Source organism: Corvus hawaiiensis, chromosome 7 (genome assembly GCF_020740725.1).
Source record: "Corvus hawaiiensis isolate bCorHaw1 chromosome 7, bCorHaw1.pri.cur, whole genome shotgun sequence".
Lineage (NCBI taxonomy): Eukaryota > Metazoa > Chordata > Aves > Passeriformes > Corvidae > Corvus > Corvus hawaiiensis.
In genome coordinates, this window is record NC_063219.1 from 17,908,232 (window position 1) to 18,190,889 (window position 282,658).

The 282,658-nt window shown below is 39.6% G+C and overlaps 2 long non-coding RNA genes across 4 annotated transcripts; both read left to right on the forward strand.

The window, feature by feature from the left end:
* Positions 1-6,001: 6,001 nt before the first annotated feature.
* LOC125328934 lies at positions 6,002-176,687 on the forward strand. Of its 3 annotated transcripts, none has more exons than XR_007204962.1 (4): positions 6,002-6,049; positions 167,240-167,406; positions 172,278-172,329; positions 176,553-176,687. It is a non-coding gene; the product is annotated as an uncharacterized LOC125328934 (long non-coding RNA). The 3 variants fall into 3 exon arrangements; XR_007204960.1 differs by lacking the exon at positions 6,002-6,049 and adding an exon at positions 159,613-159,903; XR_007204961.1 differs by lacking the exon at positions 6,002-6,049 and adding an exon at positions 161,647-161,856.
* A 23,164-nt stretch (positions 176,688-199,851) lies between these two features.
* On the forward strand, positions 199,852-210,906 carry LOC125328936. Its single transcript, XR_007204963.1, has 2 exons — positions 199,852-200,104; positions 209,455-210,906. It is a non-coding gene; the product is annotated as an uncharacterized LOC125328936 (long non-coding RNA).
* The last annotated feature ends 71,752 nt before the right edge of the window (positions 210,907-282,658 follow it).

Sequence of the window (282,658 nt, forward strand, 5' to 3'; positions counted from 1 at the left end):
TAGCAACCATGGCAGTGGTATTATCTAATTCTAGTTGCCATCCGAGTCAGTTGGGAGTTCTGGACATGCCAGGTGAAAGATGTTAGAATCAGACAACGACCTGACAGTAGGAAGACTTAAACTTCTTTAGGACAGAGAAATCCTTGAGAAAGAATCAAATCCAATTAGGCTATAAATATGGATTTGAGTGGTGAAAGAAAATGTATGTTCCAAATTTAGATCATTTTCTCTGGATGGAGAGTTGGGAAGAGGTCTGTGGTAAGAAAACCTACTTGCATCTGACAGTTTAACAGCTGGGATGTGTAGGATGGCAGCCACAGAGCCAGAACATCCTTGCAGCAACCAGCCCATGGTACTCAGATGGTAATAGGCTGCTGCGCCATAATCTGCCAGTTTCTACAAGACTTGTGTGGAAGAAGTCATCTCATGACTTCCATTATTTGGGCAAGCTTGCTGGCCTGCTGCAACATTATTGGGAAACGACCTGACACCTGAGCATCCTCAGGCAGTTTGTGATTAGAAATGCCCTGTAAATATGTGACAAAACATTGTTGCTATGTATTTGAATGTATATGTGCTTCTGGATTTACACATGGGAAAATATATGCTGAATGCATTGTGTTATATTTTAGGCAGATATGCTGCAAGTTAAATTACAGTGACAGGAAGATTGACCCCAGATCTGATTAGCATAGAACTGAAAATGTACACTAAATCATCCTATTTTCTTTATTTAAGACTTGACTGGAAACAAGTCTGGAATTATTTAAACTAGTACCCTTCATTGTGATCAGTAGAAAAGTAAGTCCAGAATTTGTGTGCATAAAATGCTAGTTGTTCTCTTTAATTTTCTCATGGTAAATGGGTCTACAAACCTTACCCTTAGAAACACAAGTTATCTTCTTGGAGTCAGTGGTTACTTGTGTGAGGAAGACTGGAGTATTTGAACTGATATTCAACAGCAGTAAAGGGAAAAGGCCTTTCCTCTCCTTTGCCTGTATTTAAGAAGCAATTTTTATTTTATATAGGAGACAGATATGTCCAGCTACATCAGTGCAACATCTCTATATAATTGTAAGCCTGCTAGAGTTCAGAGTGTATTATTTTCCCTTTGCCCTCTATGATCTTTGCATCACAATGAAATGTTTTCTCTGATCATTACTGAGTTGATACAGATCAGAAAGTATGGCAAATTGACAGGACAAATGATGGAATCAGACCTGCTGATCTACTTTAGTCCACAAGAGGCACACCAGATATGTATATGGAAATAGAGAGACATCAACTGCCTTGAGATACATGACTGATGGAGACATGTCTAATTTCCAGTCTGCTTCCAATCTGTTTGACAAGTGAAGCTGTGGGGTAAAATTAATGATCACAAGGTGTGCTTTCCTCTGGAACTCTGGCTAATATGTCCTAACTGGTAGGCACAGTACCAGTTGCAGTGAAGCATGGCAGACTATGTTGGGCTTCAGGAATTCATGCTCCAGGCACAGCAACTCAAAATTAACTGTTTGCTGTGCTATGTGTGTTCTTACACCTTCATGTGTTGTTAGCTCTGGTTTTGAAGTCTAGGAGGTGACATGAGTCTCACATTGGCAGCATGGGAAAAATAAATATAGATTTGTGTGTTGAAAAAATACATAAATAACATGAAAGGGAGGAACACATCAAAGAATAAATATCAGTGCTAAATATCAGTGTATCAATGTGTGTGTAGCAATGACAGACATGATTCTCATCCTGTTTAAAAAAATGCTTTTGCATTATTCTCCTCAAACTTTTTGTCTTTTTTTTTTTTTTTGTAATGGCCACCAAAAAAAATTTATAACAACATGGGGACAAATCTAGTCTCATTGCTTACTTGTATTTCTCTGTCAGTTTGTCATTTTCAGCCATCTTATCTTGGGAATTGAACTCTTTGAGTAAAGACCCATGTGTTTTATGGCACTTGTCACAGTGTGTTCAAGTTCATGGTCATGTTAATGCTGATATATAATAAATAAATTTAAAATCTGTTAATAGACAATATTCAAGTGGATGCTCAAACCAGCAAATAGTATTCATGCCAAAAAGATCACTAAAAGGAGGTGCATAAGAGATTTGTCTGACAACCTCATTGTACTTTAGGCAAATCTTGTACACATGATAGCTGTTGGGATTATTTTCATGCCAAAGATGAGCACATTGTGTAACCAATACAAGTTTGTAATGTGATATTGTAGAAAGCCACATAAACAGAATTTTGGATGGCAGATGCAAAGACTTTCAAGCACCTGTGGTGATGGGAATTGCCAGAAAAGGTTAAAACCCAAATACTACTGATGTCTGGTAGTAATTCATTTCACCAATCACGCAGTTGGAATGAATAGGCAAAGTAAGTCAGGGTAAAGGAGATGACCATGAATGACAATGCAAAATGATTTTTTGTGGTAGATGGTGTTTGCCTGGGGGGCACGGGGAAGGCTAAGCAGTTAAAAACAGTAATTATATCTCTTAAAACAGCAGATACCTCTTTATCTAATACATGTCGAACAGGGCCACTAACCTTTGATGACTAGATCTCAATTTAAATTTCTCTAAAGTTATTGCAAAATGTTGCATGGCTTATTTCTATTATTTAGAGCTGATCACCCTAATCCTAAAGTATTTACAAGACTTTTTCCAGCCAGATTGTGAATCTCACTTGACAAGAAGCAGTGTCACTTCTTGTAGCTGCTCTCCAATAGGCTGAAAGATTTAACATCTGGACAGCACTTTGGCAGAACTTTCTCAGATTTCAGATGATAACATAAATGTATCTGTACTTCTGTAAAATTCTTTCTGCAAGCAGATTTTTCCCTTGCCTTGCCTTGCCTTGCCTTGCCTTCCCCTTCTCCATGTGCTAATGGGTCACGTTTTGAGTAGATGTTTGCATTAGCCAAAATTTAGAGATTCAGAACTGAAATATCTTACAGCCAAAATAGGTTATTAAAGACCCCAACTGAAGTTTTCTGTCTGTTCACTACAATCATTAGTCAAATACTATATTCAAGTTCCCATAAATGAGGAAATCTGGATTTGGACTGGGTATTAACTCTGTGACTTGAGAGGACGATGCTGGTGCTGTTGTCTGTTGGGGCCCTCCCCCCTGCCATGTAGTCCTGGGAGAGGGGTCCTGGGAGAGAGACACGGCATTTCCCTAGGCCCTGGTCAGCCTCATTCCCCATTGGTTGTTTTGTGTTCCCCTGCGCGGGCAAGGACCCTCGGGTCCCGTGATTGCCGCAGTTCCTCAGCAGAGCCCCGGCCATGCGGCTGGAGAAATAAACATCTCTGAAACATCTATCAAGAATCAGTCCATATGTATTTCTTTTCCACGGGCCTCGTTGATTGATACATGTGTTGCAGTATCCTCACTGTAACAAGTGGTTGATAACGTGGGCAGAACGATCCCCAATCCCTAAGGACAGCGACTGATTTGTGAGTAAACTCTGGATTTCTCATCTTGTTTTTGTTTTGCTATTCCATCTCTAAACTATGGAGGAACCGTGGGAAGGCTCTTGGCTCTCAGAGCCGCATGTGGACATTTGTCTTAAACTTGAAAAGATTCTTGGACAATGATTTGTAAATTTTAGCTTAATTCAAGCTCAAAAGGGACTGAAACACTTCCTGGCATGGTTGTTTAAGAACTTTTTCTATGTTTCTTGGGATGTGATTCTTACCAAAGACTTTTGGAAGACCATTTGGACACAGTTTATTTTTGAGTCAAAATATATGCTGATGGAAGAATATTTTCATGAATATTATTTAATTACCAAGACCGTTGAGCAATGTCAGCTGTGTCCTGGTGAAGGGAAATGTGCCTCAGGGACCGTGCGGCCTCACCCACGTGGACCAAGCCCTCTCTGAGCAGCAGCGAGGCAGTTACTGCACGCGGGCAGAGCGGCGCGAGCTGCAGTGTCGGCAGCAGAGCGAGGCGCGGTGGGAGCGGCGTGACCTGGCGGTGCCCGCCCGGCTCCGCGCAGCGCGTGGTGGAGCCAGCCCCGTTAGAGGAGAAGCGCGCAGGCGGCAGCTGGCGGCAGAGAAGAGCTGCGCCTAGCCGAGATGTGCGCTGGAGCAGGGCGTGGGGGGGTCGTCGCTTGGGGGCCCGGCCGAGATGTGGGCACGGCCCCAGGCAGGGGCAGCACAGCTGAGAGCAGAGGCGGCGGCGGGCAGGGAGCTGAGTGGCGCGGCCCGGCCGGCATGACCCCGAATGCAACCCCGGGAAGAGCGTGCAGGCTGAACGAGCAGCCCCGACAGCCCCGACAGCACTGACAACCCTGGCAATTCCAACACGGGAGTGAGCGAAAGCGAAAGAGAAAGCAAGAACGCAGCGAGACAGAAAACAGCAACCACTTGAAAAAAGGAAAAAATCACTGTAGCTAAGGTTTTAGGAATAGTAAAATGGTATAATGTTAAACAAAATTAGGGTTTTATAACAAGACGTGACAACCAAGAAGGCATATTTGTTCATAGAACTGCTATTAAAAGGAATAACCCTGAAAAATCCATCCCAAGCTTGGGAGGTGGAGAAGTGGTGGAATTCAAAATTGTGCAAGGTAGAAAAGGGTTACAAGCAGCAGAGGTCACTGGGCCTGATGATGTTTTTGTGAAAAGCAGTATATATGCTAAAAATCGTAGTCATGTTAGACAATATCTCCATTATAAGCCCCCCCTACAGTCTCCCCTTCCTAATCCCTTTTACCCTATATCCTATTACCCCTTTTGCCTTTTACCCGATATCCTATTACCCCAGTGTATTCCCAATCCGTTTTTTCACCCATGGTTTCCCTGACAAAACCATGCCTTTGCCAATTGTTTCCCCAAAAATCCCTTTCCAATGCCAAGTGGGGGATGAAGAGGGGGAGGGAAGAAATTAACTATTGTTGTTTAGAGTTCCAACAGGTACAAATGGAAGAAACCCCTCTCCTGCCTCAGTTTCCCCACAAAGCATGCCTGGAGAGTCCTGTCTCCCTTCTGTCAGCCTCAAGATGTTCCAGAGAATCTGTTTGGACATTTAAAGACTCAGGAGGGTGGCTTGTTTTGTTTTGAAACTGTCCTTGTTATGTTTATCCAGTTGTTTTCAATGTTAAGTTTTAAATCTCTTTTTGTTAAAAATAAATGGGTGAAATGTCGGGGTCTCTCCCCCTGCCATGTAGCCCTGGGAGAGGGGCCCTGGGAGGGAGACACGGCATTTCCCTGGCCCCAGCTCAGCCTCGTTCCCCATTGGTTGTTTTGTGTTCCCCTGTGTGGGCAAGGACCCTCGGGTCCCGTGATTGAGCAGTTCCTCGGCAGATCCCAACCATGCGGCTGGAGAAATAAACATCTCTGAAACATCTACCAAGAATCTGTCCATAGATATTTCTTTTCCACGGGCCTCGTTGTTTGATACGCGTGTTGCAGTATCCTCGCTGTAACAGTTGTCCTCTTGTACTCTTAAACATCTGTTGTATTTCAGCTGACTGGTGTGTAAAGTACTCTGGCTACATATGTAGGAACAAGAGTCATCTGTGAACTAATAAGGACTAACTGGACAAAATCTGTTGGTTTTTTAGGGGAAATGGAACATATTAATCCCTGTCTTCCATGGCCTAAACCTTAGTCCCAGAATAACCTTTCAAGCTATTTTCATGATGAATTATGCTTTGGCATTCTCAAGACCAGTGTCATTGAAAATAATCTTCTCCCAAAGCTCATACTGTGCTGTTTGTGATTCTGATAGAACATTTATGTATTTACATAATAAATCTATTTGAAGTAATTTTTAAATTTGTCAAAAATCAGTACGATTAATTTTCATCCTCTGTTTGAAGTCTTAAAATTAAAACTGTGATTAACCTTTTATCACCTAAATATATTGACTGATAGTCATGCTTGCTAAAAATGGAATTTATGGTTTTGAATCTTGTCTAATTTGACAATCTTACACCAGTGTTTTAATTCCATTTCTTAGTGTTGCTTGTCATGTCTCTCCCTTTTAGGACTGCATTTGCTCTGTCTTCACAGATGTTAGAAACAGACAAGACCAGTAAGTATATTCAGACTTCTCTCACCTTATTTCATAGGATTTTGACAATGTGTTTGACTGTTTTCTTAGATCTCTGGGGAGACATCTGTGATTTGCCAAAAGTCTTGGTACGTTTGAGTTATCTGTGCCCTCGGGCAGAAAGAAAAAGGTTTTGGATTTAACTGTAAGTCTTCTTACAGTTAAAAGGAGATACTTTCAATGCTTTTAGTTAAGACAAGTTTTAAAAATGTTTAAATGGATGACTTCATGCTTCATTTTATGGCATTCCTGGAATACTGTTACAAATACAATAAATGTTCATTTAATCACGAATACTATGCTAGTTGTCATTCGTGAGAGAGTGCAATAAAGTCCTCACAAGTTCTAAATGGCCAATTTTATATAGAATACAATATCCTTGAGCTATAGCAGTGATGTTCACGTTAAACTCAAGGATTTAAGTTTTAAATTGAAGGGTCTTTCTCTTATTTCGCCATGCACATGACTTCCCGTAGAAGTTAATCTCTAAATGCACTGAGTATTCCTATTTTATAACATATTTTATAGGGAAGATAATTGCTCTTGTGCTGCTCTTTGGTCCAATTCTGTTAAGTTTATTCTAGAAATCTGTCATCTATAAAAGCTAACAAGAATATCCACATCTAAGTTTTGCTGTGGTGTTACTGCCTAAACATAAGAAGGGAAGCAGATATGATCCATAGTTTATGCATAAATGATCTTTATCATTTGAAATAAGATATTTATGTGTGTTCATCAAAATATGACTCCTCATCACAGTCTTCTAAGCTAAGCCTGTAATATACATGATTATGGCAATTTAAAACCAAAACATAGTATGGGAAAAGAACATGATAAATGCATATCATCTTGCTCTTTATGGCTCTAGTAAATGTCATACCTTAGGCTAGACTGAAAACGTTTTGAGTTTCACATGCAAAAATCTATTTTGAAATGAGTCAGTCAACAGGCTTTTCCTTACTCATTACCATTTAGCCTAAAGATCTTAGGAATCTGTTTTTGTTTCATTATCAATTTATTTCTGAGAAAATCATTGTCCTTATATAGTACTAAAATCATAATTTCCCTTCAGTTTGTAACTGGGACAAAAGTAAATTATCTACCAATTCTATGAAATTAGTTCTGTGCCTGGATCTTCCATTCTCCATGTGATGCTTTAACCTGGAAATTCTTATAACAGGTACTCCTCAAAGAATCTCATAGACGAGCAAAAAAAGATTGTTTATATTGAAATCAAGCAATCAGCTAGGTAGTTTAGTTGTCTTTATTTGAGAGCAGTAAATCTTTTTAGCAAGTGGAATAAACCAGTAAGAATAACTAGGAAGGCATTTAGGGAATTACACAAAGGGTGTGTGGTTTAGACCTTTTCTGGAACGCAGGCTGCAGTTTAGCTGTCGAGTCACTATCATTCTCCTCAAAGGTGAAATGATTTAGAGGCCTAGAGAAACTTAATTTTTCTTGATCACCATGTGCAACCTGGAATTTTAATGGCAGGCATAATTAATTCTTCTGATGTTAATCATCAGGGCTGGGCTCCACAATTATCAGCCTAGTGCAGCTGGGGCATGGTGCAGACATGAAAAATTAGGAAAATGAATCAGTAATAGGGTGGCAGATTTAATCTGCATCATGAAAACAAAGTTAAAAAGAGGGAGATCGAGAGAATTTCAGCTGAAGCTTTTGTGCCAATGAGCACTGACAGAACTGAAAAATGTTGCCGATGTCCAAAGTGATTGGTAATTACCAAGCCATTGAATTTTTTATTGTCAATTTATCATTGCGCCAGAGGTTAAATTTAACATCTTCTTCTAAAGCCATCACTCTAGGAGGAAGGCAAGCTTTGCATCACGTGGACCGGGAGTCAGTGAAAGGTTAATCAGGTATTCCTTTAGTTTGTGTGTGCTTCCAAATCAGTCTTTCTTTTTGTGTCCTTTATGCTGCATACATACCGTGGGGTATTTTCTAATTTATATCACCTGTACATTTCAGAAAAAATATTAGATTGCATTCCTCAGCACAGCATCATCTGCCTTGCTGTGTATTTATAATGTCGTATTTTCATACTTCCCCAGGCATATTTTACACACATTTCAATATGTATATGGAAGTGTTATATATACAAAGAACTGTATGATAAAGGCAGGCATTCCCCAAACAAGGAAAATTATAATCTTAGTGTCTGAAAGTACTGCAGGAAATAAAAAAATCCAATATAATTTGTTTTGCTATTTATTTATTTATTTAATTATTTAATTATCATCTGTGTTATTTGGTTTGCACTTGATTTTTGCTTTGTTCTGAAGCCATGTTGTTTGAGAATGATCCAGTTTAAGATCAGGGAATGTTTGGAATGCTAAAAACTGCTTTTGGGCTGAAGAACTGTGAGGGGAAGGCTGTTTGCACTTTGCATCTTGTATGATTCTGAGTACAGTTTTGGCACTTAGCAAGTAAGAAATATTCTCAATTCATAAAGGAAGCTCATATTTTTCCTTTGAATCTTCCCCCCTCAAGAATATTTAGTAAATGGTAGGGTCTTTTTTGATGCAAAAGCCATAACAGACTGAGAAAAAGACAGCACTGAAACATCCTTTTAGTAGAAATATGTGACAGAAATATACATTCATGTGTTGGGGACTAAATTGAGCCCTGAAGTAAGTGAAAATGTGTTCCATGAAATAGTGGGATTTCTTGCTTCTGTGTTTATAGGTTCAGCTCTGCCCTGAAAATTCCAGATACATATTCTTATACTCCTTTCTATGTAGCTGTCTTTAAATATAATGTTAAATACAACTTCTGTACCTAAATTCCTACCTAAATTCTGCTCAGTAATCTCACTTCTATTTTCTCTATTTTTTTTTTTTGCATTGAGTGTTTATTATAGATTCCAGACTGTGCTCTGATTAAAGGAATTGTATGCATTTTCTATAAATTAAAAATGGAAATGGCCTTTAGGGGAGACTCAGTAGAAGAATCAATGCATGCATTAATTACTGCAATTCATTACCCAAATAAACACAAGACTCAGCCTTTTGCTGGATACAAATTTAGGGACATACGATGTTTACAAGAGACAAAGGCTTGTGATCCTGCTCCTGTTAATCTACAGATCAAAGTATGTGAGCCCATTCCTAGTGGAGGCTCCTTTGGGGATACCATAGCTGGGATCAATCCCCCCATGCAGGCAGTGAATTATTGCTGCTGAATACAAAAGCTGCTCACGTGACATCACTATTCCCTAACAACAGGGATACTTGCTCCAGATAGTGCTTTAAAAGAGCATATTTTCTTGATACCTCAATTTTCTATAATTAAACTCAAATAATAAAGCAATAGCTGTACAATGACCACTGATTCACTTCATTAACAAAAATATTCCGCAGTTCATAGCAATACTCAGTAATTTGGAAGAAAAACATGAAAATATACTCTTTAGCTTCCCAGAGGCTTTCTAGGATATAAACAGAGGGTTAGAAGATATGTAACAATTAAAATTATACAGAAAAAAAATATTTATTGAAAAGCTTTCCTATTCTTCTGAATTAGTATCCTTTCTTTTCCTTAAGAAGAAACTAGAAGAACATTGGAATAATGCAATTTTTCTAACAGCATCTGGATGCATTTCTTCATCATATTTTATAGATGGAGAATAAATTACAGTATGAAAGCTTGTGTTCAACCCAGGACACAGAGCGTGATTTGAATTTCAGTGCATTTTGCCTGTCATCATGGGTGCAAGTTCACCCCCAGTCTCAACAGCTCACAGCAAAACACCAGCCTTTTCCTTCTTTTCTGTTGGAACACTCAGCTATTTTAATGGGATTCTGACCAAAACTGCAACTAATTAAGAATCAATTCAGGACCATTAGTAAGTGGGACTAAGGTAGCCAGTGTTGCATATTTCAAAAGAGTTCACTTTAATGAGCGGAGTTCTTGGACAGGGGAAGAAAAACCCCACAAGCAGATTAAAGATAGTGTAGGGACCTTCTCCAGTTAAACTAAACAACTAATGCTACACAGAAAGATGCTGAACTTGTAGTCCTCTCTAATTGATCTACATACTGTTCCTTAGGAAACTCAAAATAATAATGAATGCCGGTATTAGGTGTGCATTAGTCATTCAATAGCTATTTATAAACATTAGCAATTGGTACATTTCACAGGCTTTCTTCATTGGAGAAACATGTGTTATTTTTTTTTCAGACATATAAACCTTAGAACTGTCAAACCATTTTTTCTTCTTTGGGCTTTGTACTTCTGCGACATCTGTTTATCTGCACTGCATTGCCTGCAGATGGGATTTTTAAAATTTGTTAGAGGGGTTAGGTTGCCATATTTTTGACAGCTGTAGTTTTACTTCACCACATAGGAAAACTTTACTAAAAATGCAGTGCTCTGAGAGAATGATTTCATTGTCATTATTTCATTAGTTGTATCAATTTCCCCCCCTTATCTCTTGCTGTTGTGAGTTATGTTAATAAACTGATAGCATGTAAATGTAATAATTTTAGGAGAAATAGAAAAAGCAATATATGGCTGATTGATTTGAATTATTAGAGGAAATGCATGCAAAAATATTGATATAATCTGATATTAATGAATTAAAATCACCATACAGTAAATTGAAAGCACAAACCTGAATATATTATATGGTAAGTCCTAAACCTCACACTGACCTCAGCTCATGAAAAACTGCTTGGGCAAGGTTTCTGGTTTGAGACAAAATGAACAGAGAGACAAATCTGTGAGATACATCTGTATGTTTAAGAAAATGTATAAAGAGCTGTTTATATTCCCAGCACAGGAACATGAATGGAGACGTAGTGCAACACCTTTGTAGTTGATACATATTTTAAATATTTTGTAAAGTTAATAATTTACACAGGAATTTCTAGGAACCTTCATTATTTTAAAATAAATGTGGCCACAGAGCAAAGAATGTGATAGAACATCTTTCCAGTATGCTTGTTTGAAAGATGAGCGTCTTGGCTATTTAAATTTTTGTTTTCAATTTTATTTTTTAATTTGTGTTGATAAACAAACAGTGTGCACTCAGTGCAACATTCTCTTGCATTAAATATCAATAAGAACAATCAAAAAGAGGCAAATAAATTTTGGAGTATTTATCTTTATAGGAAGAGTGGGCCCTAGTCAGGAGCAGAAGGGTCTCCCTGTCACTGCTGTTCACCTTAATCCTTGCTCCGGATCCAGGTACTTAGAGACTGTGCACCTTGGAAGTCCTGGTTTTATAAACTATATCTTCATAACCAAGCACCTTTAGTTTCTGTCAGAAAGAAAACAGGATTTGTGTTTGTAATGACAGGTAACAGTGTGACCAACAGAGGAGAATAATTTGGGGAGAGAGGAAAAAGGCTGCTTTAAGGAGGCTAGAAATAGATTAGGACTTTCTGTTAAACATGCTTTTTTTAACAATTTTTTTATTTTGAATCTTACTTGGATATTGCATTATTAATAACCTCAGATATATGTTGACATTTAACAGGGAAAATGACTGACAGATCAACATCTGTGAACTCTTTCGTTTTTAATAAAAGAAGCGAACAAGTAATTTCAGCTCTTTCTCTTCTGTGGGTTGTGTGCTAAGATCTGAGAAGGATAAAAATACAGAGTCCTCCCACACTCTGGTCAAAGCTTTTGGCTTTTACAAAATAAATGGAATGGAACAAAGTGTCACTTGAATGTATAGAAGGATGTTTGGAATGGGGACAGGCCAGGAGAGACGTGGCAGTATTTCCATGCCAATGGAGGTCCACAGACCCAGGCATCAACCTGCAGTCAAGTAAGCCTCAGAACAACTCCCAGATACTATAAAAACTATTTCAGAGTACACGTGCAGCCACTCCACATCTCACAGGAAGAGAATTCTAGTGACCTGACCTGTGCCAAAAGACACAAGCAATATCCTCCTTTTTTTCTTCAGTTCTAAGAGTTGATCTGAATATTTTTCAGTTTATATTTTACCATCAGTTAGAAAAATAAAACCTATTTGTTCGAGCTGAAAGAGGTGGAGCACTTTTGTCACTTCCATAGTCTGGTCTTTATTTTTGCACATGTATAAGCTGTGAGGATCTCCTTATGCTCACTTATGGTCAGCCTGTTTAGCATAACAGTAGGACTGCAAAACTATCAGTACCGTCAAGTTCAAGCCTCCTTCCCAGTTTGTATGTGGTGTACTTTAGATTTTAGTTAAATATATATTCTTTATACAGCTTCAGTCTCTGATATCTTCCTGACTATTCAATTCCCTCTTTGAAAGCAATGAACCTCAAATCATGGTGTGTGGGAGGTGTGTTTGTGTTTGGGTTTAGGGTTTTTTTGGTTTTGTGTGGTTTTTTAGATGTAGGAAATTATCATATAGTAATATCTCACACTTCGTAAAAAGACTGATATGCTACTGAAGATCCTACATCAGGTAAGTAATGTGTCTTGTTGACCAATATTTCTGATACTATAGAAACGGAATAAATTTGAACTGCCATTATTTTTTATTTTTACTTCTTGGCACACATTTACTGTATGCTTTCCCATGCAGCTTGCCAGTAACTTTTTGCATGGTTGCCAGCAATATGGAGACTCTGAGAGTGTACAATTACCTTTGCCTTCCTTTCAGAAATTCATGAAACACATTTCACATCCTTGCAGGGAAGATCTTTCTATCTCTAATCAGGGTTTGGAGGAGGCAAAATAGAGTGGGAAGCACAGTTCTTTTCCTTCCTCTTCTCAGATATGTAGCATTCTTTTATTGGTTCTCCTCCAGGATGCATTCCCAGAGGAGAACTCCTCTGTCTCTGTTGCGGGAAAGGCGAATTGCTCCCTCAGGGATGAGGAAGCCAAGGGCGGTCAGAATAGAATCCAGGCAATGACTTCACTGACAGGACCAAGTCCTACAGTGTCTGAGCCAGGAAAGCACAGCAGGGAGTGACAGTAACAAGTCCTATTGATAGAACAGTGATGACTGAGACAAAAGCAAAGTAACAAGTCAAGCTGAAAGTCAGTCTGGGAAATTGAAGCAACAATTCAGGTGTAGGTCGAGGAAAAAGTACACACAGTGTACCTCAGGCAAGGAGTGGGTGGACCTGAACTTAAATGAGGCTCCTGAACCTGTGGAAAGGGGTCTTATGAGGGCCCTAGATAGGCAAGTAAGGTCTGTTAATGCACTGAAAGCTGAGGCAGAACTTTATAGTTTACAGTTCCATCTGCATTTGCTCTGCTTCATCCAACAATTGAAATATTTCTTCCTGTATCACCAAAATTTAACTTATAATGTGTCTCTGGACTTCCCTATTTGTCCTCTACTTCTCAGTTCTGCCTTTCTTCACTGGTCTAAGACTTTTAATGCAAAGTGACAGCAAGAACAGTAAAACCTTGTTATAATGTCACTTGAGGTTTGGATAGAAAACATTTATTTTAAAAATTCCATGACCTCGTAGCAATTTTGCTGTTGGCACTGTGCTGCATACCATGGCTACTTGGAACTTCATAGCCCCAGCAAAGATATTTCGAGTTCTCAAACCAATGAGTGGTTTCTCAAGAAAGACCAGAGCATTTCTTGTGTTTGCTGAAGGAATGATGTTTACAACACACTGCTGAACCCACCTGATACTCTCCAACAGAAGGCAGGGGTCCACGTGCACTCAAAGTTATTTTAATAAATCATAGTCATAGAGGGGGACGAAGAAGGGAGAATGGACAAGAAATAGGTATGTTAACATTCATTTGAAATTATTGTTGCTGATAAAGCGTCCTACTGGCTTTCCTGCTTTGTTGGATAGCAAAGCAAGGCCACAGAGCACTGAGGAGAAAGAGAAAAGCAGGGATATAAGAATCATGGACTTTATAGGCAAGGAACAGTATTATTAGGAATTGAACTGAACAATGGCAAGGACTGCATATTAGCCCATGTTTTGCTAATGCTGACTCTGGGTGTTCAAAACAAGGCTTTGCAGTCTTTCATACAGACACCTCTAATAAAGTGGTTTTTTTCAATGCAATATATAAGTAGGTTAACTTATGAGATAAACATACAACTTGACTTTAAAATACCCATGTCTTTAACTCTATAGTGCTATAGAAAAGAAGAATATTTGGATTGAAAAAAACCCAAACAAAAGACAACCTAAAATTTTGTCATCTCCTCCCCTGGCCCCAACTCAGCACTAGCTTCCTGAGGAAATACAGTCAAGGACAGCCCAACTTAATTCTATAACTTTTATTCCAGTGGCACAGCAAACCTGGCTTTTTGAAGTTACTGTCTTAGAAAAGAAAACTGCATCCTTTAGATTTTTTAAAATTAATACTAGTTAATTAACTAGTGTTGTACCATCTCAGTAACTGTCTTTTTCTCCACTTGGGAAAGTCCACCTTATTTACAGCTGTTGAAACAGCTCAGCTCCCGCCTCTACAAAAAATAATCAAGAAGTACATGAGGTACAATGGGCTAGGAGATATGATAATGTACATCCTAAGTGAGTTTCTCTAGTTCTCTTGGGAAAAAGTTTCCAAGGTTAGATGTACTTGAGTAAACTTCAGAGATGAGGATTAGTTGTACAATTGCAAAGCCTTTGGACTTCTGTCATGATTTGAGGGGTTTGGAAGTGTGGACAGTATGTACAAGACCAAACTATGAAGTTTTCCATTGGGAATCACCTGTCAATAATCCTTGCAAGCTACTAACTTCAGGTGGAATGGAATAGGACATATATAGGTGAAAGAGTAATGGCGGGTGCAGACCTGACCTTCCAAGAGGTAGGGAGTTAAGACAAACCATGCCACATAATGGTGTATCCAACTGATCAGTTCTAGTAGGGACATACGATGCCTGAGGGAAACTGGCATTTGAGTTAAGCTAAGGCATTATAATTAGTCACTCATTAGAAACTGTGACTATCTGTAAACCTTATCTGTACTGTGTTCATAACTTGTTCCTGGCACCAGCCACACAGAAGTAATTAATTCACCATTAGAAGCTTGTCTTGTCAAACTAATTTGCTAGGTTGGAATATGGCAAATATAAAGTATTTAAATGACAGTAATTTTGATCCCAACGCAAAAACTGTGTAAATGAAGGTCCTTTTATTTTGATCAGACTGTGTGGTCACTGTACCTATTCTGAGAAAATGAAGCTCTATGGGATGTGTGCAGAAATCTGTTTGTAAAAACCAGAAGGCACAACTAAGGACTGAAAACTGAATGCAGCAGCCATCTAAACTACACATGCCTTTTATTGCGAATGAGGTCTGTTTTTATGATTGATGGTTTATATTATGAAGGAGGTTTGTTAACCTCCTTCAGGTAAAACATTTGCTGCAGGCAGAAGTTCTGCAAAACTTTAGGACTGGCCTTAGAAAGGAATTTGATTTTTGAATAATTTCTTTCTTTCCTTCTTTCTTTGGGGGAACTAAAAAGGGTCCGAAGAGCACTAGTGTACAAAGCCAGGCAGAATATTATATCTTACCAGTGATACACAAGTGTTAGTCAAATGGAGAGATGACAGTGAAATAAGGAAACAATTAAACTTCAATAAAACAAAATAAGGAATAACATTCCAGTCAGATCTAATCACATTATGTATAGCATAACTTTCAATTGAAAGTCCATAAAACCCAACCACACCTCAGCCAGTTTGTCTGGCATCCGTCCTGTATAATAAGCCAGAGGTTCCTTGTGGCACAACTCCAAGTTAGTTTGAAACCATGTCTGCAGTGGGGATGGCACTGAGCCATGTTTCCAAAGAAGTAGAATAATTTTTCTGGTGGGAAAGGTCAGGCAGTACAGAGCCATGAGGGATGAGATTCCCTTTTTCGGCTTTTTCTTCCATTCTTAATCCTTCAAATATATATTTCTTTTAATAGTAAAATTCATTCAAAACCAGAAAACCTAACATTAAAGCAATGTTAAAGATTTATTTAAAATGACAGGTAGCAGGAAATCCAGAACCCAGGCAACTTGCAAAGAATTTTTAGGTTGCTGGTTACCTTTCCTCTTTTCTGTAAGTCTCCTCCCAATCAAGTTTTTTAAACTTTTACCTAACACTGAAAAAAAGAAGAAAATGTAATGGATTCTCATTCCCATGTTCTGTATTTGATATGTGCAAATATATGCATTAATATAGTAGTTAATCTGCATTTATCTTCTATTTTAAATAATAATCTTATTCATAATGCATAAATGGATTCCATATGCTATCAGACTAATAATTTCTAATTTTCTTTATGGAAGCACATATGGGAACTGTGTTCACCCAGGGTCAAATCCTGGCTCCATTGAAGTCAATGGCAAATTTCCCACTAATTTTGCAAGGGCCAAGATTTCACCCTTGATGTTCAGCCACCCTAATAATACAAAGAGCCAATGTTGTTCTCTCTTCTCATATGTCAGATAAGTTTGAACAAGAACTGAGTTATCACTGAATTAATGTAGTCCACCCCTCTTCATTTTCTATCTTGCATCAAATGCTTTGCTTGGGGTGAGTGGGATACAGATTTACAGTTATAGTAGCCACACAGTTGTCTGTAAATGTTACCTGTGCCAGCTCTTTCAGAGACTTTGCAGAGACAAGCAGAGCAGGTCACTGGGAAATGACATAGGAACAAGAATTCACTGGAGAGGAAGGGCAATAGGGAGCCCTTCCTGTGGTTGGAAGCATTTCTCAGGGATCTGGGTCTGTGGCATCTTTTGACAGTTTATTGGTTATGATTGCATCTGGTCTAACAGAAAATTATTTTTTGCCCCATTGCTCATTCTCTGTGGCCCTGCCTGGAATTTATCAGATGTGTAGAAAGTGGATTACAAGCAGTTGAATTCTTGCAATCTGAATTTTTTCCCCAGGGGCCATAACACGGTTCTCCATAATGCAACAGGAAATGCCCCCTTGTAGCTAAAATGGTGTCCACTGTGGGATGGAGGCGTGCCCAGTCATTTGTCATCAGTGCAAATGCTTGGATGCATGGCTAACATTGTGCAAACAGTCCATGCTGCTTGAGAGAAAATACCTCTTGTGGCTCATGTGGAGCAGAGATGGAATTCTTGTACTTTGGTTGCATTCGTGAGAACCAGAAGAAAGTTCAAATTCCTCTTAATTTCTGTGTTGGATTTACAGCATTACAACATTCCATCTGACACCTAGATAAGGGCTGCACATTGAGAGGAACTTCTCAATGAAAACTGACTGGATCTCTCTATTTTATCTTGAGTTAGATGAAACTTTATATCATCTATTCCAGAAGTGGGTAGCTGATTTCCAAGACTGACCTAGATTCAAATTCAAGCATCTCTAAAATTCACACAAGTTAAGCTTCTGAAATCTTTTTGCTTATTAAATGTTTTAAATATGCATAGTAAACCCTCCATGTTCTTGCCAGAACCAGGCTGGACATCAGTAGGAATTTTTTTACTGAAAGGGCTGTCAGACCCTGGAATGGGCTCCCAGGGAGGTGGTGGAGTCACCATCCCTGGAAGTGTTCAAGAAATGACTGGACATGGCACTTAGTGCTGTAGTTGACAAGGTGGTGTTTGGTCAAAGGTTTGACTCAGTGATTTTAGTGGTCTTTTCCAACCTTAATTTTTATCATTCTATGAAGTAACTGGCTCACAGAACAAATGGAAATATTTTACTTAGCATATACACATTTTAAAATGTTCACCAATTAAAAATAACCATCAGTTTGAAATGAAAAAACAAAAATTTCCAGTTAGAAAAAGTAAAGACATTTTTGAGTTTCTGGTCTTTTTGTTCCCTTTTTTGGCCATAAATATTAGTCTGGCTCAACTAAGATTATTGAAGCGTTGTGGTTAAATTGTAGTTTTGACAAATCAATTTATTATTTGAATTTATGAAAACATGTTGCTCAGCCTAATTAGTTGTTAAGATCCATTGTTTTGGAGTGTTTCACTAGAAAAAAATTGCTCATTAAGCAAATCAGCCAAGTTCTTGCCTGGTGCAAGTATCAGCATCATCTACCAGTGTTCCTGGCAAGATCTCTGGGGTCACCACCACCGCATCACTTTCTGCTGAAGCAGACATGTTCCATGTGTAACGACTATGAGATTAGGCATCATGTAATATGTGAGAAGCTGGAATAAAGAGCTGGAAAAATTATAAATTATATTAATGACTTGAATTTTAGCTAATTTATCTCTGCAAGGTATTATTCCATTTTATTTTGTCTGCATTTTTATTTTCAGCTCTAGGACATGACAAGTTGTGAATTATGTTTCAACAAAACTGGGTGTGAATTAAATACTCCATAATTCATATAGTGGAGTGTCTTATCACAATTATAAAATTTTATTAGAAAATGTTTTTTAATATTTATATTGTTAATTAAATGATGATGAGTCTCATAAATTCTGAACAATGAATTAGGTTGTATTAGGCACTATTCAGATTTCATCTGTTAGCCAATCAAGGTACACAGACTTCTCTATTATTTAATATGCTGTATAATAATGTTGGGCTATGAGGTTTTTCTTTAGAATGTGGAATTTCTTATTCAAATGGATTTATCAGAAAATTTTCATTACTAATTTCTAAACATAAAGGTCCGTATGGAAATACTGTTTCCTTTTACAGATGTTAATTCACTGAATATAGCAAAGAGCTTTTAATTCTTCATTTGAAATGCAAGTAAACCTCAGGTCATGTGAACCTTGGGCAATTAAGCAGTGTTGGTTTTGAGGGCAGCAGCAGTCTCTCCTAACTCTCCCAAAGCACTTTAATATTTTGTATTTTTGTTCTTGCTGTGTGTTCCTCCCCTCATTGTGAAAGTCTCATTCCAGGTTTGTTTGTGAAAGCACTTAAAACATGTGCTTGAAGTCGAACATATGCTTCAATGTGTCCTAAATTAAACTGAGGTCTGCACTACTCTCAGGTATATAGAAATTGAAGATGAGGTGCATAGTGGAAATTGCAATTCAAGATAGATGTGGATTACATGGCATTACTAGGATAGAGATATCACAGATCCCAGTTCTGACCATACCCCTGGAATCAGAACCATGGAAGAATGCAGCAGCAGGAGTTAGATAAAAAAGGTGACTTGTTCAGTAAAAAAGTGATCATCTTTGCTTATAAAATATTGTTTGATATAAACAATAAGAAATAATTTGAATGCATTCTGTTTCTTTGTAAACATTTTTTTAGATTCTCACATATTTTTCTTACTGGTTTCTTTTGAGAATTTCCATTTGAATTTGATTGTACAATGGATGAATTTAATGCCCATAGAAGCTAAATTACTTTGAGTTAGGTAAAGTGAAGACCTGCAGAGATACACCAATAATTCACCTCCTCCCCAGCCTTTGACATCCTTTTGATTACAGATGGCATAAGGGTTTAATCCCAGGCAGAGATTCGCCATGCAAGGATTCAGGGCTGAGTTGTTTAAAGCAGGGATAATGTGTGGCAGCATTCTTCCCCCTCAGGTGTTGCTGTCGCAAGAGTGCAGCCACAGTTGCCTACTGCTGCTTTATTAATAATGGAACACTCACAGAAATTCCATGCAAAATTGATTTTTGAACAGTATGTAAGAATCTAATATGAAGTCTTAAAATGTCATTGAAAAATTTGTTTGTAATTTACTTTGTTGCTAAGATCTTACTGCCCCACTATAAACAATTGTACTGTATTTCTCTCCATTAAACAACAATTTTTTGCCTTTTTGTTCAGCCTTCTTGCTGTGACATGCCACTGTGAGCTGATAGATAGATATTTAAAACCATACGTGGGCTCTGTTTCTTTTGTTGCTTATTCAAATAACAAGTGGATACATCATTTTCATCACAGTGCAGGTGAATGGTGTTAATGGTTCATTATCTAACACAATGTTCACTGATGAATTGCAAATGTGCTGTTTGAAGAAGAGTGAACATGATTCTGTGGCTGCAAAAATGGTTCTTTTTTTAAGTTCTGAAAAAAAAGACTGTCAAGTACAGAGCAAAGATTCCTGGGGTTGAGGGCCAGGACAAGGGAGTGGGAGAGCTTCATTTTTATTGTTTTGGTTCCAGAGCTTTCTTTGGGACTTGAAGTATTTTGCCTGATTTAACCTTCCATTCACCGACCAAAACTTTGTCGATATAATTGCAAGTGTATCTTTACATGCAACTCTTAATGTTGCCACTGATTAATAATAAGCATGTACAAATAAACTCTAGAAACTTTTAGCAGTTTTAAGAGGATGAAGATATTTTTCTGACTCATTTCTTTATCTCAAAAATTGATCTGAAAATATGTCCATAGTTTGCAGAGATTCCACAAGTATTCTGCAAGTGTGTGGCGTTGTTATTTTCAATGTGGACAATTGAAGCTTTTAGATGACGGAATCCCAAGAGAATGGCCTCATTGCTTAGTACAGTGCTTCTGCTTCTAAAGCACCGAGAAAGAGCATTGCTTGAGGTTGTTTGTAGAGCTGTTCACTCCTCACAGCTGGGCTGTGGCTTTTGATTTCATTGTGTCTAACAAACCTGTCAGGATTATTAAAATTCCAGAACCACTCCACATTAAAAGATCAAAAACATGGTTCTGTCAATTAAATCTACAGGTTTTGTAGGCATATCAAAGAAGTTTTGACAACCCTGTCAAACATTTGTTGCTATTTGTATGACTTGGGAGTTGGAGATCCAGTTGAAGAGTTGCATGAATGGAGTTATTTTCTGAAGTGTTTCCAACAGAAGGAAACTTTACTAGTATTATCCAGGTTAAAAGGTACAATGCACTGGACTGGATCTCAGGAGACGTGACTTCCATTTGAATGTCTCCCACAGTATTTTTTGCCCTGGGAAAGTCACTCTCCTATGCCCACTTCTTACCTGTATATTTGGGATAGTAATTATTTGCCTTAGTTGCCTGACTAGACGGTGAGCCTTAGAATTCCAAGCTGTATGTAGAAAGTAGTCAGTAGAATCCTTATTTTAGGAGACAATTTTAACATCTCCTGTAAAAATATGTAACGAAAGTGCAAAGCTCTTGCGGAAATGATGGATCCTTTTCTGTGTCTCGTGAACAGTCTCATAAGAAACATATGGAAGATACAAGGAGAAAATATGGTGATACTAGGGAGTTCCACTACAAAACCTTGAAAACACAACACAGAGTTGAGATTTACTGGGGGTTTTTTACCTTTCTTCCCTGTCCATGAAACCAGTAGCTTTTTTGAGGAAAGGAGTACTAAAAAGTGCTTAGAAGGGAGGACTATATGAATCTGCCTTGTGTGCATACTGTTTGTGGCAAGAACAGGAACAAAAGTCTGAACCTTGGCAGGAGAAATGTGGGCTATGGCTTGCCTTATGCATATCTTGGCTTCCTGCACTAAATGAAATCATTTGGTAAAATTAAGCAGACCTATTTTGTTTCCTACAATATTTGATGAGCAAGAAAAACTCTAATGTTTGGCTAATCTTTCAAAAATTATATTGTGCTTTCACTGTTTAGGGAAATTTTTAAGTTAGCATTAGCATGAAAAACTACAGATGTTATCTCTTTATCCTTTGTCTGAGATCAGATTTATCTGAGTAACCAACATTAAAAATGTGTAAATTTGTGGCAAACACAATGAATCTTGAATATATTAAAGAAACAAACAGATGAACCATCTGGAAACAAGACGTAGATCTAAAATAACTATGCCAGTGGCACAATCCAAGCATAATCCCTGGAATAATTTATACAGAGCAACAGTATCAAGAGCCAGAACCTATTCTTTTAGAAGCCTGAGTTTAATAATGACTGCACATTATCATTCCACTTGCTGGGTAAATATTGACAAAGAAGTGACACATGCTGTAGAAATGTATCTATATACTGCATTCCCTCTAGGGAAACTTCTGCATTCTGAATTTTCCCTACTATTTTTTTTCCATTTGTACTTTCCATGCCTCTCTCATCTAAAATGATTGTAGTAGGTGTAGCTCTGCAACTACAGGAATCAGCTTGTTAGCTTTGAAATTATTTTTGATAACTCATGCATACACATTATAGTGCATAATATGTAAAACAGGACAACTTGGTAAGTGGAGAAAATTTGGACATCACCATTAAGTAGACCTTAATTTTGCCATATACCGTTAAGGATTCAGATGTAATTCAGCAGCTTTTCTCCTTCTGCTATCACCTGAAAAATATCACAAGCTCATGTAATCCCAGTGCAAAGTACTCATGATGGAAATCAGTAGATTTTTCTATTATATGGTTAATTTAAGTGTATCAGCAGGGTTTGTTTTCCTGTAGCATTGGAATGTTTTGGCAGCCTGCAATTTCATTGGAAATGATCATGGAACAACACAAATTAGATCTTGTATTCTTTACACCTTTACATTGCTGGCAAAGGTGAGACACCTCAACAAACAATGCATCTTGAGGAATGTTTGCAGGGTATTTTAATGGTGAATATATTGCAAACCTGGATAGAAACTAGGTTGCAGTATATCTTAAGTGACTGATTTAAACCCATACCTAATGTATCTTGTAGGTTAGCATTAATTTGACTTGCTGAGTGGATGGAATTTATGGGTATAATGCATTGCACTAGGCAAATAAAAACATCCTCCTTCAGTAATAAAGGTGAAGGCAGGCTCCACACTGGCAAGCCAAGCACTGTCTTCAAAGTTTTAGCTGTGTGATATCCATCTTACTTCTGTGGCACAGAGATGCAACATATTGCAAGTGACCCATCAGGAAATACCCTTCTGCAATACTACTTCAAGCTTAGATTTTTAACTTTTTTTTTTAAGTCTCCACTCAGCATTTCTCTCTTCAATTCCCATTTCCCCAATCTTTTTCTCCTTTCCACTATTTTATTGTCCTTAGTATCTTAGCTTTCTACTCCCTCAGGTATTTCAAATTACCTTACTTTTGAAGGTTTGATCACCTTCCTCCTCACTTTTGTTCTTGTCTGATTGGTTCTATAACACATAACAACAAGCAACATTAAAATATTTGTGCTGGTACTTACTAGTACATCATGCAAACACAATCACAGCAAGTATAGACTTTATTCTGGAGAACTTACAGCTTTAATTAAACTTGCAATTTTAATTAGGTTTCCAGAACACACCTTGGAAATTAACATGGAGAAAAGGAAGAGTTTTTCCACATTAGCAGGTAGCGGGGTTAGAAATAGAACCTATCTATATCTTTGACTTATTACAGTACTTTGTCATTCTACTGGTACTTCTTTTGCTTCTACTCTTTCCATAAAGAAATCAGCCTTACTTTTCCTTTCAGGAAAAGATGATGTTTTTATTGTGAAATCTCTTCTGCAAAGGCAAGGGCTTGACTTACTGAAATGAGGCTCCATTGCACTCAAAGCTGAGCCTCTAATAAAGACCTGGTTGGGACTGTACTCAAATTATGATGTGTTTGTCCAAAATGTAACCTATTTTGTAGCTTCATCCTTCCTCTTCAATAGGAGTTTGAGAACAGTGAAATAATCAGAATAAAGTAGTTGTTTCAGTCTGTGCATCTGGATTGGATGATGGTTTAAACAGGTAGATGAGATTTCCCTCCATTTGTGGGGAAGCTGTATGCATGTATTTAAAGATTAAAGATGTATTGAGTATTTTTATTCCACTCACTCCCCTCCGCTTTATTTTTCACTTTCAGGATTCCTTTTTAGAGGCTGGCAAGTGTTTGCTCTTTCTAAAATCTGTGGAAATTATGATCTCTCTGTGTGCCTTTGCCTGTGAGGTCAGCCAAAGGATTTTGTCATTGCTAAGATACATATTTTTTTAAGCTCTAAATATCTGACATCTAACAAATTCAAAAAACTTTTATCTTGCAGGAATGACCCAGAGTTTTATGAATCAAAACAGGGTCTTCCCTCATTAATAATGGGAAACCCTTGGGGTTTTGGCATCTGAGTTTTGTTTGTTTGGCATTCTGACCCTGAGCACTCTTAAGCCTAAACAGTTACATCTACTCAAGTGAACTAAATGAACATACTCAAGCAACTGAAGTTCCACAAATGCTTAAGAGCTTGCTGGCTGACTTTTCGGAAGATACGCTCTAGTTCAGCCACAAATTACTTGGCTAGACACTGGAATTGCTGGGTGAAATTCTATGGTCTGTGTTTTGCAGCACTTCAGACTAGATGATCACATTGTCCCTTCTGACCTTGAAATACGTGATTGGGTGTTAACCTATGTTAGCAAAGCCAGGGCAAGGAACATAGGAATTGGGGCATTAGCGTATGAAAGCTTGTTCGGGTTTGAATTTCAGTTTTTGCAAATACCCTAATCAAAAGAAACAAGTCTGGAAACCCTAGAAAACTACTTAACAGTACTTAATCACTTGCTCAGTTCAGTGTTAAGGAAAAAAAAATATTGGTTAAAGAGGGGGACTTTCCTAACTGCTTTGCTGAGTTTTGTTCCAAGTCTTCATTATGTCCTTTAGGGGCTCCTGATGTTTCTGAACCTGCACAGTCTTAGCTGAACATTTACTTCTGAGAGGTTTATTGAACACAACGCACTATGTTTGAAATCAAACATGAGGAATACTGCTGGGATTTTCCATCTTTAATTTATTGCTGTTTCTAGTTATAGATGGAGAAATGGAGCTTTTTTTGTTCCATTAAAACCATTCATAATAATGTTACTTCAAATGAGAGGGGTTTTTCTCATGAAAAGGCTAATTCTGGAGTGCTTACTGGCCATGCTTCAACAAGATTCCCTCCTTTTTCCTGAGATGCAATGTCAAAATGTGTTTCTTAATTTTGATTTTTGATACATGAGCATTTTAAAGCACAATGCTTCAAAATAAATGACTGGTACAATAGTTTCTTTTGCTCCCTTTTTTTGTGGTAAGCATTTAATTGCAAGAGAACTAACATCTGTTGAGTTTCCAGTAGAAATTGGGGGTATAACTGTGTATCAAGTCTGATATTGACAACTATAGGTGTAAGATCCCATTTCATATTCCTCGATAGTTGTGTGTGTAAGCTCCTTGTTATGCTGCTTATTTGTTTTCTGTAAGCTGAAGTTTAGAGATGTGTTTCAAATGCAACTTCTGCTTCTATTGCCTGTTCTGATTTATTAGTTTTGAGGATGTTGACTTTCTGATACCTCATCAAGCAAAGGTATAAGAGGGTCATTCTTGCATCCTTATTTTTTTCTCAGGCTTTTAACTGTGTTCCTCTGAACTACTCAGGAGTTAGAAAAACAGCACTGGTGTTGCACAGACTGAAGATGTAAAGTCCATCTCTCTTAGCAGTGGTTTGAAATGCAGAGTAAAAAGTCGTCTTTCTTGTAAAACACGAGAGAACTGACTGCTCTTCTTGCATGATTGTTCAGGTGGAAAATGTATCCTTCCTCTGTATCCTTCCAACTGTAGCTGTTGGGAGTTGTTAGGATTTCTCTCTAATATTAATTTGGAATTAATTTTCAATTTCAGTATATAACTATTTCTTTCTAGTTAGTGAACAGGACTGAATACTGAAAATAGAGAAATGCTGGCATGTGTTTAACAGTTTAATTCACCCAGAAGTGGTAGCTCTTGGAGCATCTCTGTTGCTAGTTGCTGTTGCTGATATTGGTGGCTACTGTGTGATGTCAGCCCACAATGAAATTCAGAAACAGTCTAAAAGGCAGTCTGTATAAAGCAGTTGTGACAGCTTATATCTTCCAGCTGAAGGATTGGCTCACTTAAAGGCTGGGCTTGATGCAGCTTGTATTTCTGCAACACGAAAGACTTAGTGCTTTTTCAAATTTTACAATTTTTGTCAAGTAGGTTTTGATGAAAAGAAAGTACTGCTGATTGTACAGTGATATACAGAAAGATAAAATGATGAGGTGTTATATTTTTACCTGCAGACTGTGGTGAGAAATAATAGATAGGTGAGTTCATGGTCTTCATGTTGTTTCACTGTAGCTCATCCCAATACAGGAATACTATGTCTTAGGCTACCAGGGAGCTCTCTAAATCAAGATGATGTAGTCAAGAACATAAACAACGTACTTATTGATCAGAACCACATAGAACTGCTTTAAAAGTCTGTCCCTGTATGCACTGAAGTCAATCTATTCCTTGATAATTTCAAGGTCTGATTCAACATACCACAAAAGACTGTGCCTAAATGGAGCAATAATCTAACATCTCAGCCTAAATATAGTTGTTAGCTCCAGTAGGAAACAGCTGGCATTAACCCTAAAATAGTATTAGAATTTGTGACATTTGTTTTCTTGATTTTTTTACCCTATCTCATTTCTCTATTTAAAGTATGAAGCCATAATTTTAGCCACTTTAACACCAAGTAGTGAATGGTACAACTCGTACACTTCAAATATGCTGTACAAAATGGTGTATAAAGTGTAACCCCATTGAAGTCCACAAAAATGGTGATGTCAACTGTGCTGGGATGGTGCTTCTGCATAGTCCACTTTGTTTGCTCACTGTACTTGAACACTGTGCTAGTGTTTAGTTGCCATAGCCCATTCATTAAAAAAAAAAAAAATTTCCGAACTGTAGGAGAGCTACCTGTTTTACAAATAAGTACAAAGTTTTCATTTGCACCAGTTTTTTTAGAAAACTTTCTTTGCACTCTGCTTTCTGCAATATGTTTAGTAGCAAGCCATTTTTGCATTTTATTAACCACATGTTTCCAAGACACTTCCATTAAAGCAGGAACGTGAATGACTTCTGCAGCTGCAACAGAAAGTTCCCATTATCCTTGATCAATATGAGATTTGAAACACTTATGACTTCTTTTTCTTCTCTTTGATAAGCAAAGAGAGGATTCCTTAAAAGCTTTTAGGTTGTTACAATTAGTCCTCCAATGACAAGGTAGCTTCATGTGTTCCCTGCCTTTCAGTTTGCTGGTTCCAGTACAACATCTGCCTTCTCTGGATTGTGTATCAGCCAACCAGTGTCATCCAGGCCTCAATCTTGGCTAGACATTGGGATAGACAGGAAACAACACGGCCTGAACCTAATGAATAAAAGATGGGAGAGCTGCCGGAGTATCCTGGTGACATCACAGATTGATCTTTTTGACCCTCTTTGGGGAGACAATGACAAAGAAGTTAAATGAGAATAGTGACAAACTGAGAATCTTACTATCCTCAGAAATGATTGTTCATTTTCTCTTCATTCCCTCTAGCTTTTTCATTTAAGTCTTGGTAAGCTTGGAAGTTTCTCCCTCTCTTTTTTGGAGGCAAGTACAGGAATTTTCTCAATTCCTGATGAATTTGTCTGCTTAACATCCCTGATAGTTAAATCCTATTTTCCCACTGATGCACTCAAAGAATAATGTAATTAACTACATTATCTCTGTGTAGGAGTTACATAAATCTACTTTGGAGAGGAAGACTCAATGAGGGGATAATTTCCTCCTTTGATATGTCTGACTCCTATTGATTTGAATGAAAAAGTATGTGCATTTGAAGCACAATTTACATAGACGAGGGCCTGAACTAAAATTTCTGGGTTGACCTACTAAATTAGGTGGAAGAGCAGGAGACAAACTTTGCTCCCCATAAATACCTCATTTTGCAAACAGCTGGGAAGTACAGGGCAGTATTTTTTGAAGTGCATCATGTTAAGAGGCTAATTCTGTGACTACCCATGAATTGATACAGTTAGACAAATCATGTACAGTAAACTGTTTATTGTTGTAAACAACACAAAGAGTTTTCTTTCATTTCCCTATTTCAAGCATAAAAGAAAATTAATGTAGGAGCAAAAGGAGCGATAAATCATAGGCTGCTGTGTGTGATGCTTTTAAAATTAAGGAGCAAGCAATCTCTTCAGCCTGCAACCCTTCACAATCAATGAAGAAGAAACAGTCTTAGAGTAACATCATTCTCTTGACATTCTCAGCATTATTACTCATCACATATTCTTAATTAGTCCTGAGATTGGCCATTTTTGCCATTCAATGCACAAAAGACTGCCACGCTGTATCTGTCTTCATAAAGGAAAGCAGGTGATGCGAAAACTTTCCTTATCCCCTCTGAAATGTGAGAGCGCCCAGATGCAGGGATTGTGTGAGAGAAGTGTAAACACCTCTTAGGGCCATTTCTGGAACACACACATTTTACCCAGGCTTTTCAATTTCACTGCTGACAGAACTGGGAGAGGAGCCCATCATCCCCCTGTGCAGAACAGTGCATGCCTTCCTGCTCTCCGCTGGGAATGGCCCTGTGCTGTTCGCCTGCTCTCCTGCAAGAATCACCTTATCTGCTGGGCCAATGAGACCATTAATGGAAACCCTGTACTATGCCATCAGAGCTCCACTTCTTGATCAATAGTTATTTACTTCTGAGAGGTCAGAGTGTGGCTAATATAGCCAAATAATTTTATTGATAGATAACATAACAATGAAAAATAAAGTTTAAAATAGAAGATGAATGAATTCAGCACTTTCTTTGGGGATGAATATTATTATTTGAAGATTTTAATAGCTGGTGGAGTGATGAAAGGGCAGACAACAAAAGCTTTGAATAATTGTTCTAGGACTATAATCAGACTTCCATTATTGACCTCTGCTAATATTCTACTGTAACTGTCTGCTAAATTGGTTCCTTGGGGCTTGAAATATACAGTGATGTTATGAGTTCCTATTGTAAATTGCCACACAGAAAAGTAGCAAGTCTCTGAAATAGTGCTGGCCCTAGTTTGATCAATACTCAATTCTAAGCAGTGCAAGAGGCAACTGTTGCCATAGAAACATTGATGTCACCGAGGTTGAACAGAGGCTCTTACAACAAATCATTTCCTTTGAGCAGTTGTAATTGACTATATGTACAGTTTGCTGTCACCTGAGACTATTTACATCAAGCCAGTAACAGAGCTGCATTAGTTATTCTGGGAGTAAGAGGGTTAGCTCTTCTTTTTGTGACCTTACAAATACCTAGGAGGATATTGCCATGGCAACCAGAGATATAACAGGATGAACATTAAGGTAGCTACATAATGCAGTGCCATTCTTTTGGAATATGAGGGGTAGTTTTAATAAACTTTATCTAACCATTGCATAATATAAACCTTATATTAGATAAGTCTCTGTCACAACTTTTGACTTCTAGGAATGTTACATTTGGCACAGGTAAAACCAAGAATCTTTGAAACTGACTAGTGAACTTTAATGCTGCCTGTTTTGTACTGAGATGTTACAGAAACACAGGTTTAGAGGACTAGGCCATGAGTTCAGGATGGACAGCATTTTTCTGCTTTCAGGTGTAATGGTGCATGTTGATCTGCAGGTAGAGCTTGTTTCAGAATTTGTCTGAATTAGTAAGGTCCATTTTCTCAGTTAGATAGGTATTACTTACATGTCTTTTTTAAACTCAAAGTCAGCCAAGTGCTTAAATACCTTTGAGTTCAAATGTCACAGTCTTTTACTTCAATGGAGGTTTTAAAGCAGGTACTATATAAGCTCCTTTAGTACTTCCCCCATTGCATTTGTCTTTGTTCTCTGAATGATTCCTCTGGAGCCAGAGGAAAATCATCATGCCTTGCTTTGATGCATCACTCCATGGAAGGGTGAGATTGGGTTTTAAAGCCCCTTCAGTGTCCAAGTGCATCCAAGCACTTTAAAGAAAAAACTCATACCTAATTTAGCAGCTTTAAATGCAAATCTATTACATTGCCTTGAAAGTACATATTATAGTACTTTAAAAAGGATTGGTATCTGATGTGATAATTAAACAAACCTGCTACATTCTGTAGTGTAAATATAAGTGTAGTCACCTGTCTGTCCATCACATAGACCAACATTCTCTGATATATCCATATTAAAAATACTGTGCATCTACCAGCTGCCAAATTTCAGATATAGCTAGCCTCCATGTGCCTAAAATTGCATGTATATACACTGTTTTCATTCTTTACACTGCCAAATTAATATAATTGTTTATTCTCATGGTGTGATGTATAGACCTAATGGCCTATGTTGGAACTATTGAAGAAATAGATTTTTATGTGGGTTTTTAAAATACAATGCAAATGAAATCTCATACCTATCACTTCTTTCACAAAATACCATGTGCCTGTGTGAGCTCCTGCTTATGATAATGCATAGTTAGCTCGTGGAAATTCATGGGCCTAAGAGATTGAGTCCTCCAAGACCTTTCTAAAACGCCAGCAGCAACAATGCAGCATGCAAGAGGTGTTTTCAAAAGTAACATTTCTCTAAATAGTACATATCTAAAAGAAGGTTGTTTTCATATTCTAGGACATATCTGTCTGATGAGAAGGAGAAAACTCTCTGTCATCTACCCAGTGAGCATTTCAGGCTTTCTTGGATCTTTTTCTGAAATTTCTATTAGTGCTTGCTGTTATGGACAAAATCCAGGGAAATTTCACCATTGGTACAGCAATTTGTGTACTGGAGTGGTTCAGAAAGATATTAGGCCATAAGTATTGTCTGTGTGTTCAGGTAAAAATATCATGACACTTTCTGCTATTTAGAAATACACTTCATGGGAATGTATTTTTGAAACACAACATGAAATCACAGCTGTGTGATATACAGTGTATAAAAGTAGCTGAAAATAAAGTATGTGCTGACATTTTGATTTAGATACAATAAAATTAATTTACAGGGAAGACCTGAGAATGCTGCATTCTTTTCTTCCTTCAGTTACAAGCACAGGCTTCTTCTGCTACCTACCCATATTTTTTTTTTAAGGAAGGCTGTGTAACTTTCCTGGGGTAAAGAAAAAAATCTCCAATGCTATATCATTTTTGTGGTCTTGTCATGTAGGTGACGTTACCCTGTGACATTACAAAAGAACATTACCCTGTTGATACATTTAAATAATCCTCCCCTAGAACCCAAATACAAACATGTTTTTAGTATTCAGAGACTGTACAGATGAAGGTCTGGTGGTGACTGTTCTCATTATGGTTTTGGGTGCCTATGTCAGCTGTTATTTGTTTCTGGTCTAGTTCACATTTTGGGTTTAGCACACCATTTTGTGTGTTTGGTTTGCTTCCACTGTGGAAATTGCTCTTAGCGTGCAAATGACCTGCTGCTTCCTTAGATGAGACTGCCCTTCCTGAAGTGCTCATGACTGGTTTTGAATAATTATGAGGAAAAAACTTGCATAAAAGTGATATGTGAGATTGAGGTGGCATTTGATATGTCAGTATCAGACATTCTAATACTATAGAAATCTTTGAATCCTGAAAAACATGGTCAAAATGTAAACTATAAACTCTGTGACAAAAGCATCAAACACAAAGGAGTTGAGAAAACTGTTTATGTAACAGCCACTATCTTGGTAACTGAAAAGCTGCCAGTCCTTTGTGTAGTCAGAGCGACATTGTCAGTGCAGACAAGTTAAAAATATGTGGTGCTGAGAGGCAGGGAGAGCAGTGGACATAGAAAAGCAGCAGTAACACAAGTACAAAAGGGTTGAGATTCTACTGTCATTACAGATATCCCTGTACCCTTCATGATTCACTGACAGAGAAATGCAGACACAGCACCGATAGCCTCTCCAGCGAAGTGCAGGGTTTGGGACGGGAAGAGGTATTTTGTGCTTTAGATGTGCTAATGCAGACCAGGACTGTGAGCTGTGAGTGCAGTATAGCCGAGGGATGGCTCTTGGAGCTTGATGAGCTCTACAAATGTGTGTGTGAAATCTTCACAGAAAGTCTCAGGTTGCCAGTAGTCTTTGGCAAGCATTGTATATAAACTTTCCATGACCCACAGAGACAGCTATGCTCAGAGAGAATGCTGAAGAGGTTGAAACTGAGGGTAGGAGTCTCAGGAGATGGAGGCCTAGAGAAGGAGAGCTAAATTGTCAAAACTGGATCTTACAGTCTGTGTAATGAATTCCCACAGGCTGATTAAAATGAACCCAAACCAAAATTTGGTGAGCACTGTGCCCTCTGTTTTGGAACAGGAATGGGACAGATCAGTTTTGCTCCTCTCCTTATTGTGTCCCTTTTTGCAATGGATACGGTTCGTTGCAACAGCTATTTCTAACTGGCTGCTCTGCTAACTATTACAAATGTAACACACTCAACCAAATATTTTGTCTTTAAGAAGCTTTGGAAATGCAAAGGTCTCATGGAAAGAAATGAAATTGTTTTCCAAATGTGAATGCAATAGAAAATCAGTAAGGAATTCTTTCTTGGCTCTGGATATCTTTTATGGCCTGTAATTCTGAAAACTGCTATTCTCTTTCATTTTCCATCCCTTCCCTCCCCTTGAGTAACTTCTCTGAATTCAGCATCAATTACTCTTTATCAATCTTGCTATTAAGTCAAGTAAGAATCAGCCCCATTGTCTTAAGTGGAATTTTTCTTTCTTTGTCCTTCCTGGTACTGCTATTACATTTTAATTTTCATTTGTTTGTCAGAAATACAGCCAGTCAGACCTCTGGCATTACTATATTTATCCTTGTAGTTACAACACAAACTACCACATACTTTGTCTTAGTGAGAAAAAAAGAGGACTGGTTAGAGAGACCAATTTCTTCTGTTAAGTATCACGTAAAAGTGTTCATATCCTGGAGACAATCAGCTTAAACTTCTTTACTAGTGTTGGTCAATTGTGTGCAGATTTCTTAATTGCTGGGAATTTTTTTTTTTTATTACAGAAAGTTTTTTCTATCCTGGCAACAGCTGCCTCCCCCCCCACAACCCAAAAAAAAAAAAATTTGGTTTTGAGAAATCTGGAAAAATATCTAAAGTGCATGTTAAACATCTACTAAATATATTAGTTACCCCCTGGAGGGCTAGACATGACTACTTATATACAACATGTCATTAGCTATGGCTGTGTGTTTTACGCAAGATACTCCTCTTTGAATGGCTTCAGGCATGGAAAAAGGTTTGATCTCTAAACTGTGCAGCTGTGGTAGCAGTAATCCTTAGTGTATCTCAAGAGCTATCGGCTGGCATGGTTTATTTGGTCTGTGTGGGGTAGGTGTGTGTACTAGTAACAAGTAGAATTTGGTTGGCATAACCTGGGATTGACTTCAGCACACACAGTGACATAGTTTCCTGGTAGTCCTATGGTGGTAAAACCCTCTTGTGAGGGGTTCATCTACCCTTCCATCTAGGAGGCTGGGGGTTAGAAATTCTGGTGTCATGATTCATCCTGTGATTCCTGTGATTTAATGCTAGTTCCTCAGGGAATCCACTATCTCTGATGTGAGCAGACACTTTTACCAACTTGATGTTATCAATTGCCTGCCATGACAGACTGGGTGTGGTATTGCCTGAACTCACGGGAGTGTTGCAGAGATCTGTCCCATGCTTTAAGTATGGTGTTTCCAGCAGATTCCAAGAGGATTTCCAATTCACCTTCTCAATGCCAAGGACTTTATTTGTCTGAGTTCCCTTTGAAGTTCTAGCTACTTCCTCTTCAGTATGAGTAGGGCTTGGCTGAGAAGTCTCCTCCACATTCTGGTAACTACTTCCTCTCTCCACTCTCTTTAGTCAGGTGTAAGACTGCTAAATGCCCTTTTCTGAGTCTTCAGCTAAGACATAATGGGACTGGAAAAATGAAAAGCTTTCCCATAGCACAGTACCCAAAACTTAAGAGAAAACAAAGGGATGAGTGAGTGTAAAATATTGATGGTTCTTTGTATGGGTTACAAGTAGAAATCTCTTGATAAATTAAACAGTTGCCTTGGGATGAAAAAAAACCCAACTCTTGTAGAATTAGAAGTTGTTCTTTCTCCACTCTTCCTTAATGTTTAATTTTCCATTGATAAAGGTTTGGTATTAACAGTTGTCATAGATATATATTAAGAAGGGCAGATCTGCAGTGGTATGCAAGGCTGCCATCCAGCTGGCAGTAACTGGTGGATGGGTGTCCACAGTTAATGCTTGGAGAATGTCTGTGGCTGGGAAACTGAGAGGATGCTGTTCTCTCTGAGAAAGCTCTGCCAGGACAATAATCTGGTTTAATACTGTCTTAAGACCTCTTATTGCATGCTAAAATTCCCACAGGCTTTTCCGTGATTGATTCGTTCATTACTGTGACCCTGATAGTCAGGATCTAGTTTTCCAGTTTTCTGGAAAAGATCTATATTTCTCTGCCCTGGCCATACAATGGACAGTGGAGGAAGACAAATCTTTTGTGGCCTGGATATTGCTCAGAAAAGGTTCTGTAGGGGTTCTTGAGCCTGTGCCATTTGCCTAGGCTGTGCCTTTCAAAAGTAGAGATGCCATGTGTGTCCGTGTCTAGGATGCCAAGCCCTGACTCTTCTAGGTGCCCTCAAACATTTTTATAAGGGAAGTAATGAGTCTCATCCATTCCTGCTGTGCTGAAACCTAAAGGATGGGAACAACCAAAGAAGAGGTGATGTCCTGTGTCTCACAGCCTCAGTCAGGCATTCTGGCCCACTCTGGTTCCCATTCCTGCCTGCTAGGCATAGCTCAGCATTTATGTCCAAGTGGCTCCCCTCAGTCCATACTGTTTCCCAAGCCCTGGGTCACACTGTCTGAGCAGAGGCAGAGAGCGTGGACATTCAGGGTCTTTTACAGAAGGAAGTTGTGACAGGTAAGATGAATTAATAAGAAGTTGTGAAGAAGCAAGAATCAGGTGTGGACATGAGGAGGCAATGATGGGAATAGTTTCAGACTGCCTTGCAGGCCTGGGGCTGCGTGGCTGTCTAGGACTATGTGACAAGCTGGGTTTTAGCTGTCCACAGCACAACATGCTAGTTTTGGAGCTAAACTGGCCAGCTGGCATCTACGTACACATTCCTGTCTAATGCAGAGGTAATTTCTTCGGTCTTTAGTGAGTCCTACACCAAACTTAGAAATCCAATGGCAAAATACTCCAGTGCAGAGAGTAATTTTTTTTCTTTATTTTTAAAGCAGCTTATCACACCATTTGCTTTAGCTCATTGAAAAGGCATTATAGGGGTCCATTTTCCCACCCCTGGCAATGCTATTTATCTTTCATGGTATTTTTTGTTCTCAAATGATTTCCTTGACATTCTACTTTGGGTAACTTTCAGTCAATCTTCTCTGGTGGTGACAAGTATAAGTACTTTTTATATAAAGAGTACTAAGCATTTTTATTGGCACCATCCTTTTAATGAGTTAACTTTCTTCTCCAACAGTCCCATATAAACTGCTGTCTGGTAATGGATGATAAATTAATCTTCATTTTCAAATTCCTTCTATACAGTTAATTTGTAATACCTTTTTTTTAAGTGTGCAAATCTCTGACTATGCTATCCTTTTACCATGGCTATATAACAGTTTTATGTCTATACTTGTGAACCTGTCCATTCCCAAAATAGGAAATGCTGACCTCAAAACAGTATGAGTTATGGATTTCTTTTCATGGCAGTACATGATTGACTTTACCCAGGGTGTAGGAAGAAAATACAACAGAAAGCATAATGAAAAAAATTCACCCCATTTGTCCTTCATGCAGACAAGCGTGGAAATCATATAGTAATATATATTGCATCTACCTTGATATCAATTTAAGATTATTAGTGGGTAATAATATTAAAGTTCATCATGATTAACATAATTAACAAGCATGCAGAAAGCAATAAAGATTTTTCTGTGTTACTGGAAATGCTTTTAGATGCCATTATGGTCTCCCCCATTGTGTATCTCATTTTTAAGACCATTCTTTCCTTTATCTGGAAGCTTCCTTCCCTTGCAAAAAGTGGAGATGGACTGGACAGTTCATCTGACATAATATACCTCTGGGCCGGAATACTTATGCAGAGGAAGGAACTTGTTCACTTAAGAAAGTGGTGGGGTATGCTGCCTCTTTCCTGGACATGCTTATGCTGTTATTAAATAACATAAATAATATTAATAAATTATTAATAGCAAATTATACTTAGCACTTACATATGCAATTTATTACCAAAATGTGGAGTTAGGCCTTATTTGATAAGTGCAGTAGACCATTTTCTCAGCATTTAAGTTTTATTTTTTTAAGAATCAGACTGGCCTATTCCTGTAATTTAAAATGACCTCCAAATCCCAAAACAGGGGAGTTAGAAGAGGTTCCACTGTCATTTAATCTGATGATGTCTAGAGTGGCACCATAGATGCTATAGGGAAAAAATGCACAACGCTGCTGCCACTGTGAGAAAAGCACTTCAGAGAGTAGACATGTGAAGGTCTGTGTTAGAAGGGAGAGTTGGTCTAGGTTAAATTCAGCTTTCTGTGTCTTTGGTTTATTATAGAGATATTTTGAGTTTAGGGGATTGAATATGAACTGTCTCAAAAGGGATTGACTTCAGTTAGGAGGATGATGTTCTTGCATTAGTGGTGGGAAGAGCAAAGTAAGCCTGTTGTAAGGACAGTAGTGAAGAGTGGTAGAAGAAATGTTCTAGCAAGGTTGAGGAAGCTCTGTGGATGTGTTGAAGCACTTGTGCAGCTGTTTCTGTTTGTTGGTGCCTCCAGAGAACGCAATGGCCTTTTTTCCTGAGTACGTTTGCCTGCTTCCATCTTCATCCCTTCCACCAATTCTGCAACTCTGATGCAACTCTGGCAAACCTCCTGTTTAATCAATCCTGGGAAAACTGGACAGCCATGCATTCCAAACATTAAAATATTGTACTGTCAATATGTTTTGGTGTTATGGATGGCTTTAGATCAGCCACAACACTGGTTTAACTTTGGACACCTAGTAAAAAGTTACATGTTAGGAAGTACACTTGGACTGCATCATAGGCTTAGTAATAAATGATGTTCATTAGATGCAGGTGTATTTGTACGAAGTGAACTCTGTTCTTTCCAAATCTAGAATGGGATATGCTGCTCTGCAGTAGAAAGCCTGACTGATGTGGAGTAAAGCTTAGCACATTCCTAATTACAAAGCAGACTTCCCCTTTCTGAGATTCAGAGGCATTAATTAAAGAAAAAAATTTATTACAACCTGCTCCATTATCTCCAGTCACCTTTACACAGATGAAGACTAAATTATCTCTCTTTCTAAAACAGTATGCACACAGAACTATAGCACTTTGGCAGAGGCTTTCTACATTATGTAGGCAAGCAAAACGGAATTTAAGAGAGGCAGTCCACTTGCTAGATCTACTTTGTAAATCATTTTTCTTCTCTATCTACTCTCTCTTTCTGAGAAGTGAGTGTGAACCCATGAGTTAACATCTTTTTTGGAAAAAAGTATTGGCTCCTGTTCAAACATCATGGCAGGGACTTTCAGAGGCGATGCCGTACTTGTGCAACTGGCAGTGGCACCAGGCTCAGGTTGAATGCTGTCCAATATATTGTGTGCATGGCACAGGTGTTGGAGGCTGATGCCTTTGAACTCTGCTGTGTCATTCCAATCTGCCTTGCATCACTGTAGCCTGTTAGAGGGATTGCTTTGTTCTCCAGATGAGAAGGGGGCTACTAATTCCAGATGTGGGGGCTAGTTTCATGGTTTTGTATGATGACTTGACAGTAGCTCCACACCAGAAACAAGTGTCTTTCCTGGGAAAGTGACTGTACTGAACATCTCCCAGAATGCCACACAGCAATTCAGTGTGGGAAAAGAACAAGAGGAAACTGCAAAGCCTAACAAGAAGAATAGTATCTAGAATAAAGACACTTGCTATTGATACAATTCTTTAAAAAAGAATTCAAGTGTAAAAGCTTGTCAAACATCAGAAAATTTCTTGCTCTCCTCACAGAGACTGCTGGCAAAGGGAACAGCCTGGGTTCCTTCCAGCTCAGAATATTCTATGATTCTGTGTATCTGACATGGTATTGTCTCGAGGAATAAGTCTACCTCCCTCATCTTTGCAGAGATGTCCACAAATGCCCTCCCTGGTTTGTGACTCGTATACACTCATAGGTGTGCTGGGGGCAAAGGAAACAGGCTTCTCTCAGATGGGCTTCATATTCTTGCATTCATTCCTCAAGAGGTTCATATGCCATATTCCTTCTCAGCAGCAGCTCACAGCTACCAGCCTCTCTACCCCAGACTTTGGCTTCACTGTTTTAGGCTTCCTTTTGCTATTTAACTCTCATCTGGTGCCAATCCTAGTTACACCTGTGTCTGCCAGGACACCTGGGTATAGAAGATCTTAGAAATCACAGCTGTGGAACAGATTATTGAAAGCATGAACCCATGTGTTGGTGGCTAAATAAAAAAAAGGTCATTGCCTCATCCTTGGGCCAGATGGCAACTCTGAAGATAACTCCTGCTGGTACAATGCAAGCAGCTTCTAGCAGCCTCTCAATATGGCTGTCCATATTGTGTCAGCTGTAACACCTTTGAAACAGCACTGGTGACTGCAGGTAGTGTTCCACAGAGCAGGAGGACACTAAAACCATTAGGCCACAAAATTTTTGGAGATGGGTGCTGGGGTTGAAGTTGGCATCATGTCGAGTGTGTGAGTGGGTGTCTTGTAGCATGGGTCCAGAGTGTGAAAACTCGTCACACAGTTGCCCCTCATTCCTGCAAAAGACAGGCAGTATTTATTGCCTAATGAGAAGGGACTTCAGGGTGATTCTTTCTGTACCAATATTTGCTGTGATGAATAGCAGATTGAACATAGTCATATGAAGGTGCTCTCTCTATCGGAGAGCACTCAAGTTATCAGTGTTACAGGGAGCTTGCTTTATTAGCTTGTTCCTAGTTCATCTAATGAATTTTCAGCTTTCAGGGCCCCTCCATACATATATTTCTCACTGAAGGGCAAGGAGAATAGTTTTTAAAATCACAGGAGAAGTAAATAATTCTGAGCAGTGTTGAACCCTGCTGCCTAGCCTTATGCTTTATAGATAATTGTTCATTGATCTGTCTGGTGGGAAGGAACTTCTGGATCTCATATCAACATCCTGTTGATTCTGGGAGATGGGATTATTTCCCTGTCTCTCTTTTGCTCCTAAACTGTACATTTCTTAGATTTCTGTTTTTGAAAGCGTGCCAAATAACAGGTCAAAGTCTGTAGGAGAGGAGGAACGTGTATGGAAACCTAAAACAGACTCAGTGCCAAGGTAAAGAGCTTTTGGGAAAAGAAGTCATCTTGCAGTTTCTTTTCAGCTTCAGCATGTTCAGGATGGGTGACTGATGGCATAATTAATGAATAGGCAGGATTACTGTGCTAATGTGTTGGCATTTTGTGCAAGTGTGCAGTGATATACTGGAGAGGAAGTGTAAAGTACCTGAAACCAGAAAATTGTGTTAACCTTAGGCAAGTTTCTTTTCCAGTCAGAGTTTTCTTCCTGTTCTAAAAGACAATGTTGTCTTCTTGCTTTGTGCTCAGTAGGGCACTATTTTTACCATCCTTTATAACTGAGAGGGTAAGTAGGATGCCCAAGAGCTTTGTCTAATCATTTAGCTAATGATCCTGCTCTGTAATATCTGTTCAGGTGTTTAATTCAGTTTAGATTACTACTCTGATAGTCCTTTCTGGCTGTTGGTTTTGATAGGACTCATTTCTACATGCTGCATCCCCTGAAAAAGGAAGGTCATAGTTCAGCTCTGAATTTACTAACAGTGTCTTACTTAGATTATGCCTCAGTGGTAGACATTCAAACTAAATATTAATCTTTAGTTTATGTTAATGTGCCTTTCATTGTGACATGTCTGTTTTGTGGGTCAAAATATTTAAACCCCCAGAGTTCATAGCATGACAGGGTAACCAGTATCAGTAGGGATGGAGGAAGTGCTAGTGCTCCATGCAATAATCACTCCCAGTCAGTGTAACCAGGCAGGAAAAAGCCCACAAACGATCCCACCCTGAAGTGCTTAAAAACATGGCTCTATAATATGCTGGAGAGTTTACAGGGTACAGCTGTTAGAAGAGCCAGATTAACCTGTGGGCAGATGCAGGGACTACACTTTATTGTTATTGTTCCAAAACCAAGGGAGAGAACCTCATGCCCTTGGTGCTTTGATGCTGTCTTCTTGTGTATTTGAACATGTGGGGCCAGACTCTTAGCTAGAAATTTAGAGCATTCTCTGATGTGCTGCACTTTATATGTCTTGGTGCTTCAGACTTCAAGGTTTGAAATATCTTCTTCCACATCACCACCTGTGTTTTTCTCCAGTATCTAAATACATTCGTTTGGTGCTTATTGACCAGTGCTAGTTTTTCAAACAGAGTAAGATATTCTGAGGAAGAGTATTGTGATGCGCTCATTTATTATGTTCTTTCAAAATTTTTTAGTAAAGACAAAACTAAACCAAAATAGCTAGACAAGCATGAATGGAAGACTCCCCAGGTCCCCATTTCACCTCTTATTGAAAAGTCATTAAAGTTGTGACTAGTCAGCAAGTCCAAAATCTAGCACCTGTTTGCCAGATAAAAGCCAGCTGCACTGTATGTATATTCTTTCAGCCACCTGCAATTTGCATACCATGCGCAGTACCATTGTTCAAGTTGCTTTGCTTAAGGTGTTTTGAGATATTATGTTTTTATCAAAGATGAAAGACTGATGCACTAGAGTGAAACCTGTAGTAAGGCTTTGTGATATCAGTATCTTTAAGTGATGAGGTTATATGGGGGTTGAATTTTTGACTTTTTATTTCTTTGCTTTTTCATTTCAGTGACCCAACTTACTTTTTTTGATCTAAAAATGTATTTCACCTTAGCTTATTTCTTCATTGACTTTGATTAAGACATGACCTACTGCAGTGAAATTAATTCTTGTTTTTCTTTCAAAATATTTTTAAAAAGACAAGTTCCCTGGGCAAGCTAGTCTTTTTAATGAATGCAGGACATTCCTGTGATAAAGAGCTCATTTTGAAATTTTTTCTCTTCCTTTTAAACAGAACTGATATGTAAAACTACTTTCCCTTTTTCTGAAAGTTATTGTTCTCTGAAGTGCCTGGAATTCTGAAACTGAAGTCACAGAAAGTCTTTCTTGTCTGCTTTCAATCTATTGGCATTTTCTGCCATCCTGCATTTTGTTCATAAACATTGGTTAAGGTCCTATAAAGTTTTTCACAGTCTGTGAGATACAATCAGGTTTCCCTTAGTGACAGTCTGAAATGGCATGAGAAGATGGGCAGACAATTTACATCCTAGGCCATCAACTGACAACAGGAAAGGAGTGGAGGTCAATCTCAATTTCATACTGGATAGCATAATACTTGACATTCCTCATTATATGTAATATTATATTCTGAATAAGTTTTCATTAAACTGTAGAAAGTACTGATTATAAAGGGTGTGTTGTGACATTAGTGGGATTTTAGGGCTTGATAGACTTAAATTCCAGGTTTTGGTTCTGCTACAGATTTACCATATTTTCTTGGGCAAGTTGCTTGTTTTCAGTGTGCCTAATTCTCGTATTGTAAAAAAGTAGAAAAGTCAATACTTGTTTGCTCATACCTACCATGATTAAAATGGTGATACTCTATTACTTACCTGATATGTATGATACAGCCATAATCTGTTGTCTAGGCTTTGAGGTTAACTATGAAACTGTAGAAAATTAGCAGAAACTAATATTGGATAGTCTGTGTTTCCAAGCTCCTTCAATTCCATACAAGTTCTCTCGAAGTTCATATTATGCCAAGAGATGAGGACATAGCTGATGAAATTTTAAGTGATTCAGAGAAATTACAGCACAGGTGCAGTAATAGTGATTCTTTGAAACTTCATATTGTCCTGGCTTTTCCTCTTTCTTTCCTGGTGCTAAATTATGTTGGACAGCCATAATCCTTTCATGATATCTACTTTGCATATAAAGAATTTCTAAGTAATTACTGCAGAGCTGTTTGTCAAGAAGGGAAGAAGCAGGTGATCTGCATACCAGTACATTGGTTCATGTCACAGCTCGGGCATTAAATATGGGCTCGGTGTTTTAGCACCATGAAACAAATTCCATTTATTAACAAGTAGTGGACAATTGCTAGAGGTATGTCTCAATGACTTTCTGTAGTAGCATAAATTTACTGAGGTTTGACAGTGTCAGCTTAGGCAAAAATAAACTATGTTTAAACACTTTGTTTCCTAAAACTCATCCTATTTTAATTGACAGCAAATCCTTCTGAAACCTGTGTTTGATGTAGCAATCTTAGTCAGTCTGTTATCATTTAATTTTCCCAGGAAAACCTCTGAGAAAGCTTTTCTTATTGGAAAGCCAGTTTCTGCTGCATACAGTTTATTCTTGATCTCCATGTACAAGCACAGAATAGTAACTTCTGTGATGACACTGGTGCTTCTTAGAAAATATATTTGAGCTATACAGAAGGGCAAAACAAGGTCACTGGCATTATGTATTTACAGTGAACTTTAAGAAATGAGTCAGACTTATAGATGGAATGACAGTTTGCCTTGTCATGAGAGCAAACATCTTCAAAAGGTTCCTGTTTTGGAAAAATAAAGTAAAAACCATAAGGAACCACTTAAGGAGGCTGCATAAATAATTTGCCATTTGTGAGCAATATATGCAAAACGATAGGACTGCAAGGACTGTATTTGATGGAAAAGCTTCTAACCATTTAAACTGCCATCCTGGTGTTTATTACCTGAATCACCTCCGGGAGTCTGATAAACACCTGTGATCTGCTGGTAATTCAGGAAAGGAAGCAGCACTCTGCATGACCTGCTTTTTTTCTCCCAAGCAGTCATGGTGTAATAAACAGTGTACAGTGATTTTGAACATGCAAAGAATATATTTAGACAAGTTAAGGTTACTACTCTTGGTTTAATGCTTAACAAAGCTAGCAGCAGAAAGTGGTTTAGTACCTCTATATTGTGTACATAGAAGTGTCAGGAGAGAGCAAAAGACAGTAGGAGACAGTGGTACTTGGCAATTCAGTCATTTTGTTTGAAAATGAGAGTAAATGGTAAACACCATAAAGAAAAATAGAGAAAAAGCAGATGTTTGTTTTAACCTATAAATTTTAAAAGTTACTACATGACCAGTAAAGTAATAATTTCCTAGAAAACAATATTTAAATATATCCATCATCATTTAGATCTTGGACACATACTTAAATATTATTGATTATTTGCAATTGTGTGCATCCATGTGTAGGTATACTAAACAAAAAAGTAAATAGTATCATGTCACTGGTTGGGATAAAGTACAAGAATGGAACTGGAGTCCCTAATTACTAGTTGTTTGGTTTTTTTTTTTTTTTAATTAAGAAAACCACAAGCAAATTATAGACATCCAGTTTATAGCATTGCAATCTTACAGGCTTGCTCTCATGAATATGGTAATTTTTTATTTTATGCCCTCTTGAGATGTCTTGTTAAAAACATTTTATTGGTGATCCTAAAATTCAGTAAATTTGAAGCCCTTGGCACACTGAAGATAGTTAAAGTTCTTCAAAAAATGTCGGCAATAAATATTTGGCAAATATAAAGAATATGCACATTTTTCCCAAGTGGGTGATATATTTTTTTCCCAGTTCTTATAGTCAAGTGATGACACTGCAGTTCAGAATGTAAGTGTATATTGATATTTTTCTTCCAGAAACTGCATGTGTTGCTTAGAGTGCTTCTCCCACAGAGTTATTTTTGTGCAGACACCTGGAAGTGGTTACATACTTGCTTCAGCTTGCAGACTACTTTTGGACAGTCAGGTGTATGTATGAGCAAGTGGTCTTTATTTGGAGCAATTAAAATTCTAACATTCTCTTCTCTTGACATGCAATTACTAGGGCTCTGCTGTTTCCACTAATTGCTCTTGCTGGGGACATTGGTGAGGAGCCAATGATTTTGATGGGTAGTGGATTATCATTTTTACTCTGCTACCTGAGAAAAAAATCATTTGCAAAATCCCATGTGTAATTAGCAAGGCTCATGATTAATTGTCCTGCAAAATTAGCTTCACTGTTGCTTTTATTTTACTGCTTCAAATATTAATTAATGTTAACTCCTTTCCTTCAGTCCTAGCTTTTGAATATTCAACATGGCTTTGAAAAATTAGTCAGGGCTTCTACTTGCATTAACATGCTGGAGCTTTGATTTCTGAATAAGTATTCTGATTTAAAAGATCACACGTGGGTCATAAATAATTTTTATAGGAGGACAAACAAAGCATCAAAGCATCATGGGAAAGCATTCATGCACTAACTGAAAGTAAATTGTTTCAGTAATGATTCATTCCCCCAGTGCTTTTAGGGAAACATCAGCAAATATGCAAAACACTGCATTGTGTGGGGCAAAACAATTATTTAATGCAGCAATCAATGTATGTATTATCAAAGTAGCAGAGTAAAAGGGGTAAAAATATTGGTGGAGCTTGAGCACTTGCAGTAACTGTTCAATTTCTAGGAATTACAGGTTCTCATGTTTTGATGGTCTAAGGTAGAAAATGACAATTGTCTGTATGTCAATGCCATCTGCCATAGTGCTCTCAAAACTCTTGTATATTTCCTGTTATTACTATGACAGGGTCAGAAAGCACAGAAAGGACCTAGTGATGACTGTTCTTGGGTCACTGGGATGCTGATGAATTGAATTCACAGGACAGCTCATTAAAACCAGCAGCAAGATGTCCTGATGCCCCAAAGAGCCTTGGCTTCTGGTTTAGCTGTGTTTTCATCGTGCCAGAATAACTCACAGAACACAGAAGGGCGCTTTTTTCCAAGAACTGCTGGTTCCTCCCAGTATAGCTGTAGCACCACATGTAAAGCACACCTGCACACCAGTGTAGGCTGAATTTTGCTTCTGCGTCAGTCCTTGCTTTATTTCTTCTCTGTGTTTTGAGCATGCAGCTAGATGAGTTTCTCCACACTTCATCAGAAAAGCCCTTGCCCTCCTAGATATGCAATAATCTCATTGTAATCGTGTCCTAAAACTCCAAGTTGACCACACGAGAGAGCAGCAGGGGTAGAGGTGACAGCATGGTGTATTGGGCAACATACTTGGTTTTGTTATCAAACATAACAGGTGAAGCAAATCTGGGGAATTCTGTTTCACTCGCTCGTTTCATTGAAGTGTACTGTGCTTCTGACAGCACATGGTTGATTTTACTTGCTTTTGTCAATCAAGTGAATGACTTCTTTTGACTGTTTTTCTAATATTGACTAAGGAGATCAATGACAGAAAAATAGTGTTACCTTTATAATTGAAATTAATTAAAAAATCAGACTTGAATCTGACTTCTGTTTGGTCACATTGCCCACAAATAGTGATTCCAGAGTTTTTACAGGCTCGTTAAAGAGCTTTTGGCATTCTTCACATCCTTTTCTTCCAAATCTCAGCTTTAGTGACTGGCTTCAGTGTAGAAGCTTTTTGGTCCTGTTAATAGGCTCAGACACATCCTTCTCTTCTCTGCATTTAAAAGGCCACTGTACATTTGTATTAATTCAGAATTTCTGCAGCACCTCAGAATGTTTTCATACATGAGAGAAAAATAAGAAATAAATTGCAATCTGGATTCAAACACCAAGAAAGGTTTCACATTTTCCTTGGAACTCTGGGGATCTTTGAGTAAATAAAAGGATCTGTGAGCCTTCTGCTGTTCATCTGTAATTGCTTAGTCAGACTAAGGTGCAACCATGAAGCCAAAATTGATTCACATGCTTTTCTAATTTCAGGAGAAACATTCATGTATAGTAGTGGTTGCAGAGAAGGAAGCAGGAACATTTTGCAGATGTGCATGTATGGGATGCTTGCTAGAAAAATTCTAATTTTATCTCTGTCATCTGCTCTTAGAAGCCTTTTCTACACGGAAAAGAACTGTCATCTATTCTGATAAGACCACATCATTTTTCCTGTGCAATCATAGCTATAGAGACAATTTTTTATTAAGTAATAAATAGCTTTTTTGCTCTTAAAAATGACACTTTAAAAAGTGATGACTGTGTTAAATACCCTCATACTGTGGTATTGTCCTGCAGCACTCTACCAGAGAGTAACAGGGGGATTTGGATCACAGGTAGTGTCTGGGGGAAGGAGTCTTATTTGGGAATGTAAATAGGAAGTATTTCAGATTTGGTCCTTTCCAAAAATGAAGGCTTTGGTCTACTAAATTGATAGAAATTAATGAAGCAAAAAAGAGAAGTTGAAATACAGAAATTATGAAGGTTGAGACCTTTCCATTTCCACAACTGTTATATTTACTGGTCAGGTATCCCAGGGGCAAGTCTCCGGGGACAGCAAGTTTTCCTGCAAAATGGAAGCAAAAGAAAGAAAAGAGGTAATTTTATCTTAAAAATTATAATGCAGCATGTAGCAGTATGCTAGCACAATCTTCCACCATGAAAGATTCATAAATCTCCTGCATCAACAGACTGCCATGTCGAAGTTTCTAGGCTATAACGGGATGCTGCACCCTCCATTTTCCATTGATACCCGGAGATTTGGCACATGTAATTCTACAGGAGCAAGTGGCTTCAAGTTTAGAGTCACAGGCACACTGGTCATTATATGAGTTTCTTAATTAGTGGACAAATGTTTGGAGAGACTGAATACTGATTTTGCAAGGATCTGTTTAAGTACCGCTGCTTAGGGAAATCTAAGGATTTGCAGAATCTGGGTGTGAAAGAAAAGGAAAGTTAAAAAGTTCAAGCCCTCCATTTTCTTTTACCTTTTTTAAAGTTTTTTTAAATCCATATTTGCATGTGACATCCATTTCATGGAGTGGGGATTTGCATTGATGATTATTCTGTTACTTGAAGGCTAGAATCCAGCCTTAGTTACATTTTATTTTTTTATTTGGCGTGAGAATGTAGCTGTAATAGCTGTGGATTTGGCTGTGCTATATAAAAACATTTTTGAGAAGGCAAGGGTAACCCTACGTTTATGGAGTATGGGCAGAGCTCCAGCCAGCACGAGACTGTCTCTTCCTGCTGCATTACCAACGTCCTGATCAGCCTTTGGGGAGGCTTAATTTCTCTTTTCCACTTATCTTTTCTTCTCAGTTTTTTAGTCAGAAAAAAACCCAACCCAACCTATAAGCAGAGAATTCTGGCCTTGTCTTTCTCTTCTAAACAACTATCCCTTTAGCTTTTTCCACTGATTGGCATTCTTTCAGATGTTAGCAAGAAATAGAAACGTTTTAAGATTTTCAACAAAAAAATAAATTACCGTTTCACGTGTGGGGAAGAACAGATGGGAATGAAAGATTTTTCTTTCCCTCTTAGGAATTAAATACAGCTTCTTCCTTAAAATTGGCCTCTACCAGGAGGCTAAAATACTCTGAAGGTTAGCTACAGCTTTATCTGCTGCTGTGATGGTATTTACTGGATGATGAATATATTAGTTAAAATCTAAATTGATTATATGGAGGGATAATGTTGATACCATATTTACTGCTTTAGTATAGTCCAATCATTAGTGTGGAAAGAGTGGTAAGAAAATAACTTGAAGGTGACACTGTCTGAAATGCAGGAAATGAACAGTGCTTTATAAATAATATATTTCTCCTATTATGTTAATTTTTCAAAATAAGCTTAGAGTTAAGTGTAATGTTCGATCAGTAGGTGCATCTATACTAGCATATTATTAGTCTGTTTAGTCACATCTAGAAATATGTTCTTCATATTTGTGGTTGCCAAAGTAAATAGAAATCAATGAAAGTAGCAAAAGTGCTGAAGTCGTTTCAATAACTGAAGCACTCATTAATTTAAATTTCACACTTGACATTGTTACAGACTAATCATAGAAAATAAGGCATTGACTTCTAAATATGTTCCAAGCCATGGAGGAATCCTGCAACTTTGTTTTCAAAGTGGCATTGACATTAGAGGGAAAGACCTCTGACTGCAGCAGTTCAGGCAGATGGTAATGATATGGTAAACTTTCTCAAAAGCCTGAAGTCCATTCATATGGATGACATAAGCTTGAGGAGTTAGCAAGCAAACAATATTGAGGCACTGGGACTGAACATGTTCTAAAACATCAAAAAGCTCTTCCTGCCGTTTTCAAACATCTAAAAATATGTGTGAAGCCTGTTCACAATTTAATGGGAGATATACAGAGAGCTGGGGGTGGTTATACAGGAAATTAGAAAAGCCTCATCTCATCAGAGTGAAATAAATATGCCATCATATAAGAAAAGTAATTGGAGGGGTGTGTCAGTTCTGTTGATGTCAAGCAGGTGTTCATAAATTAGAATAAACATTTATAATTTATATTAGTGCTAAGAAAGTATTTTAAATTACACTGAAGAGAGATACCTAACTTGCCTCTTTCTCTCCTTTTTAAAAAAGAGGTTTGGGAAGTGCCATTTTCTCCAGCTATCTTATCCAACATAGGCTGGTCCTCTACTCACCTGCTTTTCTGTGAAGTATCCAAATCCCATTGCATAATGCAGCATGCAGTGCAAGTAACTTAGAAGGAAGATGACATTGTAGCTGCAGCAAATAGCTTTGCTCTTAGGTAATGGGAGGCAGGTAGGTGACATTGAATTGGTGTTTTCTGTTTGATAGGTGCAAGGATGCTGTCTCATTTCTCTTTGTTGTCTAACCAGTTCCTTAGTCATGGAGAACTCCCATTCATGGAGAATAAATGTACTTCATTCTTCCCCCCTTGAGAACATCCTCTGTTGCTTACAATGTTCAAGAGAATCCAGAATTCCTTAGCACCCGTGACATAGATGGCACACAGGTGCCTTACTGTCAACCCTTTTTGATGAGTCAACTTTGCTTAGACTTGTACCTAATGCAAGACTCTGCCAGTGGTAAGTCCCCTGTAAATAAGATGCTACTGATAGTTGTAAAAAACTTTTCTGATCTGGTATATGAATCATGACTGAGAGTTTACATATTAATCTTATGGTGTGTACACAATATATTTAAGAGCAACAGTATTTTTTTTGCTGTTAAAATCTCTTAAGACAGGAAGAAATCAGTAGTAGTGGTAAGAACAGCCTTAGTATGAGATTATAGCGTGCATCTAAATGCACTACTAGGATTTCTGAAGTCTAGTATTTATGGAAATCTTTAATAATTGATACAGTATTTCCTGATCAAAAAGCAGAGGACTTTGTAAAAATGTACATGGTATTTAAGTGCCCTTCCATATCACAGCTCTATGTGGCCTAGTTTTTCACCAGATTCCCGTGTAAATTGGATAAACTGTAATGATATCAATATGAATTGGAGACTAAACCTAGTTGAAAATTTGTCCTTTAATCTATTTTTATGTACCTCCTTAACATTACTATTGGGTTTTTGATTGATTATTTAGGCGGGGGTTTATTCCAATAACAAAAAAATTCAACAGAAATTTTGACTTTGGATGTACCTCCTTTGTGAACTTAAATTTGTCTATAAAACTGTCGGACCCACTGAGCTAGTGGTTGTTTTATCTTTGCTCAGTTCAGCTTGAAGTTGCTATGTAGTAACTTTACATTTTACAAACCTGTCCAGTTCCAGTCTGATATGCAATGGCAGTAAAACAGATTCCTTTTGGACGGGTTCAGACAATATTTATAATACAGGATTACATTCCTAAAACAAGTTATTACTGCGAACTCTCCAAGCAAATGAAACAGTTGGGAAGGTGGTATACTAAAGGGCTTAAATCAGGGCAAGGTGGTGGTTTGCCTTCCTTTTTGACAGACGTGCCTTTGGGAAATAAATATTTGTGTTATAATTTTCAAGCTACTGTAAGTTTTTCTCATACATTTTAAAAACCCCACCCTTTTTTCCCCCGTTAAATTCTTGCTAGTCCTTTTTGTTTCCCTTTAAAATCTTCCAACTAATAGTAAAAGGAAAAGCATTTTTAGTAGGAAACGCGGAGACATATCATAGCTGGTTAAAATATTATGCCAAATATGATACTTCATTTGCTGTAAACCTTTCATCAGATAATATCTCTGTGGAAAAAAAAGCAGAAGAGTCCTGTTTTACCCTTCTGATGGAACTTGTGAACCTTTTCTGTCATTCATGTGGAGTTACACCTGAAGCATTGACTGACTGTGTCCATGTTTACACGTGTGTTTATTTGGGGCTCCTGTCCTGTGCATCCTTGAATAAATGATCTGTGAGCACTGGGATTGACGAAGAGAAGGAAGGTTGCAATAAGGATGCTTTGGTCCTCAAGTCCTGACCTTACACTATCCCACTGTTCAAGTAGGTGTAAGACTTCAGTGTGAGGTAGTACTTCTGTCCCAAAGTTTGGCTCATGCAAACTAATTTTGCACTGTGTATAAGCTTTGAGAACATATTCTGTTTGTGCAGAGTGTGCAGTAGTTTCAATAGTATTCTTAAAATAAAAGTCTGGAATGAAAAGGGGTGATGTGGGGTGAGCAGGAATAGAAGAGGCCTTGGAGGAGACAAAATTATTTGAACCATCTGCAAGAGAAGGTAGGCAAACAACTGCAATGAGGAGGGCACACACAAGCAAGGAATGTGTGCAATTAGATTCTGCTTCACATTGGGGGACTATAATTTCATTTTATGACTTTGTTGACAATCCTCTCATTTCTTTTTTATTGTGAATGACATCATCAATACTATCAGATGGTTCACTAACAGATGGTTTCGTACCATTACCAGTATGATACCCAGCATATCATGTTATATTTACCTGCTTTCCACAGAGTATTTTACCTGGAAGAACTGCACTGCTGTGTAAGAATACATTTAACTGAGGGGTCTTATGTAGCTCTCAGTGGGAGATAAGGCAATAAACAAAATTTGGATAGCATTTTGCTAACTAGTTAATGAAGGAAGTGAATTAACATGTTTTGAACTTACTTGTCCATTTACTTTTCATTTACTTGTTCAATTTTCTAGAAAGCAAAGGATATCTCTTGATTGGAACACAGTTCCAGTTGAAGTGGGAAAAAGGAAACCTGTGCCACTGCATGGTGTGCTGAAGAGTGAGCAAAAGCTCTTTGAAGTATTTTCTTTCCCTGTTGTAAATTTGTTTTCTATTCTTTTGCCAGTTAAATGTTCCAATACTTTTTAACTTATCTTGTAATTTATGGGTAATTTTGACACTTAGAGAACACCTTGCTACCTGTATGACTTCACTATGCAAGTAGGGCTGGAACCCTTACTGTGAATAATCTGTACCTGAGCTCTGCCCATCATTAAAGTTTTAAGGCAAGATGGTATTGTGAAGTGTAATTTTCTCTAGGGATTCTGGAAGAGGTTGTTGGGGATAGTTGCTCTGGGAATAGATGTTTTGGATTCTCTAAAATGAAGGAAAGGAGGAAGGGATTCTATAAAATCGAGGTCTATATTCATCATATTTGCTTTTACTTCCAAAGTCATGTATTTGTATGTCTAAATTAATGTACTCTCCTTACAGCTAATCTTTTCTCCTATGTATCTAGATCTGCCACGTGGTTTTTTGTGCTCTATTTAAAACCTAGCAATGCACCTAGCTTTGCATAAAAGCTCATCAGTTGATGATAATGCTAATCCTATTGTGACAGTTCCTTCTGATCATGCAGGTTAATGGTTGGACTCAGTGATCTTAAAGGTCTTTTTTAACCAAAACCATTCCATAATTCTATTCAGCCCAATAATGTAGTTTACAGTAACAACTTCATATACTTGGTCTTCTGCAGAAAAAAGCTGTCAGAGAAGTATGCTGGTTTGGTGACATATTCAGGGTAAACAACTCAGCTCCCAAAACTGCAGTGTTTGGAGCCACTGGAAATGCTACATGAAGGAGGACTGCACACTCAGGCTTTGTGTGATACAACTAACAAAACTGTGATAAGATTAGTAGGAAAATAGAACAGTATGCTATAGCAGAAACCAAAGAGTGGGGGATCCTTTATGCCGTGAATAATGTAGATCTTTGGAAATCGTTGACAAAGCATCTTGTAGACACTTACAGTTTACAGTGGCTAAAAATGGGGGTGGAGAAGTTCATTGATGGTTTGTAAATGTGTAAGAATGACCTCTGCTTCAGAATGTCACCAGGCTGAAAATAGAAAGAGGCTGGAAAATAAGAGAGGGGAGCATGTCTCCCTTCTTCTTATTCTTCCATAGGCATGTGCTTATGACCTTGGAGGCAGAGTAAAGCAGTAGCTGGACTGCTGAGCTGAAGCAGTTTGGCTCTTCTGAAACACAGCAGAGCTCTAATAATGAAACCTTTAAATAACAACATGCTAATAGGTTTTCTGGTGTACAAAGTGAGAATAAAATCTATCCACCCTGTAGTAAGTTGGTTTTGGTATATCTAAGTCCTTTTCTCACTGATTTTTACAAGGTGATAAACTTACAGATGGAAATTCTTTTAAGCCATAAATACCATGCATGCTGTCATGCCTAGAAGTACAGATAAAGCCAGTGGGATGCTAAAAACAGTTGAAGTGCATTCCTTCTCTACCTGGTTTGCTCAGCTGAAACTGTCTGCTATCAGTTTGGGCGTACGGTGTTTGACCCTTGCCTGTAGATATAAATGAAATAGAGCTCCCATCACTTAGTCACAATGCACTGAATGACAGATTTGTACACAGCAGTTGACCTGAAAAGTGGAGGCTTAACCTCACACGGAAGCCTCTGAAGTTTCTTGTATCTGCTTTATCTCTGTAAACATTCTCCAGTCTTTCCCCATCTTATTCTTTACAGACAAGAATCCTACAGTTGCAGACTTGGTCTCTGAATTTTATGTTCTGTTACACTCTTCTTAGTTCGTGTTTTTCATATCCTGTGGCTCTGGAGAAAATGGATGGAGTAACATCCACCATACTTTGCTTGATTTTGTGCTACAAAGTTTTTTAAATTATCATTTCATGTATTGCAGGATATGCATTCTATGCATACCTTTTATCATGCCACAGTACTTGCAATGTTTCTTTAAGTTTTTCCCATCACAAATCTGAGTAATATAGGTAATAAATTGTTGAGCCTGGTAGTGCCTGATTGAAATATAAAGTTGTGAGTATAATACTGAGAAGTGATATGTACATTCATTAGCTTTTACTGATCATCAGATCCACAGTGCAAGAAATCACCTCCACAGTGTGAAACCAAAGGCAAAAAACACTTGATGTGCATTCTATTTCCTGAATATGGAATTTGCATATGAAAATGGAATTATCAGCTCTGGACTTTGTGTCACACTAAACAGAAAGAGAACAGAAAAAAATTACTTCTGGAGCCAGTGTCTTAAACCTCCAACATCAAACATGTGTAAAAAGAGGTATTATTTCTTCTTATCCTTTCTAAAATTCCCCATTGAGTGTAGAAATGCCATTAGTAACACTATGTTCCAAAAATGTGGAAATTCAGGGATGATGCACAAATAATTTGTGAATTGGGATCATTGAACTCATGCTAGGAGAAAATTGATATTTTACATCAAGGACATTATTTGTCAAAGGGTTTTCTGTTCACCTGGTCAAATGCAAGAGGCAGAGTATGATGTACCCTTATCATTCAGTTCTACTATATAATTTCATTCTTAGAAATTAAAAACTCCCAATTTCACATTTAAATCAAGAGATTGAAATGTTATTGCGTTTCATTTATTAAGATAAAAGAATTTTTTCTCTATTTGTTTTGTTGCTGTATGCTGTGGATTTTTCTTGGGCATTGAGCATCACTTTAAATTACACCCAGAGGCTAAAAGTGAAGGATTCCGAGCTAGAAGGCTGAAGAAAGTTTGTGTGTTTTGGAAAGATTCCTGAACAATTTCTATACTTCTTTTGCTCTCCAATAAGGGAAAAGGTCAGCCCTAACTGTTTCCACAGCTGCTTGTTCAAATTTAGAGGGAGAGTAAACAGACACGGTTATGTTCTTCAGTTCAATTACAGCAGATTTTTCTGCAAAACCACGATGAGGAGTTAGAGTAGGGACTTGACCGCATATCTTGAAATTTTTATTTTCCTGTTTCCCCAGCATGAGCAGCTGGGGAAAAGCAAAACTGAATTTCTCTATCTTTTAATTTCTGTGGAAGATGGTAAATATATCACTTAGAGAGGAATGGTCTTCTTCCTATGTGTGCATATGACTATTTTAATGCACATTTTAATGACTATTTAGGCTGTTTATTAGAGTGATTTATTTGCATATAACATAAGAGGAAATGGACTGTCTGTAGTACATTAGATCAAGTATCTTGTCTATGCCTGGGCAAGACCAAAAGGACAAAACAAGGCTGCAGTGAATGTTCCCAGAATATCTTTGCTGTATTACCTGAGCTTTTGGCACAACATCTTCCATGAGCGTATCTATCCTTTCAAAAGACATGCAAACATTCTGCAACCATGATGGCACCATGAATACTTGCATATAAAAGACCAGAATGTTGTATTTACTACAGAAATTATGTAGCTGCTGCAAAAAATATGGGCTTATGATGCCACTTAGAAAGTTCTGGTTTGTCTTCTTGAAGGCTGTGAACTTCAGGTTCCAAGTCCCTGTTGCAGAAAGAATTGGTGTACCTGTCCTGCAGAGACACAGGCATTCCTGTTCTCTTTCCAACTTGGCAAGTCCCTGTAATGACTTTCAACAAGGTAGAAGAAGGAGGATTGCGTTAGAAATCCCCCTCCAGCTCTCCCTCCTTGCAGGCACAAGCCTGAGAAACAAATTCTCTCAACTTCATCTAAAGAGGATCAAACACCTTCTGCTGTTATTCCCAGGCATTGTTAATTGTTGTTAATTTCCAACACCTCATTAATTATTTGCTATTAAAGATGTGAGTGAGGCAAATGCCCTTCACCCATGGATAGTCACAAGAATGGATCATTAATAACTACAAAAATTTTTCTACTTTTGAAGTTGAAAGGAAGCTTGTATGAAAGTCACTTTGTTTGCAGGAAAAGCCTGGTGCAGCATCACGGTGTCATTCCATAAAGGGCTGGATGTGAGCAATGCCTTGACATGCCAAAGAAACAAAACAGGGAACAGTGATAAAACTGGAGTTGATGTAATCAACAAGGGTTAGAAGTAGCCCATTCCTCTCTGCACTACTTCTCATTTAACTTGTTTTATGAAGGACTATTTTTATTCAAGACATTCTGGTGATACTTACCATATATAAAAATTTAAAATCCTATAAAAATGCACGGTAAGGTTTATTAGTTAGTATGTAAAGCAGTACATTAATCTAGTAATCTTAATATGATAAGTCTGAGAAGCCTCAAACAGGACTGAGACTATTAACAAAAGTAACAGTAGGACAGTCTCCAATCAAGGAATTCACAGCATTGATAGCTTGAACAGTCCTCAGAAGTATGAATATGTTTCCTAAGGTGATTCTCAGGAATTCTCCTTTACCCTAGGAGCTGGGAAAGGATGCTTATTATTTTGTGATAGTAGCAGAAAAGGAATTTCTTCTGCCCCTTTCCAGCTTTTATTTAAAGCTGAGCTTGTCAGATTGGTTTCCACAACATCAAGGTTTGATCTTCTTAAATAAAATTTTGAGTAAATCTCCAGGTAGTGTCCAATAACCTCTTCACTATTGGCTTTGGCTTGTGGGTCTGCTGTACCTTAGCCATGCAGCTGTTGTCAGAAATCCATTAGATGTCATTCCTGGGACTTGCTTGTCTTTGGCTATTGGTGGCTGATATTCAGGTGAGATGACAAGCTTTCAGGCTGTTATTTCCTTCCATTCTCTGTTCTAGAAAAGATGCCATCAATCTAATCTTAAAATATATCCATTCTGTGGCTTCTCTTTACCTCTCTCAGCTTTCAATTTTATCTAGAATATTCGGTCACTCACTGCACAGACATTTGGTAATGACAGCTCCATGGCTGGCTGAAAATCAGTATTAGATTACGGCCTGAAAACCAGAATTGGATTATAGGCTGATCATCTTTCACTGTTTTAGCTGCAGTGACTGAGTAACTGCCAAAGAGGGGCAGTAACTTCTTCTCCTTCTGCAGCCAAGTCCAAGTAGGATTGTGAATCAAAGCTGTCATTTGCTATTGTTCACAGCCTGGTATATTCACTTTAATTAACTTTTTTTTTTTTTTTAAAGATATTAATATATAAGGCAATGAATTTCAGCAGCTGGAAAATTTACACACCACCCCTCTGTGCCTCTTTAATGGGCTCCACACATTCTTCAGAGTGGGTGGGTTGCCGTTTCAGTAATTTCTGGAGTTGTGATTTCTTTAGCTGCTGCAGCTTTTTCCAAAAGGGACTGTGAAGCAAAGCCAAGAGGTCATCTGGGCAAAGACTGAAAAATCCTGTTCTCTTAAGTTACTTATAAAGATAATTCCATATACTATCCATTGCACAAAAATCTTAAGCAGTGCCAAGAAATGTGTCCATGTCTCCTGAGCTATGTTACACCTTTAATACTAGAGATATCTTCCAAAGCTAGATTTGAATTCAATGAGTTGAGCCTCGGACATCCACCTTACAAACTAGTCAGTGTAGGGGAGTTCAGACTGCCCCATAACTGCAGTTCCCTGATGCTGCAGAAGCTCCTGTTCTCTCCTCTGCGAGGAGAATGAGGATTCATAATGTTGGATCTCAGCTAATTAGGGTAGTACCTGAGTAGCATTACTTTTGTCTTTTTTCCTTTGCTATATGATGTGAAACAATGAAGTAAATAACACAGACTTAAATATTTTCTTCTCTAGAACCTTCTGTGTGTATTATAAATCTAAATGGTGCTAGCCTTGAAGGCTGATAAAGGCCACTAGACCATCTGTTTATTTCTACAGACAGTGAAATTTCACCTCTCCTGGAATTGTCTCTCAGCTTTTACTGGGCCATGGAATCTTCTCTGTAGGTGTCCAGCTTTGCTTTGGAGAGATCAATAGGCAAGACATTCACTACTGTCCTGATTATTTTACCCCCAGAGCTGATAAGCCTCAGTGATTAATGATTTGGTAATCAAAAGTAAATGTTTTCTGTAAAAAATACAGAGACTTTGCAAACACTTAAATGTTATCCTCAAAAAATATTCAATGCATATTGCAAACTGAGAACACGATTAAAACAGTAAATTATATCCTATAGCCTTGTCTCATGTTTCGCATTAAAAGAGATAAAAACTTCCCAGGAAGTGTTCACCAGATGCCAGATCTGTATTTGTTTTAGAAGAGCTGAAGCATAATGAAGTACCTGACTTAAGACTTTACAAGATAAGAAGTGCCTGGTTGGTGCTAAAGCTTCATTTTTAATTCATTCTTTATTATGGGAGTTGCTCTCTCTGGGAGGGTGAGCTGTGATCAGGAGCATAGCCAGGACAGATAAGGCACATGAACCCTGGCCTGAAAGCTGACAAACTACCATAGCTGAGCAGTCAGTTATACTGGAGACAGATCTCTTTCGGAGACTAGTTCAAGCCGAATTTATTCTCAGTCACCTCCAAGAAAGACTCACTAAAAATGGAATGCACCACAATGATATCTGACTTCTAAAAGTTTATAATCTATGTGCCTACAGGTTTCTGTCAGGAGGTAATATGAAAAGACACCCTTCCTCTACACATGTGCATACCAACATGTACACATGCTAATACAGGCATAGAAACTCATATGTGTATATATAATGATATTTACATATTACAGTATTTATTACAGTGGACTTTAATCAAACAAAATCACAGCCAACTGGGTTTAATGAATTAGAAAAAACTAAACCCAGGAGACCATGAAGCCGTATGGATATTATCTTTAACGAGTTTTGTTGGAAAAACTTCGTATTTGATTTGAAAATTAATTTTGTGATTCCAGTTTGGGTTTCTATGTGCTCTACTGTGATAATTATTTTCTTGGTTTTCCTAATGATGGACATATACTCATTAGTGTTTTGTGTTTACCTTGCTTGTATTGCAATTCACTTTGTGGAGAAAGCAATGCACCATTGCTTTGTTACGTCATCCAGTGCCTAGCATGGTGCCTAAATGCTCCTGTGTACTACTTCAGTATAATTAATATATGGTCATGATACTTCTATTTCTTTATTTCCTTCTGTGCTGGAAACTGATTTGATTCATGCCTCCTTTAAAATGTCCTGAGCCTGGAAAATCTTGCATTTCCATATTGGAGAGAGACCGAGACTAACAAACAAGCAAACAACCAAAATTTTTAAAGGAAGCAAAATTCCTGGAGTTAAGGTACAGCTATCAGATGTTTAAAGGGAGGTGTGTGCATACGCAAATACAATAGCTGCGTCTCCAAACAGTATGCTTACATCAGTAAATTAAAAGCTTGATTGTGGTGGACCAAGATTTGGTTCTTCATATCCTATGAATATGTTCTTTATTATGTTGAGGGTGTGTTTACCTTTAATCTGACCAGAGAAGGTCAAGTCTCTTTTTTAATTATTAGCACAACATTTTATAGTTCTTTAGTTGTAGGCAAAACTCTTTTTCATTGCAAAACAAAAGCAGAAATCTTGCAACCAGTGTATTTATCTCTCTTCGGGGACTGGGGGTTAATATCCAATAGCTCATAACATCTTTATTATAATGCATTTATAATGATTTACTGGAATGACTCTGTAGCTAACTATCTAATGTCAAAGGCTAGATTTGGTGTGGTGGAAAATGTCGTATCCTTGGGTAGCTCTAGGGAAAACGAGGCCTCAGTCAATGCTTTCTGTATAATTCTACTAACTGTAATAAGAATAGGGGTAATTGCATTAATGTCAATTAAGCTATTAATAATGCCCATCTTGTCATTCCTAAATATAGCAGTCACTCATACATGCTGCTGTCGCCTGTAAAGACTGTATGCAAATGAGATCATGGCTTATTTATGCTTTAAAATCTGGCTGACAGCCAGTCTTGTATCTCTTGTATACCATCAAAATAAGTACTATTTTGGAGAGAAACCACCTAAGGCACTTGAAGAGGCCATGTCCTGTAGCTGTGATGTTGATCACCTCATACGACACTCACAGCTCCTTCGTAATTTGCAGACCCCCAGGAGCCAGCAGGGCGCTCTGTGTCACTTCCATTCATGCCACAGGAAGTTTTGCCATGACTGACAGTGAAGTTCTTTAGAGGAGTGCTTGCAGCATCTCTGTACACTTGAAGAAATGTCATCTCTGTTAATGATTTCAGGTTTCCTGTATGGTAGGCCATAACTTAGGGGCGCAACTGTCCTTGCTAACCATCTATTGTTGGCTCTACTATTTTGGCTGCATTTGTGAAACAAAATTCTGTTTCTAATGCCAATTAGAGAGTATTAGTTTGTCTTAAGTAGGATTACCACTAGGCAATTTAAAGACAGAATTCTGGAGTAATGTAAATGGTCATGCAAACTCCATGAAACACATACAGATCTATATTTATTGAAAAAGTTGCTGGAAATTGATGCAATAGCTTCACAGAATCAAAGCCTACATGGCGTGTTGTGCAGTGCTTCAACGATGGTGGTCAAATGTTCATCACGAGCTGCAATGTGCAGAAAACCAACATTAGCAAATTTCAAGGGTTATCAAAGGGGTCACTCTCAGAATTGCACTGTCCTTTAGACAAGAGAAGAGAAAAATAGAAGAGGAACCTTTCAGTCAGAGCTCATGACAAATGAGAGGCCATGGCCAATTCCCACAGGAAGACAGTGAGAAGTACCATGATGTGCCTACATCAAGGAGCAGGAAAGGAGGCAACAGATGATATGTATGCATTAAGGACAAGAGAGGAAAGGGAAGTGAGAATGAGACTGGAATTGTTTGTGAACACCTCTTGATATTCTAATGCTGCTCAACCACCTCCCATCTCCAGAGAGCCTAGGGTAAGGTTATGATAGGTGAACTCATTTTTGTAATAAAGTTGGCTGTAGCTCTAGGCCATAAATCACAAGTTCAAGTGCTCAAACTTATACATTTCTCTCTTGCCTCACTCTCTCTTTCTATTTATACTTTGATATGGATGAATCACTGAATCGAAAGCAGGAAGAGAGAGTAATTCTTTCATCCCTATAGAGAATAATACATTTACATATGAATTATTAGGCATATTTTCTGAAGAGATACATTCTATTTTCTTCTACCAAAGGAAAATATCGTTTCAGTGAACCTGCTACTCTTTCCATATTATTTTAACTGATTCCTACCACAAGGTTTTAATGAGCCTGCAACTGCTGTGAGTGCTAGCCGTTAGGTGGACTGCAAGTTTTTATCCTATGCAGCTGAATCTTACTCCTGACTCAGCTTTCATTTATTCCTTCCTTACTCATTTATTTCTTGTTCCAGTGAAGTTAAAATATCCTCAGTGATGGACTGTGTCTCAAAATCCTATAATCTTAAAATTATTAACATTTTAAGAACAGCTTAAAGGAGGCGTTGATACCTCCTTGTCCATTTTTGTCTCTTTTGAGTCAAAACTTTGTCACCTCTGTTAACTAAGCATATTTGAAACAGCTTTTTAAACTCTCTTCCCTCATATTAGTTTCTTTCATAGCTTCTCCCTTTAAGCATAGGTCCAGTAAAAATGGCTTCTCTGTTTAAATAAGGGTCCAATGCAGAATGAGAATGAATGTTGTCATATGAAGTGCATTTCAAATGTAATAAAGCAGAAAGGAGTTCCTGGCCCCTGTGTCAGTTGTAAGAGCGTGCATACTGTGATCACTATAGCTCAGTGGCTGCAAAGCAGAAAATGAAGACTGTAAAAACGTCACATAAAGAAAAAATGCACAGTGGATTCATTTTGCGATGCTCATAATTCAGTAATGCCTTTAAGTAGCTAGAAGAAATATAATAAATGTTTTTCCACAACATTGATCATACTGTATCAGAGGAAATATTAGTGTGCAGGGAGCCATGATTATGCTGGTAGTAATTCTCGGTGCAGAAAACTCCTAGAAGATGGGACCCTTTATAGGCTGAACTTTTATTGGCTGCAGTTATTTACCTTTAAGAATACGCCTAATACACTGTCCTATAGCTAAATATTTTTGTGAAAACTCAAACCAGCAACTGTCAGTAAATCAAAAAACCTGCTACCACTTCATAGAATTTATGTTTTATTATGGACAATCTGATAAGTTCTGAGATACAAAAAATGACCAATCAACCACGTAAAACAAATTTTCCTGCTGTGTTCCAAAATCTGGATTTGGTCAGACAGGTTTATTGTGCATGATCCCATCAAACCATTGCCTGTAAGTATAAAGTATCCTCAAGAAATGTAATGCAATATTAGATTAGGCAATAGATTAAAGTACACGGTTATCTGAAGGTTATAAGCAAACACACATGGACCACCATGGATGATCTCCTTACAGTACTGCAAAACCCACCCAAAGTCACCGAAACATGTTTGGACTTTTGGGTGAGGAGCCCAATGTGGGTTCCCAGTGCCAGTCTCCTGCTCCTCAGGCTGGTAGGATGCCGTAGTGCCGGGCCAAGGTGTGGGTCAGCCCTGTGGAGGGAAACCACTGGGTACCTGGGGGAGGCCAGCCAGGGATGGCACATGGGCACTGGGGACCAAGAAAGGAGAACAGAGGTTGAGGGAAGGAAAGTGAAAGGTACAAAAATGTTCTGCCATGGATGTTGAGACGGCCCTTCCCCTACACTGGAAGGGATGGAGAGGCTGAATTTGATGTGAGGAGAGCTGGTCTGCCAAAGCACATGTTGCTGGCTTTTGGGCTCTGAAATACCCCATTGTCTCTAGAGAAGGCACTAAAATATTCATGTTTATTTGTCATTAAGCTCCTTTTCAAGACAATGTTTGAACATGGCTACAACTTTAAGCAAGGATCTATGCTCACATACTTCCAAAGTGTTGCTCACAAGCCTAACTCCTGCAACAGGATCTGCTGGGCCAGGGCCTGAAGGAGCAAGTCCATTCTGCTTATCATTGTCTCAAGCCAGGCAGAGCATCTGGTCTTGTAAGATAGGGATTGGTTTTGTTTCCTTGATAGACACTTTAGGCAAAAGTTTGACGTGATTGTTTCCCTGAGCAGATGTTGCCTCAGTCTTGAAACTCTAACCATTTGCAGCTTTTTTCCTGAAAGATGCTCTGTAGCTTTTCTTACATTTAAAGTAGCAGGGTCATTTTTTCTTGCTTAGAATAAAAAAGGCAATCACACTCCCTGCTATGGGCTAGTAGCCTGGATTGGAGACTAAAGATCAGTTCTGCATGATCTGTTCCTTGGCTGTATCAGTGCTTTGTGACATGATCTTAGGCAAGTCATTTAAACTTTCTGTGGTTTAGTCTATCTATCCTTAAAGTAATTAAAATAATAAGCACATCTCTTAGCAGTTATCGCATGGGAATTAAATAGTTAAAGGCCTTTGGTAGGTTGTTTCAAAACAAGGAAACTGCAAGGCTGGGAATTATCAAACGCACAAATTCTGTCATGCATCTTCATATAATTTTTTTAAGCCATGTGGGCATTTAATGCTGTTGTGAATGAATTACTGTGGCAATCCTTTATTCTGTGTAGCTTTATATAGAATGCATACATCTGTGTTGTTCTGGGGGGTGTTTATTTGCATAGGAATATTAGAGTTTTAAATGCAGTGATCAAGAGCGTTACCTTAGTGCAAAGCAGAGCTGTTGCTATAACTTGAAAGAAGCTGCTGTAAAGGAGGAGGGGTGGGATTAAACCAGAAGCCCTAAATGGCAATTGATGCTAAGATTCGTCAGAGTTTTGCTTCAGAGGGGAATATACACTTCAGGTAATGTAGTGCCAGCCCTGTGCAGTTCTGCGTGCTCGAGAAGGCTCTCAGCCTGAAGTACAGTGCTGTCCCCACCACGGGCACTGCCCCAACCCGTGCACAGCCCCCAAACGCAGAAAACGATGCTGCTTTGTACGGCTAAAATCGCCCATGGATACAATGGGCGGATTTTACAGAAACTCCAGATGTGTTGTTCTGACTCTCCGTAGTTTCCATTTAACCCGAAGGCAGCCTGCTGCCTTTCAGGGGAAAGAAAAGCGATCATTTGGTTTATTTTAGGTAGTGATGTTGTTGTGAGTGGGGAGAGGTGCCACTGGATGGCACTGTTGCACACGGCTGGCAGGAGAGCTGCCCCAGGAAGCCCCGGCGGGGAGAGGCGGGCCGGACACCGCACGCACCTGGGGCTGTGGGGTCACCGGCCCTGCGGCTGCTCCAGCCCCGGGCAAAGCCCTGTGCCCGTAAAGTACTGCAACACCCCCAGGAGCTGCCCCAGCGCTTGCATATGCCCTCGCCATAAACAAGAAAACATTGCCTATTTTATAGCAGGTTTTATTTATTTTAATCTAACTTAATCTGGGTTTACGTAAAATGAAACACTAGCAAATACAAATACTTTAGTTGTTCTGCACACCTTTATCTGCCCACATGAACGGTGAGAAAGCTGAATTTAGATTGATTCATTGTCAGTGTGACCTAATTTAAAACCAACTAGACCAAGCCATTTTCATTTTCACTACAAATATCAATGGGACTGCTGGTTTTGAAAATAATTTGCTCTTTTAAATATTTTTGGTTCTTTTATTTTAAACCACAGATGAAATTTTGCATTTAACTTAATTAGCTGCTGTATTTATACTTCCTACTTTTTTTTAGGAAACAGTAAAAAATGGGAAGGTTGTTCTTTTCCTCGATTCTAGAACAGATATGAGGTAGAATTGTCATTCCTCATTCAATTCTGTTCTTAACATATGAATTCTTACGCTTCTATGAGAATTTTCATTTGATATTAAAAAAAAAAAGTTTTAATTATGTTGAGAAATTGCCCATTGTTATGAATTCAGCAGAACCTCTGTGTTCTTTAGTCCCCTTCTTTTTCCTTTTCTTGAATGTTAGAGTACATAAATTGTAGAACAGTTACAGGCTTAGACTCTAGCTATGGGATTTCTTTCTGTTCTTGTACATTATCACAAAATTATGTTGCTTGCCATCTATGGGATGCTTTGATCCAAAATTTCAGTCATTGTTTCCACATTTAGGGGCTGGAATGAACATCAAAGAAGTGGGTGTACTGAATTTGCTGAATGCCAGAGCAGTACAATAACATGCAAAGGATATAAGCAAATCCCAAAGGTAAAATGTGCTGCCAAATCTTGCACATAATAGAAGCTCTAAAGTGACAGTCTGTCTTTGACAAATGCATAATGATATCAATGCCAAGGGAAGGAACTAGCATGCTGAAAGGTGAATAAAAGAGTTGGGAACAATTCGCTACATTTACACATTTCCTCAGTGTGTTTTCACACAACAAGGAAAGCAGATGAGACAAATGTATTAGGTAATCATTGGAGAAGACCGTAAAACTGCTGAGGTTTTTTGGTAACCTGGGTATTTCCTTGCCTTGTAATGAGTTTTTAAAAACAAAACATGATTAGAAGCAATTCATATTCTAAAAGAAAAAAAAAAAATGCAGTCCACAAGGAATGTAAAAATGGTTAATTCTCTTTTCCTTTGACAAGATCACATTTAATGCCCATATGGTAGTTGCAATATGCTGTTCTCTTTCCTGGTTGATGGATTCCTAAATGCTTCAAATAGCTGCAAAGGCAAGTTAAGGATTCCATATGCATTCCCCAGATTTTCCAACACGGTGAACTAACAGGGTAATTTAAATGGGTGCTACAATGTAAAAACATGAGAATCACTGCACAAAACCTATCAATTTATCTTGTAAAAGATCTGAAACCTACTTGTTAAATTCATTTTATTTTCCTTTCTTTGAAAACAAAACAAAACCCAACGCAAATAATAGCTGTAAAACCTGTAACAAAAGGCTTCCTTTCCCAGTATGTACAACACTTAGCAGAAGCGAGTCTTGGGTAGTTTAGCAGATCCTAGTGTGTTCTGGAGAAGAGAGGTTTTTCCCAAGCCTGCATGTTAATGTTCATCAGAGGGAGTCTGACAGAGGCCCGCTGAAGTGCAGCACTCCTGCTGCAGCCACTCAAATATTCAGAAGGAAGTTCTGCTGTAATAAAACTTCAAAGAGATAATGATGGAGGACCTGCTCTTCCCCCATCAGTTTTCTGCCCTATCTCTGGTAGCTGAACAGTCACCTCCAGTTTTCATGTGACTGGTGACTGAAAGCATGGCTGCCACATGTCAAGAGTGCTGCTCAGGTGGTAGGTACATGGTCAGTCAGCATTTTGGCCAGGTAATAGCCATATTCTGATCATATGATTTAAAAAAAGACTATTCCATCTTTGACAAAGAAAGGGTTGGCCTTTTTGGGGAAAAGTGACATATTCTTGCCTGGGCTGTGGTTCCTGTACTCCAGCTACAGAGGTCTAAGGAGCAGTTGAAAAAATCTAGGTGGGGTAACATTCCTCCTGCTCAGTAACTGAGGAAAAAGCTTCTGACTGGCATGGGGCTGTGTTGAGACTGGAGGGAGTGTTTCCATTGCCTGGAAACACGGATTTTCACTTGCCATTGGCTTTGGGGCAGCTGATTAACTCCTCAGGGTGCACCAGACCTTAGTTGCTTGGGCTCTTGAAGCATCCCACAGAGTCACATAGATGGTTCAAACCTGCCTCTGTCTTGCTCTTCCTTCCCCTTTTCTCTCCTACCCTGAAATGACAGGTTTTCTACTATGCTTTGGTGAAGTGTAGCAAAAAATGTAATTCTTTATACATATAACATCCTGATTTGTGCAAGTAATTAGGAAACTGAATGTCGTGCCCAGATGGGGACCTGATCCTGTATGCCTTGGCTCTGGTCCTGTATTAGATTTGTAGGGAGTGTGACCTACATTCTCTTCCAAAGAAGGCTGGGTAGGAAAGGACATCTGGTTTGGATTGTGGTTGCTACTAAAATCTCTTATGAAGCAGGGAAAAGAGCTGCAAGTGGTCAGGCAGAGATGCATCTGTTATCATAAAACAGGATACATACAATCACCACTGAAGAAACTAGACAAATAGATAATGCAAACTAGATAAGAGGATGTCCAGTACTGAAGGAGGGAATGTCTAGCCTTTTGCATTTTGCGGGCAAAGTGTCAGACCCCATGACAGCCACCTGCTAACATTGAGAGCAAGCCTGCTCTGACCACAATAAGACTGTCTCAGTGATAATGGGGGAGAAGCTGAAACCATCAAGGGCTGTGAGATTCATGGACAGGCAAACACTTTGCCAAAACGTGAAGTTACTGGCGAGTAAGTCCCATCATCTTCAGGATAGTGGTAACATCTCCTGAATGTCCCTAAAGACATACTGCTTCCCAGAAATCTGGGTCAAAATATTACTTTTTCTGTAACTCATCTGCCTCACTGATCTCTTCTGTTTCGTCCTTCTCTCTTGTCACAAAGATACCGCTGGAAGCAATGCTGGGCAGATGAAAAGATCTGCAGAACAGGGACAGAGATATGGGGATCAGAAACTTGGGTGGAACTCCTGTAAATCCTCACATTTGACAGTCTAGCCAGAGCCTGAAGATGAACGTGCAGCTATGCCTATGACACTGGAAGGATGTTAGTTTACCTTGACTATTAGTGATATTCTCTAAGTTGCTAGGTAAATATTGAGCCCATAGTAAAAGAAAAAAACTTCGAGCATTTGCTAGCCTGGAAAGAATGGTTTTAATCTAAGAGTTAAGGAGAGAGCTGGCAAGACTCCATAGACTGAAATAATCACACCAACTTGCGTGAGGGTAAAAAACTACATGTAATAGTTCCTAATAAAGTCACAAGGAAAAGAAACTAAACAGGTCATGAGTGTTATTAATAATCATACTGAAAAAGAAAAGGAATAAACAAGGAAAACCAAAAATCATAACAACTGATTATGAGTACAGCTGAATTGGAATAACAGAGACTTGGTGGGAGAACTCATATGGCCGGAATATTAATGTAAAGAATATAAAGGATATAGATTCTTCAGGAAGGAGAAGCAGGTTGAAAGGAAGGAAGAATATCATGTGCTCAGATGTCCCAAATGGAGCTCAAAACATGTGCATGGTGATAAAGAAGACAGCTAGGGTCTCCTACAAAGCATTAAATCTGGAAGTTCAAGCAAAGCTTAATTTTTATAATTAAGCAGAATCTTCTAAGGCCCTGAAATCTATGTACTTTAACTATCAAAATGTTGGTAAAGGCATTGGTCAGCAAATTCTTGGTTGATGCTAGTTAAAAAGGAAGAGCTGAAGGTGAATCAGTCTTACAAAAGAGTTGAGGTTTATGGGGAGTTTTTTTGTAGAGATTGTTTTCCAATTTTTTGAGAGTTTCTCAGATGCTCACTTGCTTTCTACCTTGGCAAAAGGATCTTTTGAACAGGTCCCAGGCATCCTCTCAGGTCTGAAGATATCTGTGCTTTGTTTGAAGCCAGGGCAGCAAATACAACAGGGAATTCGCCTTCCTTAGCACTGTTGTATTGAATAATGAAAATGTAAGGACTCTGTTTAAAGCTCAGTGAAGATCAGGCTTGTTTTAATTTGAATTCAGCTTAGCTGCAGAGTCCTTGTGTTTGGACTTTGAATTCAGAGCCAGATTTATTTTAGATTTTGCCTTCATCAGACAAATTATTCTTGTCAGACATCTTTTCAGTCCTATGGCTTAACTAGACCTCTCAGCCAGGACTAGGTAAGTCACAACTCATCTTTCTCAATTTGCTGGTTGGGGGCCTATTCCACATTACTTCCTTTGTTTTGCTCACATTTGCAGGATGCCTCCATACATGCCATACACTGTGGTCAGGGGTGCACACTGTGACTGTGCCTTAACTCTTTAAAACCCTGAAAGGTGTAGTGTCTCAGGGAGACAGTGGCAGGCAGGTAATTTGGGGTTCTTATATGTTCCTGTTTCACTCAGTCAGGTAATGTTTGTTTCTGGTTTTCTCAGACATTGAAAGGGCCTGAGCAAATGTTCAATACATTCCTCTGTGTGAATAGTAAGAAGCCAAGGTCTGAGGAATGTGCATAAGATATGGCACTATTCCACTGCAGAACACTGAGGGCAGCAGCGCTTGGGTGGTGTAATTGTGACAGAACTCACAATGCATAGCATGAGAAAAAGGTAAAGCAGCAAAAGTAAAATGATAGACTTCAGGAAGATAAAGTATTCTGGAGTTAGACAGTTAGGAAGCAAGCTCAACAGAAAAGGATATATGATGCTGTGAGAGATGAAATATTTTCTACCTTTTATTGGATCAGACTCTACTAAATGCATCAACTGTAGCAGCTGGGTAGTATAATTAACACCAGCTAAAAAGGGTAAAGTCTTCGCCTAGGATAACGTAAGGGCAGGACAAATGTGTTTCATTTTCTTGACACACTTCTTAATTTTCCCAGAATCAATTTCATCATGGCCACCTGAAATTTGCTAGCAATTGTTTGGAGAACACAGGAAAGACCAATGAGAAAAAATTTTAAAAGTCAAATGTGACATTTCAGAAAGGGAGAGTAGGAGAAAAAGAATTTTGGGTGCCTATTTATCCAAAGATTTTCCATAATTTGTAATGAATTTTTAAGCCCCAAAAGATTAGAAGGAAATAATTAGCAGCCAACATGAATTTGGGAAATTCATCCACTTGATGAATACAACTTCATCAGTAAGTAGTCATGTCAAATTGATTTAATTTCCTCTTAAAACAGAGTAACAGGGCACAAGAAAATGGGGGAAATGATAGGTCACAGGTATTCTGACTGTTTGACACCATGTTGCATGGCATTGTCTTGAACAACAATCTCAGTACTGTTTAAGGCCTGAACTTGTGTATTATGTCAGGTTTTGGGGCACCAATCTCCTAGAAAGACACAAAGGCAGTTAGAATCCAGAGGAGAATAACCAGGTCACAACAACATGACATGTATGAAAAATTGGAAGAAGTGTATTGTATTTCTTTCTCTAGAATAAGGAAGACTGATGGGCCATGAGAGCATCCTTTTATTTTATTTACAGCAGCCTTTTACAGGAATTATTTGTTCTCTGTGGTAGATAAAACAGATTCGCTCTGGCAAATTCATACTAGACCTTAGGAAACAGCTTTCTGATTCTGAAGATGGCAAAACAAATTTTTTGAGAGGTCTGTGGAGTCTTCATCACTGAAAATGTTTAAGATTGGGTTTAAGAGGAACACGTCTTAAATTAAACCTGCCTAGAGAGAGGGCAGAGACCTTCCTGGGGAATCTTATTTTCCACTTATTCCCGGACGTGAAGTCAAATGTCTGCAAGCTGCGGTTTCTGTGCCATCCAGGGCAGGATATCTCTTTGCAGTGCAAGGGAATATCTGTGCTTTACCTCCCACAGGCAGCAGCAGCAACTAAGGTGATACACCACTGTGCTGGAAGCTGAAGTGTCAAGCCAGGTTCCCTCACATGCTCTGGTTTTACTCTCACTGCCTAACTCTATTCTTTGGCACCTGTGCTGCAGTCAGTCTTCACCAGTACAGTTGATCTTTTCCTGTGGAAGTGCAGAGAGGTGTTAAACACTTTTTTACCAAGTCCTTTACTATCCCTGTGTTTTCTTAATTCCTATGCATCTTTCAACAGTTGATAGTGAGTAATGATGAAATTTAGCGTAGCAGAAAGTTTTGTCTGAATCTTTTCTTTTATAATCTTTTGGAATTGTGATTGGATTTTCTAGAGTCTCCAGTAAATTAGAGCATTTGGCTTTTCCATTGTTTCAGAACTAATCATTGAAGTAGCTAAATGTTCAAGACATAAAAATGTGCAAATGGGTGTTAGTTGAATGGATATAGTAAGATTTTTTTCTGGCATGAAAAGCACAGTATTTATGAGTTAATTTAATCAGAGAAGAATAATACTGAGTAGGTGACGAAGTAAAAATGATGACTGTGTATTATGTTTTGCCATGCAGCTGAACAAACACATTCAATGACAGACTTTGGCAGGAGCTGCAAAGATGTTCTTGACAATGGCATGAATAAATATTAGGTGCTGTACACAATTCACTGCATTCCAGGCCTTGAACAAAAGCAGGTGAGCTTTGCCTGGAAAATTTGGAGGAAACAATGTAAGCATGTTGGGAAAATGTAAACATCTACAGTATTCTCCCCAGCTGCTTTGCTGTAACATTTTCATTTGCATCAGCAACAACTGTCATTTTTTATCCGCTCTACTTTCATTGCACTTCTAGGAATCAATTACACTCCCAGCTACTTTATAGTTCATGGTAGGCACTTCAGTAATATTGCCCAAATGAAGGACTTTATACTTGCTAAACGAAGTACATTGATCAGGCTTCATTTGCATTGCTGCAACCAGTTTACAAAAATAAAAAGAAATACTTTTATATTCTTAGTGGTCAATACAGAAACAGAAAGATATCTCCTAATAATTTAAAATGGAAATTTGAGGAAATTAGAGAGAGTCTATACAACATGGATGTGGGCTATTAAAAGAATGAGTATGACAATATGGAGGATCATTTCCTTTTAAAGATTATTTTTTCTCCAAAGCTAGTTTATAGTCATAATCTTTTGCTAAAACCTACAGCAGTATTGGTAGCTCAAGCACACTTGACTGCTGAGGAGAAAAGAGAGATGGGAACATCCTGTAGTGCTCTACTCTTTATTCTGACTCCACTGAGTGAAATTTAATTCAAGGTTGGCCCTCACATCTTCAGTGTTCAGAGTGGTAGTGCTGACAGTACTATTTCTCATCTTCGTTTTTTGTAATCCTGAGAATATTCTTAATTTGTGTTGGAACAATAATTTCCACTGACAAAAATTAAACTTAATGTGGAAGTTTCTCTCATTAGTTCTATTCTCTACTGATCTCATTTGCAAGCGCACAACACTCATTTCAGAAGTGGTGTTCTTCAGAGTAAGCCTCCTTCTGTGTCACTGCAGAAAGCAATGGGCACAGTCTACCTGGAATCTTTAAGCTGTTGTGGCCTGATGATTCTACAAAGGATAACAGTGTCTCTCCTTCTTTACAGTATGATGTGTTTGTGTGCCTGGCATTCTTCAGTGAGTCCCAGGAAGAATAAGGCTGCAATAGAGAAATCATTGGCATAGCTCGGAAGGAGAGAGACAGCTCATGTCACTTCCGCAGTTTCTCTTCTAGAATGAGTCCCAGACATAACTCAGAGCAGCTTCAGACTCCTTGGCCATCTATAGCCTCATAGGTACGTTTTAGAAGCTAAGGATAGATGTGGTATTGAGCTACCCAGCCCACAGCTCCCCTTCTTAACTTGTTCTCCCTATTCTGTGGGGGATGTTAGCGTTTGTGAGGATGTATATCACCTTCCTGTAAGAACTTCAAAGGGACTGGGCCTGGCACATTTTATTTATGCTATATTTTTTTACTGGACATAATATTTACTGGAAATAAAAAGAACAAAGTAAAAATCCATCTTCTCTGTTTGCCTTTTTCTCCTCTGATCCTTTCAGAAGTGAAACCCTTAAAACTCAGTGAGTGGAGCGGCAAACAGACTACAGTGACATACTGGTAAAAAAGTCTAAAGACTATTTTTTAATGTCATTTTTACATGTCAAGATGATTGATATTAAAGAAGGAGTAAAAGTAGGTCTCTTCAGTCTAGAATAGTTTTGTTAGCTGAGGATTCATGCTGTATTGCTGTCTGGGATTCTAATTTTGCATTTGAGTATGTGCCTTATGGATTTCTCCTCTAAGTTTGTAGAGCAGGTTGATTTTCTCGAAATGGCCAATATATCTTTTGTATCATATCTGTTCCACAGCTGTTGGCTGCTACTATTAAACAACTTGGGCAGTAATTTTATGGTTCAAAAGCATCCCAGAAAGGGTGACCAGGAGACACCCTGATTTGTTTGCAATTGTATATTTTATAAGGAAAGTCGAGAGTTTAATCTGAGCCTCAGTTAAGAGATGACTTCATCACACCATTATACCTATTAGTACTGTATCCAAGTACTTACTAGTGGAAGTTTTCTGGACTAGTTATGTCCCATGTATGGACATACATGGATGTATTTTCAGGTACACTGGGCAAGCAGAAAACTTATCTTTTCCTAAAAAAATGGCAGATACTTTTTGGGAATTCTAGACCTAAATACAATTTTTGTGAAAAGCCTGAAAATCTGGGGCCCAAAGTCTGAATCAAATGATATGTTTGCTTCATTTTTTAACATTAACTGTCCAGAGATCCATCGCTTGTGTCATATCTCACTAGGATCTTGCCAACTGGGATAGCAGTCCAGGAGCATCAGCAGCATATGCATGGTGTCTGTGATTGTCAGATGTTTCTGTGTTGGACACACAGAAAAAGCATTGTTTTAAGCTACCTTTTCTGAGGTATTTTGCAAACTTCACCTATCTGTTGTTATGCAGGAGGTCGAAGCATATCCCATCTGAAAGAATTCCTCACTAAGAGAGGACTTCTGTGCTTCACTGAATGTTTGTGAATCAGCTACAGGAAAACAATAAAATATTTCCATATATGAATCTTGGGGCAGAGGTTGCTGTCTTATTTTGCAAATTGTAAGTGAAACATTATTAGTAAAATATCTCTAACTGGTTAGGCAGTTCCAAATCTTGAATATGTATTTACAGATCCTCATTTTTATCCTGTAATTCTTAACTGCAGAATTTAAAGCATCTAGAGGCAAAGTTTTGAGCAAATAAAGCTATGGTTCATCATAAGTATGTTTTCAGGGAAGCAAACAGTTATTGATGTAAAACCAATACAAATTTCTATAAATGTTAATGAAAGCTGTGTTGGTAAGTTAAAAGGTAAGTAGTCTGAGTGAATAGGAGCAATTCTGAGCCTTATTTAAGAGCCAGAATAAATGAGCGCTTCAGTTAGGGGAGATATGAATACCATCAGAGTATGAAAGGGACAAGGGACAATTGCTCAATCATTTTGGTAAACTTACATCTCCTCATGCCATCTACTTGCTCCTGGAGACATTGCTTAGATATTGATATTTATCTTGGTTTATTTCCTGTATGTCATCTCTGACAACACTTGAATAAATTTGGTAGGAGAATAGATGGGTTTTTTAATCTCATGATTATTCTAGTAGGCTCAACTGATTATGGAGAAAATAATTTTTAGTTATTTTATTCATCAAATGCTACAGAACAGTTTCAGAAAGCCCTTAAATGCAGATGTTTAAAAACTTTAGGTTTAGCAATTGCATCTGCAGGTGCATCACTTTTTCCAGTGCCATAGCCATATTTTGAAAAGATTGTGAAAGTTAACTGCTGATTTTATTGCAGGGTATTTAAAATTACGCCTGTTCCTTTGATTAACTTTGGTACTGATTGGGACTTAGATGTGATTACACTGCCAGAAAGAAAAGTTCTTGTCTCTTTATGGTTCCTCTCTATTTCTACAGTCTTAGAGAAAGGGTTCAATTACTGAAAATACCAGAAGTGCTGACCTATATTCAGAAGTTTTAACCTGCATGTTTTTGTGGTGAAGGATTTGTTGAGTCATATATTGCATTGTGTTAATAAGATGATAATACTTTATATTACTTTGGGTTCATATTTTCAAAACTCCTATAGAAACAATTGGTTTTTAGATATTTCTCAGGAATATTATATTCATAAGCATCATGACTTCTAATTTGTGTTTAGTTAATGATTCATGGCTGATCATAGCACAGGAAACACTCTCTCTTGGTCTGTCTCTTGTAGTCTTTAAGAGATACAAACAAATAAGACCTTGTAGCCGATAGACTGTGAGCTGTGTGAATGGAGAAGGAATGTTGCAGACATGAAAACAATCTCTGGTTGCATTATTATATGAATGACTCTTTAAGGATTTTAGTCTGAAAAATCATTCTGTGTTACGTTTAGCACTAACTAAATTTAAGCCAAAGTTTTATTACCAAGAGAGAAATTTTACAAAACTTGTGGATCCCCAGTTTCAAAAGATCCTCTGTTGGTCTGGACTCATAAGCCACAGAAAAAAACCACTCAATTTCTCTAAGCTACTGTACAGTTTCTTGGCAACTGATGATAAACAGATATGGCTTGTTAGGAAATCTGTCTGCCTTTTTCCTCTTTCTTATTTTAGATGTAATCTGGAATGAAAACCAATGCTGTCATACAGGCTCCAAAAATAACAAATCAAATAATATTTATAATATAACTTGGGATGTAATATTAGATTAAGTCTTTAGGCTTAGCTATATTGCAGAAAAAAGTTGTAACATAAGTTTTCCAATTCCAAGCAACAATGGCAAAAAATCAGACTCCATGCATTGCCTCCTTCCTGCCCATTTGTTCCTGGATGAGAAGAGAATCTGCTTTCTAAACCTATGTACTTTGAAGCTGCTGTGATACATGACAATATGAAACTCTAAGACAGCTTTGGATCTCTAGCTCAGATCCTTGTAGATTTAATGAACAGAGAAGGGAAGTGTGATTTGTTACTTTTCTGAGTAAAGACAGGGCCACTACCCTTTGAGAGCTGGAACTAGCTGAATAGGAACTTGGAGTCAAAAGGAAAATTTTATGAACCTTCACCATCCTCTTGTCAAGCTGGAAGTCATTAACACGATCAAAACCAACCTATGGATATTGAAAGACATTTAAAAAGAGAGAGAAGCTGAGATTTGGGCCAAATCAGTGAAAAGTCAGCCATAGAGACACCAGTCATAAATCCAGATGCCAGGGAATTGTTTCACAGTTAGATATGTAAGCAAAGGAAAACCAGCAAATAAGAAAAGATGCAGGCAGACACTAAGGAGGAGCTCAGAAGCAGAGCAGGGAACTGAGGGGAAGGCCAGATTAGGAAAAAGTACCTAAAGAGAGTATTTGTTCTTATTCTGCTGATTTTGCATTAGTTCTTCATAAGCCTGGCTGTTCGGAACAATATATTCTGAACAATATAAATTCCTCCTCTTGACAGAAATGAACCTAGAGCTCCCTAAATGTGGGATAATTTTAGCTACTGTTTCAGTCATTGAGAGAATTTCAACCAGATTGTCTGAATACCATTAATTAAAAAAAAAAATTCACAAGAATTTTATGTTAGTGATTTTATGTTCCAGTGAAATTAATTTGATACAGAAACCTGTAAAATTTTGTTTTTCCTCCTTTCTGGAAAGTTTTTTTTCTGTATTCTGAAGTAATGAAAGTATTTACCAAACCCATAACATACCTCTTTCTTGCTACTTTGGACTCTAACTCTACTATGAGGTATCCTAGGAGGATATTAGTTATTTCAAAAGGTAGCCAAGTATAAATTTAGATTTCAAAAAATAAGACCCAAGCACCTCAGTAATTATTGATGAATAGTACTGTGTAAAAATCCTGAATATGCTGTTCTAATGGAGCCAAGAATTTTGGGTAAATTGGGAATTAACTGTGAAATAACATGTCTAAGAATTTGATATCTATTTTTTTAATGACGATTAATCTTGAAGAGCTGTGGAAAACCCAAGAAAACTGCAAATGATCTTCTTAGCAGACCAGGATTTTCTAGGAAAACCTTAGTTCTCTGCCAAAAGTTTCCCATATAACTATTTTCATCCTTTTTTAAAGGATCAAGTGTTCTCATCTTGAAGTACAATTTAATGCAAATTTTCTCCCATGAAAGTGAGTTAGTTTCAGGTGTGTAATTCTATCATGCAATAATAATTTTTTTGAGGGGAAAAAAAGCCTGCAAAAATCATGTTATTGCACTATAGCAAGAACATATAATTAATAAAACTGTGAAGTAAAATAGTCTGCTGCAGCCCTTAAACCAAATAAATTCATCATTGGCATGAAAAATTCTGCAGTGAAAATTTTCTGCAAGAAAATAGCATTAAAATTAATAATTATTTGAAATGTACTTACAGTTCCTGCAGTTGCTTTGTTTAATGAATACATTTCAAACACCACTGGCACACTCGAAGATTGACTTGAGCTCTCTCTTTGCATTGCTTTGTAGTCAATGGCAAACAGGACTTTAACCTTACCTCCCAAGCTCTGTATTACTTCTTTAACTGGCTAAGTAAATACCTGGTAGGGTTTAACAGTGCAGTTTCACATTCTTCTATTTCAGCAATGATGTCTAGAGGGTTTTTGTCCTCAGCTAATTTTTCCTGACCCACACCTGTCTCTGCAGTTGTTTTGATACAAATCTTTTAAAGATAGGAAAATAGGTAGGGAGCAGGTTCAGATTAAAATATCCCTCGATTTTATCTTCTTTTCCAGTGCTATTTTAAATTGAAACCCAGTTTCTTGAGCCGATTCCTGAGCGTCCCTAGAAGCAGTCATGTCAGCACAAGGGAAAGGATGGGGCAGGAAGGAGGGTTGTGAGCAGAAAGAGAGTTCTTTATTCTAGAATTGTCATTGAAAATCATTAGAGACTATAGCTGTATAGCAATCTAAAGCAGAAAAAAGGATTTGGCACCAGAAACTTAGTTTAAAAAGATAAGAAAAAGGAGGGAGCAATGATTAATTTACTAGAAGTACAGTAAAATACAATCAGCTCACATCAGTGCACCTGTTCCCCAACTTTTGGCACAGCATAAAATAAGAGATTAAATATTTCTCTCTTTCTATATTATCTGGCTGTGTGTGAGAACACACACAGGCAAGCAGACACTTGTGCAAGTATCTTCTTTTTCCTCCTGATTGTGGTGCTTGGCACGGGAACTGAGCGGAGAGGCCTGGAAGCAGGCAGTGGAGGTGGCTGCTAACATACAGGATGCTGCTGGATCCAGTCCTGCCAACACCAGCCAGAGAAGGAGACTGCTAGAAAAAAGGGCTTGGGTGTGGGTTTCATTTAAGATACGTATCTGGATAATTAAACTGAGGAAAATATATTCATTTTGGATGGAACTGTGACAAGTTCTGTCAACTTTGATTCTGTCTGTATAGTTTTTTGACATAGTGTTTCTAAACAGGGGTGTAAACTTGTAAAGTGGCCTAACCCCCTTCCCACATCTAGTCTGCATAAGCAAGCACCCACTCTGAAACACAGAGATCTCACTCTTGATCTCCCGAATTGGAATTGAAAATATTTAGATTATAATTATTTTCTGTGGATTCGTATGACTACCTGATATGATTTTTACATGAATGGCCTTCTAAAGTTTTAATTATATGTCATTTATTAAGGTTATATTAATTTCTTTCTAATTCTTGGAAGTAAGAGATTGGTTTAATTGGTTTTCAAGGACTTGTTCAGGTAATTTCCTATTGTTATGAGGCATGTGTCATCTCCCATTTAATTATTTTTGTTTGAACACAGAAGTGATTGTCTGCTTCCTGCAGTAGCTTCTGTCCTCTTATAGCTGCATGTGTGACTGCTGTAACACTGTGACCTTGTCCTGAGGGCGCCTTTTTAAAGTCAGAGGGTTTGTCTTTTAACTTCTATGTGAGTTTGTGTGAGCAGGAGTAGGGAATAGAAATCCAACTTGTACTTTTTTTAAGTGCTATTATTTCTTCTAAAAATAATTTATTTGACAAATCATAGGCATGTCTAGATCCTGCAAGAAACGTTTGTGTGGGAAAACACCTCTTTTCAATTTGGCTTTCAGCATCCCTGAAAGGATGCACCAAGCATCCTTTGGAGGATATATGCCATGCTGGGACAGCTGCCCTGCCTGCTGGAGACATGCAAGCAGCAGATCTTCCACAGCTGCTCTTTGCAAAACTGTTGGGGGCTCACCACGAGCCCAAAGCTTGTTCAAGTTTTTTCTACCTGCTACTTACCCCCCTTCATCTCCCAGCTCTGCCCTCTCTGTTCTGTACTTCTTCATTGTGCCAGGAGTAATGGAGAAATCTGCAACAATGCAATTCTCTTAGACACTGACCAAGCGAGAGATACTCGCAGGAGCTGCTGCTGGTGGTGACTGAAAGGAAGGGTGATCGCCCAGCAGAGCTGGGGCACAGGAAGCAGCTTTGGTGGAGTAAATGCCCGTGAGGTAACAGTGGCTCCAGGATGTCTGAACCAGCCCTGGGTGTGACACGTAGGGGACAAAGCTGCCGATTATTTGTCCTCAGATGTTCCTTTCCATGTGGGCTAAGCAGGCAGGCAGCCCGGTATGGGTGATAGGAAAGCTACTGGTGGATTCACAGAACTTCTCTGACAGTATGCTTTCCACAGTGCAACCATATTATTTCTGCTGCCCACTGGCCTTAGGGAGCAAATGTCTAGTTGCTTTGCATCCTAACCAGCCATACTGCTCTAGAAATTGCCTCAGCAGTTTCAAACGCTGGATGCTGTATTCATGTTTACACTACCTATGCAGCCTCATCAATGCTGTACTATCTGATGTGAAGGATATTAGCCTTGTTTCAATTATGTTTGTTGACATGATTTTTTTTTTTTCCAGAATTCTAATGTTTTCAATAATATACTAGATTTTTAATTTGTCCTCTTTGGCCAAAAATTCCCATTTGAAAAGCTCTTAGTCTTTTCTTTGTTTTTTTTTTTTGGTTTGTTTGTTTGGGTTTTTTTGCCAATTTCCACATTGGCAGAAAATACAAGAGTTCAGAACTATTACGTTGAAGTCCACCAGTGCTGGATTGAGTTTTGAACAAGTGAAGACAAACTTCATAATTCCTAGATAAAGCGACAAGGTAGAAAAGCTGATAAATGGCTGTCATTCTGTTCTTTTTAGACACAGAAGACAGAAATAATTTTCTCTAAATGTAGTGCTGTTATTATTAAGCTATTCAAAAAACAAAATATTTTCTCCCAAGTTGGAGATGGTACCTCTGCTGGGTTATCATTTTATGTGCTTATGAATGTATGAACTGCAGGTGACTATTCAATAAATCCATTTTTCTTGTCATTAATATTAAAAGATTTCCAACTTCCACTTGCATGCTTTATTTATGATCAAGTTCTTGCAATCAGAAATGTGATCTTTAATAAAATGAAATGTATGTGTCTGATGGAAAGAAGCATTAATCATGCAGAAAGCAGCCAATACACATTTATTTCCTTTTGCCATATTGTCACATTGCATTTCTATAGGTTAATCATGATTTCTAAGAAATATGTAAACATATTTTCAAAGAAGTGCTCTCCTTTAATGCACTGGGAGTCCCAATAAAGAAGAGTGTGTTCAGTTTGCTCTTCTATTCAGAGAGCAGGGCAATCCAATGCCCATTTACCTCTGCTTCCCTTATAGGTATTTCTATTATCTTGCAGGTTGTGGATTCAAAACTTATAGATGTGAAGTTAATTAAAGGATACATTTTAAACATCAGCACCACAGTGAAGTGATTCTAATTTTCCATAACCTTACTGAAAGCCCATTCTTTGTAATACTCATTAGTGCTCCCATGAATGCATGGAAATTATTTGTATTGATATTTCATTTATTTACATAATTCCATCATGAGTAATACCCACCTCCTGCAAAACAACTGATTTGTGAGTTTGTTAATATTCTGCTTAAGCCAACCTGGGATGTTTATTTAGCAATAAACTCATTTAGAGCTTATTCTTTTGGCAAAGAACATTTTTAGAACAATGTTTTCACTGAGTGAACTACACAATATTTAAATCATACAAAAATGAATCACATAATTTTAAAAATTACATTCATAGCACAGCTGTACCAGGCAAGAAAGTGTGAATGAAAAATGAGTGAAAAAATTCTTTGAATAGTTGCATTAATTTCTACAGGAATTAATTGTGTTTATCATTATTTCCTTTTGTGTTCACTGTCATCAACTGCCACTAATCAGTTGAATCTCACAGGCCCACACAAAATGTAAAGTGACCCACAGAGTTTTCATCCCAGGCTCAATTTGGCACTGCATACAGAGCTGACTGGTATTCACTGTTCAAGAAGCAGAAAAATGTTAACAGGCTCAGACTTGTCAGCCCTCAAATTCTGAGCAGTTTGTGTTACATAAGCAGATGAAAAAACCAAAAATCAACAGCACAAAGGCATTTAGTGCTGGATGTGTGTGCCAGCCTCGGGGTGGCTGTAACAGAGCTATGCCCATCACCTACTCCTCCTGCTTGTACAGCCTCGGCTGCATGCATCATAATGTTCCCTGGATTCTTGATGAAGCTGCTGAAGCCTGGGGTAGTCCTGGTGCTGGAGATGCTGTGGGGCTTTGGCACAGGAATGGTTTTAATGTGCTGAACATGGTCAACATGAGCATGTAGTGCCTAACTTTAGGCACAAGTAAGCCTGAAAGCTTAGCTGCACTGGGATTTTGATGGCTGGGATGCCGTTGGTGGGTGTGGGCCACTGAGGATCTAAGCTTTGGACTTGGATGCCTGCAATGGCTGCAGGATCCTGTATCCACCCGAATCGCATCCGTAGCCTTCAGTGAGTTGGGAGACTGATGCTATGGGAAAAGCCCTGAGGATGAGATCCTTAATAGTTGTAAATTGGCAGAGTACCACTGAGTGTGGTACTCTGAAGCTTACGTAATTTACACTACTAGATGATTTGGCCCTCTGTCTTTAGTTGGAGTCTTTAGTCAGATCAGCACACAGCCAGTATTAGAGGCAGCTCATTATGGAGGAGCCATCTTCACCCACGTTCTTTTTCTGGGAGGTCTTACTCTTGTTCTTTCATGGTTTCTGTAGCTGTACCAATGCCAAGTAGAGGTCAGTGCCACTTAGGAAGTAAGTTTTGTAGACTGAAGCTACACAACAGAAACTCTGGCATATGAGGCTCCTCTCTGGGCTGAGGCCTGTGTGTGTTTGGGAGGAGGGATTTGCAGAGGTGTGCAGTTGACCTGGGTGAGTAGCTGTGCAATCTAAGGATCTTTCTCTTCCTTTCTTTTTAATTTTCCCTTCCCCGCATTTATTTTCTTCATCTCTTCCTATCTTGCTTAGTTGAAGAACAGTTGCTGTTCAGCTGCCTATTCCAGATCCATTTAGGACTGTTGCTTGGTGAAATACAGAGCTGCAGGCGTAGCAAGACAAGCAGAGCTCTTGAATAACTGATGGTTGAAAGGCACTATTTGGCAGTGCTAATTGTACACAGAGTATTGCCCAACTGCACTGCTCTATTTAATGGCTTATCATTGTATATATTTTATAACCCTTTGTTAGTCTTGAAAATTTGCTTATGCTGATACCCAAAACTCAAAGTTGGTGCCAAAATTTTAATTGAACTTTGAAAATCTTCCAAGACCCTGCTTCATCTCAATAGTGGCTGTGGTAAATTCCCTCAAACTCATAAAACTCCCAGGCGGTCTTTTCAAAATGCTGGTGCGTATAGCTTCAAATTATGGACCAGAAGTTTTGCATGATTGTATGCAGTAGATGTACTCTCAGAGGAAGGGCTCTGGTGAAGTAACTCATTTACTTCAGAGAAAATCACATAAACCTTTTCCATCATTTTCCTGTCTTTTGATACTAGCTTACAATAATAATAGCAAAAAATTTCAAAGGTGTTGAAGAGCAGGTTAGAAGCAGCTCTGTTTTAAAACTGTTTAGACATAAGCAACAAACAGAGAGTGAGTTTGTCCATGCTTTGAATGCAAGGAAGTTTTGCTTGCATTTTGCAAGTGAGGCTGCTGTTGTGAATTTTAAGTGACACTTTCCTTTTGCTATCAATATGCATCTTCTGTGACACATACAGCTGACTATAAACTTCAGTGTGAGTTTGGTACATCATACCTTTATCTGTGCATTTCTTCTTCAAGTAGAACTTAATAATTAAAAGATTCCCACCTTCCCAACAGCTGGGAAAGTGAGCTTAGCGTAGAAAATTTACTCATGTTATTGTACTTCTGTGGCTTTTAGAATTGGTGTACAATAACTCAAATAAGCACTTATTAGAGAGGCAGCACTGAGATACACTGATCATACTGATAGAACTACTGTGATATAATTATACCACTCCAGTAATATGAGTACATTTTCTTGCATAAGCAAGCCTCAAGTCAAACCCTTAACATTATTAAATCATAGTTTTGCATTATGAACAGTAACGCTATACAGAGTTTCAGACATTAGAAATATTGAGTCTGTTCACAGGGGGCTAGAACAGGATTATATCCTTAGTGTGTAATAGTGCTTTGTTTCTTCTAATTTTAAATGTCTCAAGGGAATGGAGCTTTCACCATTTCCGTAGAGACACTATTTCACAGCCCATAGATCTTTCTGTCAGGAATATTCACATTACAGTCTCACAAATTTTTTCTTCTATGCAAGTTTGGTAACATTTTTAGCTCCCCTGGATAGCTTTATACGAGAGAGGTGAAAGGAGAGGAATTACAGAGAGAGAGAGCAAAAACAGTGAAGTCTGAGGAGAGCTCTAAATTACTTCCCCATTAAAAAAATCACAGGACCACAGACTGAATGTTGCTCTCATCAGCACCTTGAACAGTTTGAATCCTGTTATGATAAATGTAAACTTAAGAAGATCTTAATGTGAAGTGGAGCAGGAATTTTACAAAACGAAGAGAAATTTCATCTAGAGATAAGAGTAAAATATTGCTTTGATTTGATTCACTCTGGTAGATTTCCTCCCTTAATCTGATATATCTGCTTTAAACCTCAAGGAATTGGTGCTGGTTTATAGAGAGTGAGACCTTGCAATGAAATGGAGAAGTGGGAGTTAACTTTAAAAACATACTGGCTTTCTCCCAAGCAGTGAGTGCTGACAAGTATAACCATATTACTAAAATCACATCAGGAATGTGATATATTAAATAAAAACATGATCATCTACAGCCAAAGTAGTTTGTATTTTATCCATGAAAAAGCATCATGTTACATCAATCTGTCCAAAAAAATGGGGCACATCAGAAAACAATGTTAAGAAGGCTTTTAAAACACATCATTGAGATTACAGCACCTTTAAAAATAAACAGCACTGAATACCAACACAGGTAAAATGTCATTGTGAAGCCCAGGTCTGAAATTCAACGGCATGCTTTATAGCTTTCCAGTGTGTGATAAAATCTGTTCACCAGATGTACTATCTGTCTCCTGTGTAGCATACTTGAGCATCATCTAGGTCTGAGGCCCATTTATTTCATGTAAATGCCTTTCCTGTGCACACCTTAGGGCACCCTAATTCTCCATTTTATTTCAGGCACTGTACAGGGTACCATCTGGTAGTGTTAAGCTCATCTCATTTTATTGCACTATTGCAGGGGCTATATCCAGCCCTATGGCATTCTTTCAATGAAGAGAGAGTTCAGTTACTGCCAGCTATTTATTTTTGCCAGAAACACTATACACATGCAGAGTTCACATGTATATCAGTCTCACCTGAAAAGCAGGTCACTGCTTTTCACCCCACGTGGTTAAAAATAACTAAATAAATGGTGACTTGCTGATATCGGGTACAGCAGCAGTTTTGGCATGGTTCTCTTCAGTTAAGAGTAGGAGTTCTTACTCCTCCGAGTAATGATGTCTCTCTAGTATCTCACTTTTATTAGTTCTATTAAAATGAGAAAAAAAAATTATGTCATGCCTTAAAAAAGCACCTTACAGGAATAGCTTAATATTTAAAGGTAGCAATATACCTCTCAACTCTGCTTTGTTACAAAGTTCGTTTGCTATTTTAGGCACAAATTTACTTCTCTACATCACATTTCCACCTGTTTATTCTTGTAAATTATTGCCATTAAAAAAATTGAACTTGAAATTGAAGTTATAGAAAACTTCATCCATTTCTAGGTTCTTCTTCATTGTCTGCCACTTTTAATCATCTCCTTCCTTTTGAGTCTTTGTCATATATCTTGATGACCTGATTTTTTAAAAATCCCTTTCGTGCCAGCAACTTTGTGTTCTTGGTTATTGCTACTTAGACATCTAACTACCTGCTTGGGCCTATGTTACAGTGGGGAAACTGCAACACACGTATCAATCAACGAGGCCCATGGAAAAGAAATATCTATGGACCGATTCTTGGTAGATGTTTCAGAGATGTTTATTTCTCCAGCCGCATGGCCGGGGCTCTGCCGAGGAACTGCTCAATCCCGGGACCCGAGGGTCCTTGCCCACACGGGGGAACACAAAACAACCAATGGGGAACGAGGCTGACCAGGGGCAGCGAAACCCCGTGTCTGTCCCCAGAACCCCTCTCCCAGGGCTACATGGCAGGGGGGAAGGGACCCCAACAGGCCTACAAATGAGGGGGTTGGAAGTCTAAGTGACAATAATTACTCCCATGGTTTTCTTGGGCAAAAAGGGAGCCTGGTTTTTCAAACTTAAAATTTTGCTGGCAATAGGTTTGAAGTACGTAATATTTGAAAGTACAATGCTGTTGTCTGCTGTAGAGCCTAATTCTAGTTTCCTGTAAACTCTGCTGATTTCAGAATGCCTGCATGCCATTAAGGCAGACCAGAATTACCCTCACTGCTGCAACTCTACCAATGCTGGAGAGGAAAAAATCCCACCTTAACTAAATCATGGTGGAAACATGATGTGAAACACATTTAGCACCAAGTTAGATGCTGTACAACAAAATACACAAATTTCAGTGTTTATTAGATGTGTGAAAGAGATTCCATTCTTGATGTCAATATCAGCATGAATGAAAAAAATGAACTGCTTTTCTCCCCTAGGCTTTTTAAAAACTATTTAAATCACATTTTCATCCCAACCCCTTCCCCTAGTCTCTTCTCCCTAAGCAACATCAAGACCAGAGTAAAGTTATTTGGATGCAGCATAACACCTTCCCTCCTCCCTTCATTTTAAAGCTCTGTCTCCTCTCTGGAGCAATAGTTGGATAGGATATTATCCTTTGAAGAAATATGTGTGTCACCTGGGAGCAACAGTTATGTTAGGCAATGCTTCTCGATGGAGCTCAGGCAGTGTAGATTCTTCAGTAATCACAGCAAGGGGTGGCATCTGTCCTTTCTCACCCTGGGCAGGAGCAAAGTTTCCCATCTAGTGAAAAGCAGAAGTGTTCCAGTATGGTTCCAGGCTTTCTGCACACTCTGGCTGATGCCATTTCACTGGTACCACTCAGTTCATGTGTCACTCTTTTCAGCTGTGAAAACATGGATGAAACATTCATGTGACTGAATGCTCCCAGGAGCTGGGCAGTGTCAGTTTTGATCCATCCTCAAACAAGGCAACAGGTGAAAGAAATTGAGGGGAGCGTAGCTTTGAAAGTATTTATTTTAGGTAAGTATTTGAGTTACTCAGCTGCCATTTCCAGTGCTGGAAATTGCTCTCTTTCTATAATCTGTTGCATATGACAAGGAGGTAAGAGTGGACTGCTTCAGAAAATTGCTTGGCTCATCTCTGGTGAGCAGCACAAACACACCATCATAAAAAAAATAATCACTGTTAAATGCATTCTCCCCTTTCTCTTGACTTTCTCAAGTCATTGATTACTAGCGGCCACAGCATGGCACTAATAGTCATGTCTGAAAATCCCACTTTCCAGATAAATAAATTATAACATAATGAAGCTTTAAAAAGGTGGAATTATGTTCCTTAGTGTGAATTCTCTATGGTTTTAGTTCACTGGCAATGACAAATACAGGTAGATTCACCTGGATTAGCTGTCTGTGTTGATATAAAGGACAGCTGAATGGAAATAATAACTCTCTTTATCATACATTGTTGTAGGAAGCGTTTATTTTTCTGTTTTCAGTCTCAGCTGAAATTGAGAGTACTGGATTGTGACTAGACAAGCTGTGATTCTTCACAGCCAAAGTACATTTTTTCTGGTGGTTTGTAAATCAGTAAAAGTCTCAAAAGAACCCCCAAAAGCCTTCATATTTGTTTTCTTGGGGACCTCCATCTCCTTTAGCTTTAAAGCCACTCATTCTGTAAAAATGTTAATGATAATCTTAGTATGAAAACTCATTTCTCCCCTTCACCCCATCAAACAGTTCATCTCAATAATTCCACATATATTCATCTGTGAAGAGCCAAGTGTCTGAACAAGTCACCATAGAGCTTAGAGGAGTCAGAGCTCAGAAATTCTGGTAGATAACTGAGTGCTGAGATTTTCCATATACCAAGAAATGATGCTTTGAGGAAGGGAAGAGAACTTGGCAAGGTGTGATAGACAGGTGTGGATGCAGCAGGGTACCGGACAATATCTATTGAAGGACTGGAGCCTTAAATATAATTAAGACTTTTCATTTGGCTTAGCAAAAAGAAAACTCATAGATTTTTATTGATAAAAATGCAAATGTGATAATTTGAACTAAAAGGGGAAACATAATGGCACACACTCATATCTACATTTATTTTCCATTAGGAAAATGCTAATTAGCCATTAATCATTTGATAATGTGTGTGTAGCAAAAAGCAGCTCAGAGTCAAATTGTCTAAATAAATAGCACAGTAGCCAGTCAAGGTGAAAAATGCCATGATTCTTTCTAAAGAAGAAAAGTAGAAATCATTGTTTCCCTCACTGAACTTGTAGCTGTGGCATACATACGGCTGTAGTTATGACACTGGGAATTATGTCCAGGTAGTCAATCTTTTCCTACAAGTGGCTGCACTTAAGTGGAAGCAACACTGAAACAGACTTATCCATCTCTGCAATCAAACTAGGAGAAAACTGTCCTGAGATGCATTGGACACTGGAATTTGAAAGCATCACATTCTTGCAAAGGTTCCCTCTGAGCTGGTTTCCAGGTGCCAGTGACTTCTGCTCTCAGCTAATTTCTGCTCTGCTCCCACTGCACATTTTTGCATTCATAGGCCCCTGGAGTGCTGTGCAGCCAGGCCTGCCAGCATTGCCTGTTTATTTCAGTCTCTGGTATGATATTGGAAGTAACATCTCAGCCTGGAAGTATATTAAATGAAGTGTGAATGCAAATTACTACCAAACCATCTTTTCCATTTTACAAAAGGTTCTTATTTGATTGGTTCATTTTACAAGACTTAATTCTGTAGGATGGGCTACGCATTTTTCCCATTATAAAAAATCCCTGATAACTAGTTCCACATCTGAGACAGTGAAGATTAAAATCAACCATTGTGTAGTATATGAGAAGTAACTATTTTTCATAGGGTTTTTAGTGTACATTTGGGATTATGATTTCATATTATGCAAATGCATTTTATGAAACCATAACACATAAATGTGTACTATTGTTAATACACATTTGCAGCCTAGCATGTGAGGCCTCCAAAAGAGCCATTCTGGTGTCTTCTCTCATTGTGCATTATGAATAATAAACAAAATGTAGTTAGACATATTCTATATTACAGAACAATAATAGTAAAAATTACATCCTGTCATTAATATGTATCAACAGCGTGTATCCTGGTAGCTCAAAAAGACATCTCAATGTGAATGTATGTTAAACAAAAAGAAAAAGTTGTCTAATTCACAGCAGGAACAGGGACTGTTCGGGACAGCTCTGACTGTTGTACTTGGAGGGAGGGATGGTAAACAAAATCCTTCTTATTCATCATTTCTTTCAGCCTCACAGTGGCATTATCTCTGCCACTGCAGTCACTGCCTGCATGTTAGTTCCTGTGTCATATTTTACAAAGTACTATAATAGGCCTCAAAATATCTGTTCTTGTATTTGTTTTCTAAAGAACTTCAAAGAAGCAACTGGTGTGTGAGCAGCCTCACTGCTACAGCCATGCCTTGCCTGGGTGCTCAGTTTTTAAAAGCACCACATGCAATGCTTATGTTAATGAGGCCATTCAGACATAGAATCACAACTATATATTATTTCTTCTTAAATTAGTAATGGAAAAGGAATGAATTTAGCTGTTTTTCCACTTCAGTCTGATTTTTGCTCTACAGGTGCAGAAAAAATCACTATCGATATTCCTGAAAAAAATGCTTCAACACTTGCTTGTGATGTACAGGTGTGATCCTATTTCCACTTATTTCATGGATCTCAGAACTGTACAGAATATCCATTTTTATGCAGTGAGCAAAGTCACACTGGCTAGTTTTATTCTGCTGTGATGTATAGAAATGCATCCCCCTACCTCTTACCTGTTACCATCGCTTCCATGGAGCCACAGCTTGTCAGCCCCAAATCTGCGCCAACATTATACACCCAGTACTCACCCAGTGCCATTACTCATCTTGCTGATATCCTGGAATGATGTCTGGGGCCCTTTATGGGCTTGAAAAATCTGAAAAAACAGAACAAAACCAACCAGGAAAAAAAAAGAAAAAGAAAATATGGTTGGGGAATGGAGCTGTTCTGCTGTACCCCAGATGAAATCATTAATAGGACACCTTCCAGGTGTTCTGGTACTGAATGAGGCTCATTCTGGCTGGTGGAGCTCCTTCCAGTGTAGTCTTGTCCATATAAACTGAAATACTACAAAGACTTTGAATGTCTTTTGTGAGCTGAGTTGACCACAGGTTCTGGGTATTATTACTTGAATTTAGTAGAGATTTCATTAGAACTTCCTTATAACCCTTTACCATAGCTAAGGGGAAATATTAACTTAATATCACAGTCCAGTAGAAAAATATTACTTTAATTCAAACGTCTGGATTTGGAAGATTCCTACAGGTATCAGTTAAAGAAGGTTCCATGTCTAGATGGCATTACAAGCATGATATCTAAACTTGAGCAGATAAACACTTGAAATTACATCTTCTGTATGATGAAATTTGCCTATCTAAAAAGCTATTTTTCTCATTTTGGGGGTTTTTTTACCCAACCGCAAAAAATATTTGTAAAGGTAATTTCACCAGAAATTTGGAGACTTTGAAGTGCTTTTCTATCCATACAGTTCTTTATGAATAGGTAATTTTTATCTGTGCTCTACTCAACTGAATGCTGATAAGACTGTCTGGTCTCAAAGATGCCTGCTTAAAACTTTAATTGCCTCCAAATGACTAGTGTAAGATTTATTCATTTATCCTTTAAGTACTTTGCAACTTATTTCCACTTTTTTCTCCCTTAGTTTTGCCTCCAGTAAAATCCTAAATTTTTCTGGTTTGCTGTGCTATTTTAATTAGACATTTACACTTATTTATATAAGTAAGCAGTCTTATAAGTTTGAGACTGTAAATCATTCATCCATTAAAAACTCTATTTCCTCATATTGCAAGTTCGATTCATTGAGGAAAGAAATAAACCTTGCTGTGGAATAGAATTATGCAATGTCATGGACACATTAACATTTGGATCAAAATTTTACATTGTGTCAGCCAGTAAACAGTATAAATGGTTCAGATTTGCTATAAATAATTGTCTATTAATACCTTGGCGTGCTGTAGCAAATTAAAGTCTCACTTCAGTAAGCACAGATGTAGGTAAGAGCTGGGGCCTAAAGAAAGCAACTGCTATGCAGCATTAGAGTAGAAAGAGCATCATGAGGCATTGCTGCATCTTTCCAGCAATGAGAATAATGTATACAGATTTAAACAGTAATAGACGAACATGGGGGGAGGTAGGTTGTAACTGCAGTTGAGTCTAATCAGGCAAGATTTAGAACCATTTGTTTTAGATGCTCTGGCAGATGCTTCCCTTGCAGAAGATTAAGAGAAGCATTTTAAAATACAGCTTTGTGTGCTGTTGCATACGAAACAGAGCCCATAATTCAGGATGATCGGGACATTTGATACTCAGGGACCCCCTGGATCATTATGTTGGGTCCATTCCTGTTGTAGTCAAACAGCCCCAAAAATATTATCTATATATTTATTTTGTTAAACTGCCGTATTTTGCGGCATGCAGGTTGTTGCCAATTGTCTTGAGATTTTCACAAATTTAATTGCTAACTGAAATTTTGTCAGATTATTTCAGTAACTTCCTGCCCCACAGACTGTGAGCAGATGGCCCTGAACAATCAGTATCTGAAACTCAAAGTTCAGTTTCTCAATGTGGGTTATTTCTGTGAATGTTTTAACAAGCAGACATGCCACTACTTCAGTGCTAAAATTCAACACTAATAGGAGCATTATAATAGATTAATTTAAAATTTTAAATATATATGAACAATTAGGTGTTAGGAATTACTTAGAGAACTCCACTGCATAATACTGTCTCTCAGGTGTCTCTAGTGATGTCCCTCATGAACCACAATTGTTGTTACTCCAGTCTTGAGCATGATTTTTTCTTTTGGGTTCCCAACTCAGCCCATAATGCAGTAACACAATCTAGTTTGTCCATACACTAATGGGAAGGCATTAATCAAGATATTGTTCTCCCTTACATTAACTATAGAGCAATATATTTTAGAGCAATATATTTGTTAGAAGGCATCTTTGAGACCAGTCAGTCTTAATAAACATTTGATTGAGTAAAGCACAGATAAAAATTACCTATTCTAAAGGAACCATATGGATAGAAACACAATATCTCCTTATTTCTTATATCTCATATTTCTTTCTCCTTATTCTCCTGTATTTTTGATGGTTTCTTTGTTCAAGAGTGTTTGAAAATGCACCCTCAGTGTGCAGGACTGCAAGTCATCCACGATCTGTGCTTGCATGGCTAAATAATCTCTCTTATTTTCCTTGGCACTTTGTGTTCATGTCCTTGGTGTCTGGAGCACGAGTCAGTGCATTTATAAGCAGAGTACAAGGTCTGTTATTTTGTAGATCTGAAGCTGGTCATGCTAGCTGCCCAACACAAAGGCTTAAAAATCTTCCTTCAGTCCAAACAAAATTTAAATGCCTGCTCTGGGGGAACACAAGAACTCTCTGCTTTCTGCATTGCCTCACGCAGTGGGACTGGTAAAAGGGTTATAAATGTACCCATGAGAGCCAGTGCCTCTGCTTCGAAGCTCCTTGAGATAGACTTGAGGTCTTCCTTAGCTTCTCTAGTAGTGCTGTAGCTCTTCTCCAGACTTCTGAGGCTATTAATAAAGAACCTGAAAATCATCCATCTAATAAAACTCATGTCACTCCTTGGAATGCTCAGACCTCTTTAGCTTCCAGTAATTTCCTCCATTTGGGCAGCAAACTCTGTTGTCTTGAGTCCCTGCATAGTTACTGTGAAATAATGTGTGCTATTACATAGTGATCCACAGAGTCACTTCACTGGGAGCAATGGTGATTACAGAGTAAATTGTGTTAACCTTCCTGTGCTATTGTTTGGTAGCTGTGTAATTATTCCAGGTTACCTGTGCAAATCAAAGTTGCTTGATAATTTTTCTCTTACTCCTTACTTGCAACAATTCCAAGTTAGAACACTGATGGTATCTCAGCAGTGTATGTGGATCCGAGCCTGCCAGAGCTATGCACTGCTTTCTATATGCAACTCTTATTTTTTACATTATCAGTAGAAAACTGATTAGAGGGACAGAGGTTAAATTTGTCTACATGAACAGCTGCACCTCCATTTTTTCCTCATCAAAATCAAGCTTAATATTACATTGAATAGACTTCACTCACACCCTCTTGCTGTGTAGGGACTTCTGAAATGAATTAGGCATCCTGAATTCACTACCACTCTTAAAGTTATGAATTTTGAACAAGACAGTCAAAAATTTGGTGAAACACTGAAAGATCTTGAGCAGGATTTGAAGAAGGCTGTGGCTAAGGCATCTTATAGCAGTCAAAAATCAGGCATAAACCATGATCAATGAAGTATTTGTTCTGTGGCCAGAGAATGCAAGTGTGTGAGATGACAAGAGATGACAAGGTGTGACTTTTTTGCATATGCAATAAAGTCTACACATCCCAGTGTAACAAAAAACTGCTGGGGACATGACATGACCTGACATGATTTTCTTTAGTACCAGCTTGGGTTGCATGCTAGAATACAAAGAATAAATTATATGATACATAACCAGCTCCCTTCAGTGCTCCAGCAACCTGTGAAGCACTATTTAGGCATGCCTTTCCAGTGACACTTCTGTCTCCAATATATCACACAGCAAACCCAACATAAAGAAACACACATATCAGTGTGCAGTGTATCATCCTGGTGCAGAAATTTTCACAGTTAATTACAAAAATCGAATATAAGCAGTCCATCTCCTTACTATACTAATTAAAAATATAAATACAATAAGCCCTGACTGAGTTTTTGACAGGTCATTAAAAGACACAAAATTGAGTCAAGTACAAGGACTGGTTTCAATACACAACAGAGTGAAATTATGATATAAAATGTTGAGGCTGAAGTTAAATTAACACTCATTTTGTTTCCATTGTTTCTCACCCTGGTGTCAGTGTTTGGATTTACACAGTGCAGTTCTCCAAAGGTAAAGCTTCAGGCAGTTTATTCTGTGAAATCAAATATGCCATTTATTGTTTTCTTACAGGTTTTAAATCTGCATCCCTAGCAGCAATGCCAGCTGTGTGTACTCCATGCAGTGCCTTTTGGACCAAAAATTTTGACATGACTTTCAATCCTCTGAAATTTTTTTGGCAATAAATATATACTCTCACCACTCCAAGTATAGCCTTTAGAAATAACTTTGGTCAGAAGTGAATCAGTGCTTTTGGTGGATCAGCTTAGGGTTTCCAAGCAGGACTAAGATCTAGCAAGCATTTTCCTTGTAGCTTTAATACTGTACAGTGGGGCTGCTCTAGGCTGTCATACTGGTATTCCCTTTCTTTCACATGGGAATCCCAGTCCTGAAGATACCCGTAGTGCATGTAGCTTACCCAGGCTCTTTTCAAGGGCAAATAAATATTTCACTTGGTGAATGAGAATAGATTGGACTTCAGAAGGTTAGTTTGGTGCTTGGCTGTAAAATACCCTTCTCCCATTACACTGGCAGTGTGAGGAGTTCTCCAGTATAACTAAAAAAATCCAAACAAACCCAAAATGCATGGGTGCAGCCACTGTTAATATTTTCCTGTTGACCTTGATTATCAACGGCATAAAGAATGTCCTGAATACCTTTGAATTTTCTTTGAGCTACCTTTTAGGGGGCTACAGGAATATTCCCTGTATTGTTTGGAGAAAAGTGGGGGATGCCACTGTGGATGAAAATGCTGCTTCCTAGCATGCTCCAGCTTCCATTTACTGACATCAAACATATATTCACTTGTGTACAACATTGTAGAACAGTGTGTAATGTAGTTCTCAGCTGAATTGATTTCCAACACAATTTGGCCAGCCTATAAATTGGCACAAGCTCAGTTTTTATGGATCTGGACTTGGGGGACTTTATTTCCTGGCACTGGGAAAGGAGATGGGATCAAAACTGTGGTCTTTGCATGGGTGTAACAAGAGCCCCTATGCTGAGCCACAAGGATAAGAGAGTATCCCAAGAGGAGGTTTACCTAAAGATGTAGGAGTTTCTGCCTCAGGGCTTGTCTGCTTCAGGAGTTCCCCTGCAGCAAGCAAAAATGTGAACTTAGAGTTTTGTAAGACCCCTTAGACAAGCTGCCCAAGGACCTGCTGTGAAGATATGCTTTGAAATGCTGCAGAGTCACATTCTTGCTTGTTGCTGATTCCACTATGCAAAAGTGCCCCCGAATCTGTTTCCCCAGCACTGAGGCTCCCAGTCCAAAGGAGTCAGGACTATTGACAGTTGTCCTTGCTGCTCTGGCCTTTAGGATTTGCATGTGCTTGCGCATGTGTATGCTTCAAGAAGCCAGAGTCCTGCACCAACCTGTGCCTTGAAAGAAGGGATTAATGCCTAGAAAATATCTTACTCAAAAAGTTTAGACACGGTTTTTATAACTTGGTTAATGGTCTAGTACGGGGGAGGCCTGAGAAAACATGGCAAATATGTATTAATGCCAGATCTTCCTTGTCCTCTATTCTTTTCTACTGCCTCTACATCAGATGAGACTCCTTTTTATCCCTAGCATTAAGTTTTTATCACTTTACTAAAATACTATAAATCAATAAAATAGGGCAGAAAATTGCTTTCTTACATCATTGCACCAACATGCCGCTTGTATGGTCTGGAATGACAATGAGACATCCATCTTTCTGTGCAAAAAAAAGCCAGTTCCCAGGACAAAATGCTAAGTGGTATATGGCTAAAAAAATTACAGACCAAACAGTAGCTTCTGCTGAGATGAGAAATGCCTACTTCACCTTTCTAATTTTTTGAAGATGAAGAGAAAATTCTAATTCTCTAAACACAAAATATTATTGATAAATTGATATTTATATTCTGTCCTAAAACTCTCTTCCTAGACATTCTTCTTCCTGATAATATTTGCTTGGTTCTTATGCCAAAATCTATGAAGACCTCATTTTCTTTTTTCTTCTTTTTTTTCTTTTTTTTTTTAATTTTTAAATATACTCACTAGGGGGGATGCTCATAAAATTCAGCCTCAGCCACAATCTGGACTATGGTCTGCCAAGCTCCACATAAATAAATCATCAAGTCATTTTGGCATCTTCTGGGCCAGGAGGAATATCTTCAGGGTAGATTTAAAGAGACATTATCCCGTAAAGTATATCCTTTGTGGAGAAAACTAAGCAGCAGATTAAAGGCTACTTTGAATTTCAGATATAGAAATTTTTACAGGTAACGGCAACAAAATACAGTGAAAGACTTTAATTCCAAAATGACTACTGTGTTAGCTAATCTTCCCTGCTGCTGTCCCAGCAGAAATTAAATCAAATGCCCAGGACCTCAGGGTACTGTGAGAGGGTGATACTGGAGATGCCGACTTTGTGCTAAAATGTCTGCAGAACACACAGCAAGTGGCCATTTGAGATTTTCTCTTAGCAATCTGAATGCTGAAACAGGGATAAAGCAGCCAAACATTTCTTGGCTTTGCACTTTCTAAAGCCAATCTAAACACTGAGACACAAGAGCACTCCAGCTCCGGAAGAGCAAGCTGGGCTTGGCGTGACAGTGTGTTGGCCTGTCAGCTGGAGGCACCTCGGCCCTCTCTCCTTCGCTTTCACCCTGGGGAAACAAAACCTCAGCTCAGTTAAAGAGAGCAACAGCGTCCTGCAAGGGCCCCAGGCAGGGGTGGCCAGTTGGGCAGGAGCACCGTGAAGGACTTGTGCCCTGCAGCTCAGGCTCAGAGCCGAGTCCTGGTCATGGGACGTCTGTGCTGGCTGGGAATGATCTCTGTAGCTGGCTCTGAAACAGAGCTTTGTTCACCTACCCCGTGTGGTGGGCATCTAGAACAAGGACATGTAAATCAGATAATAGTCAAGAGAAAGCAAGCTCTAGCTGGTTTGTCAAGAGGAGGCCTTGGGCCATAGTCCTATCTGCCATTCACAGGTCCAATGGAGTTGTGACTGCAATTACACCACAGGGAATCTGGATCCTTTTACTTGGACTGTGGGAGGCTATGGAACAGTAACAACGTAGAGCAAAATTGCCTCCTTTTAGGTTTAGTTAAAATCCCCAACTGAGACCAGGTTCATTGGCAGGTTCTAAACTGTTATTGGTTCCTGAGAACACTGGAGAGGTTTGGGTGGGCAGCAGAGATAAGTCAGGCAAAAATTAGTGTCTTCAGCTGGGTTTTTCTGAATATCCCTTTTTTTCATAAGAGCTGCAGACAGACAGGAGGAGTTTGAGTTTCTGAGCTCATTTGGAGAATGAAACACTTAGGGGTGCACAGAGATTGTGCTCATGGTGGAATCAGAACTGAAGAGCCCAATCTAGAATGGCATCTATGCACAGATCAGAGTTGCAGCTGAACCACTGACTGCCTGAAGGAAATTCCCTGTCTGTCTTTTAACTTCTGAAATGCAAAGGAGAGACTTAGCTGCAAAAAATTTGAAATTCAGGAGTGATCTTAGGAATTGTGATTGGGCCCACTGTAAGTAACAACGACCTCCTGAGAAAAACTGAAAGTTGAAAATCAAATTAAAAATTCAAGGAGTTTCAGGTCATATCTTCTCACAAAATAGTGTACTAAAACTATACTTACCACCAATGATTATGACTAGAGATGCTCTTTTAAAGAGCATTTACCTATATTGAGTGGTCTAATGATATTGAAAATGCAAAATGGAAAGAAGCATCAGATATCCTTTCTGGGTTACTCTGAAATGAAATCTTTGGGGTTTGGAACAGTGACACAAGGTAGTTAATGTGCTGGTGGTAGTCTTTGTATGTATTTCTGAATTGAAAAAAGGCACTCAGAAATACATGCCAGGCAGTTACAGGTTAAGGATCATTTACATAAATTAGCAAATTTGCAAATGAATTCATCTAGTGAAAAGTAAGACACGGGACACTGCATTTTAATAATTGACATTCCACATGAAATGCAATGTTCTTGAGGAGGAAATTGAGCTCCAGGTTGCTATTAGAACCAGCGGAGCAGCAAGAGCTGGAAAGAAATGCCATCTCATATTATGTGAGTTACTGCTCCTGCATAACAACTATCTTCTATTCTAATAGACTTTATTTTAATAAAAATAGTACTAGGACTTTTACAGGGGTAAAATTCCATCATCTACAACACTAGTCAGGAAGCAAAAATGCAAGAAATCTTTGTGATCAGGTTCTAACAGTCAGCTAGTAATTCATTGTACTCTAAACTAACCTTTCTTGTTCTATTTGCCAGGCAAACCTCCTTACTCTTCAGTTATACCAAGTAGTTACAGTCTTACCCCAAAATATGCAACACTGACAGAAAATTATAAATTATCTAATTTTTTTGTTCCCTGTCATAACATAGGTTAAATTGCAAGATAAAGATAAGTGATCCACTTAGCTGCTTCCTGCTGTCCTGATCAGTTTAAGAACACATTATGTTACAAATATTGTTCTTGATACAAAAGTAATGACTTTCATAAGGTGTTAGTCAGTCATTCAAAGTCACAATACTTCCATTGTATGCCATAAATACAAATTATACACTCACTGAGAGCTGAAAGCAAATCTGTCCCTAGTAATGTTTCTCAGTATACTTTAAAGATTAAAGTAAACCCAAATAACTCTCTCAGTGACACACTTTTTCCAAAATCACATAGGGTAAGTGTGTAATTTCAGTGAATGCCAGTAAAATTTCTCCCCCTTTAATATTCCTAAATACTGATGAAAATGTTTGTTCTTAATCTGGCTACAACTCTGACATCATTCACAGGGAGTACTGTGCTAAACTTCCTGAGATGGAAAGATAAAGCAACCAACTATTGCTACTTGCAAACAAGTGTTTGACATTTGGTTGTCCTTACATCCTTACATCCTTTTGACTTCTGTTTTGATACAATTTATTGCAGCAACATGGGCAAGCTCACTAAGTTCTGCCCCCCTTCGTTTCTCTCCTTTTTTTTAGGAACCTGAGACATTTTAATTCCTGAATAAATTGAGAAGTTCCTCCAAATGAATCAGCTGCATTAATAATGTATCTTTATCAAATGATTCAGCTGTTTGAAATACAGACAAGACTCTTACCTATAATGAGCTCAGACTCGATAATAGGCAGGCTGACACCCTCTCTTTTCAGTATTTTGACACACTGTGGTACACACATATGTACAGGTAGAGCAGAGACACGGGTTGCAATGATGCCCTGATAAGGAAAACTCGCTCCCCTCACTGGCACAGGAGCAAATTTATGTAACTCCAATGCCCTTTGGTATGAGGTCTTACTGAGAAGTATTCTCCTGTACTGATTAACAGACTGAATGAAGAAAGCTTCCATTTTAAACTTCATTCTTCATGACATAAAAATAACTGTCAAGTATTAATGGGAACATTCATGTGGTGGAATTATTTCACAAGAAAGAAGAAAGAAGGCAACTCTTGGACATTTTTCCCAACTCAGAATACTCTTTCCCCACCAAATCAGCCCTGTAACCTAGGTCAGATAGCCCCCTGTGTTGTATCCTATGCAGAACAGTCAATAGGCTTTGCAGAAGTCCATAGCTTCACCGAAGTCTTTACCTTTAAGAGTGCAGTAACGGGATAAATGCTTTTCACCAGCATGTCACTGATGGATCTGAGCAGCTTTTCATGTATGCATGCTGCAAACTCTTTATATTTTTACATTCTAATAACAGTGAACAGCATAAATTATCTCTAATTCTTGATTCTGCAAGGAAGCAGCCATCTGGTCTAATACCACTGTGACAGTGATATAGGACTGAACACTCTGTGCTTGGTCTGCTGCACAGGAAAGGACAATAGGACATATTTTAAAATGTCAGGATACATCAGAACCATATTCAGGAAAGTTTGCATTTATGAAAATTGATAGTATTGGAGATATATCATGATGCAGACCTAATCATGGCTGCTGGTATGGTGAATTAAATTAAGAGCTGATTTGAATTTTTCTAATTAAAGATGTGTTATTCCTTCTCTCCTCATGTTTTCTATTTTGGTAAAAGAAGCTTATTAAACAATTTTCAGGAAAGTGTTGTGATTCAAAGGGTTAAGGCTTTAAGAAAAAAGAAACCCTGGTGTTAGTGGTGGTTTGACTGCCTCAGTGCAGTATTCAATGGGCATTTATTTGTATTCCAAAATCACTGCTGGTGTTTGCATAATTGTTATTGTAGACAGACTTGGTAAGAAGCATACCCAGCTACTGCAAGGTAGGGTGGCGTGTAGGCACAGCAGCTTAGCAGAGCTGGGAGAGAGAGCCTGCTTTCAGTGCCTAAGCACAAGCACTAGAAATAAAGGAAGGGCAAAAAGAAAGAAAAATTGCCATTTTAAAGGTAAGCTAACATGAATTAGATCGAAACCTATCGAGCCATGGTTTGTCCCAACAAACTCACTTCAGCTTTGCTGTAGTACTTACATAACTAAGTAGGTTGTTTATGTAACTTTTTTGAATAATGCTGGATATTTTTCAAGACTTCAAGACATCAGGAACTTAGGAGTATAATTTATAGGCATCACATAGAACGTATTTCCATTATTAGCTGTAATGATTTTAAGAAAATTACTGTATTAGTTAAAAAATAAGCATTAAATAGTTTTTTTCACAGTGTGAATATTTGTTAACCTGTAGAAGTCAAAGAGTTAAATATTGTAACAGGATTTTTAAGGGACTTCTTAACTTTATGACCAATAATATAATTTGTAATTTTACGTACTAGGAGGGGCCATCAAATTCATACTCAAGGGTGTTAGCTGATCACAGGGACAAGAAAGAGTCATCTCAGCCCTTTTTGCCATGTAGGACATCACATAAACAGCCAGCTGTTTTCTTTGAAGCACCTAACCCAGGCCACTGGTGAAAGCAGAACTCTGAGCCTGTAGAATAATTGATCCAATCTGATCTGGTTTTTATGTTCACTTGTTTACTCTTAAAATACATATTCTTCAGATCAAAGATGGGGCATTTTGGAGTCTTTCATTTTGCTTTCTGCTTACAAGCATGCCAGAGGTATACATTACATGAGTCCTTTCAAAAGTGTTTCTTCTGGAGCTTGCACCAGCATATTTACTAGTTAGAATTGTCCAATACTGGGATTACCTTTAAGGCTTTATGTAGAGAAGTACTGCTTGCAGGGTGTTGTTCTTAAACATGCCAGTTTTGCTAACTCAGGTCATTAAATGCTAAGGCATACTTGGTATTGTTCAATCCTTCTTGCCAGCTCACCTTCCTACTACCATAACATCTCACAGGTGCTGGGCTGCTGCTTTCAGGAACACTTTTTTTAGAGGCAGTTGCAAACATAATATTATTCATGAAGGGGAAAGTAGACATAAACAAAAGCAATTTAGCCCAGCTCCTGCTTTTGCAGGGACCATCTCCTGTCATGCTTCTGCTCCACAGCATCAGAAATAGTCTTTGCCTATACTGTAGGCAAAGAGAGCACACCTTCAGAGGTAAGCATGGAAAGGTAGGTGAAGGTAGATCGGTCATCATCTTGCACACAATGTTTTTGAGAAAAAAATGCAAACTCTGGCTAGAGTCTTGCATTTTGTGTGAAGGAAGTGGGAAGCTTCTGTGTGCCTCAATGGAAATTTTCAGTACCTGCATGAGTAGTTAGGAGTTTACCAAAGATGAATGGGAAACAAATTGATTTATCTTTGTTTAAAGCCTCATATCAGAGTTTGAGGGAAGGGGAAAAAAAGCAGTGTTACCTTACAGTCATGATAAAGTTTCTGCAGATATTTCATTTTCCCTGTTAACTATCAGACAGATCATGTAAAGCAAAGTTTCTAAAGATGATTTCCTTGGGGGGCTTCTTCTGTTACAGTCCCAACTGGTTATAATCTTCTAAATTCACACAAACAATAAGAAAGGTTATGAATTCAGTTATTCTATGCCTTACCATTACTCTATGCCTTAAAAATATGCCAAGAAACCAACTAACCTATTGGTCTTCACTCTTTTGTTGCTTTGCTGGTTCAGAGCCAAAGTAAAATGTAATCAAATATGTCAGGATCTGTGAAATCCTAAACTCAAGCTACTTCCTGTTTCTGGCAGAAAAATCAGAAGCAATACTAGCTCCAAAGCCCTATCAAATGGTTTCTACACAAGAAGTTTAAAAACGCTGTCTCTGAAGGTAGGAGACAGAAATCGGATAAGAACTTGTGCTTGTCTCTCTGTGTATATTCTTTGATACCATCATCAGTGTCCTATATGTAAATGCTGAAATCAAGTTTCGCAAAGTCTGAGTTTTGAGTTTCTTCTCTCGTCCTGTATTTTACACAAGGATCCTTTGCAACAAGCCAGTGCACCACAAGTCATGCCTGAACTTTTCTAGGTCACTGTTGCTGCAGAGAGCCATACGGAAAGCCATGGTCCCCTTCTGTTGCTGCCTTTGCCAGTTTCTGACAACTGTGCGAGCCCCTTCAAAATACTGAACTAGCAGAAAACTAGCTTGAGAAGAAAAACTGTATCTTTCTTATTCATTTTGTGAACTGAACGAGGTTACAGAACAAAAAAGGGGTGGGGGATGGGAGAAATTACTGAGTTGTACAACTGTGTCTTTGTTGACAGTAAGTTTCATCATTTCAGCCATGGTGTTTCGCATGACCCAAGGTGTCTGGAAATAGACAAAAGTGGCTATTGTTAAATAGCATTACTTTTAAGATTTTGTGCTTTGATTTTATCAGGTTTCTTAAGACAAAGAAGATGATGGCTGGTCAGATGAGACCTCTCACTTCCCTTTCCTCTTTTCCCTTGAAAAGCCAAAGCTCGTTATGCTAATTTCTACCTGCACCCTGTGCTGAGCTCCCTTTAAGGCAGAGAGGCAGTGAATGTGCAACAGTGAACATTACTTTGGATGAGGTATCAAGCCACGGTCTTGACTCTAGATAGAATCAAACCATGTCTGGACCAACTAGACTAACTAGACTCAGGAAATGCTAATGAGAGTTTATAACAGAGACCCTGCTAACAGGCTGCTGTGTAACCAGGAGAGATCTATGTTATTTGTCATCTTACAGAACTATTCTCCATCTGGATAGATGTTACACATATTCATTAACAAGAGTTCAAGGATACTAATGAACTAAAAACTGGCAGTCTTTTCCTATTCTGGACAGTGCAAAATAGGTTTTATGTGCAATTAATTAGAATTTCTATAAGTTTAGTTACAGAAACTCAAAGCGTGGCCCACATAAAGAAGGAGTTGTTGAGTAATTTTTGTAATCTGTATCTTATAGGGGGAATTTGAAAATCTCTTTGAAAAGTCATCACTGTAGTAGTTGGAATATTGATTCCCATTTGTTATTTATGTCATAGAAACCTGACTAGAAAGACAGGGAAAGAAGGAAGGAAAAGAAAGAGGGAATCAAATAGAGGAGGAGACACAAAGAGAAGCTAGAGAGAGGGGGGACCGACAATTTCCGTATACTTTCTAGTAGAGTTTTCAGTAAAGGTCTCATTAGAGTATCAGAGGACGGATGTAGAGGATAATTACCTAAGAACAAGTGAAACTCTGCAACACTGCTGTAAGCCCAAGAAAGAAGACTATGAAATGCTGTGGGCACCTACACACATCAGGACAACTAAACAGGGTTTGGAATCAGAAATACCAATGACACGGTTTTTATGATACCCTGTTGTCCTGCTAGCAAGTGCTTTACGATCCATCAATCAGTCACTCAAGTAGTCAAAATCTTTAACCACATAAAAATCTATTGAGAACAAGTTTTATTTACAATGGTGACCTGGCCAAGAAAACTCACAAACAGCAATATGTAACATCACTACAGACATACAATCACTGTTGTATATTACTAGAAAGCTCCCAAACATATCATGAGGCATAAATCAATTATATAAAATACCACAAACATCAAATAAACCAATAAAAAAGGGAAGGTCATAACACAACCAGACATGTCATGAATAACCGCCACAAATATCAGCCAGTGTTTCATCCACAGTATGAATAAAACCCCAGAAGATATACAAGCAATTTTTTTTAGATCCATTTGTGTTCTGTTAAAAATGTGTTACTGTCTTTTGATGTTGTCTATTTTACAACGTTACTTCTTTTTATAATTCACTAAGGGCATAAGTTACTTTTAATATCTATGTTAATTAAAATTGGGAGGGTTTGTTTGTTTGCAATGTAAGTGTGCATTTTAGCATGTATGTTTTGATTAACAATTCATTGCATAGTTCTGTGCTTGCTTGTAATCAGTAACATTTTCCTTTAGTAATAAAGTTCACAATATTGTTATAGTTCAGTATGCTTAAAGAAATCAGACATAGAACAAAGTGGGAGGCACAGTTCGGTATCATTGTCACTGTCATGTGTGTGTGTGTCCTCTCCAACCCTGCCCTGGATTATGAACATAATTCAAAAGCCACTATGATTTGAAGAACACTGCCTCCAGGTAGTCAGCATCTCTCAGAATGTGTACCACTATTTGTATATTAGCAACAAAGAACACATACAAAACCATCATTAAACTTGGTCCTTAGAGAGTTGAGAGCTTATACATGGAACAATGTATCTGTAATGATTAGGTGTGATGATTGCAATCAATCCATTTTGAGCTGCCAGATCATGGATTTCTTAGTGTTTATATGTCTTATTCCCAGAAGTCCATGTTAAAAGCTGTCCTATTCCTCTGTGCTCACAACTGCAATATGCATTTATATTTTTGTGAGAGTCTCAAGATTTTAACCTTCATAAATTCTGGTTTATTTGATGGTGTTTGACACATGGATTTTCAGGTTGCATTCAAAGTAGGTCATCTGTTTGAATGAAATTCTATTACATAAATAATATAGAATATGCTAAATTCTATCCTCTGCTTAGTACTCAGAAATATTCAGCATTAGCGTAATGTAAATAAGCTTCACCTTCAGTCAAACTTGACAGAAGATTAGATACCATGTCTCATCAGATCCTGTTCTCAAAAGGGACATCTATGAGAAGCTCATACCTTAAAAGGTGCTGATGACATTGTCCACCATTTACACTGCTGCAGTGTTCAGCTGATGAGACATCAGCAAAACAAATCTGTCTGCTAAGTTGGAAACAAAAGCATTTCATTGCTGAAAACAAGATCTGCATTTAAAACTTCTTTATAGCTAAAGTGAATGTAATGAATTAAGAAAGTAGGTGAAAACATTTGGTTTATTTATATTTATCCTTTTCCAGACATGAAGCTTTTCCTGAAAGTCAAAAGGAATAGATCATCCAGACTGTAATCTAGATCCCATGCTTTTAAACTGATTATATTGGCTGAAAATCAGACCACCATCATTTCAGATTAGTCATTTTTGCTTCATTGATAACATATCCACTCAGAAGCAAGTTCTGCACATTTAAAAAAAAATCCTTCCCTCCTATGCATGCATTTTTCCAATATAGACCCAGCTAGTATATGCTAACACCAAGCAATTTGTTTTGCAGCATGTCACATAATTCTCTTTTTTTTACACCCAATATCTATGATTAAGAAATGTAATACATACTAAGAAAGTCTTAGATAATTTACACTATGCATTAAAGTGTTTTGCATGAGAATATAGTATGATGCAGACAGCAGAAGAATTATGTCTTTCATTAAAAGGTTTGCAACTCAGTGTGCTATGATATAACTATAGCAGTTTTTCTGTCTCAGTGAAGGTTTTTTATTTTAAACACTGCCTTGAAGACCAAGGGATGCATATGCAATAGCACTATTTTGGCTATATGTTTTAACTTAATATCACCTCTTAGTAATTACACACTGTCAGTTTACCTGCTGTCCCAGGGTTATGGGTGAACAGCTCTGCTGTCACTGTTCTTCATCTCTCTGAATCCTGAAGCAAGCAGTAAAATAAGATGGCATTTTTTTCATTATTTAACATTTAAAAAAAATCCTTGTTCAAAGCCTGTTTGAAGCAGTTCAGCAAGAATGATATACATTAAGGTCAGGATTAAAAGGAAACCAATTACATGGAAGAAATATGATTTTTGACACAGATCCTTTATGTGCAAATTAGGATTTGTATTTGCTACCTAATTCAGAACGCACCAGAGGACAACTTTCAGGGATGCAAACTAGGCTTTGGGTGCATTCAGCATTTGTGTTTCTAGGGGAATTTAATCAGGGGAGAGGAGTGCACTTCACAAGAAGGTTTGTGTTGAGGGTAAAACCTGGCCATTGGTCGGGATGCTTTGTACTATCTGAAAAAAACACTTTTGGTGTAGAGCAGCAGCTTGGAAGCTTCTCCGCCTTGGAGTAATATGGCAGTGTGCATGTGGACTATTCTGCATCCTCTTCTTACCTCCACTGTGTTGCTGACAGAATAAATGACAGCTCTAAGCTGATGCAGCATTTTGGTGCTTCTGACTATAAGAATGGTTTACAGGGCAGAAAAGGTTTCAACTCCTTGTTTTTCAGGGTCTATTTCAGAAGCACTACAAACCATGCTTAGACCCTTACAGGTATCTTCCATGTCTCCCATTCACTGAAGTTAACAACCTGCTGTGACAGTTTCTACCTGTTTTCCCTTTCTTACACTGCCTTCTCATCACTTGTCTACTTAATTTTGTGTTCACTGCTTCCTCATATCTTTACACTAAATATTTGCTTGGAATATGTAGCTATGAAGCTGTTCTTCCTTTCTATGTCAAAACTCTACTGCTTTATTTTCAGGGGGCAAAATGTATTGTACTTCCTTGAAACATCCAGAAATCATAACTTTACCTCAGTAGATAGTGTAGATTGTGTAGATCAGTATGATGTGTAGTTGTTTCAAACCCTCCCCAGCTTCACATAGGTCTAAGCATCTACAACGTCACATGGTAAGTGGGGATATTTTGTTCCCTGCTCAGTACACTATGACTATTGTTTCACTTGTGCTTTAAACATAAAATATATTTGAGTTTCCAGTCCAGATAAAAATGACAATACCTATCTAAGAATGGCCACTATAAACTAAAATGTAGGAGATTGAGTTTCACTTGATAGTAATTAATATTAGCTGGTATAAATACCATTTTAGTTAAGTGGTAAAAAAGACTGTAATATGTAGCACTCAAACATAGCTCCTCTGTTATGCTGTTTCTGACTAATATAACACATATACTTAATAAATCCAAGGCATTAAAATGATTTTTTCCATAAGATATTCTGTTAGTATGTGGGATTTAGTAAAATTTTTCAAGCTGTAGTTAAAAAGAAATTGAAGAAGCAGTAAATCTTACGTTGTTTGGCCAGAGCTTACTTGTACTTTGGTGCAGAAGAATAATTATGTTCTCCTTGGAGTGCAAGGCAGCCAGCACTGAAGGTCTGTATATCCTCCCAAGACCTTGTTTATAAAGACAAGAAAACTCAGCATGGCTTGTCCTGACACTTCACCTTAAAGAAGTTGTATTTCTTCTCCATCCTTCTACCCACGGCTGTGGCAGGTTGGAGTCACAGCCCTGAGGAGTTTGGCAGCAGTGAGTTCCCAGAGCAGAGGAGAAAACCTCAAGAGATGTAGAGCTATAACTAACCCCGTACAACACAGTGTGCTCAGATTAATGGTAGCAATAGGCAGATTTTTGACTACTGTAATGACCTTTAAGGGTGTAGGCATCTGGATGCCTTTTAATCTAACAGAGTGCTCAAGCCAGTGGTACCATGCCTCAAGACATGAATGGTATAGTGCTATTTTGGTCTCTTTCTTCCTACTAAGTGAGCTGAATTCCAGACCCCTGTAGTGAGGTCCATGACCCTCATTTGCTGCCCAGTTAATAATTTGCTGCATGAATTACAAACCATCTCCCAAATGCTCTGGGGATCTGAAAAAGTGAGAGTGACACTGACACCTTTGGAAAATGTGGTGCATTGAGCTATGAATGGAAGTTGTTACTATGGCAGTTGGTGTGTCCTGGGGGCAGGTGAACTGAAAATGGGCTGTTGCTACTATTCAAGGAATAGTCTTGTGGGATTTTATTTCTTGCATAACCAGTTGGCTGTGATGAATACTAAATCTTCAGTCTACTTGATCGTCTTTCAGCTCAGGTGTTTGGAGCATGTGAGCCACAGCTGATACTTCATTCTCCCAAGACCAGGGCTCCAGACCACTGCTATACCTGAAATCATTGATCAAAAATTAGAAATTTAAATTAAGGTCAGCCAAAGGAAAACTCTCCCTGGATCTTCCTGGATTTGTCTCTACCACACACGGTCATCGTGATGCCATGTATCTTGCTCTGCAGCAAATTTGCACATGGTCAATAACTCTTATATGCTGTGACTTTCAGCACTAAAGATTGCTCACAGCAAAAGTCACTGGCAGATGAATTTTGAATGTATGAAGTACTACATGCTATTAATCACTCCTCTCCTCTCTTGCCAAATTAACCATCTAAAATGGGCAGCCAAATTTATTGGAAACTTCTAAGTTTAATATCACTGGGACATGGCAACCCTGGATGTACAGACAGACTGGGAAGTGAGAGGCTGGAGAGCAGCACCATGGAAAGGGATCTGGGGGTCCTGATCAATGGTGAACATGAGCCAGCAGTGCCCTGGCAGCCAGGAGGGCTGACCCTGTCCTGGGGGGGCATCAGGCACAGCATCACCAGCCGGGCAAAGGAGGGGATTGTTCCCTCTGCTCTGCACTGGGGCAGCCTCACCTCGAGTCCTGGGGGCAGTTTCGGGCGCCACAATATGAAAAAGATATTAAGCTATTAGAGAGCATCCAAAGGAGAGCCATGAGGATGGTGAAGGGTCTGCAGGGGAAGCTGTATGAAGAGCAGCTGAGGTCACTTGGTGTTTCAGCCTGGAGGAGACTTGAGGGGAGACCTCAACTGCAGTTACAACTTCCTCCTGTGGGGAAGCAGAGGGGCAGACACTGATCTCTTCTCTGTGGTGACCAGGGACAGGACCCAAGGGAATGACCTGAAGTTGTGTTGGGAGAGGTTTAGATTGGATATCAGGAAAATGTTCTTCACCCTTTCAGTGTTGTCAGTCACTGAAACAGGCTCCCCAGGGCAGTGGTCCCAGCACCAAGCCTGACAGAGCTCAAGAAGTGTTTGCTCTCAGAATTATTAAAAATATTTTGATTCTTGGGGCTGTCCTGTGGAGGGCCCAGAGCTGGACTTTGATGACCCCTGTGGGTTCCTTACAGCTCAGGATATTCTACAGTTCTCTGATTTTTATCAATCTACCTTAAGTCAACAGCTGTGAATTAGATGTAATACCTGTTTCCCTCAAAGAGATAGTAGGAAGATAGGTGCTTCACAGAAAGTAAGTGCTGTATTGATGAGGACCACATGGTAAAATGAGGATTTCTGTCTTTAGAACATGCTTTGAACAGTGCATGGGAAGAAATTAATGGGACCATATACTGGCAATAGGATAAAAACTGCTGATTCAAGAGCTTCTTATTTAGTGGTCACTGTTTATCCTGTATATTATTACCTCATCCTGGAACTTGAGAAAAATGTTGTGGAACTTGTGAAAAATGTCTTGTAATTTCTATCAAAAGTAGCATGCAGTCAAGTAACTAAAGACTCTTGTAAGATGCATACATGTAAGAGGTTTGAGTTAGTTTCATACAGACTTCCATTATTCTAGTATTTCTTTCCATGATTGGCTTTGCAAACTTATTAAAGTTATATCAGAATAATTGGGGTACAAGATTATAGGAATCATTGTACTGAGAGGAAAAGATGCTTTAAGATCTATAATCCACTGAATTTTTCAGACCAGAATTTGTTGGTATTTGCTATCTGAGGCAATGAGTCAAATAAAAACAGTTGTCAAAGCAGTTAACTGAGTATGAAAAAAAAGTCTTTTTTACAGTTTCTCAATATCAAAGAGTCTTGCATATGTGATTGGGAATTTTATTTAATGGTTTTTGTTTGTTTTTACTGCCACATACAACTTATGGTAGTCTGTCTGGGAATTTTTTTTTAATGGTTTTTGTTTGTTTTTACTGCCACATGCAACTTACAGTAGTCTGTCTTCTGTACTCTGACATGACAAAAATTCAGAAGTGAGATGAGGATGGGAGAACCCCAAAAGATGTCTCAGGGTTACTAGCCTGTTTCCTAAGAGCCCAAAACATGACCTTTCTCTCTCTTCAGAATATCTGTCCTTGTGTAAAGAGACATCATTAAGAGATGCTGTTTATCCTTAAGAAGCTGTATGTGTTCTTATAATGCAAAACAGATATACCCTGAAACATCTGCCCTGTGGAAAGATTGTAATGAAATGGCACTTCATTTGAAAAAATGTAAAGTGCCACTCAGATTACACCAGGAGCAGGTATATATTGTGCGTGTACATACTGTTTACATCCTCAGGAAAACATTTCACACAATTGAAATACAAAATGTTAGCAGTTTTCTTTCTTGTCCCAGTTAATAGCAAGTTTGTAATACAATGTACACAGATATCAGTGGATGTAGAGTCTTATTACCTCTGCCAGCAACACCTACAGGGTTCAATTGATAGAGCAAGTGGTTTTCTCCTTAAAGCTGCAGACCATTATGAAATGTCAGGCTTTCTGCTGGTGCTTTAAGATGGGAACCAGTCACAGAGACTGGAACAAGTAATATAGCTAGCCTAGTTTACAGCATCACTGCCAGAAGTGTTTGCTTTTATTTACTAAGCATTAGTCACTAAGTTCACCTAAAGCCAGTTTCAGTCATCAGTCAGATGCTGAATCAAGAGTTGAAGATCAAGTGAAAAGAGGCAGTTAAATGGAATGTTTCCAATGATATTCTAATTTAAAATGCTCTAGCCAAAAGCGATTCGAATTTTTAGTGTTGTATATTCTCATTCAGCTGGTGCAGAGACATTGTTGTCACTATGTAGCAAGTAGGTGCTCAATAGTACCGCAGACTCACAGCATATTCTGAGTTGGAAGGAACTCACTAGGATAATCCGAGTCCAACTGCTGGTCCTGCACAGGACTGCTCCAAAAATCACACCATGTGCCTGAGAGCATTGTCCAAACACTTCTTGAACTCACAGAATAAAAAACTCAGTACTGTCTTTCTCTTCATCGCTATCAAGGTTCTACACGCAAAGAACTGCAGAATAGGACTTGGCAATGTCTCTTGGATCCCACCTTCTGTACTCTGAGGTTTTGATGGCCCTTAAGGCTTTTTAATCTACTTGTCTAGTTGGAAACTGGAACAGAAAGTACTGATAATATAATAGTTCAGTCCCTCAGCTTTGCAGCTTGTACATAAATTTGTATGCCCAGGAACTCTCCTAAGAGCTGCCTTACACCTCTAAGGAACTCAAAATATACTGTTATAATTTGGTCCCCTATTTACAGGTAGGCCCATTTCATAATGTCAAGAATGAATGAGCTGCTTTTTACAAATATACGTAAATTTTTTAGACAATATTCATTTTTAAGATTAAAATTCACATAAATAAGGTGATATTGCAGGCTACTGAATGTACCTTTGTGATATGTGCATAATCATGGCTCTTTTAAAGCCAATGGGAGTCTTTGACATCAGTAACCTCATGATGTTAATTGCTTTAGCAGAAATTAAATGTTTTACTAAAGACTTTTTTTAAAAAGTTAATCCTTACTTTTGGAACATTTTGTTGATTTTTTCATAATTATCCATCTTACTGTGAACTGAGAAGATTTTCTAGCAACACAAAATATTTGAGTCCAGCAGGGTCTTAATTTTAGTACTGCAAGCCCAAATTAACAGCCTCTGGAAACTAAAAAAGTTCAGTTCTTGTAACTACCCTGGTAGTTCCACAGTAAATATACCTGTTTGTTGGCGGAGGAACATGCCCTTGAGCTACTGAGGTTGAAAGTAAATTTTCTATCACTGCTGAGAAAAAATTCCAGAATTAAAGTCTTGCATCCACTAAAGTGCATAGCAAAATTTCCGTGAAGTTTAACAGTCAAGAATGTATCCACATACCTAATCTAAACTGTAGTCTCTGACACCATCTACAGAGATGGAAAATACCTTAGAGTGAGATCTATACTTCTTTTGCCATATACTTAAAATTTATATGCAAAACATACTGATTGTAAGTGAAATATTTTCTTTCATAAATTGATTTTACCCCACTACCATTGATGCATCTGTTTCAGCAGCAATGTACAGGCCCATTACTAAATAAGCAATCTCTAGGCACACTGTAATAAATTTTGCACATTTCTAGTATTTTAACATTTCTGGCACTGCTCTCCTTGTTTGAGAAAAAACAACGTCTGCTCATATTTTAAAATAACGTGACTAATTTACTAAATGTGTAGAGTGAAGAATGTTTATTGTTAAGATTTAAATTGACTTAAAGAAGAGCAGAGAAAGACAATTTTATGTTAGCATCTTTTTTCCCCATGCTACTACAAGATCAGTGGATGGAGCCATGTGATCAGCATAAACATGACCCTTCCAAAAGAGGCTGCTGGCCTTAGAAGCACCTCTTACCAGAAACATTATAGAAGCTTGGATGGCCAACAGTGTCAAGAAATAATTGCAACTTTATCAGGCTGATTTCAAGTAAGTGCTGTCACTGCCTGAATCTTGTGATAAATTGCATTGATCATGTAGGTTACAGAACCCCTATCAGTATCAAAGGAAAGACATTATAGTTTGACAGTGGTGCCTCCACTGTCAACTTCTGGAAGTGTTGTACTGCACTACATTGAACGGCTCATTTAATAACTGTTTATAAATTAAACAAGCAGAAAAATGATTCCTAGCAACTTAAAATGCTTGAGAGAATTTTTAGTTTTAAGAGACACTTCAAATTAGGTAAAAGTTTGAAGTATGGATGTTGCAGTAATGTTGACCAATGTTATTGTAAATAAGCAATAGGGGATGTGTACTCTAGATGGTAATATCAGGCTCAATTATTTTGGAGCACCCATTTTTATGGGAGGGTAACATGCAGTATATATCATGGTCAGATAATAGGAGTTACAGAGGAGTTTCCACAAGCCATGTGAAAACCCTGACTCCAAAACTATCAGGAGTTCTCCATATTATAGCAAGACTCTGATCCAATATTCACTTCTTAACTGTGTTTTAGGATTGCTATAAAGCTTTGAGATTGAACCCACAGTTCTAATATGTAATTTGAATGGTGTATCAGCAGGCTGTCACACTGTCTGCTGCTATACACAGGTAAAATGTTACGTGATGTTACGTTATTAATTTGAAACAAAAGGTGGAACTCACGGTTGTCACAGGCCAGACAGGTCTTATGCCTTAAGCCTTGAGGAAACCTTTTGTCACCTCTTCTGGTCTCAACAGCTAGCCAAAATTTTGATTTTTGGTTACTCTTAGGAGGAAAATTAATGATCAAGTCAGAAAATTCAATTTGGAAACATCTACTTTCTTAATACGAGAATGTAATTTATAAGAACATGATGGAAAAAGAATTTTAGTTTAAAAGTAGCATGAAATGAGGGTAAGTTTTGCAATTTGTCTAGCGACATTTTTTTCTTCTGTACTTAGTATTGACACATACAGAATAGACTGTTATGCACCCAAATCCGTAACTACAAATTGACTCTTTATAGGGAAAAATCCATTATCCATGTGCCTTGGGCTTACTGGGCCTAAGAAACCGGAAAGGTTTTGCGTATTTTGAGATAGGTTCCCCCCACACCTTGTTTTAATTGATTCTGCTCTGAGTCTTAAGAAATCTGGATTTTAGTGCTCAGCCCCATCTCAGCCACCTTCAATGAGGAGAGCTGGGAATTCAAAATAAAGTGTCTCATAGGTTATGTCTGCTAACAAATTTCCACTAATTGACATCAAACTGGTTAATTTCCATATAATAAGTGTTGATTGATTCAAGGGCTTGACTCAGCTGGCCAAGACTGTCCTTACAATGATCACTTATGGGCTACCTTTTTGGAACACAGTGGAATATTTAATGTCTTGCCAGATTTGAAGGATGCTGGGAGTTGGAACAATGTTTTTAATCTTGGCTACTAATTACGTGGCAAAGGTATAAACTGGGCTTTGCAAATCATTATTTCCATTAGAAAGGTGTTGGAAGCAATTCCACTGAGGGCTTCCCTCCTATTTATGCAGCTGTTATTCCCATGAGGAGGCCATTGCAGTCATGGCTGAAACATGGGCTTCTGTTCTGTTTCCACAGCACTTGGAAGAAAAAACAAAACAGGACTAATGAAAAACACACACGGGAAATGCTTTATTATTTCATCATCCTCACCTACTGAGATCTGGCACCACTCTGTGTTTAGGAAGAACTTCTCCCGCCCTCTCTCTCGCGCGCAGTGTGGTTGTATAAGGCTGACACTCTGTCATTTCCTGTCAGATCATTTCAGAGGAATTTGCTCTTATTTCCTCCCAGCCTCATCCCCTCCTCCTGGCCTCAGCCTTGGCTGCGTGCCCCAGCAGCCATGCCGTGTTTACTTAACCGCATGGAGCGCTGGGCTGCCCGGGCTGCAAATGCTGGGGCAACACGCACACACGCACATCAGGAGCTTGCTCACGGGAGCTCGCAGCCACACTCAGGAAACACACAATTCTTTTGTGAAGAAAACATGCAGGGCCAAAGCCAAACCTTACTCAGGGTCTTTGTAGATTGTAGGTGAGTGAGTTCTAGATGTGGAAAAAAATAATATATTTTTTTTGGCCCACAAGTCTCCACGTAAATTGTCTTGGAAGAGGCATTGTTTATCATTTCAAATGTTCAAATTAAGGCATTTTCTGGACTTATCCATGTGTCATGGAATCCATAGTACATGACTACGAGTTAATTCAGCATTCAAGTTATCTGCTAGTGTTAGCCAAACATATCTGGCTTCAATATATGTTCCTGCAACGTTGCATATATATGTGATTACTGCTACTAGTTTTTCTACCCTGGCATACTGGATAGGTTTGCTAAAATGTCTATGTTTTATAAATGGTATAAAACTATTTTAGCACCCGACAATGGTGTGAAAATAAACCATGCAGAAACAGGACATTTATACTTGAATGATGTGTGAGCTTTTCAGTGGGTGAAGTGGTCACAGTTCATTGTTTAAAAAAAAGTAGTCAAGTCACTAATAGTCTCCACAGCAAGATTTATAGCAATGGAGAAAAAGAACTAAGTAAACTATCTGACTGAGAAGTCATTTCTTCCTTCCTTGGCAGCATAGGATTTGTTTAAATGCTGTTAGGAGAAGGCTAATTAAAACAATTTTGCCTGAAGTCTGGGACATTGCTAAATCCAACACCAGCTCAGTGCTCTTGATCTGGAATGACAACTTGTTCCCTAATATTAACTAGAAGTTTCTTTCTGATACAGAAAATTAGAAGCCAGAGAGAGAAGTACCTCCCTCTGACATAGTTGAGACAATAACCATTATTTTGAGTAGCAGTCATAAAAGAAATGATATTTGACATTTTATGACAACATTTAAATTTTATTTAATATTACTGCTGATATTTATTTAATTCAAATCTAATGGGCTATCTGCCAGGCCAGAGCAAGAATGAATAGTTTCTATTCCACTTATGACAGAATTTTCTTGTCCAGAATACTATCAGAGTTCAGAGCAAAATCATGCAATCATAATCTGTATAAGTGGGGGGTTTAATCCACTATCTGGAATTAATGCTTAGTCCATGTCCTTTCATAATCGGATACAGTATCAGGCAAATTGCAGTTCTTTGTTTTATGATTCAGATCCTCTTTGTTTTCTCAGTTCCATTGTACATTTAGTAGAGTAATAATATAATATTTAATACAAACATACAAAAATACAGTAGAATAATACAAACAAGAAAATAGCAAGGTTTATTTCCATTTGCTGAATATCCACTGTATTGAGCCCTACAACTCACAATCTTACAATCTAATATTAATACAACTTTTAGGATTTTCCAGTTTTTAAATTTACGAAACGGAAGTTAGAAAAATTCTCAATTCCTTATTAAAAATAATTCTTGGTATTAGAAAGTTTGTCCATATGTCTGAAAGTCTATTATTAGCTTTGCAAAGCAGCTATGTCAGGTAGGAAAAGGTCTTTCTTCAAGTAAACCAATCTACTAAATAAGATACTTTAATTTTTCCAGAATTATATGCACTTTTTTTTTTTTTCCAATTTGAATCATATTTTTGGTAAGACAGGTACTCTTGTACAGTTATTAGTTTGTTTTCAGGATCATCACTGCACACTTTTTGCTTTCTAAGGTTTCTTTATATTCCTATATTTCTAGGTCCTTCATAGTGATGACTGACCCAAACAATAAGTAATTTCAGTAGGGACATTACAAACCAAAAGAGAATTTCGTGTTGTTAAGATCTAAATATTTTTCTAGGAAAAGAAAATCCAAAGGATGCAAGAGTAGCTTGCTATTTGTAGTAAAAAAGTTTGGAAAATTTATCACAAATGCTGACATTTCATTTGAACACGATCCTGCTTACAACCACCAACAATAAAGATCTTAATTACTCATTACTTATGAGAATTCAGTTCTTTTTAACTCAGGTGAGTTTACTATGTGCATTTTCCTAGAAGTATTCATTATACATTACTCCAAGTCTGAGCTATGTTTCCTAGGGGTAACTGGGCAGGGCGTATGGTCTCATTGTCTGCTCTTGAAATTCAATGTTTCGTTCCTGCTGGAGCAGACTGTGAGAAGGAAGGAAACTGATTATTGGTGCTGGTGCTAGCTCCTCAAGGCAATTACAACCCAGAAAATTAGGATAAGTCCACTTAAGATGAGTCCTACTGCAAAGCAGGAACATCCGTGGAGTTTTTATCAGATCCTTATCCGATCAGTTCTTAAAGGCTTGCACAGACAGAAACACCTTATCTGCAGGTTACACAGAAGCCTAAAAACCTATTTAATCTCTATAAGATACAATAGTCTATGAAATACCAGTATTTGGAAGAAGAGAAGAATTGAGGGTTTCTAGATTGAGATAGACCTATCGAGAATTTGCCAAAGTTGCCAGAAAACGACTCTTCCTCACCCCCAGTGACTATGTCCTCTGAAACTGTAAGAAAATGGACCAAAAGGAAGGTGGGCTGGAAACCTAGTACTGAAGATCAAAAACAAAGTAGTTTCAAGTAAGTGTACTCAGAAAGGGAAAAAAAATCATCCTGAGGCAATAAGCCTAGAAAGAAGAGGTACCCTAGGACTGTGGTGCCTCTTACTCCTTTGAAGCCTCTGAAGAGCACAGTTGAGCTGAAAGAGGATCTATTGCAACTTTCCATAGTCATGTCTCACGTGGTGGTTTTTTCTATTCTGGGAACTATAACTAAACTATTTTAGCAGAAAAGACATATACACTTAGCATGACAGGCTTTATGACAGGTTTTATGACTTATTAACCAGCAGCAACAGAATGACTGAGACAGCATCTACAGCAGCAGAAAAATTGGAAGATTGCTCTACTGGGAATACTTTTTGTGATCTAGTATTTTCCAAGGGAACGTTATGAGACACAGGGAGGAATTTCATGTCTATTTTGATGCACAGCCTGTAGATAAAATCTGGGATTGTACTGCTATATTACAAGTATTTTATTATGATTCTAAAAACCTCAGTCAGTATATATCTGCATGAATAGGGCACAAAGTAACTCTAACAGTAATTGTTCATCTAAGGGCAACCTAAGAGTCAAAAAAATAGTCAGAAAAAGTTTTTCTTCTGAACTCATATACGGAAATAAGAGGTTCTTTGGACCTGACAGTAAACAGAATCCAGAAGTAGAAATATTGTTAAAATGCATGCCTTGACAAAGTTTGAAAGGAAGTGAAAATGTGTGTTCAGACAGCAATGCTGAAGTCATATCATATGCAGCTAGGAAGAAATTATGAAAACTGTTCTCACCTGCATAAATATTAAGGTTAGTGGACAACAAATATGATTAATAGGATGCTCTGAGTCCAGTCTTCAAGCTGAGCTCTACCCCTTAGATGTGCAGAGATCATCTTGGAAGCATTATAGTGGCCAACTGGAGGAGGCATGGAGGGCTCCCTGTGAGAATGGTGCCTGTGTGAGCAAGGTATGACTGGAGATGGAGATAACTGTTGGATGGTGAGGAGCAGAATACCTCTGTGGATGAGGTCCAGCATACTCTCAGAACAGTTTTGTCTAAATAAACTCGGCTTATGCACTTCAGCACTCCTGAGATACTTAAAAACAGATTTCTATAAGCCCCAAGGAGATACAGGTGAGAAATTAAAGACTGTGGAGCACAGAGACCAGGATTATGAGATTAATCAGTCCACAGAAGGAAATGTCACCTATGCTGTACTGAAGCATTTACAATGCTCTATCTAGAGAACCCAAACACACCTAAATCTGCCTCTCTGACCCTTGTGGAGAATTGTAGGAAATATGATAACTTAATGATGAGTTTAATAAAAGTATTGCCTTTTTGCAAGTAAAAGTTCTGGGTGAGCAAAAGGCAGCATTTGTATTTGAGGATTCTGCAAATGCCACTTCATACTTTGGAGGGAAGGTCTGTGGAGCAAGAAGACCCACTGAAGATGATGTGTTATCAAAAGCTGAGGGCAGGAGTGACCCAGGCTCTAAGTCAGGAGAGATGCAGATGTATAATCAATCCTCTTCAGAGAAGTATTCAGAACATTTTGCCAAAACTGACTATCAGAATTTGAATAATTTCTTTCTGGTTCTAAGTGCTGACAGTGTGCTAAGTACCACAAAAGAGAAAGCCCCTGTTTTGAGAGGCTTCCAAAATAAGTACTTTTTTTTTCCTGGAGTTTGGCTCAGTGCCCATTAGTAGCCAAACTGTGATGCAGTCCTAGACATAATGACATACTGTGCTCATTTTCCTCTGAGAAAGATGACTGATGATGATAATGCTTATGAAGAATTTCAGCTCTATTACATGGGGACACGTACATGCACAGACTGCAGAGCCATGTGTCGTTTGGGAAACAGGCAAGCATTCAGTATCTTTCAATGCTGAGTTGCTTGCATTAATGACCTGACTTTTGCTGGTAATATTCATATGTATAAAACTCACCAGGAAATAATTAGGAACAAAAGATAAAATCTTGATCCCATTGGAGTTAGGAGGAATTTTCCTTTTTAATTAGAGGTTGACATTACCACTATTTGGCTAGGTAAAGAGTGGTCAATTTTTTGTTCTAATTCTGTGCTGCCTAAGTCCAAAACCTACAGCTGTAGTAGGGAACTTTCTTATGTCAACTCATTAAATATAAGTTCCAAATGAAACCTTAGCATAGCAATTATATAAACTAAAACTTCACATTACTTCTTGATCGTATTCTTTGAGTTTTAACTTATCCTTTTAATTAAAAAATTAAACCAGAATTTTATGGAGGAAGAAAATATGAAAAGTTCCTTCTTTTTCTGTCTCATAAAATGATGGTTTAAATCTAATTCCACAAGAATTAACATAATTATATCATTGTAGGCAATAGAGAATGAGAATCCAGATTTGAGTATTTACAGGAAGTTCAGTTCCATACTTATCTTTCTGCAACATAGTAATCTGCTATTACCTCACCTAGTAAGATTACTGCACACATGAGCAGGTATGTTTCATCCATACCTTTAAACAGGGGAAAGTGGTGGATATTTTTAAAGTGTTTTTCTTCGTTAGGTTTGAATAGGGTCTTGTTTATGTGAAATCTGACTCAAATTCAACTTAAAACATTGTTTGCTTTCTTTTTTTGTCTTCCTGCTCTTAACTATTTCTTTGCAGTGTGAAAATACCACAGCCTATGGTTGATGTCTTCATCGCAGTGGAATGCTTTTAAACTTAATGAAGAGTCACAATAAATCAGTACACTTCATTCTGCTTTCTGTCATCAACACATACATACCTCCTTAGCTATTAATCCACTCAAATATTATTAGAAGTCAATAAGACATGTTAAAAATAATTACTATTAATTTTGAAAAGGATTGTACCTTGTATCAGAGCTACTAGCTATCTTGTCCCCAGTGAAATGACATTTATACATTGTCCATTTCTGAATTCCTCAGAAGAAAAAAAAAAAAAACTACACAACTTACAGCATTTAGTTGCATCCTTGCTTCAGGATACTGAAGTTAAGGATGTGCATTTTGTGCAGAACTGGGGCCTTAACTAGATGACCCGTTCAAGCAAGGACTTTATGTGATTCCATGTTTGCCTACCCCAAAGCACTCAGATACTGCAGGACTCTATTAATGACCATAAAAATATCATACTGATTTATTCTTTCTGATGTTTCTTAATTCTAGGTGTGGCAAAATATTCCAAGGGTAAGGCTTTTCCCCCCTTCAGTTAAGGGTTCAAAGCTTTTTACCCAAAACCCATAGTCTGTCAGGGCCATGAGGGCACTTCTGGTCTGTCTGCCCTGCCTGGCTGGCAGCCCAGGTCCCCATGTCAGCCCCCCGGGGCCACAGCCCCTGCCCCAGCAATGCCACAGCTCCCCTGAGCCCTTTTGCCAGCCCACATCCCATCACAGCCTCCGCCTGTCCCAGACCCCAAGAGGTGCCCAGGGCTGGGCTGCCCCGATGCCCCTGCAGTTGCCCTGCTCCTGGCCAGGATGGGAGCCCCCCGGGCCCTGGAGCTGCCACCCCACGTGTGTACCACCCGCACAGCTGCACATAGCTGCACACAGCTGCACACAGCTGCTCTGCCCTGGGGTGGCTGCGCAGCACTGCTGGGGCTCTGCGGGCCGGTCTGAGAACTCTCTGCTTCTCATCTCATCAGCGACACAAACCCGGTGTTAATAGGTCAAACCCAAACCCTGGTGTTTGCTTCACTGAACTTGGAAAAGTTTTCATTCAAATCATAACTTTTCAGTCTTCTCTCTGTGGTTATGCAAAACCAAATCAAGTGTGGTTCTGTCTTTTCTTAGCTGCAGCCTTCACAAAAACTGAGAGGTGGATCTGCTGGGAGCTGGGAGCTGGGCAAGGGATTCTGCAGTTAGTGTTAGTTCTCAGAACTGCGGTTTTTTTATTCTTGAAAAGGTTTTGGTCATTTTCTGGGCAAGTGTACAAGTCAATTCCTTTATTATTTCAGTTTGGTTTTCCTTATTTTCCCTGCCAACACGCTTAAATTGTAATTAAATGTACTGTACCTGAAACATGCCTTTTTACATACTGAGAGCAATGGGATAGGGCAGGTTGCTACACTTTGTTTCAGATTTTCCCTCTTAAAGATAACAAGGAAACTCATAAAAGGGCAAGATATTTGTGAAAGCAACACAAAAAGCCAAACTATGAGAGTGAATTCATTATGACCGAGAAATTTTTACAATATATTTGCTTACAGGATTGTCCCTAACCAAGGCTACTATCTTAGTAAGGAGGTTACTATGGAAACAGTGAAACAGCGTTTCACAGATTTCTTGATTGCCCTTCTCAGGCTTTATTATATTCCTTGTTGAAAAATAAATTTTGAAATCTCTAAAAATAAACAAGTCTCTCTTGTGTGCAATGGGTATTTAGGTTTGTAAATAACTTATTGACATCTTACAGCATGTTAGAAGTCCATTTAATGGTTTCTGTTCCGTGAGGAAATAATGTATTTTATGAGATTTTTGGTCTAGAATGAGTTTAATGCCACTTAGTATTTAATGCCATTTAGTATTCAGGTTTTCTGTCTTTGGGCCCTGGGTAATAAACCTATAGTAGAAAGACAGTTGACTGATAGGCAACATAAGATAGAAAATAAATTAATAAAGCTTGAATTAAAAGCATTTTTTTAAATAATAAATCTTAAAAATAGTTGTTTATAAGAAACATGCTGAGCGTGACGCCATGCGGTCTGGGATATCGCTTAGGTCAGTTGTGTCATCTGTCCTGGCTGTGTCCCCAACTTCTGGTGCACCCCCAGTCTACTCGGGTGGGGTGGAGTGGGGTGGGGTGAGAAGCAGAAAAGGCCTTGACTGTGGGTAAGCCCTGCTCAGCAGTAACTAAAATATCCCTGTGTTATCAACACCGTTTTCAGCACAAATCCAAACCATGGCCCCGTAGCAGCTACTATGAAGTAACTTCATCCCATCCAAAACCTGCACACATTTATATTATAAATGTTTCCGTGAAAAAGACACAGGAGCAATGTCCACAAGACATGTTCCACCCATGAAATGGGGTGTCCCTCAGCAGATTCTGCAGGAGTTCAGCTCATGTCCAGGAAACTGCTGCTTTGCTTTCTTCACTGGAAGCAGCTGCTTTTTAGATCAGATTGAATTAAGGCCTAAGTCAGTACCTTTGTGCTTCAACTCTCAAGTGGTGACCTTAGAATTTAAAGTTGATTGGAAACAAGTCTTTCTGTCTATCCTGGTTAAGAAGAAATGCTCAATATTAATTTGCAGTAAGAAATACAGTTTGTTTAAGTGTTGAGACAGCCTCTACTGAAAGCCATAGTTCATTGTCGTATTCCCAACCTGAGCAGATGTTCCCCTTCTTCCACGTAAATAAAATGCAGGCTGTAGAGCAGGCAAGGCTGGCCTTTCCCAGTGTGGTTTGGAAGCAGTTTGGGAAATTGGATCTTTTGTCTAGCACTGTTCTCTCCAGTGCTCTGGAATCACATGGCATCAAGACAGTCAAGCAGTGGAGAGGCTGGCCAGACCTTGTGTAGGATCCATCCACAGAGGTTTCAAAACCAGCCCTGAGTGATTTGGTCTGACCTCAGAGCTCATCCTGCTCTGAGAAGAAGTTTGCACTAGAGACCTCCTGCGGTCCCCTTCATTATCTTGTGATCCTATGTTTCTGGAGAAAACCCTCCCAAAATGGACATATGTAGGATCTCAAGCTACAGCATTGCCAAGGAGATTATTAAGCTATCTGATCCACTCCCTTTTCCCTTGCATTGACATTGAAAGTCTTCTAAAAGATGATTAGGCCTTTGAGTATAACAGGAGCAAGTCACTCCTCTCCATACTTTCAAGCGCTGCTCCAGAAAAGAAGTACTGCTTGAAGAGCTTTGAGATGTGAAAAGCAGCAGAATGTTGGATTAAATACACAATGGTTCAGGCTTTTTCCTCAGCCATGCATGCTCCTTGTAGTTGCAGACGTGAGCTGAGAAAGGTTGCTGAATTTCCCAACAGATTGGGAGTGCACTAGGGCAGTTTGGGAACTTCTCTAGTAGGTTAGTGTTACTTTAGTCATGATTCTGAGGAATGTCAAATGTCCCGTACAGCAGATGAAGTGAGAGTACTTTTTCATAAGAGGAAATACCCAGCAAAACCCTTCCCCTAAAAACCTCAGCTTTGAAATGCCTGCCTACTAATCTTGCTTTTGTGAATGTACAATCTAATGCATAGGCTAAAAGATTTCCAATTGTCTCTGCTATTAATATATGACATCTATTTGTTGAATTTTGCCCTGGGCTTAACCAGTTTTCTCTAAAATACATACAAAGCAAATAGCCTAAATTTATTTTGGAGTTGGAGGCTTATACTTTATATATCCTAACTTAGAGATACACCAGTTACTTAAAAGTTGAGCTTGACTCTCTTTCTGTGGGCACTAAACCAGCTGTGGATCTAACTGCTGACTATACTGAACAATCACATTATTGTAATGCCTAAATTGCTCCTAGAGGCCTATTTTAGCCTGATAAAAATTATAAATTAATAAATTAAACTGTGTTTCAATATTCAGCGTTTTACTGCTGCTAATAATTTAGGAGTTGATTTCCTTTGCCTCTTTTATTAATGTATTTATAGTACACAAGGTATATGAAGAGGTTTAATTACTTTTTATTTTCAGTGCTTACAGAAATTAAAATTCTTCACTGGGCCAAATTCAGTTCTCAGAACAGGATTTAACTTAAAACTTACCCTTGGTGGTGTCTGCAGGAAAAGTGTTTAAGCCTGCTGTGATAGTCCGATTTTCTTGTTTGGTTTAAGTGTTTTAAGAAGCTGAACTGAAAATTTTTAAGTATTAGGTAATCCTTCAGGGTATCTAACAGGATCTGAGCAGTGTTTTGAGGAATACAGATAAACAAGAATGTCTCGAAAATTTATTAGGTGTAGATGCTCTTTTAGACAGGTGCAAAAAAGACAGAACTAAAAAAAGAAACAGTCAATTTGTCAAAACCAGCCTTGTTTGAAATATATGCAACACAAACTGCAGAAACTTCTTGTGTTGCAGAGGAGAAGTGCTGAACAGAACATGTGTCTTATCACAGACATCATTGCTGAACAGAACATGTGTCTTATCACAGACATCGTTTAAACCCATCTTTTATAGTGCCATAGGTACACACTTTACAGGGTTATAAAAAGTCAAGGTACTTACCCTAGTGGGTTTACAACCCACAACCATGAGCTTAAGTGCTTTGATGGATCAGGCCCTTAACAAGAACAAACTCACAGTGAGACGAAGTAAGAAGATGTGAGGTCATTAAATGGGGAGCAACGACATTGTATTTATACCCTGAGTGAGAGGGCGTCTCTGCCCCAGAAGGCCATGGCTGGAGGACAGGACTGTGGTACTCCAGGTGCTCCAGACACATCTTTTTCTTTCAAGGATCTTTCTGCTGTTGAATGGTAAGCAGCTTCTTTGAAGAGCATGTAACAAAATGTAAAGGAAGAAGTTTTTTCTGTAAACAGGGAAACACCCAGCTCGAGTGGAAGGTTAAGCACTGCAGGAACAGAAAAATGAGACTTAGCTGAAAAGGGGAAAAGCTAATAAAATGACATATTTGATGCTTTTTCAAATATTGTGGACAGAGCTAATGCAGACCCAATATAGTTTTTCATGGAGCAGACTGCAAAATTGCAAAGAGTGGGTTTGCACAGTTTGCAAAGGAAAAAACTGCATATCTTTTACCTGTGCTTCCACACACAGTAAAATACTTTTCAGTCATGGTCTCTGTCCTCCAATCTGTTTTTCAGCCAAGTAAAATAGAAATACAAATACAAGAGTGAAGGAGAAAGTTAATAATCACTGAGAAAGACATGTTCCCTGCATGCCATGACAGCCATAACATGAATTATGTGCTGCCCAGCCCTTCTCCAAAGTGGGAAAAATAATGTTCAAACAGGAAATGGACTTTTCAAGGATATGCTCTCAAAGCAGACCTGTGTCTCTTCAACTTCATCCTTCTGAAACCAAAACACCAGTATCAGATATATCTGTTTCTTGGTAAAATTCATGCCTTAGCAATGAACAGCAAGGACACTAACATTTGGGTGAAGTTATTTTGCAACTGTTTTCTCCAGCTGGCAATTAATTTCCTGAGATTTCTCAGGTAACACCCTGAAAACAATAGAAACATCATTTTTTATTATACAGGTGTGTAATACAATGGGGCTGACTGTGATGGAGATTTCCTCATGTACCTTATAAAATCAAAGTGAAGAATAAAAGTGACTGCTAGCTTCATTTTACAGGCATCCAAAATTACATGTGACCAAACTTCAGGCATCCAAAACTACTTACATGCAACCAGTACCTTATGCTGTCACCCTCACAAGAGCTAAGAAGAAAAGACTGTTAGAACAGCCTCTTCAAGTAAAATATAGAAAAGAATTAAAGTAGGCAAACTAGCATAATCAAATCATGTGCTCCATGTTTCATACTGCCAGAACAAAGAGTGTTTTCAATCCCAGCACCTGAATGATGGATATGTGTATTGGGCCTTGTCGGAGTCCTGGGTCTGCCTACAGAGCCATTAACCAATTTGCTGCTTGAAACCGTAGCTGCTGAAGTAAAACCTTAATTCAAAGCAAATTCCCAAGTCCTCTGGCTGTAAGTCCCAGATGGGTAACTGTATCCTAATCATAGAAGAGATCTAGTGACTAGATTTTTAGGTCAACACATTGAGGGAAAAGCATGAGAGTGGAATGGATAGCGGTCCAACTAACACTTCCTCCTGAGCACTCCTGCTTTTGCAAGTAGCTGATCTTCTTGAAAACAGGGAACTTATATGCATCTCAGCAATTCACTGTTTTGAAAAAGTATTACTTAACACTAATGCAATTCAGATATTGAAATGGCCCTAGCCTAAGTAGTAAAGACCATTCATGCATGACTGGAGCATTTTTGGATCCCCACGACAGGCAGCTTACCAAAAGCAGAGGCTGGCCAGTTACATGGAAATCAAAAGCAGAAGAAAATCTTAATGTGCTGTCTGACTGGCAGCCCAGTGTATGACTGAACCTCCTGGGGCATGTCAAATTGCACCAGGGAAGTAGGGAGCACGAGAAATGCCCTATTCCTAACTAAATCCTTGCAACATGCGTACACTGTTTAGTCATCAAGGCAGGCCTAAAAGATAGGTCTGCAAAGCTTAAAACACTGCTCTTCAGAAGTTGTGCTGGCAATATCAACAAGTGTTTCAGTAAGATTCTTCCCATTAAATTAAGGTATATCTCGTAAAGGTGATGATGAACTATCCTTTGATAGCCGCAGTCAGGGAAACATGGTGTAAATCCAGTTTTTCCTCATCCTTGTGGAGGTTGGCACAGGCATGCACCAAAGAGGCTCTCAGGCCAGGTTAAGGGTCACTGCTGACACTTGGAGCAGTGCACAAGATGAACACAACTGTCACCCTGCAGCAAACTTGTAGGGGTTTGAAAGGTGACAGTCAGTTACACAAAGAAAGAAAGAGATAGCAGCTGCTGGGAAAACAGCACTGTAAGAGCACACAATAAAGCAAAGCATCTCCAAATATTCTAGCATCATCTGTGGGGCCAAATTCAGCACTGACAACTTGTGGAGCTCTATCTGTATTCATTGTACATGTTGATTATCACAGACTTGTTACTCTCAGTTTCCAGAGCAGCTGAATGACATATTGATGTTAATAGTTGATTTGCTGAAGTATCCAAGAGGCCTAACACCTCCAGCACATTTGTCAAATGATGCAGAAAGATTTTCAGATGGTTTTTATTCCAAAGAAAGGTGCAGAATTTCACAGAAGAAGCGGGCAAATTAGATAAATTAAAATAAAAGATCCCTTATGAATGATATCCAGTAGAGGAAGTTCATATGGTGAATGAAAAGCAGAAAGAAAACAGATTTAATATCTCTTTGCCAGCGGAGCACTGTAACTTCAAACCTTAATTAAACTAAATGCATGACTGAATTAAATATATTGTTCCAAATGATCCTCCAGGTCAATGAAATTATTAAGTGATTGATCTGCAAAGTAGGACAGGTGATGAATCAACCTGAATTTACTCAGTTTTCACACACATACACACTCCCTTGTGCAATTTGTTCTCGACAAAGGGGGTAAGTAGATAAAAATGGATAAGTCATTCTGCTGATAGCCTGTTAAAGTGCTCCTTCTATTTGTACTAGTAGTGCTTATGTATTTCTCAGATTAATGCCAGCATCTTTTTTTTTCATGTATATTTTTTGGCTTTTAATGGCAGGGCCAGGTGGGGGGCGGGAGGGAGTATAAATGTAAGAAAATAAGTGGATCCCAGATGTTTTATTCAGGTAACCTAACCTGTGAACTGCAAGTAAGGGGATGTTTGCAGGGCAAGCATCCTGGATTTCAGCATTCCAGAGATTAATAGCCCATTCAGTTAGTTAGTTACCATTCAGAGTTTCAGAAGCTCTTTCAGAGAATCAAATATTGTATGGTTATACTTTTAATAGTGAATCAGGTCAAAAAGAAACCTAAGCAAGCCCCAAAACCAAATATTCCTATGCACCATGAAAAATGGGTAAGAGACACAAAGGAGAACTAAATCTATATTTCCAGTATTTCCATTGCTTTTCTGCTAGCCACAATTACATTTCTGTAATCAAATAGAAGGTGAAAGAAAACATCGCAATGCCTGATGCTATAAATAATGCATGAGTGGCTGTCTGAAACAGTGAAAACCAGTTAACAAACAGGCCAGTTTCGTGAAATGTAGTCCTGTAATCCTGCCAAAGACAACGTCTGCCTAGATTATCTGTGCTGTAAGAGTTGGCTGTGTAAACTAAAGTCACCTGGGGACACGTTAAATTGTACTCTTGAAGGTCTTAAAAATGTTCAGATGCTTTAGATCATAAATCAGCATCTTTTGATCACTTATTCCCCTACTTTCTTGGTCTCTGAGCCTGCTAAATTTCAAAAGGTAAGTAGGGGTTGGAAAATGAAAGAACTTTTAAGTAAGGCATAGGCCAGAAATGATGACTTTTGTGAGTTTTGTTCTTCCTTATGAATTGACACAAAATTACAATTAATTAGGGAGAATTGTAAATTGCAACTAGTGGTATAGGTATCTAGACTGAACTTTAAGGCCACTGGGGTCACTTACAATCTCATATTTATTTTCAAAATGACAGAGTGATTTAAGGATCTTGTGTTTTATTTTCAAAAGTGACTCTCTCCCATAATGAGATTTAGGTTCCAAGATCTCTTTTGAAAACATACTTATGCACTTTACAGCATTTTAGACTACATAAATGTAGGTTTTATATCTTTAAAGCAAAGTGAATTTAGGTGCCAAAATGCCTTCAAATATTTCATTCTACCTAGCCCTTGAAACCAGAAATTTAAGCTCATGAGGCACTTCTTTTTGCAGGATTTTCCTTCACTTCACATCTTTCTGATAGGCATAATTTCCAGTTAAAATTTTATGATTATTAAAACCGTCATGAATCAGTGGAATTCTTTGGGTGCACTAATACAGCTAAATAAGTTCGAATTCTAACATGCAAATTCTACTTTGCAGGAAAATACAACAAAGAAAAATTCCTTTTGTTGTCTTCGCAGGATAATCAGTCACATTTATCTGCTTTGCAAAACCTAGCTAATAATGCTGCTTGTCCCCTGAGGCAGGTGATGGTACATCTATATAGCACACTGAGCAGGAGCTCATGCTAGGTGAAAGCCAACACTCAGCCATTGGCATCTTATAATAAATCTGGCACAGCAAAGGAAAAAATTGCAAGTCCCATTACTTCATGGTAGTATCAAAAGCTTGCTTGTCCTTGTGAAGGACATGAGACAGCTTTGGCCACAAACCTGCCTGCCTGGACAAAGCCCTCCACATGATATCCTGCCATGGGTCATTTGACAAAGATTTAGCAGTGAAACCAGAACAGAAGCAGAGGATGCGAGTGGCAAGAGCGTGGGCATTGCTGACAGCTGAGCAGATCAGAGCCCCAGGACAAGGGCCAGGGGAGGGGGCTGCTCTCCAGGCCCTGCACTTCTCTACAGAAGGAGACACTGAAAACACTGCTGATGTGAGACCTGGTTAGGGAAACCATCTGGATTTGACCTGCCAGTACTGAATGCTTGGCTGAATCATAACATCCCATAGAGCGTTGCAAGATGTATGAAATATATGATGGAAATTTTAGCTATATACCAAAACTAAAATCTGCTTGGCCCCTGGAAAATGACAATTTACTCATTGTGGGGAAAAAAAAGCCTTTGAAGTATATTCAGTCTTACCTTTTGCTTTGCTTGAAACTCAGATTGAGTATAGTGAGTACAGGGTTTTGCTTTCTTCTTTTGGTTTTTTTTATGCCGAGTTGGAAGGGACCCGTAAGGATCATCAAGTCCAACTCTTAACCCTGCACAGCACCATCCCCAAGAGAGTCACACCATGTGCCTGAGAGCATTGTCCAAGTGCTTCCTGAGCTCTGTCAGGCTTGGTGCTGTGACCAGTTCCCTGGGGAGTCTGGTCCAGTGCCCCACCAGCCTCTGGGTGAAGAACCTTTCTCTAATATCCAACCTAAGCCTTCCCTGACACAACTTCAGGCCATTCCCTCAGGTCTTGTCACTGGACACGACAGAGATGACATCAGTGTCTGCTCCTCTTTTTCACCTCATGAGAAGTTGTTGACTGCAATGAGGTCTACACTCAGTCTCCTCTTCTCTTGGCTGAACAGACCATAATTCCCTGGAGGTTTGCTGTTAGACCATAACCTTTTGAATGTTTCTTGAAGGCAGCATTTTTAGTAGTTAAGTTAGAAACAAAATAGATGTGCATGCTTTTTCTGGGCAACTCATAAAAACTGATCTCACATTAGTAAAGGTTTCAGAAATTAGTCCTGCTCCTTCGTGTGTGTACATAAACTGCCTCTTGGTGAAAAGGGCTGTGTGACATTTAGTTAAATGAGATTGATTGCATTAGATTATACGGATTCAATTAAATCATCTGTTATTCTGAAAGCAACGAATTCACACTGTTCATTAGGAATGTGAAAAACGGGTGTTGTATCTGCCTGCCTTTATAACTTGCTCTGTTACATTCTACCATGACATGCTGAGCTGTAGCAGATTACATTGGTTTGGATTACATCAAATACTAAAATTCATCTTTCTCTATTTTGTTTCTCTATGGAGATTGAAGCCCTTCCATAGCATTGTTATAAAGCCAGAATGCTAAGGAGGCAGATCTGTTTTGTTAGTTTTCCTTAGCTACCATCCTTTGCACCTGCAAGCAACAATTTCAAAGGAAAGCTATTGTTCCAACAGTCACTGGAAACAGCATTTCAGAAATCCAAAAAGACTCATGTAATTGTACTCTCCAGTCCAAACTGCTTTGATCAATTCCCTCAACTGCCACCATGGGGACCAAAAGGAGCAAACAATTGTCATTTTGTCAGCAGTCCATCATCCTTGGTAATATACTGATGATATTGAGGTAAACCAAAGCCTACGAAGCCATAGAAGGGTAGAAGGGTAGTGAGAACTTGACTTTACTCCTTCAGCAAGCTGACCAGTAGCAGAAATTACTCCTCAGGCTGGATCTTGGAGTCTTTTGCAACCATACAATCATTTGAGAGATACCCATTATTACAGAGAAAATATGTATATTTTGTCTGATACAAAATAATTTTCCATATCCAATTCTTTCCTGTATGGATGCAACGGACTAAAATCATCTGTAGTGGAATTTTATGAATCATTTAAAGGAAAAATATGTCTTCTGTTTGCCTTTCAGGGTCATGTAAGTGATCCTTCGGGGGAAATTGTAGCTAATGTGTTTCTGCCTGCTGCAGAATGCATAGGGTCCAATCAGTGGCTGCTCAGAGGCCTAACCTGAATCTTAGAAATAAGTGAGTCTTTATACTTTAGATAAAGTAATTGTTAGTGCTTCAATAAGGAAGGTGATTGTAGCTGTGACCAAGCATACTGCTGGTAGCTCCTTACTGAAGAATAAGACAGGACACTAATCCCTATTTAATCTTGGCTAAAGTCTACACTTATCTTCCTGATGATGGTAACAATCATTTTGAACCCCTGTGGCATTTCAGTGTCATACTCAAATAGGAAAGCAATTAATTCTTTGCTTTGATGGTATTATTTAATTCTATATTATTAATTTAAACCTTACAGACTGTGGATTGCCACACACAGTTAGCTTTAGGATGCATGCTGAATCAGGCTCCAATAAGTACCCAGGCAGAGTTCCCTTCATATTTGTAGCTTTAATGTAGTCAATTAAAATGTGATGAAACGATAAATCACATCCATGCATTCTGTTTACTTTTCTATGAAAAAAAAAGCAATGGTTTGAATTTATGAATCAGATGATCCTTCTAGGGATTAGGTAACTCAGAGTCTTGAAATCAAATCTTGATCATATTTTTAGGGCAATGAATATAAATTAATAATCTATCCTTTCTTTCTTTTTTTTTTCTTTTTTTTTTAACCCAGTTCCTTAGAATAAATGCTTAGTGTAGTAAAATGGAGCTCTGACGTTTAGAACCCTGGCATATATCAACCCTTACTACCTTTTCATATAATGTGAAATGCAGCAATCATTCTGTGGTGCCAAAAACTGTTTGGGCTGCAAGACAGATGGGACTTTCAAAATGATATGTACCTATGACTGTTTGCTACTATATATATAAAACATCTCATTTAGTCTCATCTGTGATTTTCCAAGAGGAAAATGTTTTCACAAGTAATTTATCTCGGTCTTACAGGTTCGGATCATTGAATGATCATTTCCAAACAGGTCTTGCAATTTTGTTTCTAGTTTTGTTAATTAAGCTTTGGCTTTTTGTGTAATTTATCATGAACACTTTAATGCTCTTTTAAAAACAAGCACACACAATTAATATAGCTATCTCATAACACAGGAAGAAACAAATAGGTTTTTATTCCAGATTTTGTTGGTTAGCAGGTGGTTTTTTCAGACCTTAGTTTAGCAAGGTATTATGTGTAACTCTAAACCCTGGAGTGAAGTTCATTAGTGTAATACGTAAGGCATACATAAAAGTGCAAGAGTATATATTTCAATATGTAAAAACTCAAGAAAGTCTTTGATCAGCAGGACAGATGTTTGATCCCCGACAGGTGCCTGGTTGAAGCTCAGAGAGGGAAGGAAGGGAGGACAAGAGTTATTGTGTCAAAGATCAATCTGAGAGCAGTTTTCAGAGCTAATCATCTGAGGAGGGAATCTTCTGTGTCCCTTAATACAGCAACTTCAGCAGGCAACTTTGCTTTTAACTCTCTTTGTAATGGAGATAAGCAAGGCAGTTTTATATCTACAACATAGATATAAAAAGAAACATTTACTCATTCTAGAAGAAAATGGACACATTTTCTGTGTTTTGGGTAACAATGTCAAATACATTTGCAGTGACGAGGACTAGAAGACATGGAATAAGTTTTAAAACTTTATTTTTGTTTTCATTTAAGCAGAGGCGATTTATGATAAAGTTAAATTCTTTTTCTGTGTACTAATTTTAAAAATTATTCACTTCCTGATCTTTTGCAGAGTGTAAGGACAGTTTGCTAGAGGACATGACTGCAATGTCTGACTCTTAAGCATGTGAAACACAGGAATCCTGAAAATCAAGCAGAATACTGGAAGCATTTAAATAATACAAGGGCTTGCAATGCATTCCCTATACTGTAGTTGGTATGAAAATTCCTGCAGTGCCTTTTTATGCATAATAGATTTTGTTGTGTTTATAAATATTTTAATGAATTACTACTGTTCTTCTATAAAATAGTGATTTTACTCTTTTAAAATTGTCTTTTACCTTCTGTGTTTTCTCCTCTCCATGTCGTTCTCTCTGGAGCTACCATTTTGTTTCATATTTCAGGTTGCAATTTGTTCTGTATTTTTTGTATTTAAACGGAAGTTTAAGTACATTTTCTACATGCTTGTTTAATTATCGTGAAAATCTTTCTTCCTGTGTTGACACCTCCTCTTAGAATTTTAAATGCCATAATATAACAAACAGGAGATAATCCTAACTAGACGGCCTTTTTATCACTGTGAGGGCAGAGTCTGAATATAAAAGTATCTTTGCTATTACTAGGGAGAAAAAAATGTTTCTGGAAGACATCAAAGCGAAAAACCAGCAGTCCCCAAGATCTAATTAAGAAACACATCCTAGTCTCTGTCTCCAAGTCACTTCTGCTCACGGGAAGCTGCACTCCAATTACAGCAGGAGCACGAGTGTGCCAGCGGTGCCAGCACTGCAGGAACAGGGTGGGGCATCGCTCTGAGAGCAGTGGATGAAGAGTGGGGCATTGAGAGCTCTCTTCCCAGGTCTGTCAGCAGTTTACTGGTACAAAACTACCACTGGGGCCAGTTGTAGAGGGCTGGAGCTGGAACAACAAGCCAAGCATCAGGGGGAAAAAAAATCAATTTACAAATGACAGTTGCCAGTGGTAGGGCAATAGAAGGTTCTCAAAGGTAGTTAAAAGATGGAAATAATGTGTCAGAGACAGAGGAACAAGACCAACAGTGCTTTTTTACATTTTTATGTTACAAATTGTTCTAAACACCACTTTGGAAAAGGGTATTTTACAACAGTTAAGCCGCAACCAAACTTTGCAAAAATCAAATTTATTTCAGGCCATTAGTGATTTTCTGGCTCGAGGAAGCATGGACTTCTGGGGACATGGACTCCTTCATGTCATGTGCCTTCCTCTGTGCTGGTTTTCTCAGGTTCCTGAGCTGTACTTCTTTCTCTTTGCCTTTTGAGCCCATGCCCCCTGCACTGTGCATGCGCCCCACCACAGAGCGGTTCATAACAGGACAAGGTCATGTTTCTGCAGAGGTTGCAGGGTCACCAGAATTCACATTTCTTTCTAGCCACATGTCATTTCTCTCCTGGCATGGAAAAAGTAATTAGCTTTCCCCATACACCCCCATACTGAGAACAGAGTTCATTTCCTTTGAGAGGAAGGGTGCTGCTTCCTTTCTTTACTGGGTGAACATCAGCAAATGAAAATCATTACTGGGTTCACTCAATATATTTGTCAGGAGACATTTTAGCTGATATTTTTGAGTGAAGGGAAATTCCTTTCACAGGACATTGCCTCACAAACCCTCAATCTGATGTTCAGAGAGAAAATGAAGCTGAAAATGATGGCTTTCACCCAGCTGAGGTAGAAACATTTTTAACATGATTCCGTAAGATGCAGGGCAATTTCTCTTATAGTTCCATTCATTTTTGCACAAATGTCTTCATGTGGGAACATACAGACCACAGCTAAAGCCTTTTTCACTGCTTTCAACCAAAACCAGTATCCAGACTTCTTTCCCTCTCTCTGGGACCTTTTTGTACTAAACCAGTCATCTTCCATTGGCATATCAACCTCCTACAGACTGGGTGAATTTGGAAGCAAAAGAATCCTGATTCTTCCTAATTCTGTCCAGTATCCCATGTCTTACCTGAAGTGTTCAGTTCTAACCGAATGGCAATGGGCACGTTCCTACACACAAGCCTCAAATACAGGCTGGCCGTTTATCACTTCAATCTAACTTTGGTTTTCTTATGATGTGACAGTCCCATAGTGTTACAGACTATCAGCAGGTACAGTTTCTCTGGCTGATGTTTCCTCCTTCTTTACTGGAACAATGTAAGAGTCTACACATGTGCAGATGGGTATCAGAAGTCATTAGTCCTTGGTATAAATTTCAGAAAGATCAGGAATCCAACTCTTCTTTATTTTCTTTGACTATTTGCCTTCTTTATTTCCTGTGGGGTTGTTTTTACACCACAGAGCAGAATTGATCATGTTTACTATTCATGCTATTAACTAGGGCTTTTTAAAGCTCTAGTCAGAGCCCTGTTCTGATTGGTGCTTCTTATCACACTGATGGCATAACCCCTGATTCACAGCAGCTGAGTAGTAGAGCCTTTGATGAAGGGCACATATACCTGCACTGATTTTGTCACTTTTCTATGTAAAATCATTTCGACTGCAGGCAAAAGCTGAGAAAGGACTTGCCCGAAGCTGGTCATGGGTTAGTGCCTGTACAGACAAGAAGAGAATGATCAGCTCATCAGCAGTGAAATGAGCCCACATATTTGTCTGAACTGTTGAAGATCTACATGGCAAATAAAAATCTCATACAATACTGAGAATTATTAATAATCTCAGTTCTATTATTTCAGATCCAGATATGACCAGCTTTCCAAGAGCAGAAAGTAATTTTCTGTAACTTACCATGAATTAGAATTGTGTACAAAAATACTCCCTTCTGCAATGCTTAAACTTGATATTTTGCTTAGAAACATATTGAGAAAATATATTCAGTGATTAGCTTTGCAGAGGAATTAGGGATGAGAATGAAAACCAGATTTCCTTGTTGCTTCTGTCTCAGCCAAAACTTTTCAGAGTATAACTTAAAGAAGCAAAAGATCTGCTTGAAATAAATAGGTCCCCAGTAACCAGTGAACCTGCTGTTCAGCTCTGTGCAGGATTATTTGGTTCTTCTCTCCTATTTGGAAAAAGGGGAACAGAGCAAGAGGCATTTGCTGCATCCTAGATTGTAAGGGCAGCTTCACTGCCAAACCCAGCAGAGTTAAGGCCACATTTAGGCATGTTTCCTCATGCTGAGTATTATTCCCCATTCCCAAGTAATTTCACTGATTTCAGAAAGGAAGAGTTGTAGAGTGAAATGCTGCTTGGCATTAACAAGTAGAGTAGAAGCTCCTTTCTAGATCCTCTGCTTTTAATAGAGATACTTAATTTTGCCTTACACAACAACTCTCTTAAAAATTCTGACAGCTGTGCTTTGCCTTGTAAGTCTTTCAAAAGACAGAGTGCTAAGCTAGCTGAAGCAAATGCTTCACAAATCTGACATGTTCAAACTATCCATATCAAAAGATTACTTTTTTATCTTCAATTTATTCTGCAAAAAGACTCTGGGGGGTTTATTTCAAAAAATGAAAAATGGGCCAGCAGAAACAGTGGTGTACAGCTCCTATTTATCTGGTTTACAGCTATCAGTTTGATTGCTAGAATAGCACTAGAGAAACTAGATGCTTTCTTGAATGTGGTATAACAAACATTCTATTAATACAAAGGGAAAATGAGTTAAAAGCAGAAAGATAAGCCTGAGATGCCAGGTATTTTATTTTATGGACAGTATGAGATTTGACTCCTGAGATCTCTTGAATTTAGCTGCAGAGGATACTGCTCCTGTAACAAGGAGAGCAGAGTGGGGTTTCAGTCCTGCAGCTCACACCTGGACCTATTTCAGAGTGCAGCCATGCAGGCTGTGTGTGATGGGGAGTGGGCGCTGCTGGCTCTGCCGCCCGGAACGGCAGCCCTGGCAGGGGCAGGGGGCAGCCACTGCTCACACAGGAGGGCTCTCTCTTCTCCCAAACTTCCTCAGGCTAAATCAAATACACTTTCTAATGGACTGTTACCTGAATTATCTCATAAAAAGTTCAACGTTTTCTAGGCACCAGAAGCACAATTAAAAAGTCTTCCCCAATAGGAAATCAGGTATTTTTAACAGCCCATTTCTTTGATCACAACATTCAATTTAACCACTGCTGTCTGCTTCACATGGGCTGTGATCATTGAAGCTGTTCTATTTTCTGAACAAAATGGGAGGTGCACGTAGGTACCTCTGCTTCTGTTACAGACACGTTGGAACAGCTTGGGGAGAATTCAAATCTGTCTGATGATCAAATTACAAACCAGCAGTAACAGGATAAAGAAACACGTTTGATGCGTTATTGCAGTTAGGTGAGAGCAAGGGCAGTCATTAGAAGTCATGTGTATCCTGTCCTGCTACAGCTTTTAGAAAAATCAGAGATCACTAAAAGTTTGTAAGACAACTAATTTATTTTTTATGGGTTTTTTTCCCAACACTAGTTGTGTTTAAGGGATTGCCATCAGAAACAATCAGTGGAGATTTAAACAAACCCCAAAAGCAGCAAATAAAACAGGTCCTTTATGATATTCGAAAATTTTTCCTTTGTGATAGAAACTCTAGACTGCACACATGGTGCTTTCAGGACACCAACTGAGAATAAAGCTGCTTTCAGAGGCAGTAAGTGATTTCATTCTATTAATGTCCAGGTGATTTGTGGTGCCCATTACAGCATCACTAATGTGATGGCAAACGTTTCCTGGGCATGCCATGTTTTCAATGTTCTGCAGAACATCGTCAGCTCAAGTGCTTGTACAGTGCCTGATTGGAAAAGACAGCCCCTGGGGTTCATTCTTTTCATCAGTCAAATACTAATTCTGAAACAAAAGGGGATCTTTTCATTTTCAAAGATGCTGAAATAAACAGTGTAAGGGAGCAGAAGGACACAGTAGAAGCCCCTACAAAGCAGGTGTGTAAGTCAATAGAAACAGTCACAGAAATTTTCTATATACCGTTCCTTTCATAGACTGCTCGTCATGTTTCTTCCATATTCTTCCTAGTTGAAAAAGCAAGTCAATATTTAAACTACGTCCATATATGTGTGTCGCCATTTAGTTATGTCCGAAAAAGCAAGGACAAAATGACGCTTATACTTTGAGTGGAAAATGGAGATACTCCTGGTAAAATATAAACAAATGTACCCACTGTAGACAGAGCCTTCAAGGATGTCACTTAACCACTCCCCTCCCCCAGGGAAAAAAAGTCAAAATTTATCTATCCAAAGCCAAATAAAACATGGTGCTAACCAATCAAAGTGCCTCTATTCCTCATTGTTTTGCTCAATGGAGAGAGCAAGGAAGTTATGCCCCATGGGACTGAAAGATGCAGCTGCCTGAATCACAGCCTTCCCCACAGCTTCTAGCTCCAGCGAGTGCTGGGACACCTCGTGTGACAGGACCTCACTGCTGTTTGTCACCAGGAGAAGCCTGGGTGGGGGCAGCACTTCTGAAGAGAGGGCAATCTCTGTGCCTCAGACTTCACACGCTGTAGTGCTAACACTAAGAAAAGTGGCATGGCCTGCAGGAGATGATAACAGGGTGGGTTGTGGCTTGAGAAGTCACAATTCAGAGGCATCAGTGTCACAGCCCGAGAGAGCTGTTCAGCTGGAACAGCCTGGTTGAGGAGAGAAGCAGCTGGGACAGACAGGTCCCTTGCATCTGCCTGTAGTGCACAGAGCTGATTCAAAAGGCTCTGTTTCCTAGGAGGAGTATGTAATGAAAGCTCCATGCAGGTCAGTGTGTGATCTTTCCTGGGATTTCTCTCTGAGGCACTGCAATAGGAGTGTAGGCAGCAACCACAGGTGAGAAACAGGCTGTGGTACGGGGAAAATGTACCTGGGATGAGCACAACTGCAGGGCACTGAGCAGTCCTGGTAATCAGCTGTCCTCCTAGTGCCTTACTCTACACTTGCTTCCTACTAACAAAGAAACTAAGATTTGTTTTGTATTTTTAGTGATATAGCAGAAGAAACTGTTGAGTGGGTGGAATAATTACATAAAACAGTATGATTTTAAAATGAAAATACCACTTTATAAACTCCCTCAAGATTTGGATTCTATGTAAACCAACAGAAACTTTAAAAAGAATGATAGGGTAAAATCAATATTGATTATTAGGAGTAAAAGTGCTATAATTGAGGCCATAAAACCTTTTAAGATCCAACTAAAATTTTCCAGTAAAGCTACAATAAATTATTCCTAAAGAAGTAGAATATTTGCATGTAATTCAATGTCATTATATCAGAGCCTGTTTAATGAAAAAAAAAGACTATTACTGATTCTGCCATGAAGGCTATTATGAGAGGAGGATTAGCATAGTTATTTTGGCGAGTTACCTTTGCCTACTAATATTTCATTGCATTCTACAAAAGTCCACTTTTAAAATCCCTACACGCTTTTAAGATCTCACTTTTCATTATTGCTTGTTTTTCTGCTTCTCAGACCTTTCAAATCTGACATATTAACTCCCTTATTATAGCTCAGCAAGAGCAAGCCCTTTTAATTTATGGAAGGCCCTAATTTTTATAATCTGATATCAGTACAGGCTGTAAATCTTTTTAATGATAAAATAAATGGAAGTCTAACATGGCATTTTTGTCATCACTTCTTTAATAGTTTCTATCTAATTTTTCGGATTTGTAGTAAGTAGAATTATGCAAAGGAATAAAATCAAATAATATTGTGAATCTACATTTACAGTGTTTGGGAGACAAGTCACTCATGCATTATTCCAGTTTTACCCCAAAATAACTTGAAAGTCATGGATTTAACTGATAGCATCACTGATATTTTGTTGTTCAGTGGAAATACATCCCAGAACTTTTAACTGTTATCAAGTGAGGAAGCAGTGATAACTACATCAGCTTATACCTGTCACTTACAGCCAGCCAGAAGTTTTTGATTGCTTACACAAATGCAGACTTTTTGATTATGCTTCCTTCAAAATCAGATACTGCAAAATCAGATCTTCTATCCTGAGGGGAAATTATCCAGAAATTGAAGCTGAAGGAGAGCACGGTATTCTGATGGTTCAGGGATGCTTCTTCATGCAAACTGACCACTGACCTGTAAGGGGTACCTGAAGGTTTACCTATGAAAAGGAGGGGTTTACTTTTAACCTAGAAAGCCCTGTGCTGCCTGAAAGGCAAATGTCTGAAAACCTCCTTCTCCTCCCCTTGTTCTGTAAGATCAGTGAAAGCTCCTCTGTACGAAGAAGAGGCACCAGTCTGAGCCAGCCATGGCTTCTGGACTTGCACTTCTGTGAAATGGCTTGGTTCTGATGGGCTGCACAGGACAGGGCAAAGCTGTGTTCCTCATGGTAAGCTGTTGATGCTGTTAGAGGAACTGTTAGCTTAGTGGTCAGGATTTATCCATGTTTGGTGAGATGTGCTTAGAAATACTGTTTGATGCAGGCTTTCTCTTGTTACAATATATACATTATGTGATTAATATTTACATTCACTTTGGTGAATTCCACTGTGCAAGGGTAATTATCACAGTGGTTGTTTTATGTTGCATTAAACTTCAGATGTGTAGGGGTTCTCTGAAGAAGCATATTAGTATGATGTTTGTGTACCCAGCCCTGAATGGGAGGAATTTCCTTTGGGCTCTGACAAAGTGCTGAGCTACTCTATGTTGTTATTAGCACTCTGCATCTCATGGGTGCCTCTGCTTGTGTAGAAGGCTGAACTAGCCATAGATAAGGTGCCATGGACACTGGTGTGGCCTCACAACAAAGATACTGTACATGAGCTCCCTCCCGGCACACCCACAAAAGCCTCCCCTTGTATGGTGCTCTCTGCCCAGAGAGCAGCACCCATCCTGTTGTACGAGCCTGCTCCCTTGGGGATGAGCAGCAACTCCCAAGATGTGTGAAGCGATCTGGGGGTGGAGGTGCTCACCACTGGGCAGGGATGGGCTCCTGTAGGATCATCTGTTGGGCTTAACTCTGACATGTGGAAAAGTTTTGTCTGAATGCAGGGCCTTGCTGCAGATGGATCTGTACATGGGAGTTTCTCACCACAGCATGCCAAGAGCATGGAATTTTTCACATCGAGTTCTTGTGGTTTCACACCACAAGGTTTGAGCCTAGCATGGTTCGGGAAAAGAGTCAGGATGGGAAACTGGTGGGTGGGTTTCATTCAATTAATTGGTGGTAAGACAGCCTTCTGCTCTGCAGTTCCCGCCATCTGGAACAGCCTTTCTTTATCTCTCTACCTCATTGACTCTCAATCTGATTTCAAATCTCAGCTGAAAACATCTCTCTTCTGTGCATTATACCCTGTAATTTCTCTTTCCTGTTATTATTTCTTTTTTATCTCTAACATGTTTTCAGATGGAACATAAGAGTTACCACACAACATTAAGTGATGCAGCACCGTTACTCTAATCTGCAGCAGGCCAGGCAGCAGCAGGGAGCATTCTTCCCACTAGAATATAAATAGATTTTAAATACCCAGATGTATGTCAATTGTGTCATTTAATATGTACATTTCAATTGTTGTTTTAATGAATGATTTTGTGGGAGGCTTTATTATTTTTACTTGCAGTGTCATTGCTTTCGTCAAAAAGTTGCCCTAAAAATCAGAAATCATTCTGACTGTTAAGTACTCCAAACACTACTGGATTTTTGTGTCTTGTTTATTACAGTGTACCTTTCTTACAATGAAAAATATTACTGTAAGTCATGCACACATGCCGAAATAGCATTGACCTGACCAACTTAGTTTGCTTGGACTGTAAAGGTTGTGGGCTTCAGCACTCAGTGTAAAAGCATCCTTACAAAGAGGGTTGAGTGATGTCGGTGTTGATGATGATGGCACTTACATGCTGCAGAACTTTTCAACCAGAACACATGGGAATGGGGTGTGGGTAAGGGAAGGAGGTGAAAACAAGTATTCACATTGTGCCTCATAATAAATCAACTGCCTCACATTAAATCAGGGTATCTGTGGAAACGGAATGGGCACTAAAACTGCAATAAACTTTATCATTCCAGTATTAAAAAAGCAAGGACCCACATCAGAGAACAGTCTGTTACTGTCCAGACAGTCCAAATTTTGAATGGTAGTCATCTGAGTACCTAACAGGCATCATTCTTATGAGGATTTGATGTTATGAGTCTGTGAAGGAGTCAGAGTAGCAAGTTTATAGGGATAAGTGACATTTTATAAGAGTGATTTTCATCACTGAGAAAAAAAGACACTTGAACTTTTGAGTGCATGAACCTTCCTTCTGGTCTGAAATAGAAACTGTAAATGTCAAAGGGCAATAGCTCATGGCTTCTTTCTTGGGAGACTAATGGTCTCTCTACCAGTTCAGAGACTACAGTATGGAGATGGTTCCATGGGTTTCCTTTTCCCTTGGTCATGGCTCTTTCTTCCCTTTGTGACACGATATGATGATTTTCTGTCACTCATAGGTAGGCAGGGAGTATTCACCATTGCCCTTGTGTATTTCAGATCTGCCACACAACAGAGCCATTCAGTTTGAGCTAAGGTGTTCCACCTTGGAAGCAAGGACAGAATTTAATGGCTTCTACAACAACATCAGTGATAATAAGATTTAGTTTTAAAGAAGGTGCGTGTGCAAACCCCACCTGGCTGCTTTGTCTCCCAGAGATAATGGTAACTTCTAGGAAGACCTTCTTTAAAAGTGTCAAGGTATATGAGCTTATTACTAAATGGGTTGTGAACAGATGTTAGAAAATTCTGTTATTTCTGTATAAAATAGTCTTTGTGTGAGACCTATGAATGTGCTTCCTAATCTGGGATTGTCCCAAGCAGTTCAGGACATGTGGTAGAGTAATGTGGAGTGAACTAAAATCACTGATCATAAACCATCTTGAAAAGAAAAATATGTGTGTTTACTGCCAGAGATCACTGAGAGTAAAAACCTGTTTTAAATCAAGAACTGGAGCCATTTCAATTCCTTAAACTAGCTTTGGTTTAGCCTGGAAGTTAGCCCTGCTGTTAAATCTAAAGCCTCAGATTTAGCCCTCTGTAAAAGCAAAGTAGCATAATAATTGAAGTATAATCTTCTTTAAGTACTTTTTAAATATGGGCATTGACACTGTAGGATTATCCATTTTATGTCACATACTTATTTGCTGAATAAGTTCTTGTAACAAGCTTATAGCGGTTGGGGGCCCAATCCTACCAGATTTTACACATTCCCCACTCTATTTGAGTTGAATCAAATTGGAATTGAGGGCTCTACCTTGCTAAAGTTCATAGTCCATTTGCTGCAATTTTCTTCTCTACTGTCCTCTTGAACCTTTTATCTGCAGAAGGTAAAAAAAGGACCTCAAGAGAGAGATGATCACCTTCAAAGTACAGTCATCTTGGATGAGAGCTCTTCTTTTAAAGATTGCTCCCTGAACTCTTTAATTATTTGTAAGCATATCATTTAGATCTCCATATAGAAGCCAGTGGATTTCTGAGAGTATTACACACAAATCTGTTAATTACCCTCCTGATCATGCCCAGTCAAGGAAACATTGCAAGTTGTATTTTAGGCAGCATTATTTTAGTACTGTTTTGTTGTGGTTGGTCATTTCCTAATACTTAGAAGCTTCAGTCAATAACTGTGGGGATATGTCTGCTGTGAAGAGACATCTGTTTACTCAATAGATCTTTTTATTTAATTTTTAATAGAGCTTTTCTAATTTGGCTTGACCATTTGTTGTTAATGTATTTACAATGATTACAGTAGCTATAATTCATATCTAATGATTTTTTCTAAATCTATAAATATTATTTATTAAAAGATAAAAATTCAATACTACTTGCAGCAGCCATTACAAAAACCTCAGCTATTGCAAAATGAAATAAATATATTTCACACCTGTATTGCAACAGATCAAAAAGATAAACCTAAAGAAGCAGTTCTGATACCAACTAATTTACATTATCTAACTTTTCAAATAATAGAGAGTAGAATTTGGCCCTCACTGTACTCCATTGTAGCATGGTTAAATTTCTGCACTGCATATTAAAAAAAAGAACAAAAAAGTTAGATTTTAGCAGTTCATTAAAAAAAAAAATAAAAAACCCAAACAAACACTATAAAACTGAAGCTGATTTTATTGGTTTTAGAAAACAATTTAAGATACAAAGAGACAGATTCGGATGTCTGCTTGCCTGCTGTAGTTCTGTGTCTAGACAAATGGTCTGTAAGAAAGTATGGGAGGAATTCTGCTGCCAATTACACATTTGTGCACTTGGAGTAATTCAAAGGAAGTTAGTGCAATTTAAAACTGCAAATAAATATAGGCTCAAAATCAATTTCTTCACTTACCTGCCAAAATTGAGTTCAGGGTTCAACATATACAACACTTTTTCCATCTAAAGAATTCATAGCACTTTACAAAGGTGAATTAATACTACTTACACTTAAAAAGCTGAAAGAATAAGGCAGACAAGTGTGTTGGACAGAATCCATGGCAGATTGGGCTAGAGATTGAAGATAGTGTTTTTTCAGATTTGTGTCCTCATTCCTGTACTTGAGTTCTAAAGAAATTATGGAAAGATTAGGAAGAAATATCCATAATACAGGGATATTATCCTTTCTTTCTTGGCATGTTTTTCTAAAATCAATTTTATATGAAAGGAGGATAAGTGTGTGCCTTATCCACCCAAGTAATTTTGTGTTTTTATAGATAATGCACCCCAGTAGTTATCCCCAGGTGCTGAGCTTACAGATTCTAGCTGGCCAATGATGAATTACAGCCCAGTTTGGTAGTAATTACTAGGCAGTATGTAGGTAAATTTAATTTTGCCCTGAGTGAGCTTGGACTCCCGGGCCCTGTTCTGTCAGCAGAACCAGCTAAGAGCAGGCAGCTTCATGGAAGCCTGTTTGCTGGGGACTGATGGAGAGTCCAATGGGGGATGCCATGTCTTTCTACAGCAATCCCACAATTTCTCCCCAGGATGTGGTCAGTCTCCTCTAAAAACTGTCAGAAAAGGGCAGTCTCACAGTAGAGTGCATTTCCTTACATCAGACTGGTTCTTAGGTGAAGATTTCTCCATCCTCTGTGACATTTTAGTTGGTAGACCTGACTGAGACATTCCTCTCTTTTTTTAAATTCCCAAACTGCCATCAGTGACTGAGGCAAGCACTGGTCCCTCTAAAGCACCAGTCTACACAGTTGTGCTGACTCCATCTATCAAGAGGTCAAACACCACGAGGTATAAAGCACAGATTTACAAGATAAGCAGTTCTTGAAGATTAGTAGAACAGCTTCATATATCAATACCAACACATATCAACATGTAGTATCTTTTATTTTCAGTAACTTCACTTGTTATTTTTCTGTATTAGTTAAGCTTTTCTAGTAGGGTGCTAATTTGATTATTCCCATATTAAAATGGACATATACAGGGATTCTTTTAATTTCTGTTAAATGAAATTGTAATGCTAACTGCACAGTTTCTGGCCATTGGTAGTTATGCTGTAAAGCAAAACCACAGGGAACTCCATAACAACTCACACAACATATATGCAATAGAAAAAAAATTTCTTTTCAATCAGGCTTGTATCCCAGCCTCAGGAAACCCCACCTGCCCTGACTCAAAGTCATCTCTTACCCACACAGATATTCAGATAGCTTTAGTCTGCATTAGTTCACTGTCCAAGGGAAATAGAATTTCTCTTCTATTTTATTTTAATGCACACTAGCAGATAGATGCATTAAAAAATATAGCCTAAGAGCTAGTTGCCTTACATGTGGAAAAATAAAAACACATTACTGGTATTTCTGAAGTTATACCAAAATTAATAATTAATAATATTAACAACAACAACCTTAAATAGTGAGCCATCATTGCACTTGACCAATTGGTTAAGCCATTCCTGCTTGATGTGTGCTATCAGTGTATGAAACACAGTAAGAACAAGACACTGAACATGTCTGAAGACTGCTTTAGGTTGGTGGATGAACACTAACAGATCTAGACAGAGGTAAGGCAGAAGAGCAAGCAGGGAAGAAGAGAGGGAGAGAGACTTGATAGGGCCAGGAGGAGTAACAGCAGAGTCTGTGACAGTGCAAGTTCACAGTTCTGCAAAAAGGGCTGAAAGAGGAACATTCCTTGGATGTTTTCACTCCTTCAGTCATGCTCACATCCTTTTACATTTTCTCCCTGGGATCTTTTTTCGCATTTGATTTGCCCTGACATGAGTACAGCTGTGTGTGCCAGCCCTCAGAGTAAGTTTGTGATTACCTCACACTGGAAGTCAGGGAAAGGATTAGCATTATACAACAGAGTTTTACTAAAGCCAAATACAGCTATTAGTCTCCTGCCAATATTAATCCACAAATTGAAACATTCTTGAAAAATTGCTAAGTCATTGCAAGAGATAGATCTGACTATCTGGAATCTAAACAGCCTATGGAACAGTGACAGAGGGAAAGATTTTGATTTGTTTCCTCAGCTGAAATGGGGAAGCAGAACATGGAAATAATTGGTCCAAAAGCGGTGAGAAAGGGAAATAATTTCAGAGCTAAAACCACACAACAGATTTAATATTGATATCTAATGAGGGTAATTTGATGTATGAAACTTTTAAAAAATTAAATAAATAGCCTGGTTGAAAAACCATGGAAGTGAGGGGTAAGATAAAATTCTGTGGCGCTTTTCGTTATCTTGATTTTTGCCTTTAAATTTGACGTAGACAAAAAAACAATGGAAAATGGAGGTTTTGTTGTTTTGCTAAGGAAGTTATCTGATTTTATCTTTAGGAATCCTAAGAAAATCAAAGTTGATTTCATTTCACTATTGTTTGTTGCAAGGTTTATGAAATAATATAATGAATCTCTAGACAATAACTAATTATTACTGATTACTAAGAAATAAGTCAACAAAGATATTTTCCTGTTTGCATTCCTATCAGACTGTATCAAGACCATCTGCATTTTCAAGTCCTTTATCCCAAGGGATAAATAATTTGTGTTGTTCATTGAGTATACACATGCAAACATGTCATTTGGATTTGATGCACATTTACAAAACAAGAGCTAGAGAACTTAAACAGGAAAATGAGCAGTAATATACAGAAAGGAAAGCTTAAACATGCAATCACAGCAGATAGAAAAGTAAATGTTTCAGTGAAATGATTCTGCAAAATTCTTGTTCTGATTGTATGGCATCAGTATTTGTACTCAGAAACTGCTCAAGGTGTATCACTTCTATTTGCTGCTGATCTTTTTGCAGGTGTTCACCCCAAGAATGAGTGTGTGTGTTTGTGCACACGTGTGCCTGTGTGCATTCACATCAGACAAGTGCTTTGCCCCATTCTGGCCTACACTGAAGAATTCAAGTCTGGATTTGGGAAGGGAATTAATAGCTATATAAACTGGACTTTAACAATTTTAGAATGTGTTTATGTCTGGAAACTCAAAGCTGTCGATCATCAATACACCTGCTTTATGTGCCCCCCATGGCCATCAGCAAGCACACTGCTCTCACTTTCAATTCTTCCAGTCTCCACTCCTGCAGAAACTGCTCTTTGCTAGGTTTTTTGACACAACTGGAAGGATTTTGTCCTTCTCAGCAGGCTAGGATTCTCAAACTCCAAGCTCAGTTCCTCTCTGCTACTGTTTTCACATCCCACCCCTTTGCCTTCGCTCTCACATATTGATGGAGTGATGGTGGTAGTGATGAGAGTATTTTCTAGTGCAGCTCTGGGGTTTCCTTCCTTTTTCCTGATTTTCCTGGCTTCAGAAATGGATGGCTCAGGAAAAGGCAAGGCATGCTGGAGGACAGATGTATGGGAAGGCAGGTTTCCTAGCAAAGGCAGTCAGAGCTACCGAGGGACAAGCCTTGCCTTACCTTGCACCAAGCAGGAGCTGCATCTTCCCTGAGCACGCAGGAATCTCCATGCTTCCCCTTAACTTTTGGAAATGACACCCTCATCCTGAAAGTCAGCAGTGCCCAGTCGTTGCTCTCCAAAAGGCACTGCAAAATAGTTTTCAAGTACTACACTGTTCCCCTTGCAAGAGTCAGAAGTGTAAGAGGCCACTGAAGGTTACTAAGTTTTCCTGTAATTTTTTTTTTGCTCTGTGTATGGCTTTACTGTGATCTTTTGTTTTATGGCTACATTTTAAATTTTTCAAAGTCTCCTAGCATAATAGGATCTGCCATCTTTTGGTACCACCCAGTACAAAATAGTAGTTAATAAACCACTCTGACTGGACTGGAGACTGTCTGTACACATGCCTTTATGTGACAGTCCCCCATGCCCATGGGGATGCAATCATGGCTCTCTAGGAGCCAGCAGAAACGACTTGTTTGTATCTGCTGATCTTTGATTTGATGGCAGTGTTTGTCTGTTTAATGAAATCACAGTGTCTGTGAAGCTTAGCTACGAAATGACTGTGTCTTTTCACCTTCATAGTGCCCTTAATATAAGAATTATTCTCGAGTTGTGCCTTTTGTGAGCTACATTATGTTAAAAACACAGCTAATTCAAAATGGAGTGAAATACCCTTTTTAGCTGGTGGATCAATATGGCTCAGTTGAGTAAAAATCCTTGGAGGGCTAGTGGGAGATTATGTGTCCTGAAGAAGTAACAGGCTTCCTTGTGGCAGTGAGAGCTAGTGTGCTGATCACTGCAAAGGCTTGATTAATGGAGTGATTAAAGCAGCAGAGAGTTAGTGCTCTGGCAGCTGGGGCATAGGAAATGGGCATGGAAACTACTGGGAGAGGGGAAATACACAGCTCCAGAATCACAGGGCTGACTTGCCCTAGCAAACACTTTGATGTTGGAGGTGGGGAAGGATGAAACACATCAGGCAAAAAGAAAAAAATACCTCCCTCCCCCTTCCTCCTTCCCCCTTCCCCTCTTCCCAGCCTTATGCTTACAAGGGAAAGCCCCTGACTTTGGCTCACTTAGCAGAAGGCAATAAAGCTTCCTATTATGAGGCTTTCTCTGATGTATCATAACTGGTCTCAGGCTCCAGAAATCTGATCCCTCAGAACAAAACTTACAGTAGATGTTAATAGAGTCTCTAGCCCAGCAATACTATGAACAGGGCCCTGCATGGGCCCAGGAAAACTTAAAATTCAGTCATATGCTTTATTCTTCATCTTTCCTGGCCTGTTTCTTTTTCCTAGGCTACTCCACTTTTAAACAGAGGTGAGCCAAACTCAGACTACTTGTGCTCTAGGAATTAATTCCCCTGAATCTACAGGCTGGGAGCCAACTTCTTTTTTTGGGTCCTTTGCAATGGCAACAAATCTATGTGTGGTTGTTTGAGTTGGTCCCATTAAAGATAAGGATCATCTGCAGTGCTGGAACCTGCATCTGGAGTCAAAATTCCCAAGACTCAAAGGGTTTAGATCAGATGTCTGGGAATGGAGCCGTCCTTGTTCATTTTAGACATCTGATCTAAAAAAACTTCAAACTTGTAACTCTTTTCAGATTATCTTCAGCTGTGAGAGGCCTGGGGATTCACATTCTTGGCTTACTAGTATGACTTCTCCGTGCCTCACATCACCACAGTTGATTAGAAATACCTTCTTTATTAACTTTCAGCTCCTGTCTCATGCATGAAGGTTAGTCGCCGAGAATATCCTTAGAGAAGGTACCTTGTATTTAATAAATGAAGACTAGGATGGGGCACGAAAAGGGGAATAAAATTCCCCCTCAGTCCGCTAGAGGGAATCTCCCCTCCGAGTACAGCTGAAAGCCTCGGCCCAGCCCCAGGCACAGCGTACAGGGCTCCCCTGGGCCACATTTGGCGTGACGAAGCAGCACCAACAGCCTTTCCCTCCTCCTGTTACCCTCAGTGAGCTCCCATTTCTAATTTAATAACCACAACAAAAACATCAAAATTCTATAATGGCTTTCCTAGAGAAAGATAGGAAAATTAGCACCCAAGAACAGTATGCATCTGAAACAGTTAGACCTTTAAACAAAAGATAAATGGCCACTAAACAATGGCATTTAAATATATAACCTGAATTAACAAGTTTAAGTCCCCTAATTTTATATCCCTGGTATATTACTTATGGTATTTGTGGGTTACAAACATTGATATGAAGCGGATAGTTCGTGTGCATTATGTGGGAAGCATTTACATTATATATAATGCATAAAGAAATCCACACAGCCTTCAGCAGGCCAGCTGTTTCTGTTTATGACACTGAGTTATTCATGAAATCCAGGAAGACATTTTGTAGTAAAATACGCTACCTGCTTGCTTTTAAATGTCTGGAGCTGTCTGTCTGTCTTGCTAAATAATTAAGGGAGTGATGTGAAATTAAGTATCATGTTTCAATCCACCTTTTCCCTTCATCAATTCTTTCTTGTAAGAGGAGTCAGGAACTAGAGAAAAATATGACTCACAGGGGCTGTTTAGGTGTTGCTGTCAAATGTACAAAAGGTAAAGAGAATGATAATATGCCTTTCCTGTCTGTAATAGTGTTCACTGTAGCAAACCTTTCTGCTTGTTACAGTAGAGTAAATGGGGTGTTTAATTTGGGATTGAGTGTAGTCTGGAGTCAAGGTGCAGCAGTTTTATTACAGAATACAATTTTATTGGAGACTGAAGATTTAAATTCCACCATACATACAATATATATATATACGTGGAAGGTCTGCTTTGCAGATACAGGCTAGTACACACACACAGAGAGTTCTTGTATGTTAAACACACTCTCTGATTTTTGATTTGAAGGAACCAAGGGATTATGCCATATTTCTGCATTTTCTAGTGCACTGTGAAACCTCGTCAGAATGCAGGCTCCTCCAGCCATCAAGGAAAGAAAACACACACACATGCATTCAAAAGGAGCAAGTGCTATTTTTCATTTCCTCTTCAGATTTTTGACAGAACCCGCAATGTCTCCAGTTCATGACCCTCAGAAAGAAGCTTTTGGGTTTGGAAAATATTTTCTTTGTTTAGCTTTTTTTTCCCCAGCACCCCACTCCCTTCCCCCAGAAAGGTGCTTGGATCATGTAATCGTTTCTCCTCTATTTAGTTTAAATCTTAAGGCAGAAGACTTTCAATAGAACGGTTTTCTGGCAAGGCCACCATATGATGTGTATATTTGGAAATCAAATTATTTAGAATTATGACCCTGTCATCAAAATAAGCCATTTTGAAATGCACTGCTAGCTCTCCAAACAGATTGTATGGGGAAAATTGGATAACACTTGGCTTGAGCGCTTAGGAGTCAGTAAAATCAAAACACTAGGGACCGTTTCATTTCATTTTCCTCCAAAGAGGAGCCCCCCTCCCTCCGGCCGTGCGGGGGCTGCGGGACCCGCGGGGAGCCGCGCCCGGCCCGGCCCGGCCCGGCCCGCCGCACGCTGCCGCCAGGTGGTGCCCGCAGTTTAGGGACATCTGCCCGCGCCTTTTTCCCAAAGATTCGGAGATAAATAACAGCCGAGCAGGGATCCTGGCGCAGACAGGATATTTAACACCCGCAGATCAAAAAACGTAAAGCTTTTACCTACCCCGGTACAATAAACCTGGCTTTAAGAGCCTTGTTATTCCTAGATTTAATAGCTTAGTCATTTCTTTTTTCTATTTACAACCCTTGCAAACCAAAGAGAGAAAAATAATATTGTTGTGCAGACTATAAATACTGTTGCCGTGAATCTATTTTATCTGGGGAGAAAGTACACATAGATTCTCAACTGCGAGCGTATTTGTGTATCATCCGTGGTTACTGGCACACTGTGAAGCTGCTTTCTCTAATGTGCTACAGCAGCTGCCTACCTTGGTGAAAGGAAATTATTTCTTTCCAGGCAAAAGAGGATGCTCATCCTGCTATGGGCAATCGCACACAATTTCCATTTCGTTAGAGTTTTCACAACCCTCCTTTTTGGAGCTCTCTGATAGCTAGCTAGTGGTAGCCAAGGTCACTGCCTGCTTTGGCTGCTATTTTGCCAGCAGCATATTTACACTGAAGTGTGGAATAAACTGTTTGTATCCAACTTTTTTAGAAAAAAAACTAGGCTGAACATAACTCTTATGAAAGACCGATACTGACAGTCAAGTATTAATTCTTTTATTCGCATGTGCACATAGCTTTAGAATGAGCTTATGCCTAGATCTTGCCAATGACCTCAACCTTGATCTGGAGGGACCATTTATTCACAAGCAAAACATTCATTCTCCTTACAAACTGGTCCTGAGACTGCTGCCTGTGTGACATTTGGTCCTCTATTAATAAACACACAAGGCACAAAATTACTGTGATTTTGTCCTCTTACCATTTGGGGTTGTATGTCATGCACACAAGCACTGTGGCTACTCCTGAGAAAATTTAAATTAGAAATTAGCATTTAGTGGCTTTGTAGATCTCACAGAGGAATTACGAGCAGTCCTGAGGCGACCGAGGGCTGTGAAAGCGCAGGGAATCAGGCACAAAGGCAAGCACTGGCGAGAGAAGACGGCCTCTTTTTAGCCAGGGTGAGGGCATTTTTCATGACCGCACGACGAGCGCGCACGATGAGTGTAGTGCAGGTCCCTGTTCATCAAAATCATAGAACCACCATTTTGCAGCCCACATGCAACAGCGAGAAAATGGTGGTTCAGAACGACTAACACACCCGCCTCAGCACCGGAGTTCCTCTGCTCACTCAATAGCCCTGCTCTTTTTTTAATTATTATGAAATGGCAATAGATTTTAGATTAGGAATGAGACAGGAAATGAGGGGGAAATCCTACGTGCATCTGGAAAACACACAGGGTAAAAATTAACCTTGAAGCTCAAAGAAAACAATGTATGTATACACGTGAAAGCAGTCTCCATATGAATTTTCTCATAACTGTAAGGTGTATCTTCATCTTAAAACATGTGACTTTAAGAAGATTTAACAGAATAGTTACCGTTGTATTGCTGCAGAAGCCAATGAAGTATTTTTAAAAATAAAATCATATAGCAGAAGTAATTACATTCAACTCTGAGCAGGGATTAGCTTGGCACTGCAAATGATGAACCTTGCTTTATAAGAAGGGGACTTTTTAATATGATGATTTGGCAATTTGGAGGGATGGTTATTTTCATTTTAACAGGCCTCTGCTTAGTGTATGTCTCCCTAGGGATGTAATGAAGGTTAACAACTTACACGTGGGGAGAAGGGATTTTAGTGATTAGGGAAATTGCAGGCTCCAGTTTATGTGAGCATGTATGTGACAGAGAGAGAGAAATTCCTCCTCATTTCAGACACTGCTGCACAAAAGGCATGTAAATGCGAAACTTTTCCAGGGGAAACCCACGTATAATCTAGACAGTAGTTCACCTGGGGCTGAACTGAATGGCAAATACTGGCCCCTGGGCTCTTCATTGGCATCAGATGAGGTCAAAACAGAGGGATAGTCCACTTTCAGCAGTGCATCAGCATGGTGTATCTTACCAAAAGTCTTGCTTTCACAAAACAATATAGATCATGTACGGGGCTCAAGCAGTCATGGCTGGCAACTCAGAGAGGCAGGACTTGACATCTTTCTTTTCTGTACTCCAGTTACATTTTTTCACTGAACTTCCTATGTACTTCATGCAAACTGGATTCAGATCTTGGAAGAAATTCCAGCTGAATTGTTCACTGCAATGTTTTATTTTATAAGATTTGTTATTAAATTACTTTATAATTGATTTGGTATTAAACAGCAAATCAGAACTCTGCTTTCAACCAAAACCAGCTGTCCACTTAGGTTTCTGCGCATTCTTGACCCAGTGTGACAATTACCAGGGGAAAAACATCCCTTTACAATATTGAATGCAGTCCTGTGCCTGGACATTCAACAATATTCATTGGCCTGTATAATTTAAACAAGAGCAGTTTGTTAGCCTAATAAATCCAAGATTTGGGCTGAGAAATAAAGGTGCTGTCAATAATCCTTTAGCCAGATAATAGAAAGGGGATTATGTGATTATTCTGTTAAAAAATTAGGTTTCATGCTTTTAATTGGCATCATATCCTGTCATGAGTCTGTAGGGTTTAAATCACCGTCCACCAAGTTAGAGTGAGAAGGAAACCTAATAGTAAATCCTTTCATCCCAGAGCCTGTAGAGTTTTTATGTGAAGTCCTAATTTCTGTTAAAATACTTCCAAAGAAAGACAACAGGAAACAGTAAACATGGCAACACCACAAATATATTTCTGACTATTTCTGTCAGCGTTCAAAGAATAAGTTGTATGAGCTGGAAAGGAAACTGCTGTATCATTAAAACCCAAGCAGGCTCAAACAGCCACCCTTTTGTAAAATGGCCCCCCTCCCCACCGTCTCTCATAAATCTTGTTTCAAACTCGGCTAAAGTCATGGATTGACTTTGCCTCTTGCAGTAATGGCTTGAAACTGTTGTGCATCACAGCTCTGCATTCAAAGGGAATCAGGAGTGTTTAAAAACAACTTCTGGTGCAGGATGCAATTATAACTGACAGCCAGATGTCTGCCCTGTCTGGTACAGCAAGCCTAGAAGAGATTGCAAATGGTCCCAAGACCTTTGGATCTAAACAGTGCATCCGAGTGAGTGATACACAGATAAACAACAATACCACAAATCACTGACACCAGCAGAGGGGTTGCTGGTACTGATAAAGATTTTAGATGTCGGGAAGTGGCTGACCCTTCCAACCTCTCCTCTCTTATTTTTAACTGCGCCAAAACCAAAGTAGGTTAGTGGAAAAAGACTCAGCCCACGAAGTGTGTTTATATCCCCACTGCCAGAAGTTCACCTCGTGAGGAAAGTCCCTTCAGTTATAGTTTAGTTTACAGAGGTTAACTGGACTGTAGTGAAAGATATTTGATATTTTGATTAAATTGTATGTCTGGAGCATTTGCAGCAAGTTCTGTAATACAGGGTGATCATCCCAGGTGTATTGCCAACTAAAAACATTTTTTAATGGACTAACAACTAAAATGGACCCTCTTCTCTCTCCACAGTCTGAATTGGTTATTATGTACAAGAGGCAATGCTTTGATGTCAATGTATGTTTCTTATAGTATGTACAGGAATTTTTAGATCTCTCTCTCTCTCCACACAGCATCCTATTTTGTGAATCTTTTGTGTACACAGGCCTACTGACTTAGCAAGCACAGGTTTACATGGGGAGTACACAGAGAATGGTACAAATCTTTCAAGAAAGTGGCTCTTATCTACCTATCTTTTACTAATATTCACTATGAGACCAACCAGCTCAGAGGCTTTAGAAGTGAAAGGCTTTAATTGATTTTCCATGGGCAGTGGATCAGGTCCTGCCTGGTTCTGGTGATATTTTTAAAAGAATGTGCTGTTTAACTGACATACAATCACCCTACCATAATGTTAGCCTACAAGGAAACGGCTGAAAAGTGTTTGGACAGTAACAATTTGAAGCAGTGAAGACATGTGAATAATATGAACAAAACATTTAGACACTTTAAAAATAAGTATCATATTTGATATGCCTTTATGATTGCCTTCTTCCTGTGATATTGTTACTGTGTCAAAAATATCTGATATCTGATAACAAGTTTATCTGGCTTGAATTATCTCCTGTTTTGTAGCAGGATTTTGTAGAATTTATGAAAAGAAAAAAAAAAAAAGGAACGGAAGCTGTCCAGGAGACATCTCTTTCTTATATCCCAGGGAGAAAATTCACTGCATCACTTTATCACAGGTCTTCAGTGCGTCACAAAGACAGGTCTGTGCAATATTATTAGAATGAAAGATAAGGGACTCCATAATACAAAGATGTCATCAGTGATGGGAAAATTGCAATTTTGAAAGAGGACACCATTCCAAATATCAAGCTTGAAGGATTTAGTATCTTGAAACATTTTTCAGGTTGGTTCAATGTCATTGTGATAAAAAGGATGTCACTTAAATCACAGCAACCTGATGTACAAAGTTGTCCTGCTGGATGAACTGCTAAAACTTTCACTCACAGAAGACTCGTTTCAACTAGTCTAAAAACTGACCAGACCCCTGAACATTCCTTGAGCCAGACTGACTTCATGGCCCTCATGGTGAAGGATGACCAAACCCCTTCTTTGTAGCTTCCACTCCTGCCCTGGCTGTCTATTCCTCCTGCCTGACTCCCATTCCCAGAGCAGGCACTGCTTGTTTGGACATCACCAATTTGCACAGCAGGGGTGGTGATGTGCTGAGGCGGAGCCGCAGCAGCCGGGCTGGGCAGTGGGGCACCCGCTCGGGCACTGCTGCAGCACTGCACAGACGTGCCCCAGCTCACCTTCAAGCCACAAGAAAAGGCCCCAAGCTTATGTTACACACCAAGAAAATGCTGCATTAGTAGAAGTGTTAAAGCGTTTCAAAACACTTTTTTTTTTAAGCATGAGTGAAGATAAAGGCCCAGAATTCCCCGTGGAAAATAAACAGTTGCCAAGAGTATGGACATGAGAGGAAGGACTGTCAGGTTTGAAACTTCTGTGAAAAGCCAGATCACACAGAGGGAGAGACTTGGGGCCTAGTGGCAGCCCTATTTTGGCCAGCATTGAAGTCTGGGGAATAATTCATGAGACTATAATATATAATAATATATAATTCAAGAAAGCCTCTGGAGTCTTCTTTAAATCAAACTAGCACATGAACAAGTGCTGACTTTTAAGCATTCCAGCTTTTTAAAGTTTGTCACTTTAATAAGCTTTGAATGGTCACATAATACAAATCCATTTTGACATGTTGAATTTTATTTTGTTTGTAATAATTTTTAAAGCTAATGATTACTGTGTAATATTATGTATGGGACTCTTCTTGGAGACAGTCTTTATTTACATGAGAAACCTTTAAAGAGCTACTGCCAGTGTAACGTTCATTGTTACAGCACTTCTAAATGGTTTTTTAAGATCCCGGTAATTCTCATTGATAAGGGAGATATAAATAACTCCTCACCTTTGCCTCAGAGTGCATCAGGAAAGAAATGCACACAGATCAAGATGGGAAAAAAAGCCTGCAAGTTGTATCAGCCCTGCTTCTCCCCTGGCAAACTTCCCAGCAGTATGGCTGGGACTATGCAAGGAGAGAGGGAGAAGCAACATGGTCTGAGAGACCAGGGTGAGCTGCAGACAGTCTCCAGAATGCTCTCTTAAAGGCAGAATTTGAATCAAAGACATGATGCTTGAAATGTCCCCAGCCACCAGGGGAAAACAGACCTTTTTCTCCATCCCAACATAAAAGGGAGAGGAAAGCCATTGGACCTGGCTTCCCCGTGCACTGGCTGTTGTGCTGGCACTGCTCCTAAATACCCTAAATCCCAGGCACCTGCATGTGCTGGGCCACATGTGACACCTGAGATGAATCCCTCTGCCAGAGCTGCCCCAGCACCCACTTGCTCATGAGAGCCCTGCGTATCCTTCCCTTCCACACGATGTTTACTCAGGAAGGTGAGGGCAGATTGCTGTTGGAGACGACATGCTGCCTTAACCTGCCATGCTTAAGGGCTAATCTGGTAACCTGAGGGGCATGAATTCATCTTCCTCATTTGCCTCTCAAATCTGGGAAACCTTGAAGATATCATTTAAACTCACCAGGACATTTTAGGCAGGTAAAGGTGAAAAAGAGAAGTCATGCAGGTTCTGTGAGAACAGAGCAACTAGAGGGACTTCCCTAGGGACCTAAATACCTTCAAACCAAGTGCCTCAGTTTCTCATCTGGAAAATGGTTATAAAGATAATCCTGTACTCACAAAGTTGCAGGGGCCTTTCCTGTGAAAGTAACTAGAGCAGGCCTTGGGCAGCCAGACACTTCCCAGTGGCTCTGGGAGCACCCTTGCCATGTTTGTTACTTGTGCCAATGCTTCACACGCAGAAGGCACAGAGCACATACATGGGTGTTAAATAACATAAGAGCCCCTAATCCCTAACAGGTCAGCAGAATGAGTACAGAACTCTGGTAGGACTTTCCAGCATAAGGTAGGAAGTTCTCCAGTTGAGTTTGCTGTCTATAATTCCTCCAGCTAAGAACTGCATCTCGGATTCATTATAGTTACTCTGAATTGGGTTTTTCAAAGTGGTCCTGTTAGACTCTGTTTCTCTGTTGCTATGGTTACCATTAGTAAAGTTGTCTTCTTAAGTTACCAGGAAACAGACAGTAAAAGAAATATTGACAATTTCTTGAGAACTAGTAATGAGATAGATAAATAGATAGATAGATAGATAGATAGTCAGACAGATAGAATTATATGGAGTGAAAACAACAGAGAAGAAAAATGGGACTAAGCCAAAATAATAGAAAACATTAAATGATTGCATAACTACCACTCAGCTTAAGAACTTCAATGACATTGCATTACAAATGATAATTATGTTCAAGCAAATCCCAAGCTTTGTTTTGAAAACTGTAAATGCTATTCTTTTCTGGTCTCAGCCACAAAACCCATAGTCTGGAGCTACTGCTTACTCCTCAGGAAGGGTTTCTGGGCTTTCAAAATTACCACACTTATAAGAGGAAACTGGGGGAGCCAGTTTGTACTTCAGATGAGAGTTCAGAAAGTAAATCCAAGGATGTGGGTAGTATTGAGTTAGATAGGAGTTTCATTGATTGAATAATCTATAGCTGCAGAAAGTACAGCCATTTTTCTACTGAGTTTCACTTATCTGACTTTCTTCTGAGGAAAGCTTTTATGGGGTACATCTATCAGATTGGACACAGAGGCACAATGCTCATTGGCGTATGTCCATTAAACTATAATAAAACTGCAATGTAGGTAGCACTTCAACTGTCTTATTTTTATATACTTTAGGTTTATATCATTATCTTCATGTACTTTCGTTCTTTAATACAACTGCAGCATACTAAACTTTGTAGCAGATAACTACACGGAAAAAAAAGGATAGAGTTTTGATAGGAATGTGTGTTTTTCTCAATTTATTACCTAGGCAGGAGTTCCAGCCTCAATCACAAGCCACAAACTCCCCAAACTTCAGGAATTTTATTAAAAATTCATGAGACAGGTTAATTAAACTTTGCTGTTATTTTCTCTCATCCCGTGAGCTCCCTGGAGTGGCCTCACTGGAAAGATCCCATCACTTAGGCATTAGGCACTCATTTGGGATGTGGCAGATGTGGACTCCAGTCTGTGCTCTAATTTCCTGAGAAGGGATTGTCTTATGGCCTCCTGAATACCAGGGGAGTATGTTAATATCTAATCTATACTCTTCCTTCTCAAGTAATAGTAACCAAGGCCCAGGGAATGTTTTCATCACTTTGAGGGACCTGTAATTTTTGTTACATTTTCTCCTGATTTGGGAAATGGCAGCTTTCAACAAGCAAATGATTTGCCATCCAAAAACTAAAAATAACAACCAGCTGAAAAAGTACCTATTGCTTGTTTTGCCAGCAGTTTTGGAAAAGGAAAATTAAAGACCTGATTGAAGTCCCTTAATAGATTTCAGAAGGGAGTGTACTTGACTTTCTGGCTTCATCATCAACCTAAAATTTGTTTTTAGAAAATTGAATGTGCTTTAACTGCACAAATGCCACTCTTATGCATAGGAGTTCTATGGCTAAAACAAAAATGGCTTTTACAGAACACCTTCTCTTCTTTATTTAAAGACTTCTGGGTTCAGTTTCGTGATGTTGGCATGTTGCGTGTAAATAAGTTGTTGATCTACTATTGCTTGTCCATCAGTCTATAGCGTACTGTGCTCTAGCTTTGTGCTTTTGGTAGTACAGAGTCATTACAAAGCTCACAGGTAACTGCCTATTAATAACTAATTAATCATGACTGCACTTTTAGTCTCATTGTCAACAATGGCACAAGTTCCACTGACTTGAATAGGGGTAAGATTTGGCCTGTTGAAATGATTAATATGTATCTTCTCACGTTCACCAGGGCATCAGTAGTTTTGGCAATGGCCCGTGTGCCAAGTGTGCTGCATTTCACTAGTGCACCTGCTTGATGGGCTGGTAAAGAGAATGACTGAGTCAGAAACAGGGGTTATGTGTAAGTACCGTCACAGAGTATCCACAGATTTCTCCCTGGACCCATGTTCCCCATGTACCATCTTCTGGCCTTCCTTGGTATGAGGGGAATGTCTCAACCCACATAACTGCCCTGACAGTGCCCATTGGGGTCTGAGGGACCTCTCCAGGGGGTGGCATTGGTGCATGCATGGGACAGGGTCATCCTTAGTCATGCTGCTGCCTTAAATTATTCCACAAAGGTTGTTCTCTTTCAGCCAGGACTATCTTGCCAGCCTTGCACACCTCCTACAGGCACCAGTCCAGGTCCAGATACTGAATCTTGCCTCTCTGTTTCTGTTTCCATGATGGTGGGAACTGCTTCTCAGGCCTTTTCTGATGTTCCAGAAAAAATGGAAGCCCCCCAGGAAAGGGTTAAATTAGTTAGATGCTTCATTGATTAAATAATGTGCGGCATGTTTACATATTTATATTCAAAGCATTTCAAAGTTTGCTCTTTCTCTCAAAAGAACAATAGCAACCATTCCTCTTCCAAATTTAACAGTTTCCAGTCCATCGCTTCTTTTATCACATCATTTCATCCTGCAGGTTTCCAGTTTGATTGCTGTTAAAGGTTTAAGAAGTTTAAATTGACCTTGACCTGCAAACATGTGATTTACAGTAGATGATATTGTTCTGGAAAAACAAAACTTCTGTCCTGATGCTAAACTGCATTTAATGATTTATATTACTTCTCCTGGGCCAAGTTCTGGCATATTTACTAACACTGTACATTATTTTAACTCCTCCAGAAGCCCCATTGATTTGGATGCACTCTTCCAAAGTGAAGCAGATTCACTATATGAATAAATATACAAACATGTGGTCCTCTAATATATTGTCATAATTTTGAAGATAAATTCTTTGATCACTTCTAACCTTGTCTTCAGATCTGTTTGTAAAGTCCTTGTGAATTATTCAAGCATATTTTAAAAATACACAGATAGTGCCTGTTTTCTTAAAAAGAAATCTCTATTGGCAGTATCATGAGATACCCTGGAATACAATACATATGTTTGTGCTGGAAGAAGAAAGTCCTCTTTTTGCTTTGAAAATTATGAAATATGTTCTTGTTGGAGACTTTAATGGGGCAGGGTTAAAATCACAGGGAATTACACAAGTAATTGTAAAATTGTGAAAGAATATCCTTCTAGTGTCCCTGTGAAGCTTGAAAGTCTGGAACAATGTGTGTTAAAGAGACAAAACTGGCATTGAAGTGTTCCTGGTACTATTGCTACCTTTTATCTTTTCTGGCATGTCTTTAGGAAGCAGCAGAGAAAGAAAAATATGAAATTGAACACAGCAAATTTAATTATAAAACAAAGCCACCCACCTTGCTGTCAGGGTCAGGAAGTATAATAGCCTCCTTTTGACGCAAGAATGAGTTTAACAACATATGTTAAATGAACAATTATTTAAAATAAAAGGAAATTGCCTTAAAAACAGCTGCAGTATCTCAGACTATAGCACTGCAGCAGTGCAGAAAAACAGACCATTGTGGAAGGAAGGCACATGCACAAACGAGAGCACTCCCACAACCCTGTGCTTGCTAAGACAAAAGCAAAAAACAATAATTTCATAGAATGCTCTTAAATATCTCACTTGTATTTGATCTCACCAGCTTGTTCTGCTTTTGATTTTTTTTATGTTTGTTTATTTTGGTCTTTCTTTTCTTCTGTGTCTTTATTTGTTGGCTGCATGACTAAATCCTAACGCCCAAAGCCACTGTTTGCTGCACAATGGCACGATGACATTGGGGGTTTTCCAGTAAATTGTGTTTCGCTGAGTGTCACAAGCAGTGGAAACACCAGAGAAAGCGCGTCAGCATTAGATGCACACCTAAGAAAAATAAAAAGAGAAGAGCTTTTCGCACCAGAATAAATCCCTTTTTCTTGAAAGCACCGGGAGTCACCTGACCGAGCCCGGAGCCTCCAGGATAACACAGCACCAGCCTGCAATGGGAAAGAAATTAAGCAGGGCTGCCTCCGCCTCGCACACGCCTTTTAGCCTGTCGACGCGTTGCCTGTCCGTATCCCTCACAGCGCATCTGTAGAGCCATTAAATTGGATAATCCCTCTGGCCTTTGATACATTTCTGGACATGATTATTTCATTACTCGCAGTATATCAGTAGGATCATAATAAAAAGGACTTCTGACAACCTGCCAAGAGTTTTGTGGCCTTGTAAACACAAAAGTGCTCTAATAAAATTTTATTAAGTGTTAAAAAGTCATAAAAAGTGAAATAACATAAACTACAAAATTTACTGTCCTCAGCAAATGCTGAAAATATCGTCCATAGTAAAATTAAATTAGCATGTAATAGCGCGGCAGCGTGGAGTGGGCTTGAAAGAGGATCCGGGAGGAAAAAGAAAAGGGGGGGGGGGGGCGGAAAAAAAAGAAGAAAGATTGCACTTGAACTGAATATGGGTCACGGGGGGTTCGTTTATGGCGATCCCCGCGTGTTCCCGGCGGGCCGCGGGGACGGCGGCGCGGGCGGGCGCGGGGCGCGGGCGGGCCGCCAGGCGGCGCTGTGGGAGCGGGAATGTGGCGGGCCCCGCGCCGCGACCCCCGCGGGCCGCCGGGAGCGCCCCCCACCCCAGAAATGAGCCATTTACGGGGATTTTGGCGTCTTCTTGCAAATCAAAAAAAAAAAAAAAACAAAAAAAATGGTGCGAGGAAAACAATACGGGTATAGCTGGGCTGTAAGGCTCCTGGCGGGGCAGGCAGCGGCGGAGCGGGCTCCCGACGGCTTCGGCCCGCCGTCCCGGCTCCCCCGCGCCCGGGGCAGAGCGTCCCGAGCCAGGGGCGGGCGAGGCGGCAGAGAGTGCTCGCCCTCCGCGCCTCCGGGGCCGCCGCAGGAACCAAGTAAGTTCAGCATTTCCCTCGCCGTCGGTGCTGCTCAGGGAGAAGGCACGGTCGGGACGGTGACCGGGCGAGCACCGCCTCACACGGCCGCGGCGGGGCGGGGGACACAGCGGGACGGGACGGGACGGGACGGGACGGGACGGGACAGGACAGGACAGGACAGGACAGGACAGGCCGCCGCCGCTCGCCGCGCTCCCCCCGTGCCGTGCCGGCTGTCCGTGCCCGTGGGAAAGGGCTACGCTTGTGTCCGCGCTGCTTCGGGCGCCGGCAGCGCCCGGTTGCTGGGGTGCGGGCATTGAGGAAGCAGGCGAGGCGGGGATGCCAGGTTCTCGGGACATCGCTTCCCCCTCGGGATGTCCGTCCCTTGAGGCTCCAGCGGTATTTGCCGGTGGCTGGCCGAGAAGGAAGCGACCACGCTGCCGTCGTCACATGGAGCCGCTTGCCAGAGCCGCCCGAAACTTAACGCGGGAGGGGGGGAGGGAAGGGAGGGAGGGGAGTAATAGTAATAAAACAAGGAAATTGTGGGTAGAAAATGTGTTAACTTTCGGTTTATTCAGGTGAAGATGGCTGGTTCTCATGTGGCAAGGCTGATGTTCAAGGCCACTGTACGAAAAATAGTGACTCGCTGCCTAAGCCTGGCTTGTCTTTGAGCCTGAGCTGGTGCCCGCTGAAGTGCAGCCAGAGCAGCCTCGGCGGGGAGCGGACAGTGAGGGATCCATAGTGGAAAGCTGGCTGAAAAACAGACGATATATGAGCAGGAACAACGAGCCTTGTTCTCACTAAGAGGGAAAAAATAACCATGAAGTTAGTTTTAGTAGAAATTCTAACAACTCTGTGCATTTCAGTCGCTTTGAATCTCTACACTGTGTATCAAGGCAGGGTTACAAAGAAAAAGAGAAACAGTGTTGTTCTTTATTTTGAGACGTCTGAATGAATGGGAAAGTTGTAGGTATAGTATAGAGCAGTGCTTGCTTTAGTTTAGCTGTCTTGAATTAAGGCTGGTTTCTAAAAATAAGTATTTCTCTTTGGACATAATTGGCTAGTCCTCTGTGCATGTGCAGACCATACAGCCTTAAAATGTATATTTATCTCATTGGTTCAAAACTGATAATGTTTTGTATACCCTTATGTTAATCACCTCTGATAAAGACAATGAGGATATTACTGGGTAATTCATATATATATTTAGTGACAAATTACAGAAATAAAGTACATTTGAAAAAGGAGCAAAAACCTTCCTTTTCTTCCATCTCAGATTTTTATATGTCTTCCATAATTTTACAGTAATGACTGCAGTTACTAATGCTCACAGAAAGTTGTACTTTTAAAGCAGAAGAAAATTACCACATCACATTGTCTACTGCATTTTTTAAAACTCTGAGCTCTACACCATCTATGGAAACACAAGTTTTCAATGAAAGATAAATAATGATTTTCTTTTCTCTCTAATGAAATTTTAATCTTCTCTCACCAAATAAAATGTAAAGGCTGCAAAAAGGCAAACAGTGTAGCAGCACTGTGATCAAAGCTTTGAACATAGATGATTTAAAAAGTCAGCAAAGCATTACAGAATTCCATATACATGTGGCTAAGGTGTGTGCACGCCCACGTAAGTTTGAAGAGTTTTTAAGTGAAATGAAGGGGTTTCGAGTTAGTTTGCTTTACTGAAAGACTTTTCAGAATCAATACTAATATTTGTTGGATTTTGGACACATTCCTAGGAATTCCCTCTTTAGGCTATGGTGTGCAGAACAACACCACTTTTGTTTTTAAATGTGGTCTTAAAAACATAACTCTGTCATCTGGTTGATCAGCTGTTTGCTATTTCGTGCTGCTCTCTGCCTGAGCAAGTACTTGTACAATATCACAGTGTGAAGAATCCCATTTGTTCACTGGGGCTTACAACCAGGAATTGGGGTACATGCTTATGTGTGTGACATCTGGGTTTCAATGGTAAGAAAACCTTTTCTTCCTAAATTTAGCATTCTGATTTGTGATGGGTGGTTTTGAGTATGCGGCATTACTTCCACAATGGAATTTTCATATCAGCTTAATGTGATGTAAAATTCAGAAGAGAAAGATACACCAGGTGACTGTAGGTTATGTTTAAATGAACGTAAGAAAGGGCAAATGTCTGACCCTGCATTACACAAGACTGGAACTCCTGTTGTTTACATCCAGCTTCATCCCCAGTCCTTTCAGTATCCGACATTGCCTTGCAACTCCAGCTGCAACAAGCAAACACTGGAGTTCTGCCTAGGGAAGTGTGCAGTCTGCCTGTCAGAAGGGCCTCAGAGGGTGAGGAAGGAAAGCCCAGTTATTGCAGAGCATGATAGTTGCAGTAGGCAGGATGGATATTATCTGGGCTCCGGGGCTGGGGCTGCACATGTATCACTTTTTTGGCAGGGTTTCTTTAAATGCTTGCAGAATTTAAAGGCACACACCATGCAACAGGGGCCTACCTTGCAATACATTAACCAGATCTTTCTAGGTTGATTAATAGCTTCAGTCTTTTGTTGATGGATTTTTTTTTTTTTTTTTTTTTTTTTACTTTAATAGAGCTGGACCCTATGCTACAGAAAGAGATAATGGGTGAAGTCTTGGCTCTCCTGAAGTCAGTCACAAAACTCACTGACTTCATTGGAGCCACGTTTTCATCAACTGCCTCATAATACTTTTTATCAGCCATATGGAGGAGGTTTAAAATTGGCTTTAGAAGAAATAGAAATTAGCTCCTCTACAAATAATTTGCATGGGTTATCTGGAGGTTTTTTCTCCAGGTAATATAAATGGCAACACAAAGTATAAACTGCCAAAAAGACAAATAGGTATATAACATTTTGATTTCCTGTAACTACAGCATAACTCAAATAAAATATTATTTTAAAGTCAACAAGGTTGGATTACTTTATGTAAGACCACAGGGTCTGATGTAGATGATGCAAGGGCATGGGAAGACATTCGAAGGCACAACTGGCTGTTTACAGTTCATGACACATTTTGGAAGATGTGAAACTGTGTGTCAATGATGCTGTAACACAAGAGGCACTAAGTTAAGCAGGAGACAGTATTAATTCACAGCCCCAGCTTTTGTACATTTAGTGTTATTGAATTGTGCTTCCTCGTGATATTTTAAACAGATGCATCATAATGGACTTCTCAAAATCTGATTTAAACCATAACACCAGGAAGTACAATTTTGGTAAAAGGGGAGGGAGAGGAAAAGAAACTGCTGGACTCCCAGCCACTGCCACAGTAGTCTTTTCACAGACAGTTTTTTCTGATCCATTAGCCTACCAGACAAGGATGGCACCTATCCAGTGTAAATATTACATTTTCAACATTTGGATGGCATTTTGAGCAGTATTTCTTATCCCGTGAGAATGTACGCTTTATAAATACAGTATTATCTGCAATTCAGAGCTAGGTTGGGGTAGGATATGACTTTATAATGCGAAAGATATTTAAAGAATGCTATGTATAGACTCACTTACTGAAGAAAAAAACTTTTTCCTTTCTGTTATTTTAATTTACAGTGAAAATTACTTAAGCACAGGATCAAGCACACTTTTTTTTTTCTGGAATAGGGAGGATCCAGACATGATTTTGGAGGCATAACTCCATGTGTAGACAAGATCTGTTGCTACTGTTCAGCATAATCTGCACTGTGCATATCTTGAAGTGGAAAGCCACACTAGCATCTTTGCTAATATCCTAATATCCTCATTGGACTAAACTCTTCACTGTGTATATTCCAGTAATATCCCACTAACTGTGTCAGATGCTGACAGAACTCTGCATTGGAAATAATTATGAAAGTGAGTCAATCTTCATCCATTGCAAGTAGTGGATCTTCTTAGAGCAAGAACTTGTTCCACCATTCCCATTCCATTTTAAATCCTCTTTCTTGTTAAAGGGAAATCGGCCATATTTGGATGGAGCCCCAAAACAATATCTTTGTGTTCATTGTTCTAAGTAAAAACAACATAGCTAGTTTAGATAGTCTTGTGTAGGGAGGGAGGAACCACACCCAGACACAACAGTTCTATCACATGCTTAGGCTGAACTATATGCCCAGAAATTTGTGTTTCCAGTGAAAAAACCTGACCCATCTTTAACTAGAGAAGTATTGCTTAGGAGTGTTTTAATATATACTAGATACAGTCCATTAAACTGGAACAAATGTAACCCTGAAAATACTAGCTTCACATTTTCATGGTTGTAAGTATTTTTCTATACTCATTATCTGCCGTTTTGAAAGAATGTTCTTATTTCTTGACTTGGAAGTACAGAGCAATGCATTTGTCTCCTGTTTAGTTTCCCACCTTCCTTTCACTATTGTGGCTCATGATACTTTGTGCCTTGGGCCTTATATTTACCCACTTTCAATAAAACATTATCAGCTGCTGGGTGATTCTGATTTGCTAGTTGCTGCCTGCAGATATCAAATGTGGAGGTCTCGTAGTACAGTGGAGGCCAGGACATGGAGGCTGAGTAAAAGGAAGTCCCACACCCACCTGGCTACAAGAGCAAAGTGAAAAAGAAATAGCAGATTTTCATAATGAAAAGCTGGGTAGGGAAATTCATGGCTTTCAGGCTGGTAGAAGTGCTTTACTGTGGTCCTGAAGGAGAGACACATCAGTGTCACTGGCTGGCTCCAGGCTTGTAACCAGAGCTGGGGAGTCCCTGCTGGGGTGGCTGTGGTTTTCCAAGAGCCCATGGAATGCCCTGTGGTGCCCCAGCGCAGGCAGCCAGGGCACACTTCTCTCTGGCAGAGAATTGGGTCTTATGTTTCCAGCCTTTGTCGCTGCAAAAATAGCCGTGGAAATAAGAAGCCTGAGTAAACTAAGGAGCTGGCAGGAAGCTTGGAATAATACCTCTGAAAAGTGTGAATTGTGCCCATCAAATGTGATACCTTAGAGGCCTGGTAACAATACATTCAGTGCCAGACAATATTAACTATTAATGGCAAGCCCAGTCACAACACAAATAACTGGCTAAACTGCTTATCCCACTGGGGAAGTCCGTCCATATGCAGAGGAAATGCAAACTTATCAGGCCTTGAGCATTTCCAGGAAAAGGGAATGTCCCCATTTGGTACCAGGACATCTCGTTCTTGTCACTCTGCTCCCTTGGTAGCATTGTGTATTTTGCTGAATCAGCACGTACATGGTATGCCCTGTTAGGGAGGTGAGATGGGGGATAAGCAGAAGGATCTGGCTTATGGCCCATATCAGGAGTTGGACACGATGATCTTGGTGGGTCTTTTAAATTCAAGATACTCTATGATTCTGTGAAAGCAATACAGGATGATGTGGAATGCTATGGGAAGGACTGATACATTAAAATTTTGATGATTAGCAAGAACAGCAAAAACAACAAAATAAGTTATTGAGTGACAGATAACTGCTTTGGCCTTATACTAGGATGAGTGATGGTAAGACCGGTAGTCCCATTTTTTCCTGGGAAGGGAGTTTTTTTATACAAACCATACAGCCAGTTGCATCAGGGTACCTGAGAGTCTAATACAGAAATGAAGCCAAAATTATGATGTCCTGGGCATTCTGGACAGTAAAGTCTCCTTATCTTGTGTCACCGTTCCTGTAGCAGACAAGATAAATAACTCCTCCTGAAATGCTTTTGGTCCCTGGGACCAAAGGCTTAGGATGGATCCAGTCACACTGCCTGGAGCCCCCCTATCCCCCTGAAGTTCTGCCTTGCTCAGGGCTCTTCATAGCACCCGCCAAAGCACACACCCACCCCTTCCTCACGGTTTACACCAATTCAGTCCATTAACCAGTAAAGCATCTCGGTCAGCTCAAGGCTCCCATAGTTTAGCTGTGAGCAAGGTCAGCAGAATTTTTAAATCAAATTGGAAGGCATATACCTTCTGGTACAGATTGGTATATATACCTTCTGGTATATATGTACACCAAAACTTAAAGTGAGTAAACTATTGTCCATTCCCTACTTACTGTTGTTTAGAACAGGCTGCATCTGAGAGCCAGAGCCATCTGAGTAAGGAAGAACAGCTGCAATATCTCTAATGACATCCAGTGCTAGAAAGTTCTTTGAAGTTGCATAGCTGCTATTTCTTCTCTATGATTTCCAAATGCAGAGGGGGGGAAAAAAGAATATCAATGTTAAAAGCATCAGTCAGTCTACTTATTTGGACAACAGTTGTCTGTGTCATTTATTCTTACGGTGATTTGAAGAGGGAAAGCTGAGAATTTTTTTGATGGTTATAAAACGTACATTATTTACTTCTGAGCCAAACAAAAACACAACGAAAAACCACCCTACATAGTATTTGTCAAAGGCCAAAGGCCAACATACTTATGCATTTCCAGAAGGGCATTTTTCGCTCATTCCATATGATTGCTGATGGTGTGCCTGATCACTGGGTGGATCACTGGGTGTCTCTAAAGCACCACCACCATTTTCCAGCATCATCCATTCACCAGTGACACTGTCACTTTAAAATCTAACAAAAGCTTGCTGGTTTTACTTTATTCCCGTTCCTATCAGATCACTGTTACTCCAATACAAAAGAGGGCCAGAAAGAGTATGGACTGAGCCTTAATGAGCTCACTCCTCAGACCTTGCCAGTACACCAGGGGCTGCAAGTTGCCATGTCCCTCTTAGGAGGGCCAGTATAGTGCTCTGCTTGGCCAGTTTTGCCAGCCAGTGTAAGAAAAAACCAGTCTGGATGAGTTCTGGCTTTCTCAGCTCTGAGGTGTGAGGTGTATGGGAGGAGGATTGAACCGCAGGGCTGGCAGACCCCCTTCTGAGCTGGCCGCTTTGACTAATGCACACAAGCTCCTCCTGGAGTAATGCTAACAAGTGCTAACACAAGGTACCCTACAACTGCTGCCGACTGTGAACACCTAATGCTGCACTTGCTGTCTGATACAGTGTATCTGGACCTTGTAACAATCATGACATTCACTCCACTATAGTTGTGTTTTATTGGGCACTGTAGATCATTACTTACTCTGTGGGACATGGTAAGACTGTATGCCAAAGGCCAGATTCTTCTTTCTTGACTTATATAAGCAGGTTCCTCAGGTGACTGCAGTAGGAAAGTTACTTTTCAGCATGTGCAGAGCCAGCAGAAACCATGGTCCTGCACTTAGTTCTGCAAGCCCAGTGAACACAGTGTGGCTGCACATGGCCACTGGCTCCCATCAAAGGGCTGGGGTAGATACCAGCACGTGCCTTGGCTTGTGTTATAGCTGAAATAGTAAGATTGACATACTAGTTCACTGTTTTTATTATTTTACTGTTGAAAAGCTCCAAAAAGGCTTAAAGGATTTTTTTTCTGGTACATTTCTAGCAATGTTTCAGAAGGCTGAGGGCCTCTGACAGCTGCTGCAGAGAGGAACTACCACCATTAATGTATCTCATGCCATCCAGTCATGAGGGGAAGAATGGTGGTTGCAAATGATAACCAGCATGATTAGAACCACCCATTGAAGAGATTAAGAAACTGCAAATGCTACGGTACGTGAGATGTGCTGCACCACACTACTGTGCAGATGGAAACATCTGCAGTAGAGATGGGACATTCAGAAATGTGCTACGAAATTTTCAGGCACTCTTGCAGCCCAAGACTCAGGCCACACACTGTGAGCAGATGGCTCCACTATGCTTCGCCATACACAGAAACGCTGATCTGTTGTCATGCAACGGTGTAGATTTTTGTTGATAGCAGGTTAATGGCATTTGGCAGTAACCATTGTGGAGCTTTTTTTTCTTTTTTCGGTGTCATGGGTTATTTTTCCAGCGGAACACGGCGTGGTGCTGAGATGTCCGCTCTGGTATTTCCTCAGACCACCATGTGAGGCTGGGAAAGAAGCAGCATAGCTCCTCTCTATTTCATGGGAGCCAATGACAAAGCAGGAGGTTTTGGCTTGCATACAGCTGTCTGAAACAAGTTTTGAGATGAGGAGGTTTTTGATACTCAGATCCTGAGAAGCAGTATTTGCTGTGTATATATTGTGTAGCAGGCTAAGAATTAACCATGGCAGAGAAACTTGTATAAAACTGTCATGAGATTTTATTTGCTTTTTTACTTCAAGTTTGTGATAGACTTCCAGTCAGAGCAGTAATGGGCAGAAAAGCTTTGCAGTAAAGGCTGCTCAGAGTCTTAAATTACTTCCTCTTAGAGATTTTCACCTCTAAAACTACTGATGGTTTTTCTTGGAGCTGCTTAAGACAAAGACACACTACCCAGAGCTCAGGACTGTGCTAGCTGAAAGCTCCAGCTAAGTTACAGTGAGCCTGCTTGTACTGCAGGCAGGTCTGATTTGCCCAGCTGCACCAAACCTGTTTTGGTTTCTTGACAAATGACACCCTTCTGGGAACAGAAGTTTTGTTCTGTGTCCTTGCAGCCTTATAACGCATCAAAACTTCTCTTCCACAGGGGCAACTCTGTTTTACCGAAGTACTTCACCTGGCAGACCCAAATTGGGAATTTGCAAAAACAAAAAGCAAAAGATGCTCTGAAGCAAAAGAGGGCTGTCCCTCAGAAAAATGTTTGAGTCCATGACTGGCTATTTACAAGTCACGTGTCTTAAGACCTTTTATTACATCAGGCTTTATCTGTCTAATTGCTAAGTTTCCTCCAAGACTATGAGTTGCTACAGATATCTACTTCCATTTCTGTGTATCATCAACTTTTAATCTTGTAATGCATACCAACAAAATATGTGGAAGCTCATCTCCTAAATACTGATGATAATGGCCAAGATGATCATTCAAAGACATTTATTAAGCACATTTATTCCCACAAAGCACATAAGCCTTGGTATCTTGGGTGAAGAGATAGGATATATAAACAGTTTTATTAACATGAACGAAGAGTCTTCTATTTTTAAATAACAATAGATATAACAAGTGAGAAGAGAAATTATCAACAAATTGACAATTTGGCAGGCAGAAGTACTGTCAGAGAATCAACAGGGGGAGGAATCAAAAATATGAAAAAAATTTTGAAACAGCTGCAGGAAAATGCCCACTCTGAAGCTATGTGGATATTTTTGGATGACACATGCATGGAAGACCAACATACTTAATTTTTTATCACCTGGAGGAAATGTTAATAGTTTGGACAAGTATAGAAGACATTTCAGGAGAAGCTTTAGACTGGTCACGTGATTAAACAAAGTTAAGCACATGTTTAAGGGACTTGCTGCCTTGGGATCTTAATTATTATGGACTATATCCATGTGTGTGTTTGCTTTAACATTGTCTCCTGCTGGAGAACAGCTGGCTGCAAATGGGCTGGCAAGGTAAACAGAAACAGGCCTGCAATGCCCAGCAACTCAGACAAGTCTCATCACCAGCACAAATTGGTTGCCAACCTGACAAGCATGAAATGGCTTGGAAGGATCCACATTTCATAGCTGTTGTGCCTTGTGGACTGTGTCACAGACAAGCACCAAAATATTCAGGGCACAGTGACACAATATTGTTGCATGTCAAATATTGAGGAAAGAACATAGATCCTTAGCAATTCATTTTTCTTCTGAAATATGTTAATTTGGTGTTTACGAATAAACCTGTGCTCTGTTCATCTACAGTGCAATGCTGGCAGAACTGGCTGGTTCTTTGTTAGTAAACCTCAAGAGTTTATTATTTTTGAGTTAATTGTTATTTGTTCAACTCAAAGACTGATCCAAGTGATTCACAGGTTGACAGACCTACTGCTCTATCTGTCTACATGCCTAAATTTTAAATGACTGTTTGAGGTGAATCTCATTAAACAAATACAAACAGAGCCATGTCAAGGAAAGGCTGCATAGAGCTGAGTCATTCCATAGTTCCAACAGTGAGAAGAAGATGTACAGAAAGAGATGAAAACAGATATATTAGGAGAAGGTTATCTATAATACTGAGTAGTAGAATAGATACTGGCAAGAGAAAGCAAATACCTAATGATGATGCCAAGGTTTTGAGCCTGACAAGATAAGAGAGTTGTGATGACTGAGGAGACAAATGGGATGTGATGGAGAAAATTAAGAATAAAAAAAACCCCATACTCTTCTTTTGGAGAATGATAGTCTAGTGTAGTAATCTAGAACAGACAGCAGAGAAAGGAGCAGGCGTAAGGGTGCTGGATAAGGCAAAGAGACAAAACCCAGGCTTTGAGGGGTAGTTGGAGAAGGTGAAACTGATAAATGTGTGTGGAAGTACACGAAAAAACCCCTCCCAGAACCACAAGAACCACAATGGGGTAAAAGGAATCAGGAGATTGCAGGTACCTCATATTTCCCTTATCTACCTACTCATGAACTGACTGGAGTGTGTATTAAAGTACACAAGTAAGGAGCTTCTCCCCTTGTCCTCACTGATAATGAGCTAAGTATAAGTGATGGAAGCCTGTTAAAAATGGCCTCAGACAGGTACTCAACACATAAAAATGCAATAAAAATAAAAGCTAAAATATCACCCTTTCAGGAATGGTCCAAACTATCAATTGCATAGGCTGCCTGATGGTCCTGTCCATGCTTCTTCCATGGATGTCATACCTGGGAGGCACTGCCTTTGCAGCCTTCCATTTCACAGGCAGCAGGACACCTCAGTCTCATGAGTCTGGTCTCAAAATTCATAAACTTGCAATACACTGGCCTACTTTGCTGTCAGGACTGAACTATGAAGTGGAAAAATTTGAAATTATGTTCAAAGAGCAGAAATAGTGCTTTTGACCACCAGGGTTCACAGCATCTATATTGCAGCAATGAGACAAGTATAATTATGTTTTCCTCCTCTCATATTCCACAGAGACTTAATACTTCCCAGCTTCACCTAGTATGTACATGGAGAGAACGAATATTTACAAAGCATTCTTGAAATCACAGAGACAAGATGCATCACGAAAATATTAAGTTTGCATTTTCTGGAGCAGTGAATGACACTGCAGCAATCCTAGCCTGACCATGCACTTGCAGACCTCTCGGTGACTGGAGGACTGTGCTGTGTAACTACCAATTATGTTGCTACAGCCCCTGAATGGCACCATTTTGTTGTTAAAGTGAACAAAGGATGCCTACGAGGCAGTGAAATGTAAGGTGCTGAGAGGAAAGTTTTCCGTGGCGTGCTGGGGGAATGTGGGCAGCAAGGCTAACACGACAGGACTTGATGAATGATGTTACATGAAGAGAGGCTGGGCCAGATGTGTGCATGCAGTGAATGGCTGTCCTCGGTGAGCTGGGTAACTCACTGGGAGTGAGCAAAGAAAAGCTCCTTTCTATGACAGGATTTCATCTCCCTCTTTTGTCAGGACCTTTCATTTAGAAATGCTACGCTTGTAGCATGGTGGCCATGGGCTACACTATGTTAACCCATTTTGACAGGAGGGTAACACAGTGGAACAGCTTCATCAGCAGACAGGAGTGACTTGGGCTCCCTCCAAGTCAAACCCTTAGGAACCAAGCTTGCTGTTGATGAAATAATCATCACCTCAATTGTCGACAATTAGCACAAGCAAATTTGACTCTAGCTACACGCCGTAAACTCAGTACTAAGTATTCAGAAATGTTGCACAATTAGAAGTATCTTGATAAATCTTTTAGGGTTGAACCTGAAGACAAAAAAATGGTTTTATTACATTTGGGGAATTAAAAAAAAATTGTCATCTTCTGATAAATAAATTACTTGAGTGGAGTGTTTTGCCCACCTCTGGTTAGCAGTGCCATATCAGATCTTTTCTAAACAGGTAGTATTTAGTTCCAGAACACAACTAACATCCTACTCTGCTGACTAATTGGATGCATTATAGACGGCAGTATGTGGAGCAGAGTAAGGTTAAAGTGATAACCAGGTAGAACTTAGCCAGTTATCACAGCACTTCCAACGCCAGTCACGAGAAAAGAAGTTAAGGAAGTTAATAAAGTCTCCTCTGAGTAGAGATTTCCTTTACACTGTAGTTTTTCCATCTTTGCTAATGAAATGTATAGAAACGTGTTACAGTGAGGATACTGCAATACATGTATCAGACAATGAGGCCTGTGGAAAGAACATATATGGACAGATTCTTGGTAGATGTTTCAGAGATGTTTATTTCTCCAGCCGCATGGCCGGGGCTCTGCCGAGGAACTGCTCAATCACGGGACCCGAGGGTCCTTGCCCACACGGGGGAACACAAAACAACCAATGGGGAACGAGGCTGACCAGGGGCAGCGAAACCCCGTGAACCCCGTGTCTGTCCCCCCAGGACCCCTCTCCCAGGGCTGCATGGTGGGGGGGGGGGGGGGGGGGGGAGACCCCAACAAACATGTGCCAATAGTAAGGTCTTTTTTGTGTGGTTTTGCACTGAAATCTCCTGTGTTGTAAACTTCCTGTACTGAGAAAACTTTTTTTTTGGGTTACAGGCCATCTCCAGCACTGTTGGGAGAAAATACCCCATGAGAAGAGATGTTAGAGGTAGGTGGGCTCAGCACCATTGTAATGGTACATCGCAGGCCACAGTGGTGAAATATAAATGTTAGAGGTGGCAATGTATCATATAGACAGTCTTTGGCTTTAGATGAAAGAAAAGTGTGTGTAAAAATTGCAAGGCATTCTTCAGCTTGCTGGTGATTGGATCTCTGGAAGAGCAGCATTTTTGTACAGTTAAACACAATATAAAGTGGCTGATTGCATGTTTTTCAGGTGTTTTTTTTCCTTTTGACTTACAAAATTTCAAGCAGATTAACAATAAAATCAATTAATGTAAACTTTATGTGACTCTTCATTGGCTGTCAAGTACAACTGGGATAATGGACCCACCAGATAAAGAAGCATGTTCCCCTCCTGAACCCATTTTTTATCTCAGTATATTACAGTGAGTTGTCTTTTCAGTGGATGTTTGATGAGGAATCATGTTTTTCTGAGCCCTTTTTAAGACAGACAAAAATGAATTGGTCCCTCTTTAATGACCTATATCAAGCAATTTATCTAAACATTGTAATGTAGTCATACATAAAAGTTATGGCAATTCCTTCTTTTAAAACATGTAGTGATTAACTTTACTTGTGTATTTATTTCAACATGCTAGAGATGTCAGTCATGGGACTTACTTAAAAGTGTACCAACAACTCCCTTTTCCAGGCAATTATATTTAAGAAACCTTTAATTTTGTTGTACCTAATCGAAAGAGAAAATGCCTTTAACAATGTATGAAAATAGTTTGGATACATTAAAATCACATATAAGCACAAAATTAAAACAAAATCTGTTATCAGGACAGTATTTCATTACAAAATACTCATAAGCAGCTTTGTATTTTAGTATTCTTATGTGGGCTTATAAATGTCAGCAATTTTCTTTCTATATTCTTTCTTTTCTCTGAGTCACTGGCAGAGTAACAGCTGAGATTTGTATTTCTTTTTAAACTATTATGCTGTTGTATGCTCTTGCTGATATGCCCTTTATTTCCAATTTATTACCCGATACCAAGTGTTATAAACTAGTACTTGTACATACAAGAAGTTGAAATGTTGCTATCAGAAAGAAAGGACATGATACTGCTTCCTTTGAGGGGCAGTAGCTGTGGCGCCACCTTGGCAAGGGGGCAAGAGAGTGTTGCAGGTTTCTGAAAGATCCATTTGTGCCCTTTTGTCCCCACAAGAGCCACACTGGGGATGGTGCATGCTTCTGTAGGTCCACACTGTCCTTTTGCTCAGGGCACTGATCCCTCTTCCTGCTTAAAGGGAATCTCAATGAGGAATGTGGGGCAAATCCCCAGAACAGAGAGCTGAACAACAACCAAGAAACTGAATTTCAATACTGTGGGGGATATTCCCCCACAAAGCCACATAAAAATAATAAAAAATGAATTCTAGACATTAGGAACTCTTAGCCAGCATTTTTAGACACCATGGATACTTATTATCATGTCCACATTGTAGGGGTTTTGATAATCTATGATAGAGCATAGATACAGTCACAGAGACTTTACCTACCTGCATTTATCATTCGGGAAAGATCATGTCTATTAATCACAGATAAAAGCACAGCCTATTGTGTCCCTGACAATTAGAGCTCTCTGCCAGCAGAGCAGACACAAATGCTAAGATGAAAGAAATGTAAGGTCTCTTTACAGGGTTCATGTTGTTTGGGTTTTTTTCATAAAATCTTGTACATGCTATTAAGTAGAATCCTGAATTTTTGTGGTGTTCTGTGAGTGCAACTTCAGCAGGGAAGGGAGGGCAAATACCTGTTTCTAGCTGCTACAAAGATATGCTGCAGTTTTCAATAGGGTTGGAGGGTTACCTTGTCTTTGTGAGCTGCGCTAGAGGGGGCTCACAAAACACAGGTTTGAATATACAGGAGCTGACATGATACCCCAGCACTGAGAGCATGCAAGTCCTTGCTTTTGGAGGTGAGAGGAATGATCTGAAGGAGATAAAGAACCTTTGTGGAAAAAAAGAAAATAAAACAACAAAACCCTTTGTAAAATGTTAGTAGAAAGGAGAAATAGAAACCGTAGCAAAAAAAGGAAAAGGAACAAATAAATGGATAAATGGATGGTAGATGTGATCCCTGGTTCTGCAGGTCATGATATGAACTATTTGAGTGCATTGGCCACTTCCCAGGCAGGTCTCACCTGTTTTGAGTCTGTGACTCTTCTGCTAGTCTGCCTATTCTCTTTTAGCCATGTTTTCAACTGCAGAACAAAGCTAAGAAACTTTTCCTGACAAAGGAGCCATGAAACTTTCCCTTGAAAATGTCTCATTTTGACAAATAATCATGAACAAATTATCTAATCAGAAGGTCCCGAGCTATGGAAAACAATCTACCCATTCATGCCTGAGCAAGATCAAACCTTTCAGCATTTGGTTATGCATTTGTCATTTCAGTTTCACTTTGTCTAGATAAATAATAGTAAAAAATAGTAGTTTTACTGGGGTTTTTTGTCAGAACTTCTTCACATGGCTTTGCTACCTCCCCAAGTGTTAAAACAGTTTTTTAAAAAATAACAGATTTTTTCTGAAGTTCAATTTATTTATTCCTTCTGTTGGACTCTTGTACACTCTTGAGGGCAGATCTCTGATCTTTATCTATGAAGCATCTAGTACATAAGGCTGTAAAGCATTGATGCAGGAACTTAGATAACTGCTCTTGGTTGTTGTGGTTCCCAGTACAAGGGGTCCAGGTCACAAATGTGTTCTTCAGGGTTGGGGCAGCTGGTGGTACATGCTGGGAGCTGGCATCTGGGAACCCTGAGGCAGCTTTGGGATACTTGGGGCTCTTCTCAGAACCATACCCTTCAGTGTCCTTTCCATGGAAGGATGAGGGAGAAGCTGGGATAAGAAAATCCAAGCACACCTGGGTCTTACCTGCAGGAGGCTCCGAGATGGCTGGAGCAGGCACTCCCACCGGTGGGTGCACACTCCAGACATACCCTGGGTTTCCTCTCTCAGATATGGCCTAAGGGGCTGCTTCGGTGCAAATAATAATTTATGATAGTAGCACATACATCTGTAAGAATAACATGTTCATAATAAATAATATATGCTTTCAGAGCAATTCAGTGGCCATAAACAGCACTTTAATTTGCTTCTTAATTTCCCCAAAGAAGTTACCTGCTGTATGAGAAATCCAAAGCAGTGTTCTTCAAGCCCTAGCAAGATATATGATCCTGCAAACAATAAAATCCTGTAAAAATTGCTCCCGTTTTTTCCTTATAAACTGATTTGTAATTTATTTCTGTCAACATTCTGAACTCTGAGTAAGCTTGGTGCTGGAAGACCAGAGACAGAGAGCACATTTTAAGACTATTTGGTTTTCTGATTTTTACAAGTTCGAAGAGAAATAACATTTACTCTTGGTTGCCAAATATTTCCCCTATATTTATTTTCAAATCAGCTGGGTTTTCTGCAGAAAACAGAACTCTCCTTTTCTTGCCCTTTTATAGAAGGTTTTATTTATATTTTAATTCAGGAAGGCTGCCATTTGGAGAGAGTGGAAGGTCTAGGAGGAAGGCTGCAGTGTGCAATGTGTCATCGGGGCAGTTGTGTATATTGTAGCACTTGTTCAGGAACCAGAAGTATGAGCTTGGCTTGCTTGGCAGGAGAAAAACCATTGGCATTCTGGGTCCTGATACAAGTTCTTCTGAAAAGTATTATCCTTGCACACACTGCTTTCCCAGTCAAAAATTCATCCTCAGCTCCTGCACCTACTCTCACTGCACCACACCTTTGGAGTGAATTCACAGCAAGTGCAGTGGCATGGGGTGCTATGGCAGGAGGGACAGAGGTGTTCCTATTTAGCTAAAATGGTAGAAGCAGCATTATTACAGCAATGTTGGTATTAGTTTTCTTCTTTAAGGGTGAATATTTTGCTCTGCATTTTTAATTTACTCTTGTATATCAGATTTTATCTGACCAACAAAATCCTGTCATCCCATCAGCCAGATCCTGACCACTCCTGATATCCCATCAGGACTCTTAAAAAGCTTCTGATATTCATCAACATTATGGGTGTTATAATGGTAATTTTTTTCATTGTTAGGTAGAATAAGATGGGTAATTTTAAACTGTTGGGTTTGGGATCAGATTTCTCCCTTCTGACCATCCAGAAAATATAAAAGGCAAACTGACAAGTTGATGTTAGCTCCAGCTTGAGATCATTTACAAGCTCTTTTTTTTTTTTTTTTAATTTAGATAAATTTACCTTTAAATTCTTATATCCAACTTAACCCGAAATAATCCAGAGCCTTGGAAATGTTCTTGGAAAGAAAAGGATTTCTCTACATCTGAGAACTGCTTTCAGAAATGTCAGGAATGAAATCTCCGAAAAGGCAAGTAAATGAAAATTTGTTGGAAGACATTAATGTGGTTCACAGGTGCTTTCTGGGACTGGGAGTGTTTGGGGTGTTGGAAACTAAGCACAGGTCTCTGTCACTGAGATGAATTGATGTCACCTCAGCAGAGCTGGAACCCGTTTGCCTCTCCTGTCTGTTAGGAGGGCTATGCAAAGGGGGTTGTCGGTGTAGATGCGGCCTTTAGTCAAGAAAGGATTCTCATCTGCCTGACATCCGTCATTGTTTTACACAGGGATTTAGGAACCAATGTGGCTTAAGCTGAGTCACATCATGGGGGCAGAAAAAGCAAAGTCAGATGTGGTTTCCAGCTAATCAAAAGGCTTTGTAACTTTGAAACTCCTCTAGAGATAAAGCAGATCTGTGTCTGAAACAGAGTGTTATCATTTTTATTAAAATATTCTTTCACTGTCATTGTGTTCGGGGACGTTCACTAGCACAGGCAGATGTGCAACTAAAAATGTCTGAAAATGCAGTAATAAAATATCTAGGAACTGCATCAACGGGCAACTCACTTCACACAGGCCACCGAGGAGACATCAGTTGCTAATGAACCTGAGCCTTTGCTGAGGTCATGTAGTAGAGTAGGTCATTGAGTTGAATGAGTAGAATTTACCCCAAAGCATTGATAATATGTGATTAGAGGACATAAGCACTGCTAAAAACATAAACTGAAGTCACACATGGGGAACCAACAATAATTTGCATCCTGAAATATGAAACTCTTATCACCCCACACAAGTGCTTTTAAATTGCAGTGCTGGATAGAGATGCTCCAGTACTGACCTCATACAGTCATCACCCAAAACTAAGAGCATCACACTAACCCAGTGCCTTTGCTTGCACTTAGCCCAGAGTGACATCATTGTGCTAAATCACTTGTACAGGCAGAACTGAGATGCTGGGTGTAATGGAGACATCTTCAAAAGAGGAATTTAGGAAGTCTGTTCTGCAGCCATGATGCTGACAATGTTCAGAGTTGGTAAGTGCTGTAAAGACCATGTGCCATGGAAATCGAGGAAAGACAATCAGCCAGAAGTAACTGATTTGTATCCAAGTTGTACCATCCCCTGCTGCAAAATGCAGGCACAGGAATAAGTTCCTGGGTAGCCAGTGATACCAGCTACATTTTTATTGAATAGATATGCTTTTAGAAACCCTCTGGAGCTCCACTACATTCTGCCCTATCAGTTCTTCCTCCTACTGAAACCTTCTTATCTGCAGCCTTTTGTTGATGTTCTTCCTTGTCCTACACTTCTCCCAAATTTTACTGGGGAAAAAGTGGCATCTCTGTTCATACAGCTTGAGTTCCTCCCCCTTTCTGAAAAGCAGACGGAAAGAAAGAGCAGAGAATTAGAAAAGCCTCAGTCTTGTTTTGATGTCAGTGAGACTTTCACATAAGTTAAAACAGCAGTCCCAAGCACAGAAAGAACTACCTATGAAACTGTTTTTATAAACAACATTTTGTAAATGTTATGTAAGCTGAACTGATCTGCAATACCTAAACTTTTCATTGCTTTTCATGGCAGAGGAAAGAAGATATTATAAATATGTAAAATAAGGCACTAGTACATTAACATAAATAACTAATAAATTGTAAAGCTTTGTAGAAAACAGAAAACTGCTAATGGAATAATGTACATTTGTTGATTCTTGGAGCAGACACTGGCCATACATCATGCACCAAAGCAAGTGCTAAGAGCATCAGCATGTAACAGCATTATTTAAACTTCTTTTATGGGAGAGATTAAAGAGTCATTAAAGCAGCCCATACTGAGTCACCAGTTCCATTTTCTATTTTCTATTTTTTGGTTGCATACCAGAAACTATCACAGGATTTGGGGTTTTCATTAGTACTTATATCCTTAAAGCAATTACCTTCATGGCAGTCGACCACCAAATTATCAATAATGAAAACCGCCCTTCCTAAAGGACCAGCCCAAAGATCAGAAGCATAAGATTCAGTAATTCCATTGGGTCATCCTACCTCATTTAAGCTTGCCAGGCAACGTCAGGAAAGGATTATCATGTGGTCTGTGATTCCATTTCTTTGCTGCTTTGACTAACAGATATTACAATGGGCAAAAGACGGTGTCGACTCCTGGCCCACAAGAACTGACCCAAACCCATCAACCATTGCTTGTAGAACACAAAATACAGTGACAAGATAAGTGATAATTGCGGTTGGTCACCCGAATCTGGCATGGATTTGAATGAAGGAGTAAAGGACATAGATAAAAGCACATGATGATCAAAGCTCCTGCAGAGGTGGTTATTTTCAAAAATATAGATTTGTTTGTAAAGATCTTGATTCAAGCAATTTTCCCCGCATGTTTCTGCAGCTTGTGGGGTTACTCACATTCTTAAAACTAATTTGAAATGGGTTACCACCAACATAAGCCTTCCCCATTCAGCATTAGGGACACCAGGAACAAAAGGTAACCCACTCTTCTGAGGAGGAAACTATTAAATCCCATACATCCAGCCAGGGCATGGGGAAAGACAAGCGCCATAGCTGTGCTCTGGTGTATATGCTGCAGCTTTGTAAATTTGGCCCTTCCTTTTGTGTTAAGGAATGAAAATACTTTAGAGCCAAGTTAAAGGGATGAATTGCAGATTGAAAGTCCTTGGGTTGTTGGTGCTCTTTATGCCAGATAAAAAAAATAATAGAGATCAATGGAATGAAAATCTCCATAGTCTGCCATACATTGAATTTGTTTATGGTTCACTTGGCACAATTTTTTTCCCCTTGGACAATAAATGGACTTTTAAGCTGAAAGTTAATTTTTACTTTTAGAAAGCTCTGGCTGTAAAAAATGGACAAATTAGCAGCAATGAGCACTTTCACACAGGAGAAAATGATTCATTAATGGTTCTTTCACCATTGTAGAAGAGCCCATTTTTGGCTGGTCCTCAGAGAGTCCAAGGATATTATAGGCATATAATACAAGAAATGTTTAGAAAAACTTCATTGCACAGAGAAAATTCCAGGCTTCAATGTTCTTCTTGAGAGAGCTCAGTAGTTGCTTTATTCTCTGCGTGAGTGTGTGTGTGTGCTTGTGTGTGTGTGCGTGTGTGTGTATGTTTATACACAAAATTAGGTTCTAGGAAAGGGGAAGTGCATTTATGCAAAAAGCAATTCATCAACCACTTCTGTGCTCAGAATTCACTGAGGTAATTTAGATACTTAAATGGCAAGGTAGTTTAGGTAAGGTATGCAATAAATGTTTCCCCCAACCCCTTCAAACAGTTAGAGTAATGGAAAATGTGCGCTCTAAATGAATCTTTTCAGTAAAGTAATTCTTGTTTTAATTATTTATCAGTTAGAAAATATGAAATATAATGACATAGCAAACTTCTCTGGAACCTCTCTTCATGTTGAGGGAGCGTTCTTACATTAGCTGGAGTTGTATGCGGGCTGTAACTAAAAGGCTAACATAATGCAGTGTGTGGCACTAATCTGTTTCTCATAATATTAAGTGTGCAGCAAGCACCTACCACAATGAGCAGACCCTTTGGATCTATTTGCAGTATTTCCACCATGGCCTTGACCTTAGTGATGTCAGGCATATATTATATCTCCACTATAATTTACTATTGACATCATGGATTAAATTTGTTGTTTCAGCTAATGCAACAGAGCAAGCAAGGTAGATTGTGAAACAAAGCCAGCTGCTGAAATACGAGGGTTGTCAAGTATAAATTTACAAAAGATATTCAGACTGAGCACAGAAGACAAAAATAAATGGTCAGAGAAGCTGTTTTTGACAGACTGCAAAGGGCTAGAGACTTAAACTTGAGCATTGTAAATCCGAATGTCACAAAACACTGCTACAGAATGTGAGACATGTCTATTTCTCAGGAATATAAATGGTGATATGAAACCAAACTTTCAAGATGCTATGCATTTTTGAAAAGTCTATCACTATCTCCTGATAAGAAACTTAGTGATCTTTTCCTCTTAGCCTTAAAAGAAGGAAATTAATCATTTAAATTCAGTGACCAACATAACAACTGTATTTGGGACAGGTAGTTTATAAAAATAGCAAAAAAAAAAAGACTTTGTATAGATTTTGATTTCTAAAAAAATACATTAAGCTGACTGATTTGTTCTCTTGGTGAAATTTAGCCAAACATATATCATGCCAAATTCCTATTTGGGCATTCATATGGATAGATGGTAGTTTCCAGCTGTTATGTGTCTGTGGAAGAACAGCACCATATAATTTTTTTTTTTTTTTTTTTTTTTTATGGTGTTGCGTCAGTGACATAACTCGGGGTAGGTTCTCTTGCCAAGGCTTTTCTGTGGTTCCCAGAATGACATACTGCCTGACCACCTGAGAAGGGATTCAGTAAAGAGAGACACCCATGGAACAAGGTGGGCAGCTGAGGCTGGGGAGCATCCTGCAATGGCCTCAGCTTCCAAATTCTCAAATCATGAAGCCAGTAAGTGAAAAAAGAGGCACAGCATGTTGGCCAAAGGCTCCACCTTGGAGACTTTCAGCTCTGTGTTTGACTCAGCAACAAACATGCTCTTTCTTATTTATTTGCAGTTGAGGGAATAAATCTAACCTGAGGAAATTAAACTCTAACTCCGTGACCCAAATAAGTTGTCAGCACAGATTTAAGAGGAACATATCATAGTCACAGGACCATCAATGAAGCAACTGTGGGTTCTACCAAAATATAAACACAGGGCACTCTTTTGGGATAAACGCAGAGATGGGAATGATACCTTTCTGTGTGACATTTGGAATACCTCCAAAACAGCTGCATTTTGTGTAACCCTTTCCTCCAGTGCAAATCCATTCATGGCCTGAGTGATGGAGTGGCTACCTCTAGCAGCTGAAGATCAGAGGAGGTAAAATAATGGCTAGCAAGAGCAGGGCTTGTTTTCAGGGGGCTCATAGTTTCTTGTTGAGCTTTTTCACTACTCAAAAGGCCCAATCTTAAATAAAAATTGGGATGGGTTAAAGCAAGGTTCCAACACATGACTAAAAGCAGTGTTAAGACAAATGGTCTACAGCTTTCTCCTATTGTGTCAAAGATGCTGTGGAAGATGATCAATGTAGGCCAGACCCAGAGAGGTTCCCTGCTCCACTCACTGCAAACACCTTTCTGGAGCAGCTCGGATACACTGTGCTGCAATAGGTAAGAACAACAGCGTGCCACATGAGCTTAGTATTAATTTTGATTAATTTTGCAGGTCAAGCATGAAATGCCTCTTGTAGTGCTCTCTGGTGTTAAACGATTTACACCAGTTTAGAATTTTCCAATCTTCGCATCAATTATTTGTGACAATTTCAGATAGCTATCTAATTTTGGCAATGCAGTATTCATACCTAGGACTTCATTCCCTATATATTGATTTTCTCTAAGCTCTGCTTTTTTGGGAAAATCTTTTACATTCATACACCTGGTTAGCAGATGTGGCTTGGCTATTATATGTGATGCAATTAATCTAAAAGGCTGGCGTCACAGGACTTTCCGTGATGCTGTGGCAGCATTATTGTGATTCATTAGTGTCACTTCCTCAGCAAGTTGTAATTGGCAGTGCATATTGTTTCTGTAAAAAATCAGTCACTGTGGTGGTAGGAAAAAGAATGGCATATTTTCTTTTCTGAGGAAAACAAAGGTTATCCTTGCTTACACATCTAGTGTAAATGTAAAATGAACAAGCTCCATCCTTAATTTGCCTCTTCTACCTCACTGCAAAGCCTAGGTGTTAGAGGATGGCGTCGAGATGCATTCACCAGACAAAAAGTGTTTCCTATTATTAATGGCTGGAGGAGCCCTCTGTGTAATCAAAGGGCACAGCTGCAGTGATATACGGCCAGTGACAAACTGAGAGATCTTTCCTTCTCACTGCTACAAGCTTGCCAGCTTGCAGCCAGCAACTTCTAGCGCTGTATATCTGCAAGATAAATAGCACAAGATATGAATATACGCAGTGCTTACAGTCTTGAAAAGTATTGTTATATCCCCCACATACAATCATTCTAAATATGACTTGAGTGCATTTTTCACAATTTCAGAGCTATTCTTGCTGTTTGGAAATAGATGCAGTTTCTGAGCAGAGATTTAAAACCCTCTAACAGTGCTACTTTCGGAGGTCTGGTTTGGAAGCGTATGTTGTACAGCTGATAGTGTCAACAAAGCAGCTTTCACGAGATTCATAGCTCTCTTTTGCAGTGACAAGCAGCACTGAACTTTTCAGTGAAAGGAACCAGCTAAAGGATATACAAGAAAACATTTTTATTCTTCTGATGCATCTATGACAAAGCAATCTAAGGAAAGAACTCATTTTCTTCAATATGCGTGTATTTCAGAAAAAGCCATGGTAGCCGTTTTCTTTTGTAGTTGTTTCTAGTCATGTTTTAGTCCTTCTGTTTTTACAAAAGAAAGATATTCTGTGTGGCACCGTTTCCTTAAGCTAAGGGTGTATCTGAACTGAAAACTTTGAAGCTGAATAGGGAGCAATTGCCAGTGAAAAGTGAAGCAAACAAAGGTTCTTGGTAAATAAAGAATTACGTGCCCTTTTGCCTGGTTTGCTGTTGGTTTAAGTGGGTCCAGATTTCCACAAACATGAAACCAAAGCCATCAGTGGGCAAGGCCAGCCCTTCCATGGAGCCAGTGTCAGGAGGGCGTCCCCACGCGCACACACGCACATGCAGGCACACAGGCACATGCACACACGGAGGAAGTTGGTGCCGCTCTGTGACCTTTCCATGAACTTTCTAGGAGATGCAAAGATCAGTCAAGAAGCCAAAGGTCAGCATTCATGCTGGTCACAAGCAAAAATCAGTTTTAACCAGTCACTGGAAGAGTGTTTCTGCCCCTTGAGTTATCTCAGCAAAATACTAATAACTGCATTTTGGACAGTGGAAAATTGACTCAGTCAGTGTTCAGCATGGCTCAGTGTTGCTGCACTCATTTGATAACTTGTTAGAAGCTATGTTCACTTTCCCCCTGTAATATATCTGTTCAGGGGAAAGATGGAGTTAAATAATATGAAGGATGTGGCACAATGTGAGAAAAATCTGGGAATTCAGAGTGAACAGTGCCACTGCTGGTGTTCGTGAGACACGAAAGTATGAGCTGAAGAAAGGAAATTACATGTTGATTACCTATGAAGAAAAACATTGAGTTAAAAGCAAGGCAACAGTAAAGGAAGTCTGCAATTTCAGTTGTAATTGACTTGTCCAGCCTCTCACACAGTACTTGGTATCGGATTATACCACAGTGGTATCTTTGTTTAAATCAGAGTTTTTAAAAAAGAGAATCAGAATGAAATATACAAGTAATATAATCCTACTTTCAGCAGGTCAGAAGTGAAAACAAATGTGGTGATTTTGCTTCTGCTGTAGCCTGAGGTGGACACTTGCCCATGTGACAGCATACAAGATACATTTTAGCACAAAACTCCCATTGACTGCAACGGGACCCTGATCGAACCCAGACACAGCAAGTGCTATATCCTAGAAGAAGCACAAACCTCTACCATATGAGTGTCTTTACTACAGCAGGCTGGGAGGATCTTGGTCTAAGAAATGAGTTATTAGGAACATTACTTTGTTTCCCCTTGCCTTTGTTTTTCTCGCTGGCACAGTCTAATAAATTAATAGTTAAGTTCCACTTAGGAAAAATGATGAGTGAAGCTCAAGAGATGAAGCTACAGAGATGTGAAATTTTGGTTACAGATTGGAAAAGGATACCTTGAGTTTTTAGCAGTGTACTTTAATAACAGCAAGTCGTTTATTAATATATTTCTATCTAACATATTATGAAATCTCTCAATATATTCTTCAACTCAGAAAGTTTTCCAAGTAAAGCAAAGTAAAAGGAAAAGAACATAAAATATTTTGCCCGTATTGGCTTATTGGTGACTTCAATTATTTCTCATACTTATTCTTTTTTAGAGTCATCTGGATTATTTTGACCACTCCTTCGCATCTTTTAACTCCTAAAACAAATTATTTCACCAATAATTGCTCACTCTGGGGCTAATTTCACTGTGCTTTCTTTTGTAAAAAACAAAACAAACAAAAAACCAAAACAAAACAGTTGGGTTCGTTGGGTTCGTTGTCCGGTTTTTGCACTAGAATATGAGTGAAAATGTCTCTGCATGACCCAAAACTGCAGCACTTCCTGCCCTGTCACTGAGAACTGAAGTGCTTTTGAGAATAGGGTCAGGAGCCATCAGGAGCACTGAGGGTGCTTTGTGCCTGCCCAAGCAATGGGAAGGCAGCTCCTCGCAGCTGGACCAGAACTGGGCTGAAGCTTCCAGCTTCTCCGTGAAGGGGTCTGAGGACTATGGACTCAATGGTAATTCTAGATGAGGCTTGGGCTGGGATAGTAAAACAAGGTGTAAATTAAACAAGTTCAGGGCAGGCAGTATTAATATAATACAGGGAGGACTTACAGCCAGGGCTACTCTTCTGTCTCCATTGCAGAGGAGAATAATGGAAAATTTGATCTTTTAATCTTTCTGCAAATATTTGAACTCTTTTTAAACTCCTTCTGATGGTTGCATTTACTTCATACTTGTGCCAGCACTTCTGTGTGTGGGAGTGCTCACAGATTCTGAAGTGACTGTGGAGCATCTTCTTGTTCCATCAGCCAGTAGAGAAATATTACCCAGCAGTAAATAAATGGTACTGGCCAACTTCTACTCGGGTATGAAAGCATCTTGCCAGAGAACACTCTGATCCACATGCACTGACTTTTTTTAAAAGCTGGAAGAGTCTGAGAGGACTGTAAAAGAAGCTAAAGTCATGCTAATGTTTTAAAATGGTAAACATGATGACTAATAGACATTCACCCTATTAAGATGAAAAGAGGCATCATCCCAGTCTTGGAAGCTTAACACTGGAGAAAATCAGTACATAATTAAATGACGGCAGCAGAACATTCATCTTGGCACATTTTCAGGGAAGTTAAGTCTTGTTAGACAAACGTAGTCTTAGTTTCTTTGATGAAATAGCAAGTTCTGGTAATAAAGTTAAAAACCCCGCCAAAGCTACATAGTCCCATTGAATGGACTAAACCAAACAAAGAGATGATATTGAGTAACTGGGAACTGAAAGTCACCATGCTCTGTTGAGGGCTCACAGGCCTTGTTCCTCTCCTGTTCTACAGCTGATGGTAACAGCAAGGCAGGGGCAGGGACACACTGCCCATATAGGAACAGTAACCAGAGTCAGCCAAAATCCACACATCCCAGACAAGTCCATAGGGCCAAGGCTGGTCTGGGGTCAAGCAAGGAAGTCAGGTCAGCAAGGCCAGGTGGGGCTTGGCACAGTAAAAGGCGGGCAGAGATACACTTACAATGTAACTTCAGCAAGGACCAAGGGCAAAAAGCCTGACCTTAAATGCAGCTTGGACGCCACTGGACAAAAGCCTCACAACAAGGCTTTCTCCAGATCTTTTTCATGCAGCTCTTTCTCACAGCTTGGCTGCTTTCCTAGCAGCTCGATCCAGGGTCCACAACTGCATGGCATTAGAACAGCCCTGGAGTGCAGCAGTGAAAGCCATGGCAGGTCTGAGGAGAAGAGCCTGCAGAGCAGCTCAGGGCCTCAGCTGGGATTTGGGAATAATGGTAGCTAAACAAAGAATCACAGACTTTTAATGCAATATACAGAGGAGGATGTAAAGGCAAGAAGATACACAGCCTTAACTGGATTTCAGAAGGGGCTATCATACCTGAAAATAGCATTAGTGAAAAAGCTCATGGGAATATTAGGTTGGTTCTTGAAGTGCATTATGAAACTAAAAAAAAAAAAAAGGTTTAAAACCCCCCCAACATTCAAAGAAATAAAGAGCCAGGAAAACATGCCTTAATCTGTTAAGGTTATCCAAGAAGGAGTTAAAAAGTGACTTAATCAAAGTCTGCAGGTATCTACATAAGGAAGAGATTTCTGATAACAAATAGCTATTTAGTCTTACAGAAAAAGGCACAATAAGATCCAACGGTTGGAAGCTGTTGTACTTTCTCTAGCATGGGCCATTAATCATTGGAACAACCTACCACAGGATGTGGTAGATCATTTGAAGTCTTTAAATCAGGACTGCATCTTTACAAAAGAAATTCCTTCTCTCAAACAGAAAATTTACATCTGATGCCGAAACTGAATTGTGCAAGGATTGAGGAGAAAGCCTTTAAAATATATTAAATTAAAGAAAAACAGCTCAGTGGAAAAATAAAAACAAATAAGTGGGATGTTATAGGGCAGCATAAGAAATTCTTGTGCCTTTGTCACTAAAACTCACACAGCTGTTTACAAGACTGAATTTATGGAAAAAAAGCAGCAAGGGGAGAGGAGAAAGGTATTCTTTCTAAAATATATGTCTTCTGTCCTTTAAACACAGTGTGAAAAAGACACGCTTTTTCCTTGAAGTTCATCTGGTGGCATTCTGACTGCACATGGTGATGGTCTCACCAGTTGTTATTTATGAAGCATGGATTCTTGGGCATGGTTAAAAAATACCAGTTGGCCTTCTTTCAGTTAAATCCCATTCCTTTGAGGTGAATTTAATCATGCCTGAAAGATATCTGTAAAACAGAAGCACTCTGAGTTTCCTACAGAGAAAAAAGGAAGATACCAGCCTGCGGGAGAGAATATAGCCCTTATGTCAAAAAGAGCAAACAGATAGGGTGCAATTCCAGGACTATACTTCTGAGTTCAGACCACCTAAGTTTATAGTCAGAGATCCCACAAGGAGGGACAGGAATATATGAGGATATTTGCTACTTGTTATAGTTAAGAGCACTAAACATTTATGTAATTCTAGTGCTCTGCTTTGATAGGAACTTCTTTTTGCTGGGAGCTGCCCAAACAGAAAAGAAAAGGGCAGGGAGCAGACAATCCATGCACGGGAAGAGCACTGCAGCCTAAAGCCTCCAGCAGCCTGCACAGAAAACTTGAGCTGGTCTTTCAGAGTTGCTGCCATGACAGAAAAAGAACTCTGGTTTCCTGCCTGCTTTGACCATGCATGAAAAGTGTTTCTCTTGAGATTTTATTTATGGTTTTAGCCTCTGATATGCAAACAGCTGTTGGATTAAAGTGTATGTTCCGAGTTCACTGGGCTTTTCATGATCAGAGAATAATAGTAAAGAGCTGGATGCAGAGATTATGCTGGCTTTGCTCCACTTGTCCTTTGGGATCCAGTAGTTATGTCCCTAACCCTTCTGTGACCTAAGCATATGTAATACATGTAGTACAGCTCGAGATGGCGCAGAAGGAAATGAAAATGCATAGGGGTATACCTGCTAATTTATTACCTGCATGCCAAGGCACACAGCGGCACAGCTGCGTGTGTGTGCGTGCTCTGTAAGTGTGCATGCCACATGTGCACCCCATCCCCCCGCTGCAAGAGGACAGATTCCCAGTTAAAACTGGGACCTCTCTGGAGTAAGTGGTTCATGCCTGTACTATTCCCGGAAAACCTGCTGCAGTACGAGTAAGAATCAGTTGCAACAATTCAGTACAGTTCCTACTGTCAAGTCTTTAAATTCATTAGCCATTTCAAATACTTTGCCATTTACATTGTTGGATCACTTCTTCTCTTTCCATAAACTTATAAAAACAAACAATTAGTTAAGAAAATTTCTATGGCTTTTCTCTCCACACAAGTCATTATTAGTCTTCCTTTTTCTAAAGCCTGCTGTTGGACTGAGCAGCATTTTTACCCCCTGGGATCTGTGTTTCACCAGTGATGGTCACCAGATGAGGCTGTTTCATGCTGACACAAAGTACCATCTCCACAGAGGCTGAACATCTCTGAATTACCCCACAAGTGCTGCTGGCTAGAGGAGCCAGGGGGAAGACAAGAGGCTCAGCTGCTGTTCGGCATGTCACAGCACCAAACTGACAGTCAGCATAGCCCAGATCCCACACAGAAACCCCCATGGGCTTTGAATCAAGCCTTAAGCATTTACAGTACTTTGGGACTCTGTGTGCATGTGTGTGGTTTCTGGGTGTATGTTTCAATTTTGTTTTGTTCTGGAAATACCAAGTATGTCCTTCGAGACCATTAGAAATGAAGGTTATACAGACATGGTAAAAGACCACTGTAGGCAAGGATAATAAAATACGAAATTATTACGAGACACATAACAACTGGTTTAAAATAGGAAGTGCTGAGTTTCTCAAGTTTGGCAAGTATGATTATTTTTCTCTTTCATTTTCTGAGCACCTGTGAATATATAGAGTCCTAATTTGAGAACTAGAACTAATGGGGTTTGTTTATGAGCAAGCAATATAAACTCATCTATCAGACTCATCAGTACGTGCGCCAAATCATAAATTACCATCTCACTGTTGGCTTTTAGAGAACAGTGACACTTACTCCATGTGAAGATGTGCCCCTTATTTTTGAATCAGGAAAGCTAAGAGCTTTGCTTCTGGCAAGGACAACTCTAAAAGGAGTAATTCCTAATGCAATCTGCCCTTGAAATAAAGCTTCCTCTCATCTGCATTCCCCATCTCATCTGATACGGGTTTCAAATACGAAATTTTCATTGTTTTTCTATGACATTGTCAGGATGGGAAGAAATATTAGCAACATTATTCCTAACAAAATCTGCATGAAGTCATCACACATTTGACTTCCTGCTAGACATAAATCCATTATCCTACAAACTGTGTTGCTCACATGATATTCCTACTAAGCAGCTGCAGTTGATAAGAGCTACTCTGCATAATTTGCTTTGAAGTATCTTTAAGATAGGATTAACCAGATGATGTATTCTTTTTTTTCTTTCCCTCTTTTCCTCTGTCTTTCTTGATGGTGATGGTGGTGGTGTCGTCATCATCATGGTCCTGTTCCTACAGAGAGGCGTGTGGACTGCAGATACCCACATAATATCTGTATACCTTGTGGGCAGATTGTCTGTATCTTACATTAAATTTGTTTAAACCTAAATGTTTGGACTGCTAGAAATAACACAGGGAAATCTGGAACTGCTAAAATCAGAAAATAAAAAGCCACTGTAGTTAACCAGTATGACAGTGCTTGAAAATACATCTGATTTACCAACAAATGAATGTTCTATCTTTCCATCAGCTGCTTTCAAGTCTAAGTATGCATTGTTTTTAAAAACATTATCTCATTAGCAAGAACACTTTGGCATTATCTGAAAAAAAATAAAATAGTTTATATTTGTATTGAGTCACAAAATCCCTGTCTCTGAGACACTGAATTGTTTCGTAGCTTCTTCCAAGGGATAGTTTTGTTGTGTGGAGAATCACATCTTTGCTCACTTGTTTTCTGTGTCAGTTGCCATACACAATGCAAAGGAAATAACTGTGAAAATGCAAATGAATATTCTTATGTAAGTGTGCTAATATGATAGCATAGTGTACATCTGAGTGGCTCAGAAAACTAATGGGCACCATTCTGAACTGTGGGAACATGAGCCATGGTGAAAAAGTTGAAATTCAGATTTATTGCTTCTTCCTTCTCATCTTCAATGCTTGAATAAAAGAAAGAAACATTTAAAGGATGCAAGTTTAAGTGTCTTAATCTCATCAGCTTAGGCTTGGTCTTTTGCTCTTCTATGTTCAAATGAAGCACCTCATCAAAATTACATTACAATTATAAATAAAATCAAGGTCCACTTTTTATTAATTTTTGCTTTTTATCCTCCCTCTGTTTGAACGCATTGGCTCTGAAGTCTCCTGGCTGCAGCCGCTGGGTGTTTAGAGGCAATACTGCAGACTTTTAGGTTTTATGTTTTCTACAAGAACAATATAACATGATACTGACAATCATAAACAGATACTAGGTTGTTTCAGTTTGGAAACAATTGCAGCCATATAACCCTTGGTGGGCTCTTTTATATGAACTTTTATTTTTCTCTGTACAATGGCTAACATGGGAACTATCCCCCATCCAATAGAGCAGCTTGTATTTGCTCAGGAAATGGTTAAGTTACAGCTGGTCACCCCTGTTACTTCATGGAAATGCTTTGATTTGTCTTCCATACTAAAACATTTAGAGTCATTTGTTTTACTAACAACTCCCCTCAAAGCAGAACCTCAATACCATCTTAAAGCAAAATTAACTTCACACATGACTTTGTCAAGAAGCTCATTTCCAGAGTTCAAATTTCATGAAATCTGGACACAGTGTAGTTAGGAGGACAGACTTTGGAAATATTATTTCCTTTGTTGTGCTGCCCATACTGCTCATTCACCCAAGGATTTTTCAGGTAACATAAATGCAACGCTTTCCTAAGTGTATAAAAATGCCTGTACTTGAACAGGCTACCCAGCTTGGCCATTGCCAAGAGGGCACTGGGCAAAATATTTGTATCTTCAACCTGCACTTTGACTCATTCAAAGCCTAACTTCAAGAATGTGTCCACAGCTGCTACACTAAAATAACATTTTTTTTTTAAGCTTCTGATAATTTGTAAAATATTTGGCATATCTAAGAGTAGGGAATAATTCTGGACTGGCTCATCACTTTCAAAATGGGGAAAATGTAGCTGCAGCCTCCCAAATCAACTGACAAGGCAGCTTAGAGATACCAACAGAAGTAGATGGACAGCAAACATGGGGTTTGTATGCATCTTACTCCACCCTTCTCTGAGGAGTCGTGTGAATATGAAGCTTTTTAGTGTTAAATTTGAATACGTCCTGTAAGGGGAAAAAAAAAAAAAATCAAACAACAAAATAAAACAAACAAAAAATTATTGTAGTTTAATGGTGGTAAGTCTAGTTTATTTAGCACATCCAGATCAGTTGAGAACACTTTCTGGACTTGAAACAGAGAAAAATGCAAGATTTCTCTTTGTTAGAATTTCAAAGCACTTTGCATTCACCACAAACTGCCTGCAAACAGTAAAGCTCAGAATACCAGCCTGTATCATTAACCTTTTAGGACTCAATCAAAGCAGGGTTGTGTGACATTAATGAATGCTTTAATGTGGTATATAAAAGCTAAAAAACATGGAAACTGGCAATGATTCATCAAATTTAATATTCCATCAAACATTTAATTTTGAAGATTGACACTTTTTAAAAATAATGCAATAGACTAGAAGTTCAGAAGAGTGCCTTTAATGAAAGTCATTCCCCTCTTTTTAGGACTTTTCCAAATTGTATTTAGATGCCCAATAAAAGCAAGAAAAGTGCATAAAAAACTGAAACAGTCATGCGACCTTCTAAATAACATTTGAACATATTTTATGGAATCTGTTGAGAAAAGTGAAGGAAGTTGTCCTTATAAATACACTTGCAGTTTAGGTCACACATTGTCTGCAGTCATTGCTAGGAGGCAAAAGCCCTGTTGTAAAACAGCTGGGCTTCTTGGCTTGGGGCAAAGGCAAATTCCAGAGCCAGAAACCTAATTAGACACTTTTGGAATTCACAGCACCCTTTCATGCTATGACCTTTTCCTTTCTGCTTTCCCCTTGCTTCTCTACAGCTCACCCCCATATGTCCTCCTCCCCCCTGTCCCCACATGAACATTTGATCCTCTCCTTACTAAATATGTTGCTCTTTATTGTATAAATACTGTCTACTGGCCAAATTCAGTCCTGCTGGTAGTAAGACCAACTTGGAAGTCAACAAGTTTATGTCATGGATAAATTTGCCCCTGTAATGCATTTAACTTGTAAGAGACTCTATGCTTATCCATTCTCCTAAAAAGTTTCAAAAACATGGACTGCAGAGAAGTGATGTCAAAGAAACAGTTTTATCTATCCTGGAAAATTGCAAAGTCTCCAAAGAATCCTCATGTTGCCCTGGAAAGAAAAGCAAAATAGTCTGACTTTTTCTAAAACCCAGCAACACATGGTCTAACCCTGCCCCATTGCCAGGGCACCCACCTGAATGCAGAGAGCCCACGTTCAAATTCCTGGAGGGACTTGAACCTGGGTCTTCCACATGTGACAGGTAGATATGCCAGCTCCTGGTCTCACATTGGCTTTTTTTTGGACTGAAGTAGAAATTCTGCTCTGAACCTGGTGTTTTTCACTGAAAGATTTTGCATATCCCAAAGTGTTTTTCATATTCACAGATAGGTATTTTTCAATGAACAGTGTCTCACCAAAAATTTGCCAACCTCCTATATCCTCAGACAAACACATGCAAAACTTTTCTAAAAGACTGGTGCACTTTAATTTAAATGTTATATGTGTCAAGGGGAAATAATATCCAAAAACACATAGATACAAGAATCTAGGTGTCTTATAAAATAAATGTGCAACTGATAGGAATGAAGGCTATTAAATGCCACTGAAGATGTATAATTTACAGTGAGACTATTATATATCATTTTCTTAAATTGTTTTTATAACATAAGCTGCAATTCTTATCCAAACTCATTTCCAACCAAAGAGCATGTTCCCTCGCAGAGATTTTTCACTTAACTGAAAACTGCAGGATTCATCCATTAAAAAAAAAAAAAGGAAAGTATGATAAATAGGATATTTTAACTGAATTGGGTAATGGAGAACTGCTGTGCCACTCCTGAGAAATGTCTATAATTCACTTATGCCTTCTGGTATTTGTATAGCATGGTAACTCATGAATCACAAGGTAGCTATCATAAAAAAAACAATGTCTCCTTGACAAAAAATACATTTAACTCAGCTGAGATTTGCAGTTAAGATTCATGCCAACATTTTTAAAATCTCAAATGCTATTATGTTACACTTGGGGAACTGTTTTTGTAAACCTGTGCACTTTGGTGGTACATTTCCTGTTCCGAGTCCCAGAAAGCACTAACAAATTGCTTCTCGCCATGTTCCTGGCAGGATTATTCTCACTTTGCAGATGAGGCAGAGGAGCTCGCTAAGGTGATCAGGGGAGAAGTGTAGTTCAAAGCTCAAAGCAGAAGGCAGAAGTAAACGCTGCTTTGGGCAACTGGTGGCCAATGTTTTCCATGGTTGCCAGCTTCAGCAGTAGGGATCTTGCTTCCTCTTCAACTACCCACCAGCAGTACCTTTCCTCTAGCTGCCCTTTTGCACAACTAAGTGGACTTTTTAAACTTTTTGTTTGTTATGGAAATGCATCTTTTTCACTAGCCAAAGGCATTCTGATGCAGTGTTGGCCTGTGAGGAAAGAAACAGAAGGGTTTAGGCAGATTTTTATGAAATATGTAAAGCAGTTGGGATAGGAGCAGGTGAGAGGTGCCTACCATGGGATGTCAGTATGCTTTTGTCACATTTAGAAATGGTGAGAAACAGTACTTATCACAATCACTGGCAATGGGAAAGGGAAGAAAATACCTACAGGGCGTGCAGGGGAAATGGCCAGAGTTGGGTTTTCCTCCAAAGAGAAAGAGTTCATCTCTCAAGGCCTGTGGGGCAGAGAGTAAATATCAGTTGGTATTTGGAGTGTGCCAGAGGTGCCAGGTGAGAGGAGATCCTGCAGAATAAAGTCCCAATATCAACAGAGAAAGAAACAAAAACCAGAAGGCTCTTCGTGACTTCAAATCCACAGAATATTGCCTCTACTATGGCAATTGGGGAATCATAGTCCTGGGCTTCATGTCACAACCAGAGCCAGGCACCTTGGGCTGATTTCCAGTTCACCCCAGCCCCATGTCTTCAGCCAGGACTGAATGGGTGCAGTATCTCCCTCAGCCTGGGCCCTAAAAATATCTCTTACTTCATCTTCCACAAAAAGCGTGTAGCTACTACATGCTATTGCTTTTTGCTTGAGATGAAGTATTCAATCACTGAAAAATACCATTCATTATCATTTGCAACTGTAATTTTAATCATAAACTAAACCTCAAAGCAACACTAAGTGTGCATGATGCTAAGTGGTCAGCATCATCAAAGTCCCCTGGAAAAACTAATTAGTATGTTACTATATATCTGGATACCTGGGGGATAAATGTTGTTTGCATCCCCTTCCCTAACAACAGAAGGGAGATGGTTCAGTAAAACACCCTACCTCTTAATATGCAGGATTTGTTGTAGGAGCAGCTCAATTCATATTTCCACCAGTTTGATGGTAAGTGAGCAGCAGTAGCAATATTAATCTGCAGTAACCTGTCAGTGAACTCTACAGCTAATATGATGTAGTTATGATTTTACCATCAATCAGAACTGAACAGGCCCTGGACAATCCTTACAGCACTGCCTCAAAAAATCTAATTGTGCAAAAGCTTCATCGGTTTCCAACATTTCTTTTTTATCTGTCACAGACTTTTGGCCTACTACACAACCTTTTATTATTGGTCTTATTGCATTAGCTTGTTGGACAAAAAAAAAAAAAGGCTAAATCTAAGAGTTCCGCTGCATTCCATCATTTGTTACCATGTAGGATCCTATTTGACAGTTCCATATTACTTTAGATTTAGATAAATATTCTTAGGACATATGGTATTGCATGAACTTTTGAACCACTGATTGCCAATGTATAAAAAAAGGCTAACAATATTTTTACCTCTGCATTTGCATGTTCAAATCTATAAGAAAGAGATAACGAAATGGGAGAATTAAGCTGTAACCAGGATTGGATTAGACAAAATGTAAACCCAGACTTTTTTTTTCTTTTAATTAATTATATTCACAGAACAGAAGAATAGTTGAAAAATTAATTATTAAGAGCAAATATGAAGTTCTACAGGAGTTAGTGTTCTACTACTAATTAAGATAACTGTTTGTTCTTCTTTTCAGGCAGTTTTAGTACAACCATCTATTATATAGTTTTGTAGTTTAAATTAGATGGGGGGGGGGGAGGGTGTAGGGTGTAAATATCATAAAAGAAACACAGACAAGCATTCCCAGCCAGAAGCTTTCCTTCAAACAGTGGCCATAAGAGATTACAACTTGCAGTGAGAGACATTACAACCACACTATTTCTGGTGAGTTTACTACACAAGAAGTTCTGGTGTAACTTTTGTGACTTTAAACATATAAACCCATCAAGGAAGATGAACTATTAACATTATCTGTTTAGTCATTTTAATCTTTTGCATCTTAAATGTAATCAGGCTTTTCAGAACTGAAATTGCTAATCAGCATGTTGGATAAATGTTTCCATTTTAAAATGTGCACATTTAGACATAACAGCCGGCTGTAAAGAATATATTTATATTTGTGATTTAATGTATCACAAACTTTATATTTGATTTTATTTAGCTTTACCAAGAAACTGAGAATTTTTTTGCTAGCATGGTCTGTTCTGACAGCAGTTTTACAGCAGCAGAAAAGCATGGAGTAACAAATGAGGTGTGCATACAATGCATTATGTAGTCTTTAAAGCAAGCATGTCTTTTTAACAAATCAAAATTTTTTTACACAATTTCAAGTGATTTCATCCCTTTCTAACATGAGCTCAATTCATGCAAAGCAATACAGATTGTGCATAAATAGAACACAGCACTCTTCTCTACTACAATGGCTGTTCATTAATTTAGCAAACTGTTCAAAATTGAGGGGAAATATTTTTTTTAGAAGAATTCTAACTTCAAAGAAATATTTTTTATGATATGAACATCAAATGAATAGCTGAGTTTTAGCCTTCAATCAATCATAATGTAAAGTAATTGTAATCTAATAAAAATAGCCATACAAAATAAGGAAATGGCAGTTGCATCCTGTTAAAAACATGCAGGAATGCAGCTTTGGAACTACTGAGAGAACCGCGGCTGTAGAAAGACAAAAACAGGATGTTAAATTCTTACGACAATTGGAAGCAACTGATTTTTTAAGCACCCACCACCACCCGTGATAATTTGTTCAGCAGCCTCTAGGGGGTTCCGTGTGACTGCAGAACCCTGCAATTTTATGAGCACCTGAAAACAGGTTATCAGAGATACAGGCATTTACACTGAAATTGAAAATTTCCTGCTGCATTGTCACTGCTGCAAATTTGACTGCTACACTAGCTACAGTGTTGTCTAAAGTGAAAATCACAAAAGAAAGTTCTTGAGAACTTCAGCCCACTTCACAATGTGTACTGTCATCATGGCAGTAATAAAAACATTCATTATAATTAATATAATTACATTAAATCCATATATTCATTCCTTAGGCAAGTGTACTTAAATGCCAACCACAAATTTATTCACTTTCCTTTATGTTAACAATTACTTAACTTCTTGTTTTAGAAGGCTGTCAGTAAGGAACACTAGTTTTCCTTCATTATTTCATATTCCTGTTTTTGCATGAGGCTGGAACTTTACCACCATGTACCAATTCTCCTCTGTACTTTAAAAGTCAACTACAAGATTTTATAGATTCCTGCTATTAAAAAAAAAACCAAAAAAAAACCACTGGACTGTTAATAACAGAATGGAAAAAAAAAATTGTTAGTCTGGTACAATGTGTCATGCCTGGCCAACCACAAATATAGCAATAGAATTATAAGCTCAGTTGGTTAGGGAACAATAAAGCCACATAAAAGTTCAAAGATTAATAACAGTATAATTATCAAAAAACCTTAAGCCATTCTTTAATGAATATTATAAAAATAACAACATTTGGGGATTTTAAAACTATTAGTCTGGATTTTTCAAACATGAGAACATGTAGTCAGAAATCCTGATTTTCTCTAGAGAAGGTCTTTGAAGAAAAGGCTGAATATTACTAGAGCCTGCTAAATTATTCTGGTTTGCTATGATACCTGCAAAGCACCGCAGACGTTGCAACAGATCAGTCCTCTTAGTCATAGCTGTCACAAGAGGCTGATTTTTACCTTATACTTGTGGGGAAATTGATAGAATGAGCTATACAAATAATTCCTATACTGAGGATTTTCTTAACCTTTATTATTCACATGGCCTCAGTGTAAGGTAGAAGGTAAATAAATGAAAGTTCTAGCTGTCACAACTTTAACTGCAAATTATAAAACACTTCTTGTTATTCAATGAGTTAATTTTAAAGTCAAACCTAGGCATTCTATAGAACAGGGATAGATGAGTCCAGGAATCAATGCCTGGCTTTTCTGGCCTCATAGTTCATAGCTAGAGGAATGCTTGAGTACATTTACTTCTGGGCATGGTCCTTCTTGTGATGGACTATCAGGCAGGGATGTCATGCCCTCTTGCGCCTGACACACTTTTGTCATCCTACATCTTTGGAAACCAAAATTTAAATGAGGCTTGTCCAAAATGGAATTTAATACCCTACAGTTTAAGCTGTCCGTGAGACTTTGGGCGAGTGTTGTCCTGGTCACAAACCACAGTCACAGACAGCCCCCACCACAAGTATGCTGTGACTGGGTCAGAGGTTTGGTGGTTCCTGTTGCATGGGAAAGCTCCCGGACTACCTCCTGAAAACACAGCCCCACCTTCCTGTGGATTTATGGCATGGAAATTAAAATAAGATTAGTAAAAGCAAAGTGATGGGCTATAAAAAGGATTGCGAAATATACAGTGAAATTTGATACTGCCCAGCTCACGAGAGCATGTTCAGCCAGAACACCAGTTACCAGCGAGGTCACTGTACCTGCACACAGCTTATTTTGCTTTATACTGGCACTGCAATACACGTTTGAGTGAATACCAGTTACCAGCAAGCAGGAAGGTAGAATTTTAAAAATTGCTAGGTTAGACTGTGAGAACACTGACACACAACAGGTACAATTTTTTTCTCATTTTAAACATATTTTTAAAGACTTATATGTGTTTCAAAGCACTTAAACCCAATGACTGCTTTTCTTAGACAACCTACTACCTGATGTACATTGCACCAGCTACTGCCTGTTTCATCTCCCAAAATAGATGCTTATCTAGTGAAAGCGAGTGAGCTGGAAAGCATCTTCTCAGCCTCTGCTAACCAAGAGATGATGTAACAAGTCCAGGATCTTCAGAACTCTCCAAAAGGATACATTGAGAATTCATTTTTTCCAAAATGTCATTCAGGGATGGGTAACATGCATGCATGACACATGGGCTATCTCAGAGCCAACCCAGGAAAGAGGCAGACAACGTGAATAACAAATGTCTCTTACTTTGTGGTCAGTCATAGGAGACCTCACTCAAAGTTCAGTCAGGTTAATAACAGTTTGAATGTTTATTCCAAATTAATTTGTTTCAGATTCTGTATAATTATGAACAAGTCAAGAAAGGCTTCCTTGTGTTAAAAAAATACGAGATATCAAAATTCACAAAATTGAAAATAAAATGTGACAGGGAATCAAACATATCCTTATTTCAGGATACTAATATTTCCTTTTTGAACACTTAAGCTTGTATTGAGTTAGCCTGAGTTTCAAAGGAAAATGTAACTTCAAACAATTTTTGTTTTCTATTAAGAAAATGTTGACACAAGTCCTTCAAAAATTAAAAAAATTTCCCACTACTTTCTAAACCAAAGATTTTGAAACTATGACCCTTCCTTGAAATTATTTTGGTTGCAATGACTTAGTAGTTTTATGAGAAAACATACCATTGTGACTACACGTGACTCCCTATCCCCTTGTGAAATCCCAGAGAGAGCAATTCCCATCCTGTCATTTGGGTCACATTTGGGTCCACTGCCTAACATTTCTGTGAAGTGGGTAGACAGTTCGGGAGTATTTTAATTCTTCCTTTATATATATTAAAAAAAAAAAAAAAGTGTTGTGTGCATAATGCAATGAGATTAATGTCAATCTTAAAAGTAAAATTAACAATAAAATAAAATTCATAATCAGGGCATGAAAGCTCTTGAAAGTAGCAGCTCGACAGACTATTTTCTGACACATTGACCTTATGTACACAGTGAGGGCAGTGAACACAAGCCTGTTCTCCATTCCCATCAGAGTGCAGGGGAAGGGTTACAACAGCCCATCATGCAGCTTCCCTGCTTTTATTCTAAACCAAGAGGCCAATAGTTTCCTCTGTAATTGAGCTGAAGGACGTTTAAAAATAATTAATAGGATTTGGTGCAACTAGTATTATTTGTTGTGTTGTGTGCCTTCTAGTTTTTTATTGCCTGCTTCCAGAGCTTAAAGACTTTTCTTCAGAAAGGTTGAATAACAACTGTTCTGAAAGGAGTCCCAAGGCAAGACAGAGTATAAATAGCTCTGCAAGCACAAGATGAAGGCTCCACAGAGGCGAAAGCACATTCAGCAATTAAAAAATACTGAATCATTTAAGTAGGGAATATCCCTTTACAGTTGCAGGACATATATATTAAAAACACTACCAGGATCTGAGTTGCTTTTAACTGTCATGCCAATGGAAGTAATGCATAAACAGGAAGGGTCAATGCACAAGGGGAACAGTCTGGTCCACATGCAGAACTCTCCCTGAGGCAGGTCCACCTTCTTCACTTCCCCTCAAAGAAGGAACAGACTTTTGTCACCCTTCTAAGAGCATGTAAGCCATGTGTTCTCTTCCTACAGCTGCAGATCCACCAGCACCATGTGCCTAAGCCATCCAGTCCCAGGAGGGTCTTGCCACCTCCAGGCCCTCTCCAGAGGACCAAGAGCTGCCAGAGTGGTGAACATAGGGTGGACATGTGGATGGAGTCCCCACCACAGCCCCCTTATATATTTATTTATTTATTTACTTATTAGACCACTACCTACACCATGACTGCTTTATTTTCAGAGGATCTGGTTTCTCCACACTCCCATGGTTTCCACAGGTGGAGCAAACCCAGCCATGTGTAGTACCCCTCTGCACCAGCAGCCAGCTCTGATGTGAAGCAGCTAACTGACCGCACAGGGAAAGCTGTGGTTTAACTGGCTCTTCTCCTTGGGCCTTTCATACTGGGATTGACTTGACTTTATAGGAAGTCCTGACATGCAACCAATGTACAAGGCCTTCCAAAGTCTCATGAGCCACTGAAGGGGGGCTAAGCAGGGCCCTACCTGTCATTGCAGCACCATCCATCATGTCAGCAACCTCCACAGCTCTGGGAGCATGATTTGTTAGTTAACACAGCCTTTGTTAGCTCACTCTCCAGTAGCATACACCAATGGAGATCTACAGCTTTCAAAAATCTGCCAAAGTAGACAAGGGACTTAACAAAAACTAGGCCAGGTCCAAACTATGCGTTGATTTTAATCAATCAAAAATGTGGCAGAAAATATTTATTTCTTTACTATCCAGACGATCTTCCTTGCCATAGAATCTGAGGCAGGTTATCTTTGCAATTAAAATGAGACTGATGTCCCTTAAATCTAGTTTTTATCCCCTTTTAAACATGTGCAAGGAGTAGGAAACAGAAACCTTATGTATGCGGACTCTTGCCTGTTGTAGTTTACCTCTTTATTTATAGGAGCAAGCGTATATGCAGCACAGATATTCTAACAACTACTGGTGGTGCACTGCACACTGTATCAGAGGAATAAAGAACAGAGCTGATGGAATGGGGAAAGTAATTTACTGTGCACTGGTTTCAGCTGCCAGTGATTGCAACAGGAACTCAGCAGATGTTTTCTTGATAAAGGTTGTTTCTTGTTGCAGAAGCAGCAGCAAAATCCATAGCGTTTTTCTGCAGGGCTCTGCACATCATGATTCTGCCATTTCAGTTAGTCTTAACAGCTGGATGATAAAAAAAATGTTCCACTGCATTATTTGAAATTTGTCACGTTGATTTAGTTTCATTACTGTTATTAAATTTTATTCTGGTATGGTTTACATATCAAGAATACATAATGGGTTTCTGTGTGGCCTGGGATTTATTCCTTGAATGAGGAAAGGACTCTGCTGTGACAAAGTCATAAAGCCTTATTGACTTGATCCTTTGCCATAAACATAGGATTCAGGGAGTTAGACTGAATATTAAATTGATACAATGGTTGTATTTTCATCAGGAGAATAACTCCTTCCAAAAAAGAACCTAACAATAAGTCTAGATCTGTGGAATTTTTTTAGAAATCTTCTATTAGCGGGCACAAATGGGAAAATATTCTCCTAATTAGGCAATAAGGGTAGAGAGAAACAGCACAGACATGCATATTTAACATATTGTTCAGATCCTGAAGGAAAATAAAATAAGACAAAAAATGTAACAAAAATTAAATGTGCACAGACATATGGAAGGACTTAAATATGCAAAAGGGTGTTTCTAAACAAAGAAATACCAAACACAAAAAGGCCTTTCAAAATATAAGTTGTACTGAAAGACAAGATGAACAAACAAATTGAAATTACAGACGACACTCCAGTTTGATTAAAATTCAGTTTTTGGATCTCTTCTTTTGTAATGGACCACTCACGGATCCAAAAAACTTTTGAGATGGCTCTAAATTTTGTGTTATAAGCCAGCAGCTAAATGTGAGTGACTGCCACTTTGTCACGTTCCTGGAGGGCAATTTGCACATAGGAGAAAGTTGCCATGTCATATAATGTAAATTACTCAAGATCACGTCACCTCAGAGAGATATACTCTTGCTGATTTGTAAATTAAAGACAAGCCACAAAAGTTCCTAATTCCTTCACAACATAACTACTCATGAGTTTATGCTGAAAGACTGCCATCAAAAGGCAATAAATCTTCAGGAAATAATATCACAATTCTAGCTCAAAAGCACTCATGACTTTTTCCCAACTTTCTCTGGAATATTTCTTCCAAAAGAAAGCAGATGGCAAAATACTCAGTGGGTCAACTTTTGTGTTCAGATGCTCCCAGGGGTTTCCGTTAATTCAAGTTGTCTTAAGATCACCACATTTTTCCTTGTTTCACTATCAGAAGCATTATTTGAAACCAGCGTTGCTGTTTAGTGCATTCTGGATGCATAAGCGTAAGGGGAAAAGCAAAATAACGCTACTCACTGAATTGGAATGGCAGATCCAGGACATGCCTGGGTCCAACCCAAATCCATCCTTCTCCTGGTGAAGCCCTTGGACAGATGACCTGACCTCTGCCAACCCAGCCACCCAACCAGGCAAAACCAGGTCTTCTCTGAAACTCACACACCACTGCTGAGCTGAAGTGTCTCAAGAAGCTAAATCACTATAGAGTTCCAGATTTATTTATTTACAGGTTTACTGGGGAAAAACAAATTCCTTAGAGGACAGATTTGCAGAAGAATTCAGTGCTGACCTCATTGTGTCATTACTGATGTCAGCGAAACCTGCTGAAACAAAATAAGCCCAGTGATGGACGAGTCTGCAAACCTCACATGCTGTAAACCACAAAGAGGTTCACAGCACCTTCATTCGCTGCATTGCTGCTAAGGAACAAAGCCCAGCCAGGGACAAGGGCTTCTGGCAGCTCACGAGGGAGCGTGTCAGGCCACACAGCCCCCAGCGTGGTGTCCCCAGCCTGGTGGGCGCCGGAGACGTGTGCTCGAGCACGGGGAGTCCCATCCATCGTGTTTGTGCCAAGGTCCCGGGTGTTGCCAGGGGTTACTGTGCACACAGCAAGGGACAGGGGCTGCACAACGAGGGGAAAAGCGTTTCAGCCCAAAAAAGGAAAACATCGGCTACAGAAATGCAACAGCAGAGGCAAACCACCAGAGATAATCAAATGTTAATATAACCACATTCCTTTCCAGTATGATGAAAAAACATCAGAAAGCATGAAGAACATGTTTCAAGTAACTGAGGGGTTTTTCTAACAATAAATTCAGATAACTCATATGCAACTGTATGAAGACTGCCACTGCAGACCTACAAAATCAGCTTGGCACACCTCCATGAGAGCTGTGCTGCTGGGCTGGGGCTAGGCAGGACCCCCTCGCTCTGCTCCCAGCTGCTCCCAGTGCCCACAGCCACCACCAACCCTGACCCAGCAGAGAAGGAGGCTGAAATATTGCTGCTGGCACCTACCAGCCATGAGGTTCAAGCAGTCCACAACTGGGAGGCATTAAACATTTCCGGCTGTGTACACACCAATGGCATCTCCTGAGCAGCTGTGCAGAGGAAAGGTGGAGGAGCCCCCCGCAACACCTATTCTGAGTGAAGGCAGCCAGAAAAACAGCCAATGCCTAAATGTTGCCTGTTCCATCTTCAGACCACACACATTTGCAGTTAGTCACCTAACTGCAGGCTGTTCTTCAGGTGCTTTCATTTCTCAAGCTTGCACACAGTGAGGAAACAATACTCTGCTAGTCCTAGGTTAAAAAAAAACAACTTTAAATTTTTATAAGAGCACAAAGCTGTTGGCTTGAGAGTCCTGTTTTCCATAAAACTCACATTCATAACAAGCAATAAAAATGGAAGTTTGCTGCAATATAACTCATGAGTCTGCCTAAAACTTGGATCTGAAGAGATCGCCATTAAAGGTAAAATGTAGCATAGGCTTCATGCCATGCTACAGACCATTCTTTTGTTTCTTTTCAATAACAGAAAGAGTGCTAACTATGATACAGTTTTATAAGGAAGTCACCTATTTTCTAACAACATGACTGAAATTAGCCATTCATTACATGTAGGCTCTTAACTACTATTAATTGATATCTCTTTCCTTCTCCTCTCTGAGTAAGCCAAGAATACTTTGTTAAATTCTATTCTAACTCAACATTGATATTTACTGCATTCCATATAAAATTAGACATTCCTCTGTTTAAAAGGAATCAAATTAAAGCCAGAGACCTGACCTGCTAAGGGTGGCACTTTTCACAATTTTTATCAATTTCTTTGATAAGATTCACATTTAAGGCACAAGGCTGTAGCAGAACATCAGATGACACATGCAGAAAAAACATGCTGCTCTGAGTCCATTCTGCCTAAGTACAATGGATTCATAGCACATGGAAATCAATAGCAGACTTTGCATAGACAGTATTGAACTTTAGCTGCATCCAGAAGTATGGAAAAAGGACAATATGCAGTGGGGGAAACAATGGTTCTGTCAATTAACCCGGCTACAGTGCACTGCTACCATATCCAAGAGGACTACAGGCAGTCATTGCAGCACATTCCAAGGAACTTCTGAAAGAGTGAGCCCTACCTGTAGTCAAATTAGTCACTGTAAGAATACCCCTAATAACTTAAACTTAGATGTTGATAGAACCAGACAGCATCTCAAAAAAATTTCTCTATCCAGGAATATAACTCAGAATGTTAAGTATTAGAAATGTGAATTATTAGACCAGCCTCATGCCTTTCTCCTAACAACAGGAGAAATCTCCTGCAACATTATTTCCTAGTACTTTTGTGTGCTTATTGTTATTTTAAGCATACCACACCAAGTGGCAAAGAATGCTGGTAAATGAAATAAGAAAGAGATTTTTTTACCTCACTATAGGTCTTGTTCATGCCACATGGTCAATTTGCCTGCCATCCCTTTGCTTTCCCACCTTTAATAGGAGAGAAAGTAATACCTGTCTGTTCCTTAAGACATTTATGCTGATTACTTATCACTTACCAAAATCTTTCAAACTGAAAGAAGTGTCACAGAGGCAATATAAGACATAAATTTGTCTTTCACAGTGTTTCTTACTTCCTTTTTGTGTTGAGAGCTAAGACTCGTTTCTGATAGCTATCATGTTCCACTTCTTCTCTCATCAATTATTTGAAGAAGTTACTGTCATCCAAGGCTATGTTTCTAATGATTTTTTTAGTTGTGTAATTTAAAGAGTGCAAAATCATTCAATTTCATCTTATTCTGGAGATCACTAAATGTAATTATACATGGAAATGATGAAATGAAGAAAAACTAGATATACTCTGATCCACTTTCAGGGTCTAGCATAAGAAATCCAGGTCAGTTATGCTAATTTCAAACAGTGTCAATTCACCAGAGCTACAGAAAAAATAAGACTAGTATCAAGTTATGGAGCAAAAGTTTGTTCACAACAAAGATTTCATTTTCCTCACAGAAACAGTGGAGCTAAATAAAAAGACAAATTATTCTCTTCTGACTATTTGGTCAATCAAGAATTGCAAGTAAAATATAAACACACCTTAAGCCCGATCCCAAACCCAAAAGACACCCCTCCCCAAAACCTTCAGCCCTTCCAAATCAGTTGAAAAAGACATATTGCAAAATTTCATGTAAAGCAAAGAGTTCAAGGAGATTGACCTTGGTTCTTTCAAAGGCTTTAATAAGTATTCTTTGAAGAAAAGAAATGCTAGTAAGAACAGATCCTTTCACACATGAGAAGAGTAAATGAAAGATTCAGAAATGGCTCTGACATTAAGTTCCTTTTCAAGTATTTTCTCAGCGGGAAAAAAAAGGAAGAAATGCTGGGAGCACTGAGAGAGAGTGGCATGAGGATCCTGCGAAAGAAACTGCAACAACTGATAAAGGACATGTACGGAAACACATAAGGGAAATGTGAACAAATAAAAAAACCTAGACAAAATGCATTCTACAGGACTTAAAAGAATTGGTTAAACTCCTTTATGTTCACTGTGCACGAGCCAAATGACTGAAAAAATAGAGCAGAGAGAAATATTAACATTACCACCTCAAACAACAGCAAGGGTACTGCAGACAGACTCTCCTATAAATCCAGTTTCTCTTCCTAATGGTCACTCGTCTTCAGTGAGCCTTGGGTGCAGGGCCTCGAGCAAGGGCAGGGGACTATCCAAGTGCAGATGAGCTTTAATAGGGGCCCGATGTATCTCACAGGACCTTAGCTGAAAAAGTAATTCACATTGGCTCAGCCATTTCCATGTGGGTTTTAAATTGCTGAGGTAATGAGATTACAGGAAATAAGCTGCAATGTAGCAAGGTGGTGGGAACTGTCTCCTGGCTGCCATGTGGATGACTGCTAGGAGCAGTCTGTTGGACTTCTTTATTAATGATCTGGAAAAGAGAGTACACAGCACTTGGATGAAACTCACAGATACGAGTATGAAAGACAGCAAGATAGTGTACAAAGAAAATAATAGAGAATTTCCTACAAAAGCTAGAACCATGGAAACAAAATAACTAAAGGAGATTCAAGTTGGAAAATAATGCATCCTGGGAGAGCATCTGAGAAGGAAAAACAGGAAGGAGAAATCTCAGATGCAATAATGATGAAAGAGCTGTAGGGAGACAGCTCATGCTAAATGACGTGAATTGGTAATGGGATATGGCGTGAAAAGGCCAATACTATATTGGACAGGGTAAATAGCTTCACATCACTGAGAAAGGAACAAATACCACTTCCTGCATGCTGCTGGTACAGCTCCATCTGGAATATTATATACGTTTCTGGATATTGACAAATTTGAGAGTTCAGAGTAGAGCACCAAACATGATCCAAAGACTAAGAGGATTGATTTATGAGGAGACATTAGAAGAGTTAAAAATATAAATTGCTTGGCTAAGAAATGATTAATGGGGGACATGATAACAGCCTACTTATATTTGAAGAAGACCACCGGTGAAGGAAAGGCATTTTTCAGCAGGATTCTCAAGGAACATCAGAATCCAGAGAGCAACTGAGAAGCAAAAACATATACTGAGTATCAAGAAATACTTACTGATCATGAATTATGATAATCTGAGGAATAATTTCCTCAGTAGGAGAGGAATGGAGCTTTTACTTGTGGCTTTTAAACACAGACTTGAAAAATTCCTTAAGAAACCTATGTACCCACAACTGCAAAAGTTTGAACTCTGACCTCTGACCCATTCCAGTTTAGCCAAGCTGTGTGCAGTCTACAATTCCCCCTTCCCCAAGATGATTTGGGCATATTTGCAAAGATGTTACATTCTTATTTGTGTTTCTTCCCATGCTGTTTGCTACCCTGGCATTAATCAAACTAAAATAAACCATAGCTGCTGTTAGAGAAGTACTTTTGTTACTTGAGTGCCAGCAAAAGTCTCAGCACCTGTCTTACCACTGCATGCAAATAACAAACCAGCAGTCAGTCACCTACAGGGCCTTTCAGTGACTGGGTTCTTGATGAGCTACATTCAAGGTAAACATTAGATGCAAGTGCTTCTTCCTTTTTTTAAGGTGAAAAAATAATGGTATAGCAAAGCCTTACTACTCTGGTTTGTCAGAAAGCTCATGGCTGGCCAATAACACTGGAAAAACAATATGAACCTGGCAAGGCATGGAGCTGGAAGGTAATGTGAATCCTTCTTCATCCAGCCACAGGGTGTTACCCAGGGAGATACAACGCCATAAGACATGTCATGCAGAACAGAAGTTTTAAATCTTGCAGCTCCCTTAGCTAGATATATCTCCCAAAGTTAGATTAATTGTGTATCTTTCATCTTCAGCTATCTCTGAAAGGACTTATCTTTATCTCTGCTTTCAGAGGCCCATAAATTTCTCTGTGTTCAAAGGCTTCATCCCTTCCCCCAGTCCCTCTCTAGTTCAGATATCCTCAAACTCCAACACGACTGGCAAATCTCTCTGAATTTAATCCCCTTAAATTATCTTCCCCTTCATACCTCCTTCCATGTCTTTTCACCAATTTCCTTCCAGTGCTTCACTGCTAAGTTCATCCTTGCTGAATCCTTCTGTTGGCAACCTCCTTTCTACCAAGAACTTCCCCATTATGGAAATCAAGATTGGTACTTTCTTTTTTTCCTACTACATATTTCCCGGGTACTACAAACCTAAAATATTTAAAGGCAAAGTCAATTTTAAAACCATGAAGTTTGTTTGAATGTTTTAACTTTTTCCATGGACATCGTTTTCCCCTCTCCAGAGGCAAAATTATTCATAAACTGTTACCAATGGTTATGCTTAAAGTGTTGGCTGAAGAACCTAGTGTGAAATATATTCGACTTTGACACTTGTTTTCTGCTAAGGAATTTAAATCCCTAAAAAAAATTGATTTAGTTTATAAGCAGGCAGCTATGTTTTCAATGTAATTTTTATTCATGTTTTTCTTCATCAGATATGACTGATTCAGGTAGATCAGTCCCTGTACACTAGGTTACCATAATTATGCACTATACCCATTTCAAAATTAGTTCCAGCTAGTTAGCTTCACTGCAAGACAATTCTCACTGCCAATTGAGAATTTAACGTAGTTTGATGATGGATACATATAAACAGCAAAATCCATTATTTATACACTGTAGGAAATAAACTCTCTGGCTGGCCAGGGACATGAAGCATGTGAAGGGTTTTCATTTTAGATGGTTGGAAATTTTAAACTCAAGCAGCTTTTAATCAACATACCATTGAAAACAAATTTCAGCAGTTGCATTTCTTATTCAGCAGCGGTACAATGTGACTGAAAATAGAAGCTCCAAAAGCCTGATGGTCTATTACTCAACATGTGCTTATAATAAATTAGATGTAAATAGCGGTTATGGTGTACTAAGAAAAGCCAGAAAAGACAACCAGTTTCAATAAGCTGGAGGGGCTGAGAAAAGGGCCATTTCTGTCCTACTGTTCTGAAATAATTCCTATAATTCAAGCACTCGCATGTATCATTGGTTTCTATTATTATCCAGCTGCAGTAGCATCTAGATGCTCAAGTCCCATAGTACTAAAATAGTTTTTAGAAGGCTAGAATCAGTCACCAGAACTAGACATTGTTGTCCCTCACTCTCAGCGTTGGCAGCAAGGCTGGAGCAGGCTCTGGGCTGAGGAGGAGCTGCAGGAGGTGTGCAGAGGGGTGATGGGCACCGAGGGGTACAGTGAGGACCCCTGAGCAGGGTGAGCTCCCCTGAGCCTGTGATCCTGGTAATGCAGCAAACCACCTGCAGGGTCACACCTCAGATCTTCCAACAGAGGTGGGGACCTTATCCCCCGTGAAACCAAGGGCTGTAAAGACCATTGTTAATTGGGCTTAAATAGCTATGGTTACATGAGTAAAAGGGAATTAAGAAAAGTATTCAGCCTGAAGCATTGGAGCAATGAGCATCTCCCCACACATGCAAATTGACTGAAATAGAGTGAATTATCCTTGCAAGTAATAATAATAAATAAAGCTGGCTTTATTTCTGGGTCTGGTTTCCTATACTCTAAACAGCTTTCCTTTAACTCTAGGTGAAGACGGCTAATTATGAACCACACAGACAGACAGTGAAGACTGCACACCCCACCGAGTGACCAAGATACAGGCTACAGTTTTTCACAATGACATTATAAGAAGAAAGTGTTATAAAAATCAGTCATGGATTCACCATGTGAAGTCATGGCCTCCATCACTCCCTCTATTAATCCCTATCCTGCATCCCTGTGCTGTAGTTGTGGAACCTCATTCATTACTGCCATGCTGTGGGTCCTCTTTAGTTCCTCAACTCAGGGGGCTGGTTGGAGGGAGCTGGGTGCTGTGGAAAGCAAACATACACTGGAGACCTGCCTGTGTAACACTGAACCTAGCACAGGCTGGGAGGGCAAGCTTGTTCCCTTTGGACTGTGCATACCTCTGAGGGGAATGACAAAAGTTTGTTGCAAAAGTTTGTGACGATTTGGTTCAGAGAACAATTTGGGGTGAGTCATTGGTAAGACTTCAAGATTGTGAGTTGGAACAAAAACCTCAGTGGAACAGTACAAGAATTATTTAAATTTTTTAATTATAATTCATCATGAAGAAGAAGAGAACACTTCATCCAAAGGCAATTTTACAGGAATAATTGCTCTGACACAAGCAGCGGGCAGTAAGGGAGGTGCCAGCCCAGGAAAATGTGTATGGAGCCATTGGCAGGACACGCCTGGGAAGACAAAAACTAAAAATCCAAGTGAACTCTCTAGCATATCAGCAGGTAGTATTGCAGCTGGTGACAATAAAGTCCCCACACTCATACTTCAGTAGGAAAAGGTGCAAATAAAGAACTTATTGAAAAGCACACAGAATCAGAGCTTGATCTGTGTTCAGAACAGCTGAGTTTCAGAGTACACATGGAGCTGTCACCTGAGGACACTTTTTCCAACAGAAAACAGAAACCAAGACTAGCTGCTTATTAGACACTGGCGACTTGTAAAAAGGGAGTCTGAGACAGCAAAGGAAACTCCTCAGTCAAACTCAGTGTTGTCAAATCCATCTCTCTCCTGGAATAAGAGTGAGAGCTGGTACTGAACTTCATAGGGATTTTGAGCTTCCTGGAAATTGCAGATATGTATTTTTTACAGTAATCGCTATATAAGTGATCCTTTAATTTTCTTCCATACATCCTTTTCATACCCTCTGCAGACTCATCAGGCCACATGGTTTTTATCCCTGACCTGATCCATTAGGTCGACTTGTATTACAGCACTGGTCTTTATTGTATATTACACAAATAGGGTCGGGCACACATTTAATGACAACTTGAAATGTGCAGTGCTTCAGGGCCCTTTCAGGTATTGCATTTATGCAAAACCATCTATTTGGAATATGAAACTTGGTATGTACTCAGTGTTCAATTTAAATACAGCAGCTCTTATTTTTTCAAGTACAATTTCAGAGTTTTTAATTGTTGTATGAATAAACAACCAATCAGGTGGTTCAGCAAATACTGTGATTTTGTCTAGTCATGTTTTCATTGTTAGAAATATGCAATTGTAAACATATTTTTGTTGGGCAAAATATACAAATACCTAAGCAGATAAAGAAAGGATAAAGGAAAATGGTCTTCCTATCAAAGGCCACAGACTTTCACAACCTGTACCAGAGAATACTGAAATTGTCAGCTGAAGGTAGAGAATTGTAAAAAGTGCAGAAAAGAATCACTTGCTTGTCACATTGTCATGGCTCACCACCTACTACACTTCAGAACAGCTGATTGTGATGGGGCCAAACTTTTTAGCAGGGCCTGTTGTAACAGAACAAAGGATAATGGTTTTAAACTAAAGGAGAGTCGATTTAGATTAGATACAAGGAAATTTCAGTGATGATGGTGATAAAACACTGGAGCAGGTTGGCCAGAGAGGTGGTGAATATCCCATCCCAGAAACATTCAGGGTGGTCACAATGGTCTAGTGGAAGGTGCACGGGGGTTGGACTACAGGAGCTTTAAAGTTCCCTTCCAAGCCAAACCACTCAGTGATTACAGGCCCTCGCAGGGGACGAGCCGTTCTCCCGTGCCCCCGTGATGGATTCGCTGCTCCCCGGTGGCTCTCACGGATGATGGCTGCGACCAAACCTCTCCAGGGCCGGGCCGCGCCAGACCGCAGCGCTGGGCCGGGCCTCCGTGGTGCGGCCCGCGCCGTGACGTCACGCGCACAACGGGCAGCGCGTTGTGACGTCACGCGCGGAAGGGCGAGCGCGCCGTGACGCAGCGGCAGCAGGCGGCGGCGGAGCCGAGGCGCCGCTGGGTGTCGCTGTTGGCGGGCGGCCGCGCGCGGGGCCGCAGCGCCGGTACAAAGCCGGGGCGGTGAGGGGCGGCCGCCGCCATCTTGCGCGGCCCCGCCCGGCGCCGCGGCTCCTTCGGGCGCGGCCCTGCCGAACGGAGCTCGCCCCCTCCGGGCCGGAGAGGCCCCGGCGCTGCCGCCCTCGGGCAGCCCCTGCTCTGTCGCTGCCAGGCCCGGCGTGGCAGCTCCCTCGCAGAGAGGGCGGCGCGGCCGCTGTGTGTCCGTCGGTGTTCGCTGGGCGGCGGTGGTCGCGATGAGCGGCGTGTGCCACAAAGGAGCGCACCCCGCTGCCAGCGCTCGGAGGAGGCTTGCGAGCAGCTGGGATAATTTGCTGGAAAATTGAATTTGGGGGCAAAGAGAAAATCAAATCAGGGACAGAAAAGTGATAAGAATGCTGAACAAGGGTTTGTCCTATAAATAGCAGATGAAGACAGATTCTCAGCCGTAGAAAGCGCCAAGCACGCTGAGCTACCTGACATTCAGAGAGGATGTGGGGAGGTGGTGTGAGGCATCAATGCCCAGCACAGGTGCACTTGAGTTTTATCTCTCCCCTAAACCTGGAGTCAGAGTTCTAGGAACTCAGAGCTGGGGAAATCAACACCAGTTCCTGGTCCCTTCTTAGGGAAGGTCACATTGAGGGACATTTTTCATCATGCAACTTCTGCCTTCCTCCACTTAGTCCCTGAATTTGGTCCCTGGAGATTGGTTTAGGCCATGGTGTCCATGTACACGTTTGATGGCATTGCCTGGTTCCAAATGGGAGATGTTTCCCATCCCCAGGGCAGTCCCAAGTGACAGGCTAGCACTCCCCTGCCAGGGACGCTCCACTGAAAGGGGAACCGGCAGGGACAAGGAGCCCAGGCTGGGTCCGTCACAGCACCACGTGTCACACTTGGAATACATGTCACTTCTGGAATATGCCAGGGTCACAGTGCAAGGAGCCTTTCTGGCTGGGGCCACTGTTCAGCGACAGGCCCCGTTCAGATGGATCCCTCCGGCACCACCACTTGAAACCACTCCCATGTGCAGGAGTAGTCTGAACACTTAATAAAAGAAGGTGGAGAAGAATGCAAATTAGGAGATGAGAAGCTTGTAATGGGAATGATTTGTCATGACAACTGTGTGCAGAGGTGAAAGATGCTCAGTGCCTTAGGCAAGTAAAGAGCCCAGCACTACTCTGACACAAGAGTTGATTTTGAAAGGCAGACTCAATGCAGAACAGCACAGAAACAAGCTTTCTGGCTGTTACAGGAAAATTACTCAATCTGAGTGAGGGTATGTGGAAGAATAAGATATTGTCTTTTTCTGACATTCTGCAATTTTGTGAAAATTAGTGAACACCCACAGCAAATCCACATATTTCAGCTCAGGCAGCATTTTGAGGCAGGTTCCCACCTTTGCTATGTAGGACTTTTTTTTCCTCTAGGGGTGCTGCCACAATTAAAGGGCAGAGATGGGAGAGATCCTTGGATTTAACACCCTTCCTTCTTCCAAAACTGAGGTGGCGAGGAGCATAATGCAGCCTCTCATTCATGCCCTGGAAGGTCATTACACAGCCACAGCTGTCACCAGCTAGACACTGCGGGGCTGCTGGTCTGTGATGCCTTAGCAAGTTGTAAAAGGAACTAGTGGCAGTTTGTCGCTACAACATAAACAGGAACATGTCCCTTTTGTGCCCATCTCCTTTCTTCCTCAGTCCATGAACTTTCCTAAAGAGCTGGTTATGGCACTTCACCTGAGTTTACAGGGAGAAGTATCTTGTATCTCTCTAATAAAGCAAGGTATTTCAAGGGCACTACAAATCCCCTTTGGACTGAGGGGACCTTTGGAACTCTCCTCATAACAGCAAAGTGCTGTGTAAATTCAGCTTTTAAAATGTTGCCTTTCACAAGACAAGTCTGCATACATCAATACTGGCAGCACTGATGCAAGAAGCTCCGGCACGCCAGGAGAGTACAGCAGCGGCCCACTGGGAGCCAGTTGTGTTTGGTGGGGTTTTCCCACCCTGTACACGCACTGAGGCACGCACGCTCAGTCCCGTCCACCCTGGCAGCCGATCACTGACAAGTGTGTAACAGCAGTCATTTCTAGACAGGCTTAAATCATTCTCATGGCTTTACCCATGCACTTCTCATCCAAAGTAGGGAATTTTCCAGTTCCAGCTAGAATTTAGCTGGAATATCCGCAACTCAAAAATGGCTTTATAAAACAAAACAGTCTTTATAAAACAAAACAACCTGTTAAGCTGGAAGTGATGGCCACCAGCATGCTAACCTTGGGCATCTAGACTGAGTGTCTTTGTTGCTTAACGTGAATCAGAAAGCGCAGATAGCCAGAACAGGGAAAGACATCAAACGAGTACCAGAAGGAATTAATGAATACAAGGTTTTTCTTCCTTTTTTGTGTTTTGGCTAATCTTCCACATTTAACAGCTCTACTAATTTCCTTGATTTTAGGAATGAGCAATCCCATGTTTATGAAGATTCTAAATCCTGGTGTAGGAAAGGTGTTGGGTCCTAAAAGCTGCCGTGTGCATTTTCTGTCATAGCCTGACATCAAAAAAGACATAAAGAACAAAAGAGATCCTGATACTACTTCAAAAGGGGGCATATTGAAGCCAATCCCCATCCCCAAGAACATGTGTTTCTGTTCTTGACAGATGAGATTGGAGTTCATCAGGGAGTTGTTTTCTTTCTAACAAGTATTAATTCCAGCCTTGTTTGTGAAATTATCCAAAGAATAAATAAAACATGAACAGCAGCATTGTGAATTAATCACCTGAGGTGTGTCCATCCCAAAGGAAAAAAACCCCTCAGCTGTGGCAGGGATGCTCTCTGCTGCTCACACAGCCAGTAGGAGGTGCTGGTGACAGCAGTCTGCGTGGTGGAGAATCTGTTAGAGCTGCACACCTCTTTTATGTGGGTGACCATCAGATGATCACACCAGTCCTTTTTGGACTGCTGAACTGAATTTGATTAGGCAAATGAGATTTCGGTGCCTGTCAAACAGCAGTTGTAGTAATTGTCCTAGGCACAGTTGTTCTAAATAAAATCACAGATGTTGAAGTCTCCCTCTGTTTTGCTGCTGGTAGCAGAACACAGCTCGCTGCAGCTGATTTTCTGGTGCTTTCATGCTGGTTTTGAGGGCCATATAAAAATAAGTTGTTTGCCTAACTCCAAGTAAACACACAAGAAGGAAGTCTTGCACAAATGGCAAAGATCCTCAATCCAGTCCCTTTAATGTAGCAGAATGGAGTTGTAAAAGTCCCAGTTCTGCAGCAAAAGGATTCCTTTGATGTAGAGAATGTGGAATACGCTTTGTAGAGATCTTGCAAATTCCAGTGCATGATATGTGTGCTGAGAAGCAGGGGTTCTAGATGCACAGCACAGGAGGTGCTGTGGAGGGAGTCCAGGCAGTGTCCTGGCCCCCACAATGACTATGGGGAGTGGGGGCTTGAGCAGTTTAGACAGTCCTCTGAAAAAATTCAGTGGCTCAACAGACTTATCAGAGGCTTCAAAATAACTCAGACTGTGGGGTCCAGGGAAATTTTTCAAACTACTTTACACCCAACTTTACAATCCCTTCCCATTAATTTCATATATATTACTTAAGGATGGCAAAGATCTTGGCATCACCAGTATTCCTGAAGCAATTGCAGTTCATTCAATCAGAAACCCTTACAGGATCAAGGAGACTTCAAATGAGATGTGTTGCTTGCTTTTTTTCACATTTTATAACATTTGTATCCCAGCTATTCTGGGAAATTTACAATTGTTCTCATTCCTGGTTCCCATCTACTGGCTCTATGTTTCAAGTGGGTGGGAAGGAATTCTGTGTCTTGTTTTGAATAAAAGATTTTTTCCAAAATTTAGAGCGTGACATAACCTTTTCTAAATCCTCAGGTAAAATTCAGTGTGTAGGAACGCAGCAGTCCAACCTCCCTTATCCTTGGAACCATCTACACAAATCTTCACTGAGCTGAGACCGCGAAGGGGGGATGAGGAACTCACGAAGAGCTTCACAAGTGGCACGTGGCAAGAGGTCCTGGATGTCCTACAGCCCACTCAATAGGGCTGGAGTAGGCTGGGCCATTCCCTGTCTCACTCCCATTACAGAGGGTTCAGATTAATCAGTAACCGATGAGTCCTGGTTATGTGGAGTAACCCCAAGATGAGAACAGCACTCAGACCAAAGGAGACAGGCCTCCTTGGAGAACTGAGGCCATGTGTGAGACAGCAGAGGAGTACTAGGATTTAAATATGAATTTTTACCATGTCTGAAGTCTGATGCAATGCATACCTGTGGCTCAGTTCTGACCCTACCCCCACTCACATTAAATTTTTGGGAGCTTTTCCGTACATTAGCAAACATGTCCAAATTCTAAGTTGCCTGCCAGCCAGAACTGACCTGCTTCAGCTTCTACAAAGAGGCAGCTGCTAAAGCATGTGTTTTCCACTCACACAAGGACTCCAGCTTCAAACGTGATGGGCATTTTTTTTCCCTCTGTCTTCTGCTTTTTCAGCAGTAAAACGTTTCACAGAAATAACTTGGTCTGTGTGAATTTGCGTGACACCATATTCACTGAACTGTTTGGCCCTGAACCATATAAAGGATACAGAGAGGGTCCCTGAGATAGGGAGGCTTCATTTTATAAGGAGTAATGAGAAATAACCATTTAATGCCATAGAAAAAGCTACATAAAAATGAATTTCCATTCCTGCTGCGCAGTAATGGCCTTATTTCCAGAATCTGAAAGAGCAGAGTCAGTAACACAAAGCATCAGACTCATTTTTATGAAATATGCTTTTTTGTGTCAGTGATAGAAAGGACAAGAGGAGAAAATGCCTCCATCATGCTGTGCTTCCTGGTATATTTAGTGTATATTCAAGTGCTTCCTGGTATATTTAGAAACAACCGAATGACAGAAAATATGGTTTGTAGTTAAGGTCGCTTATTAACACTTTGACTGAGTGCAGAGTAAGGAAATACACAATACTCTGCAATGAATAAATGAATATTTAACAAATCTGAATGAAGATAAATTGAGAAAATCCTGTTATAAAGACAAACAAATACATCTTTATTGCATAGGCAGTAGCTCCACATTGCACTTGACAAGGTTTGCTTTATGTAATAGGGTGAGGAGGTATTGCTAACTGTGTGGAATACAGTTGAATTGAGAAAATATATTTTTAAATTTCCATAATGGAGGAAAGCAGCATGTCTGAGGTTACTCACATTTTAGATTATTATTACTGAAGACATTTTTTACATCATTAGTTTTTAATATAGATTCTGTTTGCTTCCACTTTACAACTTACTCTGGTTTGTAGACTGAAGATACAACACATGATTGCCTGGAATGTAGGTTCTGTTAGAGCTAATCAGTTTTTTTTACTGAATTTTACACACATATATCTAGAAGAATAACAGTTTCCTACATTTTTTATTAAATAGCCTTTCTGTTCCAGTCTTTTTCCATGTTAAAAAAAAAAGGGGGGGGGGGGCATTAAAAGCAGCATAGCAAAGTCAACATACTAATTTTTGTAATACATCTATTTGGGCAAAGAAATTTTCTTTCTACTGATGTTTGCCAAAAGAATTAGAAGTTTGCAACGAAGGTGTAATGGAATGCATTTCTTCCCATCCCCTTCAGAGGCCTGTGTGGATTCACACTCGTTCCCAGAGGAAAGTGGGTAACGCTGCAGAGGTGCTGTTGCAGGAAGCTGCTGGTGCGCTGGCTGCTCTGTAAAGTCACGTGTAAGAACACTGGTGCACATTTTATGCCTTTGTATTTTTGCATGCACAAATCAGTGCAAGTATCTTTTTAAATATCATAATAGGCATCAAGGCTAGAGGGACTGTAATGATTTTTCTTCCTCCTCCTATATTCAATATGTATTCATCAGAGATCAATAATCTGAAGAATATTTCATATAAGATTCTACTATGTATGTAAGCCTCCAGAATTCTTAGAAAGCAAGTCATTCAAGTGGTTTCAGCGGGGTTACTCACAGAAATCAATCCTTTATGTGAAGAAAACCTCATTTGCAGCTTACATACTCCATTTCTATTCCAGAGATGCCAAACACTTGGAAGTAACGCATTTCATTGGCATTATGGTGCTGTTGTAGTATAAAAAACCACTGGCATAGGTGTATCTAACACCTATCTATTAACAGTGTTAATATCTAACACTGACAGGAAAATACTAGGATTCCAAGCACAGGACTGGTTTTATTTTGAGACAAGTTGAGATTAAATCTGGGAATCTACCATATGTGTAAGTCGTCCTATAGAAGGTGGAATGCCATCAAAATCCAACTGGTGTGGAGCCACTGTGAGGCGTCTGCAGCAAGTGACTTCTCTGGATAACCAGAGCCACTTAGTCTTCTGTTTGATATTCCCAAACTTGAAAGAAAAATCATCATTACAGATGGCACATGCAGCTGAAGAAAATCCCATTCCACAAATGTTGTGGAACTGAAAACATTCTAGCAATATCCACTATCAACAGCAATACTTTCTTTTCTCACACTCTATTCTTTAAGGATCTTTAATTAAAAGAGAAAAATACAGTAATTTACACCCACTGAACTCAAATTATTATGAGAACCAGGTAAAGATAGTGTTGCTTGTCGCTCACATAAGCCAAATGGTCTTGGTATTAAAACTTTGTCATTATGTAATAAACACATTACACAAGAGTTTAGTAACTAAACCCAAGAAATTAAACTTTTCATTTTTAAAAGTTATAGTCCATGATGAAAAGGGAAACTATGAGTCCATGAAATAGATCTGCAGTCATTATGGGTCTTTTTTATTATGTTGCTGGAGTTTTTACTGCAGTAATGGTAAAGTTCTAAATACATTGTGCTAATTTCCATATTTATTTTTGACTTAGTTCTCATTTCAAGTGTGTAAAGTATGATTTCATTAGTCTTCACTGATTCATAGGGAGTGTGATATTGCCTGTGTCTTTTTATTAAGGAAAGGAAAAATAAGAACAAAGATAAAGATTGTGATGAGGTTTAGAAATGTGTTTCCTTCATCTTATAGTAGTTCTGATTCAAATTATTACGAGATTGGCAAGTCTAAGCTGTCTCGTGTATTGCTTGTAATACAAACCATGCCTAATGAAAAAAATTATGTAATCAAAAGCTGTGTTTTTGAGACTCAGTATTTATTCCTCTTCATCATTATGAGCAGGGCTTCTTGTCATAAACTAATGAATTAACTTAGGTATTAAAGACATTACCACTATAATAAAGAAATGGATATATTATTCAGAGAGTAAGAGCAGGGGAAGAACAGGTATCTCATTCTTTTTGCTTCTTCTGATATTATGCGGGTTAAAAGTTAAATTTAGTTACAGTATTTTCCCAAAGTGTTTCACAAACTGAAAGAAAGAAATCCCTGATTGTCCCAGTGACCTTTAATAGTCCTAACCAGCTGTTTGATAGGCTGTAGGAATTTAATACGAGTATTTTGGACACTTAACATGCATTCTGGGAGTAAAGTTTATAGTGGGAGAACTGTTTAAATTGGCACAGAGTCAAGGCTAAAACCTTCTTAGAAAATATATTAGTTTTCATAGTTTGTAGTTTATGACAAATGACTGCTTAAAGGAAAACACATACAAACTTGGCAAAAAATTGGAAAGGTAAATCCAACAAAACCAGTTTAAATTTTCAGTATCCTAGTAAAACATATTCAAAGCAAAGCTGTCGTATTAAGGGAAAAAAGGCACTAGCCATAAGAAAAATAAATAAAAATGCTTTCCTCTTTTTTCCATGCAAAAGTGACAGTACTTCCTATTTGTTCAAATCTTTACGTGGTACAGACAAATACAGCCTTTAATACAGCAGTCTTTTCACGTTAAGGTTCTGAACAGGGAATTATCCTCCCACTCTAGCTTCTAATTTCCTCTTCCTGTCCCATATATAAAACAGCTGGGTGCGGTTGTCTGATGAGACCAGCTGCCTTGGTCTCCAAAGCTATTTTACCCCTTCCTGTCTGGTGTATGAGCTCTGATTAGTTTAGAGGAAGAGGAGAGTGGTGAGTAATTTTGGTCTGGTTTTTCATCATCATTTTAAACTCTATGTTTCTAAGCCCTGAGAAATCAAATGAGTATTGTATTTGTTCCATTAGAAAATTTGAAAAGAAAATGCAGTAAGGAAGAAGTAGCAACTCAAAAGATGCTTAAAGAGAAGGCCTAGAGCTAAATCTAGAAGAGGGTTTGGGGTTTTTTTTCAATGTTTTCTTTGTTTTTCAATGAGGCAAAGCTTCTTCCATTAGATGAAGAAAGAAGGATTTTCAGCCAAGCTGCAAAGGGGTGAGAGCTATGGGGACTTTCAGCTGAGAAAACTAGACCTGGTCTGAATGCAAAGACTAGAGAGCTCAAGGCAAAGAGAATCTTCTCAAATTTGTGACACAAATAGTCAAGTAATCATGTGGTGTAGTTCATTGTGATTGAGATCAAGAGATGGGTGGGGGGTGCTTAAAATAGAGGAAGGAGGAAGAATATCCTCAAGTTGTGCTGGGCTGTAGCTGATTGTAGTGGCCAGTAAACATACTTTACAAGGGACAGAGAGTTTTCAGTAAGACAAGTCCCCAGTACCACAAGAACCACTTTATGTTCGGGTGACCAGAAAGGCTTCTCCCAGGATGCTTGTTCTGTTATGTTAATCTGTCCCAGTTTGGATTCCCCGGTTGCCTGTTGGCCTCTACCCCTCGTCACTCCCCCAGAGCTCCCCCATTGGTCCCCGTTCCCTGGTCCCGCCTTTTCCCCACCCTGGATAAAACTGTGAGCTTTGGGATCATGTTGGTATTTGCCTCTGCAATGTTTGACTGTAGCAGGAATAAATGCTGCTGCCGGAACGCACGCAAATGCCCTTCTTGCCTCTTTGCTGCCGACTATAACACTGAACCCACCCGTGCATCTGTGGGTGCATGCGGGACCCCACGGAGCCGGGCAGAGACAGTATTAGCTGATGGCTGCGTATCCATTCGGTTTCAGTGATGCTGACAGAGATTGCTGCTGTGAACCTGGGAAGTTAACAAGTCTTTAGTCTTGAAATTAGGCCAAAATAACCTAAAGAATAACATTTGTGTGGTACAAAGCAGAAGTCCCACAGGACCTGGGGGAAAGAAGGGAGAGTCTTTCTAAAGGATCAGTAGAAGAAAGAAGGTGCCTGGGATGCGATGTTGTCATTGCAATTAAGAGGGTTGTGAGGATGTAAATATTTATTTGAACATATGCACTGGAGAGTGTTAAAAATAATGATACGTGGAGGGAATGAAAATTGAATGCGTAATTGTGAGATTTGTCTAGGAAACAATGTCTTGAAACTATAATGACAGCATATTTATTGAAATGTGAGGAGGAAAGTCACACTAAAGAGGATCTTGGCTGGAACCGGTGTGAAAAAAAAAAAAACTTTGTAATGGTGTTGACATCACAGAATGAGCCAAGAGATGAAAGAAGTTGGTTGCTGTGTTTTTGTGTGGTTGGATTTTGTGTATGTGTTTCAGGAGGAAGAATTTGTTCTGTATTTCCATTTTCAAAGAAAAGAGTGAAAAGAATGCAGCTGGAGCCTGAGGGGGGAGGTTCAGGAGGTGGTCGTGGACTGGCTGGAGGAAAAAAGATGAGAAATTTGCACACCTGCAGTAGAGGCCATGTGGAAGGGACTTGGGGGTAATCGCTGAAGGCAAAGGTAAACTGAGGAGAGACCAAATCATGCTCTGTTAAGCTGCTTTTGAGAGATTGCCCCAGCCCTGTGCAGTAAAAAGGAAAGCAGAGGCAGGCAAAGAAGATTGACATCACTAGAAACTGCAATCCAGAGACTTCTTTGTGCTGGGAGAGGTGTTCTCCTGGGGCAAGACCAAAAGAGGGAAGAATAGGTTTCTGATGGGGAAAATCATTCCAGGTTTTTGCCGGATACATTCTTGAGCACAAGAGGAGGGGTGGAGGAAGCAGATGTTTGAGGGACTTGGCAAAGTGGACAAAAATGTTGAGGCAGAGAAGATCTCAAAGAGGGGGAAGGAGCATGCAGCAATAGAGGGAGGTGCTTGAGAACAGATGTAGAGTTGTCTGCCCTTTGCTAATACTAAGCAACTACTATACTAGGCAATACTCCTGCCCTTGAGAAATGTGATTGAGTAAATAATAAGAATGCATCCAAACAGAATGTAACCTAGCGGCATCTGCCTGGAAACATAATTGGAATCAGAAGGGTAATTTTATAACTGTCAGTGCAACTCTTTACATCGGCAGGAAGAGCCACGTTAGGGTGTGTGGGGAGAGAAGAAATCCTGGGAACATTGATTCATTCCTGTGCTTCCCAGCAGAGTCCCATTGCCTGAGGTTGAAAATGGGGCAGAGATGAGTAGGAAGCCCTGGCAGCTGCAGACAAGGCAGAAGGTGAAACAGAATGGTCACTTAAAATTGTTGGGTTTTTTTAAAAAAGCATCTGGTTTTCCTCAGGAAAAATAGTCTGTTTTTCTTGTACCTAGTGGAACATCCAACAGAGACAGGATGACCTAGATGTGGGAAAAGCTAAATAAACAGGGTTGCAGCTGATTTTCTTTTTTCCCCTCTAATTTTGTAGAGGTAAATAATGGTCTCCAATGACATCACGTAACTTTTCACATTTTTTTCTGTTTCAGAACATGATGGTATTTTCTTAGCATTGTGTTTCCCATCAAACATGGATTTCCATTTTATGACCTCTCTCTCATTTTACTGAGAGAGACATGATTTGGAAAGAGTTTTAAGCAGAAAAGCTCATTCTGTCAAACACATCTGTAGACATTCAGCTCTTCACACAAGAGGATTTTTTCTGTGAATGCTGCATCTAGGAGTCAAATGCAGTGATAAGGCAGGATATTCTCAGTACTTACTTATGTAGGTATAAAATACTGTAAGCTCTGCCACACGTGACAAAAGCTACATGACCCAAAAACTGTTCACATAAGCCCATGCAAACAGTGGAAGGAAAACAAACAGCTTAAAAACCAACATAATTGAACATGAAAACACCATCAGGAAACATGACAAGGAGTCTGGTGTCATTTCATGCAACAGAAAAGTGGCACCTTATCCCTTAGGTAGCTGGATATTAATCAAACATACAGCCATCCTTGAAAGGATACTGCTGTCGAAGGAGAGAAGCCTTTTGTGTATTCACTTTGTATTCTTTAAGAACTGCAGACCAAAGTAATGAATGGCATCTTAGACCATTTTTCACATGAGGAGCCAGTGTGTCACACAAGATTTCTTATTCCGTGCCATAATGTCCTTTCATGTTATGCTGCTTGTTTTTCAGTATCAGGATATCCTTTATTACATGACTTTTGGGTTGTGGGGTTTTTTTAAGATTACTTTTGGGTAAAAGAATGTCTTTGAGCTCCGCTGCTGTTAGCATTTTGTATTACAGAAGCAGCTCTTACAGCTATGTACACATTTTAAATTCCCAGTCCTCTCCTTCTGACTTTGCCCAGTGGTTTCCCTAGAAATGTGACAATTCCTGACCGGTCAGAGTGAAGCTGGGAAGAAAATCCTGGTTTTGCCTGGTTTGAAAACACTTGAAAGTCATTCAACCAAGTATCAAGGTCAGATAGAACAGAACCGTGTCTGTTCTATTGGCCTGTTCTGGTGGCTGGATCTGTAAAAAGCGAAGATGGAGCAGATTCGAAATACTTTGTTATTATTCTAGTCCTCATGCTTAATCCTTCCTCACCACCCTGCTCTCCAGTGTCTGTGCTCTTTTTCCTCCACCCCCACCCCTCCTATTTTAAGACAACCAGTTTGAAGGCTGGAGACATAGATGATGGTGTCTTGGCTATCAAGGTGTTGGATGAAGCACGACGTGACCCATGATCTGGGATTCACATGTTCCTGTGGAGATCAGTCATACAGTGCCACTGCAGAGCATTCAGGGAATGGTTCCTGCAGGATGTGGGCCACAGACTTGGGACCGTGGGATTGCAGACACGGGGAGTTGCTGAAGCCCGTGTCCTGCTTTAGCCTGGGAAATTTAAGCACAGGCTTCTCCAGTCGGTTTGTATGCTAGGCAAGGATGACAGCATGGGTTCAGACTTTAATACAGCCATGACTGGGGTGCCTCTGAGTCCTCCCTACCTGCTTTTTGCCAGGGTATGGCTTTTTCAGTGGGGAACTCCCCCCAGAGAGATGTATGGCCTGACATTTAGCAGGGTGGCAAGCAAGCCTGTGGAGTCTGCTAAAACATTTGTGGGAGTCTGGAAGCACTTTAGAGGCTGATAGATAAGAAGTTAGAAACATCTGAAGTTTTGAGGAGGAAAACAAGATTTATGGTGACTATGAGGAGGAGGAAATCAAAACTGTTAAGAAATCAGCTTCAGGTCATCATAAAGTTTTGATCCCTAGTTTCACATTAAGGAACAGAATGCTACTAGAAAATCCTGCCTGTGGTAATAAATAAAATTAAAAATTAACTCCTATATGCTGCTTTTCATCTATAGATTGTGGTGATAAGAAGAACACAGTGAAAGTCTAATTTATTGCAGCTAAATAGTTGAATGTTGAGCATTTCTTTTTGTGGGACTGTAAATTCTACCTGTTGACATGAGCTCAATCTTAGCTGCTTTCTGGACTGGATTGCTTTATTGTTTAGAATTAACTCCATGCAGATGTTTTGAAGAGTTATTGTTTCTTGCAAGTGTATTATGAAAAGGAGAAATCCCAAAGGAGAGAAAGAAACAAATTGGCGAAAGACTTTGGCACTAATTGTAGCCATGGCTATGTTTATTGTTCCGCAAATCAATTAGGACCATATTTTGTGAATTTTAATTGAGAAAAACTGCCATTTTTTTCCTGCAAAACTTGATCCTCGAATGTGTAATTTTTTAATCACATAAATTGTCTACAGTAGGAAGCACTTCTTTTAGTACACTGAAAATGTAAGCTCATATTGCAAGGCGTACTTACTGTACATCTTTTTAATATAAGTAATAAAATTCTGAAGTGCTTGTTGAAACAAAACGCTAGCGAGTTTTGTATTATTTAAAGGCTTTGGAATTTGCCCTATATTTACCCATAGATTTTGACCTTAACTTTGCAGAATTACTGATCCTTTGTTTTTGTTGTCCAAGTTGACCATTCAGCTGAGCTTGGGGTGGGTTCATGCAATGAAGAGCAAATTTGGAAATCAAGTTATTTACAGTTCTCCAAATTTGGTTACTGAAATCATTGGTTAACGTTGCAACATAGGTTCATAAATCTATTTTAAAACCTGATGCATGGGTCTAAGATACTAGGAAGAATTACTGCAAGCATGAAAAAGACTCGCAAGACTGGGACGATGTCTTTATGAAATCCAAAGGATATCTTTTGCTGTGGGTTGGTTTGTTTGAACAGTTAATAGGGCTGTATGTCCCTAAACATGGCTGGAAGCTAAACTTGGAAGCAGGCCTGAACCCACATGCTTAGGCATGTGCCCTGGTTTCATCTAGTTAGTTAATTTCTTCTTTGATGGTTCACTGGATCATAGAAAATAGACTGATGATCCCTAGCTGTTGAATCTTTTTAGAGAATTGTGAGGAAAAAGGAAGCAGATGGAAGTATGGTTCAAATCTTTTATTTATTTAATTGACTGGTATTTTTTTCCTGCTTTCTTTTTCATATCTGGTAAGAATCGTGTGAAGTCTATGCCCTTTCTAATTTACACATGACGTGGGTACTGACTGGTGACAAGGCTTATTTGTTGTGGCCATAAACCAAAGCCAAAGACGGTTGGGGGAAGTTTGGATACAGATGTAAACACTGGAGCCCTGAGTCATCATGAGGAGGGGATAAAGATGTGTTAATGTACTTTGTACAAGAGGAACTTCCTTAAAAATTAGATCAAGGAATTTCCCCTGGAACTTAGTGAGGTCCTCCTGGTAACCAAAATGATTGGGCTGATGAAAAGGAAAAAGCACATATTTGTTGCTCTCCTTAAGGAAGAATAAGCTGAAAGGGATGAGGGTGGCAAGGATCTCATGGGCAAAAAGGTTTATGCTGTCACAAAAGGAGGAGGGCTTCAGGAGGAAATGCTGCTTTGGCAATCTCTTTAGGGGAGGGGATGAAGGGAAACTTCTAAAAATAGTAAAATATGATTGTCCAGGACTGGTTTTTGTTACCGTCACCCACTTGAGTTCTGCTTTCAAGATTTATTATATCACTCTTAAATCTCTTGGAGTCATTACAATCTTGCCTTTCATCTAGTCTGTATATAAATAATTGATCATCATAAGGATTGAAAACTGTGGAAATGAAGACAGCTTAACACAGATATTCTTTATGACATCAATTACAGGGGGAATCATTTGATGAGAACAGAGAATATTTCAAACGGTACAATAATGCTAGTTCCTAAAATTACTTTGTGTTTGAAATGAAATGTGTACACTGATTGGTTCTGTTGCCAGTTTATGGAGAAAGTATATTATGGTTCAATGAAAAAGATGGTTAATTATCTGCACACAGGGCTCGCTTCACCCCTCCCCTACTTCTTTTACGCTCCTGTAATTCTGTTGAAGTCAGCTGTGTACAAATGGTGTAATGCAGTGGTGAATCAGACCTATATTTTGTAAGTAATTTATTGCAAGCATTTGTAGTACTGGGAGAGGAAACATTCAGGCGTTGTTCAGTGCTGAGATTTAAACTCCCCGAGTGTGTGTTCTGTTGGCAGCAGTCACATGTGCTGGGCCAGGGGTGATGTAGGGTTAAACACTGAGCACTGCAACAGTAGCTGAGCACACTTGTATGAAAAGCTGGTAAGATGCTAAAATATTGTAAGCAGCATCATTAACTGTGATGAAAGGAAGTCAAAATTCAACTGAATTTTTTTTCTTTTTTAAGGTATTTAATATAGTGTTGACTGGTCAATTTATATGTTTGTCTTGACTGGAGAGGACACTTCCTCCTCCTCTTGTTTGCTGTAATTTTGTGTTGTTCCACTGTTCATCTGTGTGCGGGCCATAGGTGGTTGGGACCAATGTTCAAACTGAAGGGAAGTGTGGGAGTATTCATGCTGTTCTAGCAATGGTGCCTGCAGGACTTGTCTCTTCCTGTGCCTCTGGCTGCTAGGAGCATGCCAAACGTGTGCAGAGCAGTAAAGCCATCCTATTTAATCTGTCTGTGGAAAGAATGTCAAGATGAAAAACACCCACTGTACTTCTAGCTGTGTGAGCAAGTGATAGGAACAGCATTGTTATAAATTCTGAAAAATTAATCTTAAATGTTTCATTTTATATGAGCCACTTCTAAAACTGGACAACATCAAGCAGAAATACTTCATGTAACGATTTTATGGTGGCCAGTCCCAGGAAATTATAGGAATCAAGTTGTGAAAGTAGAGCTAAATGTTGAGTTCCTGTGCGTTTGTAGGCACTGACTGAAGATGATCTCAATTAGCATGAGTGAGAGAGGCAGTATTAGCTGTGGGTGTGTCTTGTGTTTTTCAGGAGCAATAGTTCTAATTTTAATTAAGACTTGTCTGTTCCATTACTCTCTAATGTAGATTCTTTTGCACCAGAGTTGATACAGTTATATGCTGTAACTGTGAAGTTTTGGGAACTGGAATGTGAGAGATTCCAAACAAACTTTCATTCTTGGTGATAAGTAAACATCATAATTTGTCCAAGATTCAATTCAGCAAAATACTGAAGTATGTGCTTTTTAATCAGGTCTTCAAATGGAAACATTTCAATGCCAGTTTCCACAGGTACTGTGTGAATAATTCACGTATGGGTTGTGATGGCTGTTCTTTCTGTCCTTTGACTCTTGACAAATTACCACAATATGTCCTAATAGTTCCATTTCTCACTGTTACGTGTTAATTTTAGGGCAGACCCCAGTAGCTCACAGTATTTATGTTGTCCATGTACGAGTATCAGTACATACAAAACATTTGCTTTGCAAGCAGAACTGTATGGGGATATGTGAACAGCACTTGGGTGCCTAGGATGTTTAAGGAGTCTGAAGGAGATCCTTGATTTTAGCGTGAAATATTTTGGAATCATTTAGTGTTTTACAGCATTGTCTTAGACAAAGTTCTTATCTTCTCTCTCTTCAACAAGCAAGCTGACAACAGACACAGAATTTCATCAAACCTCTGCTTCCAGACAGTTTTGAGATGCGATGGAAGTCCATTGCCTCTCCCAATTTCAAGTTGTGCTTGTGTGGCTAGAGAAGAATCTATTGACCTCACTGGGAGATAGGAGCAATGACCCACCACTAAATGTGAGTAGGTTCAGCTCAGAAGCCTCCAGTGCTTGCTATGCATTTAGTTCTTTCATGAAGTATTATTTATTCTGGATTGTTTACTAGAATTCTTCTACCTCTACTTCTTTTTCCTGTCTTAGTGGAGATCACATCTAGCAGCAGCTGAAAGAAAACAAGTATTGCTTATTGGCCCTGCAAATTATGCTTGTGTCAAATCTCATCTCTTAATATCGTTGGGTTGTTTTTGCAGAAGCTTTTGGGACCTTGTTACAGATAGCATTTCAGGGGGGAAAAAAAACTCTGAAACAGTGTTAACAGTGAAGTATGCATCTAGCCAGGCATGGCTAATGAGCAGGTGTGTCATCAAGATAGTATGTTAGAAGGGTCATCCAGGGAATCAAGATTGCAGAAGATAAGGGAACTTAGTAGGACAAAGAAGCACAGAGACAGACTGTGACATTTTGAATATCACTTTCTTGAGCATTTTTCAGACAGAACTTGCACAAATCACAATCTGAATAAATGTTCGCATTTTCCTATTTAGGTAGATCTTAATTGTAATTATCTTACTTCATGTAAAATTACATATGATTAATGATAAGGTTTCATTTTCAAGAGTTTGATTGCTTTGAGTTAATGGGAACCACAAAGTGTAATACAATACCTTGTTGATTTAGACAGTAGCTTATTTTGTGTATTTCTCCATTTGACAGACACAGGTTTGAAGAACAGATGTGCAGATGTTAGCCTGGTGTGTAGTGTGCCTAGAGGGAGAAGTGCAGGTCAGGGATGAATTTTAAAACTGATTCCTTTCTAAGGGATGGGATATAATATTGCCTTTAATCATTACCTTTCTGAAACTTCTAGATGACGTTTCTAAGTTGCTTCTGAGAAAACAAGCCCTTCCATCTCCATAATATCAAAAGGAAGCTGTGCCTAAAAAATAAGTGGAAGATCTATTCCCACTGCTGAAAGATGTAATTTTTGTTTGCTGTTTTGGAAAATGTTCCCAGTCATTTTTCATTGCAAATCATAGCAATATTTTCCTCGGGGAAAACAAGTAGAACACTTGAAGCTATCATTACAGTTAACTGACCTCTGCAACTCATGTTAAAGGTGAGGAAGCTGCAGTGTGTCCAGTTGATTACGAATGGTGGTGGACGTTCGTATTCTAAGGGCATATGCCAGAAGAAATGTGAAGGTGTAAAGTACAGTTTTTCTGTACAAATTCAAGGATAGGTTGCATTTGGTGACAGTAAGTGCTGAACTTTTTCAGCCATTCACTTAAGCAGCTAAATCTGACTGTAAAAATGCAGCCTTTAAAATTCCTGTAGTCATTTCAAACCCTGGATCTGTATGTACTTCATAAAACATGGCATTATTTTATCAACTTCTGTGGTGCATGTGAGCCCAAATGAGACTGGGACACTGCTTAGTTGTGCACTACATTGGGTTCTGTGCAGATGGCACAAAATGAGGGATTATGCAGTGCAGCTACAGATGGAACAGCTCTCTGCTGTCTGAGAGCACAGGCACAGACCTGGGTCCAGCTAGCTGGAGGTCTGTTATTCCCTGAAAATTTGCTTCATCTTAAGATAATTGTTAGGTCACACTCCCAAGGTGGGTTTCACATCATCAGTTTCCTGCAGTTTGTTGTCCTGGAAGTTGTTCTGAAATGGAGGGATGAGCTAGGAGCGCCCTGGCAGTGCCTTGGTCCTTCCATTAATGCTAAAGGAAAGATGGATAGCCAGCTCAGCTGGCACTCCCCTAACTGTTAGACAGCTGGAATTAGGTGAACCTCACCCTGCCTGGGTAAAATGGGACCAGACTCCAATTATTACTTCATGCCCATCTTTTTTTTTTTTTTTTTTGACTGTCCAGGTTGTTTCAGACCCTTCCTGCCTCCAAGGACTAATTGTTTTTCTTTCCTCACTCAATAATGACTGCTTGGCTGACTTACTGTGCAGCTTCCAGCCTGGAACCCCAGGGTTTTCAGATAGGAAGGTATCTTCTAGCAGTGAACTGCACTGGTCAATATTTTCCTCACCAGCAATTCCCTTACTTCTCCCTTTCTCTGCAGGAGAGTGGCTTGAATGGCCCCAGATTTCCATGTGGTGTGGCTGTATCGGCTGTGTAGGTTCTTTGCTACAGCTTCTATATTTTTGTCTCCCTCATCTGTATTAAAAAAGTGGGGGATGATCATGGATATAGCCCAGTTTAGAGGTGTTTTAGACTAAAAGTATTAATGTTTTTAAGGCTTTAGGAAAGCCTGTTATAGCCATGTTTGGAAAGCATGTTAAAGCCATGTTATAGCATTTATTGAGAGCTTCTGAAGTTGAACAGTGTAATTCTGTCAGCAGCTTTTTCATTTAGAAAGTTGTGACCCATCACTAAATTCTTACATGAAGTTCATTCAGGAAAATATTTAGAATTCTGATTGAACTCCCAGGCCCATTGGACTAATAAGAACTTTCTTTTCAGCCTGCTCTTACAGCCCAGATTGTCTAGATATCCACATAAAAATGTAACTAGTACCCCTGTAAAGAGGAAAGCTGGAGTACCTCCATGGCAGAACTTCTGCAATAGCTCTGCTTGCTTCAGTTCCTTTCCTCTTAAAACCATTGGAAAAATCTGTTCTTGACTTTAAGAGGAGCAAGGTTAAACTAGCACAGTATGTTTTAAAAACTCCAAGCTAGTAATTTAATCTTCAGATTTAACCATAGTGGCCCTTGCAAATTTTATTTTCCAAAGCTGCACTCAAAATAAACGATGTGTTAGTCCCTAATAAATGGTCCTTAGTAAAAGCAGGTATTATGCTTCCTTTGAAAAGTCATTTATTTCTTATGGTGGGTTTCTGATTCAGCTGCCTTCCAGCAAGCTTTTCCAACACTTTCTCCCTTTTAGGAGTTTGTATAAACCCTGCAACTTGCTGTGTTTCTGTGCAGCAACACATGTGCATCTGTGCGTAACAACGCCAGGAGGATAACCTCAGACTTATTAGCATGGTTGTCTTCGGGTTGAAAAATACTTCCTGGAGGTTCATTTCTTAGAATCAGCTTCCTGATTTCTTGCTTATTAAATCATGTTCTGTTTATGAAATAAAAAGGCTCTCAGTCTGTCAGTCAGAACTCTAAAGCCTTTCGCAGACCATAAATTCACATTCCAGTAGTTATAAATAGAAAACACAACTGCAATGGTTGTAAAACTCTCTGATGATTGTTTGTTGTACTGCACCAACAAATCAGAAAAAGAGATGGTTGGAATACTGTTGTCAACATCTTTTTGCACAGAATTTCCATCGAGCCAATAAGTGAGCTTGTGCTGATGATTTGTAGTATCTGTTATCACCTTCCATCAGACTCTGAGGAGAAAGGAAATACAGGATATTCCAGATGGGAGTCTGGTGCATGTGCACTGAGGAATCTGTGTTTCCTCTGATTGTTAGTGAAGGACAGTGGGGGTGCTGCTGCTTGATGCATTATTTTTTGTACTAATGATCATATCCAAGTGACTTCTGTTAATGTGCTGTAATTTACAATCCCTTTAGGATATTCATCTTTTTGGTAATTTTGGCTGCTGTTGAACACTTTGCAACACTGCAGATTAGAAGCTGCAGAAATTACTCTTCAGAAGACTACATTTCCTTTATAACTGTGATCCAGTGTTCCCCAGCTTTTCCTTTATGTTTTTACTTTTTATTCTTAGTCTCACTAGGTTACTGACTTCTGCAATGCCCTGGTTAATCGATGCTCATACAATTTTCTGGACGTGTTTCCTGTATTTCTGGCCCCTTCATTTAAAACAGAAGTATTTAATGTTGAGAATTAAATCTACAGCACACAAAGGGGTTTTTTCCTCCATAACTGCTGCTGTGGTATGGTATATATCATTTTGGTTTGGAATATTCCCTAATGAATCATTCCTACTTCTCTCACACCTCAGCCACAGAAGAACACCTGTACCCGAGTGGTTGGAGCAATGGCAGTGTATTGGAAAGGATGGAAATGACACAGCCTGTTATAGGATGGTCTGTTTGACTGAGAAATTAAAAACAACACAACACCAGCTGAGAGGCACAAGCTGGGCAAAAGTTCGTGAAAAAGAAATGCCTGACTCCAGGAAACCAGGGATGAATGAGTCCAGCCTGCTTCTGCCTCCAGCAGTGGCAGTAGGAGAGGCTTTTAGGGGTAATATGCAAACTTGGCCACTTCCATGGTTTCTTCTCATATTCTGTCAGCATCACAGCTGGTGTATTACAGATATTAGAGGCCATATACCTGCATAGTCTTACTAGTGTTCATGGACACATTTCCCATTAACTTGCCTCATTCTCACATGCAGTCGTTGGTACTGTCTGTTGATGCTAACAGCCTCTTGTGGCAGCAAGTTTCAGAGGTCCACTACTCACTGTGGAAAGTACTTTCACTCTGATTAAATCAGTCTACTATTAGTATTAGTATTATTTCATGGAGTGTCCACTACTACTTTTTCAAGTATTGCAGGACTTTTATTCAGTTTGATCCTGGTTGCATTCAGCTTTTCACTTTTTTTCTGATATCGTAAACTGTGGTGATGTCTCCTTTTTAGCTCTCCCTTTTCAACAGAAGGGTCCTAGACTATATAGTGTTGGAGATAGCTGCTCTATACCCCTGATGATTTTAATTGGTCTTCTCTAAATAGTCTTGAACTTCATAACAAATATAAAAGAAAATTCTTACCTTTGTGCCACAACTGGTATGTCAAGCATAAGAATCTCCTGAACAACCTCAGCAGTAAAGGTGGAAACAAATAGTTCACTGAGTGTCTGCAGTGGTATTATCATCTTTTTTATGCCTTTGTCATCAACTGGTCCCACTAATCACAAGATAGCTTCCTGCTTTTGATGTGTTCAAAGAATGTTTTACTATCAGTTTGAGCATCATTTGCAAGTTGCTCCTCAAGTTCTTTTTTAGCCCTCCATATTTCCTGTTTACATTTGAGCTGCTTTATTTTATGGGATTTTTCTGTGCTCACTTCAGAAAGCTTTCTGGTGATTTTGTTGTTTTGGATTTTATGCTGGTCTTCTACCTTTGAAAGATTCCTTTGCTTTCCAATTGAGCCATCTGTGCAGAGGGGGTTTGGACTGCTTTGTTTTCTTCTTGTTCTGTGTCAGACACATTACCTAAACTTCTAGTACAGTGTATTTCATTCTGTAGGCTTTATGTAGGCTTCTTGGCTTTTGAAAAAACCTTTTTTTTTTTTTTTTTTTTTAATAATTGCTAATTTTTAAAAAGCCTTTTTTTTTTCTTGAAATTGAACGGCCACAAACTAGATACATTTAACCTTCTCTCTTTTTCTAGTTTTAAGCTGTAGTGTATGTGCAGTGTTGCACAGGAGTCACTGACTTGGGGACGTTTAGTTCATTACTGACCAGCCTCTCTTACCTGGTGTGAGTAGCAGGCTTGAGGGAAAGACACATTCAAGGGATCTCTGCAGAAAGTCAGATTTACTGCTGTCCGAGGATACTGAGAAGGAAAGTGTCCTTTTTTTAAAAACTGTCTTCAAAGAACAAAAAAAGGGGAATTATCTTTGTTTTCAATAGGAAAAGGCGCTATGTTGGTAAAATTTTGGCAATTCTATTCAAGGCAGATGAAGAAAACAAGTCAGAGGATAAAATTTTACATTCTTCTTTGAGAAAAAAATACAAAGTCCCTTGGAATGAAAATGTATTTTCATTGCTAACATAGGAATTTTTTTTATTTACTTTGAAAACTTATGTTCCTTATCCATACTGGAAGTATAGAACACAAAATCTCTGAAGAAATCTAAAAGTCATGCAAATGTTTTCAGATTTTCATTAGAGGAGAATCTGCAGACAAAAGGGCTGTCTGAACATAAAAACCTTTGGTGCTTCAGTAAACCAAGCTGAGTTTTGCTTGACAGCTGAAAGATATTCCCTGTGGGTCATTTATGCTCCTGTCTGCAGAGTTGATTGAGTAAATATGCAGCAACAAGGAACATTCTTATACCCTGTCTGGCATTTGCTGGCTGATATTTTTAACTTAAGGCAGATACAGTTCGATAATGTAGCTTGCACAGCTTGGTGGAATTCATCAAATACGGAAATGACTTTGATAAATACACCTTGCTGCATCTTCAGTTTTTAGCAGCAAGATTTTAAGTTGGAAGAACTTGTGTGTGGACTTCTGGGAGGATGTTAAATCACCACTGAGGCTCTGGTTAAGCAGTCAGTTCCTGAGGTGAAGCTAAAATATTTTAACCATGAAGTCTACCTGAAAAGTCCATGAGGACTCTCTAGGTAAAGTGGCAGAAGATTCAAATGCAGAAGCTTTTCCTATTTAAAAAGGGAAATGCTTTTTCAGCCTAAGGAGATAGATCTAGTACCCATGGAAACTATGACAAGCCATGCAAGGAGTTTTCCTGACTAAGGGCCAGCAGACTGGGGGACAGCTTGGTGGGTGGCAGGGCAAGAAGTGGTCTCCAAGCTCTAAGGACACATCAAATGTTATTTTTCATTTCTCCCCATTGTGGGCAGTTTGATCATCTTCTGAGTGTGACATCACAGAGACCCCCATTTGTGACAGAGAAATCTAAGTTCTCTCATGGTTTCTCTAACCAAATGAAACTCAGTGTGGGCATTTGTATTGCTGTTCAAACACTGAAGACCATTTTCACATCCTCATTTCAGCCCCAGCAGTTATTAGCTGATACATTAGTGATGTTATCAGATCTGTAAGCATCTGTAAACATTTTTTTAAGAAGTGAAATGTCAGAGTAGCCAATAATGTGTGTGTGTGTTTTTAATAATAACTTTTATGAAGTTGGAATTGTATTCGCCATGTTTTGTGATCCTGTTTGGGTGAAGAAGTGGAAGATGATGCCAGGAGCTGAAGGGAAAGTGGTGTTGTCATACCACAGGCTGTAAAGAATTTGGATTTTAAACAGCTCTGTAGTAACGCATTGCACATTTCCTGTGTGGGTTGATGTTTGTGCTAAAACCTTTCACTTTTTGAGAATATTTTCATGGATTTACAGCAATTACTCAGCTATTTACGAGGGACAAAATGTGACCCCCATTAATCATAACCAGTCAAATTCAGCATGTTCAGTCATAAAGATTTCAGTCACTGTTTTCAATACTTTCATCTTTGTTCATATTTTCCAAGCTAGTCATGATTCATAAATTGATATTTACGACTACCATGTGTTGGTATCTGAGAGCTTGGGGTTTGGGGTTTTTTTTTTTTTTAATAGACATTTAGTTTAACTGGTATGTAGCCTGGAGAGATGAGCTACTCTAAGGGAGAATTGCTATCTTTCCATGAAATTAATGTTCACACAAATAGTAGGACTGACAGCTTCTGGAGATTATAGTCTGTAGGAGAGAGGGAAGAAGAGTATGGCAGAGAGAGCTTGCAGTGTCTTAGTGTACCTTGGCTCTGCTTTTCAGGGTTGAGGGAAATGCATTTTCTTCAGGTGACTCACACTTAGCCACCTCAAACTGCCTCCAGGCAGCTGGCAGTGTGCTGCAGTTTGTAACTCTTTGAAGTCATTTGGTAAAGAACAACTTCATCCTCACTCCTGATACTTTTCTCTGTAGCAGCTGTTAAGATACAGTAGGAACTTTGATCACAACTAGTGAATTTGTCACTGCAGGCTGCTGCTGGCTCCACTGGCGGTGTGAGGTCTGCATGGCACTAAACAACAGAAACATGCTGTGCTCTGGTGTGTACTTGAAGAAAGGCCATTAAGAGCTGAAATGTCAACAGTGACCCCATGTACCTGTAATAAATGTAAGCTTTGTAATTAGTAGCAAGCTGTCTCAGAGGGCTGCAGATAGTTACTAAGATTAATTTTCGTTATGGTGTGCCCGAAGTTCCCATATGATATCAGGCAACCAGTTAACATTGTCAGGAGACTATCAAGTTGCAGCATGTGTAGTTTGATGACATAGCTGGGCTCTAAGGATCTTGTGGCAGCAACTGTCTTTCCATAAGTTTTTCTGGAGCTTACCACACCCTATGAGAGCAAACAGAATACCTGTAGAGTCACACCTTCACTGTATGTGTCCCTTTGTTCCTCTGCTTCATTGTGCATCAAACCTGTGTGGTAAACTATGCTTACAGGGTAAAATAATACCAATTTATGTGTATATGGATATCTATATAATGTATACATATAGTAATTATAAGTGCTGTAGGCACCAGGGAGTCAGTGAATACCAGCCTGCAAAAAAACCCCACACACTGAGGAACTCCTGTGCCTATCTGCTTCAGGCTTTCCTGCTGCCTGTGGAAGGCAGGTGGCTGTGGGCTCGTGTAAAGAAACCTCAGACAAGAGTAACTGACACTGGAGCACACTTTAACCAAAAAGACATTTCAAAAGGCATCCTAAAGCATGTCTAGACTGGAATTTGCAGTTGAAAGGAAAAACTATTATCCTTTGGCTTGAAAAGTGACCTGTGGCTTTAGGCATGAGTGATCTTTGATAAATGGCCTGGTCGTCCCTCTCCCTGGTGTGGGAGGCAGTTGGTTTCCACTGTAAACCTGGACTACAGACAATTTCCTTCGTTGTATTTGTAGCAAAGGTAGCACAGCCTAATGCAACAGAAATGAGGGAGCTTTTGAAAGTTTATTCCTTGTCTATTTGTAGAAGGAATCCAAAACAATAATATACCCCTTCAAACTTAAACTTTGAATATATTTGCTAACATCAGAGGTCTTTTTTGTCCTATTTTATGAAGTAGCTGTGTTTTCATGGAATACCTATTAGCATGATTTTTGGTATGTTATAAATGTGACATTGATATTGCATATGAACTGTTTTGGTCAAGAGCCATGTTAACTGCCCCATCAATTACACTTCTAAGTACCTGTCACATTAAAAAAATGTGGCTCTGGGCCCCTTAGGGTATTTCGTTCTTTAGGCAAAGAGTTTTTTGTTTTCACTCACTACTTTTGATCTCCTTATTCTGGAAATATTCTTGCTTGCATTTCATTGGGGGGGGGGGTTTGGGTTTTTGATTTTTTAATGAGAGAAATATCTTTGCATGGGAAGCACTATGAGATCCAAAAGTCCTCAGGATGCTTACAGCAGGCATTTAGAATTTCTTATGGATGGGTTACTATTGTGAAGGCAGCATTTAACATGTTAGGTGGAGTCACAAAGTTGCAAAGGTAATTGCTTTTATATCTTATTCTGTGTGTTTAAAAATGTGTACCATACTGTGCAGTCTATCTGTTAGCAAATAATGCCATTTCAGCCATGGCCACACATATATTTCCATATAATTCTCCCTTAGTATATTTTTGTGCAGAACTACTTTCGAGGGCCTAAGACAAAGTATCTATGCCACTTCAGAACACACAGGTGCTTAATTCTGTATGTTCACTAGAGCAAACATTATTGAAATGAATGTGGTGGAACACAGCTGGAGTTAAATGAATTATTGTTCTCACAGTATAGGCTAGATTAAAAACCACGAAAAATAAAAAGTTTAAAATCTTATGGTTTTAATAGCTCCAACTACAAGCCTGTATCGAGACAAGCAGCTGGCAAACATATGACATTTTTTCCCCTGCTACAGATCTTCTAAAAATGAGTTTCGTGTTCACCCAGACTTGTCTTTCTAAGGGTGCCTGCTGGCACATCATTCCTGAAGGAAGTGGTTAATCTGGGAAGGTTTTTGGGGGGGCTGGGAAGGTACCACTCCTTGTACATAGGCAGTGCCCAGGGACTGGAAGTAAAACACACCCAGGGAAAGCTCAGCTTGTACCCAGCCTCTAAAGGACAGGTCTGAGGGCAGAAACCTGGCGAGGGTTCTCTGCAGCACTGCTAAATGTTCTTTCCCTCCCAGATAAACTACCAGCACATGGGAAGAGCTCAGTGCTTCCTTTTCTACTTAGCTGCTGCACTATGGTACTGCAGGACTGTACAACTGTATGAGAACCTCATGTAGTCTTGAGAGCCTCTGTGTAACATTACTTGGCTTATACATCTTTTATTATGTTTGGCTGTTGGTGAGAGTCAGATGAAAATTATTTCCAGATCACAATAAAGCAACTTCAAACATAATAAGTGTTGTTAGATCATTGACCATATTAAAATAAAATTTTATAAGGCTGTACATCAAGGCTCAGAGAACTGTTTAAAGAAGAAAAAATGTGTAGCATTATTGCCCTAAACATACTGCTGAACCTTGGGAAAGGATTTGTGCCACGTTTCTTATGACAGTAACATCACAGAGGATATAAACCAGTCATTGGCACTCTCTCAAGAAACACATCACTGTAATTCATTATAACAATACCACTGTGATATTTGTTCATAATATTTATGAAAGTTAGGCTATGAAAACAGTATGCACTGACTGTCAGTGGTGATGTATCATTCTGCAAAAGGGAACATACATGACAAAACACTTTAAATGAACTCTAAAAATATACTGGTGACTTAAAACAATTTGGCTGGTCTTACACACCGTGCCAGGAGGGGCTTCCCAGGATATGCTTCTGGATGACCTTTTTGAGGACATATATCAAATAGTCATGTATTTATTATGGTCCCAGTCAGTCTTCAATAGCAATGATGAATGTTGTGTGGTGTACACAGTCATTACAGCTCTGTGTAATTCTCTGCTCAGTTTCCAGTTGCTGTCTTTTCTATGGAAAACAGAGTGGCCTGTGTCATGTCAACCCAATAAACCCAACTTTTACCCACAAATTGTTCTCAGTGGCACAAAGCTTTATCTGACCTGGCAGTGGGGTGCAGATGTCAGGGAGCCTGCAAGGAGGCTTCTGTTCTGCTTCCCTGGTTGTGTCTGGGCCCCGCAGAGTCCAGGGAAACAGCCTGGCTCTCGTGAGTCACGAGGCTTTACAAGCCCTCACAGCTTCCAGTACATGCTGGGATTCACTGCAGCTCTGACGTCAGTGTAAGTCTGGATTTCTGGGCACTGAATAAAGCAGCAGACTTATTCTGTGGCTGAATGGTGCTGATGACATGCCATTTGTCCTCTTTCCCCATCAGCATTGTGGGGAACATAAGCAGCACGAATGTTCTGATATTTATTGTAACCAGGCATGGGCTCTGTTCAGTTCCTGGTGAGAGGAAGTTAACAGCCCTGGAAAAGCTCAAGAACAAGAGTAGGCTCCATCTTAAAGGTACTGAGTTTAGGCTGAGGACCAGCAAGTTTCCTACTTCACAATTAGGTGAGATTCCACAGTGGGTTTGGAAAGTAATTTCCTAGGAAGGGAAGTAGAACCACAACCTCTGTCTTCCCTGACTCTCCAGAAAGCCTCTGTCCACTCTAGTTCATTTCTCCCCAGTTACTTGATTGCTTCCTGTGATGGCATGAGGGGAGAGAGATGAAAAGCAAAAGGGAAGGCAGTTGCAACTTAACACCATGCACAAAGCCTCCAAAGAGAATTCAAACTTGTCTGGCAAAAAAGTGGACAAAACTAAAATGGCTTTTTAAGCTCAGTTTCCTGGCTTCACTATGTATTGCAGGAATGCTTAGGTTTGAAAACAATAAATACCATCACCGCAGGAAGCCCCAGATTTGAATTGTGTGCATGCACAGCTATTTACAAATCACCCATTTTTATTTAGCCACTTCCATCTAAGGTAGTTGGCTCGGTTTAATAATGAAATAGCCTCTCCAGAAGTCCTCTGCCAGATCAACTTATTGTTCTGAAAAAAAAGAAAGGGAATCTCAATGCTAGTTTTCAGAAGGACATTTTTTAATAGAAAAGATAAGATAGATGCCACGCTAGACTTACTGGGCTGTAGTCAAGGACTAAAGTTAAAAACATATGAATGGAAAGAAGGGGGATAAATGACAAACTGAGATGGAATAAATAAATGATAGGAAAAACAACTAAGACTGGGGATAACAGGAAGAGAAATTAAAACTGGAACTGAGATGTTTACATAATACTTTAGGGAAAAAAATATGTTCTACCATGTACCTTTAGTTTCTTTGTCATTCTGCTCTTCCTCTCTCTTCATTTAAACCTATAATTATATATTATTTATATATTATTCTTTTGATCTTATGGGCTTTGAGGTCCTGAAAGTGTAATGGTTTTTTGCCACTTCTTTCCCAGTTTGATTAAATCTCATGTCTATGCATTTCCTTAAGATGACATACATCACTGGCATGAAAATTTCCTATTCTCCTCCCCTACTGAGTGAATTGTTTATTGGAAATATTACTGTGTATTAAGAATTGATGTTCAGGTACATGCATTTTAATCACATCGAAGATGACTGATTCATGCTGGGATTTTACCTGTGCCAAAGGTTACATCAGTGACTCTACCAGATAACTTAGACATGTAATTTCAAGCACAAATAACTGTCCAGGTATATGATGATGTTTCACCTGCAACCCTAGAATCAAGGCCAAAATGAAGCTGGCCACAAGCCAAGGCTGTACCTTTCCTTTTTATAGGTCTGGCGCAAATAACAGGGTATTGCTCCCAATCAGGGCAGTAAGAAACTTGAGACTCCTATAAGCACTACAGAATCTTTCTGGTTGAAATTGTCAGCATCCTTAAAACAAAAAATTAAAAATGGGACCAGTACACATTTGATAGCTATCTGGTTCCCATTTGAGCTTTAATCAAGAAGACTTAGTAATCAGTTTATCAACATTAGTGATGACTTCAGTTGGAAAAATTAATAGAAAATATGATGTTTAGAGTAAAGTGCAAGAAGTCAAGGCAGGATTTAAAAGCAAGATGTGGATTAAAAAGAATGAATATCTTCATCTGAGCTAAGTAATGGTTGATTAATATTTGCATGCAACTCCGAAATTCACATACTGGATGGTTTGTAGAGACAGAATATATAAAGTAACAATTAAGATATAAAAAAAATGTGAATATATATCAAGCATGCTATAAACACTCTCCAGATGATCTTATGGGATCGTCCATACTCTTGAATGAACAGCCAACAAGATTTCAATATCATCCAGTCTGAGTTGTAATTCCAGTTTTTGAGTTCTAGACCAACTAATCTCTTTCTAGGCATTGTTTTCTCAGTCCGTTCCTGATATTGATCTGAGTGATAACAAGCATTTCATTTTTTGCAAAGCAGAGAGATAAGGATATTTTTTATACAATACTGTATAAATAGCTGAGACTGAAAAGTGTCTGTGCCAGTGGAGAAAAACCATGGATGCTGCTGTTTATTCTGAGTATCAATAAACATTTGGAATAACAAATACTTAGAAGAAAAAGGGGGGAGGACTTATGCAGGGTTTTACTGTCAAACAGCATTCCCAGCTCTGGCCCACTACAACATCCAGTCATGTAGAAACAACAAGTTTCTTAGGGGCTGTGTTGTGAGCCATATTATTATAGAAATCTTTTGACCTGCAGGAATTGATGGCTACGTTTTCCATTTCCAACTCAGAGGGAAGTCTGTTTTGTGAATGAGGAGAGCTGTTATTACTTCTGAGCTTCATGTTTTCAAGTCACTCTTCTTCCAATGTCTTTGACCAGTCATGAACTATGTAGATGGCCATAAAGCAAGTTGTGTGTGGTTCTTCATCTCCATCTATGCTCTTTTTGAAGGTTCGTTTCTCTCTTTTCTAATCTCTGCAATAATTCATAAGATTTCCTCTTCAAACATTCTACTTTCTTAATAGCAAATTATATTTCCTTGACCTCTTCTGTATTAAGTGCAAAGGACATAAAGTTTTCCAGCCAAATGAGTGTTCTACCTCAAGCTGAATTCTAATAAATGCCTACAGTTTATAATTGATACTTCCAAGATGTTCTCAAGGAATTTAAAACAATCCAGAATTTAATAGCAATCAACAGAATCGAGACAAAGTGAAACTATTATGCTGAACTTATCGAAAAGCAGGGTTTAAATTGATGCTGCATATTATTCATTTTGACAGTTGCAAATTCACATTAAAGATAGCAGAGACCAAAAGACAGCAACTAGAAGAGGAAATGCTAATTTAATACTTGCAGAGAAACAACTCTGAAGCTAAGCTGTTCAGTTAAAATTATGAAATACTTTCCATTTCCAATGCACCTTTGATCCACAGAAGCCCCGAAGCATATTGCAAATTATAAATACAGTTTTAATTTCTTATCATGGCAGGTGATAGGCAAATGTCTCAGGAGTAGAAGTGTAGCCATCATTCAATAGCAACCCTATGCAGAGACAAAATGAACAATTATTTTTAAGCAAAATGGCATGGAAAGGTTACGCTGCTGAAACGTGTCCTTATCATACTGTGCCACTTGCATTAGAGGAATGGGGAATGAAGAATTCCAAACTCAATTCCTGGGTGTACATACACTATTTGGTGTATGATTTGAGACAAATCACTTAATTTCTTATGCTTCACTATAAAAAGGGAGTAATGCTGTCTAAATTCAGTGGTGGTGTGCTGATGGCAAAAGAATGATAAAGAGTATTCCTTCTTAAAGGAATTGTCTCAGCATTTGGGAAGGTTGAAGTATTACAGCTGTAAGAATGCTCTGAAATATTATTTTAAATCATTCAAATAATAGAAAGCATGTAAACTGTGTAAATACAAATTACTACATAATTTAGAAATGTATAAGCAGAGGGATGTAAGGCTGATGTTTTGCTATGCAATAATTTCCGTTTCCTGTACAAAAATAACATCACTTCCCACAACTGACACTTTAGGGAAGTTTGTATGCATGGGGAGGCTGAACAGGGGCTTTATAAACCATTAAATCTCTAGTGATATCACTCTTTAATGAACAACTATTAGATGCAAATACAGTGCCTTGTAACAATTGAAGAGAGGGTTATCAACTTTCTAAAACCCTTGAACCTGACTTAAAGTCATAATGTAAAGGCTTGATGAGGCAGGGCAAACATTCTGGTGGTACCACGCTTCTAATGTTTTGTTCCTTAAGTGTGTCATTTGATTCCTAAGCTACAGTGTGGATGAAAAGTCCTAAAACTCCCTTTCATCCCTGTAGTGAATTGAACAATCTCTTAACTGATACTGAATTGATTAACATTGTTGCTCCAGCTTCAGTGTGATACCTGTTCCGTTTAGCAGGTGTCAAAATGTCATCTGGAGAGTGGTAAGGAAGGGGGCGAGTTCCTTGGAAACCTATGGGGGTTCCTCCTTTCCCTTGGGAATATTTAGAGGGACCATGCTGAAAACTGGGGGTTTGAGTTGGTAACTTTTATTAATGACAGAAGTTACAGGAGCTGTGAATATAAAAGTTCAAATATTACACTGCTGAGCAAAGGACTCAAAAAGTTCAAATATTACACTGCTGAGCAAGTGCTCTGGCACCCCTAAGCCATGTGCAGTAAGGCATCAGAGCAGTTTACAGGCAGGGTCCTGCATGGCCATAAAGCTGAGACGAAATTCCTCAGAATGGCATCTTCTCACGGGATCAGGAGATACGACTGCCAGAGCTGGCTCGAGTATATTGCTAAAAATAGGCCAAAGCACTTCAAAAATTAATGAGCAGTATGAGTTTAGGACTACTGAGATTTATAGGCTAATGGATAACTACCAGAAGGAGAAAATACTGTATGAAAAAAAAAAAAAACAGTGAGGAAATTTAGAGCCCTTATGTCTCTCTTTATGATATAAATCAGGATTAGTTGCGCTGAAGTCACTTGACTTACAATAATGTAAGTGGGAAGAGATTGGGGAATGTATGCTCACTTTGCAGTAACACACAGATAGAATTAAGTCATCTTTTTGGAAATGAGAAATGGGTTATTTCTGCATCATTTTGCAGAGATTTAAGAGTGGCAGCCAGATGCTTCCTTCAATGTGGATTTTAGATGGGGAAAAAAACAAGCCTTGGGAGACTTTCACAGTATTTCTCAAGTGTGTGTGCTATGTGTTTGCCAGCTTTATGTTTGTGAAATTTATATACACTGCAGACTATATTAATTTCCAAATAAATGAAAATTATACACAACAAGAAATTCTGATAGCTTCCTATAAACACTCTAAAGTAGATTATTTTCTATAGTCAGCCAAAAATACAATAAATCTGCAGCACAGGACAAGAACTGCTGCTTATCCCAGGCCATTCACTAGCTACTTTTCTGTTCATGGAACTACTGCTGGGTGAATCTCAAACAGAGACCAACTACTCACATTGGGTGAAGCTAATAAGTCTAGATCAATTCTGTGAATTAATCCTTCCAGTTAAGGCAAGAAAGAGGTACTCATCCATGTAATCCTTTTTACCCTCCAGCACTAATTTAAGAAAACACACACAAATACTAAAACCACACCACATTTCAAAAAGGGGTATGGGTACTTGGGGCTCTCTAATGCTGAGCAGGCTTTATTTCTCTTCCTTAACACAGCAGTGTGCTTTGAAAACATCCTTCTGGGTTCAGGAACACACTGAAGGTGGTTGTTAGGAACTCTCCATCCACACATCTCAGTTATCACAGAATTGGGGCACGGTTGCACAGTGAACTTCACCTTTTACCTACAGATAAAGCTTTGGGCACCTGTTGTGGTTTTGCTGCCCTGAGTCACACATTACATTATCTCCTGCTCCAGCTCAGCTCTTTTGGGCAGCCCCATCCATGTAACTACTTCCGCTTTTCAGGTGAGAGCATCCAAGCATCACTCAGCATGGCTGGATGCTTTGTAATCCTTGCAGTTTACTTTGAGAAGTTCCTCCTGATCCAGTCTTACAGCTGCCACCCCCACAGGGTTTGAAGCTATGCAAACACAAAGCTAGAGGAGCAGGGAGCTCACAGTCCAAGTGTGCAGAGAGAAATGAAGGAGAGAGCAAGGACCAGGCAGGGTTACAGTGTGATGCCCACTTTACATCAGGCCTTGCTGTGTCCATGCAGTGAAAGCAGAGAAGGCAGGAAAAGATTTCATTATGCAAAATGGGGTTCTGCACTGGTACCTCTCATCACCCCTTGATAGGGGTTTTTTCTTCCATTCAGGGACCCTTCTCTTATCCTTTCTTTCCAGTCCTGGAAAGCCTGACTCCACCACCATGGCTGCTATGGTGAAAGATTCCTCTGAGCTTCTCTGCCATGGAGGAACGAAAGGCAGAGCTGCAGGCTTTGCATAGCATCAACAGTCAGGTTTTATGGCTTCAAATCTGAGGTGAAGAGAGGGAGGACTTTCCTGGTTGGGGAGGCAGGAAATCAGCTCTGATAGAGATGCTGGTAGGATGGAAGTGGGGTGGTTTGAAGGGCAGCTCTATGCACCTGCCCACCCTGAGACTGCACAGTGGGTGCTCTGGGAGCTCCCACTGCCCCAAACACACACACCTTCATTGCTTCATCACATGGTGGAGAGGCCATGTGCCAGGAAAAGATAAATAGGAACTGCCTAATTAATGCTCCTTTGCTTCTGCTTAGAGTAAGGTGCTTTTTGGAGTAGACTGGTGGGGGTCTAATCTGAAATTCTGCAGTTCTCAAAAGGAATTCTCTGTTGTGTTCAAGCCTGTAGTTAAACTTCTTAGTTAAATGTGAAAGTCAGAAATAAAGCATGCCGGTTTTTAAAGTGTTCCAGAGTATAAAATATACTTCAAGCAATGTTAAGAAGCTGATTTAGAAAATCTTAAGTACCAAAGTAAACTTAATTTGTCATTCTGCCTTTATATATTTGGGGGGGAGGGGTTTAGATTTGGCACCAAAAAGCAGCCTTTATACAGACTTTCCTTGTTAGTTGGTCTATGTTGCTTAAATATGGAATTTTTTTTAAGTTATTGTTAAGTATGTGACAAACTATTAATCCTTTAGTGAAGATATTGATATTCTCAATGATGTTCCCTAATCTCCTTCAAATATTGATTTAATATTATTACAGCATGGCCAAATACTCTATTACTCTATCTAAATTAACATTTTTTCAAAATATATTTGGGAAGGAAATGTGTGTTTATTGATTGTATGAATGAAATTACTTTAATTAAGGAAACAGGCCTACTGCCAAAAATGGCATACATGATTATTAGTGCAGGATGCTTCCCACAACAGCCCAAAAAGCCATCATCAAAAGCAGATGCCTAAATTAGTTACAATGTACATCCTGGCCAGACAGACACTTCAGACTCTTGGCCACTTGTAGGACAGGTTCTCCTTCCTTTGAAAGCAAGCCAGGGCACAGTAACACTTTTAAGTTTTTCTACCAACCATAATTTAAGACTTTTCAACCTTAAATTAAATATTACTTCAGGGAAGCTTGATTTTCTTGAAAGCTGACATGGGAATCTCCTGGCAGTACTCTCATTTGGATTAGTGCTTGGAGTAGAGGATATGAGATTCCAAAGGAGTGTTAGACAATTCATCTTTTTGCCTGAAAATACAAGGGAGAGGAAAAGCGATAACAGTAATAACTACTGGAAAGGAAGCATCAGGCTGTTGTGCTTTGGTTTAATTTGTGGCAGCATTCTAGCATTATGACTTGCTTCCACTGCATTTGGCCTGAGAAGTAGTTAGAAGCACAGTATGGATTTCCAGTGCCATTACTACCTCATAAAATGAAGAGGAAATCCTCAAAAATGGTCAGGAATTTACAGTTTAATAACTTCACATAAGAATGTGATTTTTGGGATGTTGTGTGACTGAGAACTTACATGTATTTTCTGAATACAGTTTCCATCCATTTTTTGAATCCCAGCCGGGTAGTTGATGGGGTACTATATTCACTGAATCTTCTTCTGATGCCTGACAATAAAAAATACTTCAAATATAGGCATTGTGGAATATCTTTTCTCCATTCAGACTGGAAATGGTTAAAAAACACAGCCTCCAAAGCCAAACCTCACAGCTGAGAGTCTTAAAAACCTGCAGGTGGGACTTGAAAGAGAGAATCCCACCACAGCGCGGGGTGTTACAAAATGAGCCCTGTGATTATTGATCAAGGGATGTCTGGGCAGGAAAGGTTTGCTGGATCTGTCTATGTTTGCCTGATGTGACAGTCTCCCAGGCAGCCTTGTGGCCTCCTTGGGGACTCTGGCATGGGCCGTAATCAGGATAGAAACAGCCACTCTCTGCTTAGCAAGAGCCAGGCTTAGCTGTGCTGCTGGTGATTTGTAGCATGTTCAGCCCTGCTACACTCACTTTTTTCTTCTTTGGTATACTGGGAGCTGCTTGTCTTGGGAAGACATTTGGGAGTTGACTTGTGCCTGCATGGGGCACATACCTGCATATGAACTGTGTGGAGGAGGGAGTAAAGGGCTATGTTCTGGATTTTTTTCCTTTTTTTTTTTTTTGCAATCCAGCAATCATTTAGGAGACCGCATGTCAAGATGAGCTGTTTGTACCCCAGCCACAGGAGAGAATTTGTCAGGGAAGGAGCCTTCTCTGTCAAGCCAACTTTCTGACAGCCAATGAAAAGTACATCTGCCTGTGTAGCTGGGAATAAGTGTGGGGGCATATGCAAACAATGTATATGAGAGGAAGCGTGTGGAGAGGCTGTAGCTCTGCCCCCAGTGCTGATGGGCAGTGTGCATCCTTCACCTCACACTCCAGCACAGTCCCTGTCGCTGCCAGAGGTGAGCCTAACCCTGTGATGGCAGAACTACCCAGCTGAGGAGCCTGGTTAGCCTGGGCACCTGAGACTTTTCTAAGCCCCTGACCTGACTGCAGCAGCCATATTTATTCAGCCTTCCAGATTAAGGTTACTAATTTGCCTTCAGTGTGAAGGGGAGCATCTACAGACATTCCCACCTTGTGCTCCCTGTGTATCATAGGTGTACCCATACCAGCAGAAAAAATTTCAGTGTAAAGTGCCTAGCTGCATGCCATGGGAAATGGAGGAAGATTTCTTCCAATGTTCCAAATGGAAAGCAGAAGTGTGTTTCTTCTAGCCTTTTTGAAATAAAAACAGGAGTCAGGTATTCCTTATTCTGGCAAGGACTAGCCATGGGAAATACTGAGCTTTCAGGACTTAAAAACTTATTCCACTCATTTTTGGTAGAGCTGTTTTAAGCAATGGATCCTCTCTTCAAGGATTAGCTGTACAGCTCGATTTGCTGAGCTCTGCCCTGTGGGGTTCTTTGTGTGACAGTGTGAAAATGCATTGCTGAAGTTGACCTTCTCTGCTCTGGCAAGCACCCTCTCTGTGCAGCCATGAGGTTTTGGAATCCTCTGTGCAGACTGTCAGAGGATAATGGCTTCAGCAGCACTTATGGGATGACTTAAATAATTGTCACTCAGTCATTTTTGTAGCCACTCTATGTAAACGCCAATAAAATCTTTCAGCTATCCTATATAACTATAATGTGTCTGTATTATAGCTGTAAATACTGCGATTGGGATCTCAGCACAAAGTGTTTGCTGACACACACACACACAAATATGTCCCTCCTATGGAAAAGTATCAAATATCATAAAGACACTTGCAAACCCAGCAACCAGTAGCCAGTATTTATTGATGATTTGGCATATGTTTGTTAAACATACACATAAGCCTTGAACAAAGACTGCCGGAGGGGTCCCCAGATCAAGACACCACCAGCAGCTGCTTCTGGTTAAATGATTTTAGTGGTTTAAAACCATAAAGGGGATCTGAGTGCTGTAGTACACTGAGACACCAGTAAGGGGAACCCTTTTTGCAGTAAACCTTCGAGCTTTTACTGCATTGATGGAGCATGTGGTCATAAAGATAACGTGACATTTTGGTTCCAAAAAAATTATGTTTAATCAGAAGACGAACAGAGATAAGCAGTTTAAAATGAAATCTGAATTACAATTTCAAATCTACTTTTTTTTTTTTTTCATTTCTCAATGAAATGGAATAGAAATGTGAATGAACCTGCACAAGGCAGGCATTAACCCTTACAGGAATGTTAAAGAAAGGAGGAGAGTTGATTTTGACAATTGGCTTTAAAACAATACGAACCAAATCACTTCAGTAAAGTGGCTGTCATCAGGCATCGTTTTAGCAAGAAAAACAAATGGTTGATTTATTGCTTGAAATTATAAGTAAAATTTAATCTGTGGACAAGTCTTCTCACTTCAAAAATGTAATTTTGAAACTCAGGCATTACCATTCTAAATATTCTCAAAAGTTACAGCTTTCAATAGGCACACTGATGAATCTTCATGCTGTAAATGCTGTAGAAAATCTCCTGAAACCATTGTAATTAATCTGTGTTGCTGTACAATAGATGTTATGTCAGGGGAAAATAAGTATGCATGTGGGTCTGTTCACATAATATCCAAAATCTTTAACAGTCTTTAACTCTTGTAGTAGGTATCTTTTTATATTGCCCGAACAGAGAAACATGCTTTAGAGGGGTGAATGGAAATTCAGTATCTTCTTGGCTAAATAACCTATCGTTTTTCTTACCTCAAATGAGCAATTCTGGAAGTGATGTAACGGATTGGTCTGAAGGAACTCCTCTTCCTGTCCAGTGTGTGCATTTCCATTACAGCTGACCTGGAAAAACTTCTGTCTGGTCTGGTTTATTTTTTCTCTATGAAGTAGTGAGTAACTAACTTTATGAAACCACTGAATGTACAGATTCAATGCACCCATAAAATCTCTACATAAACACCACTGTAAATCTAAGCCAAAGTCTCTGCTGTGCTTTCTCAAATGGCCTTCACTCTAGACTGCTAATTAGCCTCTCTCTAACTTTGAATACTCCATAAATGCACTATGCTGATTGATAGTGCATCAATATTAATAAATAATTTACCACACTGTTGGAATTTCCCTCTACATGTAATCACAGCTGCAGCTCCTTCTAAACCTTTCTTTAAGAAAAAGGGAAGGAAATAATTTTACTACTTTCACCCCATGTTACTTAGTCTCTCCTTTGGTACATCTGCAAATATTTGGAAAATGTCTCTTGGATACTTCTGAAAATTTGCATGGTTTATATGGCAATGTATTTCCATCTCACACAGTGTGGTGCTGCTCCTAATTGGGGCTACTGTAGTGTGCTTCATGTTTTATTTATTCTCAGAGTACATGTGTGAAGTGCTCCAAAGGATCTGTATTCTGTTAGGATCTGCAAGTCCTGCTGTCAGACAGAGGCCCTGTTTGCTCTCCCACTCTAACCCATGGATCAGAGGGATGTGCAGCAGGAGAGTGGCTCTGCCCAGGTGGCCAGGAGCTTGTCAAAGTCATGGTTCTGCCCAAAAGGCAACTTGTTCAGTTAAGATAGTGGCAAAATTCACATAGGCATTTCTGAAGCCACCTATGATTTTTATCACCATCAAAAATAATGAGTTCACAACAGAAATAACTTCTTTTAAGTGTACTCTATTCTAATAAAGCAACAGGTGCTCCCTAGGTGGGACAGAGTAGCCCAAATGCATTAACTGCATTTTCACACTGATCATGAATCACTTCATAAACACATCTTTGTTTCATGGGAGTCTCTTTGTAGTGCCATATCATCAACTCTGTGTAAAAATTATTCCCTAAAATCTTAAATTCAGGCCATTATCTGCTTTGTAATTATGAATTATGAATCTCAACACAAGTGAAAAGCCAGACCTGAGAGATGAGCAATTAAAAAGACAAAAATGTACATTCCAACTGCATTTGGATGTAGTGTATTGTGCCTGTCATTCAACTAATCTTATCTCTGTAGTCTCCCTTTTGTGGGGAAGACCTGATGATTTGCAATTCATTCTTGTTGCAATTCATTCCTGTTGCAATTCATACTGCTCAAAGCTTATATAATAATTCTCTTGTCCAGGTGGCTGTCAGCACCTGCAATGTTGCTAAAATGTCCCCAAAAGAAACTGCTGTTGCCCAAGACAGTGTGAATCTGCAGTTTTTGGTGACAAGCTTGCATTGATTTTGTTTGTGCTGTTTCTCCATTTTCTGAATGAGAAGCCAGTAGACAGCACCAGGCACACCAAAGTAAAACCTTCCTTAAAGTAAGTCTTCCAATTCTTAATTATTTAAGTATGATAAAGTGTACTCTCCTAAGCAGTGTTCAAAATATATACCTATATATTTAATTTACGTTAATATTGTATCTTCAAGGGCAACCTCTTCAAAGCACAAGAAGAGCCATTCTGATTTCCAGAAGTCTGAATGACCTGGCAAGATGAATGACTATGTGAATGTGGGAAGAGTGGTGGATGTAGTCTGCTTTGGCTTTGGCCTGTGTCAAAGCCTCCTATAGTATCCTTGTAGGGGAAATGGTCGATTTGCCCAGAATAAATGGATGTTAAGGCAAGAGGGAAATTGGCTGGCCCGCCAGGCTCAAAGGGCTGTGTTCAGCCACGCAAAATCTGGCTAGCAGGTGTTGGCACTGGGGCCAGAAGATTCAACATCTTTAACAGCCCAGACAATGGCAGGGAGGGCACGATCTGCGAGCTTGTGCATGACACAAAGTTGTGGGGAGCACAGCTGTGCTGGAGCACAAGGATACTCTCCTGAGGGACCTTGACAGGCTGAAGTAATGGGCTGGCAGTGACCTCAGGGTTTCAGTGTAGGCAAGAGCAACTTCTTGCAAGTAGGACAAAATAGTCCCATGCAACTGTACCAACTGGACAGTGGAAGCAGTGTTGCAAAAAAGAAAGGCCTGAATATCCCAGCAGACAAGAAGCTAAAAAGCAGACAGCAGTGTGTTTTTGTGGTAAATAAGGCCAACAACGTACTGTTGCCCTCATAGCAAGATTTTAGCCGCATGCACAAAAGTAGTGATTATTCCCACCACATCAGGGTGGGTGACTCGTGTTTTGGGTTTTCTGGTTGGTGGCATGTTGGAATGAGTCCAGCAGAGCTCACCAGGATGGCCTCTGGAGCACCTGATGTACAAGCAGAGGCTGAGGGAAGTGGGCTTTTTTAGCCTTAAGAGAAGAACAGGGAGAGGGGGAGTTATTGCTGCGTACGACAATCAGAGGCTGTGGAGAAGAGGGACCCTTCTCAGAGGCACAAGGTGATAGGACCAAAAGGCAACAAATGCAAGTTGTGACATGGGAGAATTTTATGGGATGTAAAAAAAAAAAAAAATTCACCGTGAGGGTGGTTAAGCACTGGAGTAGGGGCCCAGAGAGGCAACATCTTCTTCCTTGGAGGCAGTCAAAATTTGACAAGACAAGGCCCTGAGCAAACCCATCTAGTTGGACTTGTTTTGAGTACGAGGCTGGATCAGATGGTGTCCCAGAGGTCCCCTCCAACCTGAACTGTTCTATGATTCTGTGATATTGCAACAAATTCCTTACTAAGTATTGACAGAATCAGTCAATATTACTCTGTTAGAGCCATTTACAAGGTGTTTTGTCACAGATCTATCGGTCTCCATACTATAGATTAATGATGTTTTCATTATCAGACTATGTCTTATAGAGGAAGAAGCTATCTCTAAAATGCACTCTATTTTTTAAAACAAGAATGGGAACAAATAGGCCAAGAATAGGCTCTAGCTTTAATGTTAATTTTACTAGAGACAGTGAGGATGAATTCGGCCTAAAATATTTTTCCAGTCAAAGCAGAACAGGACTGCACGGTGAGAGCAATCCCATCAACATTGCAAACATAATCAGCATTCAAGACTTCATCTTAAAATATCCATTTGATAAAGTGTGGGTATTGTAGGTTGACATGATATTTTGAATGAGCTTTAAATGGTGTCAGAGATCTCTTCCTTCGTGCATTTGTACCATATCCCCACAGAGACATTACAGTGTTGATCCATCACAGCACTTGCACATTTGCTGTTTACTACTGACTACATAATTTCCAGTTAGTGCAGTGCTGCATTTTTGTCTGCAGAAGGTGACTTACCTCCCCAGCACTGTAGGTTTCAACGAAGAAAGAGAAAGAAATATATTATGAATGTTGGTTAGTGGCCAGGTCTCCTCTGCATCTTGAGGTAACAACATGCTGCTTTTGGGCCAAAGCAGGAATATAATCACTACAATGGTACTGAAGAAACTCTGTCATCTCTTGCACTGGGCTGAAGACAGATGACCATATGCATCAGGCTGCTCAGTACGAAATTCTCCCCAGTATTAAGATATGCTAAGACTTGGACATAATAGGATTTGATAAAGAGAAAAGCCTGTGACAGAAAACAGGCTGACATTTCCAGACTCCCCTGTATGCTCAAAGAAAGTTGGGGAGTTTTCCCTCTTAACATTAAGATACACTTTGTAATCTGTATAGGAAATATATCAAAAGAAAAAAAAAAAAAGTAACATTTTTGTAATGTGGCTGTACCAAGATAACTGTCCTAAAAAGTTACCAGATTTTATAGTAAAAATAAACAGTCTGTTGGATTTTTACAAAGGGAAAGTTTAAGCCCTCTCATGTCATCTGGACCTTTGTAACGTGTTAAAAACAGCCATCTAGAGTGTAATATTTCTGCAAGGTTTACCATGCAACTGAGGCACTTTTTTTCACCCAAACTTAGGAAGGTCATATAAAAGACCTGAACTAGGCAAAAAAAACCCCCCTGCTTATACTGACAATACCTAGGATGGTGAGAATGCAAGACCTCTGTTGAGTTTCCCTGGTTCTCACAGATTTTCTAGGTAGGAGAGTTTCTTCTATGGAATTATCTAAAGGGTTCTTTAGTTTTCTTTTCATACTGATCCAGAAACACCATAACAGATTGCCTTGCTCATTTCAGGGTTCAGTTCTGAAGGATTACTCACATATCTTGGCCATAATTGTTGTATGCTGGTCCCCAGAAAATCTGGTCACACAACCTTGAAATTCAAAGCTACTTTAAGAGGAGTTAAAGTTGTTTGCTGGGATTGGCCTATATGAAGAATCAATTCTGATATTTTTCCTGGTTGAATTCCCTGCAGATTACATGAGAACAGAGAATTCCACAGAAAATTATATGTAAAATGAATACAGATTATAACTCACTGAATGCCAGTTTCCCAGCACCCTCTACCCAGGATTATCATGGAATATCCTCTGTGACTTCTGTGACAGCAAAAGTTACAGATTAATTTGGTGTCGGCCAGAAGGCATTTCTCCTCTTCTTTATTAAGGCTGCTTAATAGAGCCTTAATTAAGGCTGTTTCAGTTTTGTATACATCTAGTGGAACAAAGATATAAATGTAAAATTTGGTTACTTTCTCTGACTCATTTTCCCTTTTCCTGGTGTGTCTTTGCTCTAGTGGGTCAGTAGGCAGGTTACTTGATTGGGGTGATGGGAAGACTGTGTGTGATTGGGAATGACAGCTCAGGATCATACTGAGTAGGTTTGAAACAACATAGAGATTGATGTAGCTGTCAGTGCACAAACTGACAGCAGACTGTGGGATGTGTGGGGTGCATGGCCTTTGATATGGTGAGCTACACGACAGGGTCTTCATGCCAGTGAAATGTCCAGTCAGTATTCCCCACCGTGGGATACAAGACATTTGCAAGAATGTGTATTTTTGCTGCTGCATACCAACGCTGTTCACCATAATGTGATCTCTTTAAAAAAAAAGAAGGGGGAAGTTTTGCAAATGCACCTGTGGCAGAGATTCCCAGGGCCAGAGTGAGCAGACTCAGAGTCCCAGAACACAGGAGTGTAACAGTGAGCTCCCACATCTCAGCTCATGGGAAGTTAAAAGCACTTCTTTCGTTGTTTTCTTTGGATCATTGGGTCAGTAGTATTCAAAGGCTATGTTGTGCTTTTAGTACGTATTTGCCCACAGGAAAGTCATGACTTTTTTAATGGGTTCTCTGGTGCCAAATGCTAATTACGAGACTGTAAATGTAGTGTGCATTGTTCCTTTCATCTTCAGGATATCCCAGTATTTGTAAAGTAGCGAGTCAGCTACTGTGTTCATGGACAAAGGAATCGGCCATTGTGCGCTCCCCAGACCTGGCAGCAGCTTGTGTTTTGTGGAGCTGCAATGTCGAACATCCTTCGTGTCGCAGCAGCCCCTGCTCGCCGTGCAGCCTCCTCGCTGTGCCCTTTGTGCTGCCTCCCTGCTCCCTCCCCTGTGGCAGCCGTGTCCCACCTGTCCCCTGCCGCTGCTTGCAGCACCACGAAATTGAGCTGGCTCCGGAGCTCTGAAATACCATCAAGGGACAGGGAGGGTAGTTTGACTTCTGTTGCCGGAGTGACAGGGACACAAAATGGAGGGGAGGGAGAGCACAGAAGGTGTGGGAGGAGGGTTAACGTCGAGAGTGAGGGGATGGAGAAAAATCCGACAGCAGAAGAAAGGGAAGGAGCTGTGAGAGATGGGGAGAGAGCAGAAGAACAGCAGTAGTGGGAAGAAATTGAAGCATGAATAAAAACTCCTTTGCTAATTGCACAGGGAGGTGGAGGGTGAAATCCAACAGGAAATGGTACAAGTGTCTTTGTGGCAAGAGTGAGGGGGATAATTAATGGGGATTTCTTGGGAAATAGGAACAGGAAAACTGACCTGCTCCAAACAAAGCAGGGAAAACTGGGATGTATGACAATTTCCAGTTCAAGTTCTCCTTATAGATCTGTCAGCAAGGACTAGTTTATACTTGGCAACATCAGCAATATCAAAACCAAGAATTCAAAAGTCACAACTCTAACCCTTCCCACATAATGAAATTTTCTTTAAAGTAATATATTTTGGTTCTCTGCATTCTCGTGTTTTTGATGCCTTATATACTTGAATCCTGTTTTCATGGGGCTACAAAATAATGTCAAAATTTGTCTGTGTTCTTCAAGAAATCCCCAGAGTTTAAGAACTGAAGGTTTACGAATGCACCACAACTGGTAAAAAAAATCATATGAGTTGATATTTCACTGGACTGTGATTAACACTGACCATATTAGATTAGATGAGCACTCCTGCGGTCCAGGAGCATTTTATCATCTGCATATTTGATGGCACACTGAAGTGGGTCTGTTTCCTATTTAATATGATGCTGCATCTTGCCACAAGGGTAGCAGAGTGCCGGAGGACCTGGCAGCTCCTCTCCCTGAGGAAGAGTGGCAGTGAGCCAAGACTGAGGAGGAGTGCCCCAGAAGTTAAGACCATAAGTGAGGTAAGGGGATACAATCACAGGATAACCATGTCATGGATGGATAGTAATACAGCTTTCCTAATCCATCTTATAAGTGTGGTAAGGGAGTGGTACCTCTACAGCGTTTTTGAAGTTAACACGATTACACTGCCAAGATATTAATCTGCAATTATGTTTTGTTTTCATGACATCTCTTAATAACAGAGTGACTGTCCAGCTCTCTGAGGTTGAATACCCTCACACTGGACTGCTGCATTATCATCTGTATTTTCATCCCCTTACCTTGAAGATGTTCCTAGAATATCAAGCTAAATGAGTAAAACCACAAGCAAGCCACAAAGTTAAGGACAGTCTTTAGCAGCAGCTTTTACTTACTGGTGAAGCTTCAACTGGATCTGTTTTGACCCATAGCTATATATGTAAGGAGCAATGGTTCCAGTTACAAGTATTATGCATACTTTGAACACCATATGAAAAAAATCTTATGTTTGGAAAGCACTTCCGACTATAGATGCAGAAGACTTAATCATTATAAAATGCTCTTTAAAATGCTTAAGAAGGGGTCCTTTTTTAACACTTGTACTAGAGCATTTGTCATGATAAATTTCATTTCTGGATAACATAGAGACTGACTGGAGATACAGGTGTAAATAATGGCAGGAGTGAAAGACCTTTAGAAACTTCTCTGCGGCCTCTGCTGTACGTGACGGGAGAATTTTTCCCAGGTACATACCTAGAGGCAGGGACATTTAAAAATAAAACACAGTGCAAACCCCACCCAAACCATACAGTCCCCTACATGCACACTTCTTCAGGCGAGGAGAGTGAGGCAGAGATGATGGATGTTAGTCTTGTCAGTTAATGTGCTACTCAACAGAGTTTGGATGCTATGGGGATGAAGGCAGCTTAAGAGCTTCTATAGACTATGAAAGAATAATTCTATCACTGCCAAAGCATGTAACACCTGCTCACACAGGGGTTCTGACATCAGAAAGAAATCTTCAGCAAGGTCATAAAAAAGCTTCATGTTAGGGGAGCTCAGATATGGTGATTTAAAAAGTCATTATAAAAGCAGATTAAATAGAAAATCAAAATTAAAATTGATTATGCTGAAAGTTAAGTAGAAAATAAGCCAAATTAATCTTCCTCAAATGAAGAAAGAAACAACCTAGCTGACACCAAACACTTCATTAGAATAAGCCATCTTTAATTAGTTAATAGAAAACAATTTACAATGTATCTGTTGGTCCATCTCTTATTTACTAATATTTATGTACTTGAGCCTGCAAGCTGATTTTTTATGAGATAATTTTTGTAGATAAGCCTGGTACCAGCATATACAGAGTAAAAAAAAGACCAGCCACTCCTATTTGCAGTAGTAGCCATTGAGGATACCACAGTGCTCAGATGGAATCCTGCTCTGATACTTCTTGGAGAGACTCTGTCAGGAAATGGAGCAGAGAGATTTTTAATCAGACAGATGAGGAAGAGCTAGAGGAAATTGAATCTAAACTTTTCATATGACAGAAAAATCTTCTGATGTGTGAACTGTGATATATATGGGGAGTGTAAAAACAAAAGGACGCACAGAATGGAAAATCTATGGTGGTTTCTTTTTTTAAGACATCATAAGCTTGCTCTCCTCAGTACTTCCAAATGGCTGGAGGTGAGTGGCCTCTGCTCAGCATATTGATGCTGGAGGACCCATCCAGAGGTGGTTCTTCCAGACAATGAAGTCCCACATAGGAATTTGAGATACTAGAGAAGAGCCTGTGAAAGCCCCCTACCCTTCGGTGTCATACACTCTTTTGGTTCTAGCCCTAGTCCTTGGGGAGTTCAAACATCCTTTTTGTTTTGGCAAAGCTCCTACATCTGTTTCAAATTACACAGGAAGATGATAATTTCATTAAATGCTTCAGTTAGATTTATAGAGAGTCCTAAATGCACTTTGTGACTGATACTGAACATTAATTCTTCTAGGTTTTGTTTGCAGAAAAGCTCACACTGTTATTACTCTCTGGTCAAAGGTTACACTTCCTGCTCTCTATCAATGCAGCCAGCATGTAAAGTGTCTTCAGATATTAGTCAGATCACCATGTCACAAGAACCATACTAGTGAGGATCTGCCTGTGGCAGTTAGCGAAGTTACATCTGAATCGAGATGTGTTTGAGTTTTCCTTGTACTGGGGACTCCCTCTATACTTTCATAATTTGAGAAATTGTGGGAGTCTTTTTAATGTACCTCTGTCTACTCATTCAATTATAATCGTCAACCATTGTACAGGTAGCCCACATCACAAATTTTAGAAACTCGTGTAGCAATAATCACCTTTAATAAAATCTACAAAATAAAGAAAAATAAGTGTTTGTCCCCAGGAGAGTCTGTATGGCAGGGCACTGAATGCCTTCTGGTAAGGCAATAGACCGTAAGTCTGCAGGAGCAAATGATCCCTAGCCATGGGAGCTGACACTCCATGTTGACTCCACAAGAATTATTTTTAAAGTAGCCACACAATCATTTGTCTTTTCTACTTGATCTGGTCCTTTTCTTATTCTTCAGCTGTAAGAGTTATTGTGACAGAAACCCTATGTGTCTGAAGTACCAGAGAGAAGATGCTCTGGAGCTGAGCTACAGTTCTTAGACATCTGTGTAATCTCAGTTCATGTGTCTGGGGTGGTTTGAAATATTGTCCACTCTACAGACCACTTATGTCAGAAGGGGAATGCTCTCACTCTGCCTTAACTTGGACCACCTTGAAAAAACCAGTATCGTTCTGTATTGCCTTCTCTTTTGGTTCCCTGTCCAAGCTGGTGCAGCACTCTTTGTAATGGGTTGTGAGGAATATTTCCTCCTTCTATCCACACACACTAAGTCCCTTTGAGTCAATAATCAGTAGTCTTATGTGGAGGTGGTGGTAGTTCTCCCTTTCAATGAACTTTCTTTTAAGATAACTAGACACACCTTTCTGGGCCCATCTGCTCCCCTAGCCACCTCACATTCTTCATCCCCATTTTCATATTTATTTGTTCAGATAAACCCTCCAAACTTACATGATTCCCCTGGGGTAAACTTTGAAAGTCAACTAATTTAGCAGAGTGAAATTTAATTTGCTTAAGGACAGGACTATTAATTTGTTCCGTTTCCTTTTGTTGGGTTTTCAGTTTTCTTATATACAAGTCAGAGGTGTATATGCAAAGGGTGAGGGAATATTACTTTCAAATATCTGCAGTGTATATGTTGAAATGTAAATGTTGAAATATAACACTCATTTGGTCTTTGGGGGTGGGTTTTTTTTTTTCTTTTTTAAGTTCTGTGTGTTTTTGTTAGAGTTTTGCTGATCCCAGACATCACTGCTGGCATGATCAGATCACAAACATCTCACATTCAGACAGCAGCTGTAAAAAAGAGAGGACTTTATACAAAATTAACTTCAGAAATCATTGTATTTTATGGAAAATATTTTTGGAGATTTAGTGTTGTGAACTGAAGTCCTGATAGGACTTCAGCTGACAAGCAGCCAGTAAAGTCTTCCTGTACCTTATGAGGTTGTATCTGATATACTCATTATACTTCCAAATGTGTAATTACTATCAAATTTATAGACAAGAGATTATCCCAAAGAGTCGCCTCAGCTTTGCCTCACATCTGCCTGCAGAGCTCACTGGCTGAGCAAGACCTTTGGTGGCTGCCAATGAATTTGGCAGGTTTGACACATGGAGATAGAGGACACACTAATCTGTGATTTAAATTTTGTATTTTGTTTGATCTCCAGGACAGTGAGACTGGTTTTTTTCCCAGGCAGTTACTTCTTCAAGGCAGAGAGTCCTTGCAGGTACTCGTGTGGGGCTTCACTTGGCATGGCCCCCATGCTGCTAATCTTTATTTTAAAACAGACAGTATATGGCACATTAGCAGGTGGATTGTCCTTTGCTCCATCCCTAAAGGGAGCAGCATGGGCAGAAGAGGAGCGATGAGCAGGGTGGCTGCACTGGCTGTGACTGTGAGCTCTGTGTGCTCCTACAGGCAGCAGCAGCAGTAAGTCACTGTTCAGTGAGCTGCTGTAGAGGAAGTCAGGTCTGTTTTTAAGTTTTGCTGGTAATGATGCTGCCAGATTAATGTGCTTATTGATGCCTATGCAGTAGCACTTACCTAACACCCCAGAGAATGAACCACTGGAGAGCTGGACATACGGTATCACCGATGCTCTCTCTGTCATGACCATACAATTTGGCCACTACCTGTGGAAAAACATGTTATGTTGGTGAGATGTCAACTTCTAAAAGCACAGTGACTGTATTAAAGATTCAGTGTTAATGATCTGGAGGTACGCCTTACACATAAATAAAAATTTAATTTTAAAAATGTCATTACAATTTGTTTGTGACTAAATTAAAGAAAATACTGTATTGGCTAAGGGGAAGATTAAAACATTGTTTTGTTTCATCAACATAAGCATGGATGAGAAATCTGCAAACAGTCATAGCTAAAGGAAAAGTCAACAAGTCTGGTTTTGGGAAGAGGTAGGACTTCCAAATATTTAAGTACATATGTGAACTTGTGAGCATTTGATACTGAAGAATTCATAAAAGAAAACCTTGTTTAGGGGAAGAAATAGAACATGATATAGCTGAACTTGATTCCTGCTCAGAAATTCCAAAGGAAGTAGGCAACAAATGTTGTGCTGCAAGAGGAATATTTGGGGCTTACCACAAATACTAAATTACATCAGTGCTTTCAGTGCTGACAGAAGTGCCAGTTGCTCTGAGTTGTGTTTGCACGCCTCACGCCTGTCATGGTATATCACCACACAGATGTTTTGCACCAAAAAAAAAAAGTAATTTCTTTAAAGTCCTCTTTTAGACTATGTGTTTAGAATCATGAACTTGCAATAAAAATGCTTTTGAATTGAAAAGTGAATATGGCTATGAATTTTTAACCTAAATACTCTGCCTTACTACTTGTGTCGCATTTAATTCTGCCTTAATCTGACACATCAAAAGAGGTCAAGATATTTTCTGGACTGAGTTTTATGGTTTGCAAATTTAGAAGCAGCTCTAAAACACAGCTAACTGTATCAATTCACTATTCATTTTTAAGACCCTTTCCTGTCAATTATTTTTCATGTGAAATAGTTTGACATCACTATATTTTATGATTATTTAAGTGATTTTTATCTCTGATGGTTTCATAAAGTTGCCCATAAGTTTGTAAGCAAACAGTAAGGTGAAGTTCATTTTTTTGTTGAAGGTTTTTATTCCTTGATTTCTCCACTAGTCCATATAAGCTCTTGTACTGTCCTTGCCTCACTGAGAACCACCCAAAAGTGCATCAAACCACTAACTAACATTGATGACTGATGACTAACATTTCACATGTGGTCTGTCCTTTCTTCAGTCCTTTCCTTGGAGAGAAAATTGCATGAATAATGGAACATTTTACTTTGGCAGAGTTTTATTGTTTAAATGTAGGGTTTGTGGGGGGGATTATGTCTGTGACATGTTTATTTGAAAATTGAAGAATTATGTCTTGTATTTAGAGCAGAAGTTGGTGACATTTCTGCTGATATTTGCTACCACAGAAGTTCATTCTTGGCTGGCTCTTGAGGTGCTGGGCTCTTCAAACATGAACATTGTCCATTTAAAGGCATGGCCTAGTGTCTGAAACTTCATTACCTGTCCTCCAGCATTCAGGGCAGGCAATAGACGATTTGGTTTGATTGACCTTGGGTTATTACAAATCTTTCCATGCCATCCTTTCTGATAAACATGAAACTATTTTGGGATCTTCCTTTGGTTCTTGACATTGTGTCTGCTTGGTATGTCAAGCTTATGTTCCATATTCTGCAACCACCTTGAGAGCTTCTTTTGAAGAAATGTATTGATTTTAAAATTGCTCTCTTGACTTCTTTATCATTGTCCATTTTTATTTAATTGATTTTCTTTCTACATAAGCTTCTGGAGGCTCTTTAAAGTAAGAGAGGAAAAAAAGACAAACAACTACCAACAGCTGGTTTCTTACTTCTGGTTAAAGATCCCAAAGCATTTCTCAAGGATCAGCTGATAGTGCTAATTTTTCCAATCAAATTGTGTTTGGTTAATAATGCTTGTAACTAAATTCTGACTGGATCTGTGACATCAGTATTCTCTTGTGTTGTGCCTGTATGGTATACTATATGCTGCTGCTGCTAGGTGTGATATGATATTGCTGTCCTCTTAGGGAATTTTTGAACCAGGCAGAACAGCTAATATGCACATGTTTGAGTGTACAACACCCACATACATTCTCATTCATACGTAGTCAGTAGTCAGTAATAAAAGCGCTTTGCTGGTAAATAAATTGAAAATAGTATTAATACAATAAATGTCCAAACAGGATTGATTTTGTGTATTTTATAGCATCAGCTATTGCTCTCTGTTTTCAAGCTACTAATGTGTTCAAGTCCACATAATATTGTTATTTACAGATACAATATTGGGGAGAGTGCCAATATTGGCTTATTTATTTAGTATTAAGTTGTTGCAGTGGGGATCCTGCAACACGCATATATCAAACCAGGAGTCCCATGGAAAGGAAATGTATACGGACAGACAGATTCTTGATAGCTGTTTCAGAGATGTTTATTTCTCCAGCCGCATGGCCGGAGCTCTGCCCAGGAACTGTTCCAGTCACGGGACCAAGGGTCCTTCTGCCCGCGCAGGGAACACAAACCAACCAATGGGAACGAGGCTGAGCAGGGACAGGGAAGCCCCGTGTCTGTGCCCTCAGGGCCCCTCTCCCAGGGCTACACGGCAGGGGAGGGACCCCAACATTAAGTTTTGGCAGAGATTAACCATATGTAAACAATATCTTGTAGTCTACATTTCTGATGTATAGATTAGTTGTTTTCAGTCCCTTATGTCCATTTTCTATCAACTGCAACAAAGGAAATCTTCTTTTTCTTGAACTTAGTAAAAACTACTCAAGCTCAATATCAAAGGTCGAATGTAGGTGTTATGAGGATAGTGGTGACTTTAAAATTATGAAAATTTACTAAACTAACTCTGTAGTAGGAGAAATGCCTTCTTGTCCCTCTCTGATTTCTATTACATTACAGGAGCATAACATGCCATTATTCTGTGCTTACTCTTTCAATCTAGCTCATTTACAAGCACAAGGCACAAGAAAGCAGTGATTAGTGTATATAGGTATGGAAAGACATGTTACCTGTTAATGTAATGAAGCAGCATAATTCATTCTTTGCTGTCTACATTATGTAGAGGGAAGCAAATATGCATTAATCATGCAGAAAGCAGGAAATTGAGATGTATGGAAGGGAAGAGCGATATGATACAGGAGCCCATCCCCCAGCCTCACAGAGCTGGCAACAGGTCCATTTTGAATAATGTGTATTTTGACAGACCTGTCATTTGACAGACAGGGCTGACCAGAAGGGATGTAAGTAAGCAGCTAGTTATTAGCAAGAAAAAGGAGTGAACAAAGCATTATTACATCTAATGCAACATAATACTGACCCAGTGAGCATCTGCTAATGCGGAGGTGCTGGCTGACAGGTTTCAGAGAGCAGCCATCCATGGGGAGTCGTCACCGACCACCGACGTTTGAGGTGAGCAGCACGTCCTGCACAGGCTGCTGCCAAAGCTAAGGCTGCTCAGCATAGCTTGGTCCCAGCTTCCCAACAGCCCTGCTCTGCACAGTTCCTGCATGGAGAGACACAGAGAGGGGAAGGTGGGAGGCATCACCTGTCCCTTGAGAGAAGTGTGGGTCCCAGGCTTGCAGTGATGCTGCCAACAGCTTGTCCTGTGGCAGAAGCAAAGTGCAGCCTGTGAGATGCCGCCTGTGCAAAGAGCCAGGGCACGGCTCGACAGCCTGCTGGGGCAAGGGCAGCCAGGGGCTGAAACCCGTGCTGAGTAGGGAAGCACAGAGAGCTCACAGCTCTCACCCAAGTGTGATGTGCACCCATGCTTCACATGTCCACGTGGCTCACAGAGGGAGACAAACTCATTCAAAATCCGCTGTGCCAAGCAGAGCAGCACTTGCACATTTCTCACTAAAACTCTGGCTCCCGAGGCACAGGACCAGCTTGGCGCTAGCTGTGCCAAGGCAAGCAAGACAAAAACCCGGAGTCTGCTCAGCTGGTCCCCGTCAGAGCCGTATCTTGGCATCCATCTTCTGTCACCCTTTCCCCAAGGCACAGCATCATGGCAGGACCTGAGAGGCTGTATCTGGGTACCACTTCCCTGCTGTACCCCAACCTCCTTCAAGAAGAGGTGTCACACCCGAGAGAGTGCTGCATTAGTGCTGCTTTGACAGGCCTGAACTCTTCATTTCTGAGGTCTTTTGGAGGGCCATAGTCCCTTCTCCACACACTGTTTTGCAGAGGGAAAACAAGAGCTGAGCAGAAGCTGATCTGCACCCTGGTACAGCTTCATTGTAACCCCTCTTCTGTTCTCAGCAGTGCATGTTGGTGGAGGTGGGATGTGAGAATGAAAATCATGACTTTTTCAATCACAAGACTGATTTGTGGGCTCTGTTATTCCACACTGGCCAAGACAGATGTTGCTGAAGGTGCCCACCATATGCTTCTGCTTGATTAAATTTTAATTCACAAAAATGCTGCATATGACAATCATATATACTTTTATATACATCTATACATTTATACATACTTTGAATTGAATAAGTCATAAAAATTACTAAGATTAAACATTAAAGGAAAATCACAGGAAAAAGCAACTCCAGTTGATGTTCACCAGCCTAGCATGCTCAGTGTTACTTTTTAAACTGCTATCTATTTTTCTACTAGTTGTCACTTAAGGAAAGTTAAAATAATTTTTCTTTATTATGACTCTCATAAAAAACCATCACTGTTTATTTCATTGCTGGTTTATTTCTTTTTCTCCTCTCAGCTCTGTTTTTTTTTATACCTGTCTTGATTTTAGATTTAGTTTGTGGGAATTTATTTTGCTTTTCTATTTCCCCAAATTCCAAAGTGCTTTATACTTAAAAGAAATCAAATACATCTTTCAAAGTGAAAGATATTTATCTTGCCTAGGTAGTCTCATACCCAGGCAAAGAGCATATAATAAAAATAAATCCAAAAGGAGAAAAGTGGTGTTTATGAAATCACAGGCATAAGCATTAGGTAACTCTTAAGCCCTTGTCCTGGTTATAGGTAACAGATTTTTACATTTCGTTTGTTAGGAATTGTTTTGGGGCTGTTAGCTGGGAACTATGATTCAGTTAATGGCACACAGGACTAAGCTCTGTTACTTTTCCTTGATTTTGATCATTCTGCTCTTCTTTCTCTCTTCCCATTTTCCCCATATGTTCTCTCACATAAGGACAAAATCTGCAGGTCTGTACTGTTTTACTATAGAAAAATTATTTTTCAAGAGCCCCTGGATGATATTTCTAGTCATTTTTTTGCCACATCATTTTGTCTCCAGCTGCCAGAAGAAATTTGAAATGCATCATAGTCACTTCTCAAACTGATAACATGTGAGAAGTCCAGAAGAAATTGTTTGCACTATTTCTGACATAGTATGTCTTGTAATGCTGCTCTGTGTCATGTTCCATAGTTTTATGTCCTAATCTGACATTATGAGATTACATAATGCATTCAGTCTTTAAACAAGTATTCCTTTGAAATGTTTGACAGAGTTATGGCACTTCAGATATTATTTCTTATTATGGACAGATAGGTCAAATCTGCAAACAATTTAATGGCCATACGTTGCTACCCTTGTCAAATCAATCCTCCTAGCAAGTGTGCTATCAGCAGAAGAAACATTTAGAAGCCCAGTCTTTTAAGGTGCTAAACATACCAGTGCTCTAAACTCCCAAGTGGAGCTGATGGCTCTCAGCACCTCACTGGAGAAGGGCTCCAATTAACCTACTTTTATAGTAATCCTGAATGCAGGGACTTGCTGCACATGTGTTAGGATTCAAACTGCCCTTCAGGTTTACTCCACTGAAACCTGAGAAGAAGCTATGCAACCATGGACTAAAATGGCTCCATATGCTTCTTGGCTCCAGTATGTGCTGAGAATTTGTTTTTTTCTTTCTCTCAGCTGAGAATGCTGCTCTCCATTCTGCCAAGCTTCAGAATATATGGTATTCTCGTTAACACTTTAACCCTGATCCCAAATAAATTACCTCATGCCACCATGTAGCTTAGCAGCAGCAGGCACATTGAGAGGATTTGAAGTGTCAGAAGGAGACCAAACTTGAGCCTGGAATCTTCGGAAATAAGTGTTTCCCTGTTTAAAGAGTTGGAGAGGAGAACAGTGCCTGAAATATACACAGCCTTGTGGAGCAAACACTCCGTGATTAGTCCTCAAACTAATCTAGGCTGTCCAAAGAAGGCCTCTTGCTTCCTTTGTTGGAGCGATGCCCTTGTGCATGTGCACATTAGCTGAAGTGCTGTCTGTACAGGGAGATCACTGGCCTCTCATTTTATCTGGTTTTCTGTGTAACTCAAGGGGAATTCCTCTCTGACTCATCCAGACAAAAGTCCTAATGTAGGAAAGGAAGATCCAGATGCTGGACTTGTAAGATTTCCAGGGCACTTCTACTTTTTTGAAATCATGGAAAGACCAGCTTTCATTTCAGAAAACAGTAATGCCTACCATGCTCCTGCTTCTCTCCAAAACTTCCAGTTTCATGCCTTCTCCATGAACATGCATGACAATTTCCATCTTCTGATGTGCTGTGAAAGCCATGAGGCACTTCCCATGGCCAGGAAAGCACACCAAGGGGTCAGGCAATGCAAACGGCAGCAGATGTCACCAGACCCAGCCCAGGCATCCTGCCCCCATCTCCCCACTGCTCAACCAACACCCTTTGGACATGTTTCCCTGAGAAGCATTTCAGATATGCAATGCAGAGCTGAGAGAGGAGGATCAGGGTCATGACCAAGAAGTCTGAGAGGGAATGCGCGCGCCTGGGAGGCACTGGGCGGTGCAGCGTGTTCCCTCAAGTCTCATGCAGGTGCACTGAATAAATCAGCCCGAGATTGCTTTAAAGTATGCAGGAATTTTTTTTGTAGCCAGGGGAGCATGTAATAAGGGTGTCTGGGAATGAAGAGCGGGTCAGCACCAGCTCTGTGTCATTACAGACATTAACAGTCTAAATCAGGGGGTATACAGTGATTGCAGGGACTCTCAGATGGTCTTGGAGTACCAGCTGAAAGAGGAAGAGGATCAAAACACAGCTCTGGATTTGGACCCTGCTCTTAAGCCAGAGTTAATAGGAACAAGACCTCTGAATATGCTGACTGCAAACGATGATTTGTTTCTGACTCTGCAGGGCCTTGCTGTGAAGAGCCCTGGAGCCATGACACATAAAAAGGGGTGGGGGAAAGGCTTAAATTGTCACAGAGAAAATAAATTCCATGTCCTAATGCTGGCTGTTTAGATACGTGGGGTTGTAAATGAAGAGTTTTAAATATTTCTTCACTGTAACATGATGTTCCCACTTGCTAGGAAGGCATTTGTGTTCATGGAAAAACAAAATCAATATGCACTTATTCCAATAGATTGTTTGAATATTCCAGTAAAAGTTCATTTTATAATAACATATTAGTGGTGAAGTAGCATTTAGCTATAATATCACACCAGTTTTGAGTAGTAATATCAAAGCTAATTTTACCATTTAATGAGAATGAATCAGCACAGTGGGAAATACCTTTTGTAGCACATTACATATTTGCAATTCCTTCCAATTATATTTATGTCTTCCGTCTGAAGAGAGTTCATTGTGTTTTCTTCTTGCTATTCCAGTGTATTACACCTGTGTGGACTCCTCTGAGTCTGTGTACAAATATGCATGTACACACAAACTCTCTTTAATTTGATTTGAGTAACTTTGGCCCACGAATAAGCGTGCCAGAAGTGCTTGGTAAGTCTCAGTAAAGCCACACTATAAAAGCAGAGAAGGTTTCTTATGAAGTATTTCCTAATGTGTTAAATAGTTCTGGATTCTTTTAGGAAGTTCATAAGAAGGGATATTTCAGAAATAAGCTTAGTGAAATCAGAGCATTTTGATACTGTTTCTAATAGACAAAGATATATCATCTTATTTCTGCTTTTCTCATATAGGTGTTGGAAGAGTTAAAACCAACTCTGATTTGTAATTATGAAAGCATTTTTTGAACTGCTTATAGTCTTCTAAAATCTTAATCAGAATGGCTGGGATTTGCTGTGGCTTAAAATTATTTTCTTAAATAAAAACGTTTAACCATTTCTGATAAGAAGTTAAGAGAAAAATGGATTGGTTTGTTTCTGTTAAAAAAAAATTAAACAGATGCTGAAAAACTTTTCCATGCATTGTCCCAGGGAAGTTTTGAGGGTACTTGTGCTGCTATTCTGCTACTGTGTCTGTTCCTATTCTTGTGAAAAAATCTATCACAATCAGCCAACCCTCCAACAAGCAGGGTAAACACAAACTCCAAGTAAACCAGTAAAACCCGTTTTTTTACCAATAAACTAGTTTATTTGAGCTTGGAGCTTCAGCACTCTGTAGTAGTGCAATCTCTGCAGGTGCCACTCCACTAGTCACTCACAGAGCCTGGCAAAAACCTCATCTCCAGGACACAAGTGAGCATCTCCTGCACAGTGGCCATGGGACCCAGTCCCTGTGGTGTAGCTGCACCATACATATATACACAAGCTATAAATTATTTAGAGAAGCATATGTTTTAAGAAACAGTTGCATTTGTTACAGTAATATGGGGATTTTTAATAATTTTTATTCTCATAAATGATGAGCATGTTATCATACTGCTTATGGTTTAGTCCTGTATAAATAGTACTCAAAACTGTGCATATGTATCACCGCCAACTAGCAGAGCACTGTGGTGTATGCCTAACTTTAAGTGACTTCCATGGAACTTAAAGGTGATTTTGAAAAGTGTACTTTGAACATTTTTCCAAATTTGACTAGACATCCAAGGAGTACCTTAGTCAAGTTCACTTGAATTCCCTCAAATATAAGCAAAACAATTGCTTTAACATTATATATGCAGGTGCTATTTCTGGAACTATCCATAACAACAAGATGCATCCCATGGGCTCGAGAAACTGCTTGGCAGTTGAGATTCTCTGCGTGTTCCACAGCCGAACAGATTATCAAATGGTTTGGGCCATGCAAATCACTGACTCCTAAGGCTGTGATGCCTATGATGACTGTAAGTGAGAAATTTTTTAGTAACTAAATGCTTTTCCATTCACATATAATGAGAAACATCACAGATACATTCAGTACAACTGAGCCATCTGATTAAACTTCATCTTTTCTTATTCTTTGTGCGATCTACTACTTTGTGCGATCGTTTAAATATTTAAATGACTGCTAACAGTTTAATACAGGTTATCTTGATCACACAGAAATAGAACATGATTTGGTTCCTCAGTGTATGTATCTGTATCAGCTCTCACATATCCTCTTACGAAGACTATAGACTGAACTCCTGTAAACAAGATCTCAATGAGGAGTTTCCTTTATTGGTTAAGTAGCTGTGTTCCTTCATGGGGAAATGTGGAAGTGCATTTATACTCTAGGGAAAATTTCTTAAGAGATGTGTGACCAAGGAGTTTGCAATCTGAATTTCCAGGTAGCTGAAGCAAAGAAGGACCAACAGTCACAGCTTCAGAACTGCTGGTAGGAGGTGACCACTGGGGTCAGAAATTGGAAACCAGGACTGGGCTGGCTTGTAATTTTTCTTGCCTTTGTTTTGTCTTTTCTGAGACTTTTTTTCACTTACTAGTGGAGATGTCTCAAAAGCAGAGAAGTCTGCCACAAAAGCAAACCTGGAGAGAGATCATGTGAGGCATGTAGAGCAGATTCTAGTGTGGAGCTAGCTCCATTTAACTACAAGCCCGTTGTGATCCTGAAATGCTTAGAAATGTAAGCATTACATTCAAATGGGATGTTGGAAGCAGGTTGTTGCTTGCAAGTTTGTTCCAGCCTGCAAGCTTGCTACAGCTTGTGAATTTAATTTTAGCTGTGGAACTTGTTTCAGTTTTGTACGGTTACTGAAAACCTGAAAGAAGCCAGATTTCTTACATGCACCAAGAATAGCATGACAGTATTTTCTCAAGAATTGACACACACACCCCCCCCCAAAACAGTGCCCCTCAGCACCAAGGGCTTGAACCAGGTTTTCCCACATGTCAAACACATGCTGGACTGCTATACAATAGCAATCGTTCCCCACCCCTTTCCTCCCAGGAGCTACAAGGATTTAATTAGTGAGTTTTTCCCAGCCTCAAAAACCAAGAGACACAAAGACATGAGCCAAAGTTGCTTGGTGCTGAGATTCATACTGTGCCCTGCTTTGCTTTGTCTCTGCTGCCTGCCTTGCGAATAAACAAAATGTTTCAAAAGTTAGAGCAGCGTTGGTTTGACTAACAGCCTGCTCCTTGCAAAGTATTTGTACTTGAGCCTATTGAACATTCATTATGTATCAGGTACTCAGCCTTGTAAAATTGATCCAGGAAAGGCTTGCTGCACCAGCTGTGCTCCTGCCTTGCTGGCTGCATGTCGAAGAGTGCATTGTTTTTGCTGCACACTCGAGCAGACAGCACAGCTACAGTTCCCTGAAGCAGCCTGTGAGCAAGGGCACCAGAATAGCTCTTTTCCTGGCCATTAATTCAAACATCATGCAATCAGTCAAATGAATCTGTCCTTTGCAGCTCTTGTGGAGATTGCTGTCCTCTCAGCTCCCTTGAAAGTCACCCCAACTCAGTAGCACATCTTCCTTTACTTGGAGTCCATGATAACTCATGGGCAGACTCATTTTGCCAAAAGCGTATCACACGATGGCTTGAGTTGGAAGGAACCTTAAAGATCATCCAGTTTCAACCCCCTGCCACAGGCAGGGGCACCTTCCACTAGACCAGGTTGCTCAAAGCCCCATCCAACCTGGCCTTGAACACTTCCAGGAATGGGGCATCCACAGTTTCTTTGGGCACATTCTTCCAGTGCCTCACTGCTCTCAAATCACACGGCCATCCCTGCCTGCCACCAACATATTGCTGTCTATAAACAGAGCTGACATGAAGGCAGCAGGCATGGTAACACCCCATGAGACCTCAAACATTATCTCTTATGGCCCTCTTCTCTAAGGCTGTGCCACAGCCTGGCTGGGTTTTCGTGGTTTTCTTAATTCTGATCACACGTCAGAGCTGAGAGTGGCACATCATCCTTGAAAGAGCCCTTTGAAAATGTCTATGTAGGCAGTCTCATCTCAGCACCAAGCCCAACTGCTCTGGAGAAATGTGCATTTTAAGGAGAAACAGCTTTGGCAGTCCATCAGCTTTCCTCTGTTTGTTGCTGCTGCATATTTTATGTCACCACTATATTGCAAAATGAATACTCCATATTACAAAATTAATATTGGAAATATTTCCTCTGCATTTTATGGACTTTATTTGTGCTTTGTTTTCCTAAGATTGTCTTATTTTTCCCTCTGGAGAATTAATTGTATTATTATCAAGGGCGAACAAGCCTGGAAGTAATCTGATTTAATCCTTAATTATTACTTATGATGGGTTTTATATTAGATACCAGGATTGTCGAATGCCATTTTACAAGCTAGAACAGAGAGATGCACAGTGAGCTGGGGCACTGGGATTACTCTGAGACTGCCTCAGTGAGGTTTTTCGGCAGTGGCAACAGCCGTTGTGTGTTGTGAGGTTTGGTTTAAGTTGCTGTTGCTCTAATCAAGCTAACAGGGACAACACTTGGACAGGAAGCTGAAAAAATTGTAAACATTTTAAAGCTGAGCTGAGAGCACCCACCTGGATCATTTCATAGTGAGTACAGCTCAGGCGTCCCAGCCTTCCTCTTTGGCAGCAGCTGTTGTCTGGAAGGTTGCACAGAGCAACTGCTATGAAAAGGAATAAAAGAGAAACTGAAAGATCACTGCACATGTGTTTAATATCATCTGTGGGAAGGCGGTGGGGTATTTCTGTGGCTTCTTTTGAAAGCTGGCATGGTTGTATTTCCCCCTAGAGCATACCTGGCTGCCTTGCTTGCAGAAATCCTGAACAATACAGATGAAACTTTGGGCTCTCTGAAGTTCACAGATAAACCACAGCTGGCATCAGTGACAAGGAGGGAGTGAGACTCCGATTTTTCCCTAGTCTTCACTTCCTGTCTGCCCTGAGAGCAAGGGCATGGATCTGGCTGTGTCAAACATCCTGCTTTGAACGTCTGCTTGGAATGCTGAGGATGACCTGAAGAAGTTGAGTGCAGGCCTGTGAGCAATCCATTCCTAGGACGACAGTGATAGTGCATGAGTGAAATAGGGATGTCTCCATGTAGGGAAGACACATCTTTTGAGATCATTTCCAGGCTTCTTGGAAAGGAAACCTTGCACTGAAGCCGTTATGTTTGGCACTGTGTAGGCATCAAAATCAATAGCAGGGCAGCACCATTCTGCTAAAGATGGGCTTGCAGACCCTGGGATCGTGCTGTCCTCAGCAGGGTTAAACTTTCTGCATTACTCCAGGCTGGGGAGGGAGCTGGAGCTGTGTCCTCAGGTCTAGCAAGGTAGAAAATACCTGATTCCAACTCAATTTACCCAGAAGAACAAATTGCTTTTAAATTTCTCTTTTTCTCTATGTCTTTTTTTTTTTTGGTTTTTAACTTGAAGAGTGATTGCAATAATGGAGCTGAAGGGTGACCAAATATTGAATGCAAAGTGTTTTATTTAAAATAGGGCTTTATAACTCCTGGCAAGTTCCAGACAAATTGTTCCTAAAAACTCCTTATTGTTTATGGCTGTCGACATTTGAAATTTACTTTACCTGAAGATTTAGGCGTAGTGCTAAATAATTACATGGCAGGATAATCTGTTCTTTTTACATAAGATTATAATATTTTTTAAAATCTATCCATGGAGTAGTTCAGTAAAATCTATTCTTCAGCAGCTATTTTGGGTTAGCTCAATGCATAGTCTAATAGAGGTATTACTTCTGCTGCAGAGTAATGAATCATATTTGCAGTCAAGAAGTCACTTGTGTAATTGTCATTAAATATAACGAATACAGGGCTATTTAAAGAATTTCAAGACTGCCTGATGTTCTGGAAGACACTGTTTCTCTGGAGAGAAAGGGTAGAAGCCCCTTATTCCAGCTGCTCCCAGTGGTTTAATATGGAAGAAAGGGCACTGTCAGGATTTGTGCAATGGGATATTGTCATGCTTTTGCAATTCCTATGCGACCTGAAAAGAGGGCTTGTTAATTTGGAAAATTGACTTGTAAGCAGGGTATAAAAGTATAGGAGAATTTCTCTGCGTATTAAAGCCCTGATTATTGATTTTAAACCCATTCTCTTTGATTATTTATTCTGAGCCCTGTGTTAACACAGGACTTAAACCCCATATTGCAAATCAAAGCAGAAGCTCTGAAAATACTGATTGTTGCAGACAAATTCCCTGGTGCTTCATTTGACAAAAAGATGGATTAGAACAAACTCCAGAGTGTTATTATTACCACCTACATGAAAGATTGTTTCTTTTATTTGTATTAATTACTGATTAGTGCTTTCTGTATCTTCAGCTCTTTCAGATCTTTTGAATGAGATGTATTGCTTTCCATAGTTTCTTATCTAAAGGGAATCCTGACAGAAAACTGGTATCTAGCCATTGTGCACATTGATGTGCTGAGACACTGTTCTTCAGGGAAAACCCTGGGTGAGATCCTTGGAGAGGTAAAAATAAGTTCACAGGTAATAATGCAGACAGATAATTTTCTATCCAACAAAATTGTCCCGAGTAAATCTATAGTTTTAAATTGAAGCACAGAAGGAGAAAGAAGCTGAGTGTGTGGGGCTCCTTGGTTGTGCGGTGCTTGGGGAGCCGCCTCGAGCCCGCTGCAGGCCCAGCTGCAGGAGGAGCGCGGGGCTGGGTGCCTGTCCGATCCTGCAGGGCTGCCCAAACCACTCCTCTGGGCAAACTGGCACTGCTGGCGTTGACTGCCTGTGGAAACGTCTGGCTGCTTTTAGTTGCTTTGAAAGAAACCCAGCGGAGCGGGTCCTACCCCAACTGGGACAGAGAACTGTGGGACATGTCCTAGCCAAGGGCATCACGGGCAGGGTGGCTTCTGACTGCCGAGTGCAACGTTACCAGCCAGCCCTGGGGCTGGCAGCTGCTCCCAGTCCTTACTTGGTGGTTTCAGTGGTCTCATCTGGGGGGGGAGAGTCTCCTCACACAAATCCCCTGGGTCTCACTGCTCCGGGGGAGCAGAGGCCTTTTTCCGTGCCTGGAAAAAGGCACTAGAAGAAGCAGCAGTTACACAGGTGGGTGGAGGATGTTGTGCTTGAGAACTTTAAAATGTTACTGAACCCTTGTTTCTCCACGGAGATCTCAGAACAGAAAACTCCAAGGCAGGTTGCCAAGAGTTAAGGCTGCAGGTTCAGCATCCTATCTGAGAGTTAGAAAAAATAAAAAGGAGGTTTCCTGAGGTTCAGTGGTTTGACTGTTGTATGTTTTGTGCATAAAACTGACCACAATGTTTTGGATGCTAGGAAGTGAGGCAAGGTATCAATTAAGGTATCAATTTACATGAGACCAATATTTTGTCAGGTGACTGCATGAAATTCAGTGAGGAACCTTTCATGGTCCAGGTTATGTTAAAAAGGGTAGTTTTAAAATAGCCTGTTATGCGTCATCAGTTGATATGTCATTTTCCATAATTCATGAGCACTAGGGCAAGATTAGACAATGGAGCCTTGAGTGAGAATTCATTAATTTCCTCCATGGTTCTAGAAATGTCAGAGGTGTAAAGCTGAGAATAATAAAAGTCAAACTCCGTAGATATATCTACTGTGCTAGAAAGAATATTACTCTGAGTATCTCTGATAGTATACAGTGTCTTAGTGTGCATGTGTCTTTAATTGGTATGCAAGGAGTTTATCTGCTTTACTGCCTGCACTTATCAGAAAAGATATAAAATGGGATGGTGATAATGGCTGCCTTCAAAGAAAAAGATATGTTCTTTCAAGGGTGTAAGTGCAATAAATCTTTCTGCTTTAAGGGCTCACTGGAAGCAGAAAGATTCTGTTCTGCTGACAACTGAATGTGGGGAATTTTCCCAGGGGAAAACAAATCACATTTCTCTATTCAAAATATAGTAAAAAGTCACTGAAATGTGGTACTCCAGAATGTATATTACAGTATTTCCTACTGACTCCTTTACCAATTAAGTACACTTACAGTTCGCAAATGGTTAATCGAAGGTGTCTGGCACTGAATATGTTTAGAATACACTTGTGAGCTCCCACAGTAATCTGTGGTTCAGATTTAAAAAACAAAAGACTAAAAATAAGTGGTCAGCTTTACGCCTTTTTGTAAACTATACCACAGGAATTAATTTGCCAGAAATGAAAGAGACAATGCTGAGTTCATTGCTATTCCAGAACCATTCTGCACATCTGTGGAAAGCAAAGTTAATACTACAGGTACCTACTGGGTCTCAAAGGGATCTTCTGTGAGTCAAAATCATTTTATTTACTTTAGAAAAGCCCACATTATTCATAAGAATCAAATGTTGTGCTGGACTGTTACAGCAAAACAAAACAGACAAGGGTGTTTTAAATTAATCTGTCAGTATGGTGCTTTCCAGTGCTCACTTTGTTCATGCAGCCAGCAACTCATGTTAGCATGAATTTAAATAATTCTTCTTGCTTTGAATAATGACCATGAAAGTTGAGTAATGGTATCTAGGAAATATCCGAACTTTTGAGGAGCTGCCTCTTATCTAGGACTGTTTCCTTGCTCCTCATCTCCCCCCGCCCCTAATTGCAGGGAGGTGCTCCACACAGCATAGAACTAAACGTAATACAATTTGATTTGTGTTGCAGTGTTCTCCAAAGAACAAATCTGTAAAATTACAACATGTGAAAGCTTAACACAATGATATAAAATGGCAGTGGCATGGTTCATATCTTAAACTGACAGACTGATGGTGATTATTGCAAGGACAATGCCCTGCATATGTCAAACGATTTGCAAATAATTTATGTCACCTTATCCTCCATTATTGTTTTTGCAGAGGACATAAACTGTGTCACTAATATTAAACTGTCGGCACAAAAAAGCCTACCTCAGCTCTTTCCTAGCTGAGAATGCAAAGACATCTGCACAGAGACAAACATGCATATGGCCATCATTTGTCCAACATCTTACACATTGTGAAGGTTTTTTACTTGAAATGCCAACCTATGTGGCAGATGATGTATGTGTTTCTTCAGTCCTGTGATTACCAGCACAGAGCTGCTCTGCAGTGCTCTTCACCTCATCAGTTCCACAAGCTGCACTCCAAGGTGTGTGAAACATTTGCAGGGAGATGGCATCTGACATGCAGCAAGGCAAAAGCATTCTGGTGTGAATATTTGACTCCAGATTTTGTTCAAATCAGGGTCAGATTCTGACCTGGAGAAATTAGTGTGGGTAGAGATTTAGCACTACGAAATAGCAATTTGAAAACTGGAATGAATATATTTTAAACATGGGGAAGCAGAAGAAGGTGGTGCTGTCTCCTGGGTGACTCCCAAGGGGCTGTAAAGGAGAGGGGAAGGGGGAAGGCTTTATAAATGACCTGGGCTTTATTCTTCTGGAAATAAGCAGAGGACAAGGCAATCTTAGTAATTTCTGTTTGTTAAGTTGCATCATCTCAGCTGCTGGGTTCTTTGTTTAGGTTTTGATGGTTCATTTATTACTACCAAAAAATGCCTTTGAAGGGTGATTTTCAGAGGCTGTTGTGGTTAAAAAAGCAGCAAAGAGTGCAGTGTGATGGTTGGAGCGTGGAGCTGGGAAACCAGCCTTCAGCCTCCTGCTCTAGATTTTGTCCTGCTCACATTTGGGACAAATTACTTGCAACTGCTGTGGCTTGACTTACTCGTATGTCGGGCAGGTTTTTCTGTGTGACTCATCCACTTGGTTAAATTCACCAAGTATTTTATAATCTTCAGCTAGAAATCACTCGTTTCACTGCAGATCAGTGGCATTTCAAATAAGATGCATCAAATAGTTTCTCTTGGCTTCAGTGCAAGAGATGGCTCCAAATCCCCGCGGTGAGGAGGACAATGCACTGACAAACTCACTGAGCTAAGGACTGGAAGGGAACTCCATTCTTTTACTGCTGCTAGTTTTCCCTCTTTTGGAAGCCTCATTTAAGCATTTTGAGCTTTTAACCCCTCAGAAGTGAAGAATCTGCTCCTTCCCCTTCCAAGCTTTTCCCAGCCTGCTTTTCAGTAAATCAGAGTTTATGACTACATTGATAACTTTTTTGTGTTATAAGACATAAATGCCAATGAAATTTGAGAGAACTGCATTATCTGTATGAGTTTTAATCTGACTTCCCATTTTTCCGATGTTGAATTTTGTCAATCTTTTAAAAAATCCCAGTTAACATCAGTTACATTGTTATTGGAACTGTTTGTGATTATTGAGTTAGAAAGCAAATTTTAGGCATTTTAATATTTTGGAAACACAATGTGTTTCCTGTGGCAGCAGCTTTTGGACTCACTACGGATACGCAGAGCACGAGGATGCAAGCTTGTAGGATGACTCTCTTTGCCTAAACAAATCCTTGAAAGCATGCTCGTTTCTCCAGTTGCGCTAAAGAGCTTCTACTGGCACATGGAATCTCTTTTGAAGCAGAGGGAGGAATCAAGTCCACAGGTGTGAAAACCTTACCCAGGAGCGGGCCCCTTCCTCTTCTCAGTGCAGGAAGACCCTGAAGCATCAGAAAGGGCAGGGGAATCATGAAAGGATATCAGAGAGAAGGGGCAGCAGGAAGGGCCCCAGGAAGATGCACTGAACCAAACGAAAGCGCCTCCATAGAAACAGATCTGCAGGAGCTGTCCTGTGTGTGTCAAAAGCATTTCCATCAGGTGATGGGCAGCTTTTTCCACAGCAGTGGTTTTGGGCTTTGCCTCAAATGTGCTTTGGCATAACAGCAAGACCTTTGCACTCACACTTGTGTGTAATACACAAGTCATGGTCAGCCCTTTGGTCTTTACACACACATGCAGAAGCCTACCTGTCTTTTGCAAAATGTTATAACCTTTGACAAAATATGCTGAAAAGTTTATTTAAGTAGATAAAAACTTACCCTTCCCATAATGCCCCCAAACTACTGATCTTCATCAACTTCATAAACATGCCACAACACAGACTTCAGGCTGAAAATGAAAGAGATCATGGTGATAGTCAGTAATCTCTGTTATATACTTCTTAGCTAGGAGGCATCATAGATCAAGGTGCTACACACTTATGAGGAAAGGAGCCAGTAAAAACTGCAGAGGAATTTTAGGGAGGAATTTACAGAAATTAAGTTAGAAACAGCAGTGGACCTAAAGAGAAGTTTTCACTGTCTTGACAAGAACAGAAAGTGGCTAGCTCTTAATCTAACAGTCGTGTGATAACAACTGAGAGACAAAGGATCATTTCCACAAGATAATCTCATGCAAAAATCCTGTGCATTGGTGAAAAAAGTGTTGATCTCAGCAGTGAGAGAATGGTGTAACCAGAAACAGATGCCTTCAAAGTCAAGAAACCTGGACAAAATTGTATTTTGTAGCCAAAAGTCGAAAGAGATGTCACCAGCCATGAGATCACAGCAGGGAAAACCTGAGATGTATGACCAGGGAGGTGGAGTTGCTGTTGACAAATTTTTGGCAGCAAGAAGTGATAGAAAGGGTAAATTCATCCAGAGAGAAGATAACCTTGGAAGAGGTAGATGGTCTGGGGTGATGCCATAGTCTGACCAGACCAGCTGGGTGATGATTGGTCTTCTTTGCAGCTCTACAGAATTTGTCATGGCTAAGCTGCACTGGTTCCTCCCCATGGTACCTACAACAAGGTTCATTCAGATACATGCAGGTGACTTCCTGCTTAGCCTCAGAAAATTGTCTTTTGTTTGCAACAAGCCCTTTGCTGCTGCCTATGTTTTCTGTGAATGATCATCCTTTTCATTCTTATTTCAAATCTTTCTATGTGAACTGAGAACACAGACTGGAAGACTGATAATTTGAGCAGTGCTTGTAGGGAAGGTGACCATCATGCCCTACATGCCTAAGATCTCTAATTTTCTTCTTAAATGCAGAATAAACTTTTAGGCATTAAAAAATCTAGATGAGAAAACATCAATGTGACACAAAGCTTACTTACAAAAACCATGTTTATTGACAAACTGGGTTACTGTCAACCGAGTACTGTCAACCCAGGGCTACTGTCAGGAGAGGGGTGAGTTCATGTTGACCTCTCATGTCAGCTTATTGTTTCAAGTCAGCTCCTGAGCACACCAGCTTGTAGACAGGAGTTACTTTGGCTGCCACAGATGTCATGTGTAGCATGGATGGTAGTCCATCTGTGTCAACACTGTGAAGTTCTTTTTCTCAACTAGCACCAAATTTGAGGTCTGCAGCAATAAATGGGAACGGTTGATACTCTTCCTGAAAGAAGCCTGTCCTTTCTTTCTAGATAATGAATTACTTGGAGCCGAAAGGGGTCTCTAAAGCTCTCACTGTTCAAACTTTTTCTTGTAAGTCTCAACAAGCAAAGAATCAACATTCAGGGTTTTCAGAGGTGGTGCTTCTCTCCCAGGCTGAGTTCTTTGACCATAGTCAAGGCTAACACTCAATTTTTACATCTCATTTAAGAACTCAGGAATTAGCACTTCTGTGGGCACTGCTACACAGTAGCCCCTCAGCTCCCTGCAATGGGGTGTCAGGGAGGGGACACGGTGTCATGGTGATTTGGTGGCTTCGCGTTGTAGCAGCACACACAGACCTCATTTCAATGCAGCCACTTCTGTGTAGGCCAACCCTTTTTGTATGTGAGATACATGTGGGATACATCTGCTCAGGCAGCTGTAATTTGTGGGCCCTTTTAGTCCCATAGGTGCCTAAGGGCCCCAGTATGGATACAGTTACCTGGGTGTGAACTTCACTCTACTGAGGTCACCAATTTTGTTTCCTGCACGCCTGTTACTGCCTTCACACAATGGTATTTTGCCAGGCTGGTAGCTGCTCCCATGGCAAAACCTTCCAGCCTAGACAAGCCCTAGAAACTTAAAGTCTTTCATTTCTTTCAAGGCAGTTACACAACGGGCCTCAAGCTCCCTGCCAAATGCTGGTTTTTTACAAAGTTGGCACTGGGGATGTGAGCAAATCTGTGAAGCAGATGAGTGTGTGTTAGTCAGAGAATGACAGAAGAGAGATCAGCCAGGAAGTTTCAAACTGCATCAGGCTAGAGCCTGACTTTGCTAATGCTTTCTACTTCCTACTCCTACTTTTATCCTAAGATCAGATAACGAGTAGCAGTTTTTCTTTGTAACAATTCATTAATCAGAGAAATGATCCTTGCTGGTGTTTAGATGTTTTACTTAATTTGGTACTTCTGGCCTGCTGCCCCAGTAGTGCCAAAATTATTATTTCTCACCCAGCAGGTGATAAATAACAACTTCAGTCATGATTAATACCATGAATTTCTCAACCTGACTAATGCAAAAAACTTCAAACCTGCAGAACAAGTGGGTGCTAATTGTTGTGAGAGCCATTGGAGCTGCACTCTGCTTATAAAGAAAGAAAGCCACAGGAAATGAAGTGCTTTCTAGCAGCACAGCTGATCCTAAGAGGCATCATTAAGTGCAGCTCAGCAGTATTCTCCATGAGGCTATGCTATAGCCTCTTTTTTTCCACTACACTGAGCTTTAAGTATATTTGAGAGGCAGGAGATTGCCAGGTTATTTTTCTTTCCCTGGGGAGGAAAAGGAGAAATAAAAAAAAAGGCAGAGAAAACAGCAGACTAATATCTCGTTAACACCATGCAATACTAAAATTTTTATAACTGATATAAGAAAAGTGATAGATCCTACCAAAGATGCTCCCACCAAAGCCCCTTCACATGTCTTTCTTGAAATCTCATCACATCATAAAAGGCAGCATCAAGAGGCTACCCAGTCAAGGAGAACTTTCTTCAGAGAGGGACAGGAAAACCAGAAGATCAGGATGGACTGTCAGCTGGAAACAATGATCCAATACTATAAATTAGCCTGTGGCTGAGACCCTGGCCACTCTCAAATCACCATCTGGTTTGCCACAGCATGTGGTGGAGATGGGTGGTTGCTCCTTTTCCTGTGCCATACTTGCAGTGGCACAGGGCACACAGGATCTACAGTTCAGCTGTGTGTACAGTGCTGTGCTGGTCAGGCAAACGAGACCTTCACATCTGGAACTGGCACCATGCATATTTCTGATAGGAGCAGACACCAAAATCCAGCAAGGGCATGAGCAGGTAACTGTGCTGAGGGGGGTCTGTGCTGAGCAAGATTAGTCCATTCCACAATCCCAAAGAAGCATGTGAGGAATGGAGGAGCAGTCCTGGTTTCACTAGGATTTTCCCAATTCTTTTAGCTCCATCAGGTGAAGAAAGTATCTGCTACTTTCTAACTTGAGCACCTACCTACGGAGCTATTAACTTGTGGAACAAAAAGACTGTGAGAAGCAAACCACAATAGGCAAGTGATTCGTAATCAAACTCAAACTCAGGTATGTCTATCCACTTGTAGCTCTGAGAACTTTTGTGACTTTGTGTGCTGTTTTGGTTGAGTAATTCCTGCATTTCCTGGTGGGGCATATTCAGAAAGTGTATGATAATCCATGGTGCTCCTGACATTCTTTCTGTTAGAAACCTAAATTTTGTCTTAATTTGGGGAAACTTTAGAAGTTCTAGCTATCTCTCTTCACTCAAAATAGCGTGTAGGAACTTTGTGGGTTTGAGCCTGAAAAGCTAGAAAGAAAATCATCATCGCCACTGTTCCACTATGTGAAATAAACCACAGCCTTCCTGGCCTGATTCCTGTCTCTCGTGCAGCAGTTGTGCTTCAGTCATGGGAGATCTTCTAGAAACACCCACAACCCAAGGCTAAAATTCTCACAGACTGCACATGCACAGCCTTGTCTGCTAGAGGGCCACTCAGACCAGCAGAAAGCCCTCGCTACATCACCTTGGAGAAGGCAGGTCAGTGTCCTTGCTCAATCCCCTTGCTACAAAGGCTATCATGTTTGGGTTGGTTTGGGGGTTTTTTTCCACCCTTAATTTGTTTTATTGCTGGTGTTGTTAAAACTTCTCATTCTTTCTCCTGAACTGTGCACAGCGTTTCAGGAGCAATCAGTGTAAAAAACTGCAGCTTCACTGAGTTAAAGCACGGCTTGCCAAGCAAGCGTTGGTCCTTGGAGCTCAGCCCAGTCTGCTCCACAGCACTTGTCATGCTACCAATGTCACTTAAAAAAGCATAATGTTTTCTTGTATTTATGAAGTACAAAGTAAGTCTTTTGGCTAGGATTTTAATAGCTATTTTCAACACTGGTAGCAAAGCCAAGATTTTTCCTTCTAAGTTTAGGTATCACCTAGAATGAGGTGCAGCCTGAACGACAAACCAGCCCTGTAGCGAACATGCCATACAGAAAGAATCCTTTTCAGTCAAGGAAGTAAGGGATGCTTTTTTCCATTTAAATGAAATTATCAAAGTCACACACAAGGAATGAGGGGTGGTTAAACTTTCAGAAACTTCAGTGTAACTTGAGAGCTCAGTCTCTGCTTGTCCTCTCACTTCAATATTGAAAATTCAATGTGATTTGCCTGTCTCTGTGTCCTTAAGTGGAGTCTGAGTACCTCAGGTGGATTTACACAAACTTTGTTTGCAAGAGATCAGTATCTTTTGCCCAACCACTTCCACAGCATTTATTTTCTAGATGAGACATTCAA